Source organism: Microchirus variegatus (genome assembly GCF_963457635.1).
Source record: "Microchirus variegatus genome assembly, chromosome: 17".
In the NCBI taxonomy this organism is placed as follows: Eukaryota; Metazoa; Chordata; class Actinopteri; order Pleuronectiformes; family Soleidae; genus Microchirus; species Microchirus variegatus.
In genome coordinates this window covers 22,234,473-22,506,478 of record NC_139818.1, presented here as the reverse complement: position 1 = coordinate 22,506,478, position 272,006 = coordinate 22,234,473, and the positions used below count along the sequence as shown (strand labels likewise).

The 272,006-nt window shown below is 40.4% G+C and overlaps 17 protein-coding genes across 18 annotated transcripts; 8 read left to right on the top strand and 9 right to left on the bottom strand.

The window, feature by feature from the left end:
* Positions 1 to 41,017: 41,017 nt before the first annotated feature.
* ep300a (EP300 lysine acetyltransferase a) lies at positions 41,018 to 63,895 on the bottom strand (the record flags this gene model as incomplete). Its single annotated transcript, XM_083904355.1, has 31 exons — positions 41,018 to 46,037; positions 46,234 to 46,515; positions 46,623 to 46,784; positions 46,885 to 47,052; positions 47,164 to 47,329; positions 47,427 to 47,540; positions 47,629 to 47,775; positions 47,880 to 48,030; positions 48,139 to 48,206; positions 48,299 to 48,376; positions 48,466 to 48,522; positions 48,802 to 48,882; positions 49,842 to 49,930; positions 50,761 to 50,936; positions 51,216 to 51,279; positions 51,463 to 51,581; positions 51,708 to 52,122; positions 52,582 to 53,097; positions 53,477 to 53,632; positions 53,771 to 53,856; positions 54,025 to 54,099; positions 54,708 to 54,849; positions 55,128 to 55,245; positions 56,072 to 56,197; positions 56,335 to 56,440; positions 56,729 to 56,968; positions 57,185 to 57,304; positions 57,763 to 58,093; positions 58,316 to 58,495; positions 59,496 to 60,181; positions 63,802 to 63,895. 31 exons carry the CDS (start codon positions 63,893 to 63,895, stop codon positions 42,783 to 42,785), a joined length of 8,568 nt encoding a protein of 2,855 aa, XP_083760481.1. The 3' UTR covers positions 41,018 to 42,782.
* Positions 63,896 to 71,815: 7,920 nt separating this feature from the next.
* Positions 71,816 to 78,061, top strand: l3mbtl2 (L3MBTL histone methyl-lysine binding protein 2; the record flags this gene model as incomplete). The annotated part of the gene is made up of 17 exons (XM_083903761.1): positions 71,816 to 71,971; positions 72,051 to 72,156; positions 72,275 to 72,408; positions 72,736 to 72,811; positions 72,972 to 73,039; positions 73,276 to 73,393; positions 73,476 to 73,610; positions 74,195 to 74,283; positions 74,407 to 74,656; positions 75,418 to 75,476; positions 75,722 to 75,826; positions 75,931 to 76,072; positions 76,152 to 76,234; positions 76,308 to 76,551; positions 76,765 to 76,833; positions 76,929 to 77,096; positions 77,180 to 78,061. Coding segments are annotated over 17 exons (2,286 nt in total), but the record flags the coding sequence as incomplete, so codon positions are not given.
* A 329-nt stretch (positions 78,062 to 78,390) lies between these two features.
* Positions 78,391 to 83,817, bottom strand: chadlb (chondroadherin-like b; the record flags this gene model as incomplete). The annotated part of the gene is made up of 11 exons (XM_083903760.1): positions 78,391 to 78,744; positions 79,127 to 79,293; positions 79,367 to 79,779; positions 80,141 to 80,414; positions 80,486 to 80,705; positions 80,778 to 81,059; positions 81,135 to 81,280; positions 81,354 to 81,509; positions 81,606 to 81,800; positions 81,961 to 82,122; positions 83,713 to 83,817. The coding sequence occupies 11 exons, from the start codon at positions 83,815 to 83,817 to the stop codon at positions 78,468 to 78,470; spliced, it is 2,397 nt and encodes a 798-aa protein (XP_083759886.1). The 3' UTR covers positions 78,391 to 78,467.
* Positions 83,818 to 86,073: 2,256 nt separating this feature from the next.
* LOC310939091 (ran GTPase-activating protein 1-like) lies at positions 86,074 to 90,078 on the bottom strand (the record flags this gene model as incomplete). The annotated part of the gene is made up of 13 exons (XM_083903758.1): positions 90,025 to 90,078; positions 89,189 to 89,307; positions 88,980 to 89,107; positions 88,766 to 88,825; positions 88,489 to 88,668; positions 88,267 to 88,401; positions 87,877 to 88,035; positions 87,676 to 87,789; positions 87,497 to 87,596; positions 87,314 to 87,398; positions 86,614 to 86,803; positions 86,270 to 86,353; positions 86,074 to 86,184 (listed from the first exon to the last, which is right to left on the bottom strand). Exons 2-13 carry the CDS (start codon positions 89,298 to 89,300, stop codon positions 86,074 to 86,076), a joined length of 1,458 nt encoding a protein of 485 aa, XP_083759884.1. The 5' UTR covers positions 89,301 to 89,307; positions 90,025 to 90,078.
* A 1,211-nt stretch (positions 90,079 to 91,289) lies between these two features.
* Positions 91,290 to 100,912, top strand: zc3h7bb (zinc finger CCCH-type containing 7Bb). Its single transcript, XM_083903992.1, has 21 exons — positions 91,290 to 91,415; positions 92,741 to 92,802; positions 92,911 to 92,947; positions 93,176 to 93,373; positions 93,584 to 93,742; positions 93,866 to 94,006; positions 94,085 to 94,127; positions 94,209 to 94,441; positions 94,576 to 94,870; positions 95,629 to 95,684; positions 95,806 to 95,905; positions 96,232 to 96,393; positions 96,933 to 97,138; positions 97,228 to 97,328; positions 97,734 to 97,915; positions 98,008 to 98,087; positions 98,396 to 98,658; positions 98,751 to 98,856; positions 99,186 to 99,294; positions 99,473 to 99,606; positions 99,735 to 100,912. Exons 2-21 carry the CDS (start codon positions 92,744 to 92,746, stop codon positions 99,768 to 99,770), a joined length of 2,700 nt encoding a protein of 899 aa, XP_083760118.1. The 5' UTR covers positions 91,290 to 91,415; positions 92,741 to 92,743; the 3' UTR covers positions 99,771 to 100,912.
* A 5,352-nt stretch (positions 100,913 to 106,264) lies between these two features.
* Positions 106,265 to 114,688, top strand: tefa (TEF transcription factor, PAR bZIP family member a). Of its 2 annotated transcripts, none has more exons than XM_083904085.1 (5): positions 106,265 to 106,477; positions 110,068 to 110,433; positions 110,915 to 111,135; positions 111,862 to 112,073; positions 113,117 to 114,688. In XM_083904085.1, exons 1-5 carry the CDS (start codon positions 106,402 to 106,404, stop codon positions 113,160 to 113,162), a joined length of 921 nt encoding a protein of 306 aa, XP_083760211.1. In that variant the 5' UTR covers positions 106,265 to 106,401; the 3' UTR covers positions 113,163 to 114,688. The 2 variants fall into 2 exon arrangements, with proteins under 2 accessions (XP_083760211.1, XP_083760210.1); XM_083904084.1 differs by lacking the exon at positions 106,265 to 106,477 and adding an exon at positions 109,088 to 109,357.
* Positions 114,689 to 115,119: 431 nt separating this feature from the next.
* Positions 115,120 to 116,320, bottom strand: phf5a (PHD finger protein 5A; the record flags this gene model as incomplete). Its single annotated transcript, XM_083903457.1, has 4 exons — positions 115,120 to 115,209; positions 115,300 to 115,466; positions 115,909 to 115,932; positions 116,269 to 116,320. 4 exons carry the CDS (start codon positions 116,318 to 116,320, stop codon positions 115,120 to 115,122), a joined length of 333 nt encoding a protein of 110 aa, XP_083759583.1.
* Positions 116,321 to 116,862: 542 nt separating this feature from the next.
* LOC310939416 (aconitate hydratase, mitochondrial-like) lies at positions 116,863 to 125,655 on the top strand. The gene is made up of 17 exons (XM_083904163.1): positions 116,863 to 116,907; positions 119,150 to 119,292; positions 119,978 to 120,236; positions 120,328 to 120,420; positions 120,514 to 120,672; positions 120,764 to 120,914; positions 121,028 to 121,132; positions 121,212 to 121,303; positions 121,406 to 121,511; positions 121,606 to 121,763; positions 121,844 to 121,917; positions 122,414 to 122,525; positions 122,621 to 122,899; positions 123,003 to 123,194; positions 123,317 to 123,449; positions 123,896 to 124,017; positions 124,098 to 125,655. The coding sequence occupies exons 1-17, from the start codon at positions 116,872 to 116,874 to the stop codon at positions 124,230 to 124,232; spliced, it is 2,349 nt and encodes a 782-aa protein (XP_083760289.1). The 5' UTR covers positions 116,863 to 116,871; the 3' UTR covers positions 124,233 to 125,655.
* Positions 125,656 to 126,200: 545 nt separating this feature from the next.
* wbp2 (WW domain binding protein 2) lies at positions 126,201 to 131,437 on the top strand. Its single transcript, XM_083904000.1, has 8 exons — positions 126,201 to 126,387; positions 127,825 to 127,933; positions 128,595 to 128,730; positions 128,836 to 128,928; positions 129,218 to 129,367; positions 129,462 to 129,584; positions 129,766 to 129,842; positions 130,102 to 131,437. Exons 1-8 carry the CDS (start codon positions 126,329 to 126,331, stop codon positions 130,147 to 130,149), a joined length of 795 nt encoding a protein of 264 aa, XP_083760126.1. The 5' UTR covers positions 126,201 to 126,328; the 3' UTR covers positions 130,150 to 131,437.
* Positions 131,438 to 132,819: 1,382 nt separating this feature from the next.
* On the bottom strand, positions 132,820 to 134,936 carry trim65 (tripartite motif containing 65; the record flags this gene model as incomplete). The annotated part of the gene is made up of 7 exons (XM_083903916.1): positions 134,505 to 134,936; positions 134,297 to 134,392; positions 133,975 to 134,205; positions 133,717 to 133,885; positions 133,537 to 133,626; positions 133,234 to 133,451; positions 132,820 to 133,128 (listed from the first exon to the last, which is right to left on the bottom strand). Exons 1-7 carry the CDS (start codon positions 134,931 to 134,933, stop codon positions 132,820 to 132,822), a joined length of 1,542 nt encoding a protein of 513 aa, XP_083760042.1. The 5' UTR covers positions 134,934 to 134,936.
* A 3,123-nt stretch (positions 134,937 to 138,059) lies between these two features.
* Positions 138,060 to 142,534, top strand: mrpl38 (mitochondrial ribosomal protein L38; the record flags this gene model as incomplete). Its single annotated transcript, XM_083904041.1, has 9 exons — positions 138,060 to 138,144; positions 138,727 to 138,915; positions 139,004 to 139,135; positions 139,223 to 139,425; positions 140,827 to 140,899; positions 140,988 to 141,033; positions 141,121 to 141,279; positions 142,106 to 142,242; positions 142,348 to 142,534. 9 exons carry the CDS (start codon positions 138,060 to 138,062, stop codon positions 142,482 to 142,484), a joined length of 1,161 nt encoding a protein of 386 aa, XP_083760167.1. The 3' UTR covers positions 142,485 to 142,534.
* A 7,400-nt stretch (positions 142,535 to 149,934) lies between these two features.
* Positions 149,935 to 161,250, bottom strand: fdxr (ferredoxin reductase). The gene is made up of 12 exons (XM_083903828.1): positions 160,817 to 161,250; positions 159,539 to 159,645; positions 158,482 to 158,577; positions 156,909 to 157,031; positions 156,705 to 156,818; positions 156,484 to 156,585; positions 154,863 to 154,970; positions 153,770 to 153,854; positions 152,500 to 152,699; positions 152,235 to 152,406; positions 151,456 to 151,629; positions 149,935 to 151,082 (listed from the first exon to the last, which is right to left on the bottom strand). Exons 1-12 carry the CDS (start codon positions 160,881 to 160,883, stop codon positions 150,952 to 150,954), a joined length of 1,479 nt encoding a protein of 492 aa, XP_083759954.1. The 5' UTR covers positions 160,884 to 161,250; the 3' UTR covers positions 149,935 to 150,951.
* A 16,663-nt stretch (positions 161,251 to 177,913) lies between these two features.
* narf (nuclear prelamin A recognition factor) lies at positions 177,914 to 183,100 on the bottom strand (the record flags this gene model as incomplete). The annotated part of the gene is made up of 11 exons (XM_083903611.1): positions 182,972 to 183,100; positions 182,821 to 182,886; positions 182,468 to 182,596; positions 182,240 to 182,372; positions 181,840 to 181,974; positions 181,045 to 181,163; positions 180,748 to 180,880; positions 180,202 to 180,274; positions 179,833 to 179,970; positions 179,063 to 179,220; positions 177,914 to 178,161 (listed from the first exon to the last, which is right to left on the bottom strand). Exons 1-11 carry the CDS (start codon positions 183,026 to 183,028, stop codon positions 177,914 to 177,916), a joined length of 1,389 nt encoding a protein of 462 aa, XP_083759737.1. The 5' UTR covers positions 183,029 to 183,100.
* Positions 183,101 to 184,712: 1,612 nt separating this feature from the next.
* On the top strand, positions 184,713 to 187,132 carry cybc1 (cytochrome b-245 chaperone 1). Its single transcript, XM_083903853.1, has 6 exons — positions 184,713 to 184,790; positions 185,786 to 185,873; positions 185,952 to 185,993; positions 186,121 to 186,291; positions 186,383 to 186,527; positions 186,937 to 187,132. Exons 2-6 carry the CDS (start codon positions 185,786 to 185,788, stop codon positions 187,091 to 187,093), a joined length of 603 nt encoding a protein of 200 aa, XP_083759979.1. The 5' UTR covers positions 184,713 to 184,790; the 3' UTR covers positions 187,094 to 187,132.
* An 857-nt stretch (positions 187,133 to 187,989) lies between these two features.
* On the bottom strand, positions 187,990 to 191,006 carry hexd (hexosaminidase d; the record flags this gene model as incomplete). Its single annotated transcript, XM_083904200.1, has 12 exons — positions 190,951 to 191,006; positions 190,742 to 190,848; positions 190,298 to 190,413; positions 189,830 to 189,917; positions 189,586 to 189,750; positions 189,324 to 189,507; positions 189,180 to 189,251; positions 188,907 to 189,105; positions 188,658 to 188,819; positions 188,472 to 188,579; positions 188,287 to 188,376; positions 187,990 to 188,161 (listed from the first exon to the last, which is right to left on the bottom strand). The coding sequence occupies exons 2-12, from the start codon at positions 190,826 to 190,828 to the stop codon at positions 187,990 to 187,992; spliced, it is 1,443 nt and encodes a 480-aa protein (XP_083760326.1). The 5' UTR covers positions 190,829 to 190,848; positions 190,951 to 191,006.
* A 622-nt stretch (positions 191,007 to 191,628) lies between these two features.
* On the top strand, positions 191,629 to 214,505 carry ogfod3 (2-oxoglutarate and iron dependent oxygenase domain containing 3; the record flags this gene model as incomplete). Its single annotated transcript, XM_083904145.1, has 9 exons — positions 191,629 to 191,696; positions 192,455 to 192,681; positions 195,375 to 195,450; positions 195,559 to 195,601; positions 198,467 to 198,531; positions 198,976 to 199,032; positions 199,148 to 199,301; positions 205,092 to 205,215; positions 214,369 to 214,505. 9 exons carry the CDS (start codon positions 191,629 to 191,631, stop codon positions 214,503 to 214,505), a joined length of 951 nt encoding a protein of 316 aa, XP_083760271.1.
* A 12,431-nt stretch (positions 214,506 to 226,936) lies between these two features.
* Positions 226,937 to 228,031, bottom strand: LOC310939090 (urotensin-2 receptor; the record flags this gene model as incomplete). The annotated part of the gene is made up of 1 exon (XM_083903757.1): positions 226,937 to 228,031. The coding sequence occupies one exon, from the start codon at positions 228,029 to 228,031 to the stop codon at positions 226,937 to 226,939; it is 1,095 nt and encodes a 364-aa protein (XP_083759883.1).
* Between the last annotated feature and the right edge of the window lie 43,975 nt (positions 228,032 to 272,006).

Genomic DNA, 272,006 nt, shown 5'->3' with positions numbered 1-272,006 from the left:
GATGCATATAAATAATAAGATGAAAAAATGTGAACTCCATTTAATGGTCCTAATTTGGTACAAGAAACCGTTTTTATAAAACTCTTTTTGAGAATAAAAAATTTGGTCAAAAATTTGGAAAAAACGTCATACTATACTATGTCGTCCAAAATCGGACAATTTTTTTGAAAAATATTTTTTTGGTCCAAAACTTGACAAAAACGTCATACTATACTATGTCGTCCAAAATGTGGCCCGTTTTTGAAAAAAACATTTGGTCCAAAATTTGACAAAAACGACATATTATACTATGTCGTCCAAAATCTGACAATTTTTTTGAAAAACATTTTTTTGGTCCAAAACTTGACAAAAACGTCATGCTATACTATGTCGTCCAAAATGTGGCCATTTTTTGAAAAAACATTTGGTCCAAAATTTGACAAAAACGTCATACTATACTATGTCATCCAAAATCTGACAATTTTTTGAAAAACATCTTTTTGGTCCAAAACTTGACAAAAACGTCATACTATACTATGTAGTACGTCATACTATACTTTGTCGTCCAAAATGTGACCATTTTAGGAAAAAAAAATTTGGTCCAAACTTTGACAAAAACGACATACTATACTATGTCGTCCAAAATCTGAAATTTTTTTTGAAAAACATTTTTTGGGTCAAAAACTTGACAAAAACGTAAACTTTACTATGTAGTACGTCATACTATACTATGTCGTCCAAAATGTGGCCATTTTTTGAAAAAAAAATTTGGTCAAAAATTTGACAAAAACGACATACTATACTATGTCGTCCAAAATCTGAAATTTTTTTTGAAAAACATTTTTTTGGTCCAAAACTTGACAAACACGTCAAACTATACTATGTAGTATGTCATACTATACTATGTCGTCCAAAATGTGACCATTTTTTGAAAAAAAAATTTGGTCAAAAATTTGACAAAAACGACATACTATACTATGTCGTCCAAAATCTGACAATTTTTTTGAAAAACATTTTTTTGGTCCAAAACTTGACAAAAACGTCATATTATACCAGGGTTCTGCAACCTGCGGCTCTAGAGCCACAAGTGGCTCCTCAGCCACTCTGCAGTGGCTCCTTGTAGCTTTAGAGATCGAGGCGACAAATAAAAGTGTTTTAATATCTTGTGCATCACATCCAACGTCGACGTAAAATTCAATATTCAGTACATGTTTGGATGTGTCCTGTTCATGTTTGGATGTATCCTGTCCATCTTTGGATCCACACACCGTTTTCTTGAGCATGAACAACATACAATCCAAAATATTTGCTTCATTTATTTCAAAGTGGGTTCATTTTAATTTCTCTAATTTGCCGCAAACAATGGAAGAACCAGGTCTACGGGATCTAGAGGTTGGGTATAAACTGAACATGTTGTGGTTCTTAAATGTCATAAATGAAAGACTATTCCAATTGTATATAGTTTGTCTGTATAAAAACCTTTATACGTCTTATTATCTTCATCTTGTGTGTTTTTTTGCGGCTCCAAATGAATTTTATTTGGGTGGAAAGACAACAAAAATGGCTCTTTTCATCCTTAAGTTTGCAGACCCCTGTACTATACTATGTAGTACGTCATACTATACTATGTAGTACGTCATACTATACTATGTCGTCCAAAATGTGGCCCTTTTTTGAAAAAAACATTTGGTCCAAAATTTGACAAAAACAACATACTATACTATGTCGTCCAAAATCTGAAAAAAAATTTGAAAAACATTTTTTTTGGTCCAAAACTTGACAAAAACGTCATAATATACTATGGAGTAAGTCATACTATACTATGGAGTACGTCATACTATACTATGTCGTCCAAAATCTGACACATTTTTTTTCAAAATCATTTTTTGGTCTAAATAAGCATCATACGTCGTCCGGAATTTGACTATAACGTAATACTATGCTATATCATCCAAATGTGACAGCTTTTGATGAAAAAGAATTTGGTCAAAAATTTGAAAAAACGTCATACTGTACTATGTCGTCCAAAATTTCTAGATTTTTTAAAAATATATTTTTTTGTGGCTTTTTCGCTTAATGAATAGCGACGTAGTACTATGCTATATCATCCAAATGTGGCAGCTCATGAGAAAAAAAAAATTTGGACCAAAATTTGAAAAACATCATACTATACTATGTCGTCCAAAATTTGACATTTTTTTTCAAAATCACTTTTTTGGTCTAAAAAGCGTCATATGTCGTCCGAAATTTGACTACGACGTAGTACTATGCTATATCATCCAAATGTGGCAGCTTATGAGAAAAAAAAAATTTGGACCAAAATTTGAAAAACATCATACTATACTATGTCGTCCAAAATTTGACATTTTTTTTCAAAATCTTTTTTTTGGTCTAAAAAGCGTCATATGTCGTCCGAAATTTGACTATAACGTAGTACTATGCTATATCATCCAAATGTGGCAGCTTTTGAGAAAAAATAAATTTGGTCCAAAATTTGAAAAACATCATACTATACTATGTCGTCCAAAATGTGACTTTTTTTTTCAAAATCACTTTTTTGGTCTAAAAAGCGTCATATGTCGTCCGAAATTTGACCATAACGTAGTACTATGCTATATCATCCAAATGTGGCAGCTTTTGAAAAAAAAAGAATTTGGACCAAAATTTGAAAAACATCATACTATACTATGTCGTCCAAAATTTGACTTTTTTTTTCAAAATCTTTTTTTTGGTCTAAAAAGCGTCATATGTCGTCCGAAATTTGACTACGTCGTAGTACTATGCTATATCATCCAAATGTGGCAGCTTATGAGAAAAAAAAAATTTGGACCAAAATTTGAAAAACATCATACTATACTATGTCGTCCAAAATTTGTCATTTTTTTTCAAAATCATTTTTTTGGTCTAAAAATCGTCATATGTCGTCCGAAATTTGACTATAACGTAATACTATGCTATATCATCCAAATGTGACAGCTTTTGAGAAAAAAAAAATTTGGTCCAAAATTTGAAAAACATCATACTATACTATGTCGTCCAAAATTTGACATTTTTTTTCAAAATCACTTTTTTGGTCTAAAAAGCGTCATATGTCGTCCGAAATTTGACTATAACGTAGTACTATGCTATATCATCCAAATGTGACAGCTTTTGAGAAAAAAAAAATTTGGACCAAAATTTGAAAAACATCATACTATACTATGTCGTCCAAAATTTGTCATTTTTTTTCAAAATCATTTTTTTGGTCTAAAAAGTGTCATATGTCGTCCGAAATTTGACTATAACGTAATACTATGCTATATCATCCAAATGTGACAGCTTTTGAGAAAAAAAAAATTTGGACCAAAATTTGAAAAACATCATACTATACTATGTCGTCCAAAATTTGACATTTTTTTTCAAAATCACTTTTTTGGTCTAAAAAGCGTCATATGTCGTCCGAAATTTGACTACGACGTAGTACTATGCTATATCATCCAAATGTGGCAGCTAATGAGAAAAAAAAAATTTGGACCAAAATTTGAAAAACATCATACTATACTATGTCGTCCAAAATTTGACATTTTTTTTCAAAATCTTTTTTTTGGTCTAAAAAGCGTCATATGTCGTCCGAAATTTGACTATAACGTAGTACTATGCTATATCATCCAAATGTGGCAGCTTTTGAGAAAAAATAAATTTGGTCCAAAATTTGAAAAACATCATACTATACTATGTCGTCCAAAATTTGACTTTTTTTTTCAAAATCTTTTTTTTGGTCTAAAAAGCGTCATATGTCGTCCGAAATTTGACTACGTCGTAGTACTATGCTATATCATCCAAATGTGGCAGCTTATGAGAAAAAAAAAATTTGGACCAAAATTTGAAAAACATCAAACTATACTATGTCGTCCAAAATTTGTCATTTTTTTTCAAAATCATTTTTTTGGTCTAAAAATCGTCATATGTCGTCCGAAATTTGACTATAACGTAATACTATGCTATATCATCCAAATGTGACAGCTTTTGAGAAAAAAAAAATTTGGTCCAAAATTTGAAAAACATCATACTATACTATGTCGTCCAAAATTTGACATTTTTTTTCAAAATCATTTTTTTGGTCTAAAAAGCGTCATATGTCGTCCGAAATTTGACTATAACGTTATACTATGCTATATCATCCAAATGTGACAGCTTTTGAGAAAAAAAAAATTTGGTCCAAAATTTGAAAAACATCATACTATACTATGTCGTCCAAAATTTGACATTTTTTTTCAAAATCATTTTTTTGGTCTAAAAAGCGTCATATGTCGTCCGAAATTTGACTATAACGTAGTACTATGCTATATCATCCAAATGTGGCAGCTTTTGAGCGAAAAAAAGATTTGGTCCAAAATTTGAAAAACATCATACTTTACTATGTTGTCCAAAATTTGACATTTTTTTTCAAAATCATTTTTTTGGTCTAAAAAGCGTCATATGTCGTCCAAAATTTGACTATAACGTAGTACTATGCTATATCATCCAAATGTGGCAGCTTTTGAGCAAAAAAAAATTTGGTCCAAAATTTGAAAACATCATACTATACTATGTCGTCCAAAATTTGACATTTTTTTTCAAAATCATTTTTTTGGTCTAAAAATCGTCATATGTCGTCCGAAATTTGACTATAACGTAATACTATGCTATATCATCCAAATGTGACAGCTTTTGAGAAAAAAAAAATTTGGACCAAAATTTGAAAAACATCATACTCTACTATATCGTCCAAAATTTGACATTTTTTTTCAAAATCATTTTTTTGGTCTAAAAAGTGTCATATGTCGTCCGAAATTTGACTATAACGTAATACTATGCTATATCATCCAAATGTGACAGCTTTTGAGAAAAAAAAAATTTGGTCCAAAATTTGAAAAACATCATACTATACTATGTCGTCCAAAATTTGACATTTTTTTTCAAAATCATTTTTTTGGTCTAAAAAGCGTCATATGTCGTCCGAAATTTGACTATAACGTAATACTATGCTATATCATCCAAATGTGGCAGCTTTTGAGAAAAAAAAAATTTGGTCCAAAATTTGAAAAACATCATACTATACTATGTCGTCCAAAATTTGACTTTTTTTTCAAAATCTCTTTTTTGGTCTAAAAAGCGTCATATGTCGTCCGAAATGTCACTACGACGTAGTACTATGCTATATCATCCAAATGTGGCAGCTTATGAGAAAAAAAAAATTTGGACCAAAATTTGAAAAACATCATACTATACTATGTCGTCCAAAATTTGACATTTTTTTTCAAAATCATTTTTTTGGTCTAAAAAGCGTCATATGTCGTCCGAAATTTGACTATAACGTAATACTATGCTATATCATCCAAATGTGACAGCTTTTGAGAAAAAAAAAATTTGGTCCAAAATTTGAAAAACATCATACTATACTATGTCGTCCAAAATTTGACATTTTTTTTCAAAATCATTTTTTTGGTCTAAAAAGCGTCATATGTCGTCCGAAATTTGACTATAACGTAATACTATGCTATATCATCCAAATGTGGCAGCTTTTGAGAAAAAAAAAATTTGGTCCAAAATTTGAAAAACATCATACTATACTATGTCGTCCAAAATTTGACTTTTTTTTTCAAAATCTCTTTTTTGGTCTAAAAAGCGTCATATGTCGTCCGAAATGTCACTACGACGTAGTACTATGCTATATCATCCAAATGTGGCAGCTTATGAGAAAAAAAAAATTTGGACCAAAATTTGAAAAACATCATACTATACTATGTCGTCCAAAATTTGACATTTTTTTTCAAAATCATTTTTTTGGTCTAAAAAGCGTCATATGTCGTCCGAAATTTGACTATAACGTAATACTATGCTATATCATCCAAATGTGACAGCTTTTGAGAAAAAATTAATTTGGTCCAAAATTTGAAAAACATCATACTATACTATGTCGTCCAAAATTTGACATTTTTTTTCAAAATCACTTTTTTGGTCTAAAAAGCGTCATATGTCGTCCGAAATTTGACTATAACGTAGTACTATGCTATATCATCCAAATGTGACAGCTTTTGAGAAAAAAAAAATTTGGACCAAAATTTGAAAAACATCATACTATACTATGTCGTCCAAAATTTGTCATTTTTTTTCAAAATCATTTTTTTGGTCTAAAAAGCGTCATATGTCGTCCGAAATTTGACTATAACGTAGTACTATGCTATATCATCCAAATGTGACAGCTTTTGAGAAAAAAAAAATTTGCTCCAAAATTTGAAAAACATCATACTATACGATGTAGTCCAAAATTTGACATTTTTTTTCAAAATCATTTTTTTGGTCTTAAAATCATCATGTCGTCCGAAATTTGACTATAACGTAGTACTATGCTATATCATCCAAATGTGGCAGCTTTTGAGCAAAAAAAAATTTGGTCCAAAATTTGAAAAACATCATACTATACTATGTCGTCCAAAATTTGACATTTTTTTTCAAAATCACTTTTTTGGTCTAAAAAGCGTCATATGTCGTCCGAAATTTGACTATAACGTAGTACTATGCTATATCATCCAAATGTGGCAGCTTTTGAGCAAAAAAAAATTTGGTCCAAAATTTGAAAAACATCATACTATACTATGTCGTCCAAAATTTGACATTTTTTTTCAAAATCATTTTTTTGGTCTAAAAATCGTCATATGTCGTCCGAAATTTGACTATAACGTAATACTATGCTATATCATCCAAATGTGACAGCTTTTGAGAAAAAAAAAATTTGGTCCAAAATTTGAAAAACATCATACTATACTATGTCGTCCAAAATTTGTCATTTTTTTTCAAAATCATTTTTTTGGTCTAAAAAGCGTCATATGTCGTCCGAAATTTGACTATAACGTAGTACTATGCTATATCATCCAAATGTGGCAGCTTTTGAGCGAAAAAAAATTTGGTCCAAAATTTGAAAAACATCATACTATACTATGTTGTCCAAAATTTGACATTTTTTTTCAAAATCATTTTTTTGGTCTAAAAAGCGTCATATGTCGTCCAAAATTTGACTATAACGTAGTACTATGCTATATCATCCAAATGTGGCAGCTTTTGAGCAAAAAAAAATTTGGTCCAAAATTTGAAAACATCATACTATACTATGTCGTCCAAAATTTGACATTTTTTTTCAAAATCATTTTTTTGGTCTAAAAATCGTCATATGTCGTCCGAAATTTGACTATAACGTTATACTATGCTATATCATCCAAATGTGGCAGCTTTTGAGCAAAAAAAAATTTGGTCCAAAATTTGAAAACATCATACTATACTATGTCGTCCAAAACTTGACATTTTTTTTCAAAATCATTTTTTTTGGTCTAAAAAGCGTCATATGTCATCCAAAATTTGACTATAACGTAATACTATGCTATATCATCCAAATGTGACAGCTTTTGAGAAAAAAAAAATTTGGACCAAAATTTGAAAAACATCATACTATACTATGTCGTCCAAAATTTGTCATTTTTTTTCAAAATCATTTTTTTGGTCTAAAAAGCGTCATATGTCGTCCGAAATTTGACTATAACGTTATACTATGCTATATCATCCAAATGTGACAGCTTTTGAGAAAAAAAAAATTTGGTCCAAAATTTGAAAAACATCATACTATACTATGTCGTCCAAAATTTGACATTTTTTTTCAAAATCATTTTTTTGGTCTAAAAAGCGTCATATGTCGTCCGAAATTTGACTATAACGTAGTACTATGCTATATCATCCAAATGTGGGAGCTTTTGAGCAAAAAAAAATTTGGTCCAAAATTTGAAAAACATCATACTATACTATGTCGTCCAAAATTTGTCATTTTTTTCAAAATCATTTTTTTGGTCTAAAAAGCGTCATATGTCGTCCGAAATTTGACTATAACGTTATACTATGCTATATCATCCAAATGTGACAGCTTTTGAGAAAAAAAAAATTTGGTCCAAAATTTGAAAAACATCATACTATACTGTCGTCCAAAATTTGACATTTTTTTTCAAAATCATTTTTTTGGTCTAAAAAGCGTCATATGTCGTCCGAAATTTGACTATAACGTAGTACTATGCTATATCATCCAAATGTGGCAGCTTTTGAGCGAAAAAAAATTTGGTCCAAAATTTGAAAAACATCATACTATACTATGTAGTCCAAAATTTGACATTTTTTTTCAAAATCATTTTTTTGGTCTTAAAATCATCATGTCGTCCGAAATTTGACTATAACGTAGTACTATGCTATATCATCCAAATGTGGCAGCTTTTGAGCAAAAAAAAATTTGGTCCAAAATTTGAAAAACATCATACTATACTATGTCGTCCAAAATTTGCCATTTTTTTTCAAAATCACTTTTTTGGTCTAAAAAGCGTCATATGTCGTCCGAAATTTGACTATAACGTAGTACTATGCTATATCATCCAAATGTGGGAGCTTTTGAGCAAAAAAAAATTTGGTCCAAAATTTGAAAAACATCATACTATACTATGTCGTCCAAAATTTGACATTTTTTTTCAAAATCATTTTTTTGGTCTAAAAAGCGTCATATGTCGTCCGAAATTTGACTATAACGTAGTACTATGCTATATCATCCAAATGTGGCAGCTTTTGAGCGAAAAAAAATTTGGTCCAAAATTTGAAAAACATCATACTATACGATGTAGTCCAAAATTTGACATTTTTTTTCAAAATCATTTTTTTGGTCTTAAAATCATCATGTCGTCCGAAATTTGACTATAACGTAGTACTATGCTATATCATCCAAATGTGGCAGCTTTTGAGCAAAAAAAAATTTGGTCCAAAATTTGAAAAACATCATACTATACTATGTCGTCCAAAATTTGACATTTTTTTTCAAAATCACTTTTTTGGTCTAAAAAGCGTCATATGTCGTCCGAAATTTGACTATAACGTAGTACTATGCTATATCATCCAAATGTGGCAGCTTTTGAGCAAAAAAAAATTTGGTCCAAAATTTGAAAAACATCATACTATACTATGTCGTCCAAAATTTGACATTTTTTTTCAAAATCACTTTTTTGGTCTAAAAAGCGTCATATGTCGTCCGAAATTTGACTATAACGTTATACTATGCTATATCATCCAAATGTGACAGCTTTTGAGAAAAAAAAAATTTGGTCCAAAATTTGAAAAACATCATACTATACTGTCGTCCAAAATTTGACATTTTTTTTCAAAATCATTTTTTTGGTCTTAAAATCGTCATATGTCGTCCGAAATTTGACTATAACGTAGTACTATGCTATATCATCCAAATGTGACAGCTTTTGAGAAAAAAAAAATTTGGTCCAAAATTTGAAAAACATCATACTATACTATGTCGTCCAAAATTTGACATTTTTTTTCAAAATCATTTTTTTGGTCTAAAAAGCGTCATATGTCGTCCAAAATTTGACTATAACGTAGTACTATGCTATATCATCCAAATGTGGCAGCTTTTGAGCAAAAAAAAATTTGGTCCAAAATTTGAAAAACATCATACTATACTATGTCGTCCAAAATTTGACATTTTTTTTCAAAATCACTTTTTTGGTCTAAAAAGCGTCATATGTCGTCCGAAATTTGACTATAACGTAGTACTATGCTATATCATCCAAATGTGGCAGCTTTCGAGCAAAAAAAAATTTGGTCCAAAATTTGAAAAACATCATACTATACTATGTCGTCCAAAATTTGACATTTTTTTTCAAAATCATTTTTTTGGTCTAAAAATCGTCATATGTCGTCCGAGATTTGACTATAATGTAATACTATGCTATATCATCCAAATGTGACAGCTTTTGAGAAAAAAAAAATTTGGTCCAAAATTTGAAAAACATCATACTATACTGTCGTCCAAAATTTGTCATTTTTTTTCAAAATCATTTTTTTGGTCTAAAAAGCGTCATATGTCGTCCGAAATGTGACTATAACGTTATACTATGCTATATCATCCAAATGTGACAGCTTTTGAGAAAAAAAAAATTTGGTCCAAAATTTGAAAAACATCATACTATACTATGTCGTCCAAAATTTGACATTTTTTTTCAAAATCATTTTTTTGGTCTAAAAAGCGTCATATGTCGTCCAAAATTTGACTATAACGTAGTACTATGCTATATCATCCAAATGTGGCAGCTTTTGAGCGAAAAAAAATTTGGTCCAAAATTTGAAAAACATCATACTATACTATGTCGTCCAAAATTTGACATTTTTTTTCAAAATCATTTTTTTGGTCTTAAAATCGTCATATGTCGTCCGAAATTTGACTATAACGTAGTACTATGCTATATCATCCAAATGTGGCAGCTTTTGAGCAAAAAAAAATTTGGTCCAAAATTTGAAAACATCATACTATACTATGTCGTCCAAAACTTGACATTTTTTTTCAAAATCATTTTTTTGGTCTTAAAAGCATCATATGTCGTCCGAAATTTGACTATAACGTAGTACTATGCTATATCATCCAAATGTGGCAGCTTTTGAGCAAAAAAAAATTTGGTCCAAAATTTGAAAAACATCATACTATACGATGTAGTCCAAAATTTGACATTTTTTTTCAAAATCATTTTTTTGGTCTTAAAATCATCATGTCGTCCGAAATTTGACTATAACGTAGTACTATGCTATATCATCCAAATGTGGCAGCTTTTGAGCAAAAAAAAATTTGGTCCAAAATTTGAAAAACATCATACTATACTATGTCGTCCAAAATTTGACATTTTTTTTCAAAATCACTTTTTTGGTCTAAAAAGCGTCATATGTCGTCCGAAATTTGACTATAACGTAGTACTATGCTATATCATCCAAATGTGGCAGCTTTTGAGCAAAAAAAAATTTGGTCCAAAATTTGAAAAACATCATACTATACTATGTCGTCCAAAATTTGACATTTTTTTTCAAAATCATTTTTTTGGTCTAAAAATCGTCATATGTCGTCCGAAATTTGACTATAACGTAATACTATGCTATATCATCCAAATGTGACAGCTTTTGAGAAAAAAAAAATTTGGTCCAAAATTTGAAAAACATCATACTATACTATGTCGTCCAAAATTTGTCATTTTTTTTCAAAATCATTTTTTTGGTCTAAAAAGCGTCATATGTCGTCCGAAATTTGACTATAACGTAGTACTATGCTATATCATCCAAATGTGGCAGCTTTTGAGCGAAAAAAAATTTGGTCCAAAATTTGAAAAACATCATACTATACTATGTTGTCCAAAATTTGACATTTTTTTTCAAAATCATTTTTTTGGTCTAAAAAGCGTCATATGTCGTCCAAAATTTGACTATAACGTAGTACTATGCTATATCATCCAAATGTGGCAGCTTTTGAGCAAAAAAAAATTTGGTCCAAAATTTGAAAACATCATACTATACTATGTCGTCCAAAATTTGACATTTTTTTTCAAAATCATTTTTTTGGTCTAAAAATCGTCATATGTCGTCCCAAATTTGACTATAACGTTATACTATGCTATATCATCCAAATGTGGCAGCTTTTGAGCAAAAAAAAATTTGGTCCAAAATTTGAAAACATCATACTATACTATGTCGTCCAAAACTTGACATTTTTTTTCAAAATCATTTTTTTTGGTCTAAAAAGCGTCATATGTCGTCCAAAATTTGACTATAACGTAATACTATGCTATATCATCCAAATGTGACAGCTTTTGAGAAAAAAAAAATTTGGACCAAAATTTGAAAAACATCATACTATACTATGTCGTCCAAAATTTGCCATTTTTTTTCAAAATCACTTTTTTGGTCTAAAAAGCGTCATATGTCGTCCGAAATTTGACTATAACGTAGTACTATGCTATATCATCCAAATGTGGGAGCTTTTGAGCAAAAAAAAATTTGGTCCAAAATTTGAAAAACATCATACTATACTATGTCGTCCAAAATTTGACATTTTTTTTCAAAATCATTTTTTTGGTCTAAAAAGCGTCATATGTCGTCCAAAATTTGACCATAACGTAATACTATGCTATATCATCCAAATGTGGCAGCTTTTGAGAAAAAAAAAATTTGGACCAAAATTTGAAAAACATCATACTCTACTATATCGTCCAAAATTTGACATTTTTTTTCAAAATCATTTTTTTGGTCTAAAAAGTGTCATATGTCGTCCGAAATTTGACTATAACGTAATACTATGCTATATCATCCAAATGTGACAGCTTTTGAGAAAAAAAAAATTTGGTCCAAAATTTGAAAAACATCATACTATACTATGTCGTCCAAAATTTGACATTTTTTTTCAAAATCATTTTTTTGGTCTAAAAAGCGTCATATGTCGTCCGAAATTTGACTATAACGTAATACTATGCTATATCATCCAAATGTGGCAGCTTTTGAGAAAAAAAAAATTTGGTCCAAAATTTGAAAAACATCATACTATACTATGTCGTCCAAAATTTGACTTTTTTTTTCAAAATCTCTTTTTTGGTCTAAAAAGCGTCATATGTCGTCCGAAATGTCACTACGACGTAGTACTATGCTATATCATCCAAATGTGGCAGCTTATGAGAAAAAAAAAATTTGGACCAAAATTTGAAAAACATCATACTATACTATGTCGTCCAAAATTTGACATTTTTTTTCAAAATCATTTTTTTGGTCTAAAAAGCGTCATATGTCGTCCGAAATTTGACTATAACGTAATACTATGCTATATCATCCAAATGTGACAGCTTTTGAGAAAAAAAAAATTTGGTCCAAAATTTGAAAAACATCATACTATACTATGTCGTCCAAAATTTGACATTTTTTTTCAAAATCATTTTTTTGGTCTAAAAAGCGTCATATGTCGTCCGAAATTTGACTATAACGTAATACTATGCTATATCATCCAAATGTGGCAGCTTTTGAGAAAAAAAAAATTTGGTCCAAAATTTGAAAAACATCATACTATACTATGTCGTCCAAAATTTGACTTTTTTTTTCAAAATCTCTTTTTTGGTCTAAAAAGCGTCATATGTCGTCCGAAATGTCACTACGACGTAGTACTATGCTATATCATCCAAATGTGGCAGCTTATGAGAAAAAAAAAATTTGGACCAAAATTTGAAAAACATCATACTATACTATGTCGTCCAAAATTTGACATTTTTTTTCAAAATCATTTTTTTGGTCTAAAAAGCGTCATATGTCGTCCGAAATTTGACTATAACGTAATACTATGCTATATCATCCAAATGTGACAGCTTTTGAGAAAAAATTAATTTGGTCCAAAATTTGAAAAACATCATACTATACTATGTCGTCCAAAATTTGACATTTTTTTTCAAAATCACTTTTTTGGTCTAAAAAGCGTCATATGTCGTCCGAAATTTGACTATAACGTAGTACTATGCTATATCATCCAAATGTGACAGCTTTTGAGAAAAAAAAAATTTGGACCAAAATTTGAAAAACATCATACTATACTATGTCGTCCAAAATTTGTCATTTTTTTTCAAAATCATTTTTTTGGTCTAAAAAGCGTCATATGTCGTCCGAAATTTGACTATAACGTAGTACTATGCTATATCATCCAAATGTGACAGCTTTTGAGAAAAAAAAAATTTGCTCCAAAATTTGAAAAACATCATACTATACGATGTAGTCCAAAATTTGACATTTTTTTTCAAAATCATTTTTTTGGTCTTAAAATCATCATGTCGTCCGAAATTTGACTATAACGTAGTACTATGCTATATCATCCAAATGTGGCAGCTTTTGAGCAAAAAAAAATTTGGTCCAAAATTTGAAAAACATCATACTATACTATGTCGTCCAAAATTTGACATTTTTTTTCAAAATCACTTTTTTGGTCTAAAAAGCGTCATATGTCGTCCGAAATTTGACTATAACGTAGTACTATGCTATATCATCCAAATGTGGCAGCTTTTGAGCAAAAAAAAATTTGGTCCAAAATTTGAAAAACATCATACTATACTATGTCGTCCAAAATTTGACATTTTTTTTCAAAATCATTTTTTTGGTCTAAAAATCGTCATATGTCGTCCGAAATTTGACTATAACGTAATACTATGCTATATCATCCAAATGTGACAGCTTTTGAGAAAAAAAAAATTTGGTCCAAAATTTGAAAAACATCATACTATACTATGTCGTCCAAAATTTGTCATTTTTTTTCAAAATCATTTTTTTGGTCTAAAAAGCGTCATATGTCGTCCGAAATTTGACTATAACGTAGTACTATGCTATATCATCCAAATGTGGCAGCTTTTGAGCGAAAAAAAATTTGGTCCAAAATTTGAAAAACATCATACTATACTATGTTGTCCAAAATTTGACATTTTTTTTCAAAATCATTTTTTTGGTCTAAAAAGCGTCATATGTCGTCCAAAATTTGACTATAACGTAGTACTATGCTATATCATCCAAATGTGGCAGCTTTTGAGCAAAAAAAAATTTGGTCCAAAATTTGAAAACATCATACTATACTATGTCGTCCAAAATTTGACATTTTTTTTCAAAATCATTTTTTTGGTCTAAAAATCGTCATATGTCGTCCGAAATTTGACTATAACGTTATACTATGCTATATCATCCAAATGTGGCAGCTTTTGAGCAAAAAAAAATTTGGTCCAAAATTTGAAAACATCATACTATACTATGTCGTCCAAAACTTGACATTTTTTTTCAAAATCATTTTTTTTGGTCTAAAAAGCGTCATATGTCATCCAAAATTTGACTATAACGTAATACTATGCTATATCATCCAAATGTGACAGCTTTTGAGAAAAAAAAAATTTGGACCAAAATTTGAAAAACATCATACTATACTATGTCGTCCAAAATTTGTCATTTTTTTTCAAAATCATTTTTTTGGTCTAAAAAGCGTCATATGTCGTCCGAAATTTGACTATAACGTTATACTATGCTATATCATCCAAATGTGACAGCTTTTGAGAAAAAAAAAATTTGGTCCAAAATTTGAAAAACATCATACTATACTATGTCGTCCAAAATTTGACATTTTTTTTCAAAATCATTTTTTTGGTCTAAAAAGCGTCATATGTCGTCCGAAATTTGACTATAACGTAGTACTATGCTATATCATCCAAATGTGGCAGCTTTTGAGCAAAAAAAAATTTGGTCCAAAATTTGAAAAACATCATACTATACTATGTCGTCCAAAATTTGACATTTTTTTTCAAAATCATTTTTTTGGTCTAAAAATCGTCATATGTCGTCCGAAATTTGACTATAACGTAATACTATGCTATATCATCCAAATGTGACAGCTTTTGAGAAAAAAAAAATTTGGTCCAAAATTTGAAAAACATCATACTATACTATGTCGTCCAAAATTTGTCATTTTTTTTCAAAATCATTTTTTTGGTCTAAAAAGCGTCATATGTCGTCCGAAATTTGACTATAACGTAGTACTATGCTATATCATCCAAATGTGGCAGCTTTTGAGCGAAAAAAAATTTGGTCCAAAATTTGAAAAACATCATACTATACTATGTTGTCCAAAATTTGACATTTTTTTTCAAAATCATTTTTTTGGTCTAAAAAGCGTCATATGTCGTCCAAAATTTGACTATAACGTAGTACTATGCTATATCATCCAAATGTGGCAGCTTTTGAGCAAAAAAAAATTTGGTCCAAAATTTGAAAACATCATACTATACTATGTCGTCCAAAATTTGACATTTTTTTTCAAAATCATTTTTTTGGTCTAAAAATCGTCATATGTCGTCCGAAATTTGACTATAACGTTATACTATGCTATATCATCCAAATGTGGCAGCTTTTGAGCAAAAAAAAATTTGGTCCAAAATTTGAAAACATCATACTATACTATGTCGTCCAAAACTTGACATTTTTTTTCAAAATCATTTTTTTTGGTCTAAAAAGCGTCATATGTCGTCCAAAATTTGACTATAACGTAATACTATGCTATATCATCCAAATGTGACAGCTTTTGAGAAAAAAAAAATTTGGACCAAAATTTGAAAAACATCATACTATACTATGTCGTCCAAAATTTGCCATTTTTTTTCAAAATCACTTTTTTGGTCTAAAAAGCGTCATATGTCGTCCGAAATTTGACTATAACGTAGTACTATGCTATATCATCCAAATGTGGGAGCTTTTGAGCAAAAAAAAATTTGGTCCAAAATTTGAAAAACATCATACTATACTATGTCGTCCAAAATTTGACATTTTTTTTCAAAATCATTTTTTTGGTCTAAAAAGCGTCATATGTCGTCCAAAATTTGACCATAACGTAATACTATGCTATATCATCCAAATGTGACAGCTTTTGAGAAAAAAAAAATTTGGTCCAAAATTTGAAAAACATCATACTATACTATGTCGTCCAAAATTTGTCATTTTTTTTCAAAATCATTTTTTTGGTCTAAAAAGCGTCATATGTCGTCCGAAATTTGACTATAACGTTATACTATGCTATATCATCCAAATGTGACAGCTTTTGAGAAAAAAAAAATTTGGTCCAAAATTTGAAAAACATCATACTATACTGTCGTCCAAAATTTGACATTTTTTTTCAAAATCATTTTTTTGGTCTAAAAAGCGTCATATGTCGTCCGAAATTTGACTATAACGTAGTACTATGCTATATCATCCAAATGTGGCAGCTTTTGAGCGAAAAAAAATTTGGTCCAAAATTTGAAAAACATCATACTATACGATGTAGTCCAAAATTTGACATTTTTTTTCAAAATCATTGTTTTGGTCTTAAAATCATCATGTCGTCCGAAATTTGACTATAACGTAGTACTATGCTATATCATCCAAATGTGGCAGCTTTTGAGCAAAAAAAAATTTGGTCCAAAATTTGAAAAACATCATACTATACTATGTCGTCCAAAATTTGACATTTTTTTTCAAAATCACTTTTTTGGTCTAAAAAGCGTCATATGTCGTCCGAAATTTGACTATAACGTAGTACTATGCTATATCATCCAAATGTGGCAGCTTTTGAGCAAAAAAAAATTTGGTCCAAAATTTGAAAAACATCATACTATACTATGTCGTCCAAAATTTGTCATTTTTTTTCAAAATCATTTTTTTGGTCTAAAAAGCGTCATATGTCGTCCAAAATTTGACTATAACGTAGTACTATGCTATATCATCCAAATGTGGCAGCTTTTGAGCAAAAAAAAATTTGGTCCAAAATTTGAAAAACATCATACTATACTATGTCGTCCAAAATTTGACATTTTTTTTCAAAATCACTTTTTTGGTCTAAAAAGCGTCATATGTCGTCCGAAATTTGACTATAACGTAGTACTATGCTATATCATCCAAATGTGGCAGCTTTCGAGCAAAAAAAAATTTGGTCCAAAATTTGAAAAACATCATACTATACTATGTCGTCCAAAATTTGACATTTTTTTTCAAAATCATTTTTTTGGTCTAAAAATCGTCATATGTCGTCCGAGATTTGACTATAATGTAATACTATGCTATATCATCCAAATGTGACAGCTTTTGAGAAAAAAAAAATTTGGTCCAAAATTTGAAAAACATCATACTATACTGTCGTCCAAAATTTGTCATTTTTTTTCAAAATCATTTTTTTGGTCTAAAAAGCGTCATATGTCGTCCGAAATGTGACTATAACGTTATACTATGCTATATCATCCAAATGTGACAGCTTTTGAGAAAAAAAAAATTTGGTCCAAAATTTGAAAAACATCATACTATACTATGTCGTCCAAAATTTGACATTTTTTTTCAAAATCATTTTTTTGGTCTAAAAAGCGTCATATGTCGTCCAAAATTTGACTATAACGTAGTACTATGCTATATCATCCAAATGTGGCAGCTTTTGAGCGAAAAAAAATTTGGTCCAAAATTTGAAAAACATCATACTATACTATGTCGTCCAAAACTTGACATTTTTTTTCAAAATCATTTTTTTGGTCTTAAAAGCATCATATGTCGTCCGAAATTTGACTATAACGTAGTACTATGCTATATCATCCAAATGTGGCAGCTTTTGAGCAAAAAAAAATTTGGTCCAAAATTTGAAAAACATCATACTATACGATATACGATGTAGTCCAAAATTTGACATTTTTTTTCAAAATCATTTTTTTGGTCTTAAAATCATCATGTCGTCCGAAATTTGACTATAACGTAGTACTATGCTATATCATCCAAATGTGGCAGCTTTTGAGCAAAAAAAAATTTGGTCCAAAATTTGAAAAACATCATACTATACTATGTCGTCCAAAATTTGACATTTTTTTTCAAAATCACTTTTTTGGTCTAAAAAGCGTCATATGTCGTCCGAAATTTGACTATAACATAGTACTATGCTATATCATCCAAATGTGGCAGCTTTTGAGCAAAATAAAATTTGGTCCAAAATTTGAAAAACATCATACTATACTATGTCGTCCAAAATTTGACATTTTTTTTCAAAATCATTTTTTTGGTCTAAAAATCGTCATATGTCGTCCGAAATTTGACTATAACGTAATACTATGCTATATCATCCAAATGTGACAGCTTTTGAGAAAAAAAAAATTTGGTCCAAAATTTGAAAAACATCATACTATACTATGTCGTCCAAAATTTGTCATTTTTTTTCAAAATCATTTTTTTGGTCTAAAAAGCGTCATATGTCGTCCGAAATTTGACTATAACGTAGTACTATGCTATATCATCCAAATGTGGCAGCTTTTGAGCGAAAAAAAATTTGGTCCAAAATTTGAAAAACATCATACTATACTATGTTGTCCAAAATTTGACATTTTTTTTCAAAATCATTTTTTTGGTCTAAAAAGCGTCATATGTCGTCCAAAATTTGACTATAACGTAGTACTATGCTATATCATCCAAATGTGGCAGCTTTTGAGCAAAAAAAAATTTGGTCCAAAATTTGAAAACATCATACTATACTATGTCGTCCAAAATTTGACATTTTTTTTCAAAATCATTTTTTTGGTCTAAAAATCGTCATATGTCGTCCGAAATTTGACTATAACGTTATACTATGCTATATCATCCAAATGTGACAGCTTTTGAGAAAAAAAAAATTTGGTCCAAAATTTGAAAAACATCATACTATACTATGTCGTCCAAAATTTGACATTTTTTTTCAAAATCATTTTTTTGGTCTAAAAAGCGTCATATGTCGTCCGAAATTTGACTATAACGTAGTACTATGCTATATCATCCAAATGTGGGAGCTTTTGAGCAAAAAAAAATTTGGTCCAAAATTTGAAAAACATCATACTATACTATGTCGTCCAAAATTTGACATTTTTTTTCAAAATCATTTTTTTGGTCTAAAAAGCGTCATATGTCGTCCAAAATTTGACCATAACGTAATACTATGCTATATCATCCAAATGTGACAGCTTTTGAGCGAAAAAAAATTTGGTCCAAAATTTGAAAAACATCATACTATACTATGTAGTCCAAAATTTGACATTTTTTTTCAAAATCATTTTTTTGGTCTTAAAATCATCATGTCGTCCGAAATTTGACTATAACGTAGTACTATGCTATATCATCCAAATGTGGCAGCTTTTGAGCAAAAAAAAATTTGGTCCAAAATTTGAAAAACATCATACTATACTATGTCGTCCAAAATTTGCCTTTTTTTTTCAAAATCACTTTTTTGGTCTAAAAAGCGTCATATGTCGTCCGAAATTTGACTATAACGTAGTACTATGCTATATCATCCAAATGTGGGAGCTTTTGAGCAAAAAAAAATTTGGTCCAAAATTTGAAAAACATCATACTATACTATGTCGTCCAAAATTTGACATTTTTTTTCAAAATCATTTTTTTGGTCTAAAAAGCGTCATATGTCGTCCAAAATTTGACCATAACGTAATACTATGCTATATCATCCAAATGTGACAGCTTTTGAGAAAAAAAAAATTTGGTCCAAAATTTGAAAAACATCATACTATACTATGTCGTCCAAAATTTGTCATTTTTTTTCAAAATCATTTTTTTGGTCTAAAAAGCGTCATATGTCGTCCGAAATTTGACTATAACGTTATACTATGCTATATCATCCAAATGTGACAGCTTTTGAGAAAAAAAAAATTTGGTCCAAAATTTGAAAAACATCATACTATACTGTCGTCCAAAATTTGACATTTTTTTTCAAAATCATTTTTTTGGTCTAAAAAGCGTCATATGTCGTCCGAAATTTGACTATAACGTAGTACTATGCTATATCATCCAAATGTGGCAGCTTTTGAGAAAAAAAAAATTTGGTCCAAAATTTGAAAAACATCATACTATACGATGTAGTCCAAAATTTGACATTTTTTTTCAAAATCATTTTTTTGGTCTTAAAATCATCATGTCGTCCGAAATTTGACTATAACGTAGTACTATGCTATATCATCCAAATGTGGCAGCTTTTGAGCAAAAAAAAATTTGGTCCAAAATTTGAAAAACATCATACTATACTATGTCGTCCAAAATTTGACATTTTTTTTCAAAATCACTTTTTTGGTCTAAAAAGCGTCATATGTCGTCCGAAATTTGACTATAACGTAGTACTATGCTATATCATCCAAATGTGGCAGCTTTTGAGCAAAAAAAAATTTGGTCCAAAATTTGAAAAACATCATACTATACTATGTCGTCCAAAATTTGTCATTTTTTTTCAAAATCATTTTTTTGGTCTTAAAATCGTCATATGTCGTCCGAAATTTGACTATAACGTAGTACTATGCTATATCATCCAAATGTGACAGCTTTTGAGAAAAAAAAAATTTGGTCCAAAATTTGAAAAACATCATACTATACTATGTCGTCCAAAATTTGACATTTTTTTTCAAAATCATTTTTTTGGTCTAAAAAGCGTCATATGTCGTCCAAAATTTGACTATAACGTAGTACTATGCTATATCATCCAAATGTGGCAGCTTTTGAGCAAAAAAAAATTTGGTCCAAAATTTGAAAAACATCATACTATACTATGTCGTCCAAAATTTGACATTTTTTTTCAAAATCACTTTTTTGGTCTAAAAAGCGTCATATGTCGTCCGAAATTTGACTGTAACGTAGTACTATGCTATATCATCCAAATGTGGCAGCTTTCGAGCAAAAAAAAATTTGGTCCAAAATTTGAAAAACATCATACTATACTATGTCGTCCAAAATTTGACATTTTTTTTCAAAATCATTTTTTTGGTCTAAAAATCGTCATATGTCGTCCGAGATTTGACTATAATGTAATACTATGCTATATCATCCAAATGTGACAGCTTTTGAGAAAAAAAAAATTTGGTCCAAAATTTGAAAAACATCATACTATACTATGTCGTCCAAAATTTGACATTTTTTTTCAAAATCATTTTTTTGGTCTAAAAAGCGTCATATGTCGTCCAAAATTTGACTATAACGTAGTACTATGCTATATCATCCAAATGTGGCAGCTTTTGAGCGAAAAAAAATTTGGTCCAAAATTTGAAAAACATCATACTATACTATGTCGTCCAAAATTTGACATTTTTTTTCAAAATCATTTTTTTGGTCTTAAAATCGTCATATGTCGTCCGAAATTTGACTATAACGTAGTACTATGCTATATCATCCAAATGTGGCAGCTTTTGAGCAAAAAAAAATTTGGTCCAAAATTTGAAAACATCATACTATACTATGTCGTCCAAAACTTGACATTTTTTTTCAAAATCATTTTTTTGGTCTTAAAAGCATCATATGTCGTCCGAAATTTGACTATAACGTAGTACTATGCTATATCATCCAAATGTGGCAGCTTTTGAGCAAAAAAAAATTTGGTCCAAAATTTGAAAAACATCATACTATACTATGTTGTCCAAAATTTGACATTTTTTTTCAAAATCATTTTTTAGGTCTAAAAAGCGTCATATGTCGTCCAAAATTTGACTATAACGTAGTACTATGCTATATCATCCAAATGTGGCAGCTTTTGAGCAAAAAAAAATTTGGTCCAAAATTTGAAAACATCATACTATACTATGTCGTCCAAAATTTGACATTTTTTTTCAAAATCATTTTTTTGGTCTAAAAAGCGTCATATGTCGTCCAAAATTTGACTATAACGTAATACTATGCTATATCATCCAAATGTGACAGCTTTTGAGAAAAAAAAAATTTGGTCCAAAATTTGAAAAACATCATACTATACTATGTCGTCCAAAATTTGACTTTTTTTTTCAAAATCACTTTTTTGGTCTAAAAAGCGTCATATGTCGTCCGAAATTTGACTATAACGTAGTACTATGCTATATCATCCAAATGTGGGAGCTTTTGAGCAAAAAAAAATTTGGTCCAAAATTTGAAAAACATCATACTATACTATGTCGTCCAAAATTTGACATTTTTTTTCAAAATCATTTTTTTGGTCTTAAAATCGTCATATGTCGTCCGAAATTTGACTATAACGTAGTACTATGCTATATCATCCAAATGTGGCAGCTTTTGAGCAAAAAAAAATTTGGTCCAAAATTTGAAAAACATCATACTATACTATGTCGTCCAAAATTTGACATTTTTTTTCAAAATCACTTTTTTGGTCTAAAAAGCGTCATATGTCGTCCGAAATTTGACTATAACGTAGTACTATGCTATATCATCCAAATGTGACAGCTTTTGAGAAGAAAAAAATTTGGTCCAAAATTTGAAAAACATCATACTATACTATGTCGTCCAAAATTTGAAAAATTTTTTCAAAATCACTTTTTTGGTCTAAAAAGCGTCATATGTCGTCCGAAATTTGACTATAACGTAGTACTATGCTATATCATCCAAATGTGGCAGCTTTTGAGCGAAAAAAAATTTGGTCCAAAATTTGAAAAACATCATACTATACTATGTCGTCCAAAATTTGACATTTTTTTTCAAAATCATTTTTTTGGTCTTAAAATCGTCATATGTCGTCCGAAATCTGACTATAACGTAGTACTATGCTATATCATCCAAATGTGGCAGCTTTTGAGCAAAAAAAAATTTGGTCCAAAATTTGAAAAACATCATACTATACTATGTCGTCCAAAATTTGACATTTTTTTTCAAAATCACTTTTTTGGTCTAAAAAGCGTCATATGTCGTCCGAAATTTGACTATAACGTAGTACTATGCTATATCATCCAAATGTGGCAGCTTTTGAGCAAAAAATAATTTGGTCCAAAATTTGAAAAACATCATACTATACTATGTCGTCCAAAATTTGACATTTTTTTTCAAAATCATTTTTTTGGTCTAAAAAGCGTCATATGTCGTCCGAAATTTGACTATAACGTAGTACTATGCTATATCATCCAAATGTGGCAGCTTTTGAGCAAAAAAAAATTTGGTCCAAAATTTGAAAACATCATACTTTTCTATGTCGTCCAAAACTTGACATTTTTTTTCAAAATATTTTTTTTTGGTCTAAAAAGCGTCATATGTCGTCCAAAATTTGACTATAACGTAATACTATGCTATATCATCCAAATGTGACAGCTTTTGAGAAAAAAAAAATTTGGTCCAAAATTTGAAAAACATCATACTATACTATGTCGTCCAAAATTTGTCATTTTTTTTCAAAATCATTTTTTTGGTCTAAAAAGCGTCATATGTCGTCCGAAATTTGACTATAACGTTATACTATGCTATATCATCCAAATGTGACAGATTTTGAGAAAAAAAAAATTTGGTCCAAAATTTGAAAAACATCATACTATACTATGTCGTCCAAAATTTGACATTTTTTTTCAAAATCATTTTTTTGGTCTAAAAAGCATCATATGTCGTCCGAAATTTGACTATAACGTAGTACTATGCTATATCATCCAAATGTGGCAGCTTTTGAGCGAAAAAAAATTTGGTCCAAAATTTGAAAAACATCATACTATACTATGTCGTCCAAAATTTGACATTTTTTTTCAAAATAATTTTTTTGGTCTTAAAATCGTCATATGTCGTCCGAAATTTGACTATAACGTAGTACTATGCTATATCATCCAAATGTGGCAGCTTTTGAGCAAAAAAAAATTTGGTCCAAAATTTGAAAAACATCATACTATACTATGTCGTCCAAAATTTGACATTTTTTTTCAAAATCACTTTTTTGGTCTAAAAAGCGTCATATGTCGTCCGAAATTTGACTATAACGTAGTACTATGCTATATCATCCAAATGTGGCAGCTTTTGAGCAAAAAAAAATTTGGTCCAAAATTTGAAAACATCATACTATACTATGTCGTCCAAAACTTGACATTTTTTTTCAAAATATTTTTTTTTGGTCTAAAAAGCGTCATATGTCGTCCAAAATTTGACTATAACGTAATACTATGCTATATCATCCAAATGTGACAGCTTTTGAGAAAAAAAAAATTTGGTCCAAAATTTGAAAAACATCATACTATACTATGTCGTCCAAAATTTGTCATTTTTTTTCAAAATCATTTTTTTGGTCTAAAAAGCGTCATATGTCGTCCGAAATTTGACTATAACGTTATACTATGCTATATCATCCAAATGTGACAGCTTTTGAGAAAAAAAAAATTTGGTCCAAAATTTGAAAAACATCATACTATACTATGTCGTCCAAAATTTGACATTTTTTTTCAAAATCATTTTTTTGGTCTAAAAAGCATCATATGTCGTCCGAAATTTGACTATAACGTAGTACTATGCTATATCATCCAAATGTGGCAGCTTTTGAGCGAAAAAAAATTTGGTTCAAAATTTGAAAAACATCATACTATACTATGTCGTCCAAAATTTGACATTTTTTTTCAAAATCATTTTTTTGGTCTTAAAATCGTCATATGTCGTCCGAAATTTGACTATAACGTAGTACTATGCTATATCATCCAAATGTGGCAGCTTTTGAGCAAAAAAAAATTTGGTCCAAAATTTGAAAAACATCATACTATACTATGTCGTCCAAAATTTGACATTTTTTTTCAAAATCACTTTTTTGGTCTAAAAAGCGTCATATGTCGTCCGAAATTTGACTATAACGTAGTACTATGCTATATCATCCAAATGTGGCAGCTTTTGAGCGAAAAAAAATTTGGTCCAAAATTTGAAAAACATCATACTATACTATGTCGTCCAAAATTTGAAATTTTTTTTCAAAATCATTTTTTTGGTCTTAAAATCGTCATATGTCGTCCGAAATCTGACTATAACGTAGTACTATGCTATATCATCCAAATGTGGTAGCTTTTGAGCAAAAAAAAATTTGGTCCAAAATTTGAAAAACATCATACTATACTATGTCGTCCAAAATTTGACATTTTTTTTCAAAATCACTTTTTTGGTCTAAAAAGCGTCATATGTCGTCCGAAATTTGACTATAACGTAGTACTATGCTATATCATCCAAATGTGGCAGCTTTTGAGCAAAAAAAAATTTGGTCCAAAATTTGAAAAACATCATACTATACTATGTCGTCCAAAATTTGACATTTTTTTTCAAAATCATTTTTTTGGTCTAAAAAGCGTCATATGTCGTCCGAAATTTGACTATAACGTAGTACTATGCTATATCATCCAAATGTGGGAGCTTTTGAGCAAAAAAAAATTTGGTCCAAAATTTGAAAAACATCATACTATACTATGTCGTCCAAAATTTGACATTTTTTTTCAAAATCATTTTTTTGGTCTAAAAATCGTCATATGTCGTCCGAAATTTGACTATAACGTAGTACTATGCTATATCATCCAAATGTGGCAGCTTTTGAGCAAAAAAAAATTTGGTCCAAAATTTGAAAACATCATACTTTTCTATGTCGTCCAAAACTTGACATTTTTTTTCAAAATATTTTTTTTTGGTCTAAAAAGCGTCATATGTCGTCCAAAATTTGACTATAACGTAATACTATGCTATATCATCCAAATGTGACAGCTTTTGAGAAAAAAAAAATTTGGTCCAAAATTTGAAAAACATCATACTATACTATGTCGTCCAAAATTTGTCATTTTTTTTCAAAATCACTTTTTTGGTCTAAAAAGCGTCATATGTCGTCCGAAATTTGACTATAACGTAGTACTATGCTATATCATCCAAATGTGGCAGCTTTTGAGCAAAAAAAAATTTGGTCCAAAATTTGAAAACATCATACTATACTATGTCGTCCAAAACTTGACATTTTTTTTCAAAATATTTTTTTTTGGTCTAAAAAGCGTCATATGTCGTCCAAAATTTGACTATAACGTAATACTATGCTATATCATCCAAATGTGACAGCTTTTGAGAAAAAAAAAATTTGGTCCAAAATTTGAAAAACATCATACTATACTATGTCGTCCAAAATTTGTCATTTTTTTTCAAAATCATTTTTTTGGTCTAAAAAGCGTCATATGTCGTCCGAAATTTGACTATAACGTTATACTATGCTATATCATCCAAATGTGACAGCTTTTGAGAAAAAAAAAATTTGGTCCAAAATTTGAAAAACATCATACTATACTATGTCGTCCAAAATTTGACATTTTTTTTCAAAATCATTTTTTTGGTCTAAAAAGCATCATATGTCGTCCGAAATTTGACTATAACGTAGTACTATGCTATATCATCCAAATGTGGCAGCTTTTGAGCGAAAAAAAATTTGGTTCAAAATTTGAAAAACATCATACTATACTATGTCGTCCAAAATTTGACATTTTTTTTCAAAATCATTTTTTTGGTCTTAAAATCGTCATATGTCGTCCGAAATTTGACTATAACGTAGTACTATGCTATATCATCCAAATGTGGCAGCTTTTGAGCAAAAAAAAATTTGGTCCAAAATTTGAAAAACATCATACTATACTATGTCGTCCAAAATTTGACATTTTTTTTCAAAATCACTTTTTTGGTCTAAAAAGCGTCATATGTCGTCCGAAATTTGACTATAACGTAGTACTATGCTATATCATCCAAATGTGGCAGCTTTTGAGCGAAAAAAAATTTGGTCCAAAATTTGAAAAACATCATACTATACTATGTCGTCCAAAATTTGACATTTTTTTTCAAAATCATTTTTTTGGTCTTAAAATCGTCATATGTCGTCCGAAATCTGACTATAACGTAGTACTATGCTATATCATCCAAATGTGGTAGCTTTTGAGCAAAAAAAAATTTGGTCCAAAATTTGAAAAACATCATACTATACTATGTCGTCCAAAATTTGACATTTTTTTTCAAAATCACTTTTTTGGTCTAAAAAGCGTCATATGTCGTCCGAAATTTGACTATAACGTAGTACTATGCTATATCATCCAAATGTGGTAGCTTTTGAGCAAAAAAAAATTTGGTCCAAAATTTGAAAAACATCATACTATACTATGTCGTCCAAAATTTGACATTTTTTTTCAAAATCACTTTTTTGGTCTAAAAAGCGTCATATGTCGTCCGAAATTTGACTATAACGTAGTACTATGCTATATCATCCAAATGTGGCAGCTTTTGAGCAAAAAAAAATTTGGTCCAAAATTTGAAAAACATCATACTATACTATGTCGTCCAAAATTTGACATTTTTTTTCAAAATCATTTTTTTGGTCTAAAAAGCGTCATATGTCGTCCGAAATTTGACTATAACGTAGTACTATGCTATATCATCCAAATGTGGGAGCTTTTGAGCAAAAAAAAATTTGGTCCAAAATTTGAAAAACATCATACTATACTATGTCGTCCAAAATTTGACATTTTTTTTCAAAATCATTTTTTTGGTCTAAAAATCGTCATATGTCGTCCGAAATTTGACTATAACGTAGTACTATGCTATATCATCCAAATGTGGCAGCTTTTGAGCAAAAAAAAATTTGGTCCAAAATTTGAAAACATCATACTATACTATGTCGTCCAAAACTTGACATTTTTTTTCAAAATAATTTTTTTTGGTCTAAAAAGCGTCATATGTCGTCCAAAATTTGACTATAACGTAATACTATGCTATATCATCCAAATGTGACAGCTTTTGAGAAAAAAAAAATTTGGTCCAAAATTTGAAAAACATCATACTATACTATGTCGTCCAAAATTTGTCATTTTTTTTCAAAATCATTTTTTTGGTCTAAAAAGCGTCATATGTCGTCCGAAATTTGACTATAACGTTATACTATGCTATATCATCCAAATGTGACAGCTTTTGAGAAAAAAAAAATTTGGTCCAAAATTTGAAAAACATCATACTATACTATGTCGTCCAAAATTTGACATTTTTTTTCAAAATCATTTTTTTGGTCTAAAAAGCGTCATATGTCGTCCGAAATTTGACTATAACGTAGTACTATGCTATATCATCCAAATGTGGCAGCTTTTGAGCGAAAAAAAATTTGGTCCAAAATTTGAAAAACATCATACTATACTATGTCGTCCAAAATTTGACATTTTTTTTCAAAATCATTTTTTTGGTCTTAAAATCGTCATATGTCGTCCGAAATTTGACTATAACGTAGTACTATGCTATATCATCCAAATGTGGCAGCTTTTGAGCAAAAAAAAATTTGGTCCAAAATTTGAAAAACATCATACTATACTATGTCGTCCAAAATTTGACATTTTTTTTCAAAATCACTTTTTTGGTCTAAAAAGCGTCATATGTCGTCCGAAATTTGACTATAACGTAGTACTATGCTATATCATCCAAATGTGGCAGCTTTTGAGCGAAAAAAAATTTGGTCCAAAATTTGAAAAACATCATACTATACTATGTCGTCCAAAATTTGACATTTTTTTTCAAAATCATTTTTTTGGTCTTAAAATCGTCATATGTCGTCCGAAATCTGACTATAACGTAGTACTATGCTATATCATCCAAATGTGGCAGCTTTTGAGCAAAAAAAAATTTGGTCCAAAATTTGAAAAACATCATACTATACTATGTCGTCCAAAATTTGACATTTTTTTTCAAAATCACTTTTTTGGTCTAAAAAGCGTCATATGTCGTCCGAAATTTGACTATAACGTAGTACTATGCTATAACATCCAAATGTGGCAGCTTTTGAGCAAAAAAAAATTTGGTCCAAAATTTGAAAAACATCATACTATACTATGTCGTCCAAAATTTGACATTTTTTTTCAAAATCATTTTTTTGGTCTAAAAAGCGTCATATGTCGTCCGAAATTTGACTATAACGTAGTACTATGCTATATCATCCAAATGTGGCAGCTTTTGAGCGAAAAAAAATTTGGTCCAAAATTTGAAAAACATCATACTATACTATGTCGTCCAAAATTTGACATTTTTTTTCAAAATCACTTTTTTGGTCTAAAAAGCGTCATATGTCGTCCGAAATTTGACTATAACGTAGTACTATGCTATATCATCCAAATGTGGCAGCTTTTGAGCAAAAAAAAATTTGGTCCAAAATTTGAAAACATCATACTATACTATGTCGTCCAAAATTTGACATTTTTTTTCAAAATCACTTTTTTGGTCTAAAAAGCGTCATATGTCGTCCGAAATTTGACTATAACGTAGTACTATGCTATATCATCCAAATGTGGGAGCTTTTGAGCAAAAAAAAATTTGGTCCAAAATTTGAAAAACATCATACTATACTATGTCGTCCAAAATTTGACATTTTTTTTCAAAATCATTTTTTTGGTCTTAAAATCGTCATATGTCGTCCGAAATTTGACTATAACGTAGTACTATGCTATATCATCCAAATGTGGCAGCTTTTGAGCAAAAAAAAATTTGGTCCAAAATTTGAAAAACATCATACTATACTATGTCGTCCAAAATTTGACATTTTTTTTCAAAATCACTTTTTTGGTCTAAAAAGCGTCATATGTCGTCCGAAATTTGACTATAACGTAGTACTATGCTATATCATCCAAATGTGTCAGCTTTTGAGCAAAAAAAAATTTGGTCCAAAATTTGAAAAACATCATACTATACTATGTCGTCCAAAATTTGACATTTTTTTTCAAAATCACTTTTTTGGTCTAAAAAGCGTCATATGTCGTCCAAAATTTGACTATAACGTTATACTATGCTATATCATCCAAATGTGACAGCTTTTGAGAAAAAAAAAATTTGGTCCAAAATTTGAAAAACATCATACTATACTATGTCGTCCAAAATTTGACATTTTTTTTCAAAATCACTTTTTTGGTCTAAAAAGCGTCATATGTCGTTCGAAATTTGACTATAACGTAGTACTATGCTATATCATCCAAATGTGGCAGCTTTTGAGCGAAAAAAAATTTGGTCCAAAATTTGAAAAACATCATACTATACTATGTCGTCCAAAATTTGACATTTTTTTTCAAAATCACTTTTTTGGTCTAAAAAGCGTCATATGTCGTCCGAAATTTGACTATAACGTAGTACTATGCTATATCATCCAAATGTGGGAGCTTTTGAGCAAAAAAAAATTTGGTCCAAAATTTGAAAAACATCATACTATACTATGTCGTCCAAAATTTGACATTTTTTTTCAAAATCATTTTTTTGGTCTTAAAATCGTCATATGTCATCCGAAATTTGACTATAACGTAGTACTATGCTATATCATCCAAATGTGGCAGCTTTTGAGCAAAAAAAAATTTGGTCCAAAATTTGAAAAACATCATACTATACTATGTCGTCCAAAATTTGACATTTTTTTTCAAAATCACTTTTTTGGTCTAAAAAGCGTCATATGTCGTCCGAAATTTGACTATAACGTAGTACTATGCTATATCATCCAAATGTGGCAGCTTTTGAGCAAAAAAAAATTTGGTCCAAAATTTGAAAAACATCATACTATACTATGTCGTCCAAAGTTTGACATTTTTTTTCAAAATCACTTTTTTGGTCTAAAAAGCGTCATATGTCGTCCGAAATTTGACTATAACGTAGTACTATGCTATATCATCCAAATGTGGCAGCTTTTGAGCAAAAAAAAATTTGGTCCAAAATTTGAAAACATCATACTATACTATGTCGTCCAAAACTTGACATTTTTTTTCAAAATAATTTTTTTTGGTCTAAAAAGCGTCATATGTCGTCCAAAATTTGACTATAACGTAATACTATGCTATATCATCCAAATGTGACAGCTTTTGAGAAAAAAAAAATTTGGTCCAAAATTTGAAAAACATCATACTATACTATGTCGTCCAAAATTTGTCATTTTTTTTCAAAATCATTTTTTTGGTCTAAAAAGCGTCATATGTCGTCCGAAATTTGACTATAACGTTATACTATGCTATATCATCCAAATGTGACAGCTTTTGAGAAAAAAAAAATTTGGTCCAAAATTTGAAAAACATCATACTATACTATGTCGTCCAAAATTTGACATTTTTTTTCAAAATCACTTTTTTGGTCTAAAAAGCGTCATATGTCGTTCGAAATTTGACTATAACGTAGTACTATGCTATATCATCCAAATGTGGCAGCTTTTGAGCGAAAAAAAATTTGGTCCAAAATTTGAAAAACATCATACTATACTATGTCGTCCAAAATTTGACATTTTTTTTCAAAATCATTTTTTTGGTCTTAAAATCGTCATATGTCGTCCGAAATTTGACTATAACGTAGTACTATGCTATATCATCCAAATGTGGCAGCTTTTGAGCAAAAAAAAATTTGGTCCAAAATTTGAAAAACATCATACTATACTATGTCGTCCAAAATTTGACATTTTTTTTCAAAATCACTTTTTTGGTCTAAAAAGCGTCATATGTCGTCCGAAATTTGACTATAACGTAGTACTATGCTATATCATCCAAATGTGGCAGCTTTTGAGCAAAAAAAAATTTGGTCCAAAATTTGAAAACATCATACTATACTATGTCGTCCAAAACTTGACATTTTTTTTCAAAATCATTTTTTTTGGTCTAAAAAGCATCATATGTCGTCCAAAATTTGACTATAACGTAATACTATGCTATATCATCCAAATGTGACAGCTTTTGAGAAAAAAAAATATTTGGTCCAAAATTTGAAAAACATCATACTATACTATGTCGTCCAAAATTTGACATTTTTTTTCAAAATCACTTTTTTTGGTCTTAAAATCGTCATATGTCGTCCGAAATTTGACCATAACGTAGTACTATGCTATATCATCCAAATGTGGCAGATTTTGAAAAAAAAGAAAATTTGGTCCAAAATTTGAAAACATCATACTATACTGTCGTCCAAAATTTGTCATTTTTTTTCAAAATCATTTTTTTGGTCTAAAAAGCGTCATATGTCGTCCGAAATTTGACTATAACGTTAAACTATGCTATATCATCCAAATGTGACAGCTTTTGAGAAAAAAAAAATTTGGTCCAAAATTTGAAAAACATCATACTATACTATGTCGTCCAAAATTTGACATTTTTTTTCAAAATCATTTTTTTGGTCTAAAAAGCGTCATATGTCGTCCGAAATTTGACTATAACGTAGTACTATGCTATATCATCCAAATGTGGCAGCTTTTGAGCGAAAAAAAATTTGGTCCAAAATTTGAAAAACATCATACTATACTATGTCGTCCAAAATTTGACATTTTTTTTCAAAATCACTTTTTTTGGTCTTAAAATCGTCATATGTCGTCCGAAATTTGACCATAACGTAGTACTATGCTATATCATCCAAATGTGGCAGATTTTGAAAAAAAAAAATTTGGTCCAAAATTTGAAAACATCATACTATACTATGTCGTCCAAAACTTGACATTTTTTTTCAAAATCATTTTTTTTGGTCTAAAAAGCGTCATATGTCGTCCGAAATTTGACTATAACGTTATACTATGCTATATCATCCAAATGTGACAGCTTTTGAGAAAAAAAAAATTTGGTCCAAAATTTGAAAAACATCATACTATACTATGTCGTCCAAAATTTGACATTTTTTTTCAAAATCATTTTTTTGGTCTAAAAAGCGTCATATGTCGTCCGAAATTTGACTATAACGTAGTACTATGCTATAACATCCAAATGTGGCAGCTTTTGAGCAAAAAAAAAATTTGGTCCAAAATTTGAAAAACATCATACTATACTATGTCGTCCAAAATTTGAAAAAAAATTTCAAAATCATTTTTTTGGTCTTAAAATCGTCATATGTCGTCCGAAATTTGACTATAACGTAGTACTATGCTATATCATCCAAATGTGGCAGCTTTTGAGCAAAAAAAAATTTGGTCCAAAATTTGAAAAACATCATACTATACTATGTCGTCCAAAATTTGACATTTTTTTTCAAAATCACTTTTTTGGTCTAAAAAGCATCATATGTCGTCCGAAATTTGACTATAACGTAGTACTATGCTATATCATCCAAATGTGGCAGCTTTTGAGCGAAAAAAAATTTGGTCCAAAATTTGAAAACATCATACTATACTATGTCGTCCAAAACTTGACATTTTTTTTCAAAATAATTTTTTTTGGTCTAAAAAGCGTCATATGTCGTCCGAAATTTGACTATATCGTAATACTATGCTATATCATCCAAATGTGACAGATTTTGAGAAAAAAAAAAATTTGGTCCAAAATTTGAAAAACATCATACTATACTATGTCGTCCAAAACTTGACATTTTTTTTCAAAATCATTTTTTTTGGTCTAAAAAGCGTCATATGTCGTCCGAAATTTGACTATAACGTTATACTATGCTATATCATCCAAATGTGACAGCTTTTGAGAAAAAAAAAATTTGGTCCAAAATTTGAAAAACATCATACTATACTATGTCGTCCAAAATTTGACATTTTTTTTCAAAATAATTTTTTTTGGTCTAAAAAGCGTCATATGTCGTCCGAAATTTGACTATAACGTAGTACTATGCTATATCATCCAAATGTGACAGCTTTTGAGAAAAAAAAAATTTGGTCCAAAATTTGAAAAACATCATACTATACTATGTCGTCCAAAATTTGAAAAAAAATTTCAAAATCATTTTTTTGGTCTTAAAATCGTCATATGTCGTCCGAAATTTGACTATAACGTAGTACTATGCTATATCATCCAAATGTGGCAGCTTTTGAGCAAAAAAAAATTTGGTCCAAAATTTGAAAAACATCATACTATACTATGTCGTCCAAAATTTGACATTTTTTTTCAAAATCATTTTTTTGGTCTTAAAATCGTCATATGTCGTCCGAAATTTGACTATAACGTAGTACTATGCTATATCATCCAAATGTGGCAGCTTTTGAGCAAAAAAAAATTTGGTCCAAAATTTGAAAAACATCATACTATACTATGTCGTCCAAAATTTGACATTTTTTTTCAAAATCACTTTTTTGGTCTAAAAAGCGTCATATGTCGTCCGAAATTTGACTATAACGTAATACTATGCTATATCATCCAAATGTGACAGCTTTTGAGCAAAAAAAAATTTGGTCCAAAATTTGAAAAACATCATACTATACTATGTCGTCCAAAATTTGACATTTTTTTTCAAAATCATTTTTTTGGTCTAAAAAGCGTCATATGTCATCCGAAATTTGACTATAACGTAGTACTACGCTATATCATCCAAATGTGGCAGCTTTTGAGCAAAAAAAAATTTGGTCCAAAATTTGAAAAACATCATACTATACTATGTCGTCCAAAATTTGACATTTTTTTTCAAAATCATTTTTTTGGTCTTAAAATCGTCATATGTCGTCCGAAATTTGACTATAACGTAGTACTATGCTATATCATCCAAATGTGGCAACTGTTGAGCAAAAAAAAATTTGGTCCAAAATTTGAAAAACATCATACTATACTATGTCGTCCAAAATTTGAAAAAAAATTTCAAAATCATTTTTTTGGTCTTAAAATCGTCATATGTCGTCCGAAATTTGACTATAACGTAGTACTATGCTATATCATCCAAATGTGGCAGCTTTTGAGCAAAAAAAAATTTGGTCCAAAATTTGAAAAACATCATACTATACTATGTCGTCCAAAATTTGACATTTTTTTTCAAAATCACTTTTTTGGTCCAAAACTTGACAAAAACGTCATACTATACTACGTAGTAAGTCATACTATACTATGTCGTCCAAAATCTGACAATTTTTTTGAAAAACATTTTTTTGGTCCAAAACTTGACAAAAACGTCATACTATACTATGTAGTACGTCATACTATACTATGTCGTCCAAAATGTGGGCATTTTTTGAAAAAAAAATTGGTCCAAAATTTGACAAAAACGACATACTATACTATGTAGTAAGTCATACTATACTATGTAGTACGTCATACTATACTATGTCGTCCAAAATCTGACAATTTTTTTGAAAAAGATTTTTTTGGTCCAAAACTTGACAAAAACGTCATACTATACTATGTAGTACGTCATACTATACTATGTAGTAAGTCATACTATACTATGTCGTCCAAAATCTGAAATTTTTTTTGAAAAACACTTTTTTTGGTCCAAAACTTGATAAAAACGACATACTATACTATGTAGTAAGTCATACTATACTATGTAGTACGTCATATTATACTATGTCGTCCAAAATCTGACAATTTTTTTGAAAAATATTTTTTTGGTCCAAAACTTGACAAAAACGTCATACTATACTATGTAGTACGTCATACTATACTATGTAGTAAGTCATACTATACTATGTCGTCCAAAATGTGGGCATTTTTTGAAAAAAAAGTTTGGTCCAAAATTTGACAAAAACGACATACTATACTATGTTGTTCAAAATCTGACAATTTTTTTAAAAAAAAATTTTTGGTCCAAAACTTGACAAAAACGTCATACTATACTATGTAGTAAGTCATACTATACTATGTAGTACGTCATACTATACTATGTCGTCCAAAAAATCTGACAATTTTTTTGAAAAACATTTTTTTCGTCCAAAACTTGACAAAAACGTCATACTATACTATGTAGTAAGTCATACTATACTATGTAGTACGTCATATTATACTATGTCGTCCAAAATCTGACAATTTTTTTGAAAAAGATTTTTTTGGTCCAAAACTTGACAAAAACGTCATACTATACTATGTAGTACGTCATACTATACTATGTAGTAAGTCATACTATACTATGTAGTACGTCATATTATACTATGTCGTCCAAAATCTGACAATTTTTTTGAAAAACATTTTGTTGGTCCAAAACTTGACAAAAACGTCATAATATACTATGTAGTACGTCATACTATACTATGTCGTCCAAAATGTGGCCATTTTTTGAAAAAAAACATTTGGTCCAAAATTTGACAAAAACGACATACTATACTATGTCGTCCAAAATCTGACAATTTTTTTGAAAAACATTTTTTTGGTCCAAAACTTGACAAAACGTCATACAATACTATGTAGTAAGTCATACTATACTATGTAGTACGTCATACTATACTATGTCGTCCAAAATCTGACAATTTTTTTGAAAAACATTTTTTTGGTCCAAAACTTGACAAAAACGTCATACTATACTATGTAGTAAGTCATACTATACTATGTCGTCCAAAATGTGGCCATTTTTTGAAAAAAACGTTTGGTCCAAAATTTGACAAAAACGACATAGTATACTATGTCGTCCAAAATAGGAAAACATTTTTGAAAAAAAAAATTTGGGTCCAAAACTTGACAAAAACGTCATACTATACTATGTAGTACGTCATACTATGCTATGTCATCCAAAATTTGGCAGTTTTTTGAAAAAAACATTTGGTCCAAAATTTGACAAAAACGACATACTATACTATGTTGTCCAAAATCTGACAATTTTTTTGAAAAACATTTTTTTGGTCCAAAACTTGACAAAACTTCATACTATACTATGTAGTACGTCATACTATACTATGTCGTCCAAAATGTGACCATTTTTGGAAAAAAAACATTTGGTCCAAATTTGACAAAAACGACATACTATACTATGTAGTACGTCATACGATACTATGTCGTCCAAAATGTGGGCATTTTTTGAAAAAAAAGTTTGGTCCAAAATTTGACAAAAACGACATACTATACTATGTTGTTCAAAATCTGACAATTTTTTTGAAAAACATTTTTTGGTCCAAAACTTGACAAAAACGTCATACTATACTATGTAGTAAGTCATACTATACTATGTAGTACGTCATACTATACTATGTCGTCCAAAAAATCTGACAATTTTTTTGAAAAACATTTTTTTCGTCCAAAACTTGACAAAAACGTCATACTATACTATGTAGTAAGTCATACTATACTATGTAGTACGTTATATTATACTATGTCGTCCAAAATCTGACAATTTTTTTGAAAAAGATTTTTTTGGTCCAAAACTTGACAAAAACGTCATACTATACTATGTAGTACGTCATACTATACTATGTAGTAAGTCATACTATACTATGTAGTACGTCATATTATACTATGTCGTCCAAAATCTGACAATTTTTTTGAAAAACATTTTTTTGGTCCAAAACTTGACAAAAACGTCATACTATACTATGTAGTACGTCATACTATACTATGTAGTACGTCATACTATACTATGTCGTCCAAAATCTGACAATTTTTTTGAAAAACATTTTTTTGTACCAAAACTTGACAAAAACGTCATACTATACTATGTCGTCCAAAATGTGGCCATTTTTTGAAAAAAACGTTTGGTCCAAAATTTGACAAAAACGACATAGTATACTATGTCGTCCAAAATAGGAAAACATTTTTGAAAAAAAAAATTTGGGTCCAAAACTTGACAAAAACGTCATACTATACTATGTAGTACGTCATACTATGCTATGTCATCCAAAATGTGGCCATTTTTTGAAAAAAAAATTGGTCCAAAATTTGACAAAAACGACATACTATACTATGTTGTCCAAAATCTGACAATTTTTTTGAAAAACATTTTTTTGGTCCAAAACTTGACAAAACGTCATACAATACTATGTAGTAAGTCATACTATACTATGTAGTACGTCATACTATACTATGTAGTACGTCATATTATACTATGTCGTCCAAAATCTGACAATTTTTTTGAAAAACATTTTTTTGGTCCAAAACTTGACAAAAACGTCATACTATACTATGTAGTAAGTCATATTATACTATGTAGTAAGTCATACTATACTATGTAGTACGTCATATTATACTATGTCGTCCAAAATCTGACAATTTTTTTGAAAAAGATTTTTTTGGTCCAAAACTTGACAAAAACGTCATACTATACTATGTAGTACGTCATACTATACTATGTAGTCCAAAATGTGGCCATTTTTTGAAAAAAACATTTGGTCCAAAATTTGACATAATTGTCATACTATACTATGTCGTCCAAAATCTGACAATTTCTTTGAAAAAAAATTTTGTGGTCTGAAAAAGCATCATACGTCGGTCCGAAATTTGACTAAAACGTAATACGATACTATGTTGTCCAACTTTGACAACTTTTGAGAAAAAAAAAATTTGGTCCAAAATTTAAAAAAAATGTCATACTACACTATGTCGTCCAAAATTATAAAAAAAAATGAAATATATTTTTTGGGGCTCTTTCGCCCTTAACGAATAGAATAGTTGAGAGAGTAAGGAAACACAGAGGGGGATTAATGACGTACGTTAATGGGCCAAATGCAGGATTCGAACACGGTGTGCTTGTAAAGAAGTCTACAGTTCCAATCTATGGGGCAAGTCAGGTGCTCTGCCATCTGAGCTAAGGATATCGCGTGTTTGTCGAGGTATCGCCAACCACAAATGCAGCGATATCACCCTCGCGGTCGCGGTTCAAATCCCGTGTATGCCCGAACTTATTCAATCGCAAACTACATGTAAATAGACGGTTACGGTATTGATTAACCAGTGTTTGCTTGTAAATAACTGTTAACGTTATATTATTGCATGTATAAGCTTAATAACATTGTGTGCTGATCTATGATTAAACTATTTTGTTTAGCACAATTATTGACTATTACCAGTAATATTAAAGGTAAAAGGTTACCATTTTCTTTTTATGTAAACCTTACTTACCTTTATGCAGTATCACACACTCCCCCACACTCACTCTTGTTATAGAATTACAATAACTTGCAACTTGGCCCTTTGATATGATCAGACATTTCAAATGTGTGCATGGGACTAATAAAGGATTACTTAATATTATGATGTGTATTGTATTTGAATGAAAAAGAAGAATGTATGAAGTCATCTTAATACAAATTTATTACAAACAGTAATAAAATCAGTAAAAAAACACAAAAAAACAAGCATTCTAATAAATATATACACATGTAAACAATGCAACTCCAGTGAAAGGGTCACAGGTTATAGCAATATACATACTATACTACTTACATATAAAACAGAACACCTTATATTTACATATATACAGTACACACACACACACACACACACACACACACACACACAGAGTACCACTTAAATTAACTTAAGGTGGAGCATCTTTCTTCTTTCCGTAACCCCGGGCTTCAAGTGAAGTATATTAATTCCGCGTCACAATATATAATATATAAGACACAAACACTTTGAAACATTAGAATGACAAGGTACTTACTGTAAATACAACGTAAGTGCAACAAGCTGTCTGTCTGTCTGTCCTCAACGAAGCAGCGGCTCTCAAATCTTGGTAGCAATAGCGATTGTGATTGGTCATATCGCGGTAGCCGACGGCGAGACCTGATTGGCTCTCGCCATTCTTGGTAGCAGGGCGGCGCCTGATTGGTCAATTCGTGGTAGCATTCTTGGTAGCGATACGCGATCTGATTGGCTCTCGCGCGACGTCAGAACCTCGACAGACAAGCGACGGGGAGCGCCATTGACATAAACGTCATACTATACTATGTCTTCCAAAATTTGACAACTTTTTTTGGTCTAAAAAAAAGCATCATACGTCGTCCGAAATCTGACTAAAACGGAATACTATACTTTGTCGTCCAACTTTGTCAACTTTTGAGAAAAAAATTTTTGGTCAAAATTTTTGAAAAAACGGCATCCTTTACTATGTCGTCCAGATTTTGATAATTTTTTTGAAAAAAAAATGTGTCCAAAATTTGACAAAAACGCCATACTTTCATATGTAATGCAAAATTTGAAAAAAAAGGTTTTAGTTCAATAGACAAAAACATCATACTATACTCCCGTGTCGTACCCTAACCTGTAAAATTTGAACAACATACTAATGTATGACTTTTTTTCACGCTTTGGACTAAAAATTATAAATTTTGGGTAAAAATTTGGACATCATATGACTTTTTTGTCAAGTTTTGGAACAAAAAAAGATTTTCAAAAAAATTTTTTTGAAACAATTTGTCTAACCTTTTGTCCAAAATGTAACTTTGACAAAAAAGTCATACCTCTCCATTAAGTTATATTTAAAGCTTTCTAAATAATCAAGGACTTTCGTAGCTTGTGAGTAATATTCAACACCTTCGTTTTCTTCCATATTGCTGATTTTGTTTGATCTGATGTCACCAATGCCAAAAATGTGTTCGTTTTTTTTTTGTTGCCTAAAACAGCATTCATTCTGTGTTCAAAAAAAAAATGTATTCACCTTAATATTGTCTCTAAATGCATTAACAAAGAGCCAACAATCAAGTGTTATTTTTCCAATGGTACAAACATACTTTATTGTACAATTAATTTATTGGCAAAAAAACAAAAAAAACAATCAGACCACCAAAATAACTTAAAAAAGAAACTATTGAAAATGGAGCAACAGTTATTTTTGCTTTCTCTCAGCAAGCACCAAAAAATTGTTAACAAGTGGAACAAAAAAAGAAAAGTGGTCAAAGATTTCATTTGAATACTAAACAAATATTTAAATAGTCGTATTTCCAGTCTCTTTAGAGAAGAAATGATAAAAACAAAACCATTTGTTCAGTTGCCATCAGTCTGTACAGTGATTCAGTATGTTTTTTTGTTTTTTCTGTTTCTTTGTTTTTTTTGTTTTTGTTTTTTTACAACTATATTCATGTACATGAAAGGTTTCTTCAAAAAAGGATGGTATAGTTAAACTCCGCAGCTCCCCCGGGGGCAAACTGAGCGACCGAGACTGTCCGCAGTGTCATTTTTGCATCACCATTAACATCTTTTTTTAATACAAAACAAAACATGTTGTTGTTTTTTTTATCTAATAATTCCTGTAGCTTCAAGTTTTATTTCCAAAAAAATAAAATTAAATAATATATCTATATATAAAAGACAGTTTTTCCTTGTGTTTTTTTTTTTTCCTTTTTTTCTTTATAAAATAAGTCTCAAGATATATTGCCACCTGGTTCTGACGCGTGTCCCCCTCCCCCCAAAACCCAGCAAAGCCCAACCTTTCTGAGAAAAATAGTGAGCGTGTGAATATTGTGTCTTCAGTCCTCTCCGTAAAAAGCTAAACAACCAAATTTTTTTAAACGGATTCCGATCAACGCTTGTGATCGACGCCCGACTCTTGGTCCAGGCGCGTGACCGTCACCCCTCCCTTGTTGAAAAATACACAGAAAAAGGCGCATTGGTGCTTGTGACCTACGACACCCCCACACTGTACCCTTTTAGAAAAAATCTCAATACTGTACAGTAGCTCAGGAGTACTTTTTTTTTTTTTTTTTTTATCATTTTCTTTATCATATTTTTACAGATACAGCAAATATCCAATCGAACAAGAAAGGGAACAAAGCAGCAGGAAACGTCTGCTCATAACATTTTAAATATGTACAATTTCTTTGTTTTTTGTCGTTTACACGTTTTTTTTTCCTTAAACTTTTTATTACAAAAACAGTATCCAAGTCCCGCCATTTTCTTAACTTTGTACAGTACTGACATTGATTTGTGGCTGAGAGGCAGTTGTGAGGTTCAGGGAACAAAGGAGGAAAGAGAAGTGAAAGAGGAAATCATCAAAGGATGAGGAAACAGGCAGGATTTTTCTTTTTAAACAACTTCAGCCCAAAAAAACACATCAACAACCGTTTTCTTTGTGTCACAGTTCATAAAAAAAAACAAGCTTTTATAATATATGTACAAGCACAACCTGTGAAGCATTGGCCAGATTTAAAAAAAAAACGTAAAACGCACCTCCAGCTTAAATATCAGGCGTTAACAGTTCATCCCTCCATTTTGTTTGTTTAGGGTTCAGGGTGAGGAAGATGTGCACATTCATAGGAAAACTCAAGATGGTGGTGGGGGTGAAAAAGGATCTTCATGTTTGACCAAACTCACAGTTAGTGTCACCTGCCCTCCAAAAAACACTGTTATGGTTTCATTCAAACCTAAAAGACCCTGATGGAAATGTAAAAAAACAAACAAAAACAACAACAACAACAACGTCAAATATTGAACTGCATTAAAGCCCCCGCACATTTCCACCCGTCGGATAAACTCATCTGCATCTGACCCCATGACCGTGATAGAAGAAGACTGTAATGGAAGATATGTCGGTGCTTGTTTTGTGATCCACTGAGGGGCGAAAAAATAAAATATACTGAACTCTCTGCAAAATAGATACAATCATGACTGGGTATTTAAAAGGAGGGGGGGTGGAAAAAAGGGTACATTGTGTCATTTAACTTTAAATTTTTAGCCACATTTAAAATCTTAAAAATATTCATAAAAAGGCAAAAAATTCTCAGTCCCCAAAAATATTGAGTCATAGACTTAAGGAAGAAATATCTTCGACCTGAAACACTGCCCTTCCACCATTTTGTACACAATTGGCAAAAATATATAGATATTTATATATATATTTATATATATATTAACAGCAATAACTTACCATTGTTTTTAATTTATTCTTTTTATTGACTTCTAGGATTTATGTTGCATCTCCCATAGGAAGGAAGTTTCAGTTCTTATTTGTACATCACAAAAATATTTAAATAGAAAATAAAAACTTCTAAAACCTCAAAGTCGCAGTCCCGCGCTGCTCTCCTGTCGTGGCAGTTTGTCAGTACATGGAGGGGGGGGGGGGGGGGGGGCAGCGATGTGGAGCCGAGGCTACATCAGGTCTAAACTGTTGTGGTTAATGTTCGTTCCCAGCTCCTGGTTATTGCTGCCGCTGTTGCCGTTGTTCCCGCCCAACATGTCCGACGGCCCCGCCTGACCACCGTGCATACCCGTCATCCCGCTCAACTGGGACATGATGGAATTCTGGTCCGAGCTGAACTGACTGGGATCCACGGAACCGCCCGGCTGCTGCGGTTGCGGCGGCTGGGGCGGCGCCATGCTCGGGTGATGTTGGCCCATGTGGCCCGGGTGGGGCGAGCCGGTCTGAGTCTGTGGGGAAATGCGATGAGGCGACGGCTGGGGCTGAGCGGAGGGCTGCATGCGCGGGGACGGGCTGGAGTGCGGCGGCTGCGACTGCGGTCTCGGTGACGGCTGCGGGGACCTGACCTGACTACTGAGCGACCCTGCGGGACCAAGTCCCCCCTGTCCTTGGAGATGGTGGGGGGACTGAGCCATCTGCTGCTGCGGGCTCATGGGACTGCTGTGCTGGGCTGGAGAGCCTCCACCGAGGTGCTGCTGCTGCTGCTGCAGCAGCCTCTGGTGGATGTTCTGGTGAAGCATGCCTTGAGATGTCTGAGGCAGTGGGGGTCCAGCACCAACCTGCTGTTGTCCCTGCACTGGTCCAACTTGTCCAGGCTGAAGTTGAGGTCCTCCTGCTCCTCCAGGACCTCCATCTCCACCTTGAAGCATTTGATTCTGTTGTTGTTGCTGCTGCTGCTGTTGTTGTTGTTGTTGCTGCTGCTGCTGCTGCTGCTTCTGCATCTGGAGCCTTTGCTGTAGCGCTGCAGCCACTTGTGACATGGAGTTAGGGTAGCCTTGCTGCTGACCAGGCTGTCCTGGTCCACCCTGTGGTCCCCCTTGCTGCTGCTGGGAGCCCGCTACACCTGCACCACCTGGCTGGGGTTGTGAAGAGGGCAGCATTCCCGGCTGCCCCTGACCAGGCTGCATGAAGCCTTGCTGGCCTTGCTGCTGCTGGAACTGCCCGTGGTTTCCCATCTGCTGCTGTTGTTGTTGTTGTTGTTGTTGTTGCTGTTGTTGTTGTTGTAGGTGTCTTCTCATCATCAACATTTCTCTAAACTGTGATGACATTTGATTGCCTTGTTGCCCAGCTTGCATTGCTCCCTGTTGTTGTTGTTGTTGTTGTTGTTGTTGTTGTTGTTGTTGCTGCTGCAAAGCAGCCATTTGCTGCTGTTGTAGATTCCCAGGCATCATTGGCCTCTGCTGTTGTTGCTGCTGCTGCTGCTGTTGTTGTTGCTGTTGCTGCTGCTGCTGCTGTTGTTGCTGTTGTTGTTGTTGTAACTGCTGAAGCTGAGCCATGGTTGGCATGTTTCCTCCACCTGCTCCGCCCTGAACCATGTTCATCCCTGGCTGACCTGCCTGGTTCACGTTAACTTGCTGCTGTCCTTCCATGCTAGCGAGTTGGTTAGCTCCAGGTCCTCCCACACCAGGCAGCCCTCCTGCAGCACCTGGGAACCTCACACCTCCAGGTGGGCCCTGAGGTGGCCCCCCAGGTCCTCCAGGTCCACCCTGAGCATTTTGATATCTGGCTGCTCTTTGCCTGATGAAAGCAGCCATGAGGGTAGGGTTGGAGCGCAGGATGTTGAGGACTTGCTGCTGTTGGATCGGTGAGCTTGGGGAGCGCAGCGTTCGCAGGAGTTCTTGCAGTGCTGCCTGGGGCAGGTTTCCTGATGCAGCAGCACTGGCTAGTGCAGCAGGTGTTGCAGCCACCCCTCCTGAAACACCCATCACCTGCATTATCCCGCGGTTTCCTGCTTGAGGTTGCTGCTGATTCATCAGCTGCTGCGGTTGCTGAGGAGCTCCTGGCTGCTGCTGCTGCTGCTGCTGCTGCTGCTGCTGCTGCTGCTGAGCAGCCATGTGGGCAATCATACTTGGTCGTTGTTGGGGGTTCATGGCTGGTCCCCCAGGTCCCCACTGCTGGTTTGTTGGCTGTAGCTGTCCACCACCAGACTGCTGAACCTGCTGGAGCTGCTGCTGAACCTGAGGTGGCAACTGTGACTGAGGGCCACCTTGTTGCATCCCTGCTAGCATTCCCTGCTGCTGTGGGTCTAACATAGTCCTGCCAACAACTCCCTGAGCCTGTGGGGGCATGCCCTGGGCCCCAATATGGGGCATGCCCATCTGGGCCTGAGCGTTCTGGTGGTGTGGATGTGAGGGCATCATGCCACCCTGTCCCAAGTTACGGATCTGTGCTTGGGCCTGGGCCATCTGTCTCTGGGTCTCTGCGAGGCGCTGAATTTTTAGGGCCGTCTCCACAGCAGCCTGAGGGGGACCTTGCTGTTGTCCTACGGGGATGGACCCCTGGCCTTGGTTGGGTTGTTGCTGCTGCTGGGGTGGGGTGGCTGGACCCAGTCCAGGTTTACCCAAGGACTGGTGGAGAGGAGAGGCTCCAGGTGGTCTGGGGTTGTATGGAGGAAGACCACCAGGGTGCTGTGGCTGCTGGACATTGGGAGGTTGCTGCTGGAGCTGAGACACCATCTGCTGCTGAGGAGAATTCATCATCACACCTCCCGACTGAAACGGATGGAGATGGTGTTGCGGTGGCATGGCACTACTTTGTTGTTGAACCTGCTGTTGCTGACCTGGCACTCCCATTACCCCCATCCCAACACTCTTCTGTTGTGAATGTGCAGGCATGTTCCCCGGTGTGGGTGTCTGTGGGGTAGGAGGCTGCGAGCCCACAGGTGTAGGGGTACCAGGACCAGTTGCTCCGTTGTTGGCTCCTGGAGAAGGTAGACCATTGCCACCAGGAGGTCCTCCAGGAACAGGCTGGCCCACCCTCTGCATGCTGGCCATCCTCCTCCTCAGCATCTGGGCTTGCTGGAGCCTGTGCTGCAGCTGCTGCTGACGGAGCTTGTGCTTGATGTTCAGGCAGAACGGGACAGGGCACTTGTTCTCCTGACAGTGCTTAGCGTGGTAGCAACAAAGCGCGATAAGCTGTTTGCAGATGGGGCAGCCACCGTTGGTTTTCCTTTTGCAGCCCTTTGTGTGCTGAACAACCCGCTTCATCTTCTGGCAGGACGGCAGAGAGCAGTTTGCGTTTCGACACTGGCACGCGTGGACGAGGGACTGGATGCAGCGCTGGATGCTGAGGCGACGAGAGTCTCCGGGGCTCTGGGTAGTAGCAGAGGCTTGGTTGCTGCTCTCGTCATCCAAACCGAGGCCTAACTTCTCCATCTTGTGCTCGTGGCTCTTAGTGTTGTAACACGTGATGCAGAGGTCATAATCCTGTGGGGGATGAAATGGAGCATCGTAAGGTCTAGCTTTAGCAGTTATTTGAGCAGAAAAATGACATCAGCTGACGACTAAAATAAACTGACCAGGTTTTTCAGACGTATTCCGAGATGACAATGCCAATATACTGGCAGTGAATTACAAAATACCCTGACACCACAATGGAGAAAACACACCCTCGCCAACTCACCTCACAGACGGTACAGTGGAAACGAGTCTCCACGTGGTGCTTGCACTCATTACAAGTGTAAACAAATCGGTCCTGGCTTTGGTTATGCAACTCCACCAACATACACATGGAGCTCCACATGGACCTCCGCAGTGAGCTGAACTCCAGGTGTTTGTCCCGGGCTATTGTCAGGAAAGCATCGCGGCCATCCATGAGGTCACACGCCATCAGGGGATCAGGGTCGGAGATAGGCGGCAAGGCGTTAGCCATGGGGCCTGCGATCAGCCGGATCACAAAGAACACCTAGGACGGGAATAAAGAGAGAACGATATTCACAAACAATTCAACTTTGTCAACTCTGTGGAGCCATCTCATTTGACTTTGCTTAATAATACATTATTCTCTCGTACCTCTTTGTGTTTCTCCATAGTGGCATAGAGTTTCTGCGAAAGGTCGTTGGAGACGCTGGGCATCCCCGGCTTCTTCTTATTGCCTCTGCTCAAGCTGCCCTTGTTCTTACTCGTCTTCTTGTTGTTCTTCTTCTTTGCATTTTTACTGTCACTCTTTGTGTCCTGCACAAAAGAAGACAATCGGTGATGCCAATTGCCAGACGACATGTAAAGCAATGTGCCACGCTCGTGGTGCTGGGTGAGGCGAAGCTCGAGTACTTACATCAATACTCTCATTGGAAGTGCTGTTCTCCTCCCTCTTCCTCTCCTCCTCCTCTTGCTCCAGCTCTTTGATGCTCTCCTCCAACACATTGGGCCAAAAGTCACCCTCAAAGTAAGGCAGCTCCTTGGCACTGGTCAAACGATCCTCTGTTGCCTGCTTGAAGACGTCCTTCAAGGGTGCATTGAAAACAAAATGAGTGTGTCGCGTGGGTACAGTGCAAAATCCTTAATCAAAAGCCCTGGAGGAATAAGAATCCAACTTCAAATGCTGCCTCTTTACCTTGTAGTCGTGCACTATCCGCTCTGCCACAGCTTTGTCTAACATTTTCTTGTACCATTCCTGAAGACGTTTGGGCTTTGGGATCTTCTGATCTATAGGGTGACAGTGGAAGATGTAGTCGTCCCCTTCACTAGGCGGACAGGCCCAGATGTGGCCAGTGACGTAGCTGAGGAGAGACAGAACAGAAAATTAGTAAAAACCAAGCTTTGTGATGTGCGACTCGAGTTCAACTTTAAACATTTTGTTTGAGTGGAAGAACTCACCCTAGTCTCTTGACATATTCCAAGTACCCGATGAGGATTTCATGGTAAACCGCTGTTCTCAGTCCACGGGGCCGGAAGAAGTGTACACTGTCCAGGTAGGATATGTATACTCGCCTAAGTGGGTGGGAGAAGACATAGTTAAACATATACCAGAATTGTTGAAACTATAAATAAAGTTTATATAAAAACAACCGATCCTTACCTCTGGTTTGGCTGAGGACAGTCAGATCCGTACTCTTGAACATGCATTCCAAAGAAACAGACCTCTGCTCCGTCAATGTCCTCAAATGCAAACAGGGCTTTTGTCCTGTATGGGAAGGACTCCGACATTTCTCCGCTGTCCACAAATCTGAAGACAAAAACAAGATGTTAACTTACTGACTAAGATAGAAAATAGACTAAGCAGCATTTGGATATGAGCCAGTAAAAACGTAGTGTGTTTTTGATCTATACCTCGACTTCATGCCTGGTTTCACCTCCACCACTTTATCCGAGACATGGACCACGCGAATGGTGACTTCTCCAGACTCCGGGTGGCTCTGACGCTTCAGGAAGTCATTCACCCTCGTCTCCAGGTAAACTCCCAACTTTGTGTGGGGCAACCCTGTATAAATCAGGCAAAACCATTTTTAATTTGTAAAAGAAAACAAGGTCAAATATGACTTAAAATGACACAAAACCAGTTATTTATTATTACAAGGAATGGACTTACGTTTGGCAGAATACTTGTTCTCTTTCCGCGTCTTATTTGCCTTCTTTAAGCAGCCTTCACACACAAACCTGAGGTAAAACAAGCCGAAAGGTGATTTGAGTTAACGGAATTACATTTCAAAAAAGATTTATAACAAAAAGAATCATGAAAATCTACTCACCCAGCCGGCCAGATCGTATCATTGTGCAGGACACAGATCTGGTGCATCCTTCGCCCACAGTCTAAACATTCAACAAGCCTGAAATAAAGACAACATAAATTACATTTTATAACTTTTTAATTTAAAAAAAAAAAATGTATGCATAATTGACATTTTCAATAACTTACAGTTCAGGGTCCAGTGTGTCGTTCTTCTTCTTCTCAAACTGCTCCTTGTTAATTGATCTGAAAATACAAGAGAGTCAATCAACAGATGGAAAAAATAAAGCATTAAATCTTCACTTAGCACACTTAACTAACGGGATCATGCAAAGAATCACATGAATTAAGAGCAGTAAACGATAATGCAGCAATTTCATCTTTTAACGTCACAAAAATGTATTTAAACACACCAGATTCACATTTCTAGTTTAAAATGTTTTTCCTTTTGGACAGTCACTATATGAATTGGTCTATGAAGAAGAAATACTGTGTGGTTTTGATTTTAATATGAAAGTGACTTACGCCTGTGGCTGTGTGGGGTCGTCGCCCAGGGCAACCGTTTCTCCCTGTATCTCGTTGAAGCACTTCTCGCAGAAGTGGTACCTGTTAGCAACAAGCCCAAATTTTGGTGAACTACACCGTTTCCCACAGCACAGTCAATCACAGACACCGCGTTTGGGGGTCAGTCGCCAAACGGTACGGGGCATGGGCAAGGCAGGGTGCCACAAGCGGGGCAAGCAGGAAGGAGGAATCGCAGGACAGCAGGAAGTCGTCATCGCAACAGCCAGTCATGATTTGTTTTAGGGGTGAGAGTGAGAGGATGGGTTTGGAGGTGCATGGATTGGTCAAGGCAAAAAGCAAGCCAATGATGACAGGGGGAGGGACAGACAAAGTCATAGAGACCGGGAACAAGACAAGACGAACATCCAGGACAACACAGCAGAGAGTCGAGGAAGCACAGATTAGCAATTTGGACATGACAGGATGAGCAACAACAACCAACATCACAGCAAACAGAGCAGGAGCGGAATCGACAGCTAAATGTTGAGAAGGCAAGCAGTAGCACAGGACGTAATAAAGACACTGAAGACACATGAACAGAGAAGACAGCTCAGCTGTGCATTCAAGTGTTTCATTTTAAAGTCTGTCCTTTCATGTTCCAGTGTGCTCAAAGACTGGCAACAGTCAAAATATTGTATATACTGTGATGTGAACTTTTTAACTTTAACTGTGAACTGCTTTGTGTGCCTGTGTAGGTTTTTCACAAGTGCCTGTTTTGTGTTAAAAATGTGTATAAAATAGACAAATCGACAACTTAAACAATGTGAAGAGTGGGCAGACTGTTAAAATGGCACATGAAATACAAAAACAGGGAAAATGAAGGGAAGCATTTGGGGAAATAAATTAAATAAAATGCACACCCATAAAAATGCCAATGTCTATTGCCTTATTTAATTCTACATTATGTTGTAGGCCGCCTGTTTAAGTAACTGAACCTCAAGTAAAATCTCTTAAAATCTCCTTTAAATGTCCCCCCACCCTTCTTCCTTCTCCTTCCATACCTGTTTTGGTAGCTGAAGTAAGCAGCGTCTCGGGGAATAGTGCAGAGCTGCTTTCCGTAGCAGCACAGTGTCTGAGGAGAGAACTCCAACTGATGGACAGAAACAGAGAAAATGGAAAAAGCAGATAAGTTATCAACGCCCATTTCTGTCTCGGCTAATCCCACACGCAATGAATGAGAGAAAGGCATTAGTGAGCCCCCCAGTGTTGGTTTCTTATACAAACACAACAACAATGATGTCATTTGTGAACTTCAGGTTATGACAAAATGTACTACACCGTTATTTCCCATCCAAATAAAGCATATACACTTAATGGTTATTAATAACTTAATAATTAACTAATAAGAACATGGCAGGTCCTGCCGTGTGAAACAAGCCCACTTTCACTATGCAGCTGTAAAAATCTCTCCTTAAAGATCTGAACTGAGCTAATTAAGTTTTGTAATTACAGCCCCGATCAAGCCCTTCTTTGTTTTGTCTCATTGTCATAAGTCAAGCTTTAAGCCAGCCCTCCCATAATAAGGGCCAATCACTTCTGTTATTTGTCTGCAAAACCAAAAATAGCAGAGTCTAATGAGAGCTGAAATGCGATATGGCGGTGGTATGCCCAAGGCCAAATTTAGCTATGAAAGCACTTCACTGCCTCCATTTTCAAATGTGAATGAGGGGAGATAATTTCTCCTACATTTGAAGTGGACTCCAACCATTCATACACGGCGCCTTAACGCAGGCGTGTGTGGCGCATTTTCAACGTATGCATCAAAGCTCGGTGTGCTTACACAGATCGTACTTCATAGGACGACTGCGTTCTCCCAATACCAAAAAGAGCTACAACTATCCTGGATTTATGAACAAACGTCATGTTTTCTTTGATTTCTTTGAAACAACATCCATCTCCACTTCCCATACTTTGTCTTACCTTCCTACCGCAACAGTAGCCAAGGCTCTGCATGACGGGGTCGATCTCCAGCTCGAACACCTCGGCCAGCTTTGAGCAGTACTTGTAGACTCTGGATGTTTTGCGGTTGTACAGCCATGCGTTGTTGAACATCAGCCAGATGTCGTCCACGTACTGCCAAGGATCCTGGTACTGACCTACAACCAAACACAAAGCATTGGATGATGGCGTAAGCGGAGTTTCCAAACTAATAATGAGTGTTTCCTACATGAACAAGCTGCCTTAGACAAGGATGAAGCCGTTAAGTAGTCTGCTAGTATGTTCTGCTTTCAGATCTTCCTTGAACACAAATCCACTTTAACTCATCTATATATATTTGACTCATCTTGAAGAGAAAAGTTCAGAAACTTATTGTCCACTGCTTTTCCCAGGAAAGACAAAAAAACGTAAGCTGATATTTAGCAGCAAGTACTTACCAGTGTCCAGCTTTCGTTTGATAGTTGATAAGTCCATGGGGTTCTTCACAATGTCAAAGTAGTCCTGCAAGACCACAATAAGCCATTAAAGCCCCTGTCAGAGTTTGGCGAGTTTAAAAATAGACACAAGCAAAGCAAAACCAGATGCAACATCAGTCCTAATAGTTAATTTCAAGTTCCCGTGAGGAATATAAGGGGGGTTTGTACACGGCAGGGTAGTAAAAAGATCTCAGCGGGGATTACATACAGGTATGCACAGCAGTTGTGGGTCAACAGGCATTCTGAAAGGCAGGGACTCTGGATCTTGTCTGTAGAGCGACTCCAGGGTCGGCATCAGGGCCTGACGAAGCTCCTCTGGCTTGAAGACTGAGAGGGAAGGAAGATCAGAGAGTAGATTAGGACCAAAGTGGAATCAGAAAGCTGCAATTTTCCAATCACGTCTAAACGACTTAAATAAACACTTGGCTTTTTCACGACAATTGAAGTCCTTACTCTTCTTTTTCGCTGCCTGTGGCGTAGTCTCCGACGTGTCCTCCTCCTCTTTTACCTCCTTCTTCACCTCCTTCTTCACCTCCGGTTTCCTGTCCTCCATTTTTACGCCGGGTGTCGGCGCCGTTGTTGACGTATCCATGGGAACACCTTTACCTCCCTCTCCAGAACACTCCTCCTTCTTCACCTCTGATTTAATGGGCTTTTCCTCCATTTTGATGTTGCTGAGCTTCCCTCCTTTGGAGCAGCTGCCGGCATCGCTCTCGTCCTCCTCATCCTGCTGCTTGATCTCCATCTTGGAGTCCAGGTTGGTGGCTGAGGCGTTGGACTGTGGCTGCTGCGAGGAAGTGTCCAGGCTGCTGACAGACGCTGGAGTCAGGGCCTGACTGTCCGCGGGGAATGAACCCTTTTGTGACAACTAGGGAAGGGGGAGAGAAACAAACTCAGGTGCATGTGGTGGTGATGCATATGAAAAGAATATTTCATAAAATTAATTCTAAGAGCTTATGGTCCTGAGTAGTAGGGCTTAACTTTTAAATCTCAATAATAAAAAAAAAACAAAAAGGCTGCAATTTGGTATATAAGTTATGTATATAGCACATCTGACACAGAGTTTATACTTGTATTTATACTAATTATAATACAGCTACATATATGTATATACAGCTTTTGGAAATTGGTCTATTTTTGATATATTGTGCCTAATTCTCACCCTTGAATTAGAATACATTACATTATGTTTTAAATCAGTTTTGAAATAAAAAAAATGACAATAAATATTTGTTTAAACAATTGTTTAAAACACCTGTATATTGAAAGACTACTATGGGATCAATTAAACTATTAATTAAATGTTCATAAGCTAAATCCCACTAACCGGAGTGCGTGGCAGCTGAGCACTATGCTGCGGCGTTGAACCCGAGGACAGTCCAGGGTGAGACGGAGTGGTCGACCCAGACGGCCCTATATGCTGCTGCTGGAGGGATTTGTTCGAGCCCGGGCCTTGGCCGAGCTGGTTTTGCTGGGGAGCGGGAGGTGGAGCCAGCTGCTGCGCATTAGGCGTGTGTGGCTGCGGGGTCTGGGATCCAGCTAATCTGGGGGGCGTTTGGTGAGGCGTGGGCGATCGGCTGTGAGCCGGGGACGGGGAGCTGCCACGCATGGCTGCCAGGTGAGGGATGGAGTTGGGTTGTTGGTTCGTGTGCGACGGAGTCATCGAGGAAGGAGGGGCTCCACCAACCGAGTGGGGTCCTCCACCTCCACCACCACCACCACCACCACCCACGCTCTGGGGACCCATTGATCCCACAGAGGGGATGCCACTGGGACCGCCAGCGGAACCTGGCTGCCCCAGTGGACTAGCAACAGGAAGAGAAGGAGGGGTGCCCATCTGAGTCTGTGGATGGATATGGGAGAGAAATGCAGGAATAATATAATTAACAACATGCATCTCTACAAAGAAAGCCTTATAATTTGCACTACACTAAACATTACCGATAAAAAGACAGCGGAGAGTTAACATGCAGTAACTGTACTGAAGAAATTAAACCATGTAGAGCATAAAAAACAAGATACTATTGGATTTAGAAGACATTTAAAAAATGGTGGACTTGAGTAATATAATTTGATTCAGTGTGACTTCTCAATCGTTTCTATTTTCTCATGTCCTAAGTGTTTCTCTGAAGGAATTCTACAGTTAATTAAAATAATAATATAGAATGTGACCATAGCATCATATATTTTTTATCCTTAAACCTCAGGTAAGGTCATCTTACCTGTGCCATTCCAGTCTGTGCACCAGGCTGAGAAATAGCAGGCTGAGCTGGACCGACACCTGGTCCTCCAGAGCCAGGAAACTGCCCCTGGGACATATACTGGTTCTGCATCTGGTTGACATTGGGCTGTCCCATCCTGGACCCAACCATTCCCATCTACAGATGTAAAATGGCACTGATGAGGTTCTTTAAAAAAATAACTTTTCTGAATAATGTGAGCGGCATTTTGTTGTGTTTGTTTGCAAAGAAAAACAGACACACATAAAACTAAGTGGTACTTGGTGTTGTACTGACCTGGTTGCCAGATGGTCCCATTGGGAGTGGAGGTGTGGACCTCTGGCCCATAGTCTGCATCCCCATCTGATTAAATTGATTCATACCTGGCAAAATGCAAGATGTGTCATGTTACACCACAAAACAATTGTTTTTGTTTGGGTTATTGTTATTATATGCCGTAGTATGGTCAATCCTAATCCAGGGGAAAATGTATATGACGAGAGTTTATTTCACTAAACGATTTATTTGACTAAGTTTTAAGTCAAACGTACCTGGGCCCTGCATCCTGTTGACCATCTGATTTGGTCCAGTCGGTCGCACCATAGATGGGTCGGGGAGGGGACCGTCTATAAAAACAGAGACAGGAAATTAAGAAATTCAGGTTATTATCCGTGGATAGAAAGAGAGGTGGAACAACACAAGCCAAGCAGTTTGGTGGAGAAGGTTTGGATAAACTCTGGAATGTTTTGTGCCTTTTTGCTCAGGTAAGGTCATTGACCTTTGGACACATTAGGCATTTAAGACTCAAACCGATTATCAAAATAGTTTTTTGACTAATTGCTTGTTAAAAGTAACTTTTTCAGCTTCTTAAATTGTATTATTTTCTGGGTTTTTTGCACCATATCACAAGTGAATCATTAAAACATAATAGTTTTTGGTTTGTGGACAAAACAAGACATTTGGGGATATCATTTCTATGGTTTGGGAAAAACCAAACAACACTTTTCAACATTTGCTGACATTTTATGGATCCCACTTTAATGTTAGTTGCAGCTCGACTAGATACCTTTCCAGAGTAAATCTCAAGATCACAGTTCAAGCTGAATAGTTTTGATTAAGAAATAATTCTCAAAGATAACAACGCTGCAGTTATTTCTATTAAAATAATCATTCAAAAAGGAGCGTGTGCTTCCTGTCATCGCACGAGCGCTACATGTGCAGCATGTCCACTCACTTGGAGGCAGTCCAGTGGAGGGCTGACCCATGCCTGCAGGCCCGAGGCCCAGTCCCTGCTTCTGGAGCCGTGTCCTCCTCTTCTCCTCCAGCTCCTTCTGGATCTTATAGATCTTCTCTGCTAAGAGGTGATAGTACTCAGCCTGTCAGAAAAGAGGGACGAGGGGTTAAAAAGTCATATACATACATTTATGGATAACAACAGGTCAGTCAAAAGTTGAGTTTGAACCCGTGTTCTTTGTTTTACAAGCTGCAGTAAACTTGACCTGACAATTCACCAGTTGAACTCATAAGCTCAGTTTGCAGACACATCCCGTGATGCCACATGAGCAGGGAAACTTTTAACTTTTGACAGCTGGTTAGAAGAATTAAATGAGCAACACGCACACAAACAAAAGTTACAAATAAAAGAGTGCCTTACTCTACTGTTGGCTGACTCGTACATGTCTCCCTCAACTTTTCTGGCGTAGGCCACCAAGTTCTCCATTCGTCGATCCTTGAGGGCAGCAGGATCTGGAGTAGGAAAAATGGCCTGAACACTAGATGGGAGAACAAAAAGGAAAAAGACAATGAGAGAGAGAGAGGGGGAGGCAAAATATTAATACAATTAAACTTGCTAGACACTGTGTTTGTGTGGATGAAGCATAATCCCTTAAAGTGATAGTTCGGAATTTTGGACATAAGACCTATTTTCCAACTCAGCCGGTGTGATGGAGACGTCTGGAGACGTTTTCAAGAAATTTCATTCAGTTCTTCTAGTTGCTTCGAGTTCGCTGATGCTATGGCTAGCGCAAGTCAATGATAAGACTATCGATGTACATATCTGTGTTGATAGAATGTTTGAAATAAAACCAACCTTGCAATTTGAAGGATTATGTCTCAGCAGCAGCAGCAGCGCGTCATTCCGCCGCTGCCGGAAGTATAGTGCTGAGAGAATAGTCCCTCAAAAATTCATGCGATGCGACGTTAGTTTTGTTTCAAATATTATTCTATCCACACAGATATGTACATCGATAGTCTGCCGTTACAATCGATTTGCCTCCCATGTAAACATGGGATTGGAACATCCCTTTAGAGTCAGATGACAGCACTGGCATCGGTAGGCTCATTGTGTTTTCAAGAGGCTTGCTAACATTTTAAGCAAACTCAAGCAATTTTTAGCATCCAGGTGATTGCTGGTGCATGTGTCGTACACACAGCAGTTAGGACACTCGAACACTTTCCACACCATCTCCAGAGAATGTCTGGAGTTTATTGCATGTCTGAAAGCAACTTAGGGCTGTGTGTTGTCAGAGGACAACTTCTGTCGACACAATGCGCCAGCAAGAAAGTGATTATATTCGAGATCTCTTCTTCAGTACTCACAGTTTGTGTACCAAGTGGTTTCGTAGGTCCTGCGTTATGTCTTCATGCCAGCTTTTCCTCATGCCCGAAGAAGAAAGTGGAGCCGCCGTGGGCAAGGAGCCGACCCCACCGGCATCATTCATCAGACTGGAAGAGATGGAAGAGTGGAGTTTTAATAGTTGAAGAGAGAGATGTGTGTTGGTCTAATGAAGAATTTTATTTTTCTAAAAATCTGGAGGCCGTAAAGAAAATGATGCATTGTCATGTTTTGTGCTCTGTCTCACCCTTGGCTGTTCACATTCAGGTGCATCATTGTATCCTGTAGCAGGCTGGCTTGTTGACTTTGAGGTGAAGCTCCCACTCCTCCATTCACTCCCATAGGACTTGCACCTATACATATAACGAGAACGGACATGGTCAGTTTTTCTTCCTTGTGTGACTCTGCTAACGATACTGCAACCACGCATTGTGTTGCGTGTTAAGCACTTTTTTTTTTATAGAGGATAATAAGCAACTTCTGAAAGGAGCATCTTATTCTTCAACTCTGAATTCTAATTATTCAGAGTTGAAGTAAGTAATTTTAAGCTCTTGGCTGGACTGGAGATGAAATACTATGCTTTAAACTTGTGTTTTTCTACATAGAATTCAGGAAAGGGATGCAAATCGAAGCAAACTCACCCATTGGATTCAGAGACCTCATGCCGGTCTGGCCTTGCAGACCTTGGTTGGGCATGTTGCTCTGGGGAGACTGAGCTTGGATCTGGTTGCCCTGGTACGTGAGGCCCAGGGCTGCGTAGGCTCTCTCTATAGAGCTGGGGTCAATCTGGCTCGGCGGGTTGAGGTTCGGCGCACTTGGTTGGCCACCAGTTACAGCACCAAGAGAACTGCTCAGACCTGCAGCGGCAGCACCAAGTAGAGCTGTTGGATCATAAAAATAGAGAAGTGTTAATAATACAAATAATCTGTTTGACACAATATAAAAAAAATGCCTCAATATTATGAAAAATTCATTATCACTACATTAAAGATGTATGAAACTGATACTGCCAACACTTAAATCACAAAATGACAAAATATATAACGCCAGAAACAGCAGAAATGTGCGAGTAAAACATTGTTTGGTCAGATACAGACACTCACACTGCGGGTTCCTCTTGTCCCCGGCGTTCTTCAGCGGCAGACAGACAGGACAGTCATGCCGCGTGCAGTTCTTCCAATGAGAGATGATCTGCCTCGACGACGCACAGTGAGCAACTTAGGACGAAAAAGGAGGAAATAAAGACCAGAGGGTTTGGGATAAACAAGAGGTGGATCGTGGGAGGGGAGGAAGGAGGAGACAACAAAATTCATTAGAGATTAAATTAAATTAAAGACGCTTGGCAAAGTTGGTCTGAAAATAAGGCTGCTGTTGTATTATTGTTCTTATCAATATACCAGAAACTAAATTAAACGAAAACATGATGCAACTCATGCCTCATATGCACCTGCTTTATAATTTGACCATGTCAGAAAGAACAGCCAATGATAGATTAAAGATAGGTTATGGGAGGGTACATATGCTAGACTGACGCAGACCTCCGTTTCAGTACGAATGGAGCCATAGTTGTATACACGAAAGCAGAAATGTAAGGTAACCCTTTGCGGACATGAAGTATGGAGTCGGGTTGTCAAACACAGCTACAAATTGAGCATGAAGAATCTCTTTAACTCACCCTGGCAAGATTTGCCAGCCTGGCAGTGTGTCATGTGGTTGAGAACATTCTTCATGGTGCGACAGTGGGGAAGATTGCACTGCCGGACTTCACCGTTGGCCTGTTCCCGCCGCTGGCATTTGTGCGCGTGGAGCAGCAGAACCAGTTGCTGCTGGATCAGCTTGCGTTTCTCGGGGTCGGCCGTAGGTGGTGCGCCAGCTGCAGCAGACGCTGCAGAAACCTGTGAGCCAGGACCAACTAGACCTGCCTGAGCATTGGGTACCATCCCTGGGGCCCCTCCCACAGGTGCACCAGAGGGACCGCCCACACCAGCTTGTGACTGCTGGGAGCCCTGTTAATTAAAATGGAAGGGAATAAGAAGATGGGATACGGATGAGCGAAAAGAGAAGTCAACCGACAGGAAATAAAAAAAAAAAAGGGCGAGGGAGACCGGATGAAGGAAGAAAGAGAATAAGAGATGAGGGAGTGGTTGAATTTAAAATAACAAGGGATGAACAAAGAGGACTGGTTCATGTGTAGGAAAACTGAAACAAAACAACACATTTCTCCCTACCATAGAAGCCATTCCTTGCATGGGCTGGTTCTTCTTATCCACGTTGAACTGGGCCAGGCTGTTGGCCATGGGGCCCTTGTTCTGAAGCTGAGGGCCCAGCCCTGCACCTCCAAGACCTTGATTCCCCTGCCCAGCATATGGGCCACCAAAGGGGCCTCCTGGGTTCCCCATCATCCCCATCTAACAGGAAAAAGGGAAAAGAAAAAGTACAAATGATTCTAATGCCATAAACTCTTTATAAAAAAGACACGCTTATCAAGAAAAGAAAAACAAATGGAAACTTCAGGTAAAGGAAACGCAATTCCTTTACGTGAAGTTGCATGATAATCAGATTGACTCAATTAGAAACACTGGGTGATGTTAAGAAATGAAGAATTAACATTAACAGTGTGGTTAGAATCGTGTGAGGCTGAAATGAATTGTTCCCCTTTTCTTTCTGCAAACGTTTGAGCTTAAAAAAAAAAGGAGAAAGAAAGCAAACCACTGATTAACGCCTTGTTGCTATGTCAGGCTATTTTCCTTCATAAGTTTCAGTTGAATTGTTTCATTTGACTGACCCAGACGCCCTCTCACTGCAATGCCTACATCAAACATCAGTGTCTCCACCACGTCATTTGAGCAACGGCAACCTGCGACTACAACATTTTGCTGTCGCTCCCATGGGTCTGTAAATCACACAAGCAGACTTTTCTGCCTAAAGTACGAGCATGAGCATGCCGTGTATTGCTTACTCATGTAAAGCATATAGATAAAAAAAATACAAAGACCTCTTAAGTGCTACTTTGGCAAACCAAACTCTAGCGTGCTGTAAAATAAATTGAATTAAAGGGGGGAAAAAATGTTTTTGGTCATGTGGTCTTGACATTTAATCAATCACAAAGAATGCGCTAATGAATCAAGAAATGCTAAAATGCTGCCTAAAAATGACCCAACCTTGTCTGAATTAGACCACGATTTTGCTTTAAACAGTAATGCTTTTGGATAGCACAAGAGGTTTTTGAGCATTAAGTGGAATATAATGAGAGTTCTACAAATGACTAATGAGAATAGTAAAACGGAGTTGCACTTGAAACCTATATCTCTCCTTTTTCTTGTAAATTTACTGCAAATGAATGGATGTATCCCTATGGAGTATTAAAGCATGTCAAGAGGAAGAGGAAAACATTGCTGTACACGCTACCTTGTTCATTGCTCCAGGCTGCTGGCCTCTCATCCCGGCCTGTCCTCCAGGTCCTTGTTGCTGTAGCGTCTCAGCCAACAGGTTGCCGTTTCCACCCATCCCTTGATTCCCGAATCCCATCCTCGGGGAGCCGTTCATCACTTGGCTCCCCATCATTCCTGGCTGCTGCGGTCCGTTATTGCCTTTCTGCTGTGCGCCCATCATTGCTCTGTTCATGCCACCCAACATTCCAGCCGCAGCGTTCTGTTGCTGCTGCATCATGGTGGCCTGCTGTTGAGGGGAGAGGTGCTGCTGCTGCTGCCCCTGTCCCATCATTTGCTGAGGTCCCTGACCAGGGGATGCTTTCATGTTTGCCAAGTGTTGCCCCATGGCAGTGGGGCCTCCTGGGCTGCCCATGGCTCCTTGGTGCCCTTGTTGGTTTGAGGCAGGGGCCCCTGAACGCAAAAGCTCAGACAGCTGTTTGTGCTTGGCCACTGCATCCTGGCCTCCACCGACACCCCCAGGACCCCCTCCAGGACCAAGTCCAAGACCCATTCCTCCTGGCCCTCCAGAACCCAGCCCTGCAGGTCCTCCACCCAGAGAGGTGTGCAACTGGCTAAGGTCCCCACCATTGACCAGGCCTGTTTCATTGGAGCTGATGAGCTCGTCTGGGAGATCCTGCTCCAACTCAAACAGTGGGCCGAAATCTGAAATGGAGAATAAATGCAAAGTTTACCAAGTGGAAGAAAATGAGATGGGAGAAAAACAGGGAGAGGGTGAGGGGAGGAGACAATATAGGGACACATCCCTGATAAGCCGTTTTTATCCTTCATTTTTCAGCATGACTGAGTAAAAATGTAATTGAATGTTGCACATTAAAAATTGAGATAAAAGCTGTTTATCGGACCAGTTCCCTCCCAAGAAATTAACAAGACATTGAGCACAAGTGAAAAAAAAAAAAATACAAGTGAAAGAATTGTGGATGTGGAAGAGTGTGTATGTGTAGCTGCATCCACAAACACAAAACAATTGATCGTAATGGTCTAGACCAGGGGTCACCAACGTGGTGCCCGCGGGCACCTGGTAGCCCGCAGGCAGCCAATACGGTGCCCGCGGGCTCACTTCACTTCACCTCACTTGCATGTATCCGTATGATCGCTCAGTAAAATATCTTTGATATTGTTTATAAAAACTGGTAATCGTTAGGAGTAAGCACTGGAATTAATGTGTATGCAGTTGAATGCATAATATTAATCATTTAAATGGTAAACAAACAAAAAAATATTATATGGTAGCCCTCCATATTATTTTTTACCCTTAAGGTAGCTCTCTGTCTCAAAAAGGTTGGTGACCCCTGGTCTAGACTTTTGGATCCCACCAATATATCCAGATCACTCTCCACTAAAACATGATTTCACATGTTGCAAGGCGAGTGGACACATGGACCATTTCCAAGGTGCCTTTTCAGTTTTTCTGACTGTATTCACCAAGTTCAACAGTGCATGCCTTAAGCAATCAAAGAAGATAAACAATGACCACAATATATATTTAAGACCAGATGATGATGATGATTATAGTTCAAAATACTCAGCCAATACATTTTTTTCTTTTTACAAATGACAAGAGCGATATGTAGTTATTAAACCTAATATTTACCATTTGTGGTTGCAGGTTATATAACTGAAATATGGAGAAATTGCAGCTCTTGACACGTGTGAATTAATGAATTGTGACCAAATCAAATGATCCATAAATACGCAATCAAAATAATCTGTAGGTGTAGACCAGATTAGTTTAGATATGAATCCCTTTGGGACGTTCACACAGGAAAGTTCAGGGTTCCAGTGGTGCAGCAGCATAAATATATAGATCACACAAGTGGAAAATTTGAAAACAACAATAGGAGGCAAGGTAAGACCGAATATTAACAACAAGGCACAGAGGTAGAAAAGACAGTAACATTTGTTTCAACAATAAAGCAATAGAAATAAAAATAATAATAAATAAATATATAGGAGGCAACGTATATAATGCACTAAATCTTTAAATTGGCACATACTATAGAAGTACAGTGCACGGCATAGCATTTGGAATCGCTGTATGTATTGTGCTGTTTTTCTGTGTTTTTTACTGGACTCTGGGTACATAATAAAGACACATAAATATGTGCACGCATTTAGGTATAATAAACAATACTCACAAACACTAATAATATAGTGAGTATGCAATAAACTGCCTACTCACGCACAGATTCCCGCCCCCCTTACCAAATCCTCACTGTATAAATCAGGTAAGAAAACGTTAATACGTGCAATATCTGGGTGATTTAATCATTAAATTGTCTTTTCCACAGACACTCACAGAGAAATGTTGATAAATCTGATGCAGAGTGGACGGAATCAGATGCAGCTATTGTAAAATGATTGCGCTGGTGGTTGTGTGCGATTATTTTGTGTTTGAAGCAGCATTTACTGACTGATTTGACACCCAGCTGGTTAATAAGGCAGTTGTTGGACATGGTGCTGTCTGTGCTCCACAGATTAGCTCCCAGGCCACTATTTCAGCTGCTGCTGCTGCTGCTGCGTGCCATCCACAAAAACACACACACATACACACATAATCTGTAGGTGCAGTCCAGGTCATTAAGAGCCATAAATCTGAAAATGAGTGCACATGTACCATGTATATTATGTATTACCTTTGATTTGCCATATACATTGTGCCATTTTCTAATATAAATATATTTTTACTGGACTATGACATCTTAATAAATACTACATAGATGCTTTTGGTTAAATAAAATCCCTAAAAATCCCAGGTTCTGTATGACAGCATCACAGAGCAACTTAAATAAAGAGCATGTATGCAGAGATCCTTTTTAAGGCTGTAACACTTATTCAAGTAATTGATTATTAATCGAGTACTAAATGAAGTGTCCACTGTTGTGATAATTGATGTGTCTGTTTTTTTAATGAAAACAAGCTTTACGATTTATTTATTTTCTGCTTCTTAAATGTGAATGTTTTATGGTTTCTATGCCTCATATAACAAATAAATAATTAAAACTTTTGGTTTGTGGACAAAACAGGACCTTTGGGGCAGACCGACCAAAAAAAGTACTCGATCAAATGGAGAACATAATTGTTAGCTGCAGCCCTAATCCTTATTATAAATATATCAAATGTGTTTATAGCGTTATAACTTCAGTATTAACGTTGATTTGATATGAAGTTTTAAAAGAAAAATAAAGATAACCTGAAGATGCAGCCCAGGTCATTAATGCACTATATTACAAACACAAGTAAAGACATGCTAAGGATGAAACTACTTGGAAACATACTGTAGAGTACAATTAGCTGCATGCTCATGCTTTTCGTGACAGCTCCTCGCTTCGTAGCAAGTAAGAAAACGTACATTAGTGCAACATCTGGGTGATTTACAGATGCTCACAGACTCTGAGACATACTGATAAATCCCATGCACAGTCTTAGACAACCAAGGGGGCAAGTGTTCACTGTAGAATTGCAGAGCTGGGTGGTTAAGTGATGAAATATCGGTGACTATTTCGTGTTTGCAGCAGCGTTCTTTCGCTGGCTTAGTTGACTACTAGCTGGTTCCAATATCGCAGTGGCTGGACATGGCGCTGTGTGTCCATGCTCCACAGTTTTGCTCTCGGGCCACTATTCCAGCTGCTGCACAGAAACATACACACACTACGACAATGGCAATTTGAGCTCAACAATCAGTGGGACCTGTGCGGGCCTAAATTTAGCTCTCCAACAAGGCTAGCACCATCGACAACCTTTGCTTTCGCTAACACGATAAATAATGGTAGTTGAGGATTGTCAGGGAAAAGGCTCCGTGTTATGATGGGGCAAAAAACAGGACTGTTTTAGACCATAATGGGAATAAAGGCGTAAAAGCCAAGTGTAGCTAACTGTCATTTTTGACAAAGCTGCAATAACTTTGTCGTAAACTTGGCCCCGCATTGAGTTTATTGCCAGTCGGGCTAACATAGCCATTAGACACGGGGACCGTCAGTTATGGGACCCGCAGTCGGCTAGCCCACCTAGCTAACAGGGCTATCTCCGGCTAAAATGGCTGTTAGCATGCGAGCTAGCTGAGGGAAGCTCGCTCCCCTTTGCACGTCCGACTCACACACACACACACACACTGCTAGCACGCTAATGTGTTAGCAAGCTACGACAAAAACAAGAGTCGTAATCCCGCGTCTCCTCGCCCCCTATGAGTGAAGCAGAGACGCCGAAAAAAGCCCAAACTTAACGAATAATGCCGTAAAGATTTTTTATTACTGAATAATACTCACCATTTCCATCGCTGGCGGAGGCGGAAAGTGCCGGAGAGGAGAGTTTAGGCCTCTTGGCTGAAGGCGGGCCAGAGTCCAGAACGTTCTCGGCCATATTTTTTCGAAATAAAAATATGTAAAGTATCCACAATTGCAGGCGTTTTCACGCCCTTAGAGTCTCATTCCTTCTCGTTGTCCAATATTGCGACTTTTCCCCCTCCTTTTGGGGGACTAAGAGGGGGAAAGTCCCGTGTACGGATGACTCCTCTTTCCCTGGGTTCGCCTCTCGATTTCAGCCTCGGCGAATATCAACCCCCCTCCCTCCCTCGTCGGATTTTTTGTTCTTTATAAATTTCTGCCAGCGGAGGAGGAGGTGGTGGAGGAGGAGAGGGTCGGTGAAAGTAAAGGGGGGAGACACATACACACGCAGCGGCTTCCTTCTGAACTTACACCGCCTGTTCGGATGTAAATAAACCGTCCCCGGGTCTCTCTCCCATGGCTGCATCCGTCATTTCAGCCTCCTTTTCCAGCGGAGTCTGGAGGAAGATAATGTCGGGCAGACGAGGCTTGTTCGCCTGCGAAGTGATGGTGGTGATGGTGGGGCTTCTGTGGAACTGAGGGGATGCAAATGTGGGAGAGAAAAAAAAATCACAATATTTATCACAATAATGAAGTTGACACATATGAAGAATGCCTGTTTTATAAAAAAAAAAAAAAAGTTATATTTATGAGGAAATTCATCCATTCAGTGACATATTTTATAACAGAGCTTTGGATGCAGAAATCTCCACTCAAAGATTCAGTTATCTCATGTGTAATCAGTAAATTGTGTAAGAAAAGTGCAATAGTTTAATAAATATGTAGTCAAAAAAGTTTAGTTAAGCTTGTTTATTTGCACAGTATGAGTGAAAAGTACAACGATGGTAATAAAAATGTGAAAACATGGAATAGAACAGAGATGGGACATGTTTGGTGTCTCATACATAGATGATAAAGAGCAATAAACAAAGAAATAGAAAAGGGTTTTTTAAAAAAGTCTCTTAATATCTCACAAATAGTACATAATAACAACAGGATTAACAGTTAAACGACTGCGGATATTAGTTTATTGCATTTTGAATCAAATAACCTTTGTCCCGCGTTCCCCTTTATGGAGTTTATTTTGTTTATATGCATAATAGGAAGTCATATAGAAGTTAAAAGTTCGGTTTAGTTTGTTAATTTGCATAATATGCATACATAAGTGCAAGTACTATACGTGACAACAAACATAAACGTGCTTTCACTGAATGACAAAATAACAGTCAGTAAAAGTCACACCTTAAAAATAATAATAAAGCAAATTCAGGTGTTTTTGGTTTATTGGGTTATAGTTTCTGTGATGATATGTGAGTGAAAGTACAAGAGAAACTTCTCAAAAAGTTGTGTATCTGATATCAATATGCTTAAAAGAAAATAGTATGAAGTATATTATGTTCATTAAAATGTATAAACAGTACAATACATTTCAAAGTAATTCTCATTCCTGCATCGACCTCGCTGGAAACCCTGTGCATATTTAAATTCCCCATGGACCGATGTTATACCGGCCATCAAGAACTGATCACATCATCAGTCCTGTAATGCTGTTCAACAACCACACGCGTGAGTGAATCGGTGAATCAGTGAGTCAGATTCAAAGGACGAGTGCAGTGTATGTTTTAACTGAGAATCAAGTGTTGTCTCGATGCCCGCAGGACTTCAACCATGGCTGGATTAACCCAGAAGGAGGCCCAACGCTACCACCGAGCAACACTGTCTACTGTGTACGTCGTGCATAACAATGTAACACTGACAAGTATTATGTTGTTATAAGTATTATTACCTTTGTTTTCAGTTGTATGTTACCTCTACCCTTTCTGCCTTTTCATCTCTTGTGTTTTTGTGTTCATTATTTCTATATTTAATTATGTTTTCTTGTTGTACGCAAAATTCGATTTAATATTTTTGGGTTAGGGTTAGGGGATCGGGCAAATTGGACACTCTAAATCAGGGGTTCCAAAGTTTTGATACCTGAGGGCCAATTTAGGAACCCAACATTGGACTGAGGGCCGCCAAAGGAAAAAAAAACAGAAATAAATCCCATTTGTAATGATTTTAATGACCAGATTGCAGTTCTAAACTTTAGCGTTAAGTAATTTAAGCGTTAATACAGGTTAATACCAAGTAACACATTTCTGTTACCATATATTTAGAGGGTAAATAGCTAGTAATTGGTGGCTGTAGCTACCTGCTTATTACCAGCTTATAACCCAATAATACACTAAAATTCACCATATAGAAACCAGGTAAATACCCAGTATTTTTGTTTACACTTATTGGTCTGTATCCAGTAATGTCCAATAAACATTTAAGAAGCTCAGTCCCTCCTGGATTAAAACTATCAACTGTAATTCACTGCGGGCCGCCAGAAATGTTTCTGCGGGCCGCCATTGGCCCCCGGGCCGCACTTTGAGAACCAATGCTCTAAATTGACTGTTATTGGTCTCTGTATGTGGTGTTTAATGTAACAAAGTACAAATACTTTGTTACTGTACTTTTACTCCACTACATTTCCTCTTACTATCTTTGTTACTCGTTACTATCAAATACAATCAGACGAAGAAGAAGAGTTGGTATTATGGTCTGTATTAATATTGAGCTTTTCTAGTCTTGATGACCTGCTTGACACTATCGTTTTCACCTTCACTGTCTTGCTCAAGGACGCATATAAACTAGCAGAGCCAGGAATTTAACCCACAACCTTCCAGTTGAAAGACCACTGAGCTACCATGGCTCAATCCTAACTCTTCACTTTTTAAAAAATATGTTTACTTCTAAAACTTAAGTACATTTTATATCAGCAAATTACTTTTGATACTTAAGTACAGTAAATGTCATGTACTTTTACTTAAGTATCCCTTTAAGGTACTTTTTTACAAGACTATACCAGGGTGCACCCCGCATTTCGTCCTTTGTCAGCTGGGATTGGCACCAGCGCAACCCTTGACCCTCCTGTGGAGGATATAGCGGTAGAAGATGAATGAAATTACATTGTTTAGAGCACATGTGTCAAACTCAAGGCCCGGGGGCCAGATGTGGCCCACCAAGTCCTTTTATGTGGCCCTCTAGTAGATAATTGGTCTTAAAAATCTGTGTTAAAATAGGTCTGTGCTGCTTTAAGGCGTCCATAAACTACATTTCCCACGATGCATTGCGATTGCGTTGTGGCGGCATCACCATCGCGGACCGGGTTGCATCTATAATGCGTCATATTTGTTACTTGAATAAGTAATAAATACAGAATGTTATTTAGCAATAATGTTACGGAGTAGTTACCTTTATTTTACATTAAATTTGGTTACATTTAGTTACATTTATTCTGTATGACAGTTACATTTGGCCCTTTGAGGGTAACCATTATGCTGATGTGGCCCTCAGAGACAGCCCTGGTTTAGAGGCTCCTCGTGTGTCTGACTATGGTGGGATTTGTTGTTTTTGTTTTGCTTGTTATGTTTATGCATTTTCTGTCAGGTGAGACAAATTGAACAGAGACTGCAGTCCTGGTCTTCTTTTTTTACCCAACACCATACCATATCAGTCACTACAATACCAACATATCTCAACTTTACCACGTTTGTCTAAACTTTACACAGCGATGCTAATACGGAGGCTACATCTCACTGAGCACACAAGTGAAACCTGTTCACATGAAGACAAAAAGGCCAGCAGATGGATGTCAAGTTTTTTTCGACAGGCCCGGATTAGCCTCGACGAACATTATCAGGCTATAGCGATCAACCAGTCCATGCATTAGGAGTGGGAATCACAGGGTACGATACGCGATACACGATATCAGTAATATATCACGAAACAGTGATCCTGTGATAATCAATGCATTGCATGACAATCATATAGCGATACATCGCAGTATCTGTCTGACAGAAGAAAACAAAACGTTAAACGTGAAAAGTTCTCTATTAATTCACAGCACAGCAAACAAAGAGAAAAAAAGTTGTAGTAATAGATGTATATTATCATTATGAAGTACAGGGCCAATGAGGTTGGCCTTTTTGGGCCAGCAGGGTGCGCCACTAAGTCACACTTTGTTGCATGCGAGTTTGTGATAATGTTTTATGTTTGTTTATTAGTTTATTTATTAAGATCAATGCCCTAAAGCAAAGTTAGTCTTCCTAGGGTAAAGCTATATATTAAATACTGCAAAGATTTGAACAGACTATTGTTATTTTAAAGGACATTACACAGTATAAGAACAACGTAAAGACGGGATACTCAAACACAAAATGTCAAACGTAAATAAAAGAAAGTGAGAGATGTCTTCTATCTCTAAACTCCATCCACGCACTCACAGTGCACCACGATGGTTGTTGTTGTTGTAGCTGCTGCTGCAAATCAATGTAAATCTCATCAGGTGCATTTGCAGTGTATTACTACGTCTGCCTGTGTTGTGTGTAAAGTATATAAATGCACACACGCATCGATCTGATCTGGCGTCTGTGAAATGTGATGAGACGTGAACCTGTGATAGTGAAGTAACACTAACGCCCGCACGTGCCAGTGCTATATTTTGGATTAACGGCTTAATCTGAGTCTGAGATTCACCTCTTCAAGACCATTGCTTGTATGGAAATCTTTGTATTTTATCCGAGGAATGGTTTTTACGATTGTCAAAAATGTAGTCAGGGAAACTCCTGACCATGTGATGGTGAAAATGGAAAGGTCAAATCGTGGCCTAAATCACAGAGGTGACTCATAAAGGCCCTAAAGGCCCTGAAGACAAACTGAAACGGCTTTAAACTTTATTTTTTCAGCGATGCACGCAAGAGCACACTGATAATAAAACAAAGAAAACCATGGAGCAATATTGTAGCTCTAATCCTCTTATTTACATGATACTAGACGTATTCCATATGTGCAATTAGGGGAAATGGTGCATTATAATAATGGTCACTTTCCTTGAATAAAGTTAAAGGTGCATTATGTAATAAATCTAAAGCAACTGTCAGAAAACGAAACCTAAAAGACTTTGTTATTTTGAATGAGATAGTAGTAACCGTTTTTGGCCACATTCTTACATAGGGCACCTTTAAACTTTATTTTAGAGAAATTTCAAGTTAAAAGTCGCACATTTGCATGTTGCAATTATCAATTTAAAATGTAATAAAAACTGAACACTTCTAGACAAAACTGATAAAGTAGTTCTATGACTACAACCATACCTGAAATCAAACATTTTTTAGGTAATTTCAAGTTAAAAGTCCCACATTTGCACATTTTAATTGAAAAATTATCAATTTGAGATGCAATAAAACAAAATTTCCCATACGTTCTAGACAAGACTGACTAGGTTGTGTTCAGGACATCTATGAGTACTAGAATACTGCAATTTTATGTCAAGAAATGTAATGATAATTGTCCCACATTCGTAATTTTGAATCAAATAAAGTATTTGAGAAGTAATAAAAACACACATTTCCATACGTTCTGACCAGGACTGACTAGGTTGTGTTCAGGACATCGGTGACTATAAAATCAGAAATTTGTCTGTACAGTTTTAGAGAAAATTTGTTTAAAGTCCCATATTCGCACTTTTTAATTGAAAACATTCTCAACTAATACGTTTAAAGCCAAAACTTGCACACTTATTGCATGTTTTAGCATGCCTGTGTTTTTGGCCGCTTTTGGCTGTAAAATTCTGTAAATGTTATGGCCCAAATAAGAAATTTGGTATTAAATTATTAGCACGTGATAATAACAATGTAATATAAAAATAATTGTATTTATCGGTGATATGGTTACAAATTCAAGAGTGTATTTACTGCCACTGTGGGAAAATTAGCAGATTAGTGTCTCAAGCTAGGATATGGTACAATATTAGCAAATAAGTGCAGCAATAAGTGTTGCCAGAATTCAGAATTGTCTTTATTATTTTACTTTACTACGACATTAACTATTACTAAATACACATTATATTACATTATAGGTCAAATATATCAAAAACGTAACACGCACATAGCTATATTTGTGACTAGCCTAGCTTAGCTTGCCCGCCAACCTTGCTAAAAAAAAACACTTCCCGTGATTCCTCGTCTCCAGTTTTGATGACGTCAAACGTAAGCGACGTCCTCATCAGTGTTTTTGGAGCGCCAGGAACACAGTAGCCCAATACTTGTACAATACTTGGATTAAATAGAAAATATTAGATTGGAAAACTAACGTCGGGGAAATATGGTAATTCAGTGTGCATTTCCGAACTGTGAAAATAAAACCTACAGATGGGCACGGCAAAGTTTCCACCACTTTCCATCGAGAGACCCAGAAAGGACTCAACTGTGGCTTATAGCTTGTGGGTTGGACGTAAACACACCGGTGGAGACTCTACGCAAATGGAAATTATGCAGCGATCATTTCAAACCAGACGACTTCAGTGTTACAATGGAGAAGACGTTTCTGACAATGAATGCGGTGCCATCCCTCTGTCCAGGTGCAGCAACAGCCACAGAACAGGTTGGTAGTCTACTCGAGCTTGCCTAAAGCGACACTGTTGGCTGGGCTAACGCTAACTGCAAACTCTAGAAGGAATGTAAGTTCACACGCAAATTGGGTGGAATGGAAAGAGTTACGTGTGTTGTTTACTTCTACTCTGCGTCTGTAGCAATGGCAGCAGGTAAACAAACTATTATGGAAACCGGTAACTTATAAGTGCTAGGTGATATCAGTCCGCCGCTGCCATAGCCTAATAGGAAGTATGACACGCTGCTGCTGCTGCTGAGACATAAATCACTCAAATTGGTTGGTCAAAGGTTGGTTTTATTGAAAACTTTCTATCAACACAGATATGTACATCGATAGTCTGCCGTTACAATTGATTTGCCTCGGGTGCACTGTGGAGTCGGCGTTTCTAATGCCATGCTAGCTTGTACCGTTGACTTGCGCTAGCCATAGCACCAGCGAACTCGGCAACTAGAAGAACTGAATGACATTTCAGTCATCCAGACGTCTCCATCACACCGGCTGAGTTGGAAAAACGGATTTATGTCCAAAATGACGGAACTATCCCTTGAACCTTCGTGGCGCTCCAAAACACTGATGAGGACGTCGCTTACGTTTGACGTCATCGAAACGGGAGACGAGGAATCACGGGAAGTGGTGTTTTTAGCAGGGTTGGCGGACAAGCTAGGCTAGTCACATATAGCTATGTGCGTGTTAAGTTTTCGAGCAAACTCCGCACGTAAACGTGTGCCCTCGTATTACCACGTGTCGTTAGTGAACATTTAAAGTCATTAAAAGCATATTGCGGCTTTATATGTGGATAAATGCGTTCTTTGCACGGGTAGCAGCAGTTAGCGTGTGTGTTATAGCAGCACTCGAACTGTTCACACTAGGGTTTGTTTTGACTCACTTGTTTACAAAAAAAAGTGACTTTAAAAGAAGGATTTAACATATAATTGTTCCATTTTCAATAAGATACATTTAAACCACTGTCCACATATTTATTGAATATTTTGATTTGGTTCTTGTTTGTTAAAGTGCTATAAGAAATTAACGTTTCATTGACTATTGTTTGTGGTGAGCTGGGGTGCAGCCAGTGTTTAGAAGCTGATAATACAACATGTAATTTAATTTAATTAAGCTTTGTAAACAATTGGTTCAAGTGACTGTATCACCAATATTTACTCTCGTCCCATGTGTTAAACTCTAATATACAACTCTCTTACACGGTTATGGTCAATGGTTTTAAATTAATCCTGAATCCAGTTACATCCTCACCAACACCCTAAATCTAGTCTTCTGTTGAGTACAGGACAGGATGCCCTACCACTGTGTGTCGTACGGCTGCGGCAAGCCTGAAGGTGACTATGGTGTGACGCTGTTCAGATTCCCCAAGGACCCTGAGGAGTTTCGCAAATGGGAGAAGCAGATCCAACGCTCCCGTCCAAATTGGAAGGCCACGCCCTACTCTCACGTCTGCAATGAGCATTTTGGCAAGGAGTACTTTGAGCATACTTCGCCTCTGAGGCTGAGGCGCGGAGCGGTTCCTACGGTGTTCCTTCTTCCGCCCTGTTCCTGCGATGGAGGAGTCTGTAAAAAATGCCTGCCTTCCATCAAACGGCGGAGCATTTCAGCCGAGCCAAGTGGTGACAACATAAGTGTGAGTAGCTAGTTAATACGGATCGGGTAAACGCTCGACGATGTTAAATCATTCATTATCACCGTTGCCTTCTTCACAGGCTGAAATCAAAGGACTGGCGCCCATTCATGTGGATGGAGGAGGTGAGAAAGATCTCACAAGAGGAGCGTTAAAGCCGCGACCAAAGAAATGTGGCGACGAGCCAGGTGAGATGCACAAAAGGAGCTGAGGGAACAAAGGTTTTTACATATAAATCGATGCGTGCCATAAGTATTTGCTAATTAAGGTCAGGCATTTACATGCTGATGTGTTGAACTCTTACAGTGGTGTGCGAGATGTGTGGCACCAGCGGCACCTTTAAGACCTTCTTTTCGAGGACAAAGCGCTTCTGCAGTGTGTCCTGCTCACGCTCCTTCTCGTCAAACTCCAAGAAGTCCTCTGTACTGGCACGTCTGAAGGTGAGGATACACTTAAAAGCTGCCTTTTTATAGTGAAGGATACATTAAATGTAAAACTGGAGTGACTAGTGCTATCGGCTATGTCACTCCTGTTTTTCGGGGTGCGTGCGCCAAGGATTGAGATGAAAAAATCTCAGCTTTCTCTTGTCGGCGTGTTTTTTTTTTTTATACCGAGGCCAAAGAAGTCCGCCACACTCTCGTCGTTAGACTTGATTTCACCATGTTACACGGTTATTGTATCATGTTTTATATGCTATAAACTGTTGCCCAGTTGTCGAGCAAGACACTGCAAAGTTATCGTGTCTTTGCTCGTGCTCCTCTCTGCAGGGAAGACCCCCCTCAAAAAAAGCTGTTGTGCTCAACAAAGTGAACAAGGCCGTTCCAACCCAATTTGGACTGGATGGTGAGTGACCAGTCAAATACTAGCCCTGAATTCTCCAATCTCAGAAAATGGTCTCCATTAGGACTACCAGTCCTGACAAGGACAGTGTTTATGCCAGAAAAGGTGCTAATGAAGAACCTTTAAATGATTATAAAACTCTTTTTATACCCTGGAACCTTAGGTTTCGAGTGGGGCCCGTACTTGGAGAAGGAAGGATCTGTGGCTGCTTCCGTTTCCTGCTTCAGACACGTGAGTCCCGTGCAGCGAGAAACTATACAATATATCCACAGATGATAAATGTTCAGTCATTAATTTTGGCCAAAGTCCGAGGCTGAAGGCTAACATACTGTATCTGTAAAGATGTTAATATATCAACATAAATATACAGTTCTTGTGCGTTCTTCTAATCTGACATTAATTTCTTATGAAGACTAGACGTTTTCGTCTATTTTAACAGACAAAATACCTGTCCCTCTGCTCTGCAGGCTCCGCTCTGCTCCCAGTGGGATGACATCACTGTCGGGATGAAGGTGGAAGTCCTGAACACCAACGCCGTCCTGCCCAGTAAAGTCCTCTGGATCGCGACCGTCATCCAGATTGCTGGTGTGTACGACAACTGCCCATTACACCATAGAATCCTCTGTTTTTTTAAAGCATATGCATGAATTTAATAATATGTCTCCAGGATACAAAGCTCTGCTGAGATATGAAGGCTTTGAGCAGGACGGCAGCCACGATTTCTGGTGCAGCCTCGTTTCAGGAGAGCTGAAGCCGGTTGGATGGTGCGCCATGACGAGCAAGCTGCTGGTGCCTCCACAAGGTGAGGACTTAAACACTTAAATAACAAGGAGGACCGTGGAATTCTGTTGAGTTTGACGAAGTAAATCATGTACATTTATGATATATAATGGGCTCCATTAGGTATATTAAAGTGATACAGAAGTTCAGTTTCTTTGCTTTTCTTGCTCCTTTTGGTACTCCACCAGCACTGGTGCTCCATTTACCACGGCTACCAACAGTCGGGGCCACAAGGAAAAACAGATTTTATCCACTTAACAAAGGGTACGCCAAAGCAAAAGCTCTTAAGAGTATGTTTGCCATGTTATCTAACAATTAGGCGGCATTTTCTGCTTCAATTGAAATCTGCGATTTTACATAATCACACGGTAGTTGATCAATAGCTGCCTCCACCAGTAAGTTCAAGTATGTTATTTTATGACATAGGTGTCACACAGACTAACCAAACAAGGCAGAAGAAAATCACTAACTTCTGCATTCCCCCTGTGAGCTAAAATTTTCTCAATGGACTTTGGTGTGGGAGAGTGAGGGGGGTTTACAAACTTCAGTTTCCATTCTGAAAAAGCTGTCCATCTAGGAAATTTTTTACAATTCATGCGTCTACAGATGTGAAGCAGAACATTTCAGATTGGAAGGAGTATCTGATGACAAAGCTGGTTGGCGCCAACACTCTACCTGTTGATTTCTACTTAGAGGTAAAACTAGAAGCTGCCGGACACAGCTGCCAAATGAAAAAAGTATTGCCTAAATGTTTTACACACTGGTCCTTGCAATAAACGCTTAATTCAGAATCTCTTTTCTGCCGTTGCAACTCCCAGCTGACAGAGACCATGAAGAGCCCTTTCAAATCAGGCATGCGCATGGAGGTGGTGGATCCCAAACAAATGAGCCGAACCCGCGTGGCCGTCATCGACTCGTACACTGGCGGCCGTCTGCACCTGGTGTTTTCAGATCAAAGCGACGCCGTGGAGAACACAGTGTCTTACTTCTGGTGCCACGAGTCCAGTCCTCTCCTGCACCCGATAGGCTGGTCCAGCAAAGTGGGTCACGCCATTAAGACGCCCGTCGGTGAGACTACACCCTATATCTCAACGGTTGTAGGGACTGTACACAAATGAGTTGTATTACGTTGATGTTTAATAAACTAACATTAACTTTTTTTTTTCAAAAGTTTTTTTTCTAAACTTTTTTTTTCTTCAAAAAAAAGTTTTTATTTTTCAAAAAAAAGTTTTTAAAAAGTTTTCAAAAAAAAGTTTTTAAAAAGTTTTCAAAAAAAAGTTTTTAAAAAGTTTTCAAAAAAAAGTTTTTAAAAAGTTTTCAAAAAAAAGTTTTTATTTTTCAAAAAAAAGTTTTTATTTTTCAAAAAAAAGTTTTTATTTTTCAAAAAAAGTTTTTATTTTTCAAAAAAAAGTTTTTATTTTTCAAAAAAAAGTTTGTTTTTCAAAAAAAGTTTGTTTTTCAATTTTTTTTTAAAGTTCAAGTTTTTCCCCCAAAAAAAAGTTTAACAAAAAAAGTTACTTTTGGAAAAAAAAAGTTTTACAAAAAAAGTTACTTTTTGAAAAAAAGTTACTTTTTGAAAAAAAGTTTTCCAAAAAAGATACTTTTTGAAAAAAAAAAGTTTTCCAAAAAAGATACTTTTTGAAAAAAATACATTTCCAAAAAAGTTACTTTTTGAAAAAAAATATTTTTCCCCCATTTTTTTTCTCCCTAAAAAAGGTGGCCGTATTTAACTATTATAGGCATAGGCAACTATTTTACATCGGTTCTTTTTGAGTTTTGTGAAGAGTAAATCTCTTAAGATTCTAATGTGTTTCCAATGTTATTTACAGCAAAGGCTACCGGTGCCTTCAAGGGCATCTCAGACTGTTCATTGCGCCTCTTTAAAAAGGTAAGAAAACGGTCACTAATTTGGATATAGCGACAGAATTATTAATAGAATTCAGGATCTTCAACATGTAAATTATTATATAAATTAAATTATTTATTACTAAGATTCAGCCAGGTAACATTTTCCAACCTGCATAAATATATACAGTTTGTGTTTCTCTCCAAAAAATAATAAAAAACCTTGAAGAAAGATAATGTAAGATTTAATATAATGCAACTCGATGCTTACCTCTGTGTGATCTGCAGCCTCGGGTCGTCTACATGGAGGGCTGTTTCTTTGAAGAAGGAATGAAGCTGGAGGCCATCGACCCACTCAACCTGGGAAACATCTGTGTGGCCACTCTGCAGAAGGTGACACAGCTGCTTTTGTTTGGTTACTTTTTGGTCTGAGCTGCTGAAACAGATGAGTGTTTGTGAACTAAAATGCACTGAAACCTTTCCTCGAACCTCTCCAGGTGCTGTTGGATGGCTACCTGATGGTCGGCATCGACGGCGCCACATCGGACAACGACCAGTTCTGCTACCATGCGTCATCTCATGCCATCTTCCCTGTGAACTTCTGTAAAAAGAACTCGATCCCTCTCACTGTACCGACAGGTAATTACTGTATAAACCTTACGTGTGCTCGTTTCTGCTGCTTCCTACCTTAAAAAATGATTCCCGTGTTTCCCGTCAGGCTACATCCCGCAGATGTTCACCTGGGAAAAATACCTCCTGGAGACCAACGCTACAGCCGCACCGGCACGACTCTTCAACACTGTAAGACGAGAAGTTCGAACCCAACATCGTCACTCAAACCCCGTTCGGTATTAACACCAACGTCTTTGCTCAGGATTATCCAGGTCACGGCTTTGCCGCCGACATGAAGCTGGAGGCGGCCGACCTGATGGAGCCGCGCCTCGTGTGCGTGGCCACGGTGAATCGCTGCGTTGGCCGCCTGCTGCTCGTCCACTACGACGGCTGGGAGGACGAGTACGACCAGTGGGTCGACCACCAGTCCCCAGACATCTACCCTGTGGGCTGGTGTGAACTGGTGGGTTATCAGCTTCAGCCGCCTCCCGGACTAGGTAAAAAATGTAAAGTTTTTTTACATTTTATTTTTCATTACAAAAAGGCAAAAATATCCATATAAGCATCAAATTCTTGTCTTCCACACTTTCCCTGGCATTTTAGAGTTGAAAAAACACTTTTGGAAAAACTTTTTTATTATGAAAACATGGTCGCATGGATGTTGGTCAGTTCTGTACAGTATTTAAGTGTAAAAGGTGTTTTTTATTCTGCTTTTCCAGTTGATATAAGTACACACCAAGTGGTGCGGAACAAGAAATGCAAGCAGCAGTATTATTCCGGAAAAAAGAGTATGTGTCGTTCCAGAAATGTCCATGTTATTTGGCATTTCCTTTTATGTTAAATTATGCAATATTCACTTCTCTTTTTTTCCTTAACGTTCTAGAAAAAAAGTATGCAAAGAAAAGGCTCTCTGACGAACAGACATCAGACGATGCTGGACAAGAGGCGGAGGTCACTGGTGTCACTCAGAGTCCACCAGAGGCCGACGACCTCGGTCTTCCTCCGAAAATGCCTTTCATCCAAACGAAGACTGAGCAAGTGGAGCAGGATTGTACGTTTGTATTTAAACGTTGCGGGTCAATGTTTTGGAAAGAAAGGTGGGTAATTGTCTGACTTGCCCTCTCGCCTCTGTAGTCGGTCCAGTGCAGGTCAAAGTGGAGGAGGTGGAGATGGTCATCGATCCTCAGGGTAACCTCCAGCCAATCTGCCCGACTTCAGTCAAACAGGAGGAGGGGGGAGAGTCGAGTAAGTCGGGCCATCGGTGGAGCAGCACGAACGACGTAGCGCCCGCGCCCAACGAGCCGGCTTCGCTGGAGGAGAGCTTCACCGCCGACAGCGACACGGAGCAGAGCGACAACGAGGACGCTGCGGAGGAAATGCTGGAGAGCAGCACGGAGATGCTGACTCTGGAGGAATGAAGATAGAAGACGGATAGAACTGTGGGGAGAGGGCGGTGACGGCTCGACACAGCATTTTGAAACATCACAGTGGGGGAAAACGCATCAAATTTTTGATGGCCGAGACCCACCGTCCTGTCTTAAATGGACTGAACAGAGCCATCGTTTAATGTAAACGTTAAACTCTGTGCTTTTCAAAATGGCTGTCGTGTAAAAAGCCAAGTTCACTTTAAACCTGTAGGATGTCTGTACGTTTCACACTGCATCACACAGCTAAACAAAAGCCAAACTGTTCTAGGTTTGATCTGATGAATCCTTTACTGGAGTGCATGTACACTGCTCCAAACAATTAAGGGTAAATCACATACATTGTATAATTACTTGACAATTAATTAAAATAACGTCCACCAACAGAAAGGAAATCACTCATCGTCCATAATTGTAAAAACTACCTCACTTTCTTTCCAAAACCTTCACCGTCACCTCGTGTGGGAAAGGACTTTGTGTGTTTCATGCCTTCAGGTTGTCACGACGTGCAGATGTTAAGTTTTTGTTTTTCATGTTTGATGTATGATTTTGTAAATAAAAAATATAAAAATAGTTCCTGTGTTCACAGAATTTAAGTTTTTTTCTGCTGGGGCTTGACAACAATGGAGCTGCAACTAACGATTATTTCTTTTTTAAAAATCAATTCATATGTTGCTTAATGTTCGATTAAATAAAATGTCTAAAAACGTTGCTCGGTGTTTCCCAAACTCTCAAAATATTGATGCAGTTTTGTCCTCAAAACTAAAACGATTCAGTTTGAATGACTTCTGTTATACGGAGCCAAGAAAAGAAGAAAATATTCACTTTTAAAAACCAAAAACACTAAAATCCAGAAAACCTGATGAGGAGCTAAAAGTCTGGTTTATTCTAGGTTTCCTAGAAAGAAATAATGCAGTAAAATGTCTATGAAAAGTGGCAGATGGGTGTAATACTTGTTCAGTCTTCACATTTTTTGGAAGCCCTGGAGCCCCCAAGACTCACGCCATGCTTCTTCTCTTTGCTTTCTTGGCTGCTGCTACTGCTGCTGCCGCTGCTGCCGTTCTGGTGTTTGGACTCTTGCGAGGTCTGGATTTCAGCTTGGGTTTGGGTGCCTGTGGTGCCTTGGTGGACTTTGGGGCGACGGTCGGGGTGGAGGGGAGGCTCTCTCCCCCGGGGCAGGCTTTGAAGACGTGGACGTCCTTGACCCTGCGACCCTTCAGCTCGGGAGGATTGGCGCAGGTGGCTCGTACCTTCAGGTTGACCTTCTCGATCCATCTAGACGTAGAAGAAAAGGCAAAAGTGTGATATCAGTCACAAGATATTGTAATCATGCATTCAGTATTCAACAATCTTATTTAGATACAACGGTTTTTAGACTAGAGAGTGATTATTAGGTGGGAGGATTGTTGGAAAAATTGCTGATCGTTGAGTTTGAGAAGAAGGGACCAGACTATATACAGACTAGGTGTAGTGGAATATCTGCACTCTCTAAACTGCCCAAAGTCTCCCAGAATGATGTCTATTTTATCTATAAAAAGTGTCAAATATTGATATAGATATAAAGAAAAATGTAAATACATACACCCAAAAGTAAAAATGTCCACTTCAGAAACAAAACCCTGTGTACTTTATAGTCAGCGTGCTGAAGCTGTCTTACAAGCGTAGTGGCAGCAGGGGGCAGTCACACATCATAGGATTGTCAGCCAAGTTGATGACCTCCAAAGAGGTGAGAGGGTGGAGGTCAGGCACCTCCTCCAGCTGGTTGCCCTCCAGGAAGAGACTCCTCAGCCCTGGACCCAGACCTGCCAGAGAGTTCTGCGACATCTGACGAGACGGAGAGATATTAATGGCTGGAATTAAACGGGGAAATAAGACACACGTACACAGGCCCGCTCACCTTCTCCAGTCCCATGTTATCCAGATACAGCTCCTTCAGTGACCTCTCCAGGGGTCGGAAAGCATCCGGCCCCACCCAGCGGATGGGATTCCCAGACAGCCTCAGGTCTCTGAGGTTCTCCACCCTGCTCAGCGCTTCGCTGGGCACTTCCTTCAACTTGTTTCCTCCCAGGTGAAGCGTGTCGAGGTCAGTGGCCTGGTCCAGAGCTTTGGGCGACATGTTCTCGATGGCATTTCCAGTCAGGTACAGAGATCTGAGGCCCTCAGCTCCGCTCAAGATGCCTGCTTCCAGCTTGGTGACGGCGTTGTTTTCCAGGTGAAGAGCCAGCAGGCTGGGCACCAGGTTAAAGGCTCCTTTGGGGAAGATGGTGAAGCGGTTTTTCTCCAGGTGCAGGTAAGTCAGCTGAGGGAGACCTGTGGGTGTAGGCAACAGGAAGTCAGTGTTGTTGTTTTTTGTATGGACTTTGGTGCAGGAAAGTGAGAGGGTCAAGCAAGAAAGAGAGACATTAGGCAGTTAGCATCCTCTTAAGATGTCGTAGAGTTGAGCAGATGTAGATTTTATTCGGTCATACTTTTCTTAAGTTGCTAAAAATCTGTTTTTCCTTCTGTCCCCGCTGGCAGCCATTTTCAGTGTGAGAGAGTGAGAGCGTCTGTGTCTCAAGCTGGTTCTCTGTGATTCTCGCTGCATGCTTTCATGAGGCTTCGATCTGACAACGTGCCAGTACTTCACACAACCACTCATCCAAAAATCTGAATTCTGCTGTTAAACACAGACCTTTAAAGGCATCGGGGCTGAGGGAGGTGAGGTCGTTCTCTGACAGGTACAGGTAGACCAGACCCTTCATCCCACTGAAAGCGCCGTCCTCCACCTCCACAATCTTGCAGCGCTGCAGGTGCAGAGACACGACCTGGGCGACGCCGGGGAAGCTGTTGCCGGGAATGTAGTGGAAGTGGTTGCCGCGCAGGTCGAGGAGGCGCGTGGCCGGAGAGAAACCCCGGGGGACTTTTGTGTGACCGCGGTTTTCGCAGGAAGAGTGGTGGGTCACCGCCTGAGAACAGAGTGACCTTTTTTAAGAACTGAAGGTCGCTATTGTACACTACCGTTCAAAAGTGTCCTCACCTCGCAGACACAGTTGGCAGGACACTTGACTTTGTTCTCCGGCTCTCGAGTGGGTGGTGGAGTGATCCTGTTTGCCTCCTCAAACTCAGCCTTCAGCATGGCCTCCTGGCTCTGGCAGCGCATCTGTGGAGGGTAGACGGCGTCCAGGTTTTCTCCAGAGTAATGAGCTGGTCCTCGACACGTCCCCATAAGCTTCACCTTGCTGCGGATCGCCCACTCCCTGCAGAGCAATAAAAGCAAACGTCAAAGTTCGGATAAGCGTCCCCGTTGCTGATCGTCTCCTGCGGCCCACCTGAGCGGTCGCAGGTAACAGTTGCAGTAGATGGGGTTCCCGGCCAGGTTGAGGCGTGCCAGGTTCGGTGAGCCTTCAGAGAAAGGCTGGATGACACGGAGCTGGTTGTAGCTGAGGTCCAGGTGGATGAGGCTGGGCGTTTTGGACACCGCAGTGTTGGCCATGTCCTGAAGGGACATGTGGTCCAGGAACAAGTGGGTGAGCTTGGCCATGGACACAACCTCTTCTCCAAGGTAAGTCATGGGGTTGTAGCTCAGATCCAGACGGGTCACCTCTCGCAGTCTGGATGGAAATAAAGAGATTGAGTTTGGATCTCAAATAGAGTCTCTTGATTCTGAGAGGTACACAGTGGCCCACCTGGTCATGGTCTCAGTGGGGAAGAACTGCAGCTCGTTGTGGTCCAGACTGAGACGGCTGAGTGTGAACAGACTGGCGAAGGCCTCCGTGTCCAGGTAGTTTAGAGAGTTGTGACTGAGACGGAGCCATTTGATGTTCTGCAAACCCTGGAAGCAGAGGAGATCAGAATAGTTCAACAACAGGCCACTTCACGGTAGACATGTTGTTGTGTTTGTGTACCTGGAAGGCCATATTGGGGATGTAGACGAGCTGATTGTGCGTGATGGAGAGCAGGTTGAGGAAGCCCAGCTGAGAGAAAGCTCCAGGTTGGATCTCTTCCACGCGGTTTCGGTCGATCAGGAGCTGCTTCAGTGAGGACAGACCATCGAATGACTCCTTTATGCACAAAAGACAAAGACAGGAGAAACATTTTGCTTTTGGTCAACCACAGGTTTGGGAGATGGTGGTAGAACTCTGTATTTGGTTGACCACCTGGTAGAGGATTTCAATGTTGTTGTTGGCCAGATTGAGGAAGACCAAGCGACCGAGGCCGCGAAAAGCCCCCTCCTTCACCCGGCGGATGTTAGAGCGCTGAAGCGACAGGTGAGTCAGATAGGGCGTGTGTTTGAAAGCTCCGCTGGGAAGGTCCTGGATGTCATTTCCTCGAAGATCTAACTTCACTGTGATCTGTAAAGAAAGAATACTTAGTAAATGCTGTAGAGCAAGGGTTCCTGACCTTTTCTGACTAGCTAGACTACTAGCTAGTCTAGCTGACTAGCTGATAGATAATCATTTTACTGCTAAAGAGACAAGCAGTACGACTGTGTGTTATGCGTGAAAACAAAACCTCATCTAGTGCAGGGGGAACTTGTGTGAGGTTCTTGTTGACGCAGGCGACGGTTAGCTGGATCTGGTCGCACACGCACTGCCGTGGACATTTAGCCGCGCGTGCTGCAGAGATGCAGATGACCAGCAGGTGGAGCAGTGGAGCCCAGCGATGGGGAAACATCTGAGAGGAGGGGAAAAAAACAACAACCGTGACTTTTCTGTCAAGTAACGCGTAGAGCCGCGTTTTTGACTTGTATGCTAACTCTTGCTAGCCCACGATACATTTGCGTCCATGTTTTCTTTTCTTTTCTTTTTTTTTTGCCATTTATCTACTAGAATGTGGTCAATTTGTGGGGTGATATAACGCCCAGTTCCACCGTTCAACTTCCGATGTAAATTGAATGTATCATAAGTTGCGTTTAGTTAGCATCGAAAACAACAACCAAACAAAACAAAGTTTTACCATCATTTCTGCTAAATGGTTCCTAAAAACCACATAATCATGTTGGACCAACAGTCTTAATCCACAGAAATGTACGTGAAAAGTGTAAACAAACCGAAATGTAAGCAAAACTGCCGCACTTAACCGTGCCCCTGCAGAGATACAGAATAAGTTCATAAACCAGCACTCAAAACCCCTTTTTTTAATTATTATTATTATCTGAAAGCAGCAGAAAAGTCACAATACCCTCGATATATATATATTTTTGCAGCAGCAGCAAAGATTATTTTTTCTGTTTATATTTGACCCCCCTGCGCAGAAAGAGGCCAAGAAACTAGAGACGGAGGAATTTCCTTCGGCCCGGACTATTTGTCCGCGTCCCCCCCGGGGGAATCAACACTCCAGACCGCAGAGAAGTCGCACACAAAGACGCTCAGTGTCTTTCTCCACCGGTGCTCTGCCAGGGAAAAGAAGAAAAAACACCAGGGACGATGAGACGACTGTTCTCCGTCATCTTGGAATGTAGAAATGTCACTGCAACGTTTTAAGGCAATATTGTCCCGTGTGTAAACACTGTCATTTTGACCATTCATACTCTATTCACGTGTTATTTTAATAAACTTATATAAAACCAAAGGATATATAGTTATAATAAATGCCATGAGATTTTTAAAGATTATGAATTTGTATGTTCTTTGCAAAAGTATATAGTCCACATCGTTATGTAACATGCTGGTTATTACTTTGTAATACGAGTTAGTTTGTATAATTCCACAAATTTTATTTCTGCTGTCCATTGTTCAACCTGGAACTTTTGTTTTTAGTCGTTTGTTTCCCTATTGTCCGTTGTTGTGGGTGCACCTGTGTTTTTGGGCCATCACTTCCTTACTTATATTTACACGCACAAAAAAATACTTAATTAGTTAACAATTACCTTAAGTTCATTCTTTTTGAGTGTCTTATCCTCTTCCTTTATTCAGTGTGTCATATATGAACTTTTATTTTGATTATTTTGTTTGTTTCGGGGCAAATCTGTGCCCGACTATTGTTTTTGTTTTGTTTTAAGCATTTTCTGTCTGTCAGAATCAAACACCCACCTACTTACTTATCTTAAAATGGCTCAAACAAGTAAAACTGTCATGTTGCACAATTTAGATTAAAAACGCTCATTTGCTGCACTAACGTAGTTATTACCTTGCACATTTTAAAAATACTATTGAGATTTGGTTATTACCAAACCCCAGATCTTATTCTTTCAACATACTCACTCATTGGCAGTAAGAGAGAAAGTCTTTAAGGTGAAAAAAACTGAATTTAAACGTGACTCACCGTGGTTTTTCCGTGGTTCAGTCCGGCTGCAGGTCCTTCACTGGCCGTTGAAGCTCTCACCGCGTCGGCTCCCTCTCTCTGCGTTCCCCCGCTCTGTCCCTCCATCCAAAACAAACTCCGTTTATCCCCTTCATTCACTGACAAACCCACGCACACCCACACACTGCACACTGGCACATTCTTACACAGCGTTCACATTAGAGAGGACACTCCATAGACAAAATGCATTCCTTTCCCCTTTAATCTGACTGTAACTATCACAGCTAAATCACCTTAATGTGAACCCAACTCTAAGCCTAACCCTTAATAACCAAATCTTAACCTACATGCACACACACACACAAAACTGCAAAGTTTTGAAAAGCGTCCATGTCATGTGACCAACTTACTTACCTGCAGAAATAAAATCCCGACAGTCACATATTCATGGTTTTCTGAGTTCCGGCTGTACAAAAAGTCACATTAGATTATAGTTCCTTTGATAATTCTTGACACACATATGCTACATACGGACACGGAGACGAGGAGTGAGGCTTGTTAGACGTGTTATATTTAAAGACAGAGCATTCAAATCAACAACTCATCAAGTAACCTAAACAGAAATGTTGTTATTCAGAAAACGCCATTAAAGTGCATCCCATTTAGCGCTTGCAATTAACGATTAATCTGATTTTTTTCTTCCAAAAACCTTGAAATGATAATGTTCTCAAATGTCTTCTTTAATCCACAAACCAAGAATGATTGTTTTAATGATTTCCTTGTTATATGAGGCAAACAAACCAGAAAATATTCACAATTAAGAGGCTGAAAAAGCAGAGAGCTTTGAGTGTCTTGAAAGGCGCCTTCAAATATAATGCATTATTATTATTATTATATAAAAAAACAACAACTTTATTATCAAAATAGGTGATTAATCCCTGCAGCCCTAATCCCGTTCTCGTCCTGCTTCCCTTTAATGTTCCAATCTCGTCATCGACACATGACATGAGGTAACACACGGCAGCAAACAGTCATTTAAGAGCAATATTATGTAATAATATAGATTATGTATTTTTTTTTTTAAAAGGAAGATTATGGATAAGTGATTTTGGTCCTTCTAAACTCCAGCACATGAGAGCTAGTGAGAATAATGCAGGGTTCCCGGCGTGTTGAGCAAAAGTTCATCACCTCTGCAAACACACGTGAACTCACTCCACTCACTAAATGCTCTCTGCTGCCACCTTGTGGTAACAGATGCGTCACAAATACAGTACAATCATTGATAAAATATTAGTTTTTTCTATCTTTTTGTTATATTTTGATAAGTCACATTAACTGATTAACCTTTCATAATCTAGATAATAATCTAATCCTCGTGTCCTGGTTATGACTGTGCTCACACACAGTGTGTGTATTCAGGTCCGTGTGTGTGTGTGTAGTCTGATACACACAGTGCTCAGACGTTATAAGCAGCAGAGCGGTGATTGTAACAACATATTAAGCAGCCTATCACTACAGCAGCAGAACAATAAAATCTGCTCTTTTATTCACAATTCTCATTTATTATTAATAACACACTTTAGCTGCAGTTAAAAAATATATATTCTAATTTAAGTGGAAACCTCAAATCTGTTAATCCATGACATTCTACAGATGCATTGATGTGTTTTTTTCTCGTGTAAAGTTTTTTTGTTTTTTTTTAATTACTTTCATCTACATTTTCTAGAAAAATAAAAACCTGAACTATTAGTAGAAAAATAAAAAATGAAGACATTCTGGAAAGTTTTGGAGACGCCTTCATAAAATATACACAACAATCGGAGGTGAGGAGAGCAGTGGTTGTCAGCAGTCTCTTTTTCAAGTGTAAAGCATTCCTGTTCGCTTTTTAAGATGTTCCTAAGTGTGTGTGTGTGTGTTCCAGTGGTGGTGGATCAGTGTTTTTCATCGCACCTCTTCTCCAGAGCAGAGCTCAGCTTCTCTCTGGCAGCACCACAGGACTGGAGAGCGTCACCGTTCCTGCAGATTCACAAAGAAAACGACTCCATAATCCCAAAAAAAATAACATGTGCATCGCACAAATTCATCTTAGACTTTGCCTAAAATCAGGTACATTAGATTAAAAGAAAGTGTAACGAGAAGTCAAGCTCCACTGTGTAACTTCTGTCGCCAAAAGATTATTTACTCATTTCCAGAGATAAATTTGTTATTCAATCATCAGACAGTGGATCTGTGATACACGTCTCACTCTCACAACAACAGAGGAAGTTGGGATTGAAAAAAAAAGCACTTGAGGGCATAAACGACTGTCTGCAGCTGCCATATGCTTCCCATTTTTGATCACATAGATGAAAGTCAATTCTACAAAAAGGTGAGAGTGATATTTTATTCACCAATAGTTTCCAGAACGGCCGTCTTCGTCTCCGGTTCGTCGTCGTACAGAGAAGCGACTTTCAGCAGGACGTCGGCGGATTTTTGAGGATCAGACGCATCGACCTGGAGAAGAGAAAAGACAAAAAAAAGAGTCTCAATCTCGACATCCTGCTGAGACAGTTGACACCCACTGATTTTAAATTCCCACCTGGTGCAGCAGGTCTGTCCTCATGTCTCCGAGCTGAAGGAGCTTCTCAACTGTGGGGCTGCTGAGAAAGGACATGATCTCTGCCTGTAACAATCAATACAATCGCATAATCAGAGGCAACAGTTTCCAGTCAGTGGAATATAATGAAGACAAGTAGTTAAAGATATATTCAGTCATTTGGTGCTTTTGATAATACACGATGCCGCATCCAACAGGTTTACAAAACTTCACCATTTATTTGTGCCTGTCCTTTAAATAAGCTCCACAAATGAGCGTCAGTGAGACAAAAGGTGTCCAAGATCGAACAAACGAATAAAAAACAAACAAATTTAAAGTCAGTTTACTGGGTTCTGGTGTTTAGCAGGACTGTCGTCTTTTCTCATGACACCGTTTTCCTTAATGTCTTCATCTTCCTCATCGTATTCATTACAGTTATCGATCCCATCGTCGTCTTCATCCTCCTCTTCCTCGTCGTCATCATCATCCTCTTCCTCGTCGTCGTTATCCTCGTCATCAGGTTCTCCCTCATCATCACTACAGTGAATTTAAAGGTGAGACATTCAACTTCACCTGTTCATTTGCAGGTAAACAACAAAGTGTGTGCTGGGGCCCCCTAGTGCGTCTTGGAGGTATTACATGTGGAAATTTTAAAAATACTTTCATTTTCATTATTTACTGAATATTATTGTTCTCTGGGAAAGACAAATATAAATAACAATGTCTGAAATCGTGTCTAATAAAACATGCTGTCTCTCACTTTGTCATTTATAGTTATACTATAAAAAACTATAGTTAACTATATGTTGTGTTTGTTTGTCACTGTGCTTAAACAGCGATCAAGATTATATAGATCAAAGACTATGATTATTTTTGATATTTAATGGTCGTAGGAACCAATAATTTCATTTCAATGTCATCCGTTTACGTCAATGTTATGCAACAGTCTTGCTTAAGTACAAACATGGGTGTGGGCCATGGAAGTGTTGCTCAATTCTTAGGTTTTGAGGCTTGAATTTCACACGACACACACACACACAGTCTTACCTGAGTGAAGCCAGCATGTCTCCTTTATCCATGTTCTCCATCACCTCTCTCAAAGCCTCACAGCCTTCTTCTCCTAGACAGTTCCCTGTATAAGTCACAAACAGAGAAGGTTTAATCCTTAGAATTAAACAATTGAAGTGTTGCTGCTTCTACTCGAGCAGTCCTTACAGTCTGTGAACGTACCGTTCAGATCCACCTTCTCCATGTAATGTTTGTCCATGACAGCCTGAGCCACGACCAGCGCTGCCGCCTCAGTGATCTCACCAAATGACAAATTCAGCTCCTGGAAAAAAAAAGAGACGTACATGAGCGTGTGGCGACATTTAGAGACACAAAGTGCTGAACTTTGACGCTGAACTCACCTTGAGGACCGGCAGTCCTTCTCTCAAAACTGCGGCGAGGGCGATGGCTCCTTCGGAGCGAACCAGACAGTCGCCAAAGTTGATCACCTGGACGTTTCTCAGAAACCGCAGAGCCTGCAAGACATCAAAACACACAATACAGTACATACATACCTGTGTTTTGTCTTAACGAGGGAAGGTGTGAAAATAAACAGGCCTCACCTGTGCCATGGCCACTGTTCCCTTCTTGGTGAAGGTGTTGTCGTTGAAGTTGAGGACACGGAGTTCAGGGTTGTGTCGCATGGCTGAAGCCAAAGCCGTTATACCCGTGTGGTTGATGCCATTCTGGGGCATGTGGACTTCTTCCAAGCTGCCCATCAGCTTATGAGACAAAAAAGAAAAATTGTATTGAAAAAATGGTCCAAATTGTCCAATTGTCGAAGTTTATGTTTCCATTTTCTGATAATTTCGGTGATACATTCACCTTGATAATTCATTTTCACTGTAATTACACCCGTGTTTACACATATTATTACCCATTAACAGAGTCAGGATTTATTCTGACTAGAAGCAGACATGGAAAAATCACTTTAGTAAAAATGTGTTTTCTACCTGAAAGGCTTTGGCGAGAGCATTGGCTCCTTCATTTTCCAGACGGTTCCTCCCTGCGATGAAGACTCTGAGTTTGAGCGGAGATCCGTGGGACGATGACTGTCTGTGGCACTGGATCAGAGCTTCGGCCAAGATCTAAACACAGACCTCAGTTAGAAAACCATGACTTGAGGCTCACTATTCCAAAGTAACGCGGCAATATCGTGCGGTCCGTGGACTCACTTTTCCTCCTCCGACCCCCATGCCACAGTTGTTGAGCCTCAGCTCCCTCAAGCTGTGGCAGGACGGGCTCTTCAACAACTGCTCGATTCCCTTGACACCGTCCGGCCCAAAAGCGTTATCACTCAGGTCCAACTCAGTCAGCCTGGCCCCTGCAATCATTACTGCACTGCCCAAGGACCTCTGAAGAAAGACACAAATAAAAATACATGACTGTAATCATCAGTTATCATGTAAAAACATGATAAATTGAAAAAAAACCTTAAGTTGTTATTCTCACCAGAGCGGTTGGTATTTCGGAGCGGAGTCTTCCTGTGAACATGTCGCTCCAATAGCATCTCTGAGCGAGTCAAAGAAAGAAAATATCGTGTGAATTATTTTATTGCGATAAAAAATCAGAAAAATATTAAATGGATGTGAAAGTATTCAGAGTGTATGACTGGGTAACTGAAAAAAAGGTTAACTGGGAACAGAAAGCATGAACTGAGGGAAACCTGGAGCAGGTCTTTGGTCTCCAGAGCCTTGGCGATGGCCTGTGCTGCCTCCACGCCGACAGTGTTCCCCTCCAGACGCAGAGCCCTCAGTCCCTGGTAGTGCTCGATCTCACGGACCAGCTCCTCCACTGAAAACACAGAGAATCATTTATCAGGTCTGCAGTGCACTGTGGTCAAAAATAAACTTCAGTCCCAGTTCAGAACCTCACCTGAATCTGCATCATCCAGCTTCAGTCCCAGGCCTTTATAGCTCAACTCTCCATCACCGACATGAGTGTTGGCGAGAGCATCAGCCAGCTGTGCGATGACATCTGAGGCCATAATGACTCTGGAAGACACATGCAGTGAACCCATTAAGTTTTGCTGAATTAAACGCAACACAGCCTTTAATTTAGTTAATATACTGTGTAATTTATATATTTTTTTTATTGTATTTTGGCACCAATTCCACCACAGCAAAATTCCCTGTATCGATTCTAGCATACATGACAATAAACCTGCTTCTGATTCTGATATTTGTTTAACGCTTCAAAAGATGGAGAAAGCTGGAGCCAGAGGAAAGTTTTCATGGACGTCAATAACTGAGAATTTCCCTAATAAGTACAGCGTTCACGTGTATTCAAGGATTAGGACTGAAATCTTAGAATATATAATAAATACAAACATAGAACACAGTCACACAGAGATTAGCGGGATAAAATATCAGAAAGCATTGTGAATAATCAAATCCAACAATGAATGGGTAAAAAGTGCTGCTACGATTTTAAGTTGCATAGTGTTTAGTTAAAATAACGGTCACATTTGAGTGACCCTAAATAAAGTTAACTGTTCATTGACAGATGAGATCATTTACATGCGCGAACAGCGACGCACGATTAGCTTTGCGAACAATAACCGTGGCTAGCTAGTGTTACTTAGTAGTGCGCAAGCTAAACTAAGCCTGATATGACTGTATATCATAACTTTATAGACTTCTTTTGTGTGTTTGTCGCTCATAAAACTCTCACAGAGAGAAAGTAGACTGTTTCTAACTCTGACAACTTACCACAGATAGTATTTCCAAGTGAAACGACAGCGAACACACACACACCGCTTATTCGCTTCTTCCGCGCCGGTAGTTGATACATGTGACGTCATCGTGACTTCTTCGTTGATCTTGTCGCTACGAGTAACAAGTTGTTAATTTACCGCCCCCTATGGCCAACTGCGGTCAACGCGCCTATGCTTTGTATTATTGTGTATTATACAAAGCATTATTTGTTACTAATGTATTATTTGTTATTATGTTGTATTTAACATTATAAAAAGTTACGTGATAAAAGTACTTGATCAAAAATAAAATCCCTGAGTTCTGTGACAGCAAAATTTCGTATTTTACAACATTTTTGATTATTAGCATACAAAAAAAATTATGAAATTCCTTGCAGCTATGTTTCATACTCGCACTTTTTAAATGAAAAAAAATTCAACTTTGAGAAGCAATAAAGTTAAATATCCCATACGTTCTTGACAAGACTGAATTTGTTAGCCTAGCATAGAATAATTGCCTGAGTCATTTTATTTGGTAATTGTCATATCTGCCTAACTTCACTAATGTGCTTGCTAAATAAATAGTTTTTTCTTGTTTCCTGAAAATGTTCAGATATGACTTAGGCAACTATGAGGCTAGTAAAATGTTGTGTTCATGACATCTGTGACTACTAGCAAATTGCCAATCAGATTTTTTTTAAATATACAATTTACTGGGAAACTTCAAATTAAAAGTCCCACATTTGCACTTTATTAATAATAATAACAATAACAATAATAATAATATAAACTGGGATGTAACAAAATCAAAAATGTCCATGTCCTGAGTTGTTTGTGTGTGTTATCTGTACTGTAAATTAGACATTTTACTGCACATTTTTCAGGAATTTCAAGCTAAATTAACCATATTTGACCTTTTTAATAAATCCATACATTCTGGACAAGAATTGTGTTCACGCATCTTTGACTAGAAGCAATCTGCAAATCAGACTGTTTACAGTTTTTCAGAAATTTCAAATAAAAAGTTTGTTTTTTAAAGTGCAGTATGCAGTCATTTTCATTTTCATTTAGAGTAAAGAGAGGGAGGGAAAAACATTACAGGTGACTACACGTGCTGCCCTCTTGTGGTCGTTCTCCTGGAGACTTGTTGCGATAAGGGCACTGGTCGTTGGTTAGCACAGATAGCAGTTAGCTCAGCTGGCGTTAGCACACTTTTAGAAACTCGTGCGCCGTCCACACACACACACACACACACACACACGCACACACCAATGACAGGGGCACCACCTGTTCAAATATGCGCCTGGATCATCACTGATATTCGACTGTCTTCTTACGGTTTCCCGTGTTAACGTCAACCGCACTGTGAAGCTTCCTCTTCAGCAAAAAAAGCACGAACCGAAGTCGGTGAGTTACTGAGAGTAGCTACCCGAGGAGCTAGCTGTTTATCAGTAATTGTTACCCTAACAAACATTCGCATTTTAATAACAACGCATTTATGTGCGCAACGTTTCTGTGTTATGGTTCTTCTTTGGAGATATATACGTGTGTGTAAGTTATTAGCATATAGCCCGAGGGAACGTCAGTGTAGCATTAGCTGGTTGGTTGTTGTAACTACCGGTCGGGTTAACTTGGGTAACACCAACGCCACCCGCTGTTTCGAGAACTAGCAGGTAAACAGTTACCGCGTTGTGATTTATTTTCTTACACGCGTTGTCCGTGGCCGTGTTGTTTTGTTGGGTCACGCTAACGTCACGCTAACGTTGAAGCTAATGCGTTCCTTTAAAAGTTTAAGTGTAAATGCTAACGCTAAATGCGTAGCTAACGCCCCCCAATCATTCCATCGCACATAAGCTTTTCATATCTTTACTATGTCGTCTTTCGTTTTAAGACTATCTACGTTCCTTTACGGTAGCTAACGCCAACCAGACACCGCCTGAACAGTGAACTGCGCCGGTTGTTTGTTTACGCAAGTCCGGTGAAGCGTTAGCATGTTTTGTTGGAAGGCCCTGGCATGTTTACGACGGATTTTTGTTTTTAAATAAATAAGCAGTGTTTGTTAATGTTTTTAATAACTACACAACTCAACACTCTCTTCTATTATACAATAGTTATGTAAATGTAATGTCATTGTACCTGTCAAGCTCTTAATGTTCTTAATCTTGATTCTGCTGTGTAAGAAGTGGTTCGAGGTTAAAACATTTTTTTTAACAGATTAAGTTGAGATGAATTAGTATGAAAACCATGTATTTAACATTAAATATTACATATGTTAAAGTATGAAATAAAAGTAAGCAATGTAATATGATATTATGTGCAAATATTACGAGGCTGCAACTAGCATTATTTTCATAATTGGTTAATCTGTTGATTATTTATCAATATAGTTGATGATGAATTAATAATCAATTAATAATTGTTGCAGCCCTAAATATTACAAAAGTGTATGGACATGTATAAAAGATGAGGTTAAGGTGGAGCTATAGCACTTGTACACATGTTCTCTGTGTGTCCAGTGTTTGTCCCAATAAAGTTAGTTTGAATATTTTATTCACATTCTTATTTATGGCTGTGCTGCTTCTATTTTTTTTTTTTACTTTCTTAAATGTTCGTTTCTATTTTATTGTGATGTTTGCATATTGTGTATCAATCGATCACTGATAAAATCACAGATTTTTAAGTTGCTTGAGCTGTTTTACGCTGTTATAAGTCGACCTCATTGTGACCCTCAGATTATGGATCCCGAAAGACTTAAACGAAGAGAGGAGGTCCAGAGAGCAATGAGCTTTATTCAGTAAGTGAACGTTCAATTTTGATATCTAATTCCCCCCTCTGCAACTAACCTGACGTGCATATTTATGGTTAGAGAGCAATTACACATGTCTTTGAATTCTGCCCACAGGTCCTCATTGCCTTTTCCAGAGCCTGAGAATTATGAGGTTTGCATTGACTCATTATATCTGGCTTTTTTGTGCACATACAATATCTGCTCTCAAATCTTAGTATGACTATACTGAAACTGTTGTAGTCTCTTTTATCTTGTCCTCAATCCTGCTCTCGCTTCACTTCTACCCCCTGATGACCATTTTTGTTATGTTATTTTATGTCACCCTCTCTCTCTTATTCACTCTGTATTGTTTAAAATCTCTTTGCACATTCCCCATTAGCCATTTCTCACCCAGTTGGTGTGCAACTTGCTGGACGAGGGCAATGCCTGCTTTCGAGAAGGGGATTGTCGCCAGGCTATCCAGCAGTACGGGGAAGGGATAAGTGTTGCACGCTACGCCCAGGCTGAGGCCCTCATCATCCCTCACGAGCTGCTGGACAGCCTCTACGTCAACAGGGCTGCTGCCTACTACCAGACGGTGAGGGGGAAGCGGAAGGAGGAGGAAGTGTTAGCCATAAATGCACCAAATATGAGTCAATGTTCTTGAAGATTAACAGTAAACTTAGACCTGTGCTGCACAACTTGTCCATTACATAAAACAATGATTTTTCACTGTGAGTGGAACTGTCCATATCCCTTTTTTTTTTTGTTCTCTCACATCCAACTTCTCCTTTTATTTCCGTCTCAGAGGGAGTTTGACCGAGGCATTTTGGACTGTGACAGCGCTCTGTACGTGTCGGAGGGCAGTCGCAGGGCTTTGTACCGCAAAGCACTTTGTCTGAGGGAGCTGGGTCGACTCAGAGAGGCCTACGAGTGTGGAACCAAATGTCTCCTCACAGCACCACACGTATGTCAATGCTTATCATATTGATACCAACGTCATTTATATATAGCATAAATAAAAGGTTATGTTGTACCTCTATTCCAGGAAGATAAGCGTCTGTTTTTCTTGTCATAATTTATCTTTTAGGACCGACAGGTGAGTGAACTGGCCCAGGATCTGGCCAGTAAACTTGGTCTGAAGGGCCGCAAAGCTTACGTCAGCCCTCAGATAGAGTCGACAGCCGGTGAAGGGGAGAGTCACGTGGAGACGTCGCCACCCACAGGAGAGGTGAGTACTGCTTGAAATATGTGATATTCTGACTGATGAAGAAGCGAGGGGATTAACTTTCTGCTTTTTTTTTTATAGATGTCGTCCAATGGACTGGAATCTCTGGGAGACATTGGACCATGTATGGCAAACCAGAAAAGCATTTATGTTATGAATCCACGCAGGACTCGTCGTGTTCACGCCCCTCTTTTCTCTTCGCCAGCGGACATGTCCAACGCGCAGTGCATCCCAGCTCCGTTGGCCACGCCCATCCCAGTCAGCGACGACGCCGTGACCCCTGTGGTGACGCCGTGCACCGACTTGTCGGAGAGCCCCATCAGCCAGGGTTTGCCTCCCATGCCGTACTCCGTCCCGGTGTCTGACGAGTGCATGGACGAATGCAACAGCGCCATCAAGGACAGTCTGCTGGAATGCATGCCCAAGAAAGTCAGTGAGGCGAGTGTAGGACATGAAGAGATATAATCTCTATATGCACCTTCACTGGAATACTTTTTTTTTTTAATTTCCTGATTATTTTGGCACTTACATGTTGGTTATTTTTAACTCAATAAAGCGTCCGTCTCTTTCAGAGTCCAGTCCAGGGTGCTATCCCGACCAATCTTCCCAACACGGCAGTCGCTCTCCGGCCTCCTTACTCCCCCAACCTTCCAGCCCCGTCGCCTCAGCTTCCTCCAGCCTTCTTCAGCTCCCCCATCAGTGACATGCCACCGCTGGATCCTTACACGTCACTGGCCCAGCGGGACCAAGGCTCCACCCAGGCGCAGGACGCACTGGGAAGCTTCTCCACTGAAGCTGCGGACGGAGATGGAAAGGCAGGAATGGCCACAGGCGGCCTGGACTCCTTGTCAGAGTACACTCTCCCTGGTAAATCTCATTATATTCATGTTAATGTATAATTAATGTGTGATATACTAAGTTTGGCTCTGAGTTGAACACATGCATCCGCCAAAGCTTCTGGCAGATTCAGAGTATCATTTAGATCCATAGACAAAACAGAAATATAGCTTAATATACACTATTGTTCCAAAGTTTGGGGTCACCTATACATTTTTTTTGTGTTTTCCATTAAACGTCACACTTTTATTCATCATCAAGAGTTGCAAAATGAATAGAAAATATAGTCGAGACATTGACAAGATTAGAAACAAGGATTTTTATTCAAAATAATAATTTTGCCCTTTTGTCAAAGAACCAGCAAAACCATTACACAAGGGTTTTCAAATCATCCAATAGCCTTCTAACGTGATTAGCAAACACAATGTACCATTAGAACACTGTATATGGGCCTCTATACACCTATGTACATATTCCATTAAAAAGCAGACGATCGCAGCTAGAATAGTCGTTTACCACATTAACAATGTATGGAGTGTATTTCTGATTCATTTAATGTTATATTCATTGAAAAGAGTGCTTTTCCTTCAAAAATATGGACATTTCTAAGTGACCCCACATGTGTGAATGGTAGTGTAGTTAAAATCCTGGATCTGCTCCTTTTTAAACCACAGCTACAACCAAATGTATCTGTTCTTCCATGGTTTTCTTGTTCTTTTCTAGTTCCCACAGTGATGTACTTTCTGTGTGAGTCAGTCTCATTGCAATATATGGTCTGTGTACTTCAGGGGGACGAGTGTGTCATAGCTTCATCCCTGGAATGCGCAACAACACTGCACATCCAGTAAGTAACTCGCACATACAGTCTAAAAAATAGTGCTGCGTTAGAAGCCCTTTCTGACTCTGCTAAGTAACTTATTTGTTTGTTTTATGTAACATATTCTTATCATCCTCTTCTTTTTCAGAACGGTCCAGCAGGAACAAACCTGTCTCTGCTCTCCAGGAACCCGCTGGCAGCCACACATGAGTTTCGACAGGCCTGTCACGCCTGTTACAGCCGAATAGGTTGGTTTTTAGTTGTTGGAAGTTGTTGAGTCTCTTTTTAACCAGCAGGTGGGGGGGTGTACAATATCAAAAGAATCAGCAGGGTACAAGAGAATCACATTAGCTGCACTGAAAGAAAATGTCTGTGGTGGTAGCTCTGGAGATTGTACAGTGAGCGAATGGGCAAGTGTCCTGCTTCCTTCATGCTCAAGCAAGGTGCCAACCCCTTGTCTGGATCCTTTAGAGATTCTGCTGCTTTTGTTAATGCGTCTAATTTGGACATTCTATCACTGCGTTTGTCAAATGTTGATCTTTAAGCTAAAAAACCTCTCCATCCTCCTTTTCAGGTCCACGAGTGATGGACTACAAGTATCAGCCAGAGGCAGCGCATCGTTGTAAGAGAGACGTGCTGCTGTGTCGCCTCAAAAACTCAGACGATCCCACCTGGAAGAGGATCAGACCTCGGCCTGTGCGGAACAACTTCCTGGGGGCGTTTGTTCTCTGTAAAGGTGAATTTAAAACTTGATGTACACGAATGTTCAAAAGTTTTGGGTCATCTGTACAGTTTTTTGTGTGTTTTCCATTAAAAGTCACACTTTTATTCATCAAAAGAGTTGCAAAATGAATAGAAAATATAGTCAAGACATTGACCAGATTAGAAATAATGATTTTTATTCAAAATAATAACGGTTTTCAGCTGTGCTAGCATAATTGCACAAGGGTTTTCGAATCATCCAATAGCCTTCTAATGCGATTAGCAAACTCAATGTACCATTAGAACACTGGAAATGGGCCTCTATACACCTATGTACATATTCCATTCATAAACCAAACCTTTGCAGCTAGAATAGTCGTTTACCACATAAACAATGTATAGAGTGTATTTCTGGTTAAATTAATGTTGTATTCACTGGAAAAAAGTGCATTTCCTTCAAAAATAAGGACATTACTAAGTGACCCCACATGTTTGAATGGTAGTGCAGATGGTAAACATGTTGCTAAAGAGAAGCGGCACTGACTCCCTCTCTCTCCCGTCTGCGTGGTGCAGAGGTGCAGGAGCGTCAGGAATGCCAGTACGGGGAGAACTGTACGTTTGCCTACTGCCAGGAGGAGATCGACGTGTGGACGCAAGAGAGGAAGGGCGCGCTGAGCCGAGAGCTGCTGTTCGATCCGCTGGGCAGCACGGAGCGACGGGCGCTCAGCGTCACGCGGCTGCTGCAGCTCCACATGGGCATGTTCATGTTCCTCTGTGAGGTAAGAACACAGTAAAGACGCCGCTGTAGTTTTGTGTTTTTGTTGAAAAACAAAACAAAAACTTCTCTGACTCTTTCCTCTCTCCGCAGGAATGTTTTGACAGTAAGCCTCGAATCATTAGCAAACGCAGCAAAGAAAACTTAGCGGTCTGTTCGAACCTCACAGCTCGACACCCGTTCGACGACAACAAGTGAGTGTTACGTGTTCTTGTATCTTTTTCTTAGTGCTTACTTTCTTAACGCATGACGCGTTTCTGTGGCGACTCACCAGGAAAAAGACGCATGTGACGTCATGTTTACGTGCCGCGGCACTGGAGTCCAGGCATCGTTCATCAGTTAGCTGCGCTAGCTCCTTTAGCGCTGGTTAGAGCAGCGCTACAAATAACCGGTACGCTGGTTATTTGTAGCTGCGTGTGCGTGCCTCTTTTTTTTAAGTTTAGCGTTACTTTAGATACTTTTTTAGCAATCGGGAGTCACGTAAACGCGTCATGCGTTAACGTTGATGCCATTATTCGCCGCTAACATGCCCAGCACTAGTTTTTTTTTGTGCCAAAGTTTAGTTTATGTGCACAATTGACATCACTCTGTTCCTCCAGGTGCCTGGTGCATGTGGTGAGGTCGGCTAACGTGCGCTACAGCAAGGTGCGTCCGCTGCACCCGCTCTGCCAGTTCGACGTTTGCCGCCACGAGGTCCGCTACGGCTGCCAGCGCGAGGACAGCTGCTCTTTCGCTCACTCTGTCATAGAGCTGAAATGCTGGGTCCTGCAGCAGGATACTGGTGGGTGTTAAAATATTAAATACGGCGTTGAACTCGGGGGGCGGAATCATTGAAATGTAATCCAGAGCTCACTTTGGTTTAATCATCTTCAGGTATCACCCATGAAGAGATGGTGCAGGAGTCCAAGAGACACTGGCAGAGGCTGGAACAGAACGCACAGAAGCAGCAGAAGGTGAGGCGTTTTATTTCACATATTAAAGACCCAAGTTGAAGGAAGTAGTGCCGTCTAGTGGTGAGACTGCGAAGTGTAACAAACAGAAGGCTCACGTCTCCCTTTCCAAAGCGCATTAGAGAACGAACGTGGCATCAGAAAGGATGTCAGCACTCTTTTACAACTCCTGTCTCTGCCGTTTCCTCTTCTGTGCGTCTGATTTATGTGGACTATAGTCGGCTAAATGACAAAAGGAAGTCCATGGAGCAGGGCTGTTGCAGAAACATGCTTTAAACTCACTATGAAATTATCCTTCTCCTGTCTTTCAGCCTATCCACATCCCACATCCTAACAGCATGCCCACAGGAGGAATGGGAGGAATGGGGGGTGGCGTCGGCGGAATGGGCGACGGCTTAGGTGGAGGTGTAACCCCAATGGGAGGGGTCGGGGTGGGGGGGCTCGGAGCTGTGGCGGGACGGGGACGACCCCTGAACCTGAAAATGAAGTTCGTTTGTGGACAGTGTTGGAGGGAAGGACAGGTCAACGAGCCCGACAAGAACCTCAAGTACTGCACTGCCAAAGCACGACACAGGTGAAGCCGCCGCTGTGAATTCTGATTGAAAAAGAACCGCTGCTCTTCTCTTGGCTTTTGTTTGTTTGACGTGGGTTCTCTTGTCTCTCCAGCTGGACAAAGGAGCGTCGGGTCCTGCTGGTGAAATCGTTTGAGAAGAAGAAGTGGGTCGTTGTTCGTCCTCTGCCTTTCTCACGCACATATCCACAGCAATACGACGTGAGTTCTTTCTTTTTTAACCCCCTCTCTACTATTGTCACGCACTCTCAACTCCCCCCCCCGCCTCTCACGTGTTGTGTACAGCTGACTCAGCTTTTTGCCCTGGGGAGCAGGTGTTATTGTAAACCTCCTCACCGCTCTGCCTCTTTTGTCTGCAGTGTTTTCCTTCGCGGATTATTTACCAGTTTCAGATGCCTTGTCAGATTATGGCTGTTTAAGTAAAAAATAAAGTGAACAGAATAGTCGCCAAACACCGTTTTAGTCTGCATTTCCAAAGTAAGAATTGTACGTACGTATGTGTAACGCCCGTGTTTGTCTCTCACACACAGATGTGCGTGCATGTGATGAAGCAGAAGAAGTGCCACTACATCGGAAACTGCTCATTTGCTCACAGTTTGGAAGAGAGGGACGTGTGGACGTACATGAAGAACAACAGCTGTAAGAGGTTCCACAGAAAATGCATGATCTAGATCGACTCGTAATGTCTTTGATCGCGTCGTCTCGTCCCGTGACGATAATCTGCTATTACCGTTGATTCGTGAAGTGCCACTCGGCTTCGTAACGCACTTGAATCGAGGTCGTTGACGTCGTCTGTCTTTCCCATTGGACTCCGCAGTGCGAGACATGCAGCAGATGTACGAACTGTGGCTGCAGCTCACCAATCAGTGTCGACGCACGGACAGCTCGTCGGTGACCCCGCCTCCAGAGGACAAGCAGGTCACCATAACGGCAGATTACACAGAAACCATGGTAAGTTGTGTGTTATAATACTCATTATTGCTTTATTTGATTATTATTTTCCAATTTAATCACAATTAGTTGTTTGGTATAAGTAAAATGTTCATTTGATCTCAACAACGGCACGTTTATCTTTCCAGGGAGGCCGTCGGTTGTCAGACGGTGACGACCTCTGAGCATCGCCACGGTAACCAGAGGCAGCCGACAGCCGGCTGCTGTTGCTGAGCTGCAGACGGACACACAGAAGGACAGACAGACAGACAGACAGACCTGCCACTCCAGCTACAACTGTCCAGTCAGAACCTTCCTTCCAGCATCGTAGCCAGCACCATGAGAGCAAGTGGACACAAGACAGAATAATACACCACACACACACACATATATACATATATACATATATACATATGCAAAACATTTACAGGCACACAAATACAGGATTTGGCTTTAGTGTTTTGTTTCATGCTGCAGTTCCACACGACACCTTTTAAAGTTTCCTCTCTCGTACATTCCGACTTTAAAATAATGGATTAAACTTCCTGAGCGCTCTATGAACTCGGCAGCTCGGTGTCCATCAGTGACCTCTTTGATTCTTAAATCCTCGCAGCACTGAAAATGGTCTGATGACTGGGCGCGCTGGTCGCTGCCCTTTATAAGGAATGCTTGGTAATAATTCTGTTAAAGCTCGTACTCTCTTGAATTGTAACTTTGGAGTGCCAAAAAGAAACCGCCGAGCTCTCGGTGCTGTCGAATAACGTAACTGCAAACCAAACTGAAAGAGGTTTTTTGTGTTGTTTTTGGTGGACATTCCTACTTGAGCTGCATAACAACCAAATCCTTCTCTGCTTCCTTCATGGGAATGAAAGTGAGTTGTGGTTTTTGGAGTCGTTCTTCCCTGTTGTACTTGTCTGCCATATTGGTAGAACTCTGTGAATGTAAGCGCCTGCACGGGCCGTTTTAAAAACAAGGAAGTTTAATTCACGTTTTAAACGATGCTGCTGTGGTTGTGGAATGTACGGAGATGCACTTAAAAGGCAGGGTTGTGTAACTAATCCCGTCTCCTCTTAAGCTTAAGGGGGGGAAACAAATGGTTTGATAAGGTGTTATATCATCACATCAAGTGTTGCACACGCACACACCTCTTCACATAATAATGTTGTAGTTGCTCTGCTCAGTTTGATGAAACTGGCGATTAAAATCCGGCAGTTAAACGTCTGCGACAACGGGGCTTTGACGGCGTACAAAGTCCCGCTTAGATCCGCTCTAGGCGATAAAGATAGCACCGTTGATAAGTGTTCAGAAAATAACGACCTCACTTGGACTGAAGCGCGGCGAAAAACACCGACTTGAGTTGATAGCGTTGTAGTAATTTAAGAAGGAAAAATGATTTAAAAGGCTGAAACGCCGGAATGAAAATGAACTGTTTCAGAGTATATTTTTCTATAATCGATTGTTATATATTATTTAAGGTGGTTTGAAATTATGAGGACATGGAGTTGCCCGCGTCTTCAGTTGAACTGGGGTCCTTATTTTGCCCGACGACGTTTCAAAACGGAAAAAAACCTAGGTTCCTCATACGCACCTGAGTGTTTTTGCTCCCTGCAACTAACGACATACCCGAAGATAAAAATACCTCCCCCGAAAAAAGGTCCAGTGTTGTAGGATTTAGCGACGTCTCGCGGTGAAACGGACGAACTACGGCGGATGATGAACATGGATCGCCTCCATAAAGCAAGAATACGGCTTCTCGTACAAATTAAAAGCTTATTCTACGGTTACGAAAACCAGAACGTGGTCAAAAACTGTTCACTTTTGGCTCATTGACCATTCTAAATGTTACACACTGGACCTTTTTTAATGGAAAAACCTGTGTGAATGACACGGGGAAATGATTCACACCACATATTGTGCCTATAAACAACACACGCATATATACAAACACACACACACAGAGGCAGATTTCCCGTTATCATGTTCTAGCCTTTAATGTGGACGGAGACTCGACGGAGGTATGTCTATATTCTGATACATATACACACATATTATGCATATTTACAAATAATGGTATACTACTAATAATAATTGATAACTTAGCGGTTAAGCTTAATAAATATATAACCTGAGAACCTGTATTGATTACATAGAACTTCTTGTTATTGAGGTATTGCTATATGACACGTATCGCTGAACTAGATGACTATAGTGACTTTTTTTTTTTTTTTTTTTTTTTAAAAAGACTTTTATTTTGTAATTTTTCCTTCTGTGTGGGTTGTTCCAGACAGGGTGTTTGAGTTTCACGTAGAAAATAATTATGAATTTCCCAGAGTATTAAACTGAAGCAGTCTGGCGTAATTAAAAAAAAAACATTTTTGGAATACGGTTGTTAAACGCCGTTTAAGTCATGGAGCAGAACATCACGTCACACACTTGATTGGCAAAGGAGACACCAGGAATAGCCAACAGGGGGCGACTCGCTGGTTGCAAAAAGAAGTCTATACGGGAAATTAGCTTCTGCTTCCAAATTGATTCATCAACATTTAACACAAGTTTATCGCTCGTTTCAGCTCTTCTTCCACATGAAGATCGTGGAGGCTTCACAACGGGAGTTCAGATACTCGTTGGCGACGGCTCAACCGTTAGCCTACTTGCACAAAACGGCAATTTGAAATCTGATTTAAGGAGATACACATCTGATTTGAGCTGCATTTGAAATAGGGATGGGAATCTGTATCTGTATCGGTACGATATTGGTCAAAATCACTGGATCGGATATCGGACAGATATGAAAGCTACAATCCAAAAATCGTATATGTCTTTTCACGATGCGCACACTGTAAAATAGTAAAAAGCATTTTAGCTGAGTCATGTTTGGGCTCAGTTGGAGAACTATGTCTTTTGAAATGACTCGGCATAAATGTGTTGCTCCATAGTTCATAAAACGGTCTAAAATTAATTTATCGGACTAATATAGGTATCGGTAGATACTTGAGTTCGCGATATCGGTATCGGACACAAAACAGTGCTATCGTCCCATCCCTCATTTGAAACCACGTGTCAGATTTTTAGTTTAGCGCCATCGTAGACGGTTAACAATGATAATAATAACGAGGCCCGTGTCTGGAACAACCCGCCCCGATATTCGCTTCTTTGAGGGATTGTATTACCACCACTACCTAGTATTATGATGAATATGATGACGATAATGATTGCTATCTATTGACTTATTTCTATTTCTCTTCTATATGCTATTGATATATGTATGTTAATTGCGATGTATATCTCTCTCTTTATATACGTATCCATGTATGAATATAATAATTGACGGTAAATATGCGTCTGCGTATGCGGCGGTGTGCGCGGCCCCTAGGGGGGGGCGGTGAGCGGAGCGGGCGATGATCCATCTTCTTGATCGATGTCGTAAGGCTTTTTTTTGTTTAGGTCCTACAGGTGGTGACGTGCTATACCTTTAATGTTGTCCGAGCTCTGTGTCTTGTCGGCGGGGAACAAAATGATGTCTATGAGTAAATGATACCGTTTGTCCCTTTGCGGACAGAGCTCTCCGTCCGCTCACTGCCCGGCACGGCGCTGTGCCACTTTTCTCTCGATCTCGATTTCCCCCCCCCGATGTGGAAACGACAAAAAAAAAAAAAAAAGCATACACAGAGGCTTATATACTTCTGTATAGCGCCTTATTCGATATACTACATCTATGAGATGATACATACCCTTATTGTATAATCCTGCTTACTATATACAGTATATGATACCTGATACTTATTATAATACTTAGACACACACTCATAAGGTAATTTAGATAAGAGATGGCGGAGCTGTTTTTCCTTTTCTGTGGCTGTGGAAGAGTTTGCTGTCAACAGTAAAAGTGTCTCCATCTTGTTTTTTTATTTTTTTTTAATTATTTTCAGGGAGTTTTCTTTTTTTTTTTTAAAAAGGACAGTATTTTATTTTAAAGTACTGCCCTTTTTTAAAAAAAAACAAAAACAAAACCCCTGCCGAAGTGAGTTTGTTACGCGACAGAAATGAGAAGCGAGAGCGTGAAGTGGGAGGCGCCGCTTCTGTTTGCTGGAGGAAAAACCAGCGTTGATGATTTAATTGACTCACTCACACACACACGCGCGGAGGAAACTGTGTACGTGTTTGTTAGGCAAAGCGAATCATGACACTTATTATAAAAGGGAGGCTGCACACACATCTTTTCTAATCATGATTGTTTATTTTAAGACGTCATTCGTATTTGGAGAAATTGGCCCTTGTTTCAAAATCCCTTATCCTAATCGTCCTTATCTGCTGAGGTTGAGCGTTAATTTTGAGTTTATCTCGTCTCCTTTTCGTAATCCGGTTCGACTCGATCAATTCCACACACGCACGCGGCCGCGTTAAAAGAGCTGTCGTCGGAAAACCTCGAATTCGGGGAAAATGGCAATCAGAGATGACGGACTTAACCCCGGTCACGTGAAAAATGCCTCTGGCGGCCTCTGTTGGTCATATTGGCAAGTGCAAGTGTCGAAGCACAAACGGACAGACCCACCGAACGGCTGAAAACAGCGATAAAGACGTAGAGATGATGTGCATTCACAATCTAATCCAGATTACAGCACTGATTACAATTGGCTTGACTCATAATTTTTACATTTCAGGTGTTTGTTGTCATGACAAAGTATATTTGAATCATAATTTTTGGAGTCTGTCATGAAATATTTCCTCATTTTAAGAGTAAGGTTTGTGGATTGTTTTTGGATATTTGCGCTTATTATTGTGAGCCTTACAAAGCAGACATTAGATATATTATTGATAACATAACGTCTTCTTATTTGCTGGAGTCTTTTGGCTGAAAAGCTTTCTTTGTTCTCTCTATTTTTAAAAAATATCACATCCTGCTGTGGTTTAATAAAAAATGAAACCTTGTTGGGATTATTATCTAATATTCATGTGAATGCGGCCTCCTGGAAACGCGCTCTCTTTTTGTAGTTTGTGTCATTTGATTCGCAGAACCGACACACAACGTAACACACACGCACAAAAAGAGAATCCTGAACAAATCGGTCGGTTAGAAACAAAGTATTCGATTTGTTTTCATCAACAACGCAACAGATAAAGAAACCAGGGTCGTAAGAAGTGGAAAAAAACAAGGCCTCTTTTTTTGTACTGTATTTTTTATTACATTTTGTTGTCACATTTGTTTTTGTTTTATCCCGTTGGTTGACTTTGTTTTTCTCTTTTCTCCTCCCTGGTTGGAATTTCATGATCACAAATGTGGACCAAATCTCTTGAAAGCATTTAATAAACGGACTGTTTTAGAAAGAAACTTCTGTGGGTTTACTGTCTTGTTTTTCCACCCACTGTTCACACTGTTTGTTTGTTGTTGTTTTTTGACCGAAAAACATAATTTTCTTAACACGCTTTTGATTTTGGTCGTTCATTTTTAGTAGATAAACACATGTAGCTAATTAGGGATGTGAATCTTTGGGTGACTGATTCATACGATTCTCCATACAATGCACAGTGTGTTAAGGCAAATTATGGCATCAAAACAATACAGTTTGTATAATATAATGTGATTTTTAAATAAACTGATTCCAATGATGTAATCACACAAAAGCAAACTTAAGATAAAAGTTAAGTTATTCATTCAAAACAAATAAAAACTTACTTACTGTACAAAATAATAACTTGCATAAATAATAATAATAAAAAGCTTAGACGAGCTGCCTTTTTTTCCCAGAAGTTACAAAAATAAACTGTACACAAATAACACAAACTGGTGTTTTGTGTGTTTTCCTTTCAAAATAGAAAAAATAAAGTTGTTTTTTTAATCGATTTTTGAAGTTTTGTTTGTGGAAGATTAGAATCCCAATTCTTATGTGAATCCATTTTTCCAGCCACCCCTATAGTTAATACAGTGACATCTGTTATTGAGACTCAGATTGTGAGAAAGTAAATTTGTAGGTAGTTATCTTTTTATCTGTATTTATGTATTTCCATTTTAAATAATATACCTAAATCGTAACATAAACGTATAACTTTTACAAAAGTTGGTACAGAAATTGTCATAGAGCCGGTGTCTCAGTTGGGTTACGATAAATGAGAAGAAGTGGGTTCTTGGTATAAAGAAAAAGCAAAGATTTAATATAGTAGTATATATAATAATATAGTATAAACATACTATTGTAGTATAATAATATATAAGTAGGAATTCAGTGATATTGCCCCTCACCAATTATGTGATAACGGTTCAAAGTGACACATTTTAGTGCATGCATGATGAATCTATGAATATCACAAAAACAGACAAAAATAAATATAAATGTATGAAATTCAGTGTCAACATGTGCACATTAAATTAAAAGATAATGTAAAAAAAATAGTATTATTAAAATAAATAATGCGTTAGCTCCAAAAAACTCCCAGAATTCTGTTGGCGTCACTAAATGGTTTTGTAACAACGGTTTTTTATTTTTTTTTAACCTTAGGTAACTCAGCCGCGCGCTGATTGGCTCCAGTCTGTGTCCGTCACAGTGACAGCCAATCAGCGCTCGTCCCGGGTTCGCTCGCTTCTGATTGGCTGCAGCAGCAGCGGGGGCGTGTGCGTCTTGAGGAGAGAGGACTTTAATAACTGACTGACAGTTATAAAAGTGACTTGTAGAACACAGTTCACGTGGTTTCCTGCTCGTTTTAATGCTCATGACAGCGCTGACACGCATTAAACTACCTCCAGGATTGAGTTTTTATTCGAACGCTGCGTTTAAACTGCTTTATTCACCGTAATTTTTGGTTTTAACGTGGTTAAAAACAATGTCAACAGAGATCCCGGAGGTCTTCAGAGCTCTTCTCGAGCATCCGTTTGCTCTCCCGAGCTTCAACGATGGCGGTAAGTGACTGTCACGCGCTGTGTGTTTGTGATTCAGGCCGAGTTTGAACACATTTATTTACATTTTTAATTTGAAAGTGCACCGACATTTTCCGCTCACTTGCGTGTCTGTGTGTTACGTAACCGCCTGTCAGTGTCGGCTCTAAAGGTCTGATTCAATCAAACATGTCACACACACACACACACACACACACACCAGATTACATCACTACTTTTACAATAAAAAAAGTCACAAAGTAATGATTATGGCATCAAATCAAAGGGATTCTTGTTATTCAAAATTCAAATTCCCAGTATAAAACTTTATTTATTCCCTAGGCTAGGGGGTCAATTTCATTCATGGAAAACATAAAAACAAAACACAAATAAAAGTCTGAACATAAAAGACATATGTAGATCAATATCATTGAGTACAGATATAGGATCAAATGAATATATACATATATTAGAGCTGCAACTAATGTTTTTATTTTCATAATCGATGTCTTGTTTTTGTCCACAAACCAAAATGATTCACTTTTATTGATTTCTTTGTTATGTGGGGCGAAGAAATTAAGAACATCTTCACATTTAATAAGCTAAAACATTCAGAAATCTGGTTTTAATCATGAAAAAAAACGTGTTTCTATCTATCTATGAATGAATGAATGAATGCTTTATTTCGAACATGTGCGGGTAACATAAGAAAGTAAACTTAAAACAAACAAACAAAACCATTGGGATTAGTCAAACAATAATTATAGTCAAAACAATAATAATATGAACCCAACATGTCCGAAAAGGAGTAGGATGAAGCATAAGCTTATTTAAACCTACCCCTTCTCCACTACTCGATTACCATCAAACCCAAATTTACATAGTTACACAATACATATTTGCAAAATAGAAAATAAATAGAGTATATCTATCTATCTATCTATCTATCTATCTATCTATCTATCTATCTATCTATGAATTGTATGTATTCTTTAATGTTTTTGGCCCTAAAAGTATTTAAATCACCAGACGACTCCTGTTTGATCTGCTGTAGGCAAAGCCTCTGAAGGAGGTTCAGATCAATCACATTTGGGTCAAAGTAATCTCATCATTATACATTGAAGCGAGCTCCTGCTGCGCCTCCTGACCCCATTTCACACACAGTGACTGTTTCATCACGACATGTGAGCTCGGATTTCTGTCACTCGATACCGGTGAAATGTGAATAACGTGATGGATTAATTACGCCGTTAGACAAAAACGACTTTGATTTAAGTGCCAATATAATCTACTTCGTTTAACCTTCATTATACGACGTGTTGGGGTCATCGTCATCATGTTCATTCCCAGCAAAGTACCTACTGTATATGACCAAAGCGTGATTTTTAGATAGATTAATTCACATAGTCACTCTTATGTCTTTACAATTGACCTCAACTGTCCTTCTCCTTAATGCTGGGCCAAAAACAAAAGCCTCACTGAGGTTAACTCTCCTTTACAGATTGAATAACATTGTTTATAAACACACGTTAGCTTTCATAATTTCAGGAATAATTCATTTTTAATGAGAGAACATGCTGCACATGCTGCATGTTCTCCCCACTTTAATCTTAGTCAATGTTGTTGAAGATCACATGAATCTTATCTTTGTCCATAATGAGATAAACAAGAATAATCAACGGTGACAGCTCACGAATTAGGACTCTCAACCTTTGACCTTACACATCCATTTATACACACATCGGGCGGTCTGTATTTGTACGATATTTACGGATATCGGACGGATCAAAATATAAAATACGAAATACGAATCAAACATTTTAGCCGAGTCATGTTTGGGTTGTTTCTCTCTTCTTTTCGGGTGGGGAGAACAATATTTGTTACACAAAAAGTATGTATTTAAAATGAACAGCTTCATTGTTATTCAATAAATGGTCTAAAAATGACCGTATGGGACTAATGTGGGTATCGGTAGACGCCCACATAAAACAAACGTTACTCAGGATTAATTATATTAATTAGATAAATAAAAGTAAACGGTGTGGCTGAAAAAAGTCCGGTTATATGTTTTGGGTTATATAAACCCATAAATACTACACAGTGTCCCTTTAAAAAAAATACTCCCAGTCAGGCACTTAAGCTCCGCCCCCTTGTACATTCTTACACATAGCGCAGCGCTTGGTGGGCGTGGTCTGTTTACGTGAAGCTGTGGGGCACGTGGTTTCGCATGTGAGCGAGCGGTGCCGGTTTCCACCAGCTGCTGGGAACAACTCTGTTCTCTGTTGTTTCCATCGAGAATAGGAAAGTAAACGAGGTTGCGCCTTTAAAATGGCGTCATCTTGTTGTTGTTGTTTGTTATCCCCGAACATGTTTTACGTTAAATCGCGTGTTTGGTTGGTGTGCGACGTTGAAAATACTTCCTCTGGAGCAGTAGAACAGGAGCAGTAAGTCGGTCAACCAATGAGCGCACGCTATTGGCTCATCTTCGATAGTCCACGCCCCCTTTGCGCGGAATAAATTAATATTCATGAGGACAAAACAGGGTCAGCCAATCAGGAACAGGCAAAGACGACATATTTTCCCAGGTTTCTGCTCGAGCGCAGAGTACTTTTCCTGTGGAAGTGGGTCAAACCGGCGGCATCTCTTCTCCGCGGGGTTTTTTTTGTGGATTTACACACATTTAGAAACGGCTTCTGACGGCGGTTTTTGTAACCTCTTTTGAGTAAAAAGCGAAATATCCGCCGGGTTCTTTTTCTCCACCGCTCCACGTCGTCTATTTAAGGGGCACAAAAATGTCGGTAGAGCCGACCGATCGATCAACCTCCGAGGCTCCGGCCGCTTTTCCGGTGGTTCTGAAGAAAATCATGGAGATGCCTCCGCCGAATATCTTCGATGGAGACGACGGTAAGACGAAAAGACAAACGGCGTAGGTCAAAACAAGGTCAAAAACCCCCAACAACTGTTTGTAAAATGGTCAACAACAGAGACCATCTTTGTTGGACACACACACACCACACACGGACACACACTCTCCACGTCGTCATTGTCCAGACTCACACACCTGAATTTATCATGCTGAAATGTTCACTTAAAGGGGAACTTGACTCATTTTGTACGATTATAGAATATGTGCATGAATGTAAATACATGCAGGTTTAAATGTTGATACATGCTTTTAAAAAAACATTAAATTGGCACTGGTTTAAACACTTAATACAGTGTGTATTATCATCAGTATTATGATTATCAATCATATTAGTAGGAGCAAATTTGTATGTAAAAAATGCTGCTAAATGCTAGCTTACATTAAGAATTATGTCCCATTTTGCAGTGATAGCTAGATAAAACTGATGTACTTTTACAGAAAGCTACAAAACTCACATTTGATGAATCTTGACACCAAAAATGTCAAATTATTATGAATAAAAGTACATCTTACATACTTGGTTTTCCAGTTAGTCACATAAAATGCAACTTTTTGGCTCTTGTTTTGTGTTTAAGGTGAAGGATGGAATTAAATAAAACAAGAGAGGGGTGGTGGACTGAGGGATATGCCTTCTTTATAACTATCATGTGAACTGAAAACCCGATATTGTATCTTTGCTGTGTTTCAGACACCGACAAAGAGAAGCTATGTCTTCGAGATGATGTTCTACTGGGAATGGGTAACGACATGGGTCCTTCAGCCGCCCTGACCCCAGCCATCTGGGAGAAGACCATTCCTTACGACGGCGAGAACTTCCACTTGGAGTACATGGACTTGGAGGAGTTCCTCATGGAGAACGGCATCGCCGCCGACGCCGACTTAGTAGCGGTTGAAGACATCACGAAGCCGAAGAAAGACAAAGTTAAAACAGTCGCCAAGCCAGCGTGCGCGTCCTCCTCGCTGTCCCTGCTTCCCATTCAGGAGTTGGACGGGTGTGACGAGGAGGTGTTGATCATCGAGAATGCTTCTGACCTCGTCTGTGATGTCACTGCAGGTGAGTGTGATCAGACTGCTGGGGGGCGCTGAAGAAAGCTTTCACTTAATATATGCTAAGTGAGTGTGGGTATGTCACCAAACTGGTTATGTAGGCTGAGATGATGCAACCCCAGTGTCTTTCAGTGACAGAGACAAGGCACTGTTGTTAAATAGACCCACTGAGAAGCCATTTTGACAAGTCAATACAGGACATTCACTGGTGTAAATAAAGAAATCAAATTAATATAATAGGCAAGTTCCACTTGAATTAAAGTCTATGTAACCACTTTCCGTATTATATTTATACGTATAGTATTTATTTGATCTTATTTGATGGCAAACTTAATTCATGCTGCGATGCTGGTGAGAACTCAGAAAGTCTAACTAGCTTCAGTGTAGAATGTCGTTCGTTCTTAATCGACCAAATTCACAGATGTTAATAACTTGCTAATTTGGTCTTCACGCTCACCCGAAGCCGTGTTCCTTTCCCATCTGCTCAGAAGTGTCCACAGAAGAAAACCGAGCGACGCCCGAGCCGATCGACCCCGAGGACGTCGAGGTCGACATCAACTACGAGCCGGACCCCACGGACCTGGTGCTGTCGAGCGTCCCCGGGGGAGAGCTGTTCAACCCGCGCAAGCACAAGTTCTCTGAGGAGGAGCTCAAGCCACAGCCGATGATCAAGAAGGCGAAGAAGGTGTACGTGCCCGAAGAGCGAAAGGTGAGGGAAGACTAAAAACATACTTTCACAACACAAGTCACTATTGATGAGGCATAATTCCAAAAAAATATGCATTAATATTGAACATAGGAAACTATGAAATGCTGCATTTCACTGCTACGAACTTTGGAAGCTTAAGACATTAGTATTTTTCATTAAATTGGATTCATAACCCTGCCTTTGGTAGGAACTCTCTGTGGACTGAATGTGAGAAGCATGGGAGGGGAGGATAAAACTTCCATTTGACCTGTTGCTGTAGATTTTGTTACCGTTTTGAGCCTTGGTATAAGACTGTGCTATGACTATTATGCTGAAAACACTCAATTCTGCTCTATATGAACATACTATTATGAATGTAATGGAACAGGATTATTAGATTATCATCATTAAGATGTTTTTCCGTTGTATAAGTGTTGTCAGGACAGAAGACAAGTCCCGGACATGTCTTATTGAATCTGTCCTCGTGTCTTGAAGTGACTCTGCAGTTTTCCAGGCCACTAAACAACACAGGTATTTGTTTACATGCAGAAAGGAAGCTGCCTGTCGGATTATAAACCCAGCCCAGGTCAGGTTTCAACTAATGTGCTGATAAAATTAAACATCAGGCTGGTAAATGTGGTTACCTTAGTGACAGGGTTAGGTGGGAGAGGCTGGTGTCATGTGTTTCTTTTTTTTCTCCCTGTGACTCACTCGTTCCCCCGTTGCTGTCTTTTCTGCTTCTCCCAGGATGAAAAGTACTGGCAGAGGAGGAACAAAAACAACGTGGCGGCTAAACGCTCGCGCGACGCCCGCCGGTTAAAGGAGAATCAGATCACGGTGCGAGCGGCTTTCCTGGAGAGGGAGAACGCGGCGCTGCGGACGGAGGTCGGCGATTTGCGAAAGGAGTGCGGCCGCTTCAAGAGCGTGGCGAGCCGTTATGAAGCCAAGTTTGGACCACTGTAAGGAAGCCCAAAAAAGAATCTGCTAATGGACACACGTACAGTAAACACAACAGCATCAGTCACTTTGTCTTTACAAGTCGGGCTAGGGACCGTGTCGTGTAAACTCCTGATTGTGAGACATGTGAACCGAAACCCAATCTACTGATTCTTTTGTTTGGACAGTTTTGACATAATAGTGCTGGAAGAGGACGGGGAGGGAGCATTTAAGCTTGATTTAAAGCATTATCTGACTTTTTACCACACACACAAGAGCTGATTTGTTTAGAGCATCTGGACTTAAGTGCACGTCTGAAAGCAGCTCATCTATAGATTTTATCGACTGTGTGATCAATCGGTACTTTTCCATTATACAGTTCTTGCGCTAGTGTCGTTTTTCATCACTATAGTACCTCCTCTATGTGGGTGGGGTCATTGTAGTGGTGTATTATACGCGACACAAACTAGTGATGGGAAAAGCGGTTTAGTTTTTTTTAGACATTTCCATTTAGTTTTTTTTAGACATTTCCTTGCTAAATAGTGTAGATTAATGTGTGTTTTCAGGATTTTTAAGTCTTTTAAACTGATCTACAGTTTGGCATTGTTCGCTTTGTTTCCTGTGTCGGGCGTCGCGCTCATGAATCAGTAAAAAAAAAAAACAGGTTGAGTCGAGCCATGTCTTGCAAGAACTGTATAATGGAAAAGCACCAAATACGTCACATCAGTCCCATGTGTTTGGCAAACATTTGGATTGAATGCAGGTGCGGTGACGTTGCGTTGCACCTGTTTATTTTGTGTTACGGTGTGTGTCGGAATTCACTATTTTTTTAAGATCATGGGGTATTCCTTACACGGGAACGCCTCACCAACCCCCGACACAGGATTCCAAGATGGCAGTTATCTTGCGGCGTGAATTCACGACGCATTTATATCCATTGATTTGACCTCCTGTAGTGAAGCTACTCTGGGAACACAAAGCAAACCCATCGAGCGAATGACGGTGAATCCTGAATAACCTCCCTCTCCTTCCTTTGTCATTCATTATTGTTCTCTTCTTTTTCAAGTGCGGTGCCAGAAGACCAAGACCCAACATTTGCTTTCTTTTCCTAAAAAAAAAATCAATAAATTGAAACCTTTTAATGGGGTTTTGGTTTGTGAGAAAAGTAGAGTCGATCCGATGAATACGACAAAGAGAGCGTGGCATATTTTTGTTTTTATTTTTTTCCTTCATGACTTGAACGACTGTCCGTAGAAGTGAGATGAGTGTGTGTGTGTGTGCGCGAATATTCGAGTGCTTCTACAGGATATATAAAAAGTGTACCTTCATCCTGCTTTGTATGCCTTTGGCCAAAAGAGATCATCTGTGATGTTTATTTTGGGGAAAAAAACGTATATTTTTGTGTGTTTTTTAGGCGAGGTAGTTGATATTTAGGTAGCGGGTAGATTTTTACTCCGTTTTATGGTATCGTAGAAATAAACCGACATGCTCAATTGCTTCCAGTTTTTTCTCAAATACATGTCTATATATATATAGTTCAGATGATGTGCGACGCTGGGCTTTTCTGCTCACAAAAGGACATTTGATTTCCAGTAACTTGAGCTTTATTATGGGATCACCGTGATTTCATTCATTCAGCATGGAGCCTTTTCAGTGTCCCGTGTGTCTCTCCGTTGTGCGTTTGTCACTGCGTAGGTCGCCTGCTTCACTCTCTACAGGTCGTCATGTTGACATGTACACATTTTAGTGTCACGTCAGATGTGTTGGTAACACAAATGCATGTGCTGTGAATAGTTGTCGTCTATAATGATCCGTCGATGACTTGTTTGACTTATGCTCGGTTAGATTTCTTTGAACTCCCTCTGTAGTTATTTGTGTCTTTTATCTCTGCTGAACAAATGCTGTTGAATGTTTCTGACACTTTTGAATGAGTTGCTTTATGAAATGGTTAAAGTCCTTTTCTATACGGGGGCTTAATTCAATTTATCAAGTTTGCATTCGTAACAAAAAAAGACATCCGTAACATTTTTAAAAACTCTGCATCTCAGATTTGTAAACGGATAATGTCTGTACCACCTGAACTTAGTGTTGACTTTATTTTTTGACAAGCAGTCTGTATCTGGGGCATCCTTAAAACACAGTGAGGAAGCCCCATGTCTCTCGAGTGTCTATGTCTAAAGCCATTCATTGCTGCATTTTACAGCAGCACTCTTCAATAATACATGTTTATAACTCTGTTGTTTCTTTATATTGTTTATCTGGCCTCTTCTCACAAGAAGGCGGTTGATTTTAATACTATGCTGCTGTGCTTCCACCAATAAATAGTTTTGACCGTTTCATTTTAGTGAATCCATGAAAATCAAATGACATCCAAACTAGTTTGAAGATTTTTTTTCACTGTTTCCAGTGACTTTTGTGGAAATAACCGTTATATAACTGCTTTCAGTACAACTTTTTGAAGTTAATGATTTTCTTCCTGACATGTTTTTACCATTTTCTTTGATATCTGCTATTTTTTTTCCTTCTCTATGTGGAACAGATCAATTTGTTCATTTAGAAGGGTTCCTAAAACTCCTGGTTCCGTCTTTGTAGAAAGAAATGTCCTTTTTTAGAATTATTATTTTGAATGTGGTTACCGCTAGACCTGTACATAGAGTAAATATATATATAAAAATAAAGCTTTGCTGGAAAAGTGACACTCTTTCATGAATGTTTGTTTTAAGATTCAGCCATACACCATCCAACTAGTAAATACTTTCCAGAGGATAAAATGACCTATAAGCTTATGTCACACTAGAATCTAAGCATTAATATATAAGTAAATGCATGTTTTGAATATAAAAATAAAAAAAGTGGAAAACTACTTAGTGTGACACAGGAGTAGAAAGAGATGCTCTTGATGTTTAATTTAATTGTCCAGTCGAGCGATTCATATCGAAAGCAATCACAGAGCAAAAAAAGAAATATAAAACCGAGTTTTATTGACAAGTCAAAAAATGTTTCTTGAAGTTGTAAAGAAAGTTTGCAAAAGCTGAAAAACTAAAACAGGCAGACCGAGCAGTGGCATCTTCACCTCTTCTTGAAGCCATACTTCTTCCTTTCATAAAACAAGTCTGTTTTAGAGCTGCCCAAGTTCACAATCTTCGGACATCCGTCTCTCTGAAAAGACGACAAGATAAAGAAGAGTAAGAAGAGGCAGCAGCAGCAGGGTACAGTTGTGTCGTATTAAATGTGCAGTTCTGTACTCACATCTTTCTCCTGGATGGTGCACTCTTTACAGTAGTAGGCGTCAGAAACGCCCGGCCCGCCACAGATCACACAGCGTCCCTGGTAAGAGCCGTAGTTGCACTCGTCACAGATGCGCACCAGCGTGCACGGCCTCACATAGGAATCACAGATGACACACTTTCCATCACCTGAGAGAAGCAGGAGAAAAAGATATTATTAGCCAAGAACTAGTTTACGGCAGGCTTATGGTGGAGAAATAACAAAGACAGTTAGTATGACTTGCAAAATGTGCCAATATGCTGATTTATCAGGAGGCGATAACAAATATCAATAAGTTTACATACACATTTGCCCAGTGCCCAACTGCAAAGATCATTTAGCCTCTTCTGTAGTTACATTAGCATAATATTTTGTATATGTGTGCATTTGTTTTAGTGAGCAAAATAAAAAACTATCAAATATAGCTTACAGTTGTAGTCATTAGTCATATCGGTAGTTCTTGGTGTGATGGTCGCTATATATATATATAAGATAATACATTTTAAGGCCAATATCTGCCGATACGGATATCATGCCGATAATATCGTGCATCCCATACAACCTATAATTAAACTGTAGATGAATACTCACATTTCTCGCAGAGTCTCCCGATAGCTAGGGAGCAAAAACAAAGCACTCAGTAATTAGTCCATGTATTAACATTAATAAGTACATTTATACAGCGGGAAACAAATATCATTTCTTTATATGTACACACACACAGCAGTGAAAACGTATTGTTAATTACAACAAGTACAAATGCACAAATCATTATTCCAACGACATCACATCTCTATGCTAGCACCGCGGCTAAAACACTTCGAACGGAATCCACGCTTGAATCGTTAGCATGTTAGCTAACGCGAAGCCAAAACAACATGAAAGGCCTACCAGTAACAAAAAAAAACTAGAGTAAACCGATAGTTTTAGGAGAATTGAGACGAAACATACCGACACCGGCTTGTTTTCTGCAAAAGATCAAGTCTGGATGATGTTTAGCCATTTTTCATTCAACGTAAGGAAAGCACAACCGATTTGGTTCAACTTTCAACTTTGACCTGCAAACTTTGGTCGAGGAACGGAGCTACTGCCACCTAGCGCCTCCGGGGGAAAAAGACAAAAACCCGAGCATTGTGCTTTTGAGCGAATTGCGGTGAGTATTTTAACACTATACATGTTGTGAAAAAAATTATAATTTTTCGAACTAAAGCGGGAATTAAAAAACAAAATATTAAACGTTAAAGAATAAGATAGAAACTTATCGTGAAATTAATCGTGAAGTACAACTCGATCATAATCCTGCCAGCTATACAAACGTCAAACCAACACTAAAAACATTATCAATGCATATGTGTTTCGTAATTCACATTATATTGGATATGGTAACAAAGTAGAAGTAAACCGAGATCATTTTAACATTTCTTAATACGAGATAAACAATCTGAGTTTGGATTTGGGATTTTAAATGTATATGTTTCTTGCAGGACCTGCGAGGCCGCGCTATATAGCGGTGTGACGTCACTACGGCCCAGCACATCTTTGTCAGTGAACAAAATGGCAACCTACTGTCTGACTGTCACCAGGCTCCAGGTAAGAGAGAAAACGGGCGAATTGCACAACATTTATAGACCATAGAAAGATGTCACCCACCGGTTTAGAGAGAACAAATGTGAATTAATGTTTTCCCGTCTACGCTGGACGACAGAGGCCGGTTATTGCTGATAAAAATGGCCCGCGAAGAAGTCACCGGCTGAGGTCATCGTGTACCGGGTGCGCCGCGCGCATCTAGCGGACAACTGCTATTTACCAACCACCGACTTTTAAACAAATCACGACTACGTTAACGGGGAGTCACCGTTGATGTCCACAGCGTGTTAGTGAACACGGTTAAGCTAGTTGGAGAAACAGAAGCGGGTGTTTGAACAGCAAGGTTAACCACAAGGTTAGTGCAGCTTCCCCTTGAAAGAGGAGCTGCGTATGACTCACTGAATACACATGACACATGTTAATAACACAGAATATTGTAAACACGGTCTGACATATTTATTAGTGAAACTTGCACACGTGAAAATAGCAACACTAGTATGTGTTTGTGTGTCATTTGTCAATTAATGTTTTAGTATGAATATTTTATTACAATATTACTACGGATAATCTTGCATTGATGTACTTGGGTTATGGTCTTTTAATGTCTGAAGCAAAATGTGTGAGCTCCAATTTAGGCTTAATATTGAGATTAAGAGGCCCACTGTGATTGTTAACCCTGGTGATGGAGCAGAAATATAGCCATTAAACCATGATTTGTTTAGGCATAGATAGATTTTACCATCACTAACATCAGTTCAATACCAGGACAGGATTATTGCCAGTCTTCACACATGCCAGCAGTGATTTGTTTAACTAATTCTTTGTTTTGAAAGCTTTTGACATATTATTTCATGTTTACCAATTATTATATAATGTAATATCTTATATGCTTGCTTGTGAGACTTGCCTAAATATATTGGGGGGCCTTAAGCAGCTGCTGCTTACTTCACAAAGACACTGATTACTCATAATACAATCCAATATCAAACATGTATAAACACGTAAGGAATTATTTCATTTAAATGTGTACTTTTTGTTTTATGCTCAAATGCAACAAATCCATTTGAAGCACTCATCCTGTGTCATTCAAATGTCATTGTAACCTGTTACCTCTCAGGCTACTGCTGTCATAAAGTAGTGTGTAGACTGACTGAGAGGTCAGCCAAGGTGACATCGTGTTCCTCAGCTCAACTGTATTTGCTCCAGTCTATGGTTAATATCCGAACCTATCATGTATTAACATTTTACAGGCTTCTCAGTTGACCTTTCAAGGCCTGCAGCCTCTCAGCTGCTATCTGTCAATTCTTCCCCACACATTATCTGGTCATTTGAGACCCTCAGCTGCTCCATGTGTTGTTCTCTCTCTCTCTCTAGAGCGTCTTATTTGTTGACTTAACTATCAAGAGAGAGAGTCTTCATGGTAATACTATGGTTTACTAGAATAGAACTAGATTTGTTGTTTTTAAAACATAGTGGTCTCCACTCCAGGAGGATTGCTCTTGGTCCAGTCCAGTCCAATCAGACACTGCTTAATATAAGAACTCGTAAAAGTATATATAGTTTTTTCTTTTTAGCATGTACAGTACGACAGAAGAGATTAGAGCGGTGGGGCAGGTGGACTGCTGCTATTGTTTCCAAAATGTGTTTGTGTTTGACCTCATGAGAGCTGGGAGTGTTTTGTTCACACGAGACGCTCCGAAATCTGACACCTGAGAATAGAATGCAAACAACAAACTATTGGTGCATAAAATTGAATGAGTCTTTTTGAACAAGGGGTACTCTACAGCTTTATTGTTTTTATGTCAGTCTAATTCTCTGATCATTTGCATTTGGGTTGGAACGATGTGACTCCTACGGCACCTGTATGTGATGCTCCAACACGGTGTAATAGACCGTTTTTACAGCAGATAGTTATTGACATGAATTAGTAGGACAAACACAGGTTTTACCAATAACATTAATAAGTGTTCCACTCCAATTATAAAGATAGCCAGGGTTGTGTTATTGTTCAAATGTAAGGGTACTGTATGTCACACTAAATACTTGACATTTTCACCCTGTAGAAGCAGTACTTCTACGGTATGGTTATTATAGCGCTGCTAAAAACAATCAAATGGTGATCTAAGACCTTTGCACAGCACGTTATGTTGTGTATGTTTAGGCTAAATTGTGTCTGGTTTTGTCCACAGCTCTGTGATTATTGCTCATGTTATGTTTGTATATTTACCTTTGCTGTTGTCCTCAGCTGGCCCTGGGCCATGGTGCGCGGCGCCTGCACGTAGCAGCGGCCCACAGAGCCAAGGCCAACGTGTCTATGAGCCGCTTTGAGCCCACGTCTTATGTCAACTACAAGAAGCTCCAGTCCAACGTTGATATTGTGAAAAAAAGGTCAGTGTTCTCCTCCGCCTGACCTTTTCTCTGGTCAGAAACTTACATTATTATGTTGTTCGTTTGAGCTTTGCTTTTGAATCGGTATAAAGAAAAGTGTGCTGTTTCGACTGTGCACTTCAATGTCTTTTGCTTGATCCAGATCCTGTAATTACTCCCGCTCTAGTCTGTCATAAAGTGGATATTATAAAATGACATAATGAGAAGAAATGAGTAGCAGGTAATTTTACTGTAGTGTAATCTGTCTTTAAACAGATTTCTGTGGAATCTGTCGGCAACTAGCATTTAAATAGTGCTGTAAACAGAGTTTAGCCATACGCTCGCTATAAGCGGAAATAAGAAATCCATTCTTAGATGTCTCAACTGCAGCTCACTCCATTTTTGCACCTTAACATAAAATACAAGTCTTAGCCCTAATATTCAACGTCTTCCAAAGTAGCCTTAAAATATTGACCCTTGACCCCAGATTAGGCTAATGTGTACAAGATTAACTGTAGTACAGTTGCATGTACAACTCCATTATCCTCTAAAAAACATCAGTGTATTGCGTCTACCTATTCCCACAACCCACATTACCCATTTTTACTCTACGTACACTTACTTACTTTCATCCATTTGCCCCTTTAAAATCTCCTCTCACAATACATCACCGCACAATCAGTAACATCTACCCCCTACGTTCCAGACTCAATCGGCCTCTCACCCTGTCGGAGAAGATCGTGTACGGCCACCTCGATGACCCCCACAACCAGGACATCGATCGCGGTCGCACCTACCTGCGGCTGCGTCCCGACCGCGTGGCCATGCAGGACGCCACGGCCCAGATGGCCATGCTGCAGTTCATCAGCAGCGGCCTTCCCAAAGTGGCCGTGCCCTCCACCATCCACTGTGACCACCTGATCGAGGCCCAGATCGGAGGAGCGGAGGATCTGGCCCGGGCAAAGGTGAGGAGGGCGCGTGTTTGTTTATGTTCATTATATTTTATGTTGTTGTGATTTGTTCCTTTTAACTGAGCTATCATCGTTCTCTTCCTAGGAAATCAACAATGAGGTTTACAACTTCCTGTCCAGCGCTGGTGCAAAATATGGAGTTGGCTTCTGGAAACCAGGCTCCGGCATCATCCATCAGGTCCAGGATCCAGAAAATTATCTTTTTTTTCCTCTTTTTTTTAGCGGCAGCATAATTACAGTGGGATAACCGTCTTTTGTTTCATCTAAACAGATCATCCTGGAGAACTACGCCTACCCAGGAGTGATGCTCATCGGCACAGATTCCCACACACCAAACGGAGGGGGGCTTGGTGCCATCTGCATTGGCGTCGGTGGAGCGGACGCTGTGGACGTCATGGCAGGAATTCCATGGGAGCTCAAGTGTCCCAAGGTTATCAGAATATGTTCTTCTACATCAGTTCCATCTCTCTGTTTTCTCTCTAAATCTTAACCACAATTTATCATTGTTCTCTTCCTCTCAGGTGATTGGAGTGAAGTTGACTGGCACCCTCTCAGGCTGGACGTCACCCAAGGACATCATCTTGAAGGTTGCCGGCATCTTGACAGTGAAGGGAGGCACTGGAGCCATCGTAGAATATCATGGACCAGGAGTGGACTCTATTTCCTGCACCGGTCAGTGGAAAAAAATGAATTTATTACCCTTTTTTTATGATGGTCTCTTATGTATTAGTCTATATAACATATAAAGAGACAGTTCAGTCTGACGGATCTCTTTTCGTGTGCAGGAATGGCCACCATTTGCAACATGGGAGCAGAAATCGGAGCCACAACCTCAGTATTTCCCTACAACCATCGCATGAGGACCTACATGGAGAAGACTGGACGTGGACGTATGTTCACAAAATATAAAAAATAAGTGTAGGTTTGGTTTTGTGTCCGTGTCTCCACATATCTCGTGCTTCTTCGCAGAGATCGCTGCCCTGGCTGATGAATACGCCGACTTGTTGGTACCAGACAAAGGATGCGAATATGATGAGGTCATCGAGCTCAACCTGGATGAGGTCTGTTATTTTTTAGAGATTAGTCAACTTGTCAAGAACATAAATATCAAAGAGTCAGGCAGATGTAAATGTAAATGACTGAATTTCTGTTTTCTTCTCCAGCTGAAGCCCCACATCAATGGACCTTTCACCCCTGACTTGGCTCACCCAGTGTCTGAAGTAGGCGCTGTTGCTGAGAAGAACGGCTGGCCACTGGAGGTCAAAGTTGGTACGTAGCAACCAGGGAGGGGAAAAGCTGTGTTTTTCTTCTCTTTCTGTTACATGTTTTGAATCCTTTTTTTTGGATTCCTTTCCACTTTTAGGTCTGATCGGCAGCTGTACCAACTCCAGCTACGAGGATATGGGCCGCGCTGCTTCTGTGGCCAAACAGGCTTTGGACAAAGGCCTGAAGTGCAAAGCTCAGTTCACAGTCACCCCCGGCTCGGAGCAGATCCGTGCCACCATTGAGAGAGACGGATACGTGAGTGCCGGCACCCAAAAGCACATATTTTACCCTGTGGCGCTGCTTAAATGCTTAAATATGTTCTTGTCTTCCTGTAGTCAAAGATTCTTGGAGATGTTGGAGGTGTGGTGCTAGCAAATGCATGTGGGCCCTGCATCGGACAGTGGGACAGGTGAGTGAGGCCAGAACTTTCTTACTCTTAAATAGTGAATTTGATTTTTCCTTTTAAGACTTGAAATTGTGTGTTTGCTCTGTGTCATGGTGGCAGAGTTGACTCGACTTACAGCAAAAAGACGTGCATTATCTCAATTTGTACCCTGAACAATAAAGAGAATAGCTTTTGTTTTTTTTCTGGCCACAATCTCAAAAATGGCTTTTGCTCGACCAGAGAAATGACTAAAGCTAAATCAACCAAAAGTTTGGGAGGATGAGGAACTGGACAAGCAAAACAAATAATGCGTTAGTCCTGTTCAACCCTTCATTAGGTTTTTTAGTATTGTTTGATGTTTATTGTGTTATTTAAGTGTTTAGTGTTTATTTTATCACACTATATCACAGACTGAGATAGTAGCAGCCATCCTTGCCAGCATCTTCATGATAGCAACGCCATATGAACACGAACATTGCCTGTCGCCCCCTTTTCATGTCCTTTGTGTGCTTGATTTCAGGCGTGATGTCAAAAAGGGGGAGAAGAACACAATCGTCACCTCCTACAACAGAAACTTCTCAGCCAGGAATGATGCCAACCCGGCAACGCACGCCTTTGTCACCTCGCCCGAGGTGAATAAAATCCACTCGACCTAGTTGTGTAGCTGCAAATGCATACGCACACATAAGCTAATGTGTCGAAACTAATTGTGCCTCTACACCTTCAGATTGTCACTGCCATGGCCATCGCCGGCACATTAAATTTCAACCCGGAGACGGACTACCTTACAGCCCCCAACGGTGAGAAATTCAAGCTGGATCCTCCCAACGGAGATGAACTCCCTGCCAAAGACTTCGACCCAGGCCAGGACACCTATCAGCACCCACCACCTGATGGCTCTGGCATCGCAGTGGACGTCAGCCCTCAGAGCAACCGGCTGCAGCTGCTGGAGCCTTTCGACAAGTGGAGCGGCACCGACCTGGAGAACCTGCAGGTCCTCATTAAGGTCAGGATTCTGAAATGACACTGTTGCCCCCTGTTGTGAACTCCAAACTCCAAAAAGTCTGTATCAAAAACATGTCACTCATCTTCTCACCGTTGTCTCGCAGGTGAAGGGCAAATGCACCACCGACCACATTAGCGCTGCCGGACCGTGGCTGAAGTTCCGCGGTCACCTGGACAACATCTCCAACAACATGCTGATCGGAGCAGTCAACAGCGAGAACGACGCCATCAACAAGATCAAGAACCACCTGTCGGGAGAGTACGGAGGAGTTCCCGATGTTGCCCGTCACTACAAGGCGAGGATAGCTTCTTCGTTTGATTCACAATGAAGCTTGTGGCTTCTCTAAGTTCACTAAGCCCTGGTGGATAAATGTTCACAGCTGATGAAAATCTTCTCCCTTCATCCCGTTGTTCGCAGGCCAACAATTTGTCGTGGGTCGTGGTCGGAGACGACAACTACGGCGAGGGCTCCAGCAGGGAGCACGCGGCGCTGGAGCCCAGGCACCTGGGAGGAAGAGCCATCATCGTCAAGAGCTTTGCCAGAATTCATGGTACTTTCAAATGTAGTTTCAAATGTAAAAAAAAAAGACATTTTGTGATATGTTTTTGTTGTTGTTGTTGTTTTTTAATTTGGTCATGGACAGAAATTTAAACATTAAAACACACGGTATGTAATTTCATGAGCTTTGGCTCACTTCCTGATTAAGTGACTGATCCTCTCAGTTTTTTTTCCTGAAGTCATTTACATTCCAGTTACAGTTCTGGCATGTTATTGAGAACACAGTTGAATTTAGATCTTTTAAACATGTTATTTATGGTGTTTTTCAAAGCTAAACCCTATTCAAAACATAGCAGCAGCTCCACAAATTGGGGGACGGTCATTTAGAGACAACCAAAATGGACGAAATGGTCCACGTAATTATAACATTCAATATTTGAATGGATTCGAAGATTATCTACTCTCATATTTAATCAACATCTTCCTCCTGCCCTATAGAAACTAACCTGAAGAAGCAGGGTGTGCTCCCACTGACCTTCAGCAACCCATCTGACTACGACAAGATCCGCCCTGACGACAAAATCTCCATCAAGGGACTGAAAACCTTCACTCCAGGAAAGGTGAGAAGAGTCTGCTGACAGTTTGCTTTCTAACATTGAAAATGAAGCATCCGAAATGTCTAACTTCTCATCCTCCTCAGGCTTTGAGCGCGGTCGTGAAGCACAGTGACGGCAGCGAGGAGACCCTGGAGCTCATCCACAGTTTCAACGAGACACAGATCGAATGGTTCCAGGCCGGCTCCGCCCTCAACAGGATGAAGTCGCTGCAGCACTGAGGGAGACGAGGAGCGAGGAGGGGAAAATGGAAGGAAGGAAGGAAGGAAGGAGGAAGAGGATTTTCAGGGGGGGGGGGGAACCGGGTGGTGAGGATTGTGAAGAGAGGGGGTTGAAGAACGTCAGCCACCGCTCTGTCACCAATGTCGGCGAAACAGCTTGGACTGAAGTCGGTGTTTTAGTAAGAATGACTGCAGACTAAGTTGCGAAGCCGGTGTTGACGATGGAACATTCACGTTTTTAAGAGTCTGGCGTGTGTGAAAAGCAGAGCGACACACACACACACACACACACACACACTCTGACACAATAAGCTTTGACCCAGTCGATATCACACTGATTCTGCAGCTGTTCAAACAGTGCGGAAGCCACATCAAACCAGACCTCAAGGGCTGTCGGTGAGACCTCCTCGTTGCTCTGGAGTGGTGTCGCGCTCTGCATGTCTGTAAGTTTTCAGCTTTGCTCAACCGTTTTCAATCAAACCGCACCAGTTATTTCAGCTCTGCCCTCCTACGTGTGAACAATGCCGTTTGTGGATCTAGGTCTGTTTGTTGTTCAGTGACGCTGTGATCATGTGGATCCAGGACTTTTTTGTTTTTTTTCAATCACAAGCTCAATACTTTATCAGTCTGCCTCCTAGTGGCTGCAAGGATATGCTGCAGTGTCTTCAAGTCATGAGCAGCCAGTTTATTTCATGTACTGTCAGTAAAATTGACCACAGTGTCTACGGCCTGTTGAAATATATTCTGTGAAATGAAGGTGATGGAGCATAACTTGTGGAATGTATTGAACTTTTCATTACTGTACCACAGTGAGATCATCTCCTGTGTTTATTAATCATGTCACACATTCAGTCATAATTTAATACTGTGTAAACTTGCCAACTTCTTCCCTCTTCCTAACCTCATCACAAGGTCAAACGCATCCCAATGTTCCCCCCCCCCCCCCCTCATTGTGTATTATTTATTAATACTTTTTCTCTCGCAAAAGTTTAAGATCATGCATGAGGAAAAATACAGGAACAGCATATACTGATATTTTAAACGTGTTTAATGGTGGAGGAATGCTGATGTTGTACTGTAAAATGACCGCTTGATGGAGTAATGTGGCTAACTCTCGAGAAAACTGACGTTACGCTGTCGGATGTTTGTGTTCTTTCCGTCCTCTGTAACAGAAAATCGCTCCAAAACTTCAACACGTGAGGTTGTCTCATCAGATCAATCGTCTCCTTCAGTCACTGCAAAAGAAACGAATCAATGCGCGAATCAAGCAAAGGCTTTAACCACTTCATTCATCCCTCACTGTATGTAAAGTTTCTGGTTCAATGTACATTTAGTTTTTCTTTTTCACCCAGATGATTTTTGTTTTTCTGTATTACAGAGATGGCAATCGGTTGTAAAAATAAAAGCGCACAGATCTCATTTATTCCCATGGCCTCCACATTATGTGACTCAAATCTCTTGTTTATGTTTACAGATATGTAGTAAAAATGAGGATCTAGTGTCTATAATAAGAGTCATTATGAATGTATATGATATAACAAAGGCAATTCAAATAAAATAAGGTGAAATCAGGTACGTGAAGCAGGTTTATTTAAAAGATCTTCAAAGAAAAGATAATTAAGAGATGAAAGTCGGTTAACCCACTTTCAATTCATATCATACAGAAGCCTGAATAGATCTTTATGGGCAGAAAAGTGCTTCATACATAATACATACATTATTATATGTCAAAATTATAATATATACATACATTTTGGAGCACAGATCTAACGTTTGCACAGCTTTTTCTACGACAAAAACAAAGGTCTCATCTGCTGTTTTATCATTTTTCCCATAGTCATTTTTTTAAGCGTTCGTGACGTCACTCGGTGGGCGTGCCTCACGCATGGCGGAAGAGCAGGTGTAAGTGAACCGAGCAGCAGCAGCAGCAACATCACAACCGCCGTTATTTCCAGCTCTTACCGTGGCGGCGGAGACGGCGGCGGCTCCTCACGGGCCTGTTAACCGACACATTTACTCCCAGAGGAGACGCAGCTTTTAAGTTTATCCCCGTTTTCGTTTTGGTTGTTGTTGTTGTTTCGTCGGGGGCCGTCGGCATGACTCTGAACCAGAACCACTCGGAGTCCGGCGGAGTCATCATCAACAACAGCGAAAGGTAAACGCTAGCGGCCGCGCGGTGCTAGCTAGCGCTCACTGCTAACCGTGACAGAGTGACAGTAAACTCGTTTAAAAACAAGAGAATAGCATCACTGTTGTGTCCTTAGCTAGTACAGATAAAGATGAAGGTACTTGACATGTTACAGCAGCAACACGTCAGTAAACAGTTTGAACAAAGCTGTCTCACAGTTAGCCAACCAGCTCTAACTTCGTTTATTTTCAATGACAACTTTTAGCATCTGTTAGCTAACTGTCACCCAGACTGTAAGATATATAATCATGATTGCAGTTTAAGATATCTTTAATCCCTCTGGAGTCAGGCCCATTTTTTTCATCATCGACCAATCTGGCGACAGGTTTTCTCGACTAATCGAATACTTGTTCAGTGCATAAAATGTCAGAAAATGTGGATCAAAACAATGAAATGATGATGTTGTCAAATGTCTTGTTTTGTCCTCGTCTCGAAAAAAACCAGAAAATATTCACATTTGAGGAGCTGAAAAACCTATTTTAATGATTAAAAAACCCACTGAAACCGATCGAATAGATTATCAGCCCCACTAGTCAGTATCAAATTCATAATAAATCATCTTGTAATACGTTAGCAGACTAGCTAATAGCTGTTAAATGTTAAAATGGCTTGTTATGCCTAACCAGAGCCTATAAGATGTAAATCAACAGCAGACAAACGTGGCCTCCATGTGTCTGATTTGTTATTATTGTACCAGGTCTATGTGACACTTTGACTTAAACCTGTTAAATCACCACTGCAGTCAACTATAGCAGGTCACATGTGATGTAATGTATATGTTTACACAACACATATATATATATATTCCTATATCTTTTTCATAGTTTCATACAAGTCAATCTAATAATAATGTTCATTTTTGTCAAACTTCTCTTAATCAGTAAGCAATCACTTCCCTGTGTGATGCTCTATAACATTTTTAATCTATTTGCTTTGTTGTCTATGTATATTTTAAACATGACGGTTGTTATTTAGTGGCGGTGTCTTCCTTCCCTGCTCAGTTTATTAAACTTTTCTCTAATTCCTTAACATCCCTTTTGTGTCTTTAGCTAATAAAGATGAAGATACGGCAGCAAGACTTCATGACAACATGCTATCACAGAGGAGCACAGAACTGCACTTTAGCAGGCAGTGATGTTTGTTTTTACTACAGGTTAAAAGATGCATTAGTAGAACTGGATGATCCTTCTAGAAAGAACTGTAGATGAAATAATACACTAACATACAGCTGACCCAGAACCAGTAGTAAGCTCTGACACTGTGTGGCCTTAAACCTTTAATGCCGGCAAGTGACGAGTGACAAATTAGCTAATTTTAAAGCTACAATATGATGAATAATACGTTTTGAAATGTTCTTTTACCCTGTTGAAATCTGTGTTTTCTGTGTGCGCTTCTCGTCACCAGTCTGTTGATGAACTACGATAACGTGGAGCTGGTTTTCTGTGACGTGGAACGTCTGCCCGAAGCCTTCAGGAAGAGCAAGAAGGGCAGCATCTATTTAACTCCGTACAGGGTGAGAGAGAGAGAGAGAGAGACGAGACCCCAGGGTCTCTGTTTTGAATATGGTGCATTTAATGTTGCGCTGGAAAAGCTGCAGAGTCATGTGACTTGATGGATAAAGCAAATCAGAGCTCGTCTGACCTGGAAGTGACACCCGTTTCTATTTATTCCCACTGCAGACAAAACACAGATTAGTTGTTAGTCGTAATTTACATCTGTGAATAATGTGTATTATTGTTATTATGTATATTATTTGTGCTGTTAAATAACCAGTAGTCATTTCAGTGTTTATTTTTTTAGATTATGTAAAACACAGATTGGAGAGGCAGGCTTTGTTCAGTCAAGTCTTTTGTAATGATTAAACTGTTATATTCTGTCAGATGGAGGAGACAAACAAATGTGGAACACAAACAAATGAATTGGCATCATAATTTCACCCTTTGGCTGCACTGATTTTGTCGAGATTTGCATCGTCCAATGAAAAACTCACATTGGAATGAGTTACCGCTTACACTGGCTGTTTTTAAATCCCTTCTGGAACATTCGGCTCTGTGAGATGTTGCTTTTATGTTCTTTCTTTTATTGGCGTCTTGTTTCCTGCTCCTGTTATACTTGTTTTAATATCATCTGTGTATTTTAATGCGACTCTACTGCACCTTCTGTTCTGCCCTCAGTTGATCTTCGTGGCCAAAGGCCGCGATGCTCTGCAGTCGTTCATGATGCCCTTCTACCTGATGAAGGGCTGCGAGGTGAAGCAGCCTGTGCTGGGAGCCAATTACATCAAAGCCACCATCAGTGCAGAGGCTGGAGGTAAATACTGTGTGTGTGTGTGTGTGTGTGTGTGTGTAAAATTCTGTGACTGTTACGTTTGTTCAGTCCACATGAAGTACAGGAAATGTTTTATTTGTCTTGCAGGCGGCTGGGAGGGCAGTGCCACGTTCAAGCTCGTCTTTGGTGCCGGAGGAGCCATAGAGTTTGGCCAGTACATGCTGCAGGTTGCAGCGCAGGGTAAAATTCTATTATTTTTTAGTTTCTAAATCCATATTCATTTAATTTAACCCTCTTACGACCATCACGATAATCAGGATCTGGATTTATTTCGATTTTATGGCTGTAGAATTGTCCCAAAATGTGAGCGAGTGCGTCTGCTCCTTATTCCAAGATAACTCTCACTTTCGATATCTGGCCGTTATTGAAACGTTTAGGAATTACGGTACTGAGAAGCTGACGTCACAAACTGCTGTGTCTTCTCCATCTGTCCTGTGTGTGTGTGTGTGTGTGTGTGTGTGTGTGTCAGCGTCCAGAGGTCAGCCAGTGACTCCTGGGTTTGGCGGATGCCCCTACATGGCCAACGGAGCCTACTCCTACCCTCCTCCTCCTCCTGCTAACGGGATGTACCCATCCGCTCCTCCGCCCGGCTACTCCTACCCCAACCCTCCTCCTCCAGGTGTGGTGTTTTTTCACCCCCTCTCATTAATTAATGTCAGATTAGACGTCTCCAGGCGTTCACACAAGCCTGTCTTCACATCACTGCTTCGCAGGCGGATTCTACCCGAGCCCTCCGGCATTTGACGCCTCCGCCTCCTACATCCCTCCACCTCCATACTCGGCTCCTCTGGGTCAGCAGCCTCCACATGATCCAGACCTTCCCTCCTCTGCAGCAGGTGAGTCCCTCACTCATTTATTTGATTATTAACAAGAGGGGTAGACATTATATCCACAAATCAGAGGTTGGACTAGGGAAAGGGAAGTGTGGGGCTCTGTCCTGGAGCTGCTAACCCCATGATCCAAGGTTGATGATGGATGATAGATGGATGTAACAAATTCTCTTCCATGCTTTCCCAGCGGAGGCCAAAGCTGCTGAAGCAGCAGCGAGTGCCAGCGGTGCCACACTGCCCCCTACACACGTGTACCTGCCACATGTAAGTCGCCGTGTTCATCAATGTAGATTATCTCTGACGAAACACAACGGTCTTGCAGTTATTCATGTTTTGAAATGTTTGAATTTGCTGTACTTAAAGATATGGTAGTTTTATTTTGGTGCTTTTGTCATCTAATGATGAATTGGAAACATTTAAGCATGGGATTTAAAAAAAAAAAAAAAAAAAAAAGTTAAAGCAGGTTTTAGGTATTTTTTTTTTTACTATATTACAAAAATGTCATTTTTAATTCTCTCTGTAGGACAAACCTCCTCCTTACTCTCCTCCAGAGGACAAGAAGAACCAGTAGACGAGCTCCTCGTCGCCCTCTTTTCCTCTCTTCTCTCCTCGATCCAACTGGATCGTATTGTTTCTCATTCCATCTACTGCTCTTCGAGAGGCTTAAAATTTCCTTTATCTTTTAACATCCTGCCTTCTCGTCTTCCCAATCATTCCTTTTCCCTTAATTCCATCCCCTTTCCTCCCCCCCCCCCCTCTGAGTGAGAACCTTTCACATTCCTTTGAATGATTTGAATATGTTAATCGGCTTCTTTTCCCCTCTTTTTAGAAGCACCTTAATGTGATGGAAATTTGAAGTATTAGCTGTAGAAGGTTGCCGAGGACACAGCGGTGCCCAGATTTTGGGACTTCCGTTCACTGTAGTTGAGGGAGAACTTTGTAACCTGAATACTTTAGCATTTATTGCCTTGCAAGTGTCCCAAAAACAATACGCTTAACTTAAACGTTAGTTTCCGCAGCGCTGCGAGGCTCACTGTCAATTTTTTACGACCGCTTATCGAACCAAACTGAGTCTGTGATGACGTTAATTGCGTAGCTAAGTTAACCAGAGACCAGCTGAATGCCAGTCTTTTATTTTTCTATCATTTATGTGTACAGGCTTTTAATATATATATATATATATATATATGTATATATATATATGTATATATATATATATATATATAAATAAATATAAAAAACAACTTTAAAAATGAGATATTTTCTCAAGAACACTAACACGTAGAAGAACGATAGCCTTGAGTGAAGAGATTACAGCAGCATAGATCCTCAGCAGTGACGCCCTGATCCTGGATTAGGGATTATTTACAATGTTCAGGAGCAGAGAGCAGTCATCATCCAGTGATGTCACTACACTTCCCTCGTTTTTTATTTTTTTTGTCACGTCTCGGAACGTTCCAGAAACAAAAATGGTCCCACACTCGCCCGCCTCCCTGCTTCATACTTCGGAACACACTGTAGATTTAAAAACCGGATTTCAGATTTAAAGTGTTTCCTTCTCGCTGTGGTCGTCACGTTCTGAGGTCAGCGTTCCAGTCTGAGCGTCCTCTTCCTCCCTCTGTGGTCACTTATCTATACTCCGTACCCGTTGGCTGAATATTTTGCACTTTCAGAACGCTATGCATCAGAACTCCTGCTCTGTCACAGCTGTGTGTGTTTGTGTGTGCGATAACAATAATAATAATGATAATCATCATATATGTATTTATTTCAAACTAATTTATTGGAGAATTCGTGTAAAAATGGCTCGAATACGAAAAACAAAGCATGATTGCAGTTAATGCATGAAAACACACTGGAGTGGATTGTTATTAAATGGATTTTGATTCATGTGGAACAAAGCAGCGTATGTTTTTTTTTTTTTTTTTTTATTTCTACAGTGAACATTGCTTTACCACACGATGACGAATGGTAGGTTTTCCCACTTTCAACGTGCCAAGACTCCGGACTGAGACGAGTTGTGTGTTTTATGTCCTGAAAATGTTTTATGTCCCCCCCCCCCCCCCCCGTCTCCTCACCGTCAGTCGTCCTCCTCTGACGGTGCAAATCAACAGCAGTTTTTCCCCCAAAACACTGGCGTACGAAGTCCTGAGCCTCGAGGTGGATTCAACCTCCCAAACGTGCCCGTGAATTTAAAAACAAAAGTCTATAGAATACAGTAGATTCCAGTACAGCAACACTGTCACGAGCAGGACAATGAGTTTGCACCAGCTCCAGCGCAGATCCCAACGTGATTACGTGGCAGTTTCCCTTTTTAACGTCCGTTTTCAGTAGTAACATTCAGACATCCCTGCGTTTAGAGTGGATTGTACTCGAAGGACGATGTTTGTTTGTTTTTTTGAACCGTATCGTACTGTGCGCACAGCAGCGTTAAGTGGCTTTCGTGTGTCTGTTGACTACTTGTTTTCAGTCGAGATTTGAAGTTAAATAAGTCCAAAGTGTTTCTAGGCGTGGGGTGAAAGGGGATTCGCAAATTGCATTTCGCAATATGTAAGACGCTTTCACATCAATGTAAAGATGCAGGCGCCCCCTTGTGGTACTTTCAGTAGCACCCGTATGTAGTCGAGTTGGGCAAAGTCACGCATGAAATATTAGCGATGTTTCCCATTGAAAATGATAACAGAATTTCACCACAATCGACTTAATGTGAGTGCGATAAAATCTTATACTATAACCTTGACAAATTTTTAAATAATAAACTTTTAAAAAACTAAGCTTTTTTTAAATGTTCTCTTTAATACTTATTTTGTTGCTTTGACTCTCGTCTCTGTGCGTGAGTGTCATTTACTTCCAATTCCAATTTTCCTCAACCACGTGTAATAAATTCACTGGTTTTGTGCAGTAAATGTTCAATAATCTGACACATTGTAAAGTCTCTCCAGTCTATTTCCTGTCTGCTATTTAAAAACAAAAACAGGATGTTATAGTGCAGTCTTAAATCTAGAACCTCAAGGACCTTTTTTTTTTTTTTTTTGAGTTTCTCCTCCATTTGCTCCGTTGTCGTGTTGTTAAACAGTTAATACAGCAAATAACACAAAGTAGTCAATTTTGGGGGCGGCCCCACAGTCACAGTCACCTCTTAGGCAGTCAGTAAAATATAAAAAGGAAAGAAGAAGTGTTTCAAAAAGTGTCGTTGAGACAGCTGGTGCCCACATTCCATCATCACAATTTCCGTGTCGACTCACGCGGAGCACAGGGTGATGCTCACCCCCTCTCCTATCCAGCAGGCGGGGAAGAGCTCGTGGGTGAAGGCACAGTGGAAAGCGTGGAGCCTCGTCTGTCCGTCTCCGTAGTAGGTGAGCGTCCCCGCCTCGTAGTCCAGCAGCAATCCCACGCGCCTGTGCTGCGAGTGTCCCGTCAGCGTCTCCCGCCGGCCGTTGTGCCAGGCGCTGAGCTGATGCTCGTCCAGCTGCAGGCTCCACGACAGGTCGTTCATGCCCACCATGCAACGCTTCCCTTTCTCCTTCCTGGGTAGGGCCTCGTAGGTCACCTGGTCAGGAAATGGCAGGGAGAGACGTTAATTTTCCTTAATGGCACGTAAGCTCCTAAAATGGACGAGCAGGTGAATCAGTTTGGACAGGAGACGTGTCTTTACCCCCAGGTAGGCCCACGGCTTGGACACCTCCACCTCCCAGTAGTGGCGCCCGTGCGTGAAGCCCTGAAAGCAGAGGACCTGCCAGGTGTGATCGAAGCGGGCTTCGTGTGCCGGGACGGGTCGCGGTCCGGACGTCAGGTGCTCCGCCCTCCGGTTCTCGTGAGAGAGGAACAAGTGTCCGTTGGCCGTGCGAGGGTCGAAGGTCAGAGAGCATCGGTCTGAGCAGAGAGGGACATTTGTTGTGTAAGTGTCTTACGTCACTACTGTCCTTTGGTCAATGGGTTAAATAAAATAAAGACTCACAAGCGCTGAGGCCCTCTTTACCAGCAGGGTGACACGGAGCAGCTGGACTGGGAACCACAGCTCCGATCGGCCTCTTGTCCTGAGGAGAGCCTTGAAACCATAATAAGAACAAAGGTCAGACAGAGTGTGGAAGCAACTGTGGTAAAATTCCGGCTAACTCTCTCTCTGAAGGCAGACTACCATCTTTGTCCTGACCCACAGCCGTGCTCACGGCCCGCTCCAGGTCCTCCGACACCAGCTTGGAGATCCGGGACAGGACTTCGGTGACGCCGCTTAACCGATCCTGAAGGTTAGGAGCTACGTCCGTGGGGATGTCCTTAAAACGTGGAACCTCCACGAGCATCGATTCCTGTGCAGAGACACGCATGACTAAAGATATCAGGACCTACAGGGTTTCTTAACTGCTCTATTTGTGTCTAAAGTCAGTGAAGGTCAAACCTTGATGAGCTCGGTATCGGAGAGTTTATGCAGACCAGCGATCTGGTCTTGGCTCTCTTGCAGTCTCTGTGCATTCTCCTGCAGCTCAGCCAGTCGCGCTTCCGCCTCGGCGATGGCGCCTTCTTTCTGCTCGTCGATGAAAAGCTGCGTGGCCTCCTGCTTCTCGGCCAGAACCTTTATCAGGGACTCGAACTTGGCGGTGACCCATGTCGAAGTCTGTTGAAGAGTCACCTGTTGGGTGGGAACCCAAATTCACGTTTTATGCACAAAAATCGCCGATTGAAAGCCACCTTTTATGACTGCGAGTGTCGCTGAAATGTACCTTTGCTTGACCGATATTCTCCGCCAAGTCGTTTATGCTTTTCTGCGTTTCTTCGATGAGTTTCCCCACGTCTTTACTCTTCCTGTCCAGCAGCAGCTGTAACGACAATCAAGCAAGTGAAGAAGAAGTGAGGAGGAGAAGGAACAGAGGAAACAAAACAAAAAAAAACTGTAAAGTAGAAGCTGACAAAAACACGCAGATACTCCACCTCTTGGTTTTCCCTCTCGGCCTCCAACAGGACTTTGTCGTGGGCCTCGCATTCCGAGATCCCGCACTCGCAGCACACCGACATCCTGTCCTGTTTGCAGTAATACACCAGGGGCTTTTTATGGCGATCGCACAGCAGCATGGCTCTCGCCACCTCGCCTCCCCTCACGAGCGACTCTCTGCAGGCGTGACCGCCGCTGTTCGCTGCCTCCGTCAGGACGGACAGGGACACGTTTCTCTTGAGGGCGGGCCTGCCGTCGAACGCCTCGTTGCAGATGGGGCAATGAGGTCCGATGTCCGCCTTGCTCTTGGTGTCCCAGTGAACGGTGATGCATCTTTGACAGAAGGTGTGACCGCAGGGGATGGTCACGGGGACCCGGAAACGCTCCAGACATATGGCACACGTCAGGTTAGAATTCGTGGAGTCCATCTCTGAAGAAAGACCGGACCGTTCTGAGAGAGGAAAAGAGGAAACTGTGAGGATATATGGGTTTATCAACACATCAGTTTATAGTTTTGTTGTTTTTTTTAAAGAGAAAAAAGCCAAATTGACAGAAACAATGCATTTACCATTCCAGAATATGTAGGAATAAGTTGGACATTTTTTTAAATTCTATACCTGTGTAATGTGATTGTTTACTCTATAGCATATGTATAGTTTTAATGTTTAAATGCAGTGAAACATCACATGTTCAAACCATAACACAGTGAATAATGGCACAGTCTTCTGGTTCTGCTAGTTGATTCCATCTAGGAAGTAAGACTATACTGAACAGCCACCAGGGGGCCATTGGTCTCATTTGCTAGTTAATAATATTCAACATAACATGAAAATTATTTTACTAGATAGGAAGAAAATAGACAATAAAGCAGTTGTGTATCTGTGCTTAAAAATTTACATTTTAATTGATGAGACTGAAATTCCTACATTTCCACATACAAATTCAAACCTACAAAATAAATCACTGTCCCTTTAACAGCTCACAAATCTCTATATATTTTTATTTTATTTTATTTAATTGAAGGAAATGCTCATTAAATTGACTCCATTTTCTGTAAATATGGGACTAAACCCATAACAAAGCACACTAATAACATGAATAAGTAATGACAACAAGGCTCAGTCTGAATGTGACGTTAGCGGCTAGCGTTAGCCTACAGTCAGGTCAGCTCCTGTTAGCTAGGTCTCCTGGGGACAAATAATGGTCACCACGTTAAAGCGGGACAGCGGCTCCGCTGCGTAACAGCGCACATTTATTCTCGCACACGCCAAAATGACACAACACGAACACGACAGCGCCGTTTTCTTACCGCTTTTAACAGACAAAATCGCTCATAGCGTCTGAATGTGGACAGTGAATATCGCTAGATGAAGCGTCCCCTGATGATGACGATGACGTCAAAACGCTGAGCGGTGATGCGTTCAGGTGCTGTCGGCAAAACCCGATGTACAGGCAGCAGACACCACCCAACCACATTATCATGTATCATCACCAGGGGTCTCAAACTCTTGGTCCGCGGGCCACATGCGGCCCCCCCCCCCAATTATTTTAAAATTACAACGAAAACTAGCCCAACAATGAACAATTTTTATTAGAACAGTAATAATAATGATACGTTAGCTTATATCCAATTATATGTATATGTCTAGTGTTTTAATTACAATTGTATACATGCTATTTTCATCAGATTAGGTAAAATTAGACACTTTAAACTGGCTATCGGTGTGTGGCGTACCCAGCCTTTCATAAATATTGTTATTTTGGTGTGAACTATAGATAAAAACAAACACTTTTATTTAGAAAAATGGTGTACAACAGGGGCCTCAAACTCAACATGACCTGGGGGCCAGTGAACTTGTCTATCCAAAACAGATCAGGAAAAAATTAAACTGTTCAGTAATTTCAAATGAATAGGATATCTTGATAATCCATCATGATATTGCAATTAAAATAATATTTAGGATGATGTTGCACACCATTAATTCATTAATTTATATAATGAAAATACAAATAATTCACAACAAAATAACATATTAACGATGCAAAATTAACCTGTAAGTAAATAAAACCTGTAAAAAAATAGGGAAATAAAATGGAATCAAAAAATTAAATCAATAATAAGATGTAGACCATTGGTTCTCAAAGTGTGGCCCGGGGGCCAATGGTGGCCCGCAGAAACATTTCTGGCGGCCCCACAATGAATTACAGTTGATAGTTTTAATCCAGGAGCTATTAAACTTGTTAAAGGTTTATTGGACATTACTGGATACAGACCAATAAGTGTAAACTGTACAACTGTATTTACTATGTCATCAAATTTTGGAAGACATAGTGACAAAGTATAGTATGACTTTTTGTCAAATTTTTGCATTTAAATTTTTTCCCAAAAATGTGGGACGGCATATATGTAATTTTTGTCCATTTTTGGACCGAAATTTTTTTTGAGAAAAAATGTCAAATTTGGGATGGCATATTATGTCATTTTTGTAAAATTTTGGACCAAATTTTTTTTTTGAAAAAAAATATTCAAATTTGGAACGACATAGTATTGTACAACGTTTTTGTCAAATTTTGGACCGAAAATTTTTTTGAAAAAAAATTGTCACATTTGGGACGACATAGTATTGTACAACGTTTTTGTCAAATTTTGGATCTAAATTTTTTTTGAAAAAAAATTGTCACATTTGGGACGACATAGTATTGTACAACGTTTTTGTCAAATTTTGGACCAAAAACTGTTTCCCCCCAAAAATGTTAAAATTTTGAACGTCATAGTATAGTATGACGTTTTTGTCAAATTTTGGCATTTAAATTTTTTCCCAAAAATGTGGGACGGTGTATATGTAATTTTTGTCAAATTTTGGACCAAATTTTTTTTTTGAAAAAAAATATTCAAATTTGGAACGACATAGTATTGTACAACGTTTTTGTCAAATTGTGGACCGAAATTTTTTTTGAAAAAAATTTGTCACATTTGGGACGACATAGTATTGTACAACGTTTTTGTCAAATTTTGGACCAAAAACTGTTTTCCCTCAAAAATTAAAACATTTTGAACGACATAATATAGTATGACGTTTTTGTCAAATTTTGGACCGAAATTTTTTTAAAAAAAGAAAGAAACGTCACATTTTGGACGACATAGTATAGTATGTCGGTTTTGTCAAATTTTGGACGCCATAGTTATTACAAATAAGATTTCCTTCAGTTTTTTTTTCTTTTTTTTCCCTTTGGCGGCCCTCAGTCCAATGTTGGGTTCCTAAATTGGCCCTCAGGTATCAAAACTTTGAGAACCCCTGATGTAGACAATTGTAATTAATACACTAGACATACACTTATAAATGCATAACAATGAGATAGTATCTCTAGTATGACTAAGTATACTATTGCTATGACCTACTATCTCATAATTATAACTTATATTATATTTTAATTTTTTCAAGTGGCGGAAATGGGCTTCCATAAAAAAGACAGTGGTGTCAAAAAAAAGAAAAGCGCACGGAGTCGCGTGTCTCCTGTCGGCCACCGTATCCTTGGCGAAAAATCAGACCAAGATGGCGCTGCGCACAGTTTGTTCCGCTGCTCTGCGAAGCGGGACAGATTTAGGGGTCAATAATGTTAGGACGTTTGTTACAACAGGTATAGTAGCAGTATTTCAAACTTATTCTTTAGTCGGTTCCTCGTATGTTGTAACCGGGCTTTAATAATTAATTTACAGTGTGTTTATATGTCATATTACGCCAGTGTGAAGCAGACCTCTGTTACATGTGGTTTTCTTTACCGTTGTAGAAAAGGACCAAACTCCTTAGACAAATTCATACAATTGAGCATAAAGTTGGTCGTAAATAGCGGTTGTCGTTGAAGAAGAATGAAATTAAAGCCAGCTCTTAACTCGTTATAGTGTCAGCACTGATTCGGCTTATCTCATGTTGGTATTAAAATGTACATTTGGTCACTGCTTCGCACTTTTTGTTTGAGGAAACAATGCATTTGGTGTATTTTCTTTATACACGTGCAGGAAAACTGTCAAATATTCAACATTGCATGGAGCTTATGTATAAATGAGCTGGTCAGGGGTGTTCAACTTAAGAAAATACAGAAAGTACAGTATATTGTGGAAACATCTGACCTTATAATGAAATTAAATAACCTGACCCTAAAATAGTTTGCAATGATAGGAATATGCCCATGTGATAAACACTGTTATTTTCACATCAACAGCGTTCCTCTGTAAGCGGAGACCTCCGCTGGGTCCACTCCCGAATCAAGACATCGACGTTTCGGACCTGGAGTCGCTGGAGAAGTATCGCAGCTACACTCGGTACCTGAAACAAGTGGAGGAAGCGAATAACAAACCTGTGTGGTGGAAGTCTTACAAGGCCTACATGGAGACGAGTGACCCTGAACATGGTGAGGAAACCTTTTTTTTTTTATTTGACTGTACACAATCCCCCGAGTTGTTTGAACGTGTCATTAAAAAAAGAGTTTGTTTTTGCAGGCGTGGAGAAAGTGGACATTGGCTTTCCTTACATTCGACCAAGCAGGACCAAAGAACAGAGGGAGCGAAGGCAAGTCATCAAAGACAACAAGAAGAACGCTGAGCTGGAGAGGGCTCAGCGCTTGCGCACCTGTAAGTTCACATGAAAACATTCTTTTTTTTTTTAATTGTTAAACAGTTTCACCCACTAAACCTCTCCACCCCCCCCCCCCCCCCCAGTTAAGATCCCTCTGGATCAGGTCCAGGAGACCTCGATGAAGATAAGTGGTCCATTCCAAATCAAGAGACTGGCAGAACACTATGGCGTCTTCAGAGATCTCTTCCCCGTGGCCTACTTCATACCTCAGGTGTCGCTCCAGGTCTCTTATAGCCAGGACGCCGGCGGTCAAGTGCATCATGGAAACCGACTGACGCCGACAGAGGTGCGTTATAGTTTAAAGCGGAACTAGACTGGAAGTTCCTATTATCGCTGTTTTTTTGGTGTGTATCTGCGTCATTACCTTGTTTATGAAGCCCTGACGGTTCGAAACAAACAGTTCAGCCACTGCTGAGAACGTTGTGTTTTATTGTAATCTCGGGCTCAACGAGATCACTGAAAATCCCGTAATAGTTACGTAAACAGCGGTTCTCCTGAACAACCGATCGTCCTGCTCCGGGCGGTAGTCCGGGCACATCCGGTTGCGTACATTGAACCGCAGAAGAAGAATAACGTCCGTTGTGGAGGTGTTTCACGAGCGACAGTGTCTTCTGACTCTGGGTCTGACTCCGGGTCAAAGTCATAAAAGGGACTGCGGCGGGGAGTCGTGACGAAGCTATTTTTAAACACTGTTAAAACAATGTTTTGATAATGAGGAGCAGTGCATCCACCGTTCCAGAGGGGGGCGCTGCGCTTCTGAGAACAGATGTGCTGGATAGTACTGGCCAATCACAAGACTCTGTCTTCTGGGGGTGAAAGTTCACTCTGAAATCTCGCAGCAGAAATACACTGTCAGAAAAGAGGATTTCTATCGGCTAGTTAACAGCAACTAGGAGGTTTTTGACCATAAAAACAAGTTAATGTATGTAAGTAGACCTCCATAACTAATATTTATGTGCAACAGGAACACTCTATGTCACCTTTAAAAACGATAGATCGGGTTGTATGACATATCAGCGCTTCTAGCCCCTTGCACACCAGCAGGGCTCTGTGCCCGTTCCAGTTTTTTTGATTTGTGTAACCCTGAAAAGTCACAAAATAGTGGTTCTTCCTCCCGAGCCATGACATCACCAGTGGGCGTGTCATATTCTGGGTTGTGAAGGGCGAGCGGAGAGTAGAGGAAGTATTGGGAGATTTTGCCCGTGTGTAACGTGGACTTACGTCCTCCCTCTTTGGTTCCTCTTAAAGTGGAACGCACCAAGGTTCTGAGGCTCCAGACCGACACCAGAACCATGTCTGTCTTAAAGCAATACATTTTAGGCTCATCTAATAAAAAGCGACCCCTGCGTCTAGTCTACGACATCTTGAAAAATATGTCAGCTCACTCTCTCACACCAAAGTCCGTAGAGGAAACCAGTCATTTTAGCTTGCATGGCGATGGGAGCGGCTGCTCTATTGCTGCATCCTTTCATACGTTTGTGATGCTGAGGCAAATTCGAACAAAAGGATTTCAAACACAGAAGTCGCAAAACAACACACTTGAACGTGTTCACAGTGATAGAAAACTGCCGATATTCTCTATGGACTTTGGTGTTGGTGAGTGAACGGTTTACAACCTTGTGTGTTTACAACCCAGTTCCGTTGCGTATTCACATGTCCCTGAATTGTGTTTCTGTGTGTTCTCCAGGCAGCGTCTGCTCCTCGGATCAGCTTTGACGCAGAGGAAGGTTCCCTGTGGACCCTCATGCTCACATGTCCAGGTCGGCCTTTATTACTACGCTCCAGACAATAACATTAGCTTTATGGACTGTTTTTAAATAACCATACTTTTGTTATGCGCTCCTTCAGACGAGCATCTCGTGGATAACGAGGCAGAATACATCCACTGGCTCGTGTGAGTATTTTTTTCCCCTGACTCACTGTGAAATTGCTGCAACGTAAGTGTGTAAATAAATGACTGAATGCGTGTGTCTCTGTGTAGAGGGAACATACCAGGTGGAGCGGTGCAGGCTGGAGAGGAGCTGTGCCACTACCTTCCGCCATTCCCCGCCAAAGGAACGGGATTCCACCGCTACGTTTACGTCCTCTTCAGGCAGGAGGGGCTTATTAACTTCAGGGAGGAAGTCAGGCCTTCGCCGTGGTGAGAAATGCAGATTGTTTTTCCTAGTGTTTCATATGATTTGGCTTAAATTGATCCTTTTTTATGTGCCCGGTGGAAAAGTGGATGGAAAAATGACCTCATGCGTATTCATTTTCCTGTTTTTTCTATAGCTTACTGAATGAATTACAAGTACAACTTTCAGAAAATGTGGAATTCTGTGTTGTCTACCAGTGTGTGTGCATCCCCTGCACCGAGAAGACGTTTTGAGACGCTTTTTTTTTAATAGAAACTGATGTTTATGCTGCTTTGTTAAGCGCTCACTCTCCACACCAAACTCCATAGAGAAAATCAGTGATTTGACACCATCTGCACACAGGAGTTTGTTGATCCACTTGTGCATTTTTTATCAGTTAAATCAAACTATTTAGCCACGTTGGTGTTTGAAATCCTTCCCACTGATTTATTTAAGTCCCACAGACGTACTAAATGAGGACGCAGTCGACCACTAACCCTTACATCTTCATGAGTTAAAATTGACGATTTTCTCTACGAGATTTGGTGCAAGCGAAGCTTGTAAATAATAAATTGATATAAAAAACCTTCTTGATGTCTTTGTTTTTATAAAATTTGTAAAAAAAACTTTTTACGTCACTACCCAGAGTGCATTGCGACGTTAACAACAATGGCGACCTACGAGTTAAACTATTTTTACAAATTTTATAAAAACGAAGACATCAAGAAGGTTTTTTATATCAATTTATTATAACTGATACTAACATTTATCTTTTAAGAACTACAAGTCTTATAGCCGGGGTTCCTTTTAAACTTGACGTGTTCTGCCCTCTCGCCTCCTCCTCTCCGTCAGCCATTCTCTGGCCGATCGGACGTTCAAGACGATGGACTTCTACAGGAAGCATCAGGACGACCTGACGCCCGCGGGCCTCGCCTTCTTCCAGAGCCAGTGGGACGAATCGGTCACAAACACCTTTCACGACACGCTCAGTGAGACTAATTTACACACTATAAAAAAAATGTATGCGGCCGATTTAACAGCACATTGGTAAATAACGAGGTGTGTCTTGTCTCGCGTCCTCTCCCCCTCTGCAGACATGAGAGAGCCTGTGTTCGAGTTCATCCGTCCTCCAGTGTATCACCCTCCGCAGGTCAAATACCCTCATAATCAGCCGCTGCGCTACCTGGACAGATACAGGGACGGGAAGCCGCACACCTTTGGAATCTACTGATCGAGCAACTGATGTGTATAATTGAGAAAAATCTGTTTTCCCTAGTGTGGAATTAATGTGTGGCATATTTATGTTAATGATAATAAAGATTATTTCTAATGTGATGTATGTTTTTTTATTCTTCAAACAAACTGTAGGGAAGTTTTAAAGTGAGTAATTAGATAAGGCAATAGCACCTTTTTACCACTAGATGTCACTGTGCTTCCTGAATTTCAAACAACAGTTTATTCCTTTCACAACTAAAATAAGTTGTAGTATGAATGGTTTGATATCAACTTTTTTTTTGTCCAATAGCAATAACACAAACCTCAAAAGTGTCAATCTACTGTTTTAAAATATCCAATACAGTCATTTTACATCTTTAAAACAATAAGCATGTTGACACGAGGCCATTTCAAGCACTTAAGGACACAGAAGTACAAATACTTTGTTACTGTACTTCATTCCAACATTCATGCATCTGTACTTTTGTCATTTATATATATATAAATATATATATATATTTAAATATATATTTATATATATAAATATATTTATATATATATAAATATATATATATATACGGATATATATAAATATACAAATACTGTTACTGTACTTCATTCCAACATTCATGCATCTGTACTTTTGTCATTATATATATATATATATATATATATATATATAAGTATATATATATACGGATATATATAAATATATTTATATATATATATAGCAACTTTTGCTTTTGTTCCACTACATTAATACAATACAATAATCAGAAGAAGAGTAGGTATGATGGTCTGTACTCATAGAGCTTTTCTAGTCTTGATTATTTTAAAACTTTTTTTTTTTTTTAAACTTTTGATGCTTTTAAATCAAATCACTTTTTGTTATATCTTTATTTTCCTGATCCTTTGTGCTTCTGTCATCACAGAGGAGAGTTTATTAAACACTGGATCTCCTTCAGCTGTGACTTTGAGCACGAGGCTCATCAGCGCTGATTGTGCAGCAGCCGTGTTTCTTCACCAGTGACACACTTTAAAAAGCCTTCAGAAGACACATGTGGCAACTTCCTGTCGAAGGCTGAAACCATGGCTGCTGCTGGGGCGCTGCTGGTTTGTGTGCTGACTGTCTGGATTTATAAAGGTTTTTATATTTTCTCCCCGTTTCTAGTAAGTTGGTAGTGTATTTGAGCAAATGTCTAAACCACTTTATTCAGGTGTGAACCAGTGTTGTATGGATCTAGTTAATGTTTATTGAGTACAGTTTAAAGCATTGCAATTATAAATGTGCTTAAAATCGTGTGTCTACGGCCTCTATGGTCTACTACTAAAGTATAAATTACTTTTTTTTTGTTTCTTAATTCTCTTAAAAAAGCTCGGAGTGCCGATTTTGGTCACATATCGGTCGCTGGTTTCCCTATTTAACGCATCCCGCTAAAAAGTCCACATCCTTTTCGGGATTTTAAAATATTTTTTATTCATTTTCTTTCTCCCAACTCCCATTCTTCTCCTCGTTCTCTTGCTGTTTGTTTACATTCGCGAAGCCATCAACATGGCCGCCGCGTCCCAGAATGCAACGCGGTGCCCTAAGACAGGCCGGAAGTGTAAGAAACTTCAAAAATAAAACGTGTGTTACAACTTATTTTCATACATATACCGTTGTTTACACACCGTAATGTAGTTTAGTTGAAACTACAACAACGTGTCGGCTATAATTATTATTTTAGCGTGTGTGAATGCACATTGTAGAAATGTTTCACTCTGCCTAAATTAAGAGCATCTGATGTCACCAGCAGAGGTCGCCATCACCACAGTGGCACGGCTTCAAATTCCAAAATAATAGTATGATGTACTGATGACTTTAGCCACAAGGTGGCGCCAGGGATGTATTGTCTTATGGCCTATGATCCTGTATGATTTATTTAAAAAACAAATGAAGCTTTTTTTTCATCATTAAAACAAGATTTCTGATTGTTTCAGCTTCTTAAATGTGAATATTTTCTTTGCTCCACATGACAAAGAAATTAAAACTGAATCATTTTGGTTTGTGGACAAAACAAGACATTCAAGAATATCATTTCCAGGTTTGACGAACACTGATCAACGTTTTTGTTAAATTTTGTGACATTTTATGGACCAACCGATTCATTGATTGGCCACAAAATAATAAACAGATTAATCAATTACGAAAATAATCGTTAGTTGCAGCTCTAGATCAAATCATACATGGGTGTGTCTTGTTAATACTGTTCCTTGATCCAAACGCAAATCATTAGACTTTAAAGTATTGAAATTATTAATTGTTGCGATTAAAACCAGTGTCTGCTGCCTCTATGGTCCAACACTAGCTACTGCGTTTGAATTTTGCCGTTTTAGACCCTGCGGTTTTATCACTCTCTTGTCCAATCATTGCAATATAAGTTGTGAGTTGTCATGTTGTGGATGAATTGTGATTTAGCAACACTTGTTCTGAACAGGCTCCTGTTTGCCACTTGGTGGAACAGCTGAAATACATGGAAATGGTGTAGAAATGGAAGGTGAGCACATGATTTAATTTTTTTTTTTTTTTTGCTTTTTCCCTTAAAACACTTTATGATACTAACTTGTTTACTTTTGAACTACAGAGCAGTTTAGTCATGAAATAGACATAAGGAAAGCCCTGGGACTCTTCCAGTCAATGGAGGCCATGTTGATGGATTCTGCTAAAGAAGGTGAGCATGTTTCTCACTTCAAGTTGCAAGTTTTTGGACAAAAGTCCCAAGGTAGTGAATTGCCATCAAACACAAGATTTCTTTAGTTGGTTATGAGTCGTCTTTCTATCTTTTTAAGTGCTACTGGAAACAAATGAAGTGGAAGTGTTGGCTGATGGCAACAAGAACAAGACCGCCCTGTCCTACAAACCTTCTGGCGGCGACAAGAATGAGACCGCCCTGTACGACAAGGAAGCTGGCGGCGACAAGAACGAGACCGCCCTGTCCTACCAACCTTCTGCCGGCGACAAGAATGAGACCGCCCTGTACGACAAAGAGGCTGGCGGCGACAAGAACGAGACCGCCCTGTCCTACAAACCTTCTGGTGGCGACAAGAATGAGACCGCCCTGTACGACAAAGAGGCTGGCGGCGACAAGAATGAGACGGCCCTGTCCTACCAACCTCCTGGCGGCGACAAGAATGAGACCGCCCTGTACGACAAAGAGGCTGGCGGCGACAAGAATGAGACGGCCCTGTCCTACCAACCTCCTGGCGGCGACAAGAATGAGACCGCCCTGTACGACAAAGAGGCTGGCGGCGACAAGAACGAGACCGCCCTGTCCTACAAACCTTCTGGTGGCGACAAGAATGAGACCGCCCTGTACGACAAAGAAGCTGGCGGCGACAAGAACGAGACGGCCCTGTCCTACAAACCTTCTGCCGGCGACAAGAATGAGACCGCCCTGTACGACAAAGAGGCTGGCTGCGACAAGAACGAGACGGCCCTGTCCTACAAACCTTCTGGCGGCGACAAGAATGAGACCGCCCTGTACGATAAAGAGGCTGGCGGCGACAAGAACGAGACGGCCCTGTCCTACAAACCTTCTGCCGGCGACAAGAATGAGACCGCCCTGTACGATAAAGAGGCTGGCGGCGACAAGAACGAGACGGCCCTGTCCTACAAACCTTCTGCCGGCGACAAGAATGAGACCGCCCTGTACGACAAAGAGGCTGGCGGCGACAAGAACGAGACGGCCCTGTCCTACAAACCTTCTGGCGGCGACAAGAATGAGACCGCCCTGTACGACAAAGAGGCTGGCGGTGACAAGAACGAGACGGCCCTGTCCTACAAACCTTCTGGCGGCGACAAGAATGAGACCGCCCTGTACGACAAGGAAGCTGGCGGCGACAAGAACGAGACCGCCCTGTCCTACAAACCTTCTGCCGGTGACAAGAATGAGACCGCCCTGTACGACAAAGAGGCTGGCGGCGACAAGAACGAGACGGCCTTGTCCTACCAACCTTCTGGCGACAAGAATGAGACCGCCCTGTACGACAAAGAGGCTGGCGGTGACAAGAACGAGACGGCCCTGTCCTACAAACCTTCTGGCGGCGACAAGAATGAGACCGCCCTGTACGACAAGGAAGCTGGCGGCGACAAGAACGAGACCGCCCTGTCCTACAAACCTTCTGCCGGTGACAAGAATGAGACCGCCCTGTACGACAAAGAGGCTGGCGGCGACAAGAACGAGACGGCCCTGTCCTACCAACCTTCTGGCGACAAGAATGAGACCGCCCTGTACGACAAAGAGGCTGGCGGCGACAAGAACGAGACGGCCCTGTCCTACAAACCTTCTGGCGGCGACAAGAATGTGACCGCCCTGTACGACAAAGAGGCTGGCGGCGACAAGAACGAGACCGCCCTGTCCTACAAACCTTCTGCCGGCGACAAGAATGAGACCGCCCTGTACGACAAAGAGGCTGGCGGCGACAAGAACGAGACGGCCATGTCCTACAAACCTTCTGCCGGCGACAAGAATGAGACCGCCCTGTACGACAAAGAGGCTGGCGGCGACAAGAACGAGACAGCCCTGTCCTACAAACCTTCTGGCGACAAGAATGAGACCGCCCTGTACGACAAAGAGGCTGGCGGCGACAAGAACGAGACGGCCCTGTCCTACAAACCTTCTGCCGGCGACAAGAATGAGACCGCCCTGTACGACAAAGAGGCTGGCGGCGACAAGAACGAGACCGCCCTGTCCTACCAACCTTCTGGCGACAAGAATGAGACCGCCCTGTACGACAAAGAGGCTGGCGGCGACATGAACGAGACGGCCCTGTCCTACAAACCTTCTGCTGGCGACAAGAATGAGACCGCCCTGTACGACAAAGAGGCTGGCGGCGACAAGAATGAGACGGCCCTGTCCTACCAACCTTCTGGCGACAAGAATGCGACCGCCCTGTACGACAAAGAGGCTGGCGGCGACAAGAATGAGACGGCCCTGTCCTACCAACCTTCTGGCGACAAGAATGAGACCGCCCTGTACGACAAAGAGGCTGGCAGCGACAAGAATGAGACGGCCCTGTCCTACAAACCTTCTGCCGGCGACAAGAATGAGACCGCCCTGTACGACAAAGAGGCTGGCGGCGACAAGAACGAGACCGCCCTGTCCTACAAACCTTCTGGCGGCGACAAGAATGAGACCACCCTGTACGACAAAGAGGCTGGCGGCGACAAGAACGAGACCGCCCTGTCCTACCAACCTTCTGGCGACAAGAATGTGACCGCCCTGTACGACAAAGAGGCTGGCGGCGACAAGAATGAGACGGCCCTGTCCTACCAACCTTCTGGCGACAAGAATGAGACCGCCCTGTACGACAAAGAGGCTGGCGGCGACAAGAACGAGACCGCCCTGTCCTACAAACCTTCTGCCGGCGACAAGAATGAGACCGCCCTGTACGACAAAGAGGCTGGCGGCGACAAGAACGAGACGGCCCTGTCCTACAAACCTTCTGCTGGCGACAAGAATGAGACCGCCCTGTACGACAAAGAGGTTGGCGGCGACAAGAACGAGACCACCCTGTCCTACAAACCTTCTGGCGGCGACAAGAATGAGACCGCCCTGTACGACAAAGAGGCTGGCGGCGACAAGAACGAGACCGCCCTGTCCTACCAACCTTCTGGCGACAAGAATGAGACCGCCCTGTACGACAAAGAGGCTGGCGGCGACAAGAACGAGACCGCCCTGTCCTACCAACCTTCTGGCGGCGACAAGAATGAGACCGCCCTGTATGACAAAGAAGCCGGCGGCGACAAGAACGAGACCGCCCTTTCCTACAAACCTTCTGCCGGCGACAAGAATGAGACCGCCCTGTATGACAAAGAGGCTGGCGGCGACAAGAACGAGACGGCCCTGTCCTACAAACCTTCTGCCGGCGACAAGAATGAGACCGCCCTGTACGACAAAGAGGCTGGCGGCGACAAGAACGAGACGGCCCTGTCCTACAAACCTTCTGCTGGCGACAAGAATGAGACCGCCCTGTACGACAAAGAGGCTGGCGGCGACAAGAACGAGACCGCCCTGTCCTACCAACCTTCTGGCGACAAGAATGAGACCGCCCTGTACGACAAAGAGGCTGGCGGCGACAAGAACGAGACCGCCCTGTCCTACCAACCTTCTGGCGGCGACAAGAATGAGACCGCCCTGTACGACAAAGAAGCCGGCGGCGACAAGAACGAGACCGCCCTGTCCTACAAACCTTCTGCCGGCGACAAGAATGAGACCGCCCTGTACGACAAAGAGGCTGGCGGCGACAAGAACGAGACGGCCCTGTCCTACAAACCTTCTGCTGGCGACAAGAATGAGACCGCCCTGTACGACAAAGAGGCTGGCGGCGACAAGAACGAGACCGCCCTGTCCTACAAACCTTCTGGCGGCGACAAGAATGAGACCGCCCTGTACGACAAAGAGGCTGGCGGCGACAAGAACGAGACCGCCCTGTCCTACCAACCTTCTGGCGACAAGAATGAGACCGCCCTGTACGACAAAGAGGCTGGCGGCGACAAGAACGAGACCGCCCTGTCCTACAAACCTTCTGCCGGCGACAAGAATGAGACCGCCCTGTACGACAAAGAGGCTGGCGGCGACAAGAACGAGACCGCCCTGTCCTACCAACCGTCTGGCGGCGACAAGAATGAGACCGCCCTGTACGACAAAGAGGCTGGCGGCGACAAGAACGAGACCGCCCTGTCCTACAAACCTTCTGGCGGCGACAAGAATGAAACCGCCCCGTACGACAAAGAGGCTGGCGGCGAGAAGAACGAGACTGCCCTGTCCTACCAACCTTCAGGTGGCAACAAGAATGAAACGGCCCTCTCCGACCAAGAAACTGGTGGCAACAAGAATGAGACCGCCCTGTCCTACAAACCTTCTGGCGGCGACAAGAATGAGACCGCCCTGTACGACCAACCTTCTTTAGATTTGGCAGTCTTGGGAGTGACTCGTCTGCATCCGAGTCCTTCACAGTCGCCATAGTACATGTGTAACAAAGGGGGGTAGGTTTTAGGAATCATGCAAGAGTCCATTGGGCATCTAATGGCCCGTTTCTACCGACACTAGAGCCCAGTCAGTCAAGAACTGCTTTTATGTCTCTACAGTTTATCGACGTCAGTTGATGCCATGGTTTACGTTCAGTAGAGTGTGAGCCAGTTCTGGACAGTTTGGCACAGTTCTGGTGGAAAAGGGGGATGAGATGTATCTGCATGTACCAGTTTATCTGTCTCTGCTTTGAATAAAACTCTTAAACTTGATTTTTGTCTCTATTCGTTCTTTATTTAAATGTACAGTTTAATTGACAAAGATCTTTCTTCTGCTTGTCATGCCTGTAAACTTTGCAAAAGTCTTAGACCACCATTCAGATCTGTTTTTTTGGTCACTTTATTAGAGAACAACCCAGAAAAATAGAACATGTTTTAAAATAAAATGGGGGAAAAATGGTTTTAAGGCAATGTTTGTGTGCAGATTTGGATTACTGGGAACTTTAGGTGTGATAACTTGTGTTTAGCCGTGAGATGGGCTAACAACCTCTTGTCAACCTTGAACCCTCCAAAGAATTAGTTTCACATACTTCAATCTATCATCTGCCAATGTAACGTAGTTCCGTCTTTACTTCTATTTAGTTCTGAGGAACGGGTCAGATTTGATGGATGTGTTGCGATGTTTGTTTGGACGAGAATGAACCTCTTTGCCAATATTTTTGCAATAAGATAAAAAACTTTGAATACATGCATAATTCAAAAATCTGTGCAACTAAATCTTCACACTTGTTCTTTAAAAGACAAAATGTAAATATTTGGATTACAGCAGTAGGTAGTATCTGTTCAAAATAGGAATACAGTGATATATTGTATATATATATGAGAAAACTATGGTAAATATGATGTATAAAGACATGATTTACACTTAAACATACAATAAAATCAAGTATATTGGTTCATTATTGGCATCCATTCAGGATTCCTCTATGATTTTTGAGGAACGGGAAACATTCAGTTTTTGTTGGACACAGAGATGGAGAATTAACTTTGGCCAGGGTCACACTGGACACATGAGGGGAGTGTATGTGCTGCTGCTTCTGCTGTGTTACAGTGTACATTTCAAATGCACCTGTGTTCTTGACTTAACGTCAGGACTCGCCAGTGTCGTCACTGCAAATATTTTACAACAAAAGCCACGTTTGAGCGACGCGATTGGACTCGTTGCAGAGGAATGCAACGCTCGAGTGCCTTTTATTTTGAAACTGGCACATCAAGTGTTGTGCATGTGGCAGTTGTGAAATGCTACTTGTGCATCCAGTGTGGCCCACGCGTTACAGTACAAAGACACATTCGTATCATGTGTGTATCATATGTTCAAAGTCCATGTTCACCATTTTATAATGCCTCTTCTTTTCCGTGTCCATTGAGGTCAGTCAGTCATGTCAGTGTTTAGTGTTTTACTTCTTCCTCGCGGTCATGCTCGAGCCACCTGGAGCATTTCCTCCACACTCAGGAGTTTTTCTCTGGGTTTTCCCACAGCTTCGCCTCGCCTCGTTTCCACGCTGTTGATCTTCTCCCAGTCGGAGAAAGTCACCGGTTTCACTCCTGTAAACGAGAGGATCAGGAACGGTCAGAAATACTGCAAGTAGTTTATCGCTTTTAAAATGACAGCCAAATGTTTTGATAATCTATGAATTTAATTTTTAAAACATAAAATCAAGTTCTGTGATCGCAGCCTTTCCTTCTGCTCCAGTGAGAATGTAAACTCATTCCTTTTGTGGACAAGAGGAGACATTTGAGGGGCATCATAATTTTTGAGGACTGGGAAACACTACTCTCTTACGTTTCCACCAACTGATTCATCGAAAAGATAGTCCATCGATTCATCCATGGTGAAAATAACAAGGGATGGGACGATGCACTTTGTTTGTGTCCTATACCGATATCACAAACGATCAACTCAGCGGCGCTGCAGTACCTCTATCTTCCAGCAGAGCGCCGATGCTTTGGGACCCGGGCCTCGCGGCAGATACGTCCAGCGTCCCCGAGTCCACGTCCTCCAGCAGCGACCGCGCGGTGTCGAAACTGTTGTTCATGGTGGTGGCGATCACTCCGGTGGGGCCCGTTTTCAGCCAGCCGCTGCAATACAGACCTAGAAAGAAAGACGAAGTGACGTATGTATACTTGTTATATATATTATGTACGTATATATACTTTAAAGCTAACTTTTGGTAGTTTTTGTCGATATTATTGCCTCTTTTTGGTCTTTTGAGAACAGAAATGATGATGGAAGAATGCGCTGACTGACTGAGGGAGCGCTTGAGCGTACACATCTGCTGCACAGGGACGGGCGGGGACAAAATAAATTAATATTTGTGTTATTTATATAAATGTATCGATATTGATATATCGCTTTCCTCGTCTTGGTGGGGTTAAGTGTCTTTCCCGAGGACTAGTGAAGCTGGGAATCAAACCCACAGCCTTCAAGCTGAAAGACTTGCTGTTATTCCCAGCTGGCTCGCTTTACTAGCACAATGTTGCTGTTGCCTCCATCTGTATCGATAAAGTGGCGTCTGGTAGTGACGTCGCCCATGTGAATCTGAATTCCTCTAAATGGGGGTGAAAAAGTGACATTATGTTCTTTTATAGAAGAGATGAGGCCAAATTATTCAGTCGCCCCCTATTGGCTTTTTAATCCCAGGCTACACACAGATTGAAAATGAAGACATTTTCAGACACATGCTGTATATTCAGTACCTGTAGTTTGTTGTACGCGGCCCATGGTGTTGGGAACGACGGCTTTGCGAGAGTCGAACGGCACCGACGAGTCGATGGGAATGCTCTTGTAGCCGATGCTGCTGATGACCAGGCCGCAGCTCACGTCCTCCACCTCCCCAGTGAGCACGGCGCGGGCTCCGTCGCCTGAACCCTGCCCCCACACACACACCCGGGTCACCATCTTAAACCAAGCTCTAAATACTGAGCGGACAAACACAAGCAGCAAGTTTTTTTTTTTTTTTACCTCCAACCGGTTGACCGCCAGTCGGATCGATGCGGTTCTCGCGCCGTCTGCGTCCGCGAGGACTTCCACGGGACTCCGGAAAAATCGGAAGCCCCAGGCGCGCGACGCCTCGCGTCTTCTCTGCTGCTCTTTCTCACCGGGGACGTCCAGAGCCGTCTTCAGCAGCAGCTCCGTGAGACGCTTCCTGGGCCTCGGCACGTCTGACGCAGAAGAGACACTTGTGCTCGTTCAAATATGAACAGACTGGAGCGTTTTGACAACATCGCTAATCTAGAACCGATTAGATCTGCAGCTGTTTTGATAATCCGTTCATCTGTATTCACTTTTCACTTGGTTTCAAACTACTAAAATGGTTTATTTGGACAAAACAAGACAACAAAGGACACCACTTTAACGGCTGGTGTCATTCAAACACACATTAATCAATAATAAATAGAAGTTACAGCCCTACACTCAACATGAACATTTATATGCTACCAAAATTCCCCCTCAATGGCAGTTTTGACAAAACCTTCTCAAAATGTCCAACTTAAGTAAAACAAGACACAGAAACCAACCAGCAGCTCAAGGCTCTTCTAATAATTAGCCCTGAACGGTGGTGGAGGAGGTGGAGGTTGATAATAACACCGTGAGCTTCAACATCAATCAGCTCAAGGACACCAAACAAGAGCTGAGACATCGTCGTCATCATCAGGACGAGGACAAAACAGAGACAAAGTGTCTCAAACCAGCGGAAAATTCTTTGAAAAGAAAAAACAGTTTCCATTCACCTCTGCGTTTACAGTATAACGCTCGAACAGGAACATGTTCCAGCCACTAAACCACACACACACACACACACCATGTTTTATATCTTAGTGAGGACACAATGCATCCCCTTACTCCCTTACCTTAACTAAGTGCCTAACCCTTAACTTAATCCTAACCTGAACTCAGTTCTAACCCTGACTCTGAAACCAGGTCTTAACCCTTAAAAAAGCCCTTTAAAGTCGCCCACAAAGACTTTTTTGGACCTCACAAAGACATAAATACAAGTACACACACACAATTTTTCCATTCTTGTAACACTGTCAACAGTCTCTATATTAGTCAGGCGTGTATTTCATGTGAAATCTAACATTTTTCCTCACTGCTTGCGCGCATAAAAGTACAAATGAAACTCCATCTCTTGTGTTGCACAAACAGGAAAATGTACGCACACCAACTCAAAACAGATCAGGCCGATGAGGCGGTTGACAACGTACCAATAAAAAAATTGAGGTTAACTCACCTTTAAGAGCCTCCGCCAGACCCTCGAAATCTGCCGTCACCATCTCAGGCTTGGTGCCCGGCAGGTTCACCATCTCTCTGAGCTCCTGAAGAAGAATAAAAGACGAGTTCAGAGGAGTTTTGCTCATTTACGTAGGTTGCAAAATGGCCAAAATGGTACGCCAAAATTCAAAATGGCCAACTTCCTGTTCAGTTGAGGCCACGGTTCTGATTGACTTTTTTTATTCGTCTTGGGCTGTAAAATCTTCCCACTAAGTTTAGGGGAATTCGGCGGAACTCAATTTTGGCTCGGTTTTCACCTTGAAGGGGGCGCTATAGAGAATCTTGAGCAACACACAAGTTGGTTCGGGCACTGTGTCAATATCGCATTTTAGCCCGACCTGACCTCTGCAAACTTTCAAGAGGTTCTATGCATGTTAACCCCCTGAAATCCACGGAATAATAATACTAATCAATAGGTTCCTCGCACAAATTTGTGCCGTTTCGGCCCCTGGTGCCAGTTGAGCGAAGAACATGGAAAGTATGGATGGTACAAAACCATTTTTTTTGCGTCCAATATCGATATCACAAACTCGATATTGTCCGATAAATTCCGATAGTCCGATAATATTAGTCCGATAAAGTCATTTTAGATCATTTGTGCAACAACACATTTTTTGTTGAGTCATTTCAAACACAAATATTGTTCTCCCCAAACATGACTTTTAGATTTTTTTTTGGATTGTATCACATTTTTACATTTCGATCCGTCTGATATCTAATCTGATTCATGTAAATGAGATGTTTTCATTGTCACGGGCTGAACGCCAAAAACATAGTAAAGTAAAGAGAGGCATGTTTTGTTTTGTCAGTCGTACCGAGTCGTAATGAGAAACCAAAAGTGACAGATTAAAAAAAAAGTAGAAACATTTGGCTGAATGTTACAATAGTAGTATACTAGAATTAAAGCATTACTATGACTGAATCAATTTAAATACACCCAAAGTAGCTGTGAAATGATGTTGTACCAACATGTCACCATTGTGGGAATACAAACCTCTCACACACACATGCACACACACTTTCTTCTATGACACACACATACACACACACACCTTGATTGTGCATGCTATCTGTGTCGGGCCTCTTCTGCCGATTATCAACACCCTGCGGACCTGGCTCTCCGCCAGAGCCTCGAGAGCCGTTTGAGTGATGTCAGTTTTCTGCAAAAAATAAATAACAATGACAAGTCAAGTTTCCGTGACAGCCTCTTTGAAAAGAATGTGTTCCTGAAAGCTTCACAGAGCATTTAAGCTGCTCTTTTTGTCCATGACTAGGTTTATATGATTTATACAGAGGCTAATATGTCTTATATCCAAACACACCTGTGCAAAAAGGACTCAAAATGTTGTTTTTATGGACAAAAAAAAAAAATCGGTCTAATTTCGCAACTTCTGCACAATTATCGCTACTTGCATAACTTTGACTCGACGACAAACGACAAAAAACCCCCCCCACAAAACCCCCACATTCTTCTTAAAGCACGCCTCCGCCAGGATGTCCATATATGGAGTTGTCTATTATTCTGAGGGTTGATCCCTGAGATTCCACCATGTGAAGACCTTACTTTATTGTGAGAAGGTGCCTTCGTGTGGCTTTTGTTTTCGTAAAGGTGCTGCATGTAAGAAATGTTGCGTCATCAAAGACACGAAGGCACCGACACACAGTCAGTGTTATACACGGAATGATGTTGGTGGGCCACAAACTGTGTTTATGCTTTATCCGACCTAAAAAGCCCCAGTCCACCGCTCAAAAATGTCTCACTTTGGAAGAGAAGAAAAATGAGGATCTGCTGTTGAGATTAGGGTTAAAATATAGACGACTGAAAGCGAGGAGGAAGCTGACGACGGGACAGGTGTTCACAATCACAAGACAACCACGCCCCCCTAAGTTATAAATCCCGCCCCTGAAGAACTTTGACCTCTCTTTTTTTCCCGCCAAACAATCTGAGGAACAAAGCGCATGCTCCTGTGAGTTACTTTGAGTTTACATGTTTATGTTGCTAATTTGTTTGATTGTTTTATAGTTAAGGCCGTATAGATTGAACAGATTAGAGGCGAGTGCTCTGTGACAGCAAGGGGAGCTCTACTTCTAGAATGTATGTAAAATAAAGCAGAGAGATAAAAAGCAAGGTTTTCTCACAGGAAATCCAGAAAAGAGGGGTGTGAGACAGGGTGTGTCCGCTCTCTATGTCACGCACTTTGTCTGAGGATATTCAATGTCACCTTTGTTGTTTCCACTCATCGTGTGATCACTCTCCACTCCTTTCACTTTCAATCTTCACCTGTCACACTGAAACTAACCAAATAGATGTTTTGGGGAAAACATTTCTGCAGTGTTTTGAACTGGGTTTGCAGTAACAGTTTTTAAACACTTTAGGCGGCTGTTGAACGCACTTTAAAGACATCATATTTGCAGATACTGTGACTAGCACAATATAGCAGATTGGATACTAAACTTCATGTCACTGTACAAGTCCTGCACTTAATTAATGACAATCAAGTTGAATCTAATCTCTTGATTTTGCTCGATAATTAAACTTATTCTTTTAATCAAAACTTAAAATGTACGTTCATCACTCTGCGTTTCCAGCTTTTTAGCTCATTCTAGTTTTAATTATGTGTCATGGTTGGTCAGACTATGATTTTTTCGCCTTCATGATTGTGTGTTTCTCACCTTTAAAATGTCAAGGGGCGATAACAAGACACGTGCTACGTCAAGAGCCACGTTACCTTGTCCCAGAATGACTGCCGTCTCGCAGCTGAGGTCCGGATTCAGCTGTAAGAACAAAAACAGAGGGTTGGAGAGAATCTGATAACAGAAGCCGAGCAGGAAGTTGACAAACCAGTCAATCGATATCAACTCGCAGGGGGCACAGAAATTAACCGCGGCGCTACCTCTCGACAGCGCGGTAATCCGTTGTACCAGCCGACAAAGTCCTTGGCGGAGTACACGCCCGCCAAATCCTCTCCTGGCACTGCCATACTTCTGTTATCTTCTGCACCATAACTCTGTCACGAAGAAAACAAAAATAAACACAAACAAAGCATAAGGATGCACTTGAATGAATTGATTTTAATATTAATTTGTAACATTCGTACCAGTATGACCGCGTGGTAGGCTCGCCGCAGCTCTTCGACGCTCACGTCCTTCCCCACGTTCACGTTACCGTAGAAACGACAGCGCGCGTGATTGGCCGTCTGCGTGAACGTGTTGATGACGTTCTAAGGAGAGGAAAACGTCAGAATTGTGGAACTTTTTGGTTGCAATTCACCGTAGTCCAGGCACCAGTTAGCTCCGTTAGCGCCGTTAGCGTGCCTACAGTCGAACTGGAGCGGTCTGTTTATTATCATTTATGACAACTGACCGCCAAAATACACGTGCGACGTCATGTTTACGTGACTCCCGATAGCGCTGCTCTTTTCGTTTAATAAACAGACCACTCCAGTTCGACTGTAGGCACGCTAACGGCGCTAAAGGAGCTAACGCAGCTAACGCAGCTAACGGAGCTAACTGGTAAACTGTGCCTGGACTCCGGTGCCACGGCCCGTAAAACATGGCGTCGCGCGTGTCTTTTTCCGGTCAGTCGTCGCGGAAACGCATCATGCGTTAACGTGCCCAGCCCTAATAATAATAACTGTCATCCTAAATCTTAAAAAAAAATTCAAAGATGCTGATGCAGAGCAAAAGTTAAAGACATGACAATTCCTGTTGTTCAACTTTGATTTGCTTCGCTGTCTGGGGGATTTTCCTCGGGCTCATTGCCTCACATCATTCACTCATTCAAAAGACGTGACATACTTACGCTCTCACCGGTTGTGTTCACTTTGCTGCCAAATTTTCTTTAGTCTAAAAAACTTTCTCGTCTGGCAAGTCTTGCTTGGGAAATCACACACCATTAGGTAAGAGCTGTTTTCCATAACTGGTGCCAGGAATTGTTGCGTGTTTCGTGAAAGTTGGAGAGCAAACAAAACAGATTATCAAAGTGTTCTTACTTTGTTCTACAGCAGGGATACAAAACAGTAGCCAGAGCTGAAAATCTAATCATCTCCTTAAAAAAAGTAGTAGAAGTATTAATATACATTAGTTTCCAGGTTTAGGGAAACATGTTAAATTGAGATATTGGCTCCGCTGATAACACTGGTGCTGACTTGATTTTCATTTGCAGGTCACAAACCTGTGTGTGTTTTAAATGTTGTTTTGGTGTCGAGTTCTGTTGCACATTACAGCACCCAGTGACACAGCCCTCAGCATTTAAAGTGAAAGTAAATAACTGAAGCTGCTGAGAGACGGTGAGAAAATAATGCTGTTGATTCCTTGCGTCAGTTTAAACTGTTTACATATTATAATGTTGACAATGTTGCCTGGTTTCATTCATTAATACAAACCCTGTATAAACGGAGAATGTGACTAAACTGGAACTCCTGCAAAGCGCTAAAGCTACTGCAATAGACATTGTGCTTCCTTTTGATTTGAGATCATCTGAAAGTCAAATTTGTGAAGTAACTGGCTTTTCTGTCATCTGTCATTGAATCTAGATGCACTGGAACAGTGATTATTCAAGATTAACTAATGTACTTCTACAATTAATTGCGGAAAATGGTTGAAAGCCCTAAAAAAAACAGTATTAGGCAACTATCAGTTCTGTCATGGATCTTAAACAAGAGTCGAGACCTTGACTTCAGGATGATCAGGAGCTACTCCGAACCTGACCAGGCCAAAGGGCACGGGCAGACGCTCGTAAATGTCCACCTCGATGTCTGGACGAGCCTGAAAGGAAAACAAAAAGACGAGAAAGAATAATTTAAGTATTTATCCTTTTTCAATCAGATAAAAACAGACAAAAATACAAGCTAACATCAGTGTTGGTAAATGACCACTAGGGGGCGACTTTGCTGGTTACAAAAGGAAGACCAAGTAAGAAGTTTTTATCATCTTTAACTTTAATCCAAATTTTATCATCTTTAACTTTAATCCAAATGATATAACGACATTGATCGTCTCAATCGCTAGTTTCAGGTCTTGCACGATAGAGCATTAAGTCGCAAAACGTCAACCTGACTTTGGCCAAATTTGCGAACTTCCAGGACAAATGGCAGTTCGGATTCTGACGGGTGATGTCACAAATGTTCATGGGATGGGATAATGTGAGAAATCACAGAGACGATCTCTGCTTGCTCAGCAAACAACACTGTTTTTTCAGTTGGAGCTGAGTGGAAGGGGGAGTTATTTACTTTGTTGTGTGTGCCAATATTTTGACTTACATTATCATTTTATTATCTATGATAAATATATATATAAAGTAAACAAATCATACAGCCACAGAGTCAGACTGTTGAACATTAACCGTGCTTAAAAAGCTAAAATAACACCAACTCTGGCTTTAACTCTGCAACGTTTTAACACGACTACTTTACAAAATGACTCTGTCGAGCTTCACGCTGTGGTCTGCAGGTCTCTTCCTGTTACACTTGAAGCATGCGAGGTCACAAATATGAGCATCTATTCATAAATGCAACCACCGGAGGCGAAAGTGAACAAGGTTCAATCATTAAGGGTAGGTTTATTTAGTTGGGAGAAGTCTGTTGGAACTAGAGGCTATTTACACTTGATTATTTGTTCAAAGTTGTGCCAATGGGCTAAAAGAGGCGTTTTAATCCCTGCCTGGTTATTTCATCCATTCACAGATTCAAACACACTGTCAACTTTTATCCAAACAGGACAACCTTACCTTGACCAAATGCTGTGCCGTGTAGAAACCTCCCGGACCACTCCCCACAACACACACCTTCGGGCCGTAGGAGAAAGGAGAGGATGCCACTCCACGCCTGACTACACCTGCAGAGTAAACAGATGGTAAAGCGCAGGAACGAACACAATACGGTTGTGGAATTTAAGCAGGTTATACAGTTTGGGGTTTGGCCACTGCAACATGATTCCTCTGAGAGGTTCATGAGAAGTTTGGCCTTGAATACCAACATTTGTAAGCCAGCTTCTCATGGCCACTACGGCTTATTTTAGGTTTAATGAAAGACATTAAATCAGTGGACATCTGTGTCCTGTTGTGAAAGAACTCAATCTCAACTATCATATTAGTGGGTCATAAATTAGACCAAGTCATATTTTGATGCTCCATGACACTTCAAGTATAATTTACAGTTGGTTCTGAACTGAGCCTTGAGTGGATATAAGTGTGTATGTATATATATATATATATATATATGTGTATATATATATATATATATATATATATATATATATATATATATATATATATGTGTGTGTGTGTGTGTGTGTGTATATATGTATGTATATATGTATATGTATATATATATGTATATGTATGTGTATATATATATATGTATGTGTATATTTGTATATATATATATGTATATATCTATGTATATGTATATATCTATGTATATATATGTATATGTGTATATATATGTATATATACACACACATATATATGTATATATATACACACATATATGTATATGTGTATATATATATATATGTATGTGTATATATATACACACATATATGTGTATATATATGTGTGTGTATATCCATATATGTGTGTATATATATATGTGTGTATATATATATATGTGTGTATATATGTATATATATATATAATGTATACATATATGTGTGTATATATATATATGTATGTATATATAGCATTTACTCTATAGATTCCTCTACTTACTCTACAAATTCTACAGATATAAACACTGTATTTTCGAGTATTTGTTAATAAACTTGGAACACTTCATATATCCCGAATAGCACAGTGACGTCTACTCTTGACGCATGTGTCATTATCTGTAATCATCCGTCTTGCTTTGCCAAAAAAGGAAGCGAAAACATTTAGAATTGACTGAATTTTCAACGGGGTTTGGCGTGCGCTCCTTCCACATAGGACAAAAAACACAGCCCTGAATTAAAAAAAGGCTGCACAGTACAAAGCATTAATTACAACAAAGATAAGATAGCAGATGCTCACCGGCATTGAGTTGACATGTCCGTGTACATAATTTCACCTTGGAGCACAGCAGTTTATAAGCACTCATCCTCTTTCCTTCCCTCTTTGCCTCGCTACAGGACAAAAAGCTGATTTGAAACACGAATACAAATTAAATCCACTGTATTGTTGGTCTTGTTGTTCCGGGACCAGCTTCCTCTTCTCTCTGCCTCTGCTTTGACCGGTGACAGTCAGTCGGTGGGACTGACGGAGAGCAAACAAGCCGAGGTAAAACGTCAACAACAGGCAAACTTTTAGCCTTCTGTGGGTACTTTTCCGGAACTGTGACCTCCCAAATAGCAAGCTAAGGCTACTGCTAACACCGTTCTACTTTACGTTTCGTAATATGTTTAATTATATGTCTATATATATGTATAAATATGTATATGAACAAATGTACAGTCAACCAAACTCCATAGATTATTCCCAAGACTGTAGCTTGTCACACCCTAAAATGTCCGTGGAACAACCAGGTGTTGAGCACCTTGGTTCCACTCATTTTTTAAATTGTTATTATTTTTTAATTTATATGAAAAATTGATGATTGAAAGTAAAAACGTGTACACTAACTCAACAGAGCTGCGTAAATGTGTTTATTTGTCACAAAAGGGAACCGTTTTTGCTCATAAAAGGCGTTTGTAAATGTGTCGTACGTCAATAAATTCTGTCTGAATGACGCAGTACAAACCAAGACGAGGATTGGAGACGTACAGTACAGGTTTGTTTAGCTACCTTTTAATTATCGTATTCAAATGTATTTATCACATTGTATTTGCATAAAGAAGGAAGACATAAGAGCACCAGTGTGAAACTGTTGACTATTAATGAAGATTTAAACTTTAAATATATTCACAAAGACAAGAAACTGATTAAAAATGAAATTAGCTCAGTGTTGAAGTGACCGGGGACTCAAATATCTTCTTAATTAAACTTTGAAAATGTCACACGTGTTGGAAACACCTTTATTTATAAAAATGCTTTCACATTACATTGAAAAAGGAAGGAAGAAAGAAAAAAAATTGAGTGATAACTGTCATTATTTCCTGTTTTTCTTAAAACAGACTTCTGAGGTAATCAACATGGGCATCGACTTCAAGCGTAAACACTACAAAAACAACACAGATTTAGATTTTATACATGGATGTCAAGTCACACGGAAAGCGGTTTCACATGTGTTTGAACGCTTGCAGGCTATTTAAAACACACACACATTAAGTAAAACAAGTTGATATATTAAGGTTATTTTAAAGAGACAAAAAAAAAATAAAGGTCAAACGGCTTGCGTTGCAGTTTCCCCCTCAAACAAAAACACATTCACACACCAGCAGCCAGGATGTGGTAGCTCAAGTACTTTTCTGCAAACAAAACACACATTTGAGTTCAAAAGGAAATCAGAGGAAAAAAACGTGAGGCACCTTTTGATGGTTAACGAGTTGCAGAATAATAATTAAAAAAAAATGCAGTATACTGTATATATTTTTTATACACACAAGCAGAAAAATTAAAAAAAAATCACAGAATGCCCCTGAAGTCCAACGTATTCATAGACGTGACCATGTAGGGACTGTGCTGTGACCTCTGGTGAGGACAAAGGTGCTGAAGGCTTCTGGGTCGGAGTGGTTTCTCTGGTCTGGCAGGTCTGAAGTGCTTGTTAAACTGTGGGAAAAAACCCCAAAAAACGTATAAATTAGAAGCAAGGTGCAAGGTGATACTAGTTTTGGATTGTTTTGACTCTAAAATGAGTGCATTTTAATTTGTTTTAATGGGAGGTTTGCTAGTTTCTATTAGTCCTTTTTCTAAATTAGTGCAGTGCCCGTTTCAGTGACTCATTGTAATGCAGGCACAGCGCATTCAGGAAGTCTTCATTGTTGAGGTCAGACCATAATATTCACCCACACATCTTGCCCTCGCTTAACTTTTAAGGCAGCGCATTAAATTCTGCTAAAAGGCCCGCTTATCCTCTCAGGTCGCCCACCGTGCTGTGTGAGTGAGAGGGGGAGCGGCTACAGTAGAGCGGTGAAAGCCATCGTGTGCTTCTTTTACCGATATATTCAACGGTATCTTTTGCATTACTTATCCAAACGACGTCAAACTTGGCACTGCACTTACCCGTGCTCGTAGCAAGAAACCTAGTCAAGTTTGAAATTCATCGGACGAGAGATATGCGATTTAAAAACAGACGGACACACAGACGGACGTTCCTGGAATTTGTAGATCGATATCCGTAGCTTTGCAGTCATTTTTGAGGGTTAGGGTATAAAAACTAACCCTAAACCTCCTAGGGTTCGAGTTTTTATAAAAACTTAAAAGGGCATAAAAACTCTTGAAACTTGGCATGGAGGTCAGGTCTGGCGAAAATGCGATATTGGCATAGTTCCCGGACCTGTGTTGCTCAAAGGCTCTATAGCGCCCTAATTGAGTTCCTCCAAATTTCCCGAAACTTCATGGGAAGATGTTATGACCAAGATGAAGAAAAAAAGTCGACCGTAAACCATGACCTCAACTCAACAGGAAGTCGGCCAATGTCTGTGAGTTCAGGAACAACGAATGACTTGGTTCGTTACGAGTCGACTTGTCCATTGTTAATTCGAGCAGATGTGCGTCACTCTTACCTTTCTGCATCGCAAAATCACTGCTCCGATGATTAGGAGCAGGATGGCAGTGAATGCTGCCGCAGTCAAGCAAATCAAGGTGTGATCCCACATCTGGTCTCTGCAGTGATGGTGAGGATCGTGCTCTGCGGGAAGAACGGTGACCAAAGACAGATCAGGTCAATTGCTTGTTCGCATCAACAGAGATATTTAAACCTTTAATTCCCCCTCACCGGTGATAATGATCACGGTGCCCTCGCTTTGCTTGTTTTCCAGTTTGCCAGTCTGCAATACGAAGCGAGTCCAGCCGCAGTAGTAGATGTCGGTGTCGCTCAGCTCCAGCAGAGACAGACGCAGCGTGAACCCACGACCGGCCTCTTTCTGCTGCTTTGGAATCACGTGAATTCGGCCCGCAAATTCTGCGGCTACGGTGGCTTCGACTTGTCCGTTTTGCAAGGATATGTGCACGATGTGCTTATCGATGTGGAAGCGCCTGGACAGGTAGAGACCGTCTGGGTCAGACAGCGACGTGGAGCATGTGATCTCGACCGATGAGTTCACTCTCATAAAAGAGAGGGACGAGGGCCTTTGAGAGACTGTGGAGAGACGAGAACATGCTAACAGGTCACATTACAGTAAATAAAAACACGGTATTTATATGGTAATATCATGGTGATACTACTAATACAACTGGTGATAACAGTTCTATCATGTTATTTTGAAAGTGACACACAAACATGTTTGCGCTTCATTCATAGTGAGAGCACATCGTAGACATAATGCGTTCCCTAGCCCATTAGCCTAACCTTAACTTAAGAGCCTAACCCTAACCTTAAACCATCACAACTAAACGTGCCTAACCCTTACCCTAACCTTAAACATCACATCTAAGAGCCTAACCTTTACTCTAACCCTAAACTATCACAACAAAACGTGCCTAACCCCAACCTAAACCATCACATCCAAGAGCCTAATCCTTACCCTAACCTTAAAGCATCACAACGAAATGTGCCTACCCGAACCCCAAACCTAAACCATCACAACCAAGAGCCTAACTCTTACCCTAACCCTAACCCATCGCAACTAAGAGCCTAACCCTAACCTTAAACATCACATCTAAGAGCCTAACCTTCAACTATCACAACAAAACGTGCCTAACCCTAACCCCAACCTAAACCATCACAACCAAGAGCCTAATCCTTACCCTAACCTTAAAGCATCACAACGAAATGTGCCTAAACCGAACCCCAACCCCAAACCATCACAACCAAGAGCCTAACTCTTACCCTAACCATAAACCATCGCAACGAATCGTGCCTAACCCTTATCTTAAATCATCACATCTAAGTGCCTAACCCTTACCCTAACCTTAAACCATCACAACTAAACGTTCCTAACCTTAAACCATCACAACTAAACGTTCCTAACCCTAACCTTAAACCATCACAACTAAACGTGCCTAACCCTAACCTTAAACCATCACAACTAAACGTTCCTAACCCTAACCTTAAACCATCACAACTAAACGTGCCTAACCCTTACCCTAACCTTAAACCATCACAACTAAACGTGCCTAACCCTTACCTTAAAACATCACAACTAAACGTTCCTAACCCTAACCTTAAACCATCACAACTAAACGTGCCTAACCCTTACCCTAACCTTAAACATCACATCTAAGAGCCTAACCTTTACCCTAACCCTAACCTATCACAACAAAACGTGCCTAACCCCAACCTAAAACATCACAACCAAGAGCCTAATCCTTACCCTAACCTTAAAGCATCACAACGAAATGTGCCTAACCCGAACCCCAACCCTAAACCATCACAACCAAGAGCCTAACTCTTACCCTAACCATAAACCATCGCAACGAATCGTGCCTAACCCTTATCTTAAATCATCACATCTAAGTGCCTAACCCTTACCCTAACCTTAAACCATCACAACTAAACGTTCCTAACCCTAACCTTAAACCATCACAACTAAACGTGCCTAACCCTTACCCTAACCTTAAACATCACATCTAAGAGCCTAACCTTTACCCTAACCCTAAACTATCACAACAAAACGTGCCTAACCCCAACCTAAACCATCACAACCAAGAGCCTAATCCTTACCCTAACCTTAAAGCTTCACAACGAAATGTGCCTAACCCTTATCTTAAATCATCACATCGAAGTGCCTAACCCGAACACCAACCCTAAATCATAACAACCAAGAGCCTAACTCTTACCCTAACCCTAAACCATCACAACAAAACGTGCCTAACCCTAACCTGAACCCAACCCTAACCCTAATTCTAACCCAAATTATTACCCTAAAACCAGGTCTTAACCGTGAACTTGAGGTACCAGCTCAAAATGTCCGTACGTGTTTCTGGGTCCCCGCAACGATATAAAAACATGTGCACGCACACACACAATCTGGTTTCCATGACTTTCGAGGACACCACATTGACTTACACGAATTTCCTGGAGACTTACCCGAACCATGACTAATACCGCCCTGACTTCATCTTAATCATACACCACGACTTTACCTTATCATGATTAGAATAAAGGAGACGAGTCCCTGTAATGCGAGTGTGTAAACAGATGCAGGTCCCCACCACATGAGTAAATATCTGGAACACACACACAAACACACATTTGGGCAACATTCGTAGTGGGGACACTCGGAATCCTAACCCTAAAACCAACTCTTAAACCCTTTTTTTTTTTCAAAAGTCCGTTTAAAAGAGCTGACAGTGTGAGGACCAGCCAATGTCCTCACTCCCTATGGTTTATAGTTGTTTGGTCCTCACAAAGGCACCCATACAAGAACACACACACATGCATGCAACTACCCAGCTTCCCACACACACACACATGCACACACGCGTACATAAACTTTCACACTTCACCAACCACCAACTTAAGGAGGAAGAGTTGCTATAAAGTACATGTATGTATGTATGCATGCATGCATTAGTGCAGGTCTGAAGTTTACCAGTTGCAGTATACACTTTAATTTCTTTCATTGTTTGTTTACGTTGTTTTTTTCCCCCCTGACTGTTGATGACTGTTATCTATAGGCTTCCATTAGTGTAAAAACGCTTGTGCATCAAAATCCTTTAAATTACATAGAAATTCATTCTCCTTTATGTCTCCCACACCTTTCCTTTTATTACCAAGCTACTACATGCAGTGTTTACTGCAGAAACGAGAAGGTTTTACTGTAATATTACATCCATATGACACATATTTACCATGTTATTACTCGGCTGTAAAGTGAAATGTTTCCTATTTGGTAGAAGGGAAACTTTCTTCAAAACTTCAAAACACAGATTGGGAATTTCCCCATTGTGGGACAATAAAGGGTTATCGTATCATATCGTATGAAAAAAGTCGCTGTTATTGGTGTCAAAGTACAATTAGACTGGAAACTTTACTGAGTTCATTTCATTGAATGCTTTCAAATCCAACAGGGGAGTTCTTGACTGATTTCCCTGGTTAAATAAAGATTAAATATAAAAAATAAAAAGTATTTGGATGCTTATGCTACTTCGTATACATACAGGGTGCATGCAAAAATTAACTTTTTTTTAAAACAATTTTTTTCACATCATTTATTGTCGTATTTAAGAAAACTGTTAAATTAACATACGTCATTTCTTCTCTCTAATGATTTCTGAGACACTGCGCTGCAGAGGACAAGACAAAGAAAAACAGCAACAAGGGCAGGCAAGCAAACAGGAAAAGAGTTTTCTTCAGCTTTTATAGACCGTCAATGCAAAAGTTATATTCTTCATTTCTTTCTTTTTCCTCTCTCTCTCTCTCACACACACACTCACCTGTCCAGTCGTAGAGCATCACCTCAGCCGGGATGCAGAGAAATCCCAGCACGCAGCTCCACCAGTGGACTTTCATCCTGCAAGATGAGCTGCAGGCCAGCTGAACACACACCGACTGACAAAAGGATGTGACACTGACTCTGGTTAGTGCTGATCAACGTCTGTGTGTTTGTGTGATCTCTTCAAAGAGGAGGAAGTGCTTGTTTCTGCTTGTTAAGCGTTCTCTTTGTGGTTATGTTACACTATTACCCGGTGTCATGTTCACCCTGCACACTTTGACAAAGTCGTCAATCACCTGTCGTCAATCACTGTATGTTATGGTTTTCAGATTCGGAAAACCCGTACACAACCATCATCAGTTCACACATGCACAATCCAAACATAACAATTTACTACATAAATTTGGCCCCAAAGATGACCAAATTTAGTAAAAAAAAAAAAAATTGTAAAATTGACTCCAAAGATGACCTAATATAGTAAAACAAAAATTGTAAAATTGAGTTCAAAGATGACATTTAGTAAAACATTTTTTTTGTAAAGTTGACTTCAAAGATGACCAAATTTAGAATTTTTTTTGTAAAATTGACCCGAAAGATTACCAAATTGAGTAAAAATTTTTTTTGCAAAATTGACTCCATAGATGACCTAATATAGTGAAAAAAATAGTAGAATTGACTCCAAAGATGACCAAATTTAGTAAAACAAAAATTGTAAAATTTTGTTCAAAGATGACCAAATTTAGTAAAACATTTTTTTTTGTAAAATTGGCCCCAAAGATGACAAAATTTAGTAAAAAAATTTTTTGTAAATTTTACTTCAAAGATGACCAAATTTAGAATTTCTTTGGTAAAATTGACCCGAAAGATGACCAAATTTAGTAAAAAGAATTGTAAAATTGACTCCAAAGATGACCAAATTTAGTAAAAAAAATTGGTAAAATTGACCCCAAAGATGAGCAAATGTAGTTATAAATTAGTAAAGTTGACCCCAAGGATGACAAAATTTTGTAAAAAAAAAAAAAAGTTAAATTTACCCAAAACATGACCAAATTTAGTTTCCATTTTTTTCTTAAATTGACGCCAAAGGTTAAAGTAAATGATTTACATTTACTTGCATTACTGTAATCGAGTATGTTTTTTATGTGTACCTACTAAGTAACTTTGAGTACATTTTAAATTATCTACTTTTTTACTTTAACTTGATTACATTTTTAGACCAGTAAAATTGAATAAAAAATAATGGTACTTTTAATTAGAGTAGAATATTTCATTTATTTTTGCTCAGGGGCAAAAGAACTCGGCGACCTGAGGATAGAAGCTTGATCTCGGACGCCGCCTTTGCACCTTGATGCGTATGAGGATCTTTAAATGACTCAAATAAAAAACAATTCCCAACTAGTTAATAAGTGCCAATAAGGAGATAACAGTTCTATCAGTCTGTTTTCCACATTGCATTGACTTAAATGGATTTCCTGTAGGCTTAATCTAACCTTCTTTATAACTAAGATAAGATAATTGTTTATTCATCCCTCATGGGGAAATTTGCAGTACACAGTCTTGTATGAAGTACCTTAAAGGGAGTAAAAGTACAAGAATCTTCCCAGAAAATTACTTGAGTAGAAGTTGAAGTCACGACACCAACCATGTTGATATTGTTTATTTACCACACAGTTTTTTTACCAGAAAAATTACAATTATTTACAGAACATTCCTTTTTTTTACAAAACACAGAGGATAGCTTATCCAGTAACTATCATGTTTTCCAGCACAGGGTAGTTTGTTATGACATCTTGCTACAAAAAGTGGGAAGTGTCCCTTTTTTAATAATAATAAAATAATAAATTAATGATATTTACACTGATTTACTGTATGTGCACAAAGGTGCTGAAGAGGAGAGAACCGAATTCTACGCTATTGTTTAAAAGTGTCGGCCCCATAACAAGTTTTTTTTAAAAGAGAATAAAAGAAATGAAAAGATTAAAAGATATGCTAGGTAAAAGGATATAAGAATAAAAATGAATACGTCTTAAAAAGGTAAACAAATTAGATTAGGTTTAAAAAATATGCAGATCCAAGATATTTAGAAAAATAAAAAAAATGTTTTTAAGGTTTAAGAAAGGAACTCAGATTGTTATAAAAAAAATGTTTTACTTAAAGAAGAATAAGGATTATGTTGATCTAAAAAAAAAAAAACATTTTACATAACACAGACAAACTTTTAAAACCAGTGTCGATATGATTTACTGTGAAAATTCAGAATTTGTCAGACATTACATTAGTACATTGGTTTTCAAAGTGCGGCCCGGGGGCCAATGGCGGCCCGCAGAAACATTTCTGGCGGCCCGCAATGAATTACTGTTGATAGTTTTAATCCAGGAGCTACTAAGCTTGTTAAATGTTTATTGGACATTACTGCATACAGACCAATAAGTGTAAACAAAAATACTGGGTATTTACCTGGTTTCTATATGGTGAATTTTAGTGTATTATTGGGTTATAAGCTGGTAATAAGCCGGTAGCTACAGCCCCCAATTACTAGCGATTTACCCAGTAAATATATGGTAACAGAAATGTGTTACTTGGTATTAACCTGTAATTAGAAGTAATTACCCAGTAAATTATAAAGTGTTATTATATTAATGCTTAAATTACATTATATTAACGCTTATATTACTTAACGCTAAACTGTACAACTGCAATCTGGTCATTAAAATTATTACAAATGGGATTTCTTTCTGTTTTTTTCCCCCTTTGGCGGCCCTCAGTCCAATGTTGGGTTCCTAAATTGGCCCTCAGGTATCAAAACTTTGAGAACCCCTGCATTAGTATATAGGGTTTTGCTTCTTCTGATGATTTTTTTTGACGCCCAGGAAAACCAAAGTACCAACAGCGAGGACGAAAACGAACACCGTGATGGCAATGGCAATCTTTGCCGGTAGCTGGATTGGTAGCTGGTCTTCACCTGTCAAGAGAAAACGGTACGTGTTTATTGGTCTTTTAGGATCCCCGTTAGCTGTGCCCTAAAGCACGGCCATGCACTTACAACACAACATACAATAAGATTTAACATGTAAAAGTTTACATGAATCAGTATAATTCAGCACATTCAATGTAGATAATACAAAAAAGAAAAGTAACACATACTGCAAACATGACACATTCATTCGAGTAGGTTCTTTTTGTGTAATTGTTTAATAGTTTGTAATTTTACTTTTACTTGCTTTTGTTTATTTGAGAACTGTACACATCCGTCACACCCGTTACCGAGGTCAAAAACTGTTGGCCTGAATTAAAAATAAAACAAAAATTAGACGAGGACAGGTGAATGATAATGAGGACAGGTGAATGATAATGTGGACAGGTGAATGATAATGTGGACAGGTGAATGATAATGTGGACAGGTGAATGATAACGAGGACAGGTGAAGGATAACGAGGACAGGTGAATGTTAATGTGGACCGGTGAATGATAATGAGGACAGGTGAATGATAATGTGGACAGGTGAAGGATAATGAGGACAGGTGAAGGATAACGAGGACAGGTGAATGATAACGAGGACAGGTGTATGATAACGAGGACACGTGAATGATAATGTGGACGGGTGAATGATAATGAGGACAGGTGAATGATGTTGAGGACAGGTGAACGACGAAGACAGTTGAATGATGATTAGGACAGGTGAATGATGATTAGGACAGGTGAATGATGTTGAGGACAGATGGACGATGAGGACAGTTGAATGATGTTGAGGACAGGTGAATGATGAGGACAGGTGAATGATGATGAGGACAGGTGAACAATGAGGACAGGTGAACGACGAGGACAGGTGAATGATGATGAGGACAGGTGAATGATGGGGACAGGTGAATGATGATGAGGACAGGTGAACAATGAGGACAGGTGAATGACGACGACACGTGAATGATGATGATGGGCCTTCAAGGATGGTGACACCCAGGAGCTCAAGCGGATACAGAAGGAACTCAGAGTCCAGCTCAGAGAGGCGAAGGAGCAGTACAGGAGGAAGATAGAACAAAAGATGCAGGAAAACAACATGAGGGAGGTGTGGGAGGGCATGAAGACAATCACTGGCTGCAGCTCCAAGAGAAAAACCCCCATGGAGAGCGATGTGGGAAGGGCAAACCAGTTAAACCAGTTCTTTAACAGGTTTGATCACCCCATCCCATTCACACATCTGAATGCAGCTGCCCTCACCCATCACCTCACCCCCCAACTCACACAAGCCTCCACAAACACAGATGAGGACAACTCCCAACCCCCCACCACACCACCAACGATCACAGCAGCTCAGGTATATGGAGAGCTGAGGAGGCTGCGCCCTAACAAAGCTGCAGGTCCAGATGGAGTGTCGCCTCGACTACTGAAGGCCTGCGCGCGGGAACTGGGTCACCCGCTTCAGCACATCTTCAACCTGAGCCTGGGACTGGGGAAGGTTCCCCAGCAGTGGAAGACATCGTGCATCATCCCAGTCCCAAAGAAACCCCATCCTGGAGAGATGAACGACTTCAGACCTGTGGCCCTGACGTCGCACGTGATGAAGACCATGGAAAGACTGGTGCTTCATCACCTCAGGCCACAGACCTGCCACGCCCTTGACCCCCTACAGTTTGCTTACCGGGAAAAGGTGGGAGTGGAAGATGCCATCATCTTCCTGCTACACCGATCTCTCTCTCACCTGGACAGAGGCAACGGTGCTGTGAGAATTACATTTTTGGATTTCTCCAGCGCCTTCAACACCATCCAGCCTCTGCTCCTGAGGGACAAGCTGTCTGGGATGGGAGTGGGCTCACACCTAGTTTCCTGGATAAGTGACTACCTGACCGGCCGACCCCAGTATGTGAGACTGGGGGAATGCAGGTCTGACACGGTGGTCAGCAACACGGGGGCACCACAGGGGACTGTGCTCTCTCCTGTCTTGTTTACCCTGTACACATCTGACTTTCAGCACAACTCAGAGCTCTGCCATGTGCAGAGATTTGCGGACGACACAGCCATTGTTGGCTGTATCAAGAGCGGAAAGGAGGATGAGTACAGGGAGCTCATCCAGGACTTTGTCAAATGGTGTGACACCAATCATCTGCTCCTAAACACCACCAAGACCAGGGAGATGGTTGTAGATTTCCGGAGATCCAGGGTGCACCCAGAACCAGTTCTCATCAAGGGGGACTGTGTGGAGGTGGTGCACACCTACAAATACCTGGGAGTACAGCTGGATGACAGGCTGGACTGGACCACCAACACAGATGCTCTGTGCAGGAAAGGACAGAGTCGTTTGTACTTCCTCAGAAGGCTGGCATCCTTCAACGTCTGCAGGAAGCTGCTACAGACCTTCTACCAGTCTGTGGTAGCGAGTGCCCTCCTGTACTCAGTGGTGTGCTGGGGGGGCAGCCTAAAGAAGAAGGACGCTTCACGCCTGGACAAACTAATAAGGAAGGCAGGCTCTGTCGTAGGCACAGAACTGGACAGTCTGACATCCATAGCTGAGCGACGCACACTCAACAGGCTCCTGTCCATCATAGACAATCCACACCATCCACTACACAGCACCATACACAAACAGAGGAGCAGCTTCAGTGACAGACTGCTGTCAATGTCCTGCTCCACAGATAGACTGAGGAGATCATTCCTCCCCCATGCCATCAGACTCTTCAATCTACTTCATACATGACACATACACGCACGCACACATGTACATGTTCATCTCATTCTTTTTAACGTCTTTATATTTTTTATATCTTTTTGATTATTTCTTTTTAAACATATGGTTCAGTTTATATTTAGACTGTACATATAATTGCATGCCTCTTATGTTTCTATCTTGTAACATATTCTGGAGCTGCTGAACTGTGAATTTCTCTGTGAGATGAATAAAGTATCTATCTATGAGGACAGGTGAATGATAATGAGGACAGGTGAACAATGAGGACAGGTGAATGATGATAATATATATATATATATATATATATATATATATATATATATATATATATATATATATATATATATATATATAAACATTTTACCGCCGGGGATTAATAAAGTATTCTGATTCTGATTCTGATAAGGACAGGTGAACGACGACGACACATGAATGATGATGAGGACAGGTGAATGATGAGGACAGGTGAATTGCGGCTAATTAAGGAGAAAGTAAAAGCATTAGTGACCTTTGATTCACTTGTTCACATACCTGTACTCAGTTGAGTGTCTGGCACCGTGGCTGGCACTTTGACTTCGACAGTTGTTGATGCCGGATAAAAGGCACAGTTTGTGTATATGTCGATGGTACAATTATCGTCTTGTGTGACAGGCGGAATCTTCAACAACACATGGAGCTGATGACCCTGTCCATTTTCAGCCTGCGGTTTACATACTTCTGTGCTGCTTGTGCTCATCCAGGTGAGCGTAACATTCGTAACGTTACAGTCTAGAACGTTTCGGTGATGAACAGTACAGCTCAGCGTCGCAGACTCTCCGTTTTCTACATGCACTGTTTTGTTGCACTCCAGTGACATCTCTGAATGAGATTAAAAGCAAAAAGAAATGGAAATTATATATTTATTTTTGTTGTTGTTTTAAACTTTACAATGTATTTGCAGTAGCCTGTATGTTTACTTGTGGTAACAGCAACATGGAACATACTTTTATCTGAAGAGACAGCGCAGAGCAGGGACAAACATGTCCACAGGAGGAAATACATCCCTGAAGCTCCACTGTGTTTAGGTCCTGGAAGAAAATAAACTTAAAGAGTTAAGAGAGTGGTGTGTTCTGTGGTAATGTACCATTTGTTTTGGTTTTTCATGGTGCTGCAGTAAATTGCGTGCTGTACTTTTCGTCTGTAGTGTTACTACTTGGAGCTGCATGGTGCAGGAACAGCAGCAACTGTTGTCATTTTTGTTTTATTAGTATTCTTTGTTTGTTGGTTTGTCTTTATTAGACAGTGGGAAGAGAGAGGGGGGGAAGACGTGCAGCAAAGGGACCACAGTAGGAATCAAACATGGGTCACTGCAAAGCTAGGATAACTCATAGTTTACTTTGTTTCTTATTCATGTTTCTAGCAACTTTTACTTTCCTCATCACTCGTTCAAATCAAATCAGATGAAGAGTTGTTTTCTAGTTTCGACGACCACTCAAAGCTGCTTTTACACTGCACTTTTCATAGTTAAGTGTCCGGCCCAAGAACACATATAGAACCATAGCTCAATTCTAATGCCCCTCACTTTTACTTCTAAAACATATTTTATATCAGAACATTACGTTATGATAACGGAGAGTACAGTTAATGTCGTCTACTTTTAAGACTCCATTGTGTAAGAATTGGGGACATCTGCCAGCACGGAGGCGGGAATGAAAGTAAAACATTCAAGGTGGCTAAGGTCACAGTGAGGACAGTGTTTCTTCATATCGGTGTCATCTCCACTTTGTTTTTGATTCTTTCGGGGCCTTATCTTGCTTTCGAAAATCAAAACAGTATTGGGTTTCTGTTTCTTGCGAAACATCAACGCGTGCTTACGGTTAAACGGTTGCTGTGGCTCTGCGGTGACTGTGAACGCGTGGGGGAAAGCAGTGGCGTGCACAGACGTTTGGGCGGGCAGGGGCGATAGTTAAATGGGCAAAGATGTGCGGCCATCTGCCTAGACGGGTTGGAGTGAAAGGGAAAAGAAAGAGAGAGAAACCAGGAGCAGAAATACAACACTTGTATCAAGTCATAAGTTTAGACAAGACACTTCTGAATCAGTTATGACATGTTGATAGTACTACAGTGTCATTTACACAAGAGATTGTTGATAAAACAAATGATACTGTAAACTGAGCAAACATCCCAGAGCTTCAGATTAGAGCTGATATTTTCAGGTTAAATAAAGGGTCCGCCTTTTCTACTTGTGGTAGATGACATCTCCAAAGAATACCATCAACAAAATGAAATCGGTCTTCTCCAGACGAGGCATCCCTAAGGAACTGCTGTGCGATCATATTCCGTGTTCCGCTAGCCAAGAAATTAAGGATTTTACAACTTTGTGGGGCGTCACGCTCACCCGTTCGAGAACGATTATTTTTGTAACCGTAAACAGAAAACTGTTGGAAACCTGATCTGAAATGAAATGAGGATCTTGTCGAATGTCTTGTTTTGGCCCGCAAACCAAAAATGATTCAGTTTTGACGATTTCTTTGTCGTGTGGAGCAAAAAAACGAAGAAAACGTTCGCATTTAAGAAGCTAAACCAATCGGAAATCTTGCTTTAATCGTGAAAAAAGCTTGAAAACCGATTAATCTTCTCACGCTTCTCACCCTCAGGAACGCACACGAGTGAGTTGCGGTCGCCTGTCAGAAGAGTGAATCACTTGATCAGCACCTCGGGCGTAACAGACGAAAGGAATAACTACCGTGTTACGGACAGTGCCGCAGGTGAGCTCTCCAAAACGACACCTCATGTGTCTAATGGATTGATTATCTCTTGACTAGTGCACCAGGCTGTGAAGACGCGACGTCACTGTTTTAGGTGAGAATTCTTTGACCTTTCAGTCTCGATTCAGGGGAAATAAGTTGCTCCGCATCTGTCAAACTTTAACTAGCGCGAGTACTCTGCCCCCCCCCCCCCCGTTCACGTTAGGATTGCGCGTGCAAAACATACACAAAAACGTTCTAACAGATAAAAAAACAAACAACAGTGAGTTCCAGCCAAGGTGTGACTTCTTGGGGTTGGCACACAATTATATAAAAGAGCTTGAAGAACTTGCAGTTGCATCAAACGCACCTTTAAACCCACATGTGCCAGTATGTGCCTGTTTAAAGGGACTACACACACACACATGCTGTTCACACCTTTGCCCTGCAGTTAATCTACCGCTGCAGTGTTTACAGCATTAAATGTGGCGGTAGATTATAATATAATATAATAATCAGAACACTTTAGATTAGGGAACACATATTCACCATTAACTAGGTCCTTACTAACATATACAAGTAACATCCTAGCCTTTTAATAGTTATCATTAAGCAAGTATTAACACCTTATTCTACCTGTATTATGACATAAATTTGATTTTTCCTACATAAGGTGTTAATACGTGGCTAATAAAGGGCTACTATGCTACTTGTATGCATGTTAGTGAGCACCTAGTTAATGTTGAATGTGTTCCCTAATCTAAAGTGTCACCAAATTCAGTCTAAAAAATAATAATAGAAAAGAAAGTTGCTTACCCCATTGAGAGCTTCTTTCTAATGCATCAAGGAGCAAATCCCTCAGGGAATGGTGTCGGTGAAAGCTTCATTTCATTAATACACACACACACACACACACACACACACACACACCCCTCCTGTGACGCAACACCTGCGTGTCGTGCAGGTTCCTTCGTCAAAATGAAACAGAAATGAAGCTTTAACTTTTAGGTGCTGCGTAATTGCACTTTCTCCACGATAAACAATAGAGAGGTATTATAAGTAAACACGTCGCCACAAAGACGGCCTTTGTTAAAGGGCTCGAGGTCACTGAATAAACTGTCAACCTGGTGTAAATACTTACACTTAAACTTAGTTTTTAAAGCGTAACTTAAGACAACGTCGCTTTCCTCAGTCGAGATCTAATCGACGACTTGAAAATGAAGATCAGGTTATGTAAATTGTTGTTCTGGCACACTGACGATGACAGAGCGGAATGGTTTGGCTGCAGCTCAAGCTTTTATTTCATTCATATTTCTGCTCATTTATATTGTCCTCTGGTTTAAGGGTCCTTATCTTAATACAATCGTGTCTTTAAGTCAAAGAGTTCTGCACATATTCTATATGCATATATATTTCAAATAATCCAGCAATCTCTTCAGGTGAAAATGTCAAATGATTCTTTTTTCTTTTGCCAATATTTTTGTTTGCTCCCCGCCAACCTACGCATGTCTCAGCCTGCACGGGCTGTAGATAAGTACTTTTGCCTTGTTGCGATGGCGGTTAAACGTCGACAGCAAAATCCCCTACGAGCAAATAAATAACTCCCTTATACTGATCATTAATCAGATCACAATGAGAAACTCTTGCAATAATCAGTAAAACGACATCACACTTTGTTTTGTTTGTCAGAATAATTTTTAGTGGTTTGACATGTATGACATGCATGTTTCATTAAAAAGAAAAAAAAAATCAGAAAACTTTTAATAATAATAATAATAATTAAAAAAAATAGCTTGTGGAATGGGAACGAATAAAATAATGTACCATTTCAAAAACAATAATAAAGATACTCTCTTTACTGAGGACGTTGATAGAGGACGCTCACACTGTTGCATAGCTACTGCCTCGTCTGTCAGACAGGAACAGCGGTGACATGAAGTAAAACAAGCATTTTCTTTTGTTTTTTCACACCGGGACGAATTAAGGTTTCAAACACAAAACCACTCTTTATATGTACATTCATTCATTTCATGAGCTCCTGTTGTGTTTTCTGTTTTGATGCAGGGGTTTGTTGCCGTGTAAGTTGGCATCGGATCAGCCAATCCACACTTTTGTAAATGCATACATCTACATCACCACCCTGTGGTGCAATGGAAGAATTACACCTTTCCTCAGCTTTGGATGCTTTTTCCCCACCGAGTCCCCCTTTTTTTTCTCCGTCATCTTGACCACGCACCACTTTTCTTTGTCACCACTGCATGTGTGGCGGCTGTGTGTGGACCTGAGCCTGGCTCCTGATCCGCGTGTGCAGCAGCTCGTTGGCCTGTGAAGAGTCCTGGCCCTGCAGCCAGTCCTGATAGAGGGTGCGCAGGTTGGGGTTGACCTCGGGGAGACTCACGGGCAGGCTGGTGTAGGCGTCCTCCATCTGCTGGACCAGGGCTTTGTCCAGACGCCCTCCCGCCTCGCTCTGCGCTTGACCGTGGCCGCTTAAACACCCTGATGATGAGGGAAAAACAGGAGAGGTTTACAGACTGAGGACTGTTAATTATGATTAATTAAGGGCAAACCTTGACTTTTTCCATTTTTATTGGGACCATGGAGTGTGTTAAACTATATTTCGACAGAGTGGAAAGGTTCGGTTTATATTTTTTGGGCGTTTCCATTTGGAATAGTACCAAAATATCCGACCCCAATTCTAGGTACCAAGCCAAAATACTGTTCTCAGTTGAAACCCAAGCCTCACTATGGGCTTCACCGTGTTCCGAACTGTACCAGACCAAACTGTACCATAATGAAAACATGGCTCAATCGATTAATCTGTAGATTATTTTCTTGATCCAAAAAACCCCCCCAAAAAAACGATTGATCGGTTTGTGTAAAACCTGGAAATGTCCTCTAATGTCTCGTTTTGTCCACAAACCAGAATGATTCAGTTTTAATGATTTCTTTGTTATGTGGAGCAAAGAAACGAAGAAAATATTCACATTTAAGAAGCTGAAACAATCAGAAATCTTGTTTTAATCATGAAAAAAGCTTCAAACCTATTCATCGATTATCAAAATAGTTGACAATTTAGTGATCGATTAATAATCGATCCATTGTTTCAGCTCTAGGCAGGGTCGCTCGTTGTCACAAATCAGCTGATGATTATTGTTCGACACAAGGGTCAATTTAGAGTCTCCAATTTACAATCACTGGGTACGTTGAGAACCTGGAATACCATGCGCCGAAATTAGGATCGATAATTCAGCCAGGAAGTGAAATAGACAAATAAATGAAGCTGCAGCTGTTGAGAGAAGGTGAGAAATAACTATGCTACCCCACACTGTGTTGCATAGTCACTTTAAAACCATAAAACTACGACTGTTATATACGATATTGCTGGTTGTGATGTTACCTCCCGGGCAGGACAGCACCTCCACCAGCTGGTACGGCACGCGTCCCTTCCTCATGCGGTGAACCAGGGTCTGAATGTTCCTGAAACCGTAGACGGCGGCAAAGTGCAGCAGAGTCTCCCCGTCGCGCTCCAGCGTCACCTCCTGGAAGTCTCGGTTTCTGTAAAAAAAAGTGAGTTTTTTTTGTTGTTAGACAGAACTGAGGCATATAATCATGGTATTAATGCCTTGCACATGAGGGGTGTAATCTTAGCTCCACTTCAGCCCCAAAGTTTGTTTCTTTTTGGGTGTGTGTGTGTGCTGTTGTTTTGCTCTCAGTTTCAGAAGTGTCACACCTCTCGCAGACACAAGTGTAAGCTACGTTGTGTTCTGTGCCATTTTCACTTGTTATTCATATCATCAGGAAAAGATCTGATCACGTGGGGACAGAGCTAAATATGACCGTTCACACCTGGTGTCCTGGAAAACATCTCCTGTGACTGAATCTCACTTCCTCCTCGCTGTATGCAAATACACATATCTGGTAACAAAGTTGCGCTTTTACAGGATGTTAGACCTGGTATTAATGGTGTCATAACTGTAAGCAAAAACGGTATCATTGTATTGCGATTACGGCTCTAAGCGGTAAACAAAGCCGAATGTCTGCTCAGAGAGGAGAAGGTTGTGTTATTTAAAGCCAAACGCGCAACCTCAGTGATTCCTAACCCTATGTAGAAGTCTAAACACGCACAATATGTCCTGAATGTTAGGGGGGGGATCTGTTGTTTCTCACCTGAGAGTCTTGTATGTGATCTCATGGACGTCCACACCAAAGATCTCCTTGGCAGCGTGTTTGAACACGTGTTCCAGAAAACCCTCTGAACCTCGGCCCTCGTGCCTCACCAGTGCCGTGTCTCCTGCCTCTCCCAGTCTGCGTAAAACAATATATATTTTTTTACTTAAACAGCTACAGTAAATGTTGACTTGAGTTGAACAAAGTGACGTCAAACGGTTGCACAACAAAGACCGATTTGAGTACATCGGTGACGCAAAGTACAACCTCAGGGGTGAATGACACTAGTTCACAGAGTTGACGTTTAATGAGAGGTTGCACAAAAACAACCACGCGTTATTCCTTATTTTACAGACTTCCACTACTCACACTTGGTCCAGTGGAACCGAGTCCAGCTCCTCCACTGAAACCTTCCTCTGCTCCATCAGGTAATAGACCTCCCCTGAAACAATCAAGCGTCACTTTAACACATTGTTATCGACACAAATGTAGGTCTGATATGAGAAGAAGTAAATAAAAGAGGCGCCGAGTGAGTGACCGTACTGGACTTTGTGCTCGTCTTAGTGACTGCAGCTTCCTCTCCTGTTGGCCTAGATATACTGTATGATGTGCCTATACAGTATAAAGTAATGGGTGTCCTATTTGTTTTTTAAAACCAGGGTAAAACCAATTTAATACACAGCATGTACTACATTTATAGACGAGATATTCACTTAAATTCACCCTAAAAAGACAGACCACTAATTTTAATTATTTAACATTACCGTTCAGGTGTTTATTTAAAGATTTAATCATGTAAACAGACATTTTGGTCCGTTTCTTGAAAGGCCTGGGTAATGTTAAGACTTATGAAATGACTAGAATGAGATTTGTGCGGTTTGTGTACGATATACAAGACAAAGAGAGTGCCCGAACCTGACGTGAGGACACAGTCCACGTCTCTGGTCTCGAGCAGGCTGTTGGTGAACTCCTCTCTGACGGCCTCCAGCTTCTTATCAAAGCAGGGAGCCACCACCACGTGGTAAACTTTGTCTGCACTCAGCTTCTGCTGGGAGATGTAAAGCAGTTACACATTTACCTAGCTTAAATTAGACAACAGAATCCACCATTAGCACCATGCTTTACGTTAAAGCTAACGTAGTCATATTTATGCACACAAGATGCATTTTAATGGTGCAAGTGGAGTTTTTATGACCAGACATTCTCGCTCACCTGCTGTTTAGAGAAGTAGTCCTTGACCAGGCAGCCCATGATCTGCTGTGCAGACCTGGCTGTGCAGATATGAGGAGTGACCAGACTGCCCAAGATGCGCTCCGAATAACGGATCCACCCTGCACACACACACACACAAATGCCCACATGGTGCCGTATTATTAAGTTGTTCTCATTGTTTTATGTGGGAAAACCACATAAGTCAACATACTTCAGTACACGCAGGTTTAGCCTCCCTAATATTGACTTTCACTATCTAAATTATGTTTTCAGGTGTGCTAGCATAATTGCACAAGGGTTTTCTAATCATCCAATAGCCTTCTTACGTGATTAGCAAACACAATGTACCATTAGAACACTGGATACGGGCCTCTATACACCTATGTACATATTCCATTACATTTGCAGCTAGAATAGTCGTTTAGCACATTAACAATGTATGGAGTGTATTTCTGATTCATTTAATGTTATATTCATTGAAAAAAAAAAGTGCTTTTCCTTCAAAAATAATGACATTTCTAAGTGAGCCCAAACTTTTGAACTATGTCTGCACTATGCAGTATAGTGCTATAGGAGTATAATCTCTCAAAAGGGAGTGGTGAAAGAAAAGCCCCCTATCTCTTCCCACCAGCTCCTCTCTGCTATTTTTTAGTTCTAAAAACAAGCTCTGACTTCACTTTATTCAAATAAACCCCCGTGTTGCTGCAGTCAGCTTCCCCCCCGGGAGGACAATAAAGAGAAGTGGGAACGAAAGAAAGACAGAACGTAGAGTTTTGTTTTGTTTTTTTGTTTTACCTGGGCAGGAGGACGTGAACATGGGCAACGCATGGGAGTCGTGGTTCCTCCTGCGATACCGCTGAATAAACTCCTTCTGGCTCTCCAAGATGCTGAAGCCTGCCGCCAGGGTGGTGTCAAACACGTACTGCACTCCTGAAAACGCAGCATCCACACACAGAGCAGTGAGACTAAAGAATGTTGAGCGTCCGTGACAGATACCAGTGTGTAGGTGGCAATTTCTGCACACCAATGAAAGAAGCTCTGTAAAAACCAAAAGGCAAAGTGGGGATTTGTACCGATTAAAAAGCAACGTTAGCTCCCACTTAATTTTTTAACGCCTTACAAACTCAGAGCAGGACGTAAACAACAGATTTCTACTGCTGTAAAACCAAAGAAGAAGAAGAAGAAGCCAGCTCACCCAGCGTCTTAAGGAAGGCACAGAGTTTCTGTGCGGCGTCGCCGACGTCCAGACCAAACTTCACGGCGAAGAAAGGCAGGGACTGCGGACAAACCGAGGCAACCAGCACCTTGTGCTTCGACGCGTCACATTTCTACAAGAGCAAAAGGGGAAAAAGAGTAGAGAATAATAACGATTTCAAAGGGCAAGAAGATAACTTCCTGACATCGTCTGGTTTCAAATGATTGCCTTATTGAGCGCCAGAACTCGCTCCACTTCCTCCACACTCTGCTGAGAGATCTTCAGGCTCTCCTCCTCGGAGAGACAGCCGTCGCAGGAGAGACAGGCACTCAGCAACAGCTGAGGTCCTTCATTAACCTAAGGAAAATAACAAAAAAATAGAGCATTTTCTTACATATTTTTTCCTCCACAAATTCCTCTAGAATAAGAAATGTGCATGACACTATCACGCAAATATAAACAACTTGAGCAAAGACGCCTTGCGGCTAGTAAATTGGATTGTAAAAAATCCCTTAAGTAAACATCTTGACAGTGACTAATTTTGCTAGATCAACAACGAGGGAAAAAAAAACAAAGAATACCTGTCCGTTGACTTCCTCTTTCTCCTGCTGCGAGTCGGCACCGCCGTCGTTCTGCTTCTTGTTGCACTGCAAGCAGGTAAACAGCCGCAGTTAAAACTAGTTTTCCTCTAATGCAGCATGTGTACAAGATAAACGGCCAAATAAAATCCACCTGCTTGGTGCAGTTCTCGCACTTCTCCTTGCGCTTTGCAAGGCTCACCTCCGACATTCTCTCTGTGGGTTACCTGCAAAGTAAAGGAAACAGAGTCACGCACTTATGTTATGTGTGAACTCCACATACATATTCATTTATCGTCGATGTTGCGTCCTAGTGTCGATTATCTCCTCTCGGCGTGTTCCCCCCCCCTGAATCATTACCATGATGAACGTCCCTGCCGCCTGCTGTTGTGTGTTGTTGTGTCGACTCCACCCTCCCGCGACTACACAACCGCCCTCCTCCCTCTTATCCTATCACAAAGCGGCCCCTCTTATCGTGAACACAACAGCTTCATAATGATGGGAAACTTGCACTGAACACAAACTTGTATCCTGTCATTAAAACTTAAATGGTTTTAGTTAAATATACACACACAGTCAAAACAAAGCCCATTACTGCACATAATGTGAAGGGTGTCATCATTTAAAGGCCATTTAAAGTCTGCAATGATGAAAAGAAAACAAACATTTCGACTCTGAAATAAACATTATTTACCCGTAATTATACAGTAACATGGATCTGGGTAATAATTCACTGTTTTCTACTCGACCAATCACTTTAACTTTCACTTAGGATAACCAAAACAATCTATGATGTGATATTTATCGCGATAATTATTGTTATAACTGCTAAATTTGATTGATCTTTCCGTTGCAATTTAATCTTTCATTGTTTCACATCTTACAATGATCTACTATAAGTTCTCTGCCATTTAAAAACACACACACGCACACAAAAAAAACAATAGATACTGTATTTAATATTAACATATTAACAAATGTCGATTTAAACTGAACCTTTGTAACATATTACATAGTGGGTGTTGTTATTGTTATGGAGTTATTTATTGCCCTGGCCTAGCTTGACCCTTTTTGCTAAGTCATAACAGCGTAGTCACGGCTGTGAATACAGGTCAACAAAACCGCCGACTACGTAGAAACACAAATATGGACAATGTTACCCAATTGCGTGCGTAATTTTTTTTCCCCACGTAAACTACGCAAAAATGCCTCACGGTATGCGATTTAATTGCTGTATTGACCTTGAATTTCAACTGAATTATCTAACAATATGAAACCAATTGGTGTCAATGTTTAAGCTAATTTAACTCACCGGACGGTTTCTATTTCACGGCTCTTCCAGACAAAGGCATTCAATGCGGAGGACAGTCAGTCAGTCACTGGGGGACAAGAGCAGCACTGGAGCCGCAGAGCAGGTGAGCTCAGCGGCTACTTTGCCTCCGTTCGCCGCCTGGTAGAGTCGTCTGCGGGCGGTTCTCTCGCTGTCACCGCTCGGCGGTCACTTCATCGTAAGTACCGAGGCACCCTGGCGCTTCTGGAACCGTTCTAGCTTCAATGATTTCGGGCTAGAGTCGTGTGTTCACGTCCGACTCCATTGTGTATAATCCCCGGCACCTGAGTTGCGCACGCGCCAACCGAGCCTTTCAAAATAAAAGGCGCAGCGAAGCCCATTTCAGCACAACACAAATATAATTTATATTTCCCTAAACTATCGATGTGTTAACAAAAAAAAAACACGCGTAAACACAAGTAAACAAAACACGCAAGCAAATACAATCTGTTATTCTGTACCCGGCGAAGCTTTTATTTTGAAGACGTCGTGAAAATCAAGTTATCCAATCACAGTGGGCGGATCCAGGAAGTGTAACCCATTCAAGACAGTTGACAGGAAAAAACAACTTCCTCATAATTTATTACACGCGTTCTCTCGAACAAATGAACGATAAATCGCAGGGAAACTTCACATAGAAACGGTAAGTGATACCAAAAAGTGTTGTGGTTGACGTTGTTTGTGCATTCCAAGTGAAATAGAGGTGTGTGTGTGTGGCTCTCTATCAGCACATACAGTTATCCACAAACCAACAACAAAGAAGGGTGGATGGACTAAGTGTTGCTCAATGAACTTAAAAAAAGGACAATATGTTCCGTGTCTTCAGTACTGGGTATCCTGAATAACAACTAAAAATCATAATGTCAAAGATGTTGAGTTTTGTGACTGATATATTTACTATTATTGACTATTTTAAACTCTGAATTCAGCTCTAGTTATAGAAACAAACAGAGGAAATTGTATTTAATAAAGGTGGTGTACAAATTGAACCCATTGAATCCAATGCATTGGAATGCCCTTTCTAAACAGGCCTTTAATGGGACACTGTGTAGTATTTATGGGTTTATATAACCCAAAATCCACTGTTTTTATACATATTATGTGCTCCTGCATTGTCTAGTCGCTGTATAATAGTTTTTGTTTCATTTTCGTAGTGTTTCAAAAAGTCATGTAAAATAACACGGTCGCGGGCCGCGGTTGCATAGCCACTGTTAGCAGCGAGACGCCATGTTTCTACCGGAGCCTGTAAGGACAAACGCGAGAGAACAAAACAAGCGTCTCTTTACTTGTAGCTGAAGTCCCGCCTCCTCTCTCTCCGCTTCGTCTGCTACGGCCGCGGTAGCTCCGCCCTCTCCCTCACCTCACGAACCTCATCTGCTGACACGGAGAAAGACGACGAGGACGACATTTGACCGGCTGAGGATACCGTAGCGCTCAGGGAAGGGAGGGGGTGAGCAGAGGAGCAGTTCTTTGTTGTAAATTTCAGCCTCACCTCTAGATGGCACTATAAACTACTTACTTCACCTTTAAGTTAAAGAGCATACAATGTAATATTTTAGAAACACAATTGGTCTTTTACTTCTTAACAATTAGATCTGTACATAATGTGTGAACAAACATTTTTGTTTTCCTGCTCAGATGGGGTACATGACAGTCGAGGAGCACACTGGCACTCTGCTCCACCTGAAGAGATCCCCGGGCATTCGTTCATGGTCTCTTCTTGTTGGTAAGTGTCTGTAATAATTATCATTCAAATTCAAATTACCTGTACATGTAGATAATGAAAGTCTCATTTTCAATGCAGGTATAGCATCTATTGGGCTGGCAGCTGCATACTACAGCTCAGGTACACAAACTGAATTTACATTATCTGCTTCACTGATTGAAATATCTTTCTGTTAGTTTTTATTGATGTTTTTTTAAATTTGCATCTCACACTTCTTTGTCTTGGCCCGTATATATGTTGCACACAGACAGCGTCCTGTGGAAGCTCTTCTACGTGACCGGCTGCCTGTTTGTGGCCATACAAAACATGGAGGATTGGGAGGAGGCTGTGTTCGACAAAACCAAGAACCGGATCGAGCTCATCACAGTAAGCTTGTACGCCTCCGTCCTGACGTTGTGGAAAAAGGGACAAGAGAAAGGTCAGTGAGTGACACCGTGCACTGGGTTCTTCAATCTTCATGCCGAATCTTAAACCTTCATATGTTTTTTTTTTGTCTTCTCTCTGTCCAGTTGTGCTGGATTTGACGCAGTTATGCGATATCTGCGTGCAAGAGGAGAAGGTACGATATCTGGGGAAGGGCTATGTGCTGGTTTTGCGACTGGCTACTGGCTTCTCCTACCCCCTCACTCAGAGTGCCACTCTGGGGGGCCGCAGGTACGTTATCTGCTGTCGACATATACAAACACGTTGTAAAAATAAACATATTCACCTTTCAGATTCACCTCAAATTCAATGTCGGACCAAATTTTGACAAACAGAACCTCATTTTTGAGGAACTAGTTAATTATAGTGCTAAATTTTGAATTGCGCTACGGTTCGGGATAAAAGAGAAAAGACCTGTGTGTGTGTTTGTATCTTTGTGAATTAGCACTAAAATAAAGACGGATACTCCTTAAGTAATAGAATATTAAATTAAATGTGTAGGACCCCAGTACTGACTCTTGTGGGACTCCATATTTAACTTTAAGGCATTTTATCGCTTTATCGACGTATATATACCTCTAATGCCTTCTGACTCAAATGGTTTAAAGCGCATATTTGCTTTGCTCTGTGACCCGTCAAGTGATGTGGAGGCGGTCGCTGCGTTGATGAAACGCTTCTTAGTGCTGGAAGAGCTGCAGGGACGCAGGCAAGAGGAGGAAGAGGAGAGAGAGTTCGGAGAGGAAGAAGACTCTTTGGATGAAAGCAGCGATTCTGACGAGGAAACGGATAAAATGTGATCGACAGTATATTCCCTTCCTGCAAATGAATTAAGTGCATTCTGGCATTTGCTAATAATAATACTGAGGACGGGTTGTGAAAGGTGACACCAAAGATTTGTTCCGTTTCAGTGCAAGAGTCTAGGAAGGCTACAGTAAAACGTCTTATATGTAAACTAGAATGGAAAAACATACACGTTAAGTTTTTTAAACAAATTCTCAGATAGGTGGGGGGGAAAGAGACTGTGTTTCACTGTTTCCTAAATGCAGCTTTCTGAACAACTCTTTTTTTTAAAAAAGTAATTACTACCTTTAGTATACACTCCAGATTACAGATTAACTGTGGCTTCCACGTGATAATAGATGTTTATGTGTAGTGAAAGTGTCTTTTCCCACAGTTTTCTGGACCACCCAGCTGATAATCACATTTTCTCGCATGTTTTTTTTTCTCCCACACCTAGGCCTTAAACTGAGCGAATGCATGTGAAAACTGTAACCAGGCATGATGAAGGATTTTAAAGTAAAAATATTTGGACATTTTATATACTCTTTTTTTGTGAACGTGAGACTGAAACACTTGGGTGATTTAAGTTATTTTCTTCGTTGACTGAATCAGGGCTGTGGCAGATGATGAATGTCGGTGTGTGCGCTGCTTAAAAGAAAAATCAGGCTTTGTTGAACCGTTTGTTGATTTTATTGCCTTTTTTTTTTTTTTACTTGATCACATTTCAAAGTAAAGGTGTTTTGTATAAACCATGCCCTTTGTCTGGTATTTATTCCTTTCTTTGCAACAGTTCCTGCATTTTACAATCACTATGGGTCACCACTGGGTAAGCAAAACAATCAAATGTAAATCTATCCACGTTTCTTGCAAAAAAATATTGACTTTATCTTTGATACTGAGCAGCCAGGTCGGTCTATGGCACCATCTCCTTTACACAGGCTAAGATATCGTCCATTATCCGCTGTAAAGGAGCCGTTACGGGGGCGACGTGCTCCTCAATCCACTCCTGGGCTGTTGATTCTGGGTAAAAGTGCACCATTTCCTCTCGTATCGTGTCCGTCTTCTGTTGCAGCGTCGTCAAGTAGCTGCGGAGATGAGAGCAGACGAAATGTTGTGTCGAGATGATGGAAAAGTCAGTCAATCTGGCTGCGTTGAGAGGCTGTACACGCGCACAGTGGTTGTTGAGATTGTAAAAGACATTTTTGCTCACATTGATGCTTGGTTGTGGATCTGCATGGTGATGAGTGGAGTCGCCATCCTCCTCTGTCGCTGGAAGGGGCTCAGCCATCCTCTTACATGCCTGCAGTAAAAGTATACACAGAGCTAATCAGTTGCCATTTCAATTGAAATTTAGTTTTTTTTCCCAACCAGTGTAGTACATCATAAATAACTCACATGTTGTTCTCGAAAGATCGAATGTCTTCCGAGTTCAGCAGCGCGTCGAGCTCCACGATTAGCTCGGCGAGCCTCCTTCCCGGAAACAGTGAGTCGTCCTCGGATCGCCTAAGAGAAACGCAACCTGCAGTTCTGAAAAAAAGAGACTTTTTAAATGTTCGTCGATCAGTGAGCGGCAGGCCTCACCTCTCCATGGCCTCCACCTCCACGCAGGAGATGCCCAGCTTCTCAGCGGCTGTGCTCTGAGCCTCGGCGCTGAACTCGCCGTGGATGAGCGTCTGCAGACAGGCTGCTAACGAAGGAAGAGCCACGGGCATCAGCTCGCACAGCACGGACAGGTGGTCATACCTGACGATGCAGAAAAGTGGAGAAGGAAAAGCCTATTATTGGATATAATGTCAGATACACTACCGTTCAACTTCCTCCGACTCCTACCTTTGCCACCCAGTGATGGCGATGCCCTTCAGGTTTATAGCGGCAGATAACGTATCAGCCACCTTCAGCCACTGCAGATGGTTCTCCACGTGTCTCTGCGTGTGGGTCACGCAGGTGTAAACACAGGTGGAGCCTTTAAAGGAGCTGGCGGCCCACAGCTCCGTCAGGCCAGCACTGTAGTATTTCTCCAGCAGAGCCACTGGGGGGATACATCACTATTATATTACTATGCTGCAGGCTAATTTGAAATATACGACAGACTACGGTCCCTACCAGTTGTGTCCACATCCAGGTCAGGGGTGTAGTCCCACAACATGGGCTGGACGAGACCTACTAGGCCACTGGCTGTGGGAAAAAACAAGAGGAGATGATAAAATTGAACTAAATAAATCTGGTTTAGTGTGATTTCTATCTCACCCTTGAGCGTGTCCTGGCTCATGCCTCTCATCATATCGTCCCACATGACGACGTTCACGTGAGGCCACGCGTCCTTGACGGCCGCGGCGACCTTGGTCACGTGACCCAGGAAAAGATGCTGCACCGTACGTCCCGGCGAAGCCAGCGCCGCCTTTGACTGCTCGCCCTCGCCCAACATGTACACCTAGGGGGACAATGAGGACAAGAAGCGCGTGAGGAAATCGCCTCACGCGAAACACAGCGATCTACGACGAGACCGTACCTCGTCTGCGCCGATGTGCAGCGTGCTCAGACCCGGGTGGAGGTCCACCACCTGCTTCAGCATCTCCATCACCAGCTTCAACGCGTCCTCCGCGTGTGGATTGAGGGTGCCGACACACTGCGGCAACTCTCTGAGGCCCCACATGGGCCGGTGCTTCAACACAAACTAAGACAAAAGGAGACAAAAACAATGTGACACGTGCACCGATAGTGAAAAGTGGTCAATTACAGCCTCACTGCCACACCTCCATGTGACCAAACGTCTGTATGAGCGGGATGACCTCCATGCCCTTAGACTTGGCAAACTCCTGCATGGATAATATCTCCTCGCGGCTGGAAACAGTAAACACACTTCCAAATAAATCAAAAACAAAGATTTTTCATGAAACACTGGACTTGGACAGGGCATATTATCTCACAGGAAAGATTATAACTTTATTACAGGATCTGACTACAGGATAAGACAGATATAAAATAATAATAAAGGCAAAAATAGATGAGAAAGCGGATGTCAACAAACAGAACCCATGGTCATTTGATGTTGGTTTATGCATTGAGTTTATGTGAGTGGAGCTCTTGTCGGTTGTCTTTTCAGGCTGCTGATGAAACGTGGTGGTGAAACATCCTCTGCTACAAAAACCTATCTTCCTCTTAGAGTAATCTTGATGCACACTGGACCTTTAAAAACCACCAAAATGGTGTACAAAGTGCACCTGTAAGCAGGCTGAGCCGTGGCCTGTAGCAGCTTCAGCTCGCCCTCATAAGGAAACATGTCTTCATACTCCACCAGAAGTCCATCCACTCCCAGCTGAGAGAACAGCTCGATCAGCTGAGGAAAGAAAATAAAAACAACAGCAGTGGACAGGACGCTTTAATGCTTGAACTGTGACATGTGTGTACATGTGTTTGCTGGACAGGGGGCTGCTGCTGCTGCTGCTGCTGCTGCTGCTGCATGCTGCTGCTGCATGCTGCTGCATGCTGCTGCTGCTGCTGCTGCTGCATGCTGCTGCTGCTGCTGCTGCATGCTGCTGCTGCATGCTGCTGCTGCTGCTGCTGCTGCTGCTGCTGCTGCTGCTGCTGCTGCTGCTGCTGCTGCTGCTGCTGCTGCTGCTGCTGCTGCTGCTGCTGCTGCTGCTGCTGCTGCTGTGTGCTCTTACTTGGTGGAGGTATTTTGCTGTAGGAGGTGCACCTTTCAGATCCAGGTGAACCAGTTTCTTCCCCCTTGGCCAGGGTGGACACTCCATTCTGCTACTACACGTTAGTGCTACCGTGTGTTTTTAAATGTTAAATATTGAATAATTAGTCAGATGACCTGAGCAGAGACCCGGATATTAGGTATCAGACTGTATTCTGCTGTACAGCTCACCTGTATTTCCGGAGAGTACACGCCTCTTGTCCTTCTTCTTATGTATTATTTGATTTTTTTAAGGATAGCTAACAACGCATTGGTGCATTAGGGACACGTTCTTAATATCGCTGTGGACAAAAAATACGATTAAATATTACTACTTTAACTTAAAGCGTTACAGATTCGCTGCCACAGACTAGGTTCGATGCTAGTAAACAGTGTCGGCAATTGATTGGCTTAGTCTGACTGGGACCGGGTACAGTGCGCTGAAGCTAGCTTCACGTTGGATAGACAACTGACATGAATCGGGGATGTGGCGAAAGAGTACCAACATGAAACGTACTTCACTAGCTGCGATGAATGGATTGACGAACGAATGCGACCATGTATGAACGTACGCGTTGTATCATTATGTGTGGCATTGAACATGAAAATGCTTAATATGCTTAATGTAACTCTAGTATGACATAGGTTGTTTTCTAACAACTGGTTAACGGCGGTTATCACCGCGAATGAATTGTGTCCAATCAAAACACTGCTTTCCTTTGCGGCCAGCCAATAGACGCACTTGCTAGGCACACACCCGGAAGTGGAGAAGCTCAGGTGGCGTTACAAGCTGTTGGCGGGGCGTCGGTTGTAAACCTTGTGTTTGGTGAAAGCAAAACGCTGTTTTCCAAATGCTATTTAGCTGACAAAATGGCGCAACTACGAACGAGAAACACGAAGGGGAAAAATGCTACGGAGATGGCAAAGAAAATTAAGAGGTAAGTCAATGACTGACGACGCTAGTGTCCTCTCTCTGTGTGTGTGTGTGTGTTCGACAGGTTTTAGCCAACATGCAGAAGGTAAACACTAACCAGGTACTAGCTAGGCTAGTGACAGCGGTATCAAACCCTACTAGTCCTTCTGAGGTCATTTTTAACAAGCTGGTTAATTCGTTTTTTGTTTACATTAACGTAAACGTGTCATGCTGTGCTATCTCTGCACGAGCCACACATGACATATGGTGTGTGTGTGTGTGTGTGGAGCACAGACCAGTTTCCTGGTTAAATGAGGAAAAAACATATTTGTACTTCAAGGAATAAAAGGATACAAATATACATAAAGCTGCAATAAGATAAGCAGCTAATGACCTCATGGTATCATGAATATATGTATGAATGAATGCTGAAATATATGAACACGTTTGCTAATAAATATAATAAAAATATATAGGCTGCAACAATTACTCGATTATTAATCGATTACTATATTAATAGTCAACTATTTTGATAATCGATTAATTGATTTGAGTGTTTTCAGATTTTTCAGTGTCTTAAATGGTGAATATTTTCAGGTTTCTGTCCACCATATGGCATAGAATTCATGAATTGATCCAGATTTTCTGACATTTTAAGGACCAAATTATTACTAATAATTGATCTGATTAATTGACAATATAGATGATTAATGCATATGGCTGTTTACATTATAGTTGATGTATGTGAATATTTATCCATATGTCTCTGTGTTCTTTGTTCAGAGGTAATGCTCTGAGGCAGGGGTCAGCGTGGAGGGGACACCGAGTGCTCATAGCCTCGCTGCTGGTCGCCGTGTCCCTGTGTGGAGCTGCCGTGTGGCTGTACGTCACGTCTCTGGACAGCGACGTCACAGAAACGCTGGTCAGTCGGCGAGAAGTGGTCTCTCCTCTGCCCAGACTTTACACGGTCCAGTGCTCTGAAGACTACGAGAACTACCAGCGCTATCCAGGTGAGGCCTTTCTTTTAGTCGAGATGTTTCAGTCGCCACGTGACTCGTTTGTGGTGTTGTTTTTTTATACTGTTTGGGCCTGTAGTTTTGAAAACTAGTAACACAACTTCTTCTGATGTTTGCTGTTTCAGTGTGAAATGGCACATGAGCCACTAGATGGCAATATAGTACAAAGCTATTTGATTTTGTGCTCACTATAAATGCATATATGACCAGGGCAGAGGCAGAAAAGTACCATGGTATACGCTGTTGAAAGCCGGGACGCCTCAAATGCACCATAAAGAGGCAGAGATACTAGTATGAGAATGTGGTCAGAACTGAAAGCAGAGAAGTCGAGTAGAAGGAGACAACAATGATACCGTTTGTTGACACGAGGCCTGTTTGACGATGAAGCGGAAACAGATTTAAAGATGTCTTTTAAAGTGGGTTTGTTGACCTAAACAGAAGGGAAACTAAAATAAGAACTTGCTGCCTTCACTAAGCTGTGAAATTCATCTGTGTTTTGAAGTCGCACGTGAAACTTTCATGTCAACCGAAAAAGAAATGCAAGTCACAATATTATTGAGATGCACCTTACATTTTATTAAAGAAACTAAAGTATTTCTTTAATTAATATACAGGAAAAAAACAAGCATTTCCTACATGAGGTACTTGAGTGACAGGAAAGATGTCAACTCCCCCTTGTGGCAAAATAAATGTCTTTTAAAGTCAATTTCCAATTATTATCCTAATTGATTGACCTGTTGATTATTGTTTTGTCCATACATTGTCATTTCTGAAACCAAAATGATTCAATTTTAATGATGTCTTTGTTATATGAAGCAAATATTCACATTTGAGAAGCTGAAAACTCAGAAAACCTCAATCTTAATTCATTATTTGAGCCCTATTTTCTAATAAATGATTATTTATAAAGCTAAAAAGCTACACTGTTGATGATTCATTTACAAATCGATTGCAAGCCCTCGCGGTTTAAGATGAAATCATGTCATCCCATCCAGCGTCGCATCCACTCCGAAGCCCAAAAGTCTTTCTTTTATTAAAGTTCTTCACTGCTTCGTTCAAACCAGATACGACATTTGTGGATAAAGCGGCAAGTTTTAATGAAATAGTGGAAGAAGGTGCTCTGTTCTCTCAAGTCTGCATCATTGATAGATGATCCCATTAAAGATGATTTATAAGCAGGATGGGTGCTCTCAGTGCCACGCTGCTCTTCCACAGAATCTCCCAATAACCTCATCAGTTTCATCATTTACCTGCACTCTCCCGTTCTATAATATCTGACTGTGCAAACATCGGATGACAGCGGGGTTCAGCTGGGACTTCTTTAATTCCTATTTGCTCACGTTTATTATTTGCTCACTTATTTATCGTCGCGGTTGGAAGGGATGACAGTTACGTGGTTAGGTTTTTGGCCTTGAATGTATGTCTGGAAGCAGCATAAATAAAAATAATAATAAAAAAAAGTAAAATCATTTTTTGATGAAGGTTTTTTGGGTATGTGAACAGCCCAAGGAACCAATTATTGATTTTGTTGTGGTGTAGAGAACTGAGTGGCCTTGGCAGAGGTTTACGATCTCTCTGGTTTAAAAATATGTTGACGAAAAGTCACTGGTGTTGTTGTTATTATTGCTGTCGCTCTCCCCCCACACACCGCAATAGGAAAGTTGAATTGAGTTCTTCTTTGTCGTTGTCTCTTTCCTTTGCTTCCTCTTAGTTTTGATGTTTATTTGCCCTTATGGTCGTCGTTGGCCGCTTAATTTAATGAGTTGGATAGGGCGGCAACCATTTAATCGATCTATAATTAATCGACGACTAAATTAATGAGTCAGTATCTGATTTTTCTGCTTCTTAAATGTGAATATTTTCTGGTTTCTTTGCACCGTATGACAAAGAAAATCGTTAAAACTGCATAGTTTTGCATTGTGGACAAAACAAGACATTTGAAAACATCATTTATAAGTTTGGGGACCTTGTGACGTGGTTATTTGACTTTAAAACAACTACAACTGTGGCCAATATCCTGTTAGAAGTTCCCTCAACATCATGATCGTGTCCTTATTGTCTAGTCCTAGGCCAAATATACATATTTTATTGCAGATGTGTCCAAATTAGGCCTGCAACTAATGATTATTTTCATAATCGATTCATCTGTCGATAATCGTCCATAAAATGTCGATCGGTGTTTGTCAAACCTGGAAATGACGATGTCCTCGAATGTCTTGTTTTGTCCACAAACCAAAATTATTCAGTTTTTAATGATTTCTTAGTTGTATGGAACAATATTCACATTTAAGAAGCTGAAAAATCACAGAAACTGGTTTTAAATCACTCAAAATTGATTAATCAAGCAATCGTTTCAGCCCTAGTTCAAATCTACTGGATGCAGCTGTCTTTTTAAACGTGTGCTGCTTGTTATTTATAATGTACGTCTTCAGGGTCTAAATAAAACACAGCAAGAAGTTCAGGCTTCGAGCAATAAATTATAATCACAGAGAAGCTGCAGGGAGTCCCTGATTTATTTTTATTTTTTAAGCATTAATTAGCAGAACACAACAAATTCCTTACCTAGTAGCCACTCTCGTCTCTCTCTCTCTCTCTCTCGCTCTCTCGTCTACAAAATGTCCAAAAAACCTTGAGGAGATGCTCACCTATTGTTTCTCACATCCCTCTTGTTTCCCTGCGTTTCCCAGGATGCACCCCTCTGAGCTGTGGACGCGCAGTCACAGACGCCGTGGTAACGAGGGAGGAGGCTCAGGCTCTCAGGAGGTAAACCAGTGTCTCGACTCTCTCTCTCTCGACTCTTTTTCTCGTCTCCTCTCCGTGTCGTGAAGGTGAATCATTTTTGTGTTGTGTTTTACCTTCTCTGACACACAGGCTGGCTGAGAGAGGCCTCGCGCTGGCTGGTTCAGAGGGAGGAGTGAGTATATCACCTAATTCAATTATTGGAGTAATATATTGATACATGCACGACATAAAGCGTGTCGATTTAATTAAATTGAATCAGAAACAACCCCCGTTTTGTTTCCTTCTCGCTTTCATGTCGGATTATTTGCTTCTCCACATGCTAATTTGCTGTATATGTTATAATAAATATGTTAATTTTCTTTAAGTCGCATATATAAAGCCGTTGTCGGAGGCGTTATATATCTAACAGTGAGCTACAAATATGGTGCGTTCAAGGACTTTGGAAGCTTTCTGTTTTATCCATAAATAATGCTTGAAAGATCGTTCTTTTTCACCACATAAATATAAAAAATATCCCTTGAATACTTCATGGGAAATTCTCTGCGAGCGTTCCACAAGTCGTCAGAGATGGACTGATTCTGAATTTTTGGCACAGCCAAAAGCAGAAAAAGGGAGACGCGACAAGGACAATAAACAGAGTCAAAATTCCCTTCATGTGCACTTGTGCTCGGTAAATAAAGCAGATTCTGATTCTAACGGCGCATAGTGGTACGGTACTATTTGTGGGACTGATTTTCTGTTAAACAAATTAAACAGAAGTGTTATTATTGGTTAAATTAGCCATGTTTGTATGGGTGGCTGTCATTCTGTCATCTGAAATTTGAATTTGAGGAACGTCCCGTGAGTTCCTGACTAAAACTATAACGCAGCATTACTCTTGTATTGCTTCGAAATATAGGTTTCATTCACCGTTTTAATGCACAAGTTTGTTTAGAATGAGTTTGTAATAATATTAATAGAAAACGTACAGTACACTGCCAAGCCTGTGGGGGGCAGTGTTACGATCTGCTGTTGCTTCAGATGCTTCAGATTTAAGCTCAACAATGTCGAGTTCTACTTTAAATATTCTTCATTAGAGCTGAAACGATTAACGGTTTTGATTATTAATCGAATAGCAAATTAATCGTCAACTACTTTTACAATAGATTAATCTGTTTGAAGCCTTTTTTCATGATAAAAACAAGATTTCTGATTGTTTTAGCTTCTCAAATATGAATATTTTCTTCGTTTCTTTGCTCCACATAACAAAGAAATCATGAAAACTCAATCATTTTGGTTTGTGGACAAATCAAGACATTCGAGAACATCGTTATTTCCAGGTTTGACAAACACTGATCAACGGCTTTTTAAGATTTCCTGACATTTTATGGACCAAACGATTCATCGGTTAATTGAGAAAATAATCGACAGATTAATCGCTTACGAAAAAAATCGTTAGTTGCAGTTCTACAGTTAATGACCAGACTTCATGGGCATATTCCCAGACGACTATGCTAGGATTCATCACGCTCAAGTAGCGAAATAATGATTCCCGGAGCTCCGCGAGTCCAAACCTTAAGGGACGCTCTGAGGAGAATGAAAAACAGCGGTCCAACAAAGATGTCGGGTGAAACATTAATGCAAATGTGGATTGAAATATTGTGTTGTGACATTGCATAAGCTCATTGAACGCACGTTGTAATCAAAGCTGAAGGCTGTGCAACAGAAAAAGTTCTCGTATTGTAACTTGTTCTTGCCGTGAAGGTCTTTTCTTGGCACGAGAGGTCTGACTGGTACGATAATAAGTAGTTGTATGCGGCGCCTGATGAGCTGCTCTCTCGCAGATAAGATGCAGAGTCCAGAAATGTTTTGATGCCCCCTGGCAGGACCCAGACCCTCTCTGCTCTCCACAGACAGCAGAGGCCTGGTCCTCAGCCAAAGGGAGAGACTTGTTTGTGGAGTGTACAGATATTTCAGTGAAGGGAGAGTGAAGGGAAAACACAGTGTGGCTAACGTCTGAGAAAATTGCTTCTTCTTTTTTTTGTTTGTTTCTGGCTTGAGAAAGACACAGCAAGAAGTCCCAGAAGAGTGGAGTTAGAACTCTACGAGGAACAGGGCTGAATCTCACACTCTGGCGAATGTCCGGAGAGTTCGGTCTTGGTTGTTAGCTTTGTCAGAATCACATTCTGTGTATTTCTGCCGTCGGTTAGGGTTAGGGTTAGGGTTTGGGTTGGGCTTTGGTGTTCGGGATTTTTGGGGGCAGGAGCTGTGCAGAAAAACCCAAGCTAGGCTAGGCCAGGCTAGTCGATTCTCACGGCGTTACCAATGTGTGGTAGATTTAGTACACTTTCAGTTGCACGAACATGCTTTTATGCTGTTTAAAAGTGCAGGTGACAATGCTGGTCAATCGGATGCCACAAAAAACAAACACAAATTCAGATTTCGTCCAAAAAACCCTAAATATCACAAGTACTTTACCAAACACAGACTGAAGGGTTAGCACAAACTCGAAATAATATCCGAAATCGCACGAAATGAACTCCAAAATCGTCAGACATGGGGAAAATGTAGGTTTTCGATAGATTTAATTGCAAACTAAAACTGTTTTGTAAGTGAAATATGTGTTGATTGAGTGGCGATAAGGTCTTAAAATATTTTGAAGGTCATGGAAAAAGTCTTAAAAAGGTATTTAAAATTAACTTCAGGATTCCTGCATATACCCTGCAGTAGTGTAGTGTTTGTTTTACAGTTGGAGCACTATTGCTGGTTATGGCCAGGTGGTAAAAGCATCAGCACCAATGTGGCACTAACAGCTGCCTTAGTCGTTTAAAAACCTGTAAAATTAATGGCTCACACTGATATCAGCATCTGTATTGTACCTGGAAAACGTGTCATGGAACCATGATCCATCTCTACTTTTCATGAGAACTGGACCCTGATGATAAAAACATTTAAATGTGCATGTTTTCTTCTTTTATTTTGTTCTTTGAGCCCATTTGGTCAACTGTGTTTGTCAATTGCACTCATGCTTGTGTTTTTTTTTTCCACCCTCTTCCAGGCTTCCATACTGGACCTGCACTCTGGAGCTCTGTCCATGGGGAAACAGTTTGTCAACATCTACAGGTGCACATGAACATCATCTTGCTTTCACTTTGAGTTCTCTTTGGCAATAAAAACCAAAACTTCATTCACCCACCAAATATGTTACCAATCTCGCTGAGGCTGGCGTTCTTCGGTTCCAGTGACCCATGTGATCCTCATCCAACACTCGCAGCAGAATCTGCTTTTATTTGCCTCGTATGCTCCTCTTCTGTGTCATTGGCTCGCTGGCCGATATGAAATCTTAAGAGAACACGTGGCTGATTTAATCAGGACGTGAAGACGACGTATCGCTGCCGTCTCACTTCACGTCCCACTGGGACACTTCCTCGTGTGAGGCAGGCAGCGGGAGGTCGACTCTCTGCCGTATTTAGCCCCTGAAACATTAATTTATGTTAAACAGATCAAATCTCACCCGCCCTCTTTCTCCCCTTGTCTGCACTCGTGTGTCCCCGATTGACTTTGCAGGTACTTTGGGGAAAAGCTACCGGATGTGTTCACACAGGAGGATTTCCAGCTTTACAGGTGAATGAAAAGGCTTAATTAAAAACCACTCATGCATTTTTTTTTTTTTTTACTACAAAACATCCCTCTGTAACTAATTCACATTAACCCTGATGTGTGTGTTTCCTATTGTCAGAGATGTGCGCGGGCGAATCCAAGCAGTTATCGCCGAAACGTTCGATTTGGACCCGAAACTGCTCTACCTCACCAAGCCCACCTTCTTCTCCAGAATCAACAGCACGATAGCCAGGACTCAGCACGACGAGTACTGGCACCCGCACATAGACAAGGTAACGCACAAGAACATCATCGCACACTTCATGTCTTGGATTCTGTCTCGTTATCCCCGCGTCTAATTTTACCTGCGCCTATTACATTGGCAGAAGATTTTTTGAGTGATTTGGCTGAGCCTGATGAAAGCAGAGCTCTCGTTTTACCCTTTTTTGAGGTTTGGGATTCTGAATTCATTTAAAGGTGCAGGCTGCCTAAAATGATTTTTCCACAGAATCAAAGAGACTGCTTTACACGGCGTGCGTCGTTCCTTATGAGGAAAAACCTCTGGAACAGGCTTCTTAACTCATTCATGCTCATATCTTTTTTCCTAATGTCATGTTATGCTATTGTTATGTCACTAGGTGGCGGGAATTAGCTCTGAATTCATGAAATTGTAGCCACCTACCTGTTAAAATTAAACAGTACGGCAACAACTCGGGTGGAGCTAATTTAAAAATAAGCTAATTATAAGTTTTTCTCCTACTCCTACTGGTTGTAACAAGGGGTTATTTGAGTTAGTTTTGGGAGATACTGTTGCCTCTCGATCATTTCTAATCAGTCTGGCCATCGACCTCCGACCTCTGGCGACAACGAGGTATTTTCCCCCTGAGAAACTGGACGTTTTACTCCCTTTTTTGGACTGATTTTTGTTTGTGTTTGTTTGTGGGAACTCCAGTAGATCAGAAGTTTCTGAAACGCTCAGACCAAGCCCGTCTGGCACCAACAAACACATGCCACGTTCAAAGTCACACAAATCATCACTATTCCGACGCTCGGTTTGAATCACAGCAGTTTTTATTGACCATGTCTTTCCACTGTCTCCCCCTGGTGTTTTTATTTTGTTTCGGCTTCTCGCTCTCAAGGGGTTGCCACAGTGTCGCATATTTCAGTTGGCAGAGATTTCTTTTGTTTTTTTTGCTTCTTGATGCAAATCTTCCATATATCTGGGCTATGGACCAGCACTAAAGCTACACTGACTTTGGATGGGGTCTAATTAACCCTTTAACACCTAACCCTGGGTCATAGACCAAGTAGCCATGGCCTGAACTCAACAGGAAGTCGGCCATATGAGCTAGACTCATCAAAGTCGTGCATTCTGAGGTAAAATGTCTTAAATCCCAATTTCTTCACATAGAGGAAATAGGCTTTTATGATTATTTGTTGTAAGAGAAAATCTCAAAATAATGAGTTAGTTATTTAAAAAAACAGCGGAGGTAATAAAACAATCCAATACTTACAGGAAGTAGATATTCTAACTTTTGCACTGGACCAAAAAGTCATGTTTGATGTTGAAATAAACGTTTGGGCAAAGTTGCTCCAAACTAATGTGTTTTGGCCAACTTTCTAGTTTGTGTTTATTGTAAAATTGGTCTTAAATTTAATTTTATTGGCATTTAAAAAGTCTTAAAATTAAGCTGTAGGAACCGTGGTGTTTCAGTCTTAGATTTTGACTTTACTTATCAATGCTTTACAGCTTGTTCAGTGTATTTTATAATTTCAAAAATATGAGATTGGGAACGTTTTTTCCCCCTGAATTGGGAGTTTGTTTACATTTATCATTCATCGTCGTCTTATCGGATTCAGATTGAAAGCAGATCGTTGCACTTTAGTGTAAAACTGCCGACGTCCCTGAATGTTGTTGTTGGACAGACGTTGAAATGAAAGGCCTGGGTTTGTTAGGGTTCTTATGTGTTGCTCCATAAATCTGTTTAAAGCATCTGTCTAAATATTGATCCATCATACTCCTCTCTCTCTCGCAAAATAGACGAGCAGTAGATATTTACTTTGCTGGTGTTATATCGTGTTACACACAGTGTGTTATCCGTACATCCATCCGTCTAAAAATAACCGTTTCTCTTCCCCCCTGCATGCGTCTTGCCACTCTGGGGCTAATTGGCTAACCTGACCCTCATTTGAATATAAATGGCCTCTGATGTCTCTGCTTTTGAATTTTCTCCCCATGGATAATTTTCGATGGCACAGCGTGGAAGCGTGTTTTATCTGGTATGTCATGTCAGGGATAAAATGAACTTAAATACACACAGGGACCTCTCCTCCAGACCTGGTTCTAAGTCGCTTTAACCCTCGGAACACAGAGCATTTTGGCTGCTTTTTACTTTACTACCGTAAATTTCCAAATAACAGCCGGGGGCGCTTATTTGTTTCAATCACTAAACAGACCAGGCACTTATTTAGGACCAGGCGGCAATTCGGGACAGGCGTTTGATTCCTTCCTCACAAAAATCTTGCTCAGCAAAACTAGGAAAATATGGTCATTAACTCAAATTATTTTATTAAAGAAACATGAATACAATGTTTACATTTTTTACGATTTAAAGCGGAACTAGACCGGAAGTTCCTATTATCGCTGTTTTTTTTGGTGTGTATCTGCGTCATTACCTTGTTTATGAAGCCCTGACGGTTCTAAACAAACAGTTCAGCCATTGCTGAGAACGTTGTGTTTTATTGTAATCTCGGGGCTCAACGAGATCATTGAAAATCCCGTAATAGTTACGTAAGCAGCGGTTCTCCTGAACAACCGATCGTCCTCCTCCGGGCGGTAGTCCGGGCACATCCGGTTACGTACATTGAACCGCAGAAGAAGAATAACGCCCGTTGTGGAGGTGTTTCACGAGCAACAGTGTCTTCTGACTCTGGGTCTGACTCCGGTTTAAAGTCATCAAAGGGACTGCGGCGGAGAGTCGTGAAGAAGCTATTTTTAAACACTGTTAAAACAATGTTTTGATAATGAGGAGCAGTGCATCCACCGTTCCAGAGGGGGGCGCTGCGCTTCTGAGAACGGATGTGCTGGATAGTACTGGCCAATCACAAGACTCTGTCTCCTGGGGGTGAAAGTTCACTCTGAAACATCGCGGCTGAAAAACACTGTCAGAAAAGAGGATTTCTATCGGCTAGTTTACAGAAACTAGGAGGTTTTTGACCATAAAAACAAGTTAATATATGTAAGTAGACCTCCATAACTAACATACTGTATATGTGCAACAGGACCACTCTATGTGACCTTTAAACGATTTAGCCACCCAACACTCGCTGCAAACTCCTCACCTCTGCTGTCACTCACGGTGGCGTACATTTATTTCACCCGCGCCCTGATCATTTTTCGGGGACACTCTCTCGTGGCGCGCCCGTTTGCTGAGTACCCATTCCCGCATGTTTATCTCCAGCTGCTCGCTCGCCTTCTTTTCCTCTGCGTATTTGATGACTGAAAGTTTGAATTTCAAGTCATATTTCTTCTGTCTTCTCTGCACCGGAGCCATGGCGATTATCACTGTGATAACGATTTCAGAGAGCGAGCACAGCGCTCTTTTAAATCAAAGCTGTCGTCTATTTGGAACCGGCCGTTATTTACCAAAACATGCACCTGCACCCGGACGTTCAAAGGGTATCCGGCGGTTAATTGGCAGTCGGCTCTTATATGGAAATTTAAAGGTACAATATGTAGTATTTATGGGTTTATATAACCCAAAATCCACTTTTTTATACATATTATGTGCTCCTGCATTGTCTAGTCGCGGTATAATAGTTTTTGTTTCATTTTCGTAGTGTTTCAAAAAGTCATGTAAAATAACATGACCGCGGACCGCGGTCGCATAGCCACCGTTAGCAGCGAGACGCCATGTTTCTACCGGAGCCTGTAAGGACAAACGCGAGAGAACAAATCAAGCGTCTCTTTACTTGTAGCAGAAGTCCCGCCTCCTCTCTCTCCGCTTCGTCTGCTACGGCCGCGGTAGCTCCGCCCTCTCCCTCGCCTCACGAACCTCATCTGCTGACACGGAGAAAGACGACGAGGACGACATTTGACCAGCTGCGGATACCGTAGCGCTCAGGGAAGGGAGGGGGTGAGCAGAGCAGCAGGTCTTTGTTGTAAATTTCAGCCTCTCCACTAGATGGCACTATAAACTACTTATTTCCCCTTTAAGGTATGTTAAAACGTACAGTTTATACAGAGACTATAAGAATGTGTAATATATGACACTTTTCCACTCCCAGCAAGTGTTCACTTTCATCCGGGGCCGACGCGGTCGCTGCAAACACGTGTCTAAGGCACTGCCGTCACAGAAAAGCATGTGTGCGCATCAAGCAGCTTTTGAGTTTGAGGAGTGAAACCACTTCTCATGCGGTGTGAATTGATCTGGATGCAGCTCAGCGAAAAAAAGCTTTTTGGAGCTGGATCACATCCAGCGAGTGGATACTGCTGCGTGGCACAGGGCAGAGCCACGTTTACACTTTCGCCTGGTATTGTACTTTGAAAAAAAAAGGATTTGATGATTGAGGTATCCTGATTTTTGTTTCTGGTAAAGGTCAAGCTCCCAAAAAGCGCTGGATCCTGCACTTTTTCCATAAAGTGTCTCCGCAGCATTTCTTCACCCGACCCGACCGGCCTTTTTATCTGCTGATTTCGTAACGTGTCTTTTCTCTGATAAAATGTTTTCACTCCCCACATTTGATTTGTAAAGTCAATAGGATTGCTTATAAAATCTTGAATTTCTGCTCCTTAGTTTGTGTTGTGGGTGTGTGGTTTTCTGCCAATGGATCCCATTTCTTGTAAATGGCCGGGTTCACCTGTTCACACTACTATGAGGTTTTGCAGTGTATATTTGTTAGGGGTGTAACGGTTCTGAACCAAAAAACCGAAAAAACCTCGGTTCAAAGGACTTCAGCTTTCACGGCGCCGTGTCTCACCCACAATGCTGTGTGAGTGAGGGAGGGAGTAGAGCGGCGAGAACTTCTTTTACTGATATCTTTTGCGTTACTTCTCCAAACGACGTCAAACCTGGCACTGCACTTACTCGTGCCCGTAGCAAGACACCTGTCAAGTTTTGAATCAGTCGGACCTTTGGTACTATTTATTATGCTCCGTGCTCGACGAGCGGCGCGGAGCATATAGCGTTCGCACCATTCTGTCCGTCCGTCATTCCGTCCGGACTAAAATGAATACCTTCCTGTGCGCGTACGTCCTTCACATTTTGCAGGATTGTTTAGTGGGTCAATATCTCCAGGCGTTTTTTTCGTTTTGTCCAAAAACCTTTTTTTTGAATTTTTCGTACATTTTTACGCGTTATTTTTTTGCGGGGAAATGTGAGAAATGTGTAAACGGCACTTTACGAGCTCGTCAACACGATAACTTGACAAATATTCGACATATCGATGTCAAACTGGCACTGTCCATGCCTCTTACAAGTATCTTGGACAAGTTCGAAGATGGGTGACCTTGACCTGCTTTTCAAGGTCACAGCTGCACTTGGAACTTGGAAAATAGCCAAAAAACGGCACTTTTCAAGCTCGTCAACGCGATAACTTGACAAATATTTATTGTATTGCTGCCAAACTGGCACTGTGGATGCCTCTTACAAGTATCTTGGACAAGTTCGAAGATCGGTGACCTTGACCTACTTTCCAAGGTCACTGCTGCACACCACATGTCCAAATTATGCAAATTTTGCTTTAAAATTGGCATAAAAATGTGGGCACATGGACTCAGCGCGGAGTCTTCTTACACTAGTCTGAGGACTAGTGTAAGAACTATTTTTTATTTATTTATTTTGACAATGTAGACTAGACTTTTAAGACAAATGTTTATGTTGTTGTATTCCTGGATAGTTAAGAGATTAATAGAAGTGTTTATTTTGGTCTAAAAACCAAGGTTTAAACCGAACCGTGGGTTCGGTGAACTGTTACACCCCTAATATTTGTAAATTGGGGAACAAGAAAAGAAAACCCCACTGTTTTCTAATTGGTCAACCTTCCTAATCTTTCAACGTGATGTGTCGTCCTCTCTCTTGCAGGTAACCTACGGCTCCTTCGACTACACGTCTCTCCTGTATTTGTCCGACTACGGCGCCGACTTCGGCGGAGGGCGATTCATCTTCATGGACCCAACTGGAAACCGCACGGTGGAACCACGCACAGGTAACGACTAGTTAAAGACAAATAACGATACCTCCAGCTCTTTCTGTCACGGTGATGTTTGACCTGCTGCTAAGACAGGTGTTGTAAATCCTGTAAACCCCAGCTTTGGTTATCTAAGCCTGTTAAGCCCCCCCCCCGACGCTATGGAGTGAGTGATAAAAGTTAGATTTCATTATCTCAGATGTGTTTAAATTATAATTGCCACACTCGGCTGTATTAGCGTATCTGGAGGTGGTTTTGTGCTAAGTGGGTATAATCCTCCCATAAGTGCATAATCAGCAGCACAGACTCCGCTCCACCGTTCGGCGAAGGTGCCGCGGATTACTTTCCACCTCGCGTACAGGACCCCCCCTGGAGGATGTGGCGTAACAACATCTTGATCTCCTCTATCTCCTCTAAATATCGGTGGCGGCTTTTTGTCACTTAATACAGTCTATATGTGGCGTAGACCAAAATATTGACCAGACGACTGGATTTCAGGGACAATTTCCTGAAGTTTCTGGGGATTTGACGCTTTCGCCAAAAGGGAAAAACAAAACGGGGAATCGGATCAGTTCTTGTGGGGGAGCTTTGTGAGCCTGTCAAATAAAATGTGCCAGACGCTGCCGACATATTTCAGACGTGTGGTATTGGACGCTGTCTTTTCTACTCCTCTGCTCTGTTGTTTTGACTCGGCGCAAAGATTTTTTCAAATGTCCCAACTTTAATATCCCAGATGCAACGTTTGTGTCGAGGCCAAGGAGAAGTTTAGTTCAGACCGTGCAGTTTTGTAAAGGACATGAAAGCGCCTCACTTAAAGAGCCATAACACACAATAACGGTAACAAAAAAAGAAGAAAAAAACAGCGTGACCTTAGTGTAATAAGCTTGATTAATGAGTAATTAGAGCAAACTCACTCAACTCAAAAATCGTTGTGTTTCAGTCACAGGAAGGAAATTATGGCTCAATGTCAATAAATAACAGATGTTCAGACTCAGAGACGACATAGATTATTTCTCTGAATCTGATTTTCTGGTTTTTGTTGCCTTGTTTGTTAAAATATTCAATATAACCGAAGAAAGTGAAGATAAAATGATTGTTTAACATGTAATTTTAACGATATCATTTAATAATAATTCCTTCCCACTCTGTTCATTTTTTTCTCAGTTTTACTTTAGTTTATTTCTGTTATTTTTTATTTTTCTAGCCTTTTATGTATATTTTTCCAGCATTTTTCTTTTAATTTATCCAATCAAAAATCAATATACTGTTGCCCCAAAGGCTAAATTTCAAAACCTTAAGATTGCTTATTCGGATTGGTCAATAGAATAATCTGCCCATTCGCCGTCGTTTGAATGATTTAATGCTCGTATCGTCGATGCGATTGAAGGTTTTACCTCAACCCTAACAGCTTATTCTGCAGAGATGTATAGAAAAACATGACGTGTTGTTACTCGACTTAATGTAATCCACGTCAGATCTGCGGATTACGGCAGTGGAATGAAACGACACAAAGCAACTTTTGAATAGTTCTTTTTGGGCCAAGGAAAATACGGAACATGGACCAAAGTCGGGGCTCCCTGATCATCTCGGATCATTAGTTTAAATAGCTTTTCATCCATGCTTGGCTTCTGTGTGAAGATTTCTGTGAGGCCGACTGAGTACCTCTCACAGAAACTACCGCTTCGCTTTCTCTGACTCACCCCCAATGCCATCATCATCATCATCATCATCATCATCATCTCCCGCACTCATGTTCCAACTTCCCGTTTTTCCTCACAGCTTCTAATCAACAGCAATTCAAAAAAAAAAAAAAAATAGAGTCCAGTCTTGGCACATTTGTGAGTCAGGCGTGAACCTCTTAACGGCGCGCAGCATGCCGGACTTCCTGTGAGACTTTTTCTAGCTCTGTCTCGTATGACTGAGGTTCTTGTGGGGAAACGCTGCCACCACCTCACGTCAGTGAGTCGAGAGTAGCCTTCAGAGAACAAGCGGCGCGATGGGCAGCATTATCTTTAACCACATACGGTCCCGCTCTCTGGACTCCTCCATGATTGATTTCCAATTCTCCGTGGGGCTGAAGCACGCTTCACAATCTAAATATGACAGGTCACTGATTACACCTGTCAATGCTAGTCTTATTTAGACAATTGCATCAAGAAACACCCCCCCCCCCCCCAAAAAAAAGAGAAAAGCATCAGCAGCTAGGATCACGCTGGGCTGTTGACTGACACGTTTTAACTTGGCGAGAGAGAGGTGGCGGCGACGTACGCGGTGTAATTTGAACGCCGGGGGAAGACGATCAGGACTTGGTGTATGAAGAGATCAAAAGTCAAGAATGTAATGAAAGTGAATGGACAGATGATGCAGAGGAAATAATAAGAAGGGAGAAGTAGAGGTGATAGTAGGGCTTCAACTAGCGTTTTCTCTCTTAGTCGATTATTTTCTTGGTGGAAAATGTATCCCAAACCGTGATCATTATGTTTTAAAGGGACACTGTGTGGTATTTATGGGTTTATATGACCCAAAATCCACTTTTTTATACATATTATGTGCTCCTGGATTGTCTAGTCGCTGTATAATAGTTTTAGTTTCATTTTCGTAGTCATGTAAAATAACATGCCGCGGTTGCATAGCCACTGTTAGCAGCGAGACGCCATGTTTCTACCGGAGCCTGTAAGGACAAACGCGAGAGAACAAATCAAGCGTCTCTTTACTTGTAGCTGAAGTCCCGCCTCCACTCTCTCCGCTTCGTCTGCTACGGCCGCGGTAGCTCCGCCCTCTCCCTCGCCTCACGAACCTCATCTGCTGACACGGAGAAAGACGACGAGGACGACATTTGACCGGCTGCGGATACCGTAGCGCTCAGGGAAGGGAGGGGGTGAGCAGAGGAGCAGTTCTTTGTTGTAAATTTCAGCCTCTCATCTAGATGGCACTATAAACTACTTACTTCACCTTTAATGATTTCCTTTTTATATGGAGCAAAGAAACCAGGATCGGTGAAAGTGTCTCCTAAAGGGCTAGAGGAGAAGGTAGGGAGCATGCAGGGTGAGACAGAGATGCCTGGGAGACAGATAAAGTGCAGATATGTGATGAAGAGATAGGATGCTGGCCGGGCTTGGACCGGCGAGTGGAAAAATAATGCTCCACCAGTCGCAGAAGCCCAGGAAGGGGGTGAACCTGCCAGTTCAGACAACCCGCGGGGGGAATTAGATAATCTCTGCTTCGGCTGCCACCTTAAAATTGAGAACTTGACCTTGTGGCTGCGGCGTGTCTGCAAATAAACAGGCACAGAAATGTGTCTGGACCTCAGGACGACCATGGCTGATTTCAGCGAAATAACCGTATCCCAAACCTAACCCTAACCCCATGTACTGTACACATCAGACCACGGTTCCTTTCGTACTAAAACGAAGGTCTGTCATGTACTTTATCCCACGTTTCAGACCCTTGTGGGGATGGGATTCAATATCGGTCCGATACTGGTCAAAATCACTGGGTCAGATATCGGACCGATAAAAATGTGGAATCCAAAAACACTATATCTATATATCGCGTGCACACAAAATTTGTAAAAGTCATATGTGTTGCATAACAGCTTCGTACGTTCATAAAATGACTGTATCGGACTTATATCGGTAGATACTTTAGTTTGCGATATCGGTGTCGGTATAGGACACAAAATGGTGGCAGACCACTGCAAACATACCTCAGCCTTTTCCTGCCTCATATAAATGCACAAAATGTGTTGCAGCCTTTATAAATTTGCACAATCCACCTTCAAATGTGCCGTTTTGTTCAAGTCTTAAAATGTGGTGGATTGGGCGATTTTTCGATAAATCTCCTCCGTTTAACAAATAATTGATTAAAACTGAATTGTTTGTTTGTGGACAAGACGAGATGGGACATTTGAGAGCATCGTCGTTTCCAGGTTTTGACTGAACCGCGACTCGCGCTGTACTTGAACTTGTTCGCAAGTCGGAGGTTGGAAAAACAAGCACGCGAGTAAAACAAACGGGCTGCAGGCAACCACCTCCGCCTGGTTTGATGTGCGTGGTGAAAGTGGAAAAAAACACTCTCCTTCATCAGAAAATCCATCACAAGAAAAGCCCTTAACCTTAGCTCACCTACGTCTACCTTTCATCCCGGACCCCCTAGCGACAACACACACACACACACACACACACACACACACACACACACACCCCTGTGTGATTCATCCTCTCGCTAATTAATTATGATGCTGTGAAAGTAATCGATAGATCGAGCGGACGGCGTTAATGATGTGCTGTGTGCTCCCTCTCACTGTGTTAGGTGGTGTTTATGGGCATTTTGTTCCCGCAGCAAAAAACACACATTGCTTAACTCGTCCCCGACGAAGTTCGAGACCTCATTCGGTGCTCAAACGCGACTCAATTATCGACCAATGTCGCGCGTGTGCCGTGATATATGTTCTAGAACTACAGCTCGTCCTACCTTTTAACTCACCTTGTCATGACCGTGTTTGTTGGCGAACAAACTAAGAAGGAAACTGCAGAAGCTTTGTATCCTATCGGTCTTTTATCCACACGTTTTTGGGAGATATATTATGCAAAATCAACTTTTTAATCATTTTAATACTTATATTTGGGACTCTGGAGGCCCTATGAGTCGGCAAAGTGTGAAAAAAGATGACTCACTCTGTCCGTACGGCAGATAAAACACACAATGTTGACTTTCGCACTCATTGCTACGTCACAATGAGACATTTCTGGAATTGTTGTCTCGTAGAGCACCGCTTTGTCCGTAAAAAACCCCCCAAAAAACGCAAGAATGCAGGCGAGAGCAATAGTACGCGGAAGAGCGGAAGTCTGCGAAGCATTCTGTTCTTGGCTGCACAGTGCAGCACAGAGTTCTACACAAACTTCCAGCCTGATAGTTTGTGTAGAACTCTGTGCTTGATAGGCTTTTCCAAATGCTAACTCCTGTTAGCTGCCGGAGCCTCAGTGACGCTGACGTAGTTTCCTGTGTCTCATTTGCATTTAAAAGAGACAGGCACTCAAAAGCGAGCGTTCTGAACAGGGCTGTTTTGGCAGGGTGATTGAACTGCTATGGTGCTTCATCCTTTCCATCCATTTTGACCAAAACATATTATACCCTATTTGTAGAAATAGGGTATAATATGTCTACTTAAAAGAATGAAAAAGGAGAAGATCGTACAGAGAACGTTCTGTTTGTGAAAAAAACGCCGCAGGATACGGTTACATTTGCTACATTTATGGACTTGTTACGCGTTGGGGTGTCCCCACAGTCCACTCGCATGTCGCTCCGCGCTCCATCTTGTTGAAATAAACCCTTTTAGGGCGTCTAAATTAGTGTGATATACGGCTCTTTAGCTGCTCGGCTGCGGCAAATTACACAGCAAGTAAAAGGCGTCTGCAAATGTCACCGGGGCCCAGTTAGAAGCTAGTGAGGCTGTTGCTCTTTCAGCACCGCAAACAAACCGCAAACATGCAAACAGCGAGGGTTTGATTAGTTGTGTGTGTGTTTTTTTTGCCAGTGCTGCTTAACAAACACTGACATATGAATGTTTCTGCTTCTCCAATTTAGTGGAGGAAAGGATTGCAGTCCTTAAATGTGCAAACAGTGAAGAACAGCTGCAGTTGAGGGATTTAGAGAGTGTCGACTCAACAACAACAACAACAACAACATGAAACACAACCACACTTGTCCTTTAAATGACACTGCGCGCTACTGAAGCCAATCAATCTCCCTCACAAACATCATAACCGTAACCATGGTCGGAAAATCCAGCGGCGGTCAGGTTTTAGCTATTTGGAAAATGGATGTTTTCGTTCTGTGAAGTAGCCACAGTTTGAGACGTGACATCAGTTCACAGCTTGACACAACGCTTGACTCATTCAGCTCCGACTCTGGCTGGAGGAAACACTTTCATACATGGTCTCGCAGTTGAGCTCCAGTGACGTCGCGTCGTCGAACAGTTGTGGCTCAGAGTCGCCTGCTGCACGAGGGTAGAAGAAAAAAATCCAAACGCACAAAATAGTTTCACTTTTATGTCGATGAAAACTGTATTTATAGGTGTTCTAAAGTAGTTTCCCTGGTAACCTAATAATCAGAATGCCCCTTTTGTTTCACAACATCTATAATAACCCTGTATCATGACAGTGTTATGGCTACAGCTCCTATGTTGTATTCTCTCCCATTGTGCGGCGCGCTAAATCTGCTCCGATGTAAACGGCGCAAATGTCGCCAATTGGCAGAGGGATTATTTTGTGCACGGATTATTTCATTGTGTCGTTATCGGGGGGGGGAGGAAAAAAAGCCCCATGGATCATTTCTTCGTAGCGACATGAGACGAGCGGACCGCTAACGCATTGTCTCGACGCTCGCATTGTTTTTGCCTTCGGCGTTAATTCTTCGGCGTCTTCTTTCTTTCTAATTGTTTCCAGCGTGGATTCTATTGTTCGACTGCGAGCGCTGATTTCCCTTGACGTCCTCGGGCGATGCGGTGCTACAGGGATTTAACTTCACACACACATCAGCATCATCATCATCATCATCATCATCATCATCATCATTATTACTGTTTCTTGGGAGTAAAACAGCAAGCGAAAATTGGGTTAGAGGGATTCTAGCTTTTTATTCACATTTTGATTCACATTTAAATATAAAACTCTTCGTTACAAAACACAATGAATGAATGAAAAGGTTTTCTGGGCACGTTAACGCATGACTTGTTTCCATGACGTCATGTTTACGTGACTCCCGATTGTTGAAATGAGTCTCTAAAATAACGCTAAACTTTAAAAACAGAGGCACACGGGTACGCTGGCTATTTGTAGTAGCGCTGCTCTTTTTCGTTTAATAAACGGACCGCTCCAGTTCGACTGTAGGCGCGCTAACGGCGCTTAAGGAGCTAACATAGCTAACTGGTAAACGGTGCCTGGACTCCGGATGCCGCGTCACGTAAACATGACGTCACGTGCGTCTTTTTCCGGACAGCCATCGTGGAAACGCTTCATGCGTTGACGCTGTTAACTTCGTTAACCGCCGTTAGCGCGTTAGCGTGCCCGGCGCTAGTTTTAAAAAGCCACGGCGAAGCAAAAGCCTGTGATCAATGAAGACAATTTAACCTGAGGCGACTTTTACTCAACTCGCACTGTTCATGCGTCAGTCCGAGGAAGATGGACGGCGGTCAAGAATCTCTCAAATCAGACTTTTTTGTTGTTGTTGTAGAGAGAATGCCTTTCAGCATTTTCTCTAAAACACAATCCTGGAATAAGTCGAGCGAGGCTCTGCGGCCACTTTATCTCTCCCTCTCTCACTCCTTGCGGCTCCAGTGTCTGTCTCAAATCACCGTCAATTCCACGGAGCATCGCCGCGTAATACGTCGACTTTGAGCGGCCGCGTGTTTTCCGAGAACGAGCTTATCTGCCGACCTTTTTGAAGATCGAGACGGCAATGTTGTTAAATCTGTTAAATACAGAGATGGATTCGGGACACGGGAGCGGGAAAAGTGAAAACAGCTGGTTTTCATTTGTTTTTAAAGCTCAAAAACACTCGGAGCAACAATAATTACCAGAACACTATGTTCCTTTTTTTTTTATTTCTTTTGAACATATTCACGCAAATGTGACGACAAGTTGACAGATTAGCGTTTGGTCTGAACGCACGTAAATACAACTTGAAGGCGATCGTCTACGAACGGCAATGTAAATAACATTTCAAACCGTACGTCAACCAATCGCGAAAAGTCGGACTCGTCAAGAACGAAGGCAACGTCTGGTTTGAATAAACAAAACGGAGCAGAATTCTCTCCGCTGTCCTCCAAAGGGAAGAGGTTGATAGATGTGACTTTCAAGAATTTAAACAAAAACAACGAGACGTGAAAAGGGGACAAAGACCAAGCAATGACGAAAAGGAGCAAAGTCCTATCTGATAACGTCCAATCAGACGGCGGATAATGCCCAAAATCTCTCAGTCTGTTTGAACTGAAACGAAACCCTGAGTTTTGAAGCCGATGAGTTTCCAAAAGTCTCATTTTAGAGGCTAAAAACATGTTTTTTCCTGCTCTGTTTACGCAAACTAATGTTAACCATGTCCTTGCTCTAACTCCTGCCACTTTATTAGGTACAGGGGACAACTAAACGAGTGGCTCATACCTTAGATACAGTGAGAGCTGAAACAATTAATCTATTAATTGATAACTAAATTAAAGGCGCCATATGTAAGAATGTTGCCAAAAACGGTTACTACATTCAAATTCAATATACCGAGGTCTTTTAGGTTTCGTTTTCTGACGTAACTGGCAACCCGCAGCTGAGACTCTACTGACTGCAATGATTGGTAGACGGCGGTAGGTGGCGCCACATGCCAAAACATGATTACAAAACATAAACTATGATTTGCAGTCTGCAAAATATTTTTTTAAATGCAAATATTTTGTCTGTACTGTTGTTGTTGGTGAGTTCAGTTTGTTATATGAACATTATTCCTGAGTCTCTGTGACATATTAGGAGGATTTTTATGGCCAGTTGATTTAGATTTATTACATAATGCACCTTTAATTGTCAACTATTATCGATTAATCAGTTTGAAGCTTTTTTTCACGATTAAAACAAGATTTCCGATCGTTTAAGCTTCTTAAATGTGAACATTTTCTTCCTTTCTCTGCTCCACGTAACAAAGAAATCATTAAAAGTGAATCATTTTGGTTTGTGGACAAAAACAAGGCATTCGAGAACATCCAGGTCCATTCCAGGTTTTCTGACATTTTATGGACCAAGCGACGACAAAAACAATGCCTTTCTACTGTTTTGAACCAGTCCGTCCATTCTCTCCTCCGACCTCTGGCATCAACCGTCTTATTTTGAATTCTCTGTGAACTCCAGAGATGGATGCGTGTGCGTGAAAAATCCCCACTAGTGTCTGAAATCGCTTTCTTTGGCACCTAGCGACCTGTCTTCCTGAACTTAAGCCGATCATCTCGACTACGTCTACGTGCCTGTTATGTATTTAGCTCCATCTCGGTACACGACATTTTTCTCATTTAATCTCGGAAAAGAAAGCAAATGCAATGTTGGTGTATTCCAAAAGAAAATGTCGACCTCCTCTTCTTGTTCCTTCCTCTCTCTCTCGCACTCCCCCCCCCCCCCATCCCCCTCCACCTTCCAGCACGAGTCTCCTTCTTCTCGTCCGGCTCGGAGAACCTCCACCGCGTGGAGAAGGTGTCGTGGGGGACGCGCTACGCCATCACCGTGTCCTTCACCTGTGACCCTGCGCACGCCATCGCCGATCCCTCTCTGCCCTGAGGCTGCCCTCGCGTGGGGGGGCGGGGTGGGATTGGGAAGGGAGGAGGAGGAGGAGGAGGTGGTGATGATGACGACGACGACGACGCTGCTCACTGGGCTTGGACAAAATCCTGCAAACACAAGAGGGGACGAGAAAGGACAAGTGAGGAAAGAAAAGTGACATTTTATATCGAGGTTACAGCTGTAACGGCTGTAAGCTTAACCCCTTTTTAAGCGACCGAGGATCACGCCACGAGGTGCTTTCCTGTTTGCCACTGACGCTTGTTCCTTTTTATCCAATTTTCTACAGCAGTTCCTTTCTTTCTTTTTTTTTTTTTTATTGCACCTCCATCTTAATCGCTGGTATTTAGGCATATTTCATGTTCCAGGCAGGTCTCGCCCCAATCTGCTCGACGGCGGCTTGAGCAGAAATTGCTTTTTTGGACTGAAAACGTTTCTCGGAGAGGCTGAAGTGGGATCGTGTGTGTGTCTGTCTCTTGTCTCTCCATGTGGTTTTCATTCTGAGGAAAAGAGACAGATATACATCCAGGGAGGAGGGGGGGGGGGGGATCGTCAACACATCACATCAACCTTTCATCGCTTAATCCCCCAGCTTATACGTGACCCCCCCCGCCCCCCCCCTGTGGATTAGGAGGTGTTTTCTTCTAAGAAGAACCCTCTTCTTTTATAAAAAAAAAAAAGTGATTGCACCTTCTAGTACCAGTTAACTGCAATGAGGTCAGTGAGAGACGGTTTGAAATAAAATGCTGTCAAAATCTGAGGTGATTGTGTCTCTCTCTGGTTATTGGAATTCCTTTCGGTTGCAAATTTCAAGGCTCGTGAGAGAAAACTGTTGAAGTTTGAGTTTAAAATCCACAGGATTTTAAAATACTCTATATTTTGGAGATAGATTACACATTGTGGTAAAATTGGAACTTTCTGCTCTCGTATTTTTAATATATTTACAGTACTTAAGTGTCTGCCTCTCAAAAACACAACAACCTCTTCTTTTCCTCTCTGATCTTAACTTCCTGTCCATCTTGAAACAGCCGATCGTGAGCGCTGTTGGAGCTCGGTCAAAGAGCGTTAGCGTTAGCTTGTTAACGGCGGTTAACGGCGTCAACGTTAATGCATGTTAACCTGTGACGCGTTTCCATGTCGACTGACCGGAAAAAGACGCACGTCACGTCAAGTTTACGCGCCGCGGCACCAGACTCCAGGCACCGTTTACCAGTTAGCTCCGTTAGCTGAGTTAGCTCCTTTAGCGTCGTTAGCGGGCCTACAGTTGAACTGGAGCAGTCTGTGCTGCGTATGTGTGCCTCCGTTTTTAGAGTTTAGCGTTACTTTAGAGACTCGTTTTAACGATCGGGAGTCGCGCAAACGTGACGTCGCGCGCGTCTTTTTCCGGTCAGTCGTCATGGAAACGCGTCAAGCTTACGTGCGTTAACGTTGACGCCGTTAACCGCAGATATAACCATGTGTTTAATTGTCTTTATGTTAGCAACCGGAGCAGCGGTCCTCCTCTCGACTCGGCACGGCTGGCTCGACTTTTGGTTGGTTGTCCGTTACTGTAGCACCTCCTCAACGTGGGCGGAGTCGTCGCGGCACGGCTGCATGAAACTGCCGTGACTTTTGTTTTACACGCTATCGCAAAAAAAAAAGCATTTCCTTTCGCTAAATGTCGAAGGTTAATGCAAGTTTTCAGGATTTAAAATAAAAGTATTTTTTAACTGATCTGCAGTTCGGCTGCAGTCGTTTCGCTTCAGATTCAGACGCTCTCTCTGACCAATCAGTGGACGGACAGTCTGACGACGACGTCACGCATAGTATCGGCTCAGCTCGCTTGGAACCTCGCCAGAGCAGGTACTTCAAAAAAAAAAGCACCAGGTGCTATCGCTAGTGGAAAAGCGGCATTAGCCTCAATGAGAAATGGGATTGGGCCAAAGTCTCCTATCTTTGTCCGTCAACAAAGGGCACGGAAATTGTCGTTCTCCATCTCAAAACCGCTTCGTTTCCATTTTGATTAAATATTATCACGGAATTATACGTCAATAATTAAAAACAAACCCTGCCTGAAGTACATGTAAGCACTGCAAATATCACCACTCCTGACTTTGCCTTGATTGATCGCTAGCGTATGAACTTCCATGCACTTCCTTTGGGAGTCAGACAGTTGAGGGAAGTGTTTGATTGATCCACAAGTGTCATATCTTCAATAGGATGCTTCTGTGCCTTTATTTTTCCACCTCCGCTTCATCTATTTTGCAGTTTGAAGCTCAAAAGCGAGATTGTTGGTCTTTTTTTTTTCCCCCTGTCGTAACCACATGGAATATGTAACGTATTACTGGAGGATCATGTTAATTAGTGTTAGTGTGACTGTTTTTGTGTGATTCTCAGGGACGTTTGTCAAAACAGTCAGTAGCCGTTTGGGTTCCAGCGATCGCTGCGTTCTGTTTTATTCTCGTGTTCCATCGTGCGCAGCTATTTCCCCCGCAATCACGAAGGAAAACAAATGTTTAGTCCAAATAAGTGAAGAACTCCACGTGTGATTATAGGCAGCGCTCAACTTTTCATGATTGCGGTGATGTTTTTATTTACATTGGCTCGTTGTATTGGTACGTGTTGCTAAAATCCACAAAGCTCCATCACACATAGTGGTTCAAAACTCCAAAAAAGGGATAGTTCAGTTTTTTGTTTTTTTTTGAAGTTACACTGACCTCAGTGAGTTTGCTGCGCTCCCCTTCAGAAGCTTATGGAGGCCCATGTGTGCAAGAAAATATAAATAAAAGGTAAAACTTAGCCTTGATAATAAAAATATCTTCAAAGTTGAAATGATGAGATATGAGATTTATCTCATAATTATGACTTTTTATCTCATAATTTAGACTTTATGTCTCATAACTGTGAGTTTTTATCTCATAATTATGACTTTTTATCTCATAATTTAGACTTTATGTCTCATAACTGTGAGTTTTTATCTCATAATTATGACTTTTTATCTCATAATTTAGACTTTATGTCTCATAACTGTGAGTTTTTATCTCATAATTATGACTTGTTATCTCATAATTTGGACTCTGTCTCATGTGAGTTTTTAGCTCATAATTTGGACTTTATCTCATCATTTAGACTTTTTGTCTCATAATTTAGACTAGGTCTCATAACTTTGAGTATTTATCTCATAATTAGGACTTTTTATCTCATAATTTAGACTTTTTGGCTCATAATTTTGAGTTTTTATCTCATAATTTGGACTTTATCTACTTTTTAATCTCATAATATTTACATTTTATCTCATAATTTAGACTTTTTCCCATAATTTTGACCTTTTATCTCATAATTATGAATTTTTTATTTAATAATTCTGACTTTATCTCATAATTATGACTTTTTATCTCATAATTATTACTTTTTTTAATCTCATAATTTCGACTTTTATATCTCATAATTTCAAAATAAATTTAAATCAAGGGAATAAAGAAAAAACCCTGTTTAACCATACTGTCTAAAGAATAAATATGCAATTTTTTTTTGTTGCCTTTAAGTATGAAAACCATAGAGATTTTTTTTTTCACTTTTAAATTTTACATCACAGCACTCAGATGTTGTTGATCCCCTCCTGCCTTCAGTGTCTCTGTGCGCTAAAAATTTCGAATTTCCTCTTTAGACTTTGGTGCAGGAGAGTGACCAGTTTACAAACTTCAGTGTCTGGGTCAGAAAGCAGAGAAAAGTGTTTTGTCCCTGATGGCAGCCTTCTCCAAGGACAAAGTCAGCGGCGCTAACGTGCTAATCCCTCATACAAACCGCGCTGTTCCTTTAACGCCTTTAACACCAGCTCTTGCAGCAGTCGTTTTACAGTAAATTTACTCGGGTGTAATCCATGGTTTTTACGGCATGTCATAACATTGACATATTGTGGCGGACGCGGCTCCTTGCGCCGTCTCCCCGGAAGCTATTTCACGCTACGCCGGGTCTTGACAAGCAAGCTAATGTGATGTCGTGTCCCCGGTGGGAGAACTTTCCCTTGCTTTAAGATTCCGACATGAGGTCATTTTGTTTCACCCTTAGTAAGCACGTTCCAGGAGGTACGCTGCTATAACCTCCACGTAATCTGATTCCACAAATGCTGCCTGGGCTTACTTTTTGGACACCAAACATATCAAACGTCTTAGTTAATAACCGAGTTATTTTGATATCTGAGCGGCTCATACTGACTTGTTAGCAATAAAGCTTCTAATAGTGGCAAAATTGACAATATGATGTGAAGTAGATGGAGTTTAAATGCGCCCTATTTATTTACAGCCCCCTTTAATTCAGGCAACTTTAGTTGTTTATTTTCTGTTAAAGGTCACATAGAGTGGTCCTGTTGCACATATACAGTACAGACCAAAAGTTTGGACACACTTCCTCATTCAAGTAAATGGAAAGGTGTGTCCAAACTTTTGGTCTGTACTGTATGTTAGTTATGGAGGTCTACTTACATATATTAACTTGTTTTTATGGTCAAAAACCTCCTAGTTGCTGTAAACGAGCCGACAGAAATCCTCTTTTCTGACGCTGTTTTTCTGCTGCGAGATTTCAGAGTGAACTTTCACCCCCAGAGGACAGAGTCTTGTGATTGGCCAGTACTATCCAGCACATCCGTTCTCAGAAGCGCAGCGCCCCCCTCTGGAACGGTGGATGCACTGCTCCTCATTATCAAAACATTGTTTTAACAGTGTTTAAAAATAGCTTCTTCACGACTCCCCGCCGCAGTCCCTTTGACGACCTTTGACCCAGAGTCAGACCCAGAGTCAGAAGACACTGTTGCTCGTGAAACACCTCCACAACGGACGTTATTCTTCTTCTGCGGTTCAATGTACGCAACCGGATGTGCCCGGACTAGTGCCCGGAGCAGGACGATCTGCTGTTCAGGAGAACCGCTGTTTACGTAACTATTACGGGATTTTCAGTGATCTCGTTGAGCCCCGAGATTACAATAAAACACAACGTTCTCAGCAATGGCTGAACTGTTTGTTTCGAACCGTCAGGGCTTCATAAACAAGGTAATGACGCAGATACACACCAAAAAAACAGCGTTAATAGGAACTTCCGGTCTAGTTCCGCTTTAAAAAGTGGTGCCTTTTCCACACAAACGTAGTAAACTGCGTCGATACAGTGATCAAAGAGTAGACTTGACCCCAGTCGGTGCTCAGCCAATTTTCGCAGAAGTGCAGTTCCAATAAAGAATATATTTTTTAAACCATCTCTCACAAAAGGCAGAGTCTACATTATGCAACTAATGGGCGAAGATTGATCGCAAAGTGCCACTTACCAGGAACACATCTGAATCACCTGATAACCCTTAAAAGACATGATTTTGAAGATTTGTTCTTGTACATTAGCGTAGCGCTAAGGGTGCTACATGGTCTATCAAAAAGGAAAGTCTATGTTTGGCCTCACGACTATTTTAATGTCGCAAAGAAAGATGAAACTTCCACTCGATTGTGTCTTTGGTCGATTGTGCTTCACAGCTGTTCATTAATTATGAATTCCATACTTTATCATCTCTTTTTATAGTAAGATCTTGTCCTTAGATACTCTACCGTTCAAAAGTTTGGGGTCACTTATTTTTGATGGAAAATCACTTTTTTTTTCAATGAATATAACATTAAATGAATCAGAAATACACGCTTTACATTGTTAATGTGGTAAACGACTATTCTCGCTGCAAACGTCTGGTTTTTACTTAGTGCTGTCAAACGGCGTTTAACCGCGTCAACGCTAACGCGTGACGACTGACCGGGAAAAGACGCGTGTTTACGTGACTCCCGATTGTTAAAACGAGTCTCTAAAGTAACGCTTTAAACAGAGGCACACGTACGCAGTACACAGGTACGCTGGTTATATGTAGCGCAGCTCTTTCCTTTAATATACAGACCGCTCCAATTCCACTGTTGGCTAACGCTAACCGGCGCTAAAAGGAGCTAATGCAACTGCTAACTGGTAAACGGTGCCTGGACTCCGGTGTCGCGGCACATAAACATGACGTTCATTCACGTCTTTTTCCCGGTCGGTCGCCATTGAAATGTGTCGTGCGTTAACGCGCGTTAACCTTTTGCACAGCACTATTTTTAATGGAATATGTACATAGGTGTATAGAGGCCCATTTCCAGTGTTCTAATGGTACATTGTGTTTGCTAATCGCGTTAGAAGGCTATTGGATGATTAGAAAACCCTTGTGCAATTATGCTAGCACAGCTGAAATCAGTAATTTTGAATCCAAATTATTATTTCTAATCTTGTCAATGTCTTGACTATATTTTCTATTCATTTTGCAACTCTTTTGATGAATAAAAGTGTGACTTTTAATAGAAAACACAAAAAAATTGTATAGGTGACCCCAAACTTTTGAACGGTGCTTCTTTTTCACTTTAAAGCGGCTGGTTGCTTTCTCTACAGAGCTCCCCCTACAGTTTTGGAGTACATATTGTTAAGACGACACCGTCAAACATCGATCCGTTCATCCATAGTCTACCGCTTTATCGCCACTGTCGCAAAAACTCACCGCTTACACTCCACGCGTCGCGAAAGCCCTCCTGAGTCTGAGCGCCGTGACTATAAGTGGTGGTGATTTATTGGGGAATATTGAAACGATCGGAACAGAAGGAAACGACTCCAGACGCCGTGTTTCGCTCTCGAAAACCTGTCATTAAATGAGCGGTTATTAATTGCACTCAGTGACTGATTACCGCCATTATGGTAATCAGTGTTTGCCAGCTAGCCCCCCCCCCCCCCCCCCCCATTACACGCCAGCGTCCTCACGACATAGTGAGAAGTCTAAAGACTAATCCATATTTAATGAAAGTCTGAGTAAGAGTCTGCCAATGTAAGCAGTTACACAGCTGTAAACCCGTTGGTCTTTTGCCACAAAGTAATATCTGTGTGAACTGTAATGCAATATGTGACCTTGATTACACCCAGAACTGAGGCAATATAGTTCTATGTTTTCATCATTTTTGGGAAGAAGTTATTTCCTCCAAAGCAAAAAAAAAAACAGGGAAATAACTTTGCACTACTGAACGCAAATGTTTAATTAAATTTTCAAGCTCAAGCTACTTTTTTAGTTGGAGGTCAAACAGCAGGACTGAGCGTTTAAATAAAATATTGAAAATTGACAGATTTTCTTGTTCTTCGCAGATATCAGCACTTTTTCAGACTCATCATAGAGGAGCTGGATTTTGACAACTTTTGTGGAAAAACAACTCCATTCTCAAACATTTGTAATGTTTAATTTAGCTATTTTTTGACTATTTTATTTGCACCTTTGTTGTTCTAAAGTTCAGGTAGCTTCCCGTGAGAAGAAGCACTCGCATATTAGCTAAAATAAAAACAAGATAAGACTATTATTGAGTTTGCTTGGACGTTAGCCAAAGCTGTGAAGCTTTTAAATAGACATCTCTTTCAACTAATCATTAAAAAACGTGAATGGCTAACTGACCCACGGAGAATTAGCATCTCTCAGCTCATTGTTTTGATTGTACAACTTGTAACTTTAAAGGTTTTTTTTTTTAGTGCTGTGCAATAGGTTAACGCACAACACGTTTCCATGATGTTTTACGAGTCCAGGCATGGTTTACCAGTTAGCTCCGTTAGCTGCATTAGCTCCTTTTAGCGTCGTTAGCGCGCCCACAGTCGAACTGGAGCGGTCTGTTTACTAAACGAAAAGACCAGCGTACCTGTGTACTGCGTATGTGTGCCTCTGTTTTTAAAGTTTAGCGTTACTTTACAGACTCATTTTAACAATCCGGATTCACGTAAACATGATGTCACGCACGCTAACGTGTGTTAATGACGCTGTTGACGTGTTAACATTTTTTGTGTTTATGGTATCTCCATACTTTGGTTTACCAGAGTAATGGTACGTTACGGTATGGGTGGAGCTAGACGCACGACAGTCGGCTGCCGACGAGCTGCTGGATTTCCTCCTTTGCGGTCTGTTGTGTTTCGTTCGTTGTTGGCGCACCGCTAAAACGCTACGTATCTCGCTGACACGGCCATCGGACACAGCCCACACCAGGGACCTCATGTGGACGGATGGAGAATAGCAGATCTGAGGGGAATAAATGAGGGAATAGACAACAGAGACGGTTCCTCAAAGTCAAGGAAGGCTGAATTCCAAGCGTTATTTGCTTCCTCCGACTTTTCTTGAAGGACTCTTTCAAAATGGCAACGTGATCCTCATCGTCTGGCAGTTATGTGATTATGGAACCTTCTCATTGATGTAACGTCTGTTCCATTCATACATTTCCAGAATGCCTGGAGGGGGAAGCCTTTGCTCTCGTCTCTGTTGGACTTGACTTGGAAGGAATTGTTCATGCTGAGATGAACACGGGGAGAGTGAGAGAGAGCAGATTGCGGCTGAAGCCCACAAATCCCTATCTGGGCTTCTCATGAATCATGTATTCGTGTGTACGCGGCTTTAACTCGATGCGTCCACACAAAGCAGAGCGAATCCAGGAAATGCCGCGGAGGGTCTTCAGCGCGGTGAGGTAAAGCACAATATTGCCTTCCGTCTCGCTGTACGCACGCAGCTGCCGCAGATGCTCGCGCGCTGATACTTCTAATAAGTCATATTAAAGTGAAGGGGCCCCACATTCAGCGCTAGAAGCGTCTCTTAATTAAAGAGTTATGAACCCTCCATAAAACACGAGGCACATTTTGTTGCGCGACTCATTAAGACGGTTCCTGCCAAAAGGAACATCCTGAACAGAAGGGACCGTCACCTTCCTCGCCTTCTCTCAAAAATAGGTCTTGATGGTTGTGATGAAGCTCAAAATTCTCTCCCTCTCTCTCTACACCTACGCTGCAGGTTTGCCAGTCGCAGTGTCAGGGCCTCGGGTTTTGAAGGTACACTGCTTTGTCTCAATCCATGGTTCTCAAGCTGTGGTACGTCCGCTTCCTCTGGTGGAATTTGGAGGAAAATCAGAAAGAAATTAAACAAATGATGGACAAGTTCTTTCAAATACAGTTTGTGCAAAAATCAAAAAAAATATGGCAGTTCAACCCAAAATGTCGGCCTTCCTGTAGGAATTATGGCAAAGTCCTCATTGGCTTTTTGGACCGTCCTGACGTCCTAAACATGGGTACCAACTCTCGTTCATGTACGCTCTTAGAAATTAGGGTTCCAAAAGGACCTGGAACCATTTGCATTTCCTTTCCCGAAGAAAAGGTTTTTCAAGGGTTCTTGGTAACACTAATGGTTGCAGTAAGAACCATTTTGATTCAGAGAACCCTTTAAAACCCCTTTCCTGAATAAAGGATTGTTCTGCCTGGAGCCAAAAACCGGTTCTCCTATGAGGACAAGCCGAAGAACCTTATATGGTTCTACTTAGCACTTTTTTTTTTTCTAAGAGTGTACGTGAAACACACGACAAAAAGTCACCTAATGAAAGCTGATTTTTTTTCATTTTCGTAAGCCCCTCCCACTTCCAATTCCCCAATAATGGTGTTACTTCAAGAGCTCAATATTTTCTCAGGTGGTACTTGGTATAAAAAAAGTTTGAGAACTACTTTGACTAAGTTCTCAAAGTTTTAGAGTCTCCCTTTGTTAAGCACATCACTCTGACACGGATCACTTTCAAGACCATCACCAGCTAAAGAGTCCTGCACTTGACGACATTAGAGTTCACACAAGTTCTGATTAAGCCTTTGAGCTTCACTTGTCTCTTTCTTTATGTTCTCAGTCTGGTGATGGTTTGGTCCCATCGGGCTTTGTATGTGAAGACTGATGGAGGTGAGGCAGAGGCACGACGGCTACATAGCACGAGTAAAGCGAGACGGCTGCGTATAGTGACTGAAAAGACCAAGAATCTCCCACGAGAAGTTTAAGAAGTCGATTCTGCTCCTAAAAAATATACCTGGAAAATCGGTAGATGATGATTTTTATTTGATTTTGACTTCAACTGCCCGACTATGGTCATTTACAGCTGCTGCTGTTCCTGAACCATGCGGCTCCAAATTTCCAGGATGCACTATGTATATAAGTAATGCTATTTTCTTGCATAGAAGAAGAAGAAGAAGAAGAGTTCTCTCTCTCTCGATATTCTGTCGAGTTATAACTCAGGAATTCAGGAGGGAGACAGAAGGAGAGTGGCCACAGCTAACGGAAACTGGCAGAGCCGCAGCTGATCTGTAGGTGTTTTTGGATCGGAGTTTATCACGGCAAACGGGGGTGCGTTCACAACTCTCGCGGGACACGTGCAAATTAGCCAAAGTGATCGGCCGCGCAGGCTGGAGTGCATGTTTTTGTGTCTTTCCTGTCAGAAAAAAACAACAAAAAACAAAAAAAACCCGCCTCTGATGTGCGAGCGTGGGCTCAGATCGGCTAAATCCGGAACGCCGTGTTTGCACCGGGACTGAGAGGAAACTGAGGGTTAACGAATTGGCACGAACGCCTCTGTATTCTTATCATGTTGCTCTTGTTTTTCCTGTGAGATTTGCTCTTTTTTTTGTTTTGTTTTTGAAGCCGAAACTTGGCTTGAACTCGTGGTTATAATGTTAAAACAGACGGTTTTTTTTGGCGGGGAAAGTGACACGTGAAAGTGAGTTTTATATTGAATCTCGCTCTCTTAACATTTACTTTTGCCTGAGAAAAGAAGTCAGTGTTGGGGGCGGGGGGGGGGGACAATAAAGTATCGTTGAATCGACTTGATTTGATTTCTAAAAAAGAGGCTGAAGCGACGAGGATGGCGAGGACGAGAGAACGTTGCGTTCTGCCGGAGGTGATGTTCCTGCTGATGGCTGCTTTCAGGATGAAGAAGTCGAGACAGTATCTATGTTTAATTTCACTTATTCTCCAGTAAATAAAAATTTTTTTTAATAACCCGTCACAAAAAAAAGGCTACGCGACTATCAGAATACAGAAAAAGTTACATAATATACCTTCGTTTCTATTAAATGTCCCCCGTGTAGACAAAGACTTCCTCTCTGTTTATAACCTCTCTTGAGAATTGTTAATGCCACATTATTCCCTTTAGGGCTCGTGCGTTTACAGCCTCGCTCTTCAGGATAAATCCTTTAAGTGCTTCTTGGATTAAGTCTGAAGTTATTTATGTCATTTAGTTCATGGTAATTGGATTCAATTACGTGTTTTGGATGGATTATGTATGCATATAATATTAAAGGTTCATTTGGACCTTTGTAAGACCCTGAGGGAAAGTTCACCTCAGCAGCAATGGATTAAATATCTCAGTGAAATTAAAGCGTGATATAACCTGGGGCTTTTTCCCCCCCACGTAGATGCAACAAACCCCTGCCATACTAAGGAGGGAAGGATGTGAAGGAGGTGAAGGAGGACAGGTTGTTAATGATGCTCAGGGCAGAAATTATCATAATAGTAAGTAGGCGTGTAATTAAATGAACATTTGCAGCCACAATTATTGTAATTTTATTTAAAAAAAAAAAAGTATATTCTTAAATATAAACTGGCTGTAATCCACCGTCATTTGCTTTGGATACATTTTGAAAAATGTGCTCAAATGTTGGACCAATGCTCATATTTGTGCACATTAAATTGCACAAGTGCACAAATTTATAAAAAAACAACCTAAGGAAACAAATTATCTCCAGTTACGAATATCAAACGTTACAAAAAAAAAACGCGTTATTGATGCTAGAAACACGACGTAATGTGATTTAGTTGCTAAATAAGTGCAGTAAAAACGACAAAAAAGACTTAAGTTCGCAAAAAAAACCCCACAATTTAAGCTGCCGAAATGTGTACGCAGTGTTGTAACGTTACGAAAAAACACGTCTTAATTTGACAAAAAGTAACGAAAACTGAACATTTTAAAGAAAAACGGTAAGAATAATTAACAATAATCTTAAAGGCGCCATATGTAAGAATGTGGCCAAAAACGGTTACTACACGCAAATTCAAAATACCAAGGTCTTTTAGGTTTTGTTTTCTCCGCCGTTGTAGCTCAGACGTAACTGGCGACCCGTGGTTGCTTGGCAGCTGAGACTCTACTGGCTGCAATGATTGGTAGACAGCGGTAGGTGGCGCCACATGCCAAAACAAAAACATGAGTTCTGCAATTTTTTTTTTTTTAATGCAAATATTTTGTCTGTACTGTTGTTGTTGGTGAGTTCAGTTTGTTATATGAACATTATTCCCGAGTCTCTGTGACATATTAGGAGGATTTTATGGCCAGTTGTTTTAGATTAATTACATAATGCACCTTTAAATTAAATAAGATCATAAATCATGAGGTCCTGAGTGACCGTTAAAAGTGCAGGCTCCCCCTTGTGGCACGTAAAAGTAAATCACTAGGAGAGCTGGACATCACACGTGCTTTTTTTTTCTTTCTTCCACGATCCACGCTGTGAGTGCGCTTTTACGCACGGCTCTGTGCGTAATTGGAGAGGTCACTACCTACCTACAGAAGCTCCGTCTTTTAGTCTCCCACGAGTCACTTCAGTGTTCCCATGACCAGCGTCTCGGAGTTGAACTCAAACTGGTTGCTGGACGACGCCGACTTGCCCCACGAGTAGAGGCTGGGCGGCCGCTGCTTGAAGGAGGACGTGTACCGGTAGAAGCTGCGGTGCCGGTTCTTCAGGTACTCCCTGTAGTTCTTGGTGAGCAGCGTGTACAGGAACGGGTTGATGCAGCTGTTGCTGTACGTGAGACTCGCCACCAGGTAGTTGATGCACGTGTGCGTCTGCGAGGCCAGGCGCAGCGGCTTGGTGTGGTAGAGAGGCAGCAGCTGCCAGATCCAGAAGGGCAGGAAACAGGCCCAGAACACGAGCACGATGGTGAAGATCATGATCAGCACCTTCTGCTTCGGCGAGCGCTTGTTGCCTTGGCCGATCGCCGGGTTGCGCTGCGACTCCAAGTACGTGCGCGCCAACTTGACGTACAGGTAACCGATGATGAGCCCCGGCGCCATGATGCTGGTGCCGAACAGCACCGTCACGTAGACCTTGTACGCCACGGGCGCTCTGGTGGGCGCGCACATCCGCTTCACGCCCCCGTCCGGCGTCTTCTTCGTGGTCTGCGAGACCATGATCATCATGGGCAGCGTGAGGAGCAGCGAGAGCAGCCACACGCCCCACGCGAGCGCCTTGCGGTAGCTCTTGGAGCGGCGCACCGTGTCCAGCGGCTTGACGACGGCCAGGTAGCGCTCCGTGCACATGACGGTGAGCGTGAAGATGCTCGCGTGCATGGTGAGCAGGTCCAGGCTGAGCAGGATGCGGCAGCCCACGTCGCCGAAGTACCAGTCCTTCAGGAAGTAGGTGGACACCACGAAGGGGATGGTGGAGAGGTAGAGCAGGTCCGCGAGCGCCAGGTTGATGATGGAGATGTACATGGACGTGGCGAAGCGGATCGAGTGGCACATCACGACCAGCGTGTACACGTTCCCGGACACGCCGATGATGTAGACGACGGAGAGGAGGGTCCCGAAAGTGGAGGTGATGGCCAGGTCGTGGTCCCCCGTCCCGGAGGCGGCGACCCGCGGCGGACTCGCGGTGTTCGCGCTGATGATGAAGGACTTGTTGTTATTCATCGTCTTTTTTGTTTTTGTTTTGGCTCCGCGCTGCTGCTGCTGCTGCTGTTGTTGCTGCTAGTGGCGCTGGAGAAGTTTGGGAAGATGCGCACCCGGGCGCAGGTTTGTCTCCTTCCCTTCACCGCCTCTCCGCGCGCTGCCTGCGGCTCTCTGCCCCTGACGTCACCACGGGAAGACTCGCACAATCGAACTCCTTTATATGTGTGAAAATGAACATGATCCAGCCTTTCTAATGAGCGCTACTGCCTTTTAATCCGTTGATCCGTGAACACGGGACGGATAAAAGAGAGCAGAGCGGTGCGGTGAGGTGCGGTGCGGTGCGGTGCGGTGCGTGCGTGCGTGGACAGAAACGACGCTTGAATAAAAGTTTGGCACAAGCACCGACTTCATACCTGCTGCTGCGATTCTTGCCTGGATTATACACAAATCACTGATTATTTACGCAAACTATGCGTAATAATAAAAAAAAATCTCCCTGTCAATCTCCAGTGTGTCACGAGGATCAGCCCACGAGACTGATGTGTGTCACACACACACACACACACACACACACACACACACACACAGAGCCAATTTATTCATGTATTTTTCCCGTTTGTCTATAAATAAAACCACAATATTCTCACGTTATAATGAATGAACACAGCGCGCGCGCATGCAGGGCAGGGATTACGCAACAGTTTCAGTCACTTTAATCTGAGGCTGTTGTGTCATAAATGAGAGGATATTATTGGATGGTTACAATCGAGAAAATGTCACATGTATCCATTCATCACAGTCTGAAATGTAGCCCATAGTTTTATTTATTGGGTTTTATTTTGAAAATCATTGATTAATAATAAAGTTCATATTAAAGCTGCAGCCGATACAGGAAGCAACACACGGAAGCAGAGGCATATGCACCCGGTGTTTATCCACGCTGTTCCACATTTATTGCCATTTTCTTCATTTTCTCTTGCAGTCTTTTCCTAAATCAATGTATATGTTCAGAGCAGCAGCAGCAGCAGCAGCAGCAGCAGCAGCAGCAGCAGCACAGGTTCCCTCAGACTCATCCATCTTCTGGCGATTGGTCCGGCAGGAGGCTACGATACAGTAACCATCCATCTTTAAGGCTAAAAAAAATATAAAAATAAAAAAAAGCCTCTCCTGGCAGGAGTGTGTGCAGAGAGCGTTGCATGTGTGTGTGTTTGTGTGTGTGTGTGTGTGTGTGCATCAGTCACAGTTTTTAGTGTCAGCTCATCAGAGCTGCACCGAAGCCTGAAATGTAACTGTCGTGAAAGGGCAGCGAGCGGTGGGGGAGGTTACAGTGAAACTGGACCTTATTTTAGTCCAAGCTGTGCCAAGTTTAGCTTTTTTCATTTTCAAAACTAGCGTCCCATTTAAAGCAGACATAGAGTGGTCCTGTTGCACATAAATGTTAGTTATGGAGGTCTACTTACATACATTAACTTTGTTTTTATGGTCAAAAACCTCCCAGTTGCTGTAAACGAGCCGATAGAAATCTCTCCTTACTGAAGCTCTCCTCAGCCGCGGTGTTTCAGACTGAAATCTCGCCCCCGAGAAGACAGAGTGTGTTGTGATTGGCCAGCCAGTGTAGAGCCTTCCCAGCTGTCTTGTGATTGGCCAGTACCCGGAAGTGACATAATTAGCACACCAGCTCTCGGACTCATATTAGGGACTCCCCGCCGCAGTCCCAGAGTCAGAAGACACTGTCGCTCGTGAAACAGGAAACACCTCCACAACGGAGGTTATTCTTCTTCTGCGGTTCAATGTACGCAACGGGATGTGCCCGGACTAGTGCCCGGACTAGTGCCCGGAGCAGGATGATAGGCTGTTCAGGAGAACCGCTGTTTACGTAACTATTACGGGATTTTCAGAGATCTCGCTGAGTAGCCCCGAGATTACAATAAACAGCGTTCTCAGCAACGGCTGAACTGTTTGTTTCGAAACTTCAGGGCTTCGTAAACGAGGTAATGACGCAGATACACACCAAAAAAAACAGCGTTAATAGGAACTTCCAGTCGAGTTCCGTTTTAATTCGATTTTCGAAGTTTATGAATCGATTCAGAAATGTGTGGATGATTAGAATCGCGATTCCTATGTGAATCGATTCCCCCCCCCCCCCCCCCCCTGCTCTTTGCTATACTAAAAATGTGACATTGACAGATCGCTGGTCACTGATTGGTCAGAGAGTGTCGTCACTGTATGAGTCATGAGCGCAGGGATCAAACCTAACAATGCCGAACAGTTGAAAGACTTTTAAAAAAAACCTGCGTTAATCGCGCCAACATTTAGCAAAATAAATGTCAAATATCTGGATGGTGTGTTTAGCGACATCGCTGCTGAAATTCCGTTTATCATATATTTCAGTTCAGCGACTGTTGTCAGACGGAGTCGGGAAGTTGCGCGAACGATGACGTGAACGTCTAATGATTCAGTTACACCCGAAAAACAGCTGCTTTACGAGTCATCAGTTTTAGTGTTCGCATCGCGTATTAAAAAACGACGTCACGGCAGTTTCATGCAGCGGTGCCACGATGACCTCACTCGTGTTGAGGAGCTAATAGAGTCGTGGAAAACAAAACAAACCGCAAACCGAGTCGTGGCCATGACCGTATATAGCGGAAAAGTGCCATTAGTATTGGTATTGGCCAACTTGGGTGAACCATGACAAATCTGCCGGTGTTTTTTTGCTAGCGAGGATGGCATTTGATGGCCAGTATCCCAGAAAAAAAAAGATCCATGCATCAACCTCCTCGGGGTTATTATCTGCTCTGACAATGACGTGGGTCCCGAAGCGGAGTTCGTCTGCGATGTCCATCCGTGGCATCGTACACTTTCCACGTTACCTGGCTACTAAGTGGGCATAGCTTTATGTCGGTCTCATAAAATGGTTTCGGTAGCATGGGCCCCCACATGTGAAGCCCATGTGGGCAAACACGGATTGGGGTCACCATGGAAACCATACACATGGGACCCATATTCGTTGTCAGCTTGGCTGGGCTGGCGTACATATGGGTTTCACATAATGCAAAAAAAAAAAATACTTTTGTTTTTGAAAAATTGAGAAGATGCTAGCCAAAAAAAAACCAAAATGTGAGGCTTTGAAGCAGAAGATACCAGCAGATACCAACAAATGACTTACTTTCTAAGGTGCAAGTGTACTGAAGTGGTGCTTTGATTGATGTAACGCATATATATACATATTATATATATATGTATTCAAATTTAATTCTCCATATATTATAGGGTCCTCTATTATATGGTTCTTACATAACGCCGTAATGCTGCTCTTCTGTTTTCCCTCCGTCCTTGAGCGTCCACTGTTGACAGAGGAGGTGAAAGCGGCAGATAAGCAGAGGTATTGTGAAAAAAAAAAAAAACAACACATTATGTGTTTGAGTGTAAAGTGCAGGTGTGAAAATCTTGAAACACTTGTCGAAGATTGTTTCGTAATGCGAGGAAGAAGAAAAATCAGGACGGAAAAAGTACAGATGTGCCAATTTCAAACCCTCGTCTTCCCCCCCCCCCATCGAAAATAATAATTAAATGGTCCAAATAAGAGGTGAAATTTTGAGGTAAGCTGCTTTCATACACTTAGTGAAGAGAGGACATTTCCTTAAAATCATACAGAGGGACTCATTTCAAGAAGCCAATTGCTGCAAATGGAACCTCAGACACCTTCTTGGAACTTTTACCAGCAAATTTGCTCTATGTGAGAAAAGAGCAGGAAAATCACAGCCGTCATGTGTTCCTCACTTGAATGTTCTGGAAATGTTCCTGCTGTGTTTCAACAATGTTTGCTTTCAATGTTATATTTTGTGCGCACGCTTTACCACACATTTTCTGGCTATAGTTGAAGAACAAACATTGTTCTGTGTGGCTGTTGACGTTCAGATAGCCTGACTTGCTAAGCTAACTCAAGCCTTGATGAAAATGAGGTTGTAACTTGTTGTTGCATGTGTTTCAACAATGTTTGGTTTAAATGTTATATTTCGTGCGCACGCTATACCGCAAATTTTCTGGTTATAGTTGAAGAACAAATATTTTTCTGTGTGGCTGTTGAAGTTCAGATAGCATGACTTGCTAAGCTAACTCGAGCCTTGATGAAAATGAGGTTGTAACTTGTTGTCGCGTGTGTTTCAACAATGTTTGGTTTAAATGTTATATTTCGTGCGCACGCTATACCGCAAATTTTCTGGTTATAGTTGAAGAACAAATATTTTTCTGTGTGGCTGTTGAAGTTCAGATAGCATGACTTGCTAAGCTAACTCGAGCCTTGATGAAAATGAGGTTGTAACTTGTTGTCGCGTGTGTTTCAACAATGTTTGGTTTAAATGTTATATTTTTTGCGCGCGTTATACCACAAATTTTCTGGCTATTGTTGAAGAACAAATAATTATTCTGTGTGGCTGTTGACGTTCACATAGCGTGACGCGCTAAGCTAACTCAAGCCTTGATGAAAATGAGGTTGTAACTTGTGTTTCAACGTTTATTACGTGCGCTTGGTTATTATACCACAAAGTTTCTGGTTATAGCTGAAGAACAAATATTGTTCACGTTCAGATAGCGTGACTCGCTAAGCTAACTCAAGCCTCGAGGAACACAACTGACCCGGGGTCGTACCTATGTTCCCCGGGTCCTATGTTCCCCGTTTTTCGACCCAACGACGCTACAAAGCCTTAGCAGGGAAGCTCAGACATTTGTCTGGAGAACGCCTGGACCCAATTTCCCCCCCCGACATTATCCAGAGCTTCTGTCTGAAAACATATATTTTGAAATGTAACTGGTTTTCTTCAGCCGACACTCACTACAGATTAGCGCGGGCAAAAAAAACAACAAACAATCCTCTTGAACTCACAAGGGCCCAACATCAATTTTCTCTCCACGGGGGTTTATTATCATTATTTTATGAAGCTTTTATGGGCCTACACGTTAGTAAAACAAACTTACAATAGCGTGTGGCTAGAATTAGCCGTGTCTCTGTCATAGGATTGTGCAACTTAAACGACTCAAGGCTGTGCTTTGTTGCCGTTTCGCAGTAAATGCGAGCTCATGGCCTCTCATCTATATTTTTGAAGAGGGATCATGTGGATTTATTCTTCCCATATGCACCAACTTGTACTCTTAAGAGAGATTTGGACGCACAAATCCGTATGAATCGGGGGGGTGACGGGGGGTGAAGAAAGCTAAACAATACAGAACAATATGAAAGGAAAAGTTACCTCGATGCGCATGAATGAAGTGTGAAGCCACACGAGGACTTGTGTGCCCGGCTGTCGCTAGAGCTGTGAAAACCGGCGTCTATTTTCAGACACTATATGAGCTTGAGAAATCTTACACAAGAGGTGAAGGGAGGGGGTGAGCACATCAGAGTTGTGTAATTGAGTAAAAATAGCCCTCGCTGGAATAATCCTTGAGTTTTTATTCAGAAAAGTCTTGACGACAAGTGAATGATTTTCACCTCCGCTGCCTCGTTTGAATCGGTGAGATACGGACTCTATCTGTGGAAGCTGGAAATGAGGTTTATTTGATTCTTCCGCTGTCTTTGTCGCCTCCGTGGACTCCTTTGTTGTTTTGTGCATCAGGTTTTTTTTGTAGACGGCGGCTTCTAGGGATGTGAATCTTTGGGTGGCTCACGATTCGATTCCGATTCTTAGGGTCACGATTCGTTTTTTAAAATCGATTCTCGATTCAATTCATACGATTCTTGATTCAAGAACTGATACAATGCATAGTGTGTTAAGGCAAATTATGGCATCAAAACAATGCAGTTTGTATGAGATAATGTGATAATGTGATCACACAAAGGCAAACTGAAGACAAAAGTTAACATTTATTCATTCAAAACAAATAAAAAACTTACTTACTGTACAAAAATAAAAGTTAAGGTTAGCTGCCTTTTTCTCCCAGAAGTTACAAAAATAAACTGTACACAAATAACACAAACTAATGTTTTTCAAAAATATATACTTAAAGGTGAATTATGTAATAAATGTAAAACAACTGGCCATAAAATCCTCCTAATATGTCACAGAGACTCAGGAATAATGTTCATATAACAAACTGAACTCACCACCAACAACAGTACAGACAAAATATTTGCATTAAAAATATATATTTTGCAGACTGCAAATCATGTTTATGTTTTGAAATCATGTTTTGGCATGTGGCGCCACCTACCAATCATTGCAGTCAATAGAGTCTCAGCTGACGAGCAACCACGGGGTTGCCAGTTACGCCAGAAAATGAAACCTAAAAGACCTCGGTATTTTGAATTTGAATGTAGTAACAGTTTTTGGCCACATTCTTACATATGGCACCTTAAAAAAAAAAAATAGTTTATGAAGCGATTTTTTCCCTCCACCCTAAGCGGCTTCCATAAAGCGAGGCCCATTCCTAACGTACGTATGAAACGCTTATTCTAGGGCCGGGAAAACCAAAAACAAACATAATTTCAAAGCGATTATTCAGTTATACAATCATACAAAAACTATCTTTGTGAGGACATTCTGACCTTGTGGGGACATTTTGTCTGGTCCCTACAAATATGAAGGGATTGTTCAGGGCCATTAAGACCATTATGTCAATGTTGTGTGTCCTCACTAAGATTGAAAAGTGTGTGTGTGTGTGTTCCAGCTTATTCCTCATGTTGTGGGGACCCAAATCTACTAAAAGTCACATTATAGGGATGTGATGTATGAGGTTTGAGTTGCAGCACAGTGATGAATGTTCTGGTTCTTACTTTACCGTTCGGCCCCGGCGCATGCATGCAGATTATGAGATTAATTGCGACGTGGAAATGTCAGACTCATTAGTTGAGGAGCGTCTCTGGATTCCTCTCGTTTTTTCCGGCTTGACGCCGTCCTCAATGTTCACGGTCCATTACGGTAAGAGCGGTGTCCGTGTTTTGAAGTGATCACTCAGTGGGGTGAAGACGTCTGCGTGGCCTAAAGAGGTCCTCTGCATACGATCACGCGAGTGTGTATTGATGTTTTTGGAATGGAAAGTGTAAAAAAAAAAAAAAACAACTTGAGACTTTCTGTTTATTCCCGGATTGCGTCGACTCCGAAACGCTCGCTTACCATAATGATATTCAGTGTATTTTTGGGGCCCGTGTACACTGGGACGCATGTAAACACCCAAACACCTCAGCTGATGATTGAAAAGAGGAGACAAGGCCTGTCGGAGAGCGACGGGGGGGAAAAAGAGCGAGAGAGAGAGGTCTGTTTGTGTGGCTGACACTCAGGCGTAGATCAAGGCCTGTCTCTGCATCACTACATCACAGTGCTCACCATTGTGCTTCAAAATCAGCCCCTTTTTCAACCAGACTATCCAAAGAAACCCGCATTCCTTTAAGGTTATATTTACTATTAAATAACGTGTGTATCGCGTTGGTTCAGACAAGTATGGAACGAGCCAAGTTGGCGTTAAAGTCTGGAAAACTATAAGTGGAAACGGATGTTGTTTGGGAAAAATGATCCGACGTGAAAGAAAAGGGATTGTAGTGACGTGGTCAAATACATATGCAGTACTTTAAAGCGGAACTAGACCGGAAGTTCCTATTATCGCTGTTTTTTTGGTGTGTATCTGCGTCATTACCTTGTTTATGAAGCCCTGACGGTTCTAAACAAACAGTTCAGCCACTGCTGAGAACGTTGTGTTTTATTGTAATCTCGGGGCTCAACGAGATCACTGAAAATCACGTAATAGTTACGTAAGCAGCGGTTCTCCTGAACAACCGATCCTCCTGCTCCGGGCACTAGTCCGGGCACATCTGGTTGCGTACATTGAACCGCAGAAGAAGAATAACGTCCGTTGTGGAGGTGTTTCACGAGCGACAGTGTCTTCTGACTCTGGGTCTGACTCCGGTTTAAAGTCATAAAAGGGACTGCGGCGGGGAGTCGTGACGAAGCTATTTTTAAACACTGTTAAAACAATGTTTTGATAATGAGGAGCAGTGCATCCGCCGTTCCAGAAGGGGGCGCTGCGCTTCTGAGAACGGATGTGCTGGATAGTACTGGCCAATCACAAGACTCTGTCTTCTGGGGGTGAAAGTTCACTCTGAAATCTCGCAGCAGAAAAACAGCGTCAGAAAAGAGGATTTCTATCGGCTCGTTTACAGCAACTAGGAGGTTTTTGACCATAAAAACAAGTTAATATAATGTAAGTAGACCTCCATAACTAACATTTATGTGCAACAGGACCACTCTATGTGACCTTTAATATGGAGTTAGTTTCCTTTTTTCCACCCTTCTTGGAATTTTTGTCCATTTATTCTATGGAGCATTTATGAGGTCAAGCACTGATGTTTTGGACGAGAAGGTCTGGATCACAATCTCTGTTCCGGTTCATCCAAAAGGTGCTCGATGGGGTTGAGGTCAGTCAAGTGCTTCCGCACCAAACTCCTCAAACCATGTCTTTACAGTATAGTCCTTACTTTGTTCACTTGGGCACATTCATGTTGGAATAAAGGTCTTCTTCAAACTGTTACCACAAAGTTAGAAGCCTAGCATTATCCAAACTGTCTTGGTATGCCGAAGCGTTAACGATTAGCCCTCGATCGTCTCTCATTTACCTGAGATTTTGAAAAATCTTGGTGCGTATCAACTGAAATGATGCATGGAAAACCTGAAGAACGCTGATTGGTGGAACACATTTAGCAGCTGTTTCATTGTTTTCAACTTAGCCACGTTGCCGCTACCTTTAGTATTTGGACACCTCTAGCTACCTTTTCTGGCGTTATTCTAGAGACTTTTAGAGACACGAACACTCTTTGAGATTCGGTGGAAACGCAAACCACACAGATTTCCGGGAATTATTTCCCCCTGTTATACGTTCCTGCTCATAAACGTTCCTGGAAACCCGAGATTTTGAAAAACCTGTGCGTTTCCATCAAAATTACGCAGTACCTTTTCTCGACAAAGGGACTTTTCAGATTACCAGGAACTTTAGAGGGGCAGGGCTGTGTCCTGAAGAACGCTGATTGGTGGAACACAATTTGCAGCTGTTTCGATGTTGCTAGCTTAGCCACTTTGTCGCTATATTTCGTTTTCAGACCTCTCTAGAGACTAGCGACAAATCTAGCGACCTTTTATGGAAACCAATGTGACCAGACCCTGATTTCACCAATTTTCTGTGAAAACGCAAACCACACAGATTACCGGGAATTTTATTTTCCCCCTGTTAAATACGCTCCTGTTCATAAACGTTCCTGGAAACCCGAGATACGCAGGGTAAAACGTGCCCTCAACCCCAAACTTTCCCTCCAAAAGAAGTACCTTTTCTTTCGACAAAGCTAGTTTTCAGATTACCGGGAACTTTAGAAGGGGGCGGGGCTGTGTCCTGAAGAACTCTGATTGGTGGAACACATTTTGCAGCTGTTTCAGTGTTGCTAGCTTAGTCATTTAGTTTTCAGACCCCTCTAATTTGACTAGCGACAAATCTTGCGACCTTTTCTGGAAACCAATGTGACCAGACTCTGATTTCACCAATATTCTGTGAGAACGCAAACCACACAGATTACCCGGGAATTTTCTTTTCCCCTGTTAAATACGTTCCTGTTCATAAACGTTCCTGGAAACCCGAGATACGCAGGGTAAAACGTGCCCTCAACCCCAAACATTCCCTCCAAAAGAAGTACCTTTTCTTTCGACAAAGCTAGTTTTCAGATTACCAGGAACTTTAGAGGGGCGGGGCTGTGTGCTGAAGAACGCTGATTGGTGGAACACATTTTGCAGCTGTCTTAGTGTTGCTAGCTTAGCCACTTTGTCGCTATATTTCGTTTTCAGACCTCTCTAGAGACTAGCGACAAATCTTGCGACCTTTTATGGAAACCAATGTGACCAGACCCTGATTTCACCAATTTTCTGTGAAAACGCAAACCACACAGATTACCGGGAATTTTCTTTTCCCCCTGCTAAATACGTTCCTGTTCATTAACGTTGCTGGAAACCCGAGATACGCAGGGTGAAACATGCCCTCAACCCCAAACTTTCCCTCCAAAAGAAGTACCTTTTCTTTCGACAAAGCTAGTTTTCAGATTACCAGGAACTTTAGAGGGGCGGGGCTGTGTGCTGAAGAACGCTGATTGGTGGAACACATTTTTGCAGCTGTTTCAGTGTTGCTAGCTTAGTCGCTTAGTCGTTTTCAGACCCCTCTAGAGACTAGCGACAAATCTAGCGACCTTTTCTGGAAACCAATGTGACCAGACTCTGATTTCACCAATATTCTGTGAAAACGCAAACCACACAGATTACCCGGGAATTTTCTTTTCCCCTGTTAAATACGTTCCTGTTCATAAACGTTCCTGGAAACCCGAGATACGCAGGGTAAAACGTGCCCTCAACCCCAAACTTTCCCTCCAAAAGAAGTACCTTTTCTTTCGACAAAGCTAGTTTTCAGATTACCAGGAACTTTAGAGGGGCGGGGCTGTGTCCTGAAGAACGCTGATCGGTGGAACACATTTTTGCAGCTGTTTCAGTGTTGCTAGCTTAGCCACTTTGTCGCTATATTTAGTTTTCTGACCCCTCTAGAGACTAGTGACAAATCTAGCCACCTTTGATGGAAACCAATGTGACCAGACTCTGATTTCACCAATATTCTGTGAAAACGCAAACCACACAGATTACCCTGGAATTTTCTTTTCCCCTGTTAAATACGTTCCTGTTCATAAACGTTCCTGGAAACCCGAGATACGCAGGGTAAAACGTGCCCTCAACCCCAAACTTTCCCTCCAAAAGAAGTACCTTTTCTTTCGACAAAGCTAGTTTTCAGATTACCAGGAACTTTAGAGGGGCGGGGCTGTGTCACATTTTGCAGCTGTTTCAGTGTTGCTAGCTTAGTCATTTAGTTTTCAGACCCCTCTAGAAACTAGCGACAAATCTAGTGACCTTTTCTGGAAACCAATGTGACCAGTTTTCTGTGAAAACGCAAACCACACAGATTACTGGGAATTTTCTTTTTCCCCCCGCTAAATACGTTCCCGGTCATGAAAGTTCCTGGAAATGCTGGTGGAAATGGGCCGATTGTCCTTCATTGCAGATAAGAGGCCTGATTGAAGCACCTGGATTTAATACTTAGCAGATGTGGCCAAGTGCTTGTGTCCATATACGTTGTGTATGTTGGCCATGGAAGGCACTTTTACTCCGTACGGCTCAATTAAAAGCAGGAACCCTTGAAGCAGACTGACCTGACAAAGTGGAAACGACTGACCTTGGAGACGCTTCTCATTTCCTGTCTTCGCCTCACTTTACTTCTTCATCTGTATCATTTTGTCCTTTACTCATTATGCGGTCGCTTCTGTCTGCCACTGTAACCTCTGCAGTCGTTTCGTTCACATTTACATTTTCTCCCCCCACTTAAACCTTCTCTCTCCTCATCAGCCTGGAACGCCGCCGTAATGCTTGCGTCCTCCGCTTCAGTTCCTGCCGCTGAGCCTTAAATCCGACGCGGGTTTTTCCAGAAGCAAAGGTGCAGATCGATACTCGGATAATGCACACGCCGACTCGCATACCCTTCTCAATACCTCCGTGTACTTGTTTCCTTTCTCAAAGCAGCGCCCCCTGTTCGCTCTGCCGACTGAACGCTCTGCCTCCATTATCGTGTTTCACACGATTTCCACCTCGTTTAAAGTGGCGAGTGGAAAAGCCCTAAGAATTCTAATTTCACACTAAATTTCACCTGAACGCCAGAGGAGGCCTGTTACGTTTCAGCGTCCGTCCACGGAGCGGAGTGATGGATGACACAAAATCAAAAAGGAAATGAGTGTTGAGCTGTTTTTTTTCCTCGGTAGAGTCATAAAATTGAGCTTCTCTGACACGGAACTACTACTGATTTTTTGTCAACATCCACTCCAACATAGAATAATGTCACTGAAAGTTTCCTTTAAAAAGAAAAAAAAAAGCACTCAAACCCCCACAACAACTTCCGCATAGGTTTAATTTACTGGAAGGTACTTGACTTGGTCTATTTTATATAAATGTCTGTTATATTTGAACCATTTCTGTTAAATCTCCTGTTCCAGCTGCTTAGCTGTCAATGTAAAATCCACCAAAACAGTTTTAAAGGTCCAGTGTGTAAAAATGATTTTCTAATTTGGCAGAAAGTTAAAATAAAAATGATTATACCAAACGTTGTTTTCCGTCACCCCAGAATGATCTCTTTTATATTTATATCAAGAGCCGAATCGGGTCTACAGAGGCCGCCATTTTGGACCATCATGTTTTTACATTAGCCCACAGTAGACCAAACCAAACTAAACTGAACTAAACTAGTTTTGATGCTAACTAATGTCTTGTTTTTAAACGGCAGATAAATTGCATTTGTAATCTTATCCAATTTAAAATCTGATCTTCCTGACCGACTGTTCACATCACGTATTGCAAGTGATCAGATCTGTAATCGTCAATTCAGCCCAACTGCCCGTCACCCTATACCTGCCCAACACACAATACCAGAATCCTTTTGTGTATTGTGTATTGTGTAATTAGCATATCTAGCCTGAACTTGCACCTTCCTATAATATCCGCCGGGAGTAGGCTCCCCGATACATACAGTAGACAAAGAGTTGTGAAAACACTGCCTGGAAAGGCAGACTCCTTTGTCTATTGGTGGAATGCGAAAGAGGAGTTGTTCAGGTATAAATGTGGTATAAATGAGCCCAATATGCTCTGCGTCTTTCTCTGTATTCCATTCTTCACCAGCAGCAGAGAATTTCCACGACAGATCCGATCTCTGCGCGTGTGCGTCTCGTCTCGTCTTCCGCATTCGACTAGCAACCATTTTCTTGCTGTCTTGCCTACCCCGGCTTTAATCACTAGCATCGTGGTACGTGACATAATAAATCTAGGTCAAGGATCTTTTGAGATGCCTGCTTGTCAGATGTCTGTTTCTATAGCGACCATATATTATATGGAAGTTCATTTATGCAGCGAACATCTGAACCACAGTCTTCTCCCTTTTTTGTACTCAGTGTCCCAATTACTAAGAAAATCCCCTGAAAGTCATAGACAGCATTTTTCACGAGAAACTGTCAGCAGAGCTGCGACTGCAGCCTCTGGTAAAAAAAACAACTAAAATATCATAAGACAACTGGCCAAGAAGTTTGCCAGAAGGCTCACAGAAAACTTTTATACCGAGTAAAATAAAGTTTTATGGTGAGAAGAGCAGTCTTCGTAAAAACCAGCAGCCGTCAAACTGTGTGGGATGTTTCGAGTGCAGCAGGTTCCGCGAAAGAACATGAAGGAATTGTGGAGGGGAAAGCTGCAGTAATCTGAAGATGTCACCTGGGAGACGATGTTTTCCCTTCTTCAGAAAAGAAAGAACCTCTCGACATGAAGCTGAAGCTGGACAATAAATAACCTGAAATACAAAAAAAAGTGCTGGAGGAAACAAGCTAGAATCCAATGAACGTTTTACCTTCTTTAACCAATTTACATTGGGACGTTACCACTGTCTGTTTGTGACTGACATAATCCAAATCTCTTCTGTAGACATAAAACACATCATATTTTTCACACTGATGTCGCAGCAGATGCAGATTTACATTTTCTCCATTGGGTAAAATGAATACACAAAAATAAAAATTAATTTTACGGCCCCTCGTAGCCGCCGTCCTGCCAGCAGGTGGCGCTGTGCCCTTGACTTAGTTTTTGTGTGCTGATGAATCGTGGCCCGGGTGATCTTTTTGTCTCACGTGTGAAGTTTCAAGCAGACCGGTCCATAAATGGCGACTTTAGAGACCACTTCAACGTTTAATACAAATTGCTATTTGGGTGCGATTAACGTGCTCATACGAGTTTGTTCATTTTACAAAAACGTGGCCGACTTCCTGTTGATTTGGCGCCATGGTCCCAATAGACTTTTTGGTTCGTCTTGGCCTGTGACATGTTTCCACCAAGTTTTATAAAAATTGGTGCAACTTAGTTTTGGCTTTGTACTACCGAGTTTCGAGGGTTTATGTATTACCCTTATTTTATAAACTTTCTGATTTGTGAGCTAATCTCCATTTCACCAACATTTAGTGCCTTAAAAATGTGATCTTTTCGTAAGAAAATAAAAATCCATTTCAGGAATTCCAATCGTTTTCTGGCACCACTGTGCGAGTGCTCATGCTCTATCGTGTCAATAATATTGTGCATCCCTAATACCCTAATATATGGCCCGGAATAAACATGAAGTGTATCCAGGAGTTCAGACTACAACTCCCTCGGTGGGTAAACATGTTCTTCTCTGCATCGAAATCAATGTTGCCTTTAGGCAGATGTCGAAACATCGAGCGACTGGACACAGTGATTCAAATCCCTCTGAAAATAAGAGAAGAAAATTGATAGTTTTAAAGGTTTGTGTTTGAGATTTTCCCCACAAGTTTGAATGTTTTCCTACTGTTTTACATAGATTCTACTTAGATGTTTTTCTTAGCATAGCTCTGAGCTAAGGTCATAGTCTGACTAAGATGGGCAATTGGACAACTTGAGTTTGAGTATAGTGTGTCTAGTGGTTTGTCCTTCTACTTTGTCCAGGAGTTGCCAAGTCCGAATCCAGTCCGACTAAGTGTATACATGCAGGAGTAGTCGGACTATGAATCACGTTATCCAGGTATGTTAGTCCGACTAAGACTAGCTCGATTTTATCCGGACTAACATGTTTACTTGACATAAAGAATAACAAATTATTGTCTTAGTCTGACTAAAATCGGACTTTTAACATGAACATAAAACTAAATATTAAGGCTGCCTCGCCTCGTAGCCTCGTGTTTAAGGGGACAAACACACTTTCGGGGTCATTCGGTCAACGTCTGCATTCCGCACCATCGCGATGCGAGAGTTGAGACGCAGTAATCCTCTCCCATGACGTCTCCCGTCCTCCAGAGTCTCTTGTCATCCGTCATGAAGATGACACGGCAGTGCATAAAATACCTAATGATGTGTATCATGTTCTGGGATCTGTCAAAGTCAGTTCCCCCTTGAAGTAGAGCGGGGGATGGATTCTTCAGCTGAGCAAGAGGAGCAACACTGCACACTAAATACCTTTACATGCACAGTTTAATCAAGCTAAGGCCATAGTCCGACTAAGACAGGCAACTGGAAATTTTGCATGTGCCGAATGCCAAGTCCTACTCCAGTCCGACTAAGCATTTAAAAGCGGGAGTAATCGGACTATGAATCACATTATCCAGGTACCTTAGTCTGACTAAGACTAGCTCGATTTTAGTCAGACTAATGTGTTTACGTAACAGTAACTGAATTATTGTCTTAATCGGACTAAAATCGGACCGTTGAGTGATTCTCAAAGTGTGGGTTGTGGACCCCTAAGGTGGACATGTGGTACTGCAGGTTGGCCGGGAAAAGGTTTTTAATGTTCAGTTTTGTAATTAAGCGTCCAATAGCTGTTAGATATTTATGATTAGTTAACGGTACAGTTACGTCCAAGAAAACTATGTCGCCTTTAGTTAGCATCAAAACTTAAAACTCAGAAGGTCTCATAATGAGTGACACCTAGTGGTGAAACTGCAGATTGCAACAAATGAAGAACTGTTCTGCTGAATTTTGACGATTATCCATGATGCGTTGTTCTTGTTCCTGTCTCATGTTCAGTGTCGGCGAGATGAAGAAGCTGGAGATTCACACGGAGGGAAATCGAGCATCTGTGGAAATCGTCTCACCAGAGGTAAATAATTTCACCTAAATTATACACACTGAACCTTTAAAGATAACCCAACTTAAATCAAAGCAAGTAATATTAAGTAGATATAAAGGTTTAAACTGATATAAAAGATATTTACTTTACTGTTAAAGTAAATGGAACGTATCATTTTTACAGCTTGTGACATAAATAACGTGCAATTTAAAACTACTACATACGAGTTCTCCTGCGCTCCGAAGTGCGTTAACTACACAAACTGATAAGGTTGTGTTGTTTTAAGCCTCTCTGAACGACTCGTATTGGCAAAAGTGAAACAGCACGTTCTGAACGTGACGGGGTCTTTATTTAAAGTGCCTGTATTTGCACAAAAAAACAAATTGTGTGCAGTTACTGACAGTTCTGTCCGTCTCGAAATTGCAGCACGAAATATAAAAAATATTTTTATTTTTTTTGTCACATCCCGAGTTTTCATCCCCCTGGCGTCCATCACATGGACGGAAATCGAGTTCTGCCGCTCCATGTTGTGAGATTTCTACATTTGAGAAACGATGATGACTATAATTAGACTTTGACGCCTCCTGGGAATCCTCTGATGGATGTTTACCACTGTCGCCTCCTCAGTCATCTCCGATAGCGATGAGCAGGATCAATAGTCTGGATACAAATGAGCCGCCCCTGCAGATACTCTATAATCTGTCATTATGGGGGTTGCTGTATGTGCCGTGTATCTGAGTTTTTTTTCCCTCGGCATGAAACAAAGACACGGTAAAGTTTGGAAAAGTCATGGAAGAAAGCGGCAGTTATGTACAGCAGCAGCAGCAGCAGCAGCAGCAGCAGCAGCAGCAGCAGCAGCAGCAGCAGCAGCAGCAGCAGCAGCAGCAGCGTGATAATCCGATGCAGGTTATCGCGTACAGCCAGCGGGGATCAGTTAAAGCACAGTCAGGTGACTTCTCTGCGCTCGGCCATGAGGTCAAAGCGAGGTCACGAGCTAAAGATCGATCAGATTGTACAGAGCGTTCATAGCGGCAGGTACAGAGGCCTGTGTGTGTGTTTATGTTCTCAAACGTCTGCGAATTTTAGTCCAAATTATTCTTTTTTTAAAGTTATTTCTCTGTTACGTGGAGCAAAAGAAGCAGGAAATATTGAGGGATGTTGTAAAATCCTCCTAATATGTCACAGAACTCGCCAACAACAACAGCACAGACAAAATATTTGCATTAAAAAAAAATATTTTGCAGACTGCAAATCATGTTTTATGTTTTGAAATCATGTTTTGGCATGTGGCGCCACCTACCGCCGTCTACCAATCATTGCAGTCAGTAGAGTCTGAGCTGCAGAGCAACCACGGGTTGCCAGTTACGCCTGAGCTACAATGGCGGAGAAAACGAAACCTAAAAGTATTACCTCGGTATTTTGAATTTGAGTGTAGTAACCGTTTTTGGCCACATTCTTACATTTGGCGCCTTTAAAATGACAATATGTGCCATATGAAGTGTCTTATATCCTTTTTTTGCAGCACAACCTAGACAATCTGATGATTTTTTTCATGGTATAAACACACCTGAGCAAAAAGTGTACTTTTTTTAAATTTTTTTTTTTTAAATCTGGTTGAATTTGATAAATTTGGAAAGCCTGCATGGTTCAAAGTTCGCTTGACTTTTATTTTAATGAACAAAATAAAATGAATAAGTTTATTTTGTGACTTCGGCACAATTATTGCTACTTTATATCACGACTCAAAAAAAAAAGCGGTATAAAATGAATCGTAACGTTCAGTCAAGGACACATATATAAATAATTTTAAAGGCTGAATATGTGACCTATAAACACACACTCCCAGGATGCCCATATAAGGAGTTGTGTATTATTCCCACTGCTAATTACCATGGGTGCACCTGAGGGTTCAACAGAAAATCACTTGTCCATCACCCTATAAATGCCCAACACAGAATACCAGGTCCTTTTGTGTATATTGTATTGTATATTGTGTAATTAGCATGTAGACAAAGAGTTGTGAAAACACCGCCTGGAAAGGCAGACTCTTTGAAAAGTATCCACCCTCTAAATGCTGCTAAATCTCCCACACTGCTCCTTTAAAGCCGGCCGTACGGCACAATCTGAAGTCTAAAACGATCAGACATAGGAGTTTCCTCCGTGACTCTCTTTATATAAAACTCTTTATCTCACATCTGAATTCCGCTCGAGTGACTCACCGAGTGTTTTCCACAAATGATCCACCAGAGGCCGACGACGTGACGCCGAGGTCGGCCGAGGTCGAGCGTTTTTAAATCACAGAGTAATGACGGCCAGACTCCACTCTGTACTTTAATAGTGTGAACTTTATAATCCCACCGTACGATTTACCAATCTGGACTTTTTCAAATAAAGAACAATCCAATAATAAAAAAAGAAAAGTTTGGTAACGCTTTCTTTTACAGTCCCCTAATTACCAGGTATTTACCTGGTAAATTCATGGTAACACCAAAGTGTTACTAGGTAATTACCAATGGTAATAAGAAAGTAAATACAGTGAAACTGTTGCCAAAATACTGGGCATTTACCTGGTAACTATATAGTTAATTATAGCGTGTTATTACTGCTGTTAATAAGAAGGTATGTACAGCTAAACTATGGCAAAACTATGGTAAATGTAAGTGTATTATTGGGTTATAAACTGGTAATAAGCAGGTACCTACAGTCCCCTAATTACTAGCTATTTACCCAAGGGGTAATCTAACAAACCTAACCCTAAAAATGTGTGTAATTACATGGAAACAAGCTTGGCTTTCTTTTACAGTACAGTTTTACTTTACTTACCGAGTACATTACCGTGCATTACCCAGTATTTTGGCAACGGTTTCACTGTATTTACTTATCTTATTACCCTTGGTAATTACCTAGCAACACTTTAGTGTTACCATGAATTTACCAGCTAAATACCAGGTAATTAGGGGACTGTAAAAGAAAGCGTTACCAAAAGTTTCTAAAGGAGGAAGGACAAGGTTTCATTAAAATTCATGAGGTTTTATTTCTGATGCATGAAATTCGGGCAGACGTTTTAACCGTTCACAAATAAGAGAAAAGTACATATAACAACAAAGGATTATGGAGAATGTCTTATAAAACATGAATATATACATATACATATATATATATGTTGTTTCAGAAGCTGATGCAGCACTGCGGATCATTTCCATAACGATAAACTTTAATGCCAAGGTCGTTATGGAGCAAAAAGTAGCCGCGGCATTAATCTCTTCTCCACCCTCAAAGAACAGATATCGAACATTTCTCAGCAAAGTCATGCTACTGTGATCTGCCAGCAGACTAATTAGCGCCGCCCGCAGAGGTGAGCGACCGCCGGATGAATATTTATTACACGTGACACTCGGTGACGGCGAATTAATGATTACGGACAAAGAGCGGAGTTCCGGGAGCTTTTCCATCATTTCGCCGCGCGTCGCGATAAAAGTAATGAACGCGCGAGACGAAAGGCTAATGGAGCTCAGGTTTATGTTTTTTTTTTTTTTTGCCGTCATGAGTTCATTAGCGGAGCAGAGGAAGGTGATTAAAACGTCCTGTCGTTATGTTAACGAAAGGGAATTATCACAGAAACTCACTCACTCTCTTTAAATGATGCTGAGAAAATCCTGAGCACACACAGAATGATGTCATCATTACTCACGTTTTAACTTTTTAAAGTTACATTTTTGTTTTATTTGAATATCTTCCAAAATAGTATATTACTTACTGATTGATTTATTTTAATACAATGTTCATTATTGCTGTGAAAAAACTTCATTCAGTCGTTTTTAACGGCATTAACGACGTCAAAGTTAGCGCCCGACGACTGACCGAAAAAAGATGCGCGTGACGTCATGTTTACGTGACTCCCGATTGTTAAAATGTGTCTCTAAAGTAACGCTAAACTTTTAAAAACAGAAGCATACGTACGCAGTACACGGGTACGCTGGTTATTTTTTGTAGTGCTGCATTTTTCGTTTAATAAACAGACCGCTCCAGTTCGACTGTAGGCGTGCTAACGGCGCTAAATGAGCTAACGCAGCTAACTGGTAAACCGTGCCTGAACTCTGGTGCCGTGGCTCGTAAAACTGTGTTAATTTAGAGACTCATTTTAACAGTATATTAATTACTGATTCATTTATTTTAATACAATGTTCATTATTGCTGTGTTCAAAAAAAACAAAACTTTATTCAGTCGTTTTCAACGGCATTAACGGCGTCAAAGTTAGCCCGCGACGACTGACCGGAAAAAGACGCGTGTGACGTCATGTTTACGTGACTCACGATAGTAACGCTAAACTTTTAAAAACAGAGGCACACGTACGCAGTACACGGGTACGCTGGTTATTTTTTGTAGTGCTGCTCTTTTCGGTTAATAAACAGACCGCTCCAGTACGACTGTAGGCGTGCTAACAGCGCTAAATGAGCTAACGCAGCTAACTGGTAAACGGTGCCTGAACTCTGGTGCATTGGCTCGTAAAACTGTGTTAATTTAGAGACTCATTTTAACAGTATATTACTTACTGATTCATTTATTTTAACACAATGTTCATTATTGCTGTGATGTTTAAAAAAAAAAAAAAAAAACTTTATTCAGTCGTTTTTAACGGCATTAACGGCATCAAAGTTAGCGCGCGACGACTGACCGGAAAAAGATGCGCGTGACGTCATGTTTACGTGACTCACGATAGTAACGCTAAACTTTTAAAAACAGAGGCACACGTACGCAGTACACGGGTACGCTGGTTATTTTTTGTAGTGCTGCATTTTTCGTTTAATAAACAGACCGCTCCAGTTCGACAGTAGGCGTGCTAACGGCGCTAAATGAGCTAACGCAGCTAACTGGGAAACGGTGCATTTTAACAGTATATTACTTACTGATTGATTTATTATAATACAATGTTCATTATTGCTGGGTTGTTGTTGTTTTTTTGTACTTTATTTAGTCGTTTTTAACGGCATTAATGGCGTCAAAGTTAGCGCACGACGACTGACCGGAAAAAAGCCGCGCGTGACGTCATGTTTTACGTGACTCCCGATAGTAATGCTAAACTTTTAAAAACAGAGGCACGCATACGCAGTACACAGGTACGCTGGTTATTTTTGTAGCGCTGATCTTTTTGTTTAATAAACAGGCCGCTCCAGTTCGACTGTCGGCGCGCTAACGGCGCTAACGCAGCTAAGTCCGCTAACTGGCAAAGCGGTCTGGTGCCACGGCTCGAAGAACTGCGTTACTTTAGAGACTCGTTTTAACAATCGGGAGTCACGTAAAAACATGACGTCTTTTTCCGGTTAGTCGTCATGGAAACGTTATCATGCGCTAACGTTTACGCTGTTAACGCCGTTAATGCGCCCATCGCTATTTATTATATTTCTGTATTATTCCCAATTGATTTAAGTGAGGGATAATTTCAATCATACAAGGCAATGCAACTCAGAAAGTGCTCGAAACATGACGGCACAAAATGGCGCCGTCAGGAAAACCAGGCTCCAGCCTGAAGTCTATATAAGGCTACAAAACCAGGACGATTTAATACTTACGGGGAAGCATGTTCGATCCCTGCCAGTACGTCACACTGGACCTTTTTAAAATATGTATTTTTGGTAATTTAATCCCGATGAGTATGACTCATATAACAAAAACCACACTGTTTGAAATCTGCTGCGGGTTAAAAAGCTGGATCCGGACGCTATTTTTGTTCTCGGTGGAGACGTTTGGCTAAACTAACCCAAAGGAAATTTACCCACCGCCACAACACGTCAGTACAGACGGATCTGTGAAGTGTGTTTCCGTCGCCTGTCTCTTTATCTCCTGCCATCAGATGCTCGGAGGCCACCTCCTCTTCCTCCTCTTCCTCCTCTTCCTCCTCTTCCTCCTCTTCCTCCTCTTCCTCTGCTGTGACCTCCTGTTTCTGTCAGATGCACCTGAGGCTCGGAACTTATCTTTAAAAAAAAACAGCAGCACCACTGTGGTCTCCTCATGTTAAATTATGAGATAAAAAGTCGAAATTAGGAGATAAAAGAGTGGAAATTGAGATACAAAGTCATAATTATGAGATTAAAAGTGGAAATTATGAGATGGAAAAAATCGAAATTATGAGATAAATTTTTTTTTGAAATTATGAGATAAAAAATTAAGATCATGAGATAAAACGTCAAAATTATGAGATAAAAAAGTGGAAATTTTGAGACAAAAAAATTAAATTATGAGATAAAAAGTTGAAATTATGAGATAAAATGTCAGAATTATGAGATAAAAAGTTGAAATTATGAGATGAAAACTTGAAATTTTGAGATAAAAAGTTGAACTTTTGAGATAAAAAGTTGAAATTATGAGATAAAAATTTCGAAATTATGAGATAAAAAGTTGCAATTTTGAGATAAAAAGTTGAAATTATGAGATAAAATGTCAAAATGATGAGATAAAAAGTTGAAAATATTAGATGAAAATTTCGAAATTATGAGATAAAATATCAAAATTATGAGCTAAAAAGTCTTTCTTTCATAATTTCGACTTTTTATCCCTCTTTTTTTTCTTCCAAACTTCCATAGAGAGATGCTACACCCAAACAGTTAATATATTTGGGATCCTCCCCCCGTTGTGTGTGTTTCCTGTCTGCTCTGTGATGTTTTCTGTTTTTCTGTGTGTGTGAATGAAAACCACCAAAGTCATCTTAAAGTCACAACTTCCAGTTTCCCAGAATCCCGTCTGTTGCTGCTGCCTTTGCGGAGTTGTGGGAATTCTGTTGAAGATCAAACTCATACCTGTCTGGAGTTGTCACCTTGCTGCAGTAATGTCGTTGTAATCACAGGGTGCGCTGTGCACCACACACTGTCCTGCGTCTGACTCCTCTCTCTCTCTGTGTGTGTGTGTGTGTGTGTGTGTACTTTTAAAACAACAACAACAACAACAACACTGTTTCCAGAAGCACACACGCCACAGAAACACTTCTCCTTCGCCATCACGCGCATGAACGAGCTCAGACTGTGAGTGATTCAGGTTCATCGACAGCCTGATCAGTCGCTGTAATGAGATTCTGGGGGAAAAAAAAAATCTCCTGTCATCGTTAGACCTGAGACACTCTTTAAAGAGTCAGTGCAGCTTTTCACAGAGATATTGACACGGCATCGACACGGATTTTGTCAAGCGTGCGGCCGTTTACTGTGTCTGTTTAATGGCTGTTGAAAAAGGGACATGAAGAGCAGAATTAAAGCACTGCCTGATCAAGTCTACGGCATTTTAAGAAAGATATTCACAGCTTTTTCTGATTGTGTGACGTTTGCTAACTCTTCACTCTTTGCACCTAAATCTATAGAGAAAAATCAGCGATTTATAACCTGTAATTTCGACTTTTTATCTCATAATTCTGACATTTTATCTCATAATTTCCAATTTTAATCTCATAATTTGACTCTTTATCTCATAATTTCATTATTTTATCTCATAATTTCCACTTTTTTATCTCATAATTTTGACTTTTTATCTCATAATTCTGACATTTTATCTCATAATTCTGACATTTTATCTCATAATTTCATTGTTTTATCTCATAATTTCTATTTTTTTCATCTCATAATTTCCAATTTTAATCTCATAATTTGACTTTTTATCTCATAATTTCATTATTTTATCTCATAATTTCCACTTTTTTATCTCATAATTTTGACTTTTTATCTCATAATTCTGACATTTTATCTCATAATTCTGACATTTTATCTCATAATTTCATTGTTTTATCTCATAATTTCTATTTTTTTCATCTCATAATTTCCACTTTTAATCTCATAATTTGATTTTTTATCTCATAATTTGACTTTTTATCTCATAATTCTGACATTTTATCTCATAATTTAAATTTTTTTCTTCCCATAATTTCGAACATTGTATCTCATAATTTCCACTTTTAATCTCATAATTTGACTTTTTATCTCATAATTCTGACATTTTATCTCATAATTTCATTTTTTTATCTCACAATTTCATTGTTTTATCTCACAATTTCTATTTTTTTAATCTCATAATTTCGACATTGTATCTCATAATTTCCACTTTTAATCTCATAATTTGACTTTTTATCTCATAATTATGACATTTTATCTCATAATTTCATTGTTTTATCTCATAATTTAAATTTTTTTCTTCCCATAATTTCGAACATTGTATCTCATAATTTCCATTTATAATCTCATAATTTGACTTTTTATCTCATAATTAAAATTTTTGGTCTCATAATTTCCTCTTTTTTATCTCATAATTTTGACGTTTTATCTCATCATTTCGATGTAAAATCTTAGGACTGTGATGTTTTAAATCCTTTAAGGTGCTACTCAACCATTTGGTCGAGCACACTTTAAGTCACTATATCTCATTGAAAAATGCATCAACGTCACATAAACATGAACATGAAGCCACAAGCGTCTTTTTGCACTCAGTCGTCATGGAAACGCGTCATGTGTTAGCCTACCGTTAACGCATTAACGTGCCCAGCACTATTTATAAATCAAGTAGGAAGTAGAGTCGCCCCCCCCTGGTGGCTATATCCTTACTTCTGGGTTGGCTTCAGGGAGGAAACAGTGTAGTCTACTCTTTTATAGATGGTTGCACGTGCAGTGTAATATAAAAATAAATGCTAATTCCGGTCTGCTAAGTTGCTTGAGGACTTACTGCACGTTGTCAGCGTACGGCTTGTTCCTTCCACTCACTAATAAATTGTACTTTTTCAACACGTGTGGTTGATGAGCTCCGAGGACTCAGTGTTATTATGATAATAATAATATTTTTTTTTTTTTTACTCCTTCACTCTAATCATTTTATAAGTGTGACGCAAAAGTGCAGCGATGCGTCTTTGATTGATCTACGTCATCATCTCTGTCTGAGTGGGTGTAATCAGATCCGGAGAGAGAGAGAGAGAGAGAGGGAACATTATAATTAGTGCGTTACCATGATGACAGACGCTGGTTAGCGAGCGCACATGTGTCAGAAAGAAAAAGCAAAACTGTGAGAGCGAGAGAGAGAGAGAGAGAGAGAGAGAGTGTGTGGGAATGAGAAGACAAAATCAGACTAGTTTGGGATTAAGTACAAATCTGCGGCGAGCGCACATGAACTTTTCAAGCGTAACCTTTTCCACAAAATCTTCCCATAATTGAAAAAAAGACGAAAGAACACGGAGGAGGTGGATGTTTTTTTAAACTCTGTGACAATATTATTCTGCCTGTAAAAGCGTCCTCGCGTCTGCGTGACATTAACCTGTGGGCAGAGTGTGGAGCGGAAAGTTCTCACCAGAAATAATGAATTTAAATAACAAGTGCAGTCTTTTTGCCTTTTAAATACAAATATAATGAAACCTAGTCAGGCCAAGGTGATTTGTTTTTATTGTGAAAGTCTGTATTTTCACAGAGAATGACTGTCGTTTTATTCTGTTTAAATAAAGCCGTTTATGTTGAAGCACGGCTGATGGGTCAAAGGTCACGTGTTGGTGCCTAAAACGACAGAAATGTACTCGTAAACATACATCTGCTTAGTTGTTGTTGTGTTTTTATTGAGACTGGCAATTTCATAACCTCAAATTCTAATTCAAACTCATTTAAACTACTAAATTAATCATAAATTTTCGACTAAAACTAATTGAAACTAATTTAAACGGCAAAATTAACCAGAAATATTAGACTAAATCTAATTTAAACTGCTAAATTAATCCGAAATGTTAGACTAAAACTTATTTAAACTCATTTAAACTCCATAAATAATCAGAAATATTAGATTAAAACTAATTTGAACTAATTTAAACTGCTAAATTAATCAACAATATTAGACTGACACTAATTTAAACTGCTAAATTAATCAGGAATATTAGACTAAAACGTATTTAAACTAATTTAAACTGCTAAATTAATCAGAAATATTAGACTAAAACTAATTTGAACTAATTTAAACTGCTAAATTAATCAACAATATTAGACTAAAACTAATTTAAACTGCTAAATGAATCCGAAATATTAGACTAAAACGTATTTAAACTAATTTAAACTGCTAAATGAATCAACAATATTAGACTAACACTAATTTTAACACATTTAAATTGCAGAATGAATCAGAAATATGAGACTAAAGCCTATTTAAACTAATTTAAGCTGCTAAATTAATCAGATATGTTAGACTAAAACTAATTTAAACTAATTTAAATCGCCTAATTAATCAGACTAAAACTTATTTTAACTAATTTAAGCTGCTAAATTAATCAACTAAAACTCTGAACAGCAGCTAGTTGATGAAACGCACCTGAAATTTGCGTTTTTAACATGATTTGGTTCAGTCGGGGGCGTGGCAGGGGCGTGGCAGGGGCGTGGCATGGGTGTGGCAGAGGACGTGACTTCCTGGTTTCTGTTTTCCCTCCATTTTTACCTGTGGTCCAATCAAACGCCTCCACCTGCCACAGTGGAGCCTATAGAAGAAGAGGCTCCTCCCACTGACCTCTTGATCGTCAGTGAGACTCACAGAGCACAAATGTTTGTCTCTGTTTGTGAAGGTTTGTGAGATTCAGTGGAATATTTACTCTTTTTAAAAAAATTTTTTTTTGATGAGTTTGGAATTCTGGAACTAACCTGTAACCTGTAACCTGTAACCTGCACTGGATTAATGGAACGGTTAGTACTTAGTACTTTTGTATAAACACAAACCACAGAACAGCTTCAGAAGGCAGGCAAACAAACACACGTCAGTAGGTCAGTGGTGTAATAAAGTGTGCACAGACACACAATTCCAACTTAATTTAGTACTTTGTGCTGGGCAACGTCAATAAAACAACAAACAGTAAAAAAAAAATAAACAGAAAAACCCCACTTTATTACAGACCAGGTGATGTTTGACCAGATGTTTTTATGTGACTGTATTTGTTTTGTTGTGTCACATTTTCGATTTTATCTTTCTATTTTATTTCTGTTTTTGTTTTTTATCTCTGTTTTACCTTTTGTGTAGCACTTTGGTAACAGTTTGTTTGTTTAAACTCGTGCTTTATAAATAAAGTGGATTGGATTGGATTGGATGTTTGGGCCCCAAAACAGTAGGAGAGCAGCCAATAATTTAGTTTTTATAGACGGATAAAGCTTCATATATTAGTTTTGTGTCTGAGTATTTATAAAACAGAAAACCCTACACAATAATATAACAAATAATACCTCTGTAGAATGAATGAATTGAATTCTACCTTTAATACGTTCAGTTTTGCAAAGTTTGTGCCAGAAAAGAGTTGATTTAGGTCTTTTCTCCCTTCAGGCCTCAGTGTCTTACTGCTTAAAAAGTGACTTTAAAAGCTCTTTAAATATGATTTTTATATATGATTGTTGTTGTTGTTGTTGTTTACTGCTCAACAGACTTTGCATGTGCATTCATGTCAATCAGTGTTTTCAGGTTATGATGATCTGTGAAGTAACAGCCATCAAAATATAGGATTAAAATTGTGATATTGAATGAAATGTTTACATAAATCCGAATTTTGGAACATTTGATTAAACCCACGGTCACATAATATATGTTATATATAATAGTTTACTGTGTAAATCATGTGGAAACTCTTGTTTCTCCCACAGCATTTGAAAGGCATTTGGGCACTTGTTGCATATATTCTTGTTTAAAACAAATAAATGTGCCTCAAAATATTCAAATTAATTCTATTACTGCACAAAAGTCATTTAGTTTTCTCTACAGCAGAGTCTATAGCACAACCTTCACATATTATGTGTGTGTAAAAAAAACAAAAACTCTTATCCACTCTCTATCGACGACATGAGCACAGAATCCAATTAAAATGGGCAAGAAAAAAAATATTCAGTGAAAAATATTCATAACAAATCATCTATTAACTATAACCATGTTGAATTATTGCTCTGGATAATGAGGCCTGAAATAAATATTGGACAAATATTTCGGTTTTTTCAGCTCGCTGGTCATTATAGGCAGAGCAGAGCATTGTGGGAAAGTAAACACAGGCTGAGTGAGTGAGTTATACAGAGAGGTAAATATATTTAAAACATCTCCAACAGGTCATTGTTAATTTACTCGTGAAAAAATCCAATTAAATATGGTATCATTTTGTTTTTCTTCATCACAAATTGTATGTAAAGGTAAACAAATCACATTTCTTGCTTAAAGGGAGACTCTCCCCCCCCCCCCCTTCCCTTATTAATAAAGGTCCATGAGGCAAGTATTAAAAACTATAAAAAGTCTATTATGAATATACATATTCATACATCAGATTGACGTACATAAGCAGGAAGCCGCAGCCGTATTTGTACAATGTGAGGATGTAGTTGATCACCTTCCCTCTCTTACTGCCTGCGCTCTACTTATAGACTTCATTTTCAGGAATCACAAAAACAGGAAACTAACATTATTATCAGTATTATTATTATTATAATATAGCCGGTACACTGACTCCTTGTGTCTCGTCTGTTTCCTGCTCCTGCGTGAACCTGCTGAGCGGCTGATTGAGCGGCTAATTTGCTGTCACAATAATACGTAACGGTCAAACGATTCCTGCTGTCGCAAACGGAAGGAAATGAGTCCCGACTTTGTCTCGGCACATAGTTAATGATCCACTTCCTCTGAAGGCAAATACAACAGGCAGACGTATAAATTATCCGTCCTTTTTATTCTCTTTGTAGGATGACTTGAAAAATTGCCCATTGGCTAATTCTGGTGCATTAACAGTAAAAAAAAATGTCAATGTCCCCGTTAAATAGTCGCTATTAGTCTTTATTTATCAAGCAGAATGCAGTGAGACATTAAGTGCATCTGAGAGGGAGGATATAGCAAGTTTGCTAGTTTGCTATTACTGTCCCTGACTGGGCTTTCCAGAAATAAAGAATATCACATGTAAATCCAGGTATGTTAGTCCGACTAAGACTAGCTCAATTTTAGTTGGACTAACGTGTTTCGATGACATTAAGTAAACCAAATGATCGTCTTAGTCTGACTAAGACTAGCTCAATATTAGTTGGACTAACGTGTTTAGATGATATTAAGTAAACCAAATGATCGTCTTAGTCTGACTAAGATTAGCTTGATTTTAGTCGGACTAACGTGTTTACATGACATTAAGTAAACCAAATGATTGTCTTAGTCCGATTTTACTTGGACGTAGCTTGATTTTAGTCGGACTAACGCGTTTACATGACATTAAGAAAACCAAATGATTATCTTAGTCTGACTAAGATTAGCTGGATTTTAGTTGGACTAACGTGTTTACATGACATTAAGTAAACCAAATTATTGTCTTAGTCCGACTAAGACTAGCTTGATTTTAGTCGGACTAACGTGTTTACATGACATTAAGTAAACCAAAAGATTGTCTTAGTCTGACTAAGACTAGCTCAATATTAGTTGGACTAAAATGTTTAGATGACATTAAGTAAACCAAATGATTGTATTAGTCTGACTAAGACTAGCTGGATTTTAGTTGGACTAACGTGTTTACATGACATTAAGTAAACCAAATGATTGTCTTAGTCCGATTTTAGTCAGACTAAGCTTGATTTAAGTCGGACTAACATGTTTAGATGACATTAAGTAAACCAAATAATTGTCTTAGTCCGACTAAGACTAACTCGATTTTAGTCAGACTAACGTGTTTACATGACATTAAGTTAAGCAAATGATTGTCTTAGTCTCATTAAGAGTAACTCGAGTTTAGTCAGACTAACGTGTTTACATGACATTAAGTAAACCACATTGTAGTCTTAGTCCGACTAGAAAACTTTCTCTGAGTGTTCCTCAGTATAGCGGTGTTTACGTCGGTGACATTCCCGTGCTGCACACAGGAAGTGATTGGAACGGATTGGAATATGACTGAAAACACAAAGAAATGAGAAGTTAATGGAGAAAATGCATCTTGTCCCCGCCCACCCCTGCACGGCTGCTGTATACACACAAACGCTCCCTCAGTCAGGTTTCTGTTCTCAGAGACCGAACAGAGGCAGAATGACACCAACAAAAATCACCAAAAACTTATTCACTGCAGCTTTAATTTCTGTAAAACGTCCAGATTTGGCCTCTTGGACTTGGACAAACCGAACACTCTCTCTGCCGCTGCCTATTTAATTCTTTCATCTCGTCTCTGACCTCCACAAGAGAGGACTTTAGAGACTCTACCAGCACCAGTATTGTTATCTGTCAGCCGTGACCACAGGCAGAAGCTGTGAGTCAAAAAAACCCCCCCAACTCTATAACTTGTGTAATCTGATTCAGCGAGGTGGAACGAATTAACACGCACTTATACAAATCCGCCCAATTAATACGTGTCTCTTGTCGGGCGAGAGGACGAGCACGGTGACCCTCTTTCACACGCCGCTAATGCCACAATAAAGCCACGGATAATAGCTATAATGACCCGCGGGTATTAATGAGTGTGTGTGTGTGTGTGGAAAGAGACGTCTGTGACTATAACTCAAAAGTGGTTCATGAAATGACGTTTTTACTTATTATTCAACATTTTAATCAGTTTGTTCCGCTATTTCAATCTCTTTTTTTACAATTGAGACCCAGTCAAGAAGAGGAGAAGAGGTTAAAAGACTATTATGCTCACATAAAATAGACACAAGCACACAACGGCAATAATAATAATAATAATAATAATAATAAGTTTTTAAAAGAATGAGGATTTGAGTTTTGTTTTTAGGGCCAAGGGCCATAGGAAAACTAATGGCTCGGCTCGTTATATAAATGTTAGAGTTGAATAATGATATATTATAAAAGAAAAATAGATAATTTACTGTATTTTTCCTCATTAAAGTGGAGTTTTCTTATTTTCTTAAACTGGCATTTGGGACAAAGTTATAACACGGGTGTTTCTTTTTCTCTCTCCTCTGTTTGTGAAACTAAACTTTTTCTCCTCTCAATATCCTGTGTATAAAATGAATCCCTGTCCTCATATATCCCATATGTCATATATATATATATATATATGACGTCTCCCTCTTGTGTTGTTGCAGCAGTGACACAAAGTGACCCCCGTCCAAAGTGAAAGGACCTTCTGGTTGGTGACCCGCGACGGAGACAAACTTCTTCAAGGTAAAAGACAAACCATCTCATTCTCTTGCTCTGGTCGCCCTGATTTCACATTTTCTTTCACAAACAGACTCGGAGTGAAACATTTACAAGGATTTATTGGCAGAAATGTAATAGACTAACCTTCAGTGTGTTTGTACCACTGTATTTCTTTAATATATATATATATATATATATATATATATATGTTTGTGTTTTTGAAGCCTTTTTAGTACTTTAGGAAAGGGCCTTGCCATTCCACTGTACCATATGATACACTAACCATACCATACCATACCATACCATGATGTAAACACAGCATTAACCAACCTGATTATAGACATACGACATCCCTGATGCCCTCAGGATAGCGAGGTGTGAGTGGAGTAGTCCTCCCACCACTAGGTGTCACTAAATCTTGTACATTGTCGTTTTCTGCAGTCCAAAAAAAATGACTAGGAAGGAAATGTTTGTCTTTCCATACATTATTGTCCCTTCACATGTACAGTGAAGTCCAACAGCCCTTTTTCCCCCCTAATTTTCTTGTATTGAAAGCTTGTACATGTACGTGTACATGTGTTGTTTTATACTTTCACTGAGATATTTCTATTTCTAGCTAATTTACTAGATGAGATAGGATAAAATAAGATAAAATAGTCCTTTATTAGTCGCGCAGTGGGGGAATTTACTTTACTAAACATGCCTGTGAAAGTACAATATAGAAAAAAATATTATTGTTACAATTCAATTTGATTGTAATTTTTCCTCTTATGTAATAATTACTGTGTGTGTCTGTGTGTGTGTGTGGGGTAATATATTATTTATATAGGTAGTCAACACATTCTCTTTAAATACCTGACACCAACTTGGGGAAAATAATTTTAACAAGCCATTTTTGTTTTTCCAAAATGGCCGACTTCTGGGTGGGCGGAGCTAATGGAAGTGCATTACAAATTTGTTTGGAATCACGAGAGCAACAGGTGTACCAAGTTTGGTTAAAATCGGAACGACTATGTGCGACTTAGACACGATAGAAAAAAAGTTAGCATCTAACTAGTGCTGGAGCGCCAATGTTAAGGCATGACGCGTTTCCATCAGGACGGACCGGAAAAAGACGTACGCGACGTCATGTTTACGTGACTCCAGATTGTTAAAGTTAACGCTAAACTTTAAAAACAGAGGCGCACGTACGCAGTTACACAGACACGCTTGGTTATTTGTAGCGCTGCTCTTTTCGTTCAATAAACGGACCGCTCCTGTTCGACTGCAGGCGCGCTAACGGCGCTAAACGAGCTAATGCAGCTAACGGAGCTAACTGGTAAACGGTGCCTGGACTCCGGCGTCGCGCCACGGAAACACATGACGTCGCACGCGCCTTTTTCCGGTCAGTCGTCATGGAAACGCGTCGTGCGTTAACCTAGTGCCCAGCGTTGCATTTAACGCAATTTTTCGTCAAATTCAAATCAAAAAGTTAACTTTACAATAACTTTTTTTTTCATAAAGACAAAAATAATTGTCTCTCCTCTCAGAAAAGTATTATTCCACACTTTTCATTATGTAATAAAGTATGAAGCAGCGTCTTTAAAGGCCCATTGTTAAATGACACAGTTTATTTAATATACGGCGTTAGCTTCTTTTAAAGCAGGAAGAAAAAAACACACCCACAGTGTTAATTGCAGCAAGTGTCTCGTGTCAAAGATGCTTCTATTATCAGGTAGAACTGCAGCGGTGTTTTCACAGCACGATAATCACAGTTCAGATCCCCGCTGTGCTGTGAAGTAACCCTGATGAGGGCGTGGACGGTAAACACTCGAGCCGTCTGATCCGTCGAGGTCGGACTCGCTGACAATCACCGTCTATTCCAACCAAGAAGAAGAAGAAGAAGAAGAAGAAGCAAAAAAAAGGGGGGGTGGGGGGGTCAGTTCTGGGCCTTTTCACGGCAAAAGAAAAGGACGCTCGCTCTCTTTTTGATATCGTTCCCACCCTGCAATTACAGCCCTGATTGGATGTCTGTGAGGTGAAAGTGGGATAAAAAGCCTTCGCACAAAAGACGAGTTTTAATGTTGTTTTTTTTTACCTTCATGTTCTCTGAGTCATGGTTTCAGAGGATTTGTTGAGGTGGAGGGCGCAGCATAAAAAAGTGTTTTGTTCACTCTTGTGTTTGTGGATATATATATTTTTTTATTTTTGAGCAAACCTGATCATGCTTTAAATTAAATTCAAACTTTGCGACGTGAGACGTTTCTCTAACTGTCTAACTTTGTTCCACGACAACAGGTTTGGCTTTGTTTTTATTTATTAAGTCTAAGACGAGTCATCATGTGTCGTTCTGCTCCGTTTGCCTTAACTAAGGATATTATAAGGATGGTTGACGTGTGATTTTTCTACCATTATTATGACTCTCCTTTATTTAACCCTCTTATGACCATCAAGATAATCAGATGGCCTTGATTTATACTGATTTTATGGCTGTAGAATTGAAAAGATGCTCAATGAGTGAGTCTTTCGGCCCCTTTTTTCCAAGAAAACGTTCAATATCTGGCAGTTATTCTTGGTGATTCTCGTCTGTGATCCATCCACCCATCCATCCATCCACCCATCCATCCACCCACCCATCCATCCATCCATCCATCCATCCATCCACCCATCCATCCACCCATCCACCCATCCATCCATCCACCCACCCATCCATCCATCCACCCACCCATCCATCCACCCACCCATCCACCCATCCATCCACCCACCCATCCACCCATCCATCCATCCATCCATCCATCCACCCATCCATCCATCCATCCATCCACCCATCCATCATCTATCCACCCATCCATCCACCCATCCATCCACCCACCCATCCACCCACCCATCCATCCACCCATCCATCCATCCATCCACCCATCCATCCATCCACCCATCCATCCATCCATCCATCCATCATCCACCCATCCATCCATCCATCCACCCATCCATCCACCCACCCATCCATCCATCCACCCACCCATCCATCCATCCATCCACCCATCCATCCATCCATCCACCCATCCATCCATCCATCATCCATCCACCCATCCATCCATCCACCCACCCATCCATCCATCTATCCATCCATCCATCCACCCATCCACCCACCCACCCATCAATCCATCCATCCATCCATCCATCCATCCATCCATCCATCCATCCACCCACCCATCCACCCATCCATCCAACTGTAACATACCACGCGAACACGACTGTAAATGAGAGTGAGAGTGGATGGTTGTTTGTGTCTATGTTGGTCCCCCCGTTATGGATGCGTGACCTCACCTTTCACCCCGTGTCATGGGATCGGCACCGGCAACCCTCATGTGGAAGATGGATTGAATATATTCATAAACGCCCCCTTATTCCCACACACACACACACATCCATCACATCTATGCGCAGCTCTTTCATATCTATTCAAACTCAGGCATGTAGATGATTGCTTTTTAACTTTCTATATAAACACGTGCTACTAAAAGGATTTTTATGTTTTTCCGACTTTGAAGTCCCTCCCATGTCTTTCTTTTGAAGTCCCACTTAGACTTCATGGACTTTCCCTTAGGATGTTGTTTGACCCGATGCAGCGCTCACTGTTGTTTTTCTCAACACTGTTTTGTTGTATTTATTGAAATCCTCTTCACGTCCGTCCTGATAGACCCGAATAAGAAATAGTATCACAAGGTATGGCAATATTGGAAGATACACAAGGTCGTCGGGGGGTGAAGTGATTGGCTGTGTGTCACTGACTGACCTCGCCGCGACCTCCGTCAAATTCTCAATGAAGAATTTGCATATGCGTCAACGACTTGATCTCAGGCGTTAGCGAGCGAGTCGCAGAAAAAAGTGGCTGAGAAAGTGTCACCGAAGTTCAACGATTTTCTAACTTCACTTCCACAAACTGATTTCAGTTGCCTCGCTGCCTCTGTTTTGGCATGAAACAAATCACTTCCTGTGTGCAGCGTGGGGAATGTCACCATGCAACAGGAAATGCCATCCAGCGAAAACACAGAATGATTCATGTGGAACTGATGGACAAAAAACACTTGAGTCACTACTGAATGTTTAGATTGTACGGAAGCGTATTGCATTTACTTAAAAAAAAAAAAAAAACCTCCTGTTTTTCTCAGTAAATTATTTTCGGTTTGATTTTTTGAATAATTTTTTTTCTGTTTTTCTGACTAATATTTTTTCCCTGTTTTTCTGTCAAATTTTTTTTACTGTTTTTTCGAGTAATTTTTTTACTGTTTTTCAGAGTAATTTTTTTTTCTGTTTTTCGGAGTAATTTTTTTTCTGTTTTTCGGAGTAATTTTTTTTTCTGTTTTTCGGAGTAATTTTTTTTCTGTTTTTCGGAGTAATTTTTTTTATAACAACATGGACGGCTTGTTTAGTTTAATCAAGTTTTACTTTGATCTGGGTTTAAGACACTGGGAGATAGTCCTGTGTGTACCATAGCAAGAGTTCTTGATAATTCTGAAAAAAATTACGCTGAAAAGCAGGGGAATAAAAAATTTGCACGAAAAACTAAAAAAAAAATTACTCAGAAAACCAGAAAAAAAAATTAGACAGAAAAACAGAAAAAAAATTATTCAAAAAATCAAACCGAAAAAATTAATTACTGAGAAAAATATGAGTTTTTTTTTTCTAACGTCTGATCAGACGCTACATTAATTTTGATTAAAAAAAAATAAAAATAAAATAAAAAATGTTTTTTATATTTTTCCAAAATGGTTTGGCAACCCCCAGAAATCATCTCGCGACCCCAAGGTTGAGAATGGCTGACATAGAGAACAGTTGAAGCTGAGCTTTAAGTGGTTTTAGCGCGGCGGCTGCTACGGGAATACGGAAAACCACGTAAGACGATCCGTCGTTCCGTGATGAACGGCTGATTCTGTCGAGCGCCGCTTGTTGTCTTACGAATACAATCGTACAAATGGCTTTACACTGATTTTGTTCCTGAAGGCCAAACATGCAGAATAATAACCGCAACAAAAACGGCATCAAAAGTTACACAGTGCAGCTTTAATAACCGGTGCGGCGGTTGTTTACAGAGTTGCATTGATTCCGCTCTCATTGTACGGCTCGCTGGAATTGATTTTTTTTTTATTCCCCGACGCCTCTGCACAACTGTACTTCTGTTTCTCTACAATAGCAAAAGATGATTGCGCTGAAAAAGAAGAAGAAAAGGAAGCATAACACAAACAAACACTGCACTGGGATATTATTTCTCTATAGTCTCTTCTTCAGTCGATCTGTGTTCATGTCGTGTGTCAGTGTTTCACTAAACCGCAGCTCCCATAGTTTATCATGTAGCGTGTCAGAGACGGAGCGACTGGCTTTGATTGATGACGAGGAAAGTTGAGTAAAAAATGTGAGGATTCTGCACCATAGACACATATTCCTCTCTGCTGTTTGTCCTTGATTTTGTTTTTCCTCCTGTTTGTTTGTTTGTGTCCGTGTGAGGACGACCTCCCAATTTTTGATTCGGACTCACTTGTGCGGGTTCATCTGAGCAGGGGCGATTCTAGAGTCTGTAGGGGCCCTGGGCAAAAATTCCCAGGGGGCCCTTCCTTCCAACCAGTGTTCATCACCGAAAAATGTATGAGTTCAAAATTATTATTATTATTTTTTTCGAAATGAATGAAATAACATGGGAAAACCTTGTAATTAAAAAGTATGTGAAAATATAAATGTAAAGAACAATGAAATACTGTAAATAGCTTTTAAGAAACTATATAAACTTAGTAAAAAAATACATTACACTGTAAAAAACCCACATTATAAAACAATATAAATATATAGAACAATAAAATACTGTAAATAACTTTTAAAAAAAACAATATAAACGTAGTAAAAGAAATACATTACACTGTAAAAAAAAACACATTATAAAACAATATAAATATATAGAACAATAAAATACTATAAATAACTTTAAAAAAACTATATAAACTTAGTAAAAAAATACATTACACTGTAAAGAACCCACACTATAAAACAATATAAATATATAGAACAAGAAAATACTGTAAATAACTGAAAAAACATATATAAGCTGAGTAAAAAAGATATGCATTACACTGTAAATAATCCTCTTCATTTTCCAACTTGCAGAACGATAACTTCACACAGGTTAACGTGAGGTGGGGCCCCTTTAGGGGGGGGGGTTTCCTACTGAGATGTCATTGCAAATCGCCCATTGATGTTTAAGGGGGACAGGTGGTCACTGCACATTTCGGTAAAAACAGCCCTCAGGCTCTGAGTGTCGGGGGGGGGGGGGGGGGGGCCCTATCAACTCGGGGGCCCCAAGCGGTTGCCTGCCTCGCCTGTTGGATGAGGCTTATTGCAGCGTCCTCCCACTGTCAGCTTGTACCTGAGAGAGAGAGACAGAGAGAGAGAGAGAGAGAGAGAGGAAGCAAAGCCAGCATGAAATTATCAAGGAAATTAGTGCACGCTTTCGAGCAGAAAATAGACTTCTTTTCATGCGTATCCTTTCAAACAAAAACAAATATCAGTGCCATTTGTTGGCTGAATACATTCATTAGAAAATTGAGAGGAAAGGAACGTTGGACGGCGTCTCGTGAGGGAATCAAACAAACCCACGGTGTGTGTGTGTTCTTTCGAGAGCAGGAGAATAATTTTTTATCCACATATTTGCATCAAGCAACACTTGTTTTTTCTGTTCAGTATGAGAGGTTGATACGAGCTTCAGATTGTATCGTTACTTTCCATCGTGATATCGTATCAACAGTGTTTGTGATGATATTTCTAAGAATTTCCAAAATAAAAAAAGTGCTAATTTCCAAATGGAACGACACGTGGTTTGCAAAACAAACATATTTATGATACGCAAATGCACAGAAATAACTTTGAAATGCTGGTTTGTGTCGAGGCGTTCTTCAGATTCTCCCTGTTCTCCTGCTTCTCCAGATTCTCCCTGTTTCTCCAGGTTCTCCCTGTTTTCCTGCTCCTCCAGATTCTCCCTGTTTCTCCAGGTTCTCCTGATTCTACCTGTTCTCCTGTTTCTTCAGGTTCTCCTGCTCCTCCAGATTCTCCCTGTTCTCCTGCTTCTCCAGATTCTTCCTGTTCTCCTGCTTCTCCAGATTCTCCCTGTTCTCCACGTTCACCCTGTTCTTCAGGTTCTCCCTGTTCTCCTGTTTCTCCAGGTTCTCCTGATTCTACCTGTTCTCCAGATTCTCCCTGTTCTCTTGCTTCTCCAAGATCTCCCTGTTCTCCCGCTTCTCCAGATTCTCTGGGAGAAGGTTTGAGAGCAGCGATAGTTCTTTTGCATTCTGTTAAAGGGCAATTTGAGATGTTTGTGGGTTTGTGTATGACACATGTTCATATTATGCTAATATTGTGCACCATTTTATGCACTTTAAGTTGCACCCGAGTCAAATATGACAATTTGAGGTGTATGAAGGACAGGTAGGACTATGTCCCAGCTAAATTTCTTTCTTTTTGAAAATGCGGCCCAACTCGGTTTGTACTTGAATAGTCTGCTCTAAATTGACCGTAGGTGTGAGTGAGAGTTTGTTCGTCTTCATATGTTGGCGACAGATTGGCGACCTGTCCAGGGTAGGTACACCCTTGGGTGGTACACCCTGCGTTGGCAGACCCTGCGTTGGTACACCCTGCGTTGGTACACCCTGGGTTGGTACACCTTGCGTTGGTACACCCTGGGTTGGTACACCTTGCGTTGGTACACCCTGCGTTGGTACACCATGCGTTGGTACACCCTGGGTTGGTACACCTTGCGTTGGTACACCATGCGTTGGTACACCCTGGGTTGGTACACCTTGCGTTGGTACACCCTGCGTTGGTACACCCTGGGTTGGTACACCCTGGGTTGGTACACCCTGGGTTGGTACACCTTGCGTTGGTACACCATGCGTTGGTACACCCTGGGTTGGTACACCTTGGGTGGTACACCCTGCGTTGGCAGACCCTGCGTTGGTACACCCTGCGTTGGTACACCCTGGGTTGGTACACCTTGCGTTGGTACACCCTGCGTTGGTACACCCTGGGTTGGTACACCCTGGGTTGGTACACCATGCGTTGGTACACCCTGGGTTGGTACACCTTGCGTTGGTACACCCTGCGTTGGTACACCCTGGGTTGGTACACCCTGGGTTGGTCCACCCTGGGTTGGTACACCCTGCGTTGGTACACCCTGGGTTGGTACACCCTGGGTTGGTACACCATGCGTTGGTACACCCTGGGTTGGTACACCCTGCGTTGGTACACCCTGGGTTGGTACACCCTGGGTTGGTCCACCCTGGGTTGGTACACCCTTGGGTGGTCCACCCTGGGTTGGTAGACCCTGCGTTGGTACACCCTGGGTTGGTCCACCCTGGGTTGGTACACCCTTGGGTGGTCCACCCTGGGTTGGTAGACCCTGCGTTGGTACACCCTGCCTTGGTCCACCCTGCGTTGGTACACCCTGGGTTGGTCCACCCTGGGTTGGTAGACCCTGCGTTGGTACACCCTGGGTTGGTCCACCCTGGGTTGGTACACCCTTGGGTGGTCCACCCTGGGTTGGTAGACCCTGCGTTGGTACACCCTGCGTTGGTCCACCCTGCGTTGGTCCACCCTGCGTTGGTACACCCTGCGTTGGTACATTCTGGGTTGGTACACACAACTCAGCACCAGGACCCTCCTGTGGAGGATAAAGCTGTTGGTCCTTCTGAAGTAGAAAAGTAGAAAATGCCTCCTCTTTTATAGTTGTGCACTGGTGAAGTCATTTCCATTTGATCAATAGAAAACGTCCTGTTTGAGTCAATGAAAGAGAAGCAACAGGGAAAAAAAACAACCCAGTATCATTAAGCTGTTTCCGTGTTTCTCTGCGTCGTCAGCAAAAACAGCAAATCTGTTTTTAAGCATTTTAAAAGGGATTTGGGATTTAGGTTAATGGAACCTCTCGGCTCTTGTGAGTCACTTTTGGGGCATAATTCCTTTTCCGTTCACCCTGCATCCTTCCTTAGACCCACCATGCTCGCATTTCTTCTCAAATAAACCAGCTCCTTTGATCATTTTTTATTTATATATATATAAAGATATCAATATATCAAGACGAGCAACTGAATGAATCAACTTTTTTTTTTTTCCTCACACCATGTTGACATGACAAATGCAGGTGTCAGATGGAAGACCTGAGATATTACACCTGTGTGATTACAGCAAAGGTCTCTGGTTAATACTGACAGATCACTGCTGTCAGTGTTTGTCCAGCAAAGCGTCAGTGTTCCCTCTCTCGTCTCCAGTATCAAATGCAGCCCCAGTTGTGCACGAACCTTCCTGTCCGTCTGTTTTCCCCCCCCCCAAAAAAAACTGTAAAATGAACTGTTCGACGACACCCTCAAAGTGACGGATCAGAAACTGAGCTGACGGCTCCCCCAGATATCTGACTGTACAGTAAATCCTGACGGCAAATCCGCTAGAATAAATCTTTTTGATCGAAGAAAACGGACAAAAACTTGAATTTATGACAGCATTTAAAGCGGAACTAGACCGGAAGTTCCTATTATCGCTGTTTTTTTTGGTGTGTATCTGCGTCATTACCTTTTTACGAAGCCCTGACGGTTCTAAACAAACAGTTCAGCCATTGCTGAGAACGCTGTGTTTTATTGTAATCTCGGGGCTCAACGAGATCACTGAAAATCCCGTAATAGTTACGTAAGCAGTGGTTCTCCTGAACAACCGATTGTCCTGCTCCGGGCACTAGTCCGGGCACATCCGGTTGCGTACATTGAACCGCAGAAGAAGAATAACGTCCGTTGTGGAGGTGTTTCACGAGCAACAGTGTCTTCTGACTCTGGGTCTGACTCCGGTTTAAAGTCATAAAAGGGACTGCGGTGGGGAGTCGTGAAGAAGCTATTTTTAAACACTGTTAAAACAATGTTTTGATAATGAGGAGCAGTGCATCCACCGTTCCAGAGGGGGGCGCTGCACTTCTGAGAGCTGACGTGATAGATTACGTCACTTCCAGATACCTGGCCAATCACAACACAGGTGGGAAGGCTCTACGCTGGCTGGCCAATCACAACACACTCTGTCTTCTCGGGCGAGATTTATGGCTGAAATAGCGCGACTGACAAGCGCTTCGAAAAGGACATATTTCAATCGGCTCGTTTACATCAACTAGGAGGATTTTGACCATAAAAACAACTTAATATATGTAAGTAGACCTCCATAACTCACATATATGTGCAACAGGACCACTCTATGTGACCTTTAAAATTTTCCTCCTCATAGAAACTGTCACGGTCTGTGAAAATTGACATCCCTAAAGTCGTTATTTTCTCCTTTGGAGCAAATCACGCTTGGCACAAATACATTTCTAGCTTCTCCTTGTTGTGTGTAGTGTTTGTCTGAACTGAATTTTTGACACAAATTTGCTTTTCCAAGTCGTATTGAGCACTTTGCAAGTGGCCGTGGTATCACAACAGGGTTGTATCCATAGACCATGTGTGTAAAAAAAAAAAAAAATGGCCGTAGCCTTTTGGTTGCAAAATAATTAAGTTTTAATTTTAAAAATAAGTTTGACACCCCTGATTTAGACCATTAACTCCTCAAGGAAAATGTTTACAGGTGTTACCAATATTTTCCCATAGACCTCCATTCAAACTAAGCCAGTAGCTGCTATATTTTAATGCTCTCTCACTCTCCAGGCTTTTTCGAACCAGAAGGCTAAGTCTAGTTCCTATGATCATGACTTAACCCTTTTCTGTTTGGGGGTTGTGAGTTTCAAACCTTTGGTGATGGAGAAAAAAGTGCTAATGATTCGTAAAAAAAAACAACCACAACAACACGGTATAAGCCGAGCGAGAGAGAGAGCGACAGACGTGCCGATGCCAGAGTGCAAGGGCCCCAATCAATGCTCGTAGCTTTAATTTATCAGCCTGCGGAACATCGCCGCGTCCAATCAGTCTTCAAAAGCCACACGTCTCGACTCTCGTTCATCAATTTCTTTAAAAAAAAAAAACACTGATTAGAACCATAAACTCTCCTCTGTCTCCGTGTGTCTGGCTCCTGAAATACAAGTTTTTGAGACAAATTGCGCTAAAAGAGCGTATCGGCGGACGCCGACGCGCATCTCGGCGCTAACAATGAAGCTCTTTTTTTTTGGACAGCATCTAATAAGAGCGACTACGTCCGCCCCCGCATGGCGGTGATCAAAAGCAGAGGCCAAATGAGCCGTGGTGCTTTGATGCGGCCGCCACAGTCCGGCTTTGTCTACTTTAAATTAGACGCTCCCGTATATTGACATTCTTGAACAGGGGCTGTATGAGTAGTTCAAAGCACCGTGTCATTTAGAGAACCCGCAGGACCCCCACCCCCCCCCCCCCCCCCACCACCACCCGCCTCGTCTCTTTTCAAACCACCCACGCTTTAATTTTCCCTCCCTTTTTTACGCACTGATTGTAACACTTCACGTCCACTCTCTCATCAACCTCATCCCCTCCGTCTTTATCTCACGCAAACACCCCGTCACTAATCCCTCCATGTCTTTCCAATCAGCTCCACCTCTTGTCTTTATCAATAAACTGCAGCCAGCGCAGTAGCGACGCTTGATCAATAGCTGCCACTCATTATCAACAATAGATCAGCAGCAGTGCCACTAAAAATGACTGCTGTGTGTGTGAAGGCCTTATCTGGAGCTGCAGTGTTTTTTTTTTGATGTGAACGTGTTCTGACACATCATCACAGAATGATCTGAACCTCTGAGAACCAGAGGTGGAAAAGTGATGAATTACATTGACTTGTGTTGCTGTCAATTCAGTTGTTTTTTTTGTGTACTTGTACTTTTTAAAGTCATTTTTTAAAGATGTGTGAATTTACTTTTCCTTAAGTATGTTTTTTTTTTTTACTCGTACTGCACACATCTGTTAAATGATGAGGACAGGTGAATGATGAGGAGGACAGGTGAATGATGATGACAGGTTAATAAGGACAGGTGAATGATGAGGACAAGTGAATGACGAGGAAAGGTAAATGATAACGACAGGTGAATGATGTGGACAGGTGAATGACGAGGACAAGTGAATGATAAGGACAGGTGAATGATGATGAGGACAAGTGAATGATGATGAGGACAGGTAAATGATGATGAGGACAAGTGAATGATGATGACAGGTTAATAAGGACAGGTGAATGATGAGGACAAGTGAATGATGAGGAAAGGTAAATGATGACGACAGGTCAATGATAAGGACAGGTGAATAAGGACGGGTGAATGATGAGGAGGACAGGTGAATAATGAGTAGGACAGGTGAATTATGATGAGGATAGGTGAATGATGAGGACAGGTGAAAAAGGACAGGTGACTGATGATGAGGATAGGTGAATGATGACAACAGGTGAATGAGGAGGACAGGTGAATGATAAGGACAGATGAATGATGAGGACAGGTGAATGATGAGGACAGATGAATGATGAGGACAGGTGAATGATGAGGAGGACAGGTGACTGATGAGGACACGTGAATGATGAGGAGGACAGGCGAAATATGATGACAGGATAATGATAAGGACATGTGAATGATGAGGACACGTGAATAAGGACAGCAGAATGATGAGGAGGACACGTGAATGATGATGACGTGAATGATGAGGAGGACAGGTTAATGATGAGGACAGGTGAATAAGGACAGGTGAATGATGATGAGGACAGGTGAATGATGAGGAGGACAGGTGAATGATGAGGAGGACAGGTGAATTGGTGCTAATTAATGTCCTTGAGTGATTGAGAAAGTTAAAGCATTTCTTACCTTTGACCCATTTTGACTAACACATTATACGTTTACATATTTTATTTTGTCAGTACTTTAATTTGTAAAGGTTTGTTTTATTATATATATTTTTTTACAATTAATGTGACATTTGTGTTCCCTTGTCCTTTTTGCACGACAACAAGAAAGAACCCCAACCCCCAAACTCAGTAACAAGCTACTTTTTTACTTTAACCTAAGTATATATTTTTTAGACCAGTACTTTTACTTGTAAAAAATAGTGGCACTTTTACTTGAGTGGAATATGTCAGTACTACATCTGGTGAACTCATAGCTGCCAGTGGAAAAACACATTTTGAGCCACAAAAGGCTCATCTAATACAAATCTACGCCTGCTTAAGGATCTTAAGAAGGATTTTACTGCTTCATTCTTCCATTAGAAGACTTTGCACCTCAGCCCATAGAGAAATGTGACCGTTTTACATCACAGCACACAGAGAGAGTCGTTGATCCTC

Bases quoted from the DNA above. Each gene is read 5' to 3' on its own strand.
- zc3h7bb (XM_083903992.1), top strand. From the start codon at position 92,744: ATGGATCCCGAAAGACTTAAACGAAGAGAGGAGGTCCAGAGAGCAATG. The intron at 94,128-94,208 runs GTATGGCAAACC...TCTCTTCGCCAG, and splicing joins TCTGGGAGACATTGGACCAT to CGGACATGTCCAACGCGCAG. The intron at 98,857-99,185 runs GTGAGTTCTTTC...TCTCACACACAG, and splicing joins CATATCCACAGCAATACGAC to ATGTGCGTGCATGTGATGAA.
- tefa (XM_083904084.1), top strand. From the start codon at position 109,246: ATGTCGGTAGAGCCGACCGATCGATCAACCTCCGAGGCTCCGGCCGCT. The intron at 110,434-110,914 runs GTGAGTGTGATC...CCATCTGCTCAG, and splicing joins CGTCTGTGATGTCACTGCAG to AAGTGTCCACAGAAGAAAAC. The intron at 112,074-113,116 runs GTAAGGAAGCCC...TTCTTTTTCAAG, and splicing joins GAAGCCAAGTTTGGACCACT to TGCGGTGCCAGAAGACCAAG.
- LOC310939416 (XM_083904163.1), top strand. From the start codon at position 116,872: ATGGCAACCTACTGTCTGACTGTCACCAGGCTCCAG. The intron at 121,133-121,211 runs GTATGTTCACAA...GCTTCTTCGCAG, and splicing joins GGAGAAGACTGGACGTGGAC to AGATCGCTGCCCTGGCTGAT. The intron at 121,512-121,605 runs GTACGTAGCAAC...TTCCACTTTTAG, and splicing joins GCCACTGGAGGTCAAAGTTG to GTCTGATCGGCAGCTGTACC.
- wbp2 (XM_083904000.1), top strand. From the start codon at position 126,329: ATGACTCTGAACCAGAACCACTCGGAGTCCGGCGGAGTCATCATCAAC. The intron at 128,929-129,217 runs GTAAAATTCTAT...TGTGTGTGTCAG, and splicing joins GCTGCAGGTTGCAGCGCAGG to CGTCCAGAGGTCAGCCAGTG. The intron at 129,843-130,101 runs GTAAGTCGCCGT...TTCTCTCTGTAG, and splicing joins CACACGTGTACCTGCCACAT to GACAAACCTCCTCCTTACTC.
- fdxr (XM_083903828.1), bottom strand. From the start codon at position 160,883: ATGAGTGCTTATAAACTGCTGTGCTCCAAGGTGAAATTATGTACACGG. The intron at 153,855-154,862 runs GTGTGTGTGTGT...ATTCTTCTTCAG, and splicing joins AGATAGCATGCACAATCAAG to GAGCTCAGAGAGATGGTGAA. The intron at 151,083-151,455 runs GTACTGCAGCGC...TCTCGTTTACAG, and splicing joins CGCTCTGCTGGAAGATAGAG to GAGTGAAACCGGTGACTTTC.
- cybc1 (XM_083903853.1), top strand. From the start codon at position 185,786: ATGGGGTACATGACAGTCGAGGAGCACACTGGCACTCTGCTCCACCTG. The intron at 185,874-185,951 runs GTAAGTGTCTGT...TTTTCAATGCAG, and splicing joins TTCATGGTCTCTTCTTGTTG to GTATAGCATCTATTGGGCTG. The intron at 186,292-186,382 runs GTCAGTGAGTGA...CTCTCTGTCCAG, and splicing joins GAAAAAGGGACAAGAGAAAG to TTGTGCTGGATTTGACGCAG.